This window comes from Megachile rotundata, chromosome 2, assembly GCF_050947335.1.
Source record: "Megachile rotundata isolate GNS110a chromosome 2, iyMegRotu1, whole genome shotgun sequence".
Taxonomy (NCBI): domain Eukaryota; kingdom Metazoa; phylum Arthropoda; class Insecta; order Hymenoptera; family Megachilidae; genus Megachile; species Megachile rotundata.
In genome coordinates this window covers 19,096,285-19,311,450 of record NC_134984.1, presented here as the reverse complement: position 1 = coordinate 19,311,450, position 215,166 = coordinate 19,096,285, and the positions used below count along the sequence as shown (strand labels likewise).

At 37.7% G+C, this 215,166-nt stretch overlaps 13 protein-coding genes and 2 long non-coding RNA genes across 25 annotated transcripts; 7 read left to right on the top strand and 8 right to left on the bottom strand.

Moving 5' to 3' along the window:
* Window positions 1-1,212: 1,212 nt before the first annotated feature.
* On the top strand, window positions 1,213-15,187 carry LOC100876897 (arylalkylamine N-acetyltransferase 1). 5 transcript variants are annotated; one of them, XM_076542172.1, is made up of 5 exons: window positions 1,215-1,359; window positions 3,067-3,193; window positions 12,110-12,374; window positions 14,202-14,418; window positions 14,527-15,187. In XM_076542172.1, the coding sequence occupies exons 3-5, from the start codon at window positions 12,140-12,142 to the stop codon at window positions 14,723-14,725; spliced, it is 651 nt and encodes a 216-aa protein (XP_076398287.1). In that variant the 5' UTR covers window positions 1,215-1,359; window positions 3,067-3,193; window positions 12,110-12,139; the 3' UTR covers window positions 14,726-15,187. The 5 variants fall into 5 exon arrangements, with proteins under 5 accessions (XP_012142792.1, XP_076398287.1, XP_012142804.1 ...); XM_012287414.2 differs by having other exon boundaries at window positions 1,216-1,359; window positions 3,030-3,193; XM_012287402.2 differs by lacking the exon at window positions 3,067-3,193 and having other exon boundaries at window positions 1,213-1,359.
* Window positions 15,188-15,438: 251 nt separating this feature from the next.
* LOC100880176 (dnaJ homolog subfamily C member 4) lies at window positions 15,439-16,655 on the bottom strand. 2 transcript variants are annotated; one of them, XM_076542174.1, is made up of 5 exons: window positions 16,542-16,655; window positions 16,218-16,392; window positions 16,051-16,141; window positions 15,805-15,962; window positions 15,439-15,714 (listed from the first exon to the last, which is right to left on the bottom strand). In XM_076542174.1, the coding sequence occupies exons 2-5, from the start codon at window positions 16,298-16,300 to the stop codon at window positions 15,453-15,455; spliced, it is 594 nt and encodes a 197-aa protein (XP_076398289.1). In that variant the 5' UTR covers window positions 16,301-16,392; window positions 16,542-16,655; the 3' UTR covers window positions 15,439-15,452. The 2 variants fall into 2 exon arrangements, with proteins under 2 accessions (XP_076398289.1, XP_003699724.2); XM_003699676.3 differs by having other exon boundaries at window positions 16,218-16,627.
* A 119-nt stretch (window positions 16,656-16,774) lies between these two features.
* FucT6 (alpha-(1,6)-fucosyltransferase 8) lies at window positions 16,775-21,552 on the bottom strand. 2 transcript variants are annotated; one of them, XM_012287458.2, is made up of 5 exons: window positions 21,443-21,552; window positions 19,544-19,826; window positions 19,269-19,442; window positions 18,893-19,193; window positions 16,775-18,827 (listed from the first exon to the last, which is right to left on the bottom strand). In XM_012287458.2, exons 2-5 carry the CDS (start codon window positions 19,777-19,779, stop codon window positions 17,766-17,768), a joined length of 1,773 nt encoding a protein of 590 aa, XP_012142848.1. In that variant the 5' UTR covers window positions 19,780-19,826; window positions 21,443-21,552; the 3' UTR covers window positions 16,775-17,765. The 2 variants fall into 2 exon arrangements, with proteins under 2 accessions (XP_012142848.1, XP_003699702.1); XM_003699654.3 differs by lacking the exon at window positions 21,443-21,552 and adding an exon at window positions 20,088-20,696.
* Window positions 21,553-22,210: 658 nt separating this feature from the next.
* On the top strand, window positions 22,211-117,239 carry pum (pumilio). Of its 4 annotated transcripts, XM_003699660.3 has the most exons (18): window positions 22,211-22,345; window positions 23,644-23,865; window positions 23,964-24,092; window positions 24,223-24,342; window positions 37,550-37,682; window positions 42,197-42,308; window positions 42,391-42,490; window positions 42,571-42,701; window positions 45,327-45,681; window positions 105,590-105,976; window positions 107,377-107,617; window positions 109,170-109,337; window positions 109,614-109,733; window positions 110,284-110,578; window positions 110,648-110,888; window positions 111,199-111,589; window positions 111,665-111,833; window positions 112,034-117,239. In XM_003699660.3, the coding sequence occupies exons 1-18, from the start codon at window positions 22,250-22,252 to the stop codon at window positions 112,347-112,349; spliced, it is 3,726 nt and encodes a 1,241-aa protein (XP_003699708.1). In that variant the 5' UTR covers window positions 22,211-22,249; the 3' UTR covers window positions 112,350-117,239. The 4 variants fall into 4 exon arrangements, with proteins under 4 accessions (XP_003699708.1, XP_012142820.1, XP_012142827.1 ...); XM_012287430.2 differs by lacking the exon at window positions 109,170-109,337; XM_012287437.2 differs by lacking the exons at window positions 22,211-22,345; window positions 23,644-23,865; window positions 23,964-24,092; window positions 24,223-24,342 and adding an exon at window positions 26,758-27,353.
* Window positions 117,240-121,974: 4,735 nt separating this feature from the next.
* On the bottom strand, window positions 121,975-124,421 carry Fip1 (Factor interacting with poly(A) polymerase 1). The gene is made up of 4 exons (XM_003699663.3): window positions 124,242-124,421; window positions 123,104-124,012; window positions 122,687-123,030; window positions 121,975-122,538 (listed from the first exon to the last, which is right to left on the bottom strand). The coding sequence occupies exons 1-4, from the start codon at window positions 124,419-124,421 to the stop codon at window positions 122,418-122,420; spliced, it is 1,554 nt and encodes a 517-aa protein (XP_003699711.1). The 3' UTR covers window positions 121,975-122,417.
* Window positions 124,422-124,567: 146 nt separating this feature from the next.
* Spase25 (Signal peptidase complex subunit Spase25) lies at window positions 124,568-125,847 on the top strand. The gene is made up of 3 exons (XM_003699677.3): window positions 124,568-124,697; window positions 125,038-125,342; window positions 125,425-125,847. The coding sequence occupies exons 1-3, from the start codon at window positions 124,680-124,682 to the stop codon at window positions 125,657-125,659; spliced, it is 558 nt and encodes a 185-aa protein (XP_003699725.1). The 5' UTR covers window positions 124,568-124,679; the 3' UTR covers window positions 125,660-125,847.
* SMC3 (structural maintenance of chromosomes 3) lies at window positions 125,784-131,585 on the bottom strand. Its single transcript, XM_003699674.3, has 18 exons — window positions 131,431-131,585; window positions 130,945-131,020; window positions 130,695-130,873; window positions 130,456-130,614; window positions 129,947-130,392; window positions 129,706-129,880; window positions 129,527-129,640; window positions 129,205-129,455; window positions 128,992-129,135; window positions 128,615-128,926; window positions 128,234-128,545; window positions 127,957-128,158; window positions 127,601-127,891; window positions 127,265-127,527; window positions 127,024-127,189; window positions 126,813-126,951; window positions 126,500-126,737; window positions 125,784-126,431 (listed from the first exon to the last, which is right to left on the bottom strand). Exons 1-18 carry the CDS (start codon window positions 131,443-131,445, stop codon window positions 126,305-126,307), a joined length of 3,609 nt encoding a protein of 1,202 aa, XP_003699722.1. The 5' UTR covers window positions 131,446-131,585; the 3' UTR covers window positions 125,784-126,304.
* A 176-nt stretch (window positions 131,586-131,761) lies between these two features.
* On the bottom strand, window positions 131,762-133,061 carry RpII33 (RNA polymerase III subunit RpII33). The gene is made up of 5 exons (XM_003699680.3): window positions 132,863-133,061; window positions 132,650-132,794; window positions 132,367-132,574; window positions 132,093-132,299; window positions 131,762-132,025 (listed from the first exon to the last, which is right to left on the bottom strand). The coding sequence occupies exons 1-5, from the start codon at window positions 132,946-132,948 to the stop codon at window positions 131,841-131,843; spliced, it is 831 nt and encodes a 276-aa protein (XP_003699728.1). The 5' UTR covers window positions 132,949-133,061; the 3' UTR covers window positions 131,762-131,840.
* Window positions 133,062-133,156: 95 nt separating this feature from the next.
* Window positions 133,157-134,277, top strand: LOC143266655 (uncharacterized). The gene is made up of 2 exons (XR_013041601.1): window positions 133,157-133,936; window positions 134,124-134,277. It is a non-coding gene; the product is annotated as an uncharacterized LOC143266655 (long non-coding RNA).
* Window positions 134,278-141,457: 7,180 nt separating this feature from the next.
* On the bottom strand, window positions 141,458-143,971 carry LOC100881849 (reticulocalbin-2). Its single transcript, XM_003699690.3, has 5 exons — window positions 143,626-143,971; window positions 143,164-143,402; window positions 142,865-143,012; window positions 142,341-142,796; window positions 141,458-142,264 (listed from the first exon to the last, which is right to left on the bottom strand). Exons 1-5 carry the CDS (start codon window positions 143,634-143,636, stop codon window positions 142,093-142,095), a joined length of 1,026 nt encoding a protein of 341 aa, XP_003699738.1. The 5' UTR covers window positions 143,637-143,971; the 3' UTR covers window positions 141,458-142,092.
* Window positions 143,972-179,594: 35,623 nt separating this feature from the next.
* On the top strand, window positions 179,595-180,923 carry LOC100883161 (uncharacterized). The gene has a single exon (XM_003699702.2). It carries the CDS (start codon window positions 179,595-179,597, stop codon window positions 180,921-180,923), a length of 1,329 nt encoding a protein of 442 aa, XP_003699750.1.
* Window positions 180,924-194,732: 13,809 nt separating this feature from the next.
* XRCC1 (DNA repair protein XRCC1) lies at window positions 194,733-207,138 on the top strand. 2 transcript variants are annotated; one of them, XM_076539674.1, is made up of 3 exons: window positions 194,733-194,742; window positions 205,428-206,779; window positions 206,857-207,138. In XM_076539674.1, the coding sequence occupies exons 2-3, from the start codon at window positions 205,440-205,442 to the stop codon at window positions 206,990-206,992; spliced, it is 1,476 nt and encodes a 491-aa protein (XP_076395789.1). In that variant the 5' UTR covers window positions 194,733-194,742; window positions 205,428-205,439; the 3' UTR covers window positions 206,993-207,138. The 2 variants fall into 2 exon arrangements, with proteins under 2 accessions (XP_076395789.1, XP_003699726.2); XM_003699678.3 differs by lacking the exon at window positions 194,733-194,742 and adding an exon at window positions 204,828-205,290 and having other exon boundaries at window positions 205,389-206,779.
* Window positions 202,580-203,772, bottom strand: LOC143263993 (uncharacterized). Its single transcript, XR_013037315.1, has 2 exons — window positions 203,454-203,772; window positions 202,580-203,342 (listed from the first exon to the last, which is right to left on the bottom strand). It is a non-coding gene; the product is annotated as an uncharacterized LOC143263993 (long non-coding RNA).
* On the bottom strand, window positions 207,134-209,154 carry LOC100880514 (uncharacterized). The gene is made up of 4 exons (XM_012288987.2): window positions 208,905-209,154; window positions 208,458-208,651; window positions 207,965-208,202; window positions 207,134-207,788 (listed from the first exon to the last, which is right to left on the bottom strand). Exons 1-4 carry the CDS (start codon window positions 208,917-208,919, stop codon window positions 207,345-207,347), a joined length of 891 nt encoding a protein of 296 aa, XP_012144377.2. The 5' UTR covers window positions 208,920-209,154; the 3' UTR covers window positions 207,134-207,344.
* Window positions 209,155-210,596: 1,442 nt separating this feature from the next.
* On the top strand, window positions 210,597-212,903 carry LOC100876456 (uncharacterized). The gene is made up of 3 exons (XM_076542369.1): window positions 210,597-211,306; window positions 211,739-212,003; window positions 212,433-212,903. Exons 1-3 carry the CDS (start codon window positions 211,292-211,294, stop codon window positions 212,825-212,827), a joined length of 675 nt encoding a protein of 224 aa, XP_076398484.1. The 5' UTR covers window positions 210,597-211,291; the 3' UTR covers window positions 212,828-212,903.
* The last annotated feature ends 2,263 nt before the right edge of the window (window positions 212,904-215,166 follow it).

Sequence of the window (215,166 nt, the reverse complement as noted above, 5' to 3'; positions counted from 1 at the left end):
CATCTATTCGGCATCTGAACTGCTTTGTAATTATTACCAGGGAGACTGTTATTACGTCCATGCAACTGCACGTAGCAAATGGCTGCCACTGATTTCTCGTATCATCGGCCGTCATATCGTGTCGCATTTTCAAAATGTTAGAAATTTATAGTCGCTAGAACTACCAAGGATATTTCAACGTATACATGATAAATTCTTGTCATTCTTTATAATTAATGTATCTCGTAATCAAATTTACCCTCTTCTTTATCCATGGTCTAACTCAGTCACATGTCACGTTTGTTGTGAGCTAAGTGTACATATGATGCAGATGCAATTAATATTAATATCAAAGTTAATGATTATTCTTCCTCTGTACATTCACCTGATTCATCGCTGCAAGTTTTTTATCCGAACTTCAAAAAAATAATAACACCAAAAACAATTACTGCTAGGAACATGGACCTGATGTTTAGCTTCATCGCTGCGAATCTTTTATTCAAACTTCAAAAAAATAATAACACCAAAAACAATTACTGCTAGGAACATGGACCTGATGTTTAGCTTCATCGCTGCAAGTCTTTTATTCGAACTTCAAAAAAATATCAACTCCAAAAACAATTACTGCTAGGAACATGGACCTGATGTTTAGCTTCATCGCTACAAGTCTTTTATTCCAACTTCAAGAAAATACTAACTCCAAAAACAATTACTGCTAGGAACATGGACCTGATGTTTAGCTTCATCGCTGCAAATCTTTTATTCGAACTTCAAAAAAATAATAACACCAAAAACAATTACTGCTAGGAACATGGACCTGATGTTTACCTTCATCGCTGGAAATCTTTTATTCGATCTCTAAAAAAATACTAACTCCACCAAATGTTACTGACAGGAATTTAAAAGTAATTTAAAATACAAAGTGTTTGAAAACTTGCAACAGAACGTTTCAAACAAGTCTCTGAGCCAGAAGTAAATTGAAATTTCCGCAAGCACTGATCCACTAACCTACGACTTAAAAATTGAGTATCTCCATTGATACGATCGATCAACGAACGTCAAGTCACTTGATTCCGCTCGCACTGGATGCTGGGGAGTTCTTTTTATGATCGTAACCAGCTACATGGAGGATGGCAATCATCGGTTAGACCCAGATCTCGCGGTGTAATCAAATTCAATGAAAAAATAGAGCTGGGGCTACCCTTTCCATGGGTTCATCGTCGAAGGGATATTACGTGCCGGATGGTAATGACCCTCCCTATTGCTCGAACTTTGTTCTCACGTTGGCAGTGCGTAGTTGGCGATAGACTGAAGGGGACACGAGCCTTCCGTTCTTTCGAAAAGTTGAGGAATTTCGGTCGGGACTTAGGGTTTCTTCAGGTACGTAAAACACGTTCACAGGAAATATTTTATTTCGAAGGCAATCATCTTTAAAGAATACACTCTCTGTTCCTATTTTTATAATCCTGAAAAAATAAATATGTCGACAATGTAAAATGTTTTTGTTCTTTCAAAAGTAAAAGTTAAGAGTTCTTTTAAACTGGTCAATTGGTTAACGAGAATTAATCGTTGAAAGTTTTCTTGCTCTCTTACTATATTCTTTTTGTCGTTGTATAAAAACGGTGAACTGATTCATTCTACACTCTTCTACCACGTAACGATAAATCGATTTTCTCACGTGTTAGAGTAATCCGATCACCGGATTTATTGTATAGCGAAAGGTTAGCAACGAGTTTCACTGACCGAGGATGTATTTCCCCGAAGACGAGCGGCTAGAGGTAGTCACTTTATCCCACTGAAAGCACACCGTTACGACGGAAATATATCGGCAAAGACATTGGCAATCTCCTCTATCCTATCTATTCTTGGATGAATCCGTGATGCAGCTCGTTTTACGCGTGGTTACTATCCCTGTGCTGTCGAGCTTAATAAAAATCTAGCTTAATTGCATTCCTATTCGTCGGAGGGAGAATTTATTACATTTCACTATGCATGACTTCCATAAGAGTCAAACGTGTTCTATTTTTGGTAATAAAATTGCTCGAATTTTTTTTATGGAGAGCTTTATCGAATATCAAAAGAATGAGGACAGTCAAAAGTTCAATAAATTGCACGATTTTCGAAAACATTACAAGATATAAATGTGGTATCAGGTAGTTTGTGTATTAGAAAGTTTAAAAGTTGAATTTTTGTTAAAAGGTACTTGCAAACTATGGAAATTGAAATGAACTGATCTGGATTTTCATTTAATTTCATTTCAGCAATTAGTACCATTCCAATCAATATTTTTTGCTACTTTGTAGTGATTTCTGTTCGTCCTTCACCGGCATAGCGAACGGTTTTGAAATTCACGGAAATGCGAAATTAACATACTCCAAAAAAATCTGGCAAACTGGTATTTCACGTTTCCGTAAAACAAAAGACTAAGGCCAGAATACTTAATCTTCGCCGTATAAGATAATACGTGTATACATTGGCAGTCATTTTTGAAGACTATAAACCGTGCGAGGTTTACAAGCATCAAAATTTGATAAAAATATAAAATAAATAAAATCTTAACTTCAGAGGTACAATCATTGGTTAGCTCAAAATTCGTAATTCAGTAAACTCTTACATAATTTTCAACAAAGATTACTCTACCATCACACTTCAAAATCGTTCAGTATATCAAATACAAATATTGTGGTAGTTAGTGATGTGGTCAAAGATAACCCAGATAATTCAAGAATTGCAATTTATGATTAAAAAGCACTGCCAGTCAAGTATCAATACACTGAAGTGTTTTGATGCCGCAATACACACAGCGAAAAAGTTTCACTTGTACGGCATCGTTGATAACAATGTAATTCAGTCGATAACGAATTATCTTTCACTGGTTGAACGTTAAAGCGAAGATCATCGAGTCGCGCAGAGTGGACGACAACAGTTCGACCTGTGTACACAGAAATTACATACATATCTCTTCCTATCCGGCGTGGTCAGCTGTAATTCGATTACACGCTTCGCTTTCGGAACTTCACTGCACGTGTTCGAAGTACAAAATATTCTAGGTAACGAGTTTGGTGTATTTGCACCGAACCGGTGCAGTTATTACTGTCCAGAGACACAAAATCGGCTCGGAGTGTCACGTACGGATGAGAGAAACCAGAAGGTCGAAGAAGAGGGGACACCTAATCGAATACTTGTCTCGATTTCTTTTCAACAACCTCCACCGGTAAGTCGCAATGCAAATTTTTATGTGGTTCGAATATTTGTAGAGACGCCATCTGCATTTGGACAGTTGTTTTCTTATACCTCACTCGATGTCGCGTGCTTGGTCTCAATATCTGGCGCTAATTAGGGACATTTATAATAAATAACGTTATTGAGGATTAATGATATTAATAGGCAAAAATTGTGGTCATCACAGTGCAGAGTATGAAAGGGAATTGTTAACGCGATATCGCGTTGGTCCGCTGCGATCGACACAGACTCAGACTGCATTCATAGTACACAACACCAATTATATTATTTGTATATGTGCTATGTGTATATGTATTATTTACATATATGTATATAGTACTATAATGCCTCATAGTACATAATACCAATTACATTATGTGTATATGTACTATTTACATATATGTATATGTACATAGTACTATAATGCTTCATGTAAATCATCCTATTATCAACATAACCATTTTAAATACGAGCCTCATATTTCATCATAAAATAATATATCATTTACCAGATTCTTTTATACCCTTTAACATCGTTAATACATTTCCATTGTACTCAAAAGATTTTCTTAAGAGGAGCCTAATTTATGCAACGTATTTTGCATATTACATGTTACAAATACAATAAATAAAAATCTTGAAAAGCGATTTGATCGTGGATTTTCATTCTTGTAGGCTCTTAAGAGGAGTCTAATTTATGCAACGTACTTTGCATATTACATGTTACAAATACAATAAACAAAAATCTTGAAAAACGATTTGATCGTGGATTTTCATTCTTGTAGGCTCTTAAGAGGAGTCTAATTTATGCAACGTACTTTGCATATTACATATTACAAATACAATAAATAAAAATCTTGAAAAACGATTTGATCGTGGATTTTCGTTCTTGTAGGCTCTTAAGAGGAGTCTAATTTATGCAACGTACTTTGCATATTACATATTACAAATACAATAAATAAAAATCTTGAAAAACGATTTCATCGTGGATTTTTATTCTTGTAGGCTTTTGTTGGGTCAGGTACTAAGTCTGAAACAAGTTCACGGTAGTATTAGATCGAAGACTAAACGAGATTAGCCTCGATCGCACCGATAATACGCGATCGTGTACAGAGCTGGAATACAAATTTTGCACGCTGTTCATTCACATTGTGTTCTGCTGCGTAGAAAGAAACGTGACATTTTTTATTTGCTGGATACACAGATCCGATGAGAAAAATGCGAAAAGAAGAAACAGGGTCACCGTTCGAACGGGATAGAGAGATGATTTGCGTAAACGGTTGATTGAAGTAGCCATGCCATTATTACCCGCGTTCTTGTTTTCAGCGTTTAAGTGATTGTTATGCAGCAAGCGATAACGTAATTGTACGAAAGCCAGTCAAGTGGGACGCGATCTTTCGTCGCGAATAAAAATAAGAAGAAAAGGTGTTATACGTATGATCGATTTGCAATATCAGTTATTTGATTATTTCTCTCGCATGTAATTACGCTTATTGATGTAAACGCTTGGTAGTTCAGAAAAACCACTGAATTCGCAGAAATAATCGGCGTATCTTAAATTGATAGTCGGAGCGCGAATGAGTACTAAGATTATCCAATTTTCAGATATTAACATAATTTTTGCGATATCTTTGATTTATGCCTTCAGACATTAATTTCGTATTGTTCCACTTTCGATCATATTTCTTCTGCTAGTTTTTGCGAATCGATACTATCGATCTTTTGCAAGTCCCACGCGTTGCGTCATCGTTCACACCGCAGCAGCATAAGACACATAAAATGCGTCAGCTGTTTAGAATTAATTAAATGATCCGCGCCTTCTTTTCTTGAACCGTATCACGCAAGCAAACGCGTCGGTTGGAAGGCGTATCCCCTGTAATTTCTCGCGTAAATCGCAATTAATTCCAAGGTACGCGCTAAAGGGTTCAATGGTAATTAATACTTTTACACGTCGTGTCGGTTAATAGATTTATTACGCAGGACACGTTACGTGTTTCAAGGCGATCTAGAATAATCAAACTCCCATGACATGTCACTTATGTTTTATTATGTTCTGGACCGCTGGTAACGTATTCAGCGGGACCAATATCTCTCCGATCTTGTATTACTGACAAGGGAAAAGAAATACAAGAAACTGAATCGTAACAGCGAGACATCAAAAATCCCCTCTTAATTATCATCGAGTAACGATAACGCTTTAAATACAAGGTGGTCGAAGTCGTGTGAAAGAAGGATAACCGTGAACTCGATAACGTAGATTCGTAACTTTTCACAGCACGTGCTTGTGGTAAACTTACGTTGCAATTACTGTAAATCTAATGCGAGGGACAGGTGTACTTTATTCCGATTGGCTTGCCACTTACGGAACTGGCACCGCCTCTGATACATACTCGGTCGAGAATCGTTTACGTATGACGTGGATCTTTACGCGTGGGTGGTTGTGCTAATAAAAACCATATCAATTATTTAGTAGCCGCATAAAGGAATATTTCATTTGCAGTATGGTATAGACAAACAAGTGTAGCAAGACCTTGTCATCACTTTTCAAAGATCAATTGAAACATTCCTACATTTATAATTTTAAAAATATTTTTATATTTTTACATTTCTAATTTCAAAAATATTTGCATATTTTTATATTTGTAATTTCAGAAATATTTGCATATTTTTGCATTTTTAATTTCAACAATATTTGTATGTTTTTATAGGGCTGCATTTGTACGTTTGTACATTTGAATATTGGTACATTGGTACATTGGTACGTTTGTACATTTGAACATTGGTACATTGGTACATTTGAACGTTGGTACATTTGAACATTGGTACATTTGAACCTTTGAACATTTGTATATTTGTACATTTGTACATTGGTACATTTATACATTTGTACATTTGAACATTTGTACATTGGTACATTTATACATTTGTACATTTGAACATTGGTACATTGGTACATTTGAACGTTGGTACATTTGAACATTGGTACATTGGTACATTTGAACGTTGGTACATTTGAACATTGGTACATTTGAACCTTTGAACATTTGTACAGTTGTACATTGGTACATTTGAACATTGATACATTTGAACATTGGTACATTTGAACGTTGGTACATTTAAACATTTGTACATTGGTACATTTATACATTTGAACATTTGAACCTTTGAACCTTTGAACCTTTGAACCTTTGAACCTTTGAACATTTGAACATCTGAACCTTTGAACCTTTGAACATTTGAACATTTGAACATTTGAACATTTGAACATTTGAACATTTGAACATTTGAACATTTGAACATTTGAACATTTGAGCATTTGAACATTTGTAAACTTGAAAGTAAATCAAGACTCATTTGAACATTTATATTTCACGTAGAGGTGTGCAATACCGTGGCTCTTGACAAACTCAACCCACGCTGTTGCAGTGATTTTTCAACCTCAGAGAACCCCGATTCTTTCGGTAATCTATACAGCTAACGTTACTCGATGTCCTAAATAACGGTACACCCGATCCTTCTACGTTTCTCGAACAATTCAGGTTCTCTACACTGCGATCGATTCGTGCCTAAGAATTGTACAAAGTTACTTTTACGTGATGACAGCTCGAATTAGCTCATAAATTTCATAGCGATATAAGCTCCACTGCTGTTAAATCAAAACCAGAGTCCTTTTACATGAAATAAAAAAAATTGTAAAATAAGAAAAAATTGTTGATTCAGAAAAATATATCACTATTGATTGATCCAATGAACACAATTTTACACAGAAATTAAAAATAATTTTGGAAAAAATTTTCTTACTGCCTACATTAGAACATTTATTTGCTCTCGAGTGTTTAACTATGAGTAATGTTTAATGTTGATAACATAGGTAGCGTTGATTAACCTTACTGATAATATTTTCCTGCAATCTTTTCTCAAAGACAGTTTTACCCAATAATCGATTAGTACGAAAAGCGCAAAGTAACCGAAGGGAAATTGAACGCGAAAGGTCGTCCGATGGCGGAAGTTCAACGCCTACCAAATCCGGTTCGAAAGGATTCCGAGAACAACGAAACGATTCTTATATTTCATTGTCGCGTGTATCGACAATCGTTCGTTCGTTCGGTTTTATCGAGTCTCGCGATCAAAGGCTACAGAGTGATTGTATTGGCGTTGCTAAGAGACTCGTATGTGAGATACCCATCGGTGTTCCGTACGAAAGATTGATCGCAGGACGATAGACAGGATGTGGAAGTAAAAGGTTGATCGGAAAAATTTCAGAAGAAAAAATAAATTGGGTCAAGTGTTCACTTCGATTGCAAGGACCACCTAGTGACTACGTTGTCCTTTTTAGATGAAATTAGCCGGGAAAAGGATAATAAATCGATGGCCAGGAACTTCGAGTCGATGTCATTGAATGCCATCTAAGGCATGCCTACGGTTCTCTGTGCTGACCTTCGTCGGTGTAGAACGACGGTTCCGTAACCGGTCTGTAATATGTTTTGTATTTAGAACAATTCGATGTTGCATAATTTCTGTCGCTTTCTTTTTGGTTGCAATTCTTTAGAGAGACTTGATCGTCTTCTTATGAAACCGAGTTATCATGAAATGTCTCTTTCCATGATACAAAATTTCAACTCGAATTTAGGGGTCGAGGTCAATTTTGTTTACCAAACCTAAAGTGTATAAATCATGCAAGCTTATGAAAAATCCACTCCACGTATACATTGATAACAAAGATTTAAATTTACAAAGTAATGTTTGTAGCAGTAAATCGATCATGGAAGTAGAAGTAGAAGTTCTGTAGCTTTAAAGTAACTAGAGTTCTTCCATTAAAGTGTGCATTACAATCAATCTGTACAGAATGTTTCAAATAAACTGCAACATACTACAGAATAATATTTGCAACAATAAATCGATTACGGAATTGAAATAGAAGTTCTGTAGCTTTAAAGTAACTAGAGTATTTCTTCCATTAAAATGTGCATTACATTCAATCGGTACAGAATGTTTCAAATAAACTGCAACATACTACAGAATAATATTTGCAGCAATCAATCGATTATGGAAGTAGAAGTAGAAGTTCTGTAGCTTCAAAGTTACTAGACTTCTTCCATTAAAGTGTGCATTACAATCAATCGGTACAGAATGTTTCAAGTAAACTGCAACATACTACAAAGTAATATTTGCAGCAGTAAATTGATTATGGAAGTAGAAGTAGAAGTTCTGTAGCTTTAAAGTAACTAGAGTTCTTCCATTAAAGTGTGCATTACAATCAATCTGTACAGAATGTTTCAAATAAACTGCAACATACTACAGAATAATATTTGCAGCAATCAATCGATTATGGAAGTAGAAGTAGAAGTTCTGTAGCTTCAAAGTTACTAGAGTTCTTCCATTAAAGTGTGCATTACAATCTGTACCGAATGTTTCAAGTAAACTGCAACATATTGACGATAATTGATTTCTGCACGATCTTCGCGCGTTTTTCTTGTACAACCTTGTAATATGCAGTAGAAAAAAAAATGAAATTGATTCGTCATAGGAAGATTGTACTTTTAGTACTGGTAAAAAGCGACGGTTTAATTCGTCACACGAGTTCGGCCCAAACGAACAGGATACGACTGCAAAAACAATTAGAACTATTTTTCAGACGAATTGACTCTCTGCGTCACTGTATTGACCGATGTTTCTTGTCGACATCGAAAAACGCTTAAGTTTCTGAATAGCTAAAACGTTTTAGATTAATCATCGGTGGAAACGTTCGATTTCTCATGTATCTTTCAGATATCTGATCGTAAATGCATTTCGAATGGAAGTTTTCCGATAATTAAATCTTGAACGATTTGCAGTCGTTTCGAGAAAATTCTCAAAAAAGAATCTCGTAGGATAAAATCTTTCTTTTCTGTTTGTGTGTCAGAGTAATCGCAATAATTTGCTCTTTTTTCAATTTAAACGATCGCGTGCCACACAGTTATACGTTCGTTTCATTTACATGAAAGCGATACTAAACGATAAAGCGCATACACATGTTAGCTATTAGAAATTCATGGGTAGAAATTCCCTCGGTGTCAGCCGATGATTTACTTGCGAAGAAAAGCTCTCGAACGATTAACCATTTGAAGAATCAACGGAAAAAGAGTCACGCATGGGACGTGTTGTGTCTATTTAATAAACGTGTTACATAAAGTAACGCTGGAAAACAAACAAGTGATCGCGAAAGAATTAAATAAAAGATACAGCGAAGCTGCGTTAAAACACTCTTGCAAGAGTGTTAAAAGACTCCTCAATATTTTTATCGTTTACTCTTCAACTTGCAAATAACTGAATAATTCAAAAATTTGTTAATTATCAATATTTAATCAGTAACCTCAGTAACAGATAGCTTCTTTTAACAAAAGATCGATGACTTAGTATTAAACACGTCTCAACAGCAAAGTGATTGTACAATGAAATCAGGAATAATAAATCCCATAAAACATGTAGCAATCTATAGGTAGACCGATGGTAAAAAATTAATTGTATTGATCGAAGTCTCATGACGTTCCCGATTAGTAAGCACCCCAAAGTGTACTCGTATGTCCATGAACCTGCAGAAACGGCTTTTGCCCGGTACTGTGAGCGTATATAAGACTGACGACGAGCTATTACAAAGCGCAGTGTTAGATTACCACCTCGACGTCAACAACGAGCATCGTGTTATTGGCAAACCGGTGTTCCCACATTCAGTGACCCGTTAAATGGTTCATCGTGATCGCAGCTGAAATTTTAAAGAATCGATCGTTAACACACCGAGCTTCGACATGGAGACTGTGCTATCCACGAACTTAGACAACTCTGGCCGAATAGATGCCAACAAGACCAACTTCGCGAAAGATGTGCCCAAAATTGCGAGATACACGGTAAGATTGTTGCGAGCTTCGGAATTTTCGTTGTTAGAGTTTCGGGACTTTGGAATTTTGAGGGTGGATATATTTAACAGCGATATTGATGAAATTGTTGAAATTGAATTTGGAGTTTGAAAGTTACGGATACAATCTTGAGTGTGAAATTTTTATACTGCTAATGTTGGAGCAAATGTAACGAAGTGTAACAAAAATGTAACAAAATGTGACTATTGCAATCTAGAATTTTGGTGCTACATCTGCTGCAAACTGTGGAATTTAAACATTACAAAAATTAGAATATTAGAGAGTAAAATTGCGTAAGTAACAATCGTAGTTTGCATTTTGATCAACTCGGGTTAACAAGCGCGTTCCGCTTCTCCAAAATGGCGTATAAAAGAAACAGGAAATGGACTGTTCGTATGTTTATATGTTGTCCCCAATCCGTCATTATATCTATCTTGTAACATAAAACAATACCGTTATTATAATTACGATTGACATGTCTATTAATAGAATTGAAATGATGTAACGCTAACATTAGAAAAGACGAGTTATTACGGAGCATCGATGATTACTAAAACCGAAGCCATAAATGCCATACTTCCAATAATAACCCATCATTCGAGTAGCGAATTAACTGAATATTCGCTAATAATATAATTGCATAACTATAATAATATAATTGGCAGACGGTGAACAATGGTCTGATATTTTCACAGCGGATCGTAGTCTGAAAAAACCAAAGTATTCACAATTTTGGAATTGTGAATACAGTAATTCGCTAATAATATAATTGTTTAATTATAATAATATAATTGGCAGATGGTGAACAATGGTCTCATATTTTCAGAGAGGATTGTAGTCTGAAAAAAACCAAAGTATCCGCCATAATGTTAGAGTTGTGAATACAGTAATTCGCTAATAATATAATTGTATAATTATAATAATATAATTAGCAGACAGTGAACAATGGTCTCATATTTTCACAGCGGATCGTAGTCTGAAAAAACCAAAGTATTCACAATTTTGGAATTGTGAATACAGTAATTCGCTAATAATATAATTGTTTAATTATAATAATATAATTGGCAGATGGTGAACAATGGTCTCATATTTTCAGAGAGGATTGTAGTCTGAAAAAAACCAAAGTATCCGCCATAATGTTAGAGTTGTGAATACAGTAATTCGCTAATAATATAATTGTATAATTATAATAATATAATTAGCAGACAGTGAACAATGGTCTCATATTTTTACAGCGGATCGTAGTCTGAAAAAACCAAAGTATTCACAATTTTGGAACTGTGAATACAGTAATTCGCTAATAATATAATTATTTAATTATAATAATATAATTGGCAGACAGTGAACAATGGTCTAATATTTTCACAGCGGATCGTAGTCTGAAAAAACCAAAGTATTCTCCACAATTTTGGAATCGCGAATACGGAAATACTAAAAATGAAATACTGACGCGTTCCCTTGTAGGCGTAATCGTGGTCCTAGAAATCAAAATATAAACGTTACATTCTGTTGTCAGCTATTGTGAATCATTGCGTGGAAGTGGATCAACTATATAATTCAGTCCTCGACTATGTTGTCCATTAATGACCGAGATAAAGCGACCACAAATGAGAGCGCGTCGCGAATTGCTGCATACGCTCGATGCAACGGGCCAACACGTTAATTGTCCCGCGTGAAAGCGCTAATTCAATTTCCGATGCCGGGAAAACAACAAATTGTTATTATTCTGCATTGGGTTACACTGATATGTATTCACGGTGTTGCAACATGTGTTGCATTCAAACGACATAATCTGATCAATCCAATGTTATAAACATGTCCTACAAAACGATAGCTTTAACTTCCTGTCATGAACTCGCTTCTTTAATGAACCGTGTTTTCGAAAATTATCTAGGGATTTAGCTGTGGAGATCTGCATTGATGGATGGATTTAACAAAGAAACGTTTGTTATAATTATTCGATGAAGGAACATCGATGCAAGTGTTGGGTACAAGGTTTATTGTTTGATGTTTCAGCTGGCGGATTCAGCGGACAACAACATTGGAATGGATTATCATGTACAAATAGTTACGAAGGACGATAAGCTTAGGATATTGAAATTCCTCAGAAGGTTTTTCTTCAGAGACGAGCCGCTTAATCACTGTATCCAGCTAATACCTGAAAGCGAGGACAGCACTTGTCTCGAATTAGAGGAATACTGTAGTATGTCCACGCTCGAGAACAACCTTAGCCTTATGGCGGTTTCAACCAGTGGTGCTATTGTAGGTGTTCTCTTAAATGGTAAGAATCACAGATAATTGTACTCTAATGCGTTTCATTTCTTGAATCACTGCTGTGAGGTACCAATACACAGTAGCTACTCAATATTTAATTTTGAATCTCCAATATCTAATACTCGACTATATACTTCGTACTACTTAAATTACTTGCTACTATTTAAATTACTTGGTACTTAATATTTAAGTTAAGAAATGAAACATCTTGTGATTCATTCTGATGCACACTGCATCTCACAATTATACCAACGAATTAAATGGACTGAAACTTTGCACCTTATACGTAAATTAAGAATACGAGTTACCAAGAATGATCTATTCTTGCTAAGAAAGAACAATGCAGACGAAACTGGTACATTCTACGAATACGAAACGATGAATAATTTCATTGGAATATCAAATCTAGGCTAACAAGGATAAGTTAAAAACACGTCTGCTTACCATAAAAGGTCACTAATATTTGCGAAACGTATCTTGTTTGAGCAAAAATAGTTTTACTTTGAATAGACTAATAATAAAGATAACAAAAATCCCGTCGTACCTTGAGGATAAATCCCGAGGATAAAAGTGAAAAATTATATAAAAAAATTGTGCAAAAATTTTCCTACTTCTACATTTATCATTAATTATATGAACCTGCAAATAAAGTAAAATTTCTAGTCATAAGGTGAATTAAATGTGTATACTGAAGCATCAAAATCTTCCAAGCCTTCAGGGTCTTAACGTTGATTCAATCTCGAGTGTATTAAACAATAATCTGATAAAAAAATAATAGTAGAAGGAAGGAAGACACGCCTTCGAGAAAACGGTACTGTTCAACGTTACATAAATTGTTATGCGAGTACTAGGCAAATGTGAGGCTTATTAATCGCTACCGGTTGTCACAACAGCGATAATTATGTTACTTTATCGGTAGATCCAGTTAGTCACGTGTTATGCCGAAGTCAAGGGAAAAACGTATGAAAAAAATATATAAAAATTCTCTTTCAATATTTCAACTCGGTGGTAATTGGACAACTGTTCCTATCTCAAAGAGCAGTACAGTATTATTTATTGGAGAATATTCCGAGTGCTCGTCATGCTATGAACAATGAGCGAATAAACTCTTAGCAGTAGAAATTGTTTCCAATGCAAAGTAGATGTTAAGCGGTTACCTTCGATATAAGATATCGAGGTTGAGTTCTTAACAGAAAGGCGATCCGTCAATCTAAAATTAACGTCCGACTGATTGCCATTAACAGTACGTGCAATTTGTCGAATTTAATTATTGTAAAAGTTAGATGTGAACTTGTACTTTTGCTAATGGTGTTAGCGTCATATATGGGGCATGATCGAGTGACTTTCGGTAATTTGAAATCCTTGATTTACAAATCTAAAAACATACCAATTCAGGAGTTTAAAAATTTGTAAATTTTAAAAGTTCAAAAATCAAGTTTCCACATAAAGAGTCAATCCGTACTTCGAGAATATCATACTTCTTCATATACTTATCCCATTACGTGTTATCACATTTTCAATTCTACGTTATATGCTAATAAGAGACCTTTAGAATGAATGTAGATTGCCGTTCACCACTAAATGCATTTACATAAGTATTGTCTGTTAAATTTATGACTTCATATAACAAATCTTATCAATGATTTGCAACGTCTATTCTTACAAGTATACAACTATTTATTCGTTAACAGTTTTTCAAGAAGATATACTCATGTGTATGTAAGCATGTAAATTGTTATGCGCGGTTTTGCTTTGCAAATCAGATGCGAACCATTCAAGTAATTATACATTCAGGCCGCATTAACTGTAATTAATCAACAAATTACGCACGTAGGAAAAATGGATCCCCCCTGCGAGGGAGACCCGGAATACATCACCTCGTGTGAAAATCCAAAATTCAAGAAAATTCTGAGGTTACTGCGGTACGTGGACCAAAATGTGAATCGCAGTGGACAGTATGAAGGTCTGAATATCCTGGAGATCAGAATACTCTCTGTGGACAGTAGCTGGAGGGGCAAAGGGATTGCCAAGACTCTTGTGGAAAAAACTATGTAAGTTTAGTTTACATTTTTACACTTCCAAATCCTATAAATTTTTAAATTCAAATTATCCATCGCTATCTGATGTGCAATTGATAAATGAAAATAATCGATTTACAGTGAAATAGGAAAGGAAAAGGGCTTTCACATGGTACGCGCTGACTGTTCGTCCTTTTTCTCCGGCAAACTTTGCGCACGACTAGGCTTCGAACGGATATACGAATTGAAATATGCGGATTACGTGGACGAGGATGGTAATCCTGTGTTTAATCCAGCGTTCCCACACACGTCGATTATTTCGTACATCAAGAAACTGTAACAGACACAGCAGCACGATATGTTATCAACATCGAGTACCTGTTTAGAACGAAGAATAATTTTTATAAACGCACTCCAAACTTTGTATTGTATTCCACCTTGCGGCGATTATTCGGATCTATTGTACATTTTCGTTTCTTAAATAAACCATTAATTTATTTATTACTTTTATACCAAGTGATGTCGCACTGGGATAATTTATCGTCTTCGTGTAAAAATTATATGATGTTAATATGATACTAATGATATTGTGCACTTAATGAGTGGAACTCGGAAACGAGTATTAATCACATTGTCAATGATGCAAACAAATTTACTTTGTTAAATATTCTGAAAAAATACATATAAATTTGTTGCTTTGGTGTGATCAATTTGCACGGAAATATAAGAATAAGATGATTTGTATTTAAATGGATTCCTAATGCTATTAAACTTTTTTTATAAATAAATTGAGAAACAAGTATTGATGCTTCTATTTTAAAAATAAATAAATCCTTTTTATCAATTTTGTACATATTGGTTAAATTATATAACAAATTTACATTAAATACATGTGTAAATATAAACACCATAGGCTTCCTTAGAAAAAAATACTGATGCAGATTTCTTTCATTAGTTATTAGTCAAATGAAGCCTATAGTGTATTACATTCTACAATAAATATTGTGACTATTCTTTAAAATATTCTTCTAAAACAATTTCTGCTATAGAAGATAAATTTAACAATTTTATTTATCAGGGAAGTTCAATTTGTACTGATCCATCAGAAACTGTTTTCTCTGCTCCATACCACTCTGATATTGCATTTCATACTCTGCAGTTTTTTTTGCTTGCACATGCCTCTTATAATTTGATGCTGCTGTAATACATGTTATTTGAATTATACCTCCAACAATCATAAGTAATATGCAAAATCCAATTGCTTTTATTAATTCCTTCGTACCAGGTCTTCTACTATCACATTTATTTACATTATAAAAGTTATTAGCTCTGAAAATAAATTTATTTAGAAACATATATAGGAAAACAACATGGATGAACAACTTCTTGAAACACATATAATCTCTATTGCAAACATACCCATTGTATTGGTAACCAGTGTTATATTGTGATGTAAAGTTATGTTTCAAATCCATATCATAATTACATCGAGAGTCTTTCTTACATAAAACAGAATAAGCTTCGTTAATCTTTACAAAGTCACTATGATTTCCTTTGCTTCCAGTGTCAGGATGCATCTAAGAAAACGCAACATATTTCTAAAAAATATAATATTTCCTTCAATATATATTGTTGTAATAATATGCAAACAATTAAAAGACTCACTTCTTTTGACAGCTTAATAAAAGCTTCTTTAATTTCTTTTTGCGTTGCATCCTGAGGAATGCGCAATATCTCATAATAGTTGCTTTGGCATCTTTAAAAAACACAATTCACTCTGTAGTTAGAAATATGTACAAAAAAGACTGTCATGCTTTTACACGAATTCTAACCTTTTGGAGCAGGGAAACATTCGATGAAGAACACGAATTAAAACAGGTACTTCAGATTTATTGACACGACAGATTTGCGCCATGCTATTCAAATTTCTTGAATGATTATAAATTTAGAATCAATTTAATATAATTATACATTACAACAGCATCATCATTTTGCGTAAATGTTAAACTGTAATTAAGAATGATATAATGGTATCGTACAAAATTCGTAGAAAAATGATCATATAAACTTTTTAAAAAATTCAATATAATATTGTCAACAACTGTCAAAAAGAAAAAAAAATATAATAATATAAAATCATTTAAAATTTGACTAACTTTATGACATGCCGTACGTCAAATATCGATATTGATGTATCGCACATGCTTAGTGTTTACTTTGCCGCGTTTTTTTTCAAATTATAAAATTGAGCTTCTAAATTAGAAAGTTTTACATTACAAAAATTTTCGGGGTAACGGTTAAATATGCGAAGCACACCTAGAATTGACATACTTTATTTTTCATTTTTGTTCTAATCTAACATCCTTGAGTTATTGAAGGAGCTCATGAATTCGTGAATTAAATATTTATTAAAAACCGAAATCAGATTCTATAATATAATATAATAACAATTCTCAATCGCGTCTGGTGTACAGTATAAAATATATTACAATATGTATACAGGAAACATTCTTATTTGTATAAGATAGGCCTCAAGCCCAGCTCGATGTCTATGCATTTTATGCTTATCATAGGTATGTTATGCAATATTTTTTATGCGTATTGTATAAGCTCTAATATTATTAAAAAACTGTTATATACTTAACATTTGTATTGCATATTTTATGTACAAATTGTACGTTATGACAAGAACTTATAATGCAAGCCTTTATCAGGAGATGTGAGAATGTCTGATATGATACAAAAAATTTTTATTCCAAAATGTGGTCAAATGTATTTAATCGTATATTTTCTGCGAACATTGGCTTGCCGTTATAAATAATACTTGTGAAAAATCAAATGCATTGGCACAAATCCCGTACTTCATCGATCCTGTTTCATACATTTTAAATGCATGTGATAGAGAAAAAAAATACGTATCTTAAAATTACTGAACAATTGCAGTGTAATGCAATGATACAGTCACGTTCTAATAAAATCTCTTATTAACATAACAGTACAAATTTTTAACGTCAATCAAAATATATAAAACCTTTACATTGTATTACTACGTGTTCTTTTAAAATTTATTTATATTTTTAGTTCAATTTGTAAGAGATCGTAAACTTATTAAAAATTTCCTACAATATTATTTCTCAAATATTTATAAACAATCTTCTTAAAATTTAACACATCATTCGTGTAGGCAATAGTGCAACTTCTTTGTCTCACAACTCGTGATAATTTCAATTTACGAAAGAATTAAATCCATTATTTGCTAGTAATAAAATATATAAGTGTACATGACCCTTTTTTCGTAACAATTTAAATATAAAGGCAAGTTACATTCTTTTTTTAAGCAATCTGAATGCATTCAAGATTACTACACGTTCAAAATGTGCCTACTCGTTCTTGTTTTCGTTTAAAGGAACGTTTGGATACTTCGGAAAGTCTACAGCATCCACTGGATTTTTCACTTTGAAACTTGGAAATAGACCTGTCATACTAGTTCGAGTGTTGTATCCCTTAGAATAACCATCCCAGTGATTACCAAACACTTCAACCAAGTCTCCTACTTTCAGTTCTATTTCGCCACTTCTTCTTGGTTGGTGATCCAAGATGACTTTATGAGGGTGTGGATTTTGTCCTCCATAATAATAAATATCATCGAGTGATGTAAATCGATTGTATGCATCGGGGTAGTATGTTTGCATCAATTCGTAAGCCACACGGCATACTTGAGAACTAAACGTGCACACTAAATAATCACATTCGGACAAAAGATGTATATCAATGATTATTCCTTGCAAAGAGGAATCTGAATATCGTTTTGCAACTGACGCCATTTCTGCTATTTCTGGATCCCCTATTATTTCATAATTTGAATAACGATTCTTGGCTGTCGTGATCACCTTTGGATCATCACTGGCTAAGAAAACCCTTCTCACATCTGGTTTTACTTCAAGTTCATCGAAATACTGCTCAACCTTAACCATGTATTCGTCTATATCGTGATAAGCAGCTTCGGTACCAACTTTATCCGTTCTTCGTACGTGAATTCCGACAATAGGTTTTTTGAAACCAAGTCTATCTTTTGCATAGTTCAATGTTTTCGTTACATGTTCTTGAGGTCGCATTAAGTACTTCAGAACTTGTCCTACCCACCATACCAATGGATGCCCATGAAGTTTCTCTAATCTCGGTGCTAAATCTTCTGGTACACTTGGTGGTTGATACCTTGGTTTTGGATAAACGTTATCCACAATGGGTAAGGATATTACTTGTTTAGAAGCATCACCAGGCCAATTAGCATGAGATGCTCCATTTGTAGATACACAGGTATCGCTTAATGGCTTGAAAACAGACTCCCAACCATCCTTATGGTATCTCCAACCTTTTGACTTGATTATCAATGTTCTCTCTGTGCCATAAGCAACCAAAAAGCAATATGTAATGTGATGAATCTGAAATACATAATAAATTTTATTTGTAACATTTTATTTTGTTATAAAGTAACAAGTTTGTTTACCTGACAACCAAATCCACAGCCTTTATTTAAACTACAAACTAATTTTCTAGCTTTGTTACAATCACTAGGGTTCTGTAAATACTTAAATCTTCTTTGTACGAGATCAGATAAATCTTTTGCTTCTTTTTTACGCCATTCATCATAGCCATCTGCTTTTTTCAATCTATCAATATCTATAATGAGAGATCTCTTATGATCCCAGACATTTCTCAATACATCCTGTATTCTCTTCTCCTTTTGATCATAACTGGGTTTATCTATAGTTTTCTTAAGTTTGCTAAGTTCTGCACTAATGTAATACCTATTTAGGAATTATGAAAATATTTTTATAAAAATACATTTTAAAATATATTAATATTTTCAACATTATACTTACCATAGTTCTTGTACATTGTTTCTCACCCTTCTCCGTAAATCTTCATATTCCAAAGAAGGGACACTGTGTTTAATGTTGTTTTTAGTATCCAACAATTCGTCATACAGTGATACCTTATCAAGCTTTTCATGTATCGAACCTAGATGGTCCCCTTGAATGGATTTTGATCTTTCTCTGGAAATTATGTTATCCTGTACAACGAAAAGATCAAAATGCTCTTTGTTTTAAACTATAAATAAACCTGTATAGTTTCATCATTTTTAGTACAGACTTACCCCAATATTATGTTCTTTAGCGCTTCATTTTGCCTTTTAAGAATTTCAAAATCATTAACCATCTGGGCCAGACGTTGAGCATTTTCTTTATTTGTAGGACTTTCATTGTTAGATGATAAACTATTAGCTTTAAAGATATGTGATACAGATACAATTAGTACCAAAAGCCACGTAGCTAATAATACTATGCCTACTTTTCCTAACCAACCAGGTCTTCCTGACCAAAATGTTGCCATTTTATATTATATTAGTAGATTACGTTGAATGAGTGGCATTACGTCATCTATAATTGAAAGATTATCATAGAAAAGCATAAAAATATTGCAGATTTTTTCTTAAATAATGATACGATTTGCGACGTTATAGATATAATTTAAAAGATAATCTTACGGATTATATTTTATAAAATTACGATATGCAACAATACATAATTAAAAAGTAAATAAAGATATTGCTATCGTAAATAGTCCATCATGAACATTAACATATTTCGATATTTGTTATAGATAACATCGTAGTGAATGAATTATGTAGATTATCTTACCGAGTAATTCATCATTTTTATAAAAATGTTTTAAACTTAGGATAAAACGCATTCGTTATCGTTAACGTGGTCATAGGAATAAGAACTTTATATTAAATTGTCAACTTGATCTGTTTCATGTGTGATTATAGTCATTAAACACTGGTTTTGTGTGGCGAGCGCTACCAGTACAAGTTACAATTCTTGACAATGAGTGAACTGAAATAAGCGCAAAAATTTGAACTATTAATTACGCTTATTCCATAATAATCTAATTTAAATCGTAGCAATAAAATTAACGTCAAAGTGGTTTAAACATTTTTAAAAGTAAAAACAAAGCATTTCTGTTATACGTTTCACGGAAAATCATACTCAGCTTGCGCAACCCGGCAAACTTCAGTACGTTCCCTACTACTTAGTATGACTTCACTACTATACGATTTTTATTCTGTTGGTTATAAACACGGTGGATAAGTATGTATATGTGGATAAGGAGAATGGGCGATAAAATAAGCATAATCAAGTGATAGCCAGCGAGGCACATTTGACTGTTATGAAATTGCCAAAATTTCAAATTCCAACGTGTATGTGCGAACGTAGTCATATTTGACGTAAATAGTAGAGAATGTATTTAAAATAAAAGATCACCAAGTATATACGTTTGGCGTCACGACAGTCATAAATGCACATGCACGTTGCTCTTGGTTACGAATCATATTCTCACAAATTAAAATGAACATGAGCAGGACGAACCAGAATCGTCGAATGATTAGTATGATCTGTTATTGAACGAATAATACATGAGAGTAGTAATGCATTGATTTAATTCTCGTAACTTTATAAATATTTCCAAATTATTTTGTGTAGAAGCAAAATTCATATCAATATTTCAAAAAACCGGTCATAAGAGGAACGGTTACGAACATGGCTAATTTTAGAACATGACTTTTATATTAGATGGCGGTAAAAATTGTACGTTTGATTTTTGCATGAAACATCACTATCTACTAATTTCATGTGCAATTTCCTCGCATAACCTAGAATCTTGACACTGCGAACACGGCGGTTGCGTGAACGTGAACTTTACAAATTAACGCCGGACAAAGTATAAAAACTAATACTCGAAACTTTTAATCAAGTGATATCAACGTGGCAAATAAGAGAATCAAAGCAAAACCGCATCGTGGTAGAAACATGAAATTGACATAAATAACGTATCAGTTTAATATCCTGTCGCGGTATTTCTAAACGCGGGTTGGTTCTTTGTCCCCCTCCCACCCTTTTGAGCCCGTCCGAAAATCGCGCAGCATCCTTGCGCGCGAAACACGCGTATGCCGGTGGACGCACATTGTGTGCCTGTACTGCGTTGTACATACCTGTGAATAGTGTATTTTAAGCTTTAGTTTTACGGGATGAGTGTGTGAAAAATCGGAGCGTTCATAGTAAAGAGAACGAACAGCGTGTGTCACAAAGCAAACGATATTCATCGATCGAGTAATCGCAATCGAAGTGAAGTCTACACGTAAATCGCAAAAGGGAGGACCTCCATTATCGTACCTACTCCCGTTTCATTACGAAAAATCCGTAACATCGTTGAAAATTAGAAATTCGGATTTTGCGGATCTTTCGATTCTCCTCCCCCTCTCTGCTTTCCTACCCCTAATTCCCTCCCGTCCGTCGACGAACAAGCAGTCATCGTTTTTTGCATGTTTCACTTTTTTTTCTTCCGACATCCCCCCAGTTTCGTTGGTTCATCGAAGCTGTTGTGCCGTTTGGTAAAACTCGATTGGGCCAAGTAGATTGAGCCGCGTTAAGTTCGACGATTCCTCTTTGTGTTCTCTCGTTGCTCGTTGTCCGGCAGTGTTGTCAAAATTCCGGCAGCACCGCTCGCCCAGCTGCCATTGCTGTGCTGTCTGGCGTTCAATCGCAGTTTCGTAAATACGATTCCTTTTCTGGTGATCGTTCTCCTCGTTATCCTCGTCCTCCTAGTCGTGGAAGCAGCGGAGATGCCACGCTGTTGAAAGTCACGCTTGGAACATGCTCGCTGAACAGACGTAGCGGTCGATTCTACGTTTGGCTCCAGACGCCGGTTCTGAGCGAGCTAACCTTCACAGTGAGAGTTACTCTTATCTGTTCGATCGTCGTTCATCGAGCTCGGAGCAGCGGTACGGATTGACAGAACGATGAAGTGGCTTGGTGCAAGTAGCGCTGGTGCTGCGGGAGAACCGGCACCCTCGATGCAATTGCACCATCCTTCTGCGAACGGACATATACCCACGGTATATCTTTATTTCAACATTCTTTTATTTTTTTCTTTTCATTAGCTGTATATGTTCTTCAGTGATTTATCTAGGTACTCGAAGTATCACTGCTGATTGAAATGTCATAACCTATCTTGTATTAAAAGGTGGGATGTAAGGGGCATTTTTATTTGGGATAGTAAAAGAATTAAATAACAATTCTAGTACTGGTTGGTAACATTAGAAAGGTCAGTTATCTGACTATAACAACTTATTTCTGTATTTATTTATGTTACTTTTTTTATATGAAAAAATGTATAGGTTCATTCGATTTGAGTCTCACGTGTACATACTTGCGTTAATATTAGTTGGCTTCTTCTCTACATCCATTTATTTATTTGAAATTTTCTAGTATTAATGAAACAAGTTAAAAAGGATATCAACCAGACTGGAAACATTGGCTATATAATATGGTTGACTTAATATATGAATGTTATATGTTTATTTTTAATGTGTTCGAAAAGAATAGGTTTAAAGATTCAATGATACTTTATTTGTTATTTTGGAGCAAATATCTCCTTTTCAGCTATTTATAGCACTTTAAAATGTTTAAATTTGTTCTTTCTAAAGTCATGATTTTTGAGTCGTGCAATTATTGGAGTAAATGTAAAAATCTTGTGCTTTCTATATAAAACAAGAACCATTGCAGCTTGGACTTATGTTTTGTTGGATATACATTAGTGTTGTAATGAAACAAATAGTCTTTTGTCATGGAGGAGTCAAATTTATTGCATATAATTGTAATGTCTTGTTGAATATAATGTGATGTCCTCTTCCTTTATGTTAAGCAGTTGATTCATAATGCTAGGTAAAAACTTTATCATTCGCATTGAAGAAATGCTTCCACATTTCATTTCAGCAGTTTGATAATTATGTATTCTATCAAATTCTCTAACATTTGTCAAAACTAATTATATCTTGTATAATTAATTACTAAATTTGTAAAGAATTATGTAAAAGATTTTTGTTTCTTAATGCTACTGCTACACTTCATTGTTTTATTGTTCTTTATTTGTGATGAAGTATTACCTCCTCTTTATATCTTTTAATATCAATACGATTACCATTTCAAAGAGTTAATATAGTTGTATTGAAATCACAATTTATTATAATTTTATTGTGCTTCTGTATCAAGTACTTTATCAAAATGCAAACAGTCACTTTTCTTAGACTGTAAACTGAATGTTTAAAGATAATAGAATTTTATATATCCATTGTTTGTATAACTTATTGTTACAAAGCAACAGATGAATTCAATATTTTTATGTTGTTAATAGGATGCAGAGCAATGTGGACAAGTAATGGCTGGTGGAGATAGTATGCGTATTCAACCTGGTCAAACCCATCAAATAGGTGTAAACAGAACTCAAGATGATGCTATGGTTGGTTATGTATTTCAACGACCTACAGAAGCAGAATTTAATGCCCAGTCTTCAGCTTTTCAAACAAAACAAGCTCCTCGTGCCTGGGCTCTGGCAGATGATGCAATTATTGATAATGTAAGTGTACCAAATATGGAATGTTCAAATTTATTAATTTAACATATTAAATGGATATATGCTTCTGTTATATGACCACAACTTTTAATTGTTTATAGAATCCAGAGAAATGGAAGTATCCTATTACTAAACTGAGTATGCCACAACAGAATCAACCACAACAATTGGGACTTCAAACAATGAACAATGTGCATGTACCATATGAAATTCATCCAATGCAATTAAAAGTGAGTATTATTTTACCTGGTATCATTATTAGTACAAAATTTCATTTCAAACTGATATTTAATTGCAATTAATAGATGTATGTTATCTGTATACTAACAATTTCTTTCTTCCTTTCTTTTGCCAATATAGAGTGGAGCACCAGGAGCAGAGCACTTAATTTATCTCAATAATCAAATGACAGCTCAGCAACAGGTAGCTCTATTTCATCATCAGCAACAGCAACAACAGCAACAGTTCAGGAATGGACAGGTAAGTGTAATTGTAGTGCCTTCCCTTAGATGTATTAAAATCTATAACAATTCTTTTATACTGAGTAGAAAATTATTTCTTACTCTTTACACAAGAAACAAACTATGAACTTTTCTTGTCTTGCAAGAAAATTGATTAAGTCTCTTAATCTATTTTTGTGGGAATGAATTTTTTGAACATATTCGAAAGTATATGTTTATATAACTGGAGATGGTTCCGAAAAAATTTGGACATAATTTCGAAACTCTCGAATTTAATTTCAAGCACTCGAAAGTTTCGGAGTACTTTGATATTCATGTATAGAATACCTTCGGTATTCTGCTCGAATTTTGTTGAACTTGACTCGTAGCTCGAAAGCATGACATATCTTGCTACTAAGTATATTTACATTATTACAAAATACTGTTTCTGTTAGTATTTTAAAGCTAACAATACCGTTATCTTAACGGGTTTTATACTTGAAATGTGTATGAACGATTTTCGATTCGCTGATAAGTTACAAATCATCTTATCAAAACGTTAATGTGCTTCAAACGTGTTCAGCTCCTGAAACGGACGCATTGGCCAATAAAAATATATGAAAATGTATGTGTCAGTAACAGTTGTATTGGATTATTGTTAATAAGGAATTGTTAGAACTTGCAGTACCAATATCTAATATAAGGTTAATAGAACTGATAGAAAATGGTCCTTACAGAAGAGTAAAGCCCATTTTTAATACACCTGTATCATTACATCATATCATACACGTGTACATATGCAGGTTTTTCAAATACCCTTACAATTTTAAAGTTTGCAGGATTTGTATGATTTTAGTATAAAATGAATCATTCATATATGAATCTGTGAGAAAGTTAATTCCTATTCTAGTATCTAATTACAGAGATGTCATTGACACTCATAGTATTAGTTAACAGTCGGTTAGATAGAAAGTTCAGTCGATCCGTGGACTATTCGTGCAAACTGTGTCAGGGCCGAAATTCGGTGGAATAGTAAATTACAAGCGATGAATTTATAGTTAGTAAGGCAATGGCCTTCGGCGAGTTCAAAAATCGATCGAAATAAAAATTATTATTTACAGAGGGTAGATTAATTTTATCGATTTATTGTCTGGTAGTTCTTTTTAATTTTTAATAAAGTTCTGATAGATTTTCATATATTATTAATTACACTAGTGAAGCATACATGAATTATGACATGTAGACTGATGGAAAGCACTGGAAAATATTTTCCATATTAAATTGTACAATGAGTGTTACATTTTTATTAAATATTAATTTTCCATCATTAAAATAATACGAAAATAAATATCAAATAATCCGTAGGTGCTAATATCGGGTATTTCATATTCGATTTTGCCTTAATATGTAAATACAAATATTCTGACTGATTTGTCAATGCCCCTATTTAAATCCCTCGACCTTAGTGGGTGGGATTATAATGTACTTTTTTCGTAGATTTATTCATATCTTTATCAAAATAAAACAATAAAGCTGAGAAAATAAAAATTAGAGGTATAAAAGCGACTTCGAGCAAAACAGGTGAGGATCAGAATGTATAAAAAAGTGGAATGGAATCTTTCCATAAATATATGAATATTAATTTTTTGAAGTGGGTGCCAAAATGCAAATGATCTCTATACAGAATATAGAGTACAATTCTGTTATAATATTCGTGACAAGGCTGTGACAGTTGTAATATAGAAAGAGAACTTTCTACACAGTGCTGAAAACTTTGCAAATTTAAAAATTTCTAAATTTGGGAATTTTTAATTTTGAAAATTTGAAAATTCAGTCGTTCGTGGACGCGGGCTTTTTACACTCCTAGCGAACGTTTAAAAATAAAAAATGTGATATGCCCAGAAGTGAGACAGTTCACTTATTTTTAAGAGATAAATATCAGTAAATCCGGAATTTCATATGCAGTCGAAGGCTGTCGTTAATATTTAGCCAAGTCCAGGTAAATTTACCGAAGCGCGATCAAATTTTCATCCGATCGCCGTGAGAGGTCGTTAAATCGAATGGATAGAAGGAAGAAGCACGGCGATTGGTCGGTGAGATTCGTAAAGTGAACGTTGATTGGCGAACTGGTCGTCAGAGGGCATCCCATTCGAGCGTCGTTCTTTGTTTCGGTTAGGAGGGCAGTCTCAATCGAAGAGAGAGGCCGGTTAACGAAAATTTGCCGAGAGATACTGGCAAAGAAGAGCATCGTGACGCCTGATCGTTATTCTATTACCGTTTTCGCGACGCGTCTCGCGATATGCCAATACGGACGTGAATTGAGTCGAAGAACGGAGTGATCGAGTTGCTCCCCCTGTAAATAAACGCGTATTCGCGGAGTGAGTGTGCAAAGTGCGCGAGAGGAGAAAGGAGGTGGCGGAGGTGGCGGTGGCGGCGGCGGCGGCGGCGGTGGCGGAGGCGGCGGAGGAGGAAGAGGAAGAAGAGAGGAGCATAGGTAGCAGCGGCAGCATCGAGGCACCCGAGGTGTCGAACTGTTTGACAGGCGGTCAGATTTTCTTTCTCTCTCGCGCCATCGTCGGTGGTGTCGCGATTCGACGGCGGCGTTGTCGTGTGCCGTTTACGAGAGGCCTGTCCGCTGTTCACACAGGAAAAACGAACGTGAAAACAACCGGGAGTGGTGTGTATTCAGTGCCGGCTGAATTGGCGTCCGCGCCCCGACGCCGCAGTTGACGTATCACGACCCGCTGGATCTCCTAACAACGCGTCCTCCGCGTTCCACGAATCTCCAAGATAGCCTCGACTACTACTGGATAGTGCGAAACAGTGCGAAACAGTGTGTGCAGTTGAATTTCTCGTTCGAGTTGTTGGTGTACCACGGGGTTAACGGTGAATCTCTCGGAGGTGACGCGCCGTGCCGAGGGTACCTTGGAGACGGTGGAGAGTTTCGGTGTAGGGTACGGCCAGGGAGCAGGCACGAGCACAGGCGACTGGATGAAACCACCGCGGGATCTTTTTCTTTATTGCGACATGAAGGATTTGGGGCCCGACATGGTATTTATTTTCCTTCAGTTTTATCCTATACAACGTCGCGCTTCGTTTTGATACGCTTCGGAGTCGCGCGATTCATCGAACTTTCCTGAATTTATAGGTTATGTTATCGAATATATTTTATAATGAAAATCTTTTTGTTTATAAAACTTTGAGAAAGGCTCTAACCTCGTGTTATATTTTTTTTACGTTTTTTGTTTGCGGTGCATATTTTTGATAGGTTTGCTAAGCGTCCATTATGAGCAAGATATTCTGTCTAGAACCGCTACTCTCGATTCCATTATCGTTAATGATCGATGATATCAAAACGTTATCGATAACTAAATATATTGGCAACATAATTAAGTTTGCCGGATGATATTATTATTCAAATCTAATTATTTTTATTTGAAATTAGATTAAATTATACTTAAAGTTTAATCAAGAATCAATAGATTGAATGATAAAATTATGAATCGGGTTTGGTTAGAATAAATCAGGTTAGATGAGATCTGATTAGGTTAAATTTTAATCTTAAACAAAAGAGATTTCAATTACTTTTGTCAGTCTCACCGGCATCTTAGCAAGATTATATATATTTCAGTATCGGTTAGATATCGATAATGTATTGATAATCGATAGCAGCAGCTCTGCTGTATATCTTACTTTATACCCTAAACAATAAACAATGAATTCAATCCATTGGTGAACAATGGTAAATGTAAATAAGTAGTGAGGTAAATAAAAATTAAGGTGTAATAAAATGTTGCGTATACGTCACTTAGCGTAACTCCGATACATTGTCAAACCGTTGACATTTCTGGTATCACTCCACATTTTTTAAACACGAATTTATTCAATTTTTGTCTTTAATTTAAACATTAATTCCCTGCGACATCCATAAAACAATGAGAGCGGGTAAAAAATTTTAATTTGTTTACATTTTTATTGAGAGAGTAAATCTCTTTTCTGACAGCCTTCCTCGACAGCGAGGTAAAAATATTACGTACTGAAAGATTTATTTTGACATTTCATGCACTTTTTATTCATGACTTAAAACAATCGCGAAAACATACTCTAGGTAATGGAGTCTGTTTTCGGAAGCGTACACAAAATCTACGATTTTCCAAAATTATATTTTGTCATCGATGTGGAAGAATGGATGATCCGAATCATAAGCGAAATATTTCACACGGAGGTGTCTGATACTTATTCAGCCAATCAGGTCTCCGAACTCGCTTAACCTTGTAACGCAACAACGAAACATTAGCATTATACCTCGCGACGAAAGGATGAGAGTTTTCAAGTTACTTCGAACAGAAATTAGACGAAACGTTCGAATTCCGATCGATCGCGTTGCAAAACATGATTAAGTAATTCGATACGGTCTCGACCGAGGGGAGAGAGGAGAGAAAGAAAAAAAGTTTCTCGTGACAGGAGGGAGAACCTCCTCGAAACGACAGCTGCGGATTTGAATCCTTGGAGCGCTGCCGGCACGCATTGGCCATAGAAAAAATATGTATCTAGAGTCGAATCCTTGCTGTAGTTGCTCCGTTTTTCTCGACGGTTCTTTATTGTTTACATCCTCGGACTCTAGAGACCGAAACGTCTCGAGTTCTGTCTTACCTTTTTAGCTTTATGCACAATATTAAAACAAAGCAATTGAATTTAAAATTGTGAAAGAAAAATTTCGTAAGGTAAAATTAAATGGCGTCGGAGCGTCATGTCAGCTCCGGAAGTAAAGACATTTCAAAGACCTTCTAAATAGGATTGTAAATATATACTTTTAGACAAGTTTATCAATTATTTTTATGTATGTTAGTAGAAAATATCAGGCTAGTCGTTGACTCGTTATGGAACTCACTGTTTCCGAATTTAGACTATAAGGTATAAATACCGTGTCGACCCTCTGAATTTTTGGTATTTATAACTGAAGCCCTTATTTTTTAACGACGGGAATTGGAACTCGGCTCTTCGGATGAATTCTTGGTATCTGTGAGTGAGGATAATGCGAGCAGAGCGTTGATGGGGAGAACAATTTCTAAATCCCCGTATCGCAATTTCACGCCGAATTGATTCGCATCAAAGCAGATTATGTCGAATTGAAACATGTCGAGTCAAATTACGCCGAATTGAACTGTATCGAATTGAATCGCGTCAAATCGAATCGTGCAGTAAAGTAGCTGATGATCCTGTCACTTTACGTGAAATATTTTTCCATGTTTTCAATAACAGTCCGTGTTTATACCGGACACCCTGTATGTTAACTGTCTGGCTATTATACACAGGCAAGTAAAGCTGGAGTTACGGGAGAGAACGTTCGCGTTGTTTTAGGTTAATGTACTTTCGCACGGATTATAAGAATGCTTGCCGGTGTACAGGCATATAAAAACGATATTACGTGTTCGTTATCTCAGATGAATTATTTTCTTGTAATTATCGAGCGTTTTGACGCTCGCATCTACATTATATTTTTTTTCATCGCTTTTCGACCGTGGTATATCTCGTTTGGACCGGTGCCATTTAAATTTATACGGCTTTATATTTTGCATGCTTCCCCCTTGCTCGTGGTTCCCCCTTCTGGCACACACCTAATCGATTGAAACACTGTCAGGGTCCTCTCTGGACAACCGTGACACATGCGAACGGTGCGTGAGCCCAAAAAACTCAATGAACATTTTTCCTCCATCATTCATCGCATGCTCTTATATTTAGCGACACAGTAATGTTGATTCATTTATTTATTTCCGACTGTTATTTTCGTTCTCTAAATTTAACGCCAAAAGTCCCCCTTCAAAATTCAAAGTTTCGTCAAAAATTGATACGTTTAATCTAAATACTATTGAATAATCTTCATAGGTCTGAGTCACGACAAGACCGATAAAATATACTTGATCAAATATTTGTCGCAAAGATTCGAATGAACATTCCTAAGAGGTATTTGTAAGACGATGTAGCTTCGATAAAATCGTAAAGAACGATAGAAATATTTATCCATGAGCCAGATGCACTGCACACGGCGTTACTCTTGCGCCAATATTGTATAAACGGCAAATGTGCCTGGAGGGATATTGATTCGCGTGAGTCACTCTATCTCTTCTAGTTGCTTCGAGGTGTTCAGGGTTGACCTTACTTGCCACAAAATGTGTTCAATTAGCCTCGTCATTGCAGTGCTTTCAAGCACATGCATCGGTACTTCGTGCACCCACATCAACGTTGGGTTCCATTCAACAGATTTTTAACCTGTGGCTGTGAAAGGATTAATGAGTTCGCTTTAAATATGTATTTCGACAAACTACGAGCCGACAAATAGCAGTTGGCTAAAGCAGTACAGTTTCATTAAAAATGTAATAATATGTACTTGAGCTATAAAAGAAATTTTTAAAAATTTTAGACAGGTTCAAAATTTATATACGACAAATAGTAGTTGGCTAAAGCAGTACAGTTTCATTAAAAATGTAATAATATGTACTTGAGCTATAAAAGAAATTTTAGAAATTTCAGACAGAGGATCAAAATTTATACGCGACAAATAGTAGTTGGTTAAAGCAGTACAGTTTCATTAAAAATGTAGTAATATGTACTTGAGCTATAAAAGAAATTTTAAAAATTTCAGACAGGTTCAAAATTTATATACGACAAATAGTAGGTGGCTAAAGCAGTAGAGTTTCATTAAAAATGTAATAATATGTACTTGAGCTATAAAAGAAATTTAAAAAATTTCAAACGGGATCAAAATTTATATACGACAAATAGTAGTTGGCTAAAGCAGTACAGTTTCATTAAAAATGTAATAATATGTACTCGAGCTATAAAAGAAATTTTAAAAATTTCAGACAAAGGATCAAAATTTATAAATGGAAGAGGTTGCTCATGTTTTGCAAAAGGTATAAGATAATAAAAAATGTGGGGTTGTCACCTCGTTGCAACTTTCTCTTTTCTCGACTGGACAGAGTAACAGATGGTTACGAATACATAGTTATGCAGTTAAGCCGCCCACGGGTTCGCAAGCCTCTTCGCGATAATCGTTACACAAGATCACTGGTCGTTGCACGATTATGTTGCTTTCATAATTCTTATCTTGGAGCACCGCGGTTTCGATAAGGAGACCTTCAGAATATTCAAGCTCGTCTTTCTTTGAATATCCGTTGATCCAGATCTTCTTTGTCACGTCGCGTTCCACGGCTGTGTTTCGTCTAGACGCGATATTTCCATCTAAAAGGCAGAAATTCCCGTGGAAAAAGTAAACAAGTGTCGACAGAGATATTCGGTCTTGAATCACGGCCAACATCACGGTTGGGCTAAAGCGACCGGTTAAGACACAGGGGGGACTCGCTAAAGAAACTACTCCTACGCGACCAACCTTATCGTATTCTATTCGCGATAAAAGAAGAGCGAAACCAGTTTCCGGTTTCTCGGCTGACGTCAGCCTCCGAAGAAATACCTTTACAACATTATATAAAAGAACATTAACCCTTGCTCCGTAAACGGCAATCGTGCAAATTCAACGCATTCGATGCCAATTTCAGAAAATTCAGTATTCTTCGTACAAAGTTGTAATAACGAATCGTAATGGAAATTGTCGTGTGTGCTTTAATCGTGTTGCAGTAAGCTCTGTTTATATCGCCACTGACGAGATTGTGGAGCAGAGAATTCTCGGAATTGCCTTTCATTAAAAAATATGCACTTAATGTTAATTAAAATACCGCCACGTTCCGCAGGACTGAGATGTACTGTTATTGATAATATGCAGAGTAAAACGCGCAGTGTGCTAATATGAGAATGACAAGTTTTAAAAAGCTGACGTTTCACACGTTGCTAAAAAGAATGTTTATTGACATCGGCTTATATGTCAGTGAACTTACGCAAAGCGGTATCGATAATCGATAGTTTGTCGCTGATTGGAGCTCCGAAGCGAGGCAACTTGCGTTCTCATTATTATTTAGAAATAATGCATAAGGTAACAGGATGTATCGATTGTTACTTTTTCTCTTTTATTTTCAATTGAAAAATGTTGCATTTTGTGCGTCATAGCGTGTCTTACTCTCGATACTTTTTCTAACGATGTAATCGTTCCGTATCGCGTATTTCTCCGATTCTGTACTTTCACTCGGAGGTTAATTCGAATTATTTCGCGAAACTGTAATATCGCGAGGATCGTTAGCCGAAGTCGTACAATTTTCTCATTAAAATTCGTCGAGACAAAAATCGATACAGAAGTTTCCGCTACTCTGTACGGCGGGTCGGAGGGTGGCAAGGATGGTTCGAGCTATCGAAAATCGTATCGCATAAATCTACAGCGCGGCGGTATAGTTCATTTACGGCCGGCGTCAGATATGAACTTTTATGGTGTTTCCTTGTGATCGTGCGAGCGTGCGTCGGCTACCTCGTATCGTATTCTGTCGTTTATGTCGTAAAGTGACGTATCGCGTCGTGACTTGTAGTGACGTGACGCGCATGTCGTTGAACCTAAACGCATCGGTTACGCTTGCAGATTCGTCATCGGGAACAGCGATGTGTGCGTACGCAACACGCGCAGGAGAAATTCATTTCCACGCGTTTTTCCGCGTGGTCACTGCGATGTTACACCGACTAAAATACCCACTCTATAATTTGCATTCGAACGGGTATATTTTGATATCTAGGTCTAATTCGATATATCGACAGGTACCGTTTCGTTGCAGCTACGTTCGAAATCTCTGATACATGTTCTTGCATTTCAAACTATTCGTCAGACTATAAATTCCATTCGAACCGTATCGTTCTATGTAAACCACCGCTAATTGCTCGGTAAACGCGGTGATAAGTCTAGGCTCTAAATGCCTAATCTAAGAATTTTGAGGAACAAATATTTACATTGCATCTTAATAGTATGATAAACATATAGGTAGCTTCAACCCTATAATACTACAGGTGCTAATATCAGTAATATATATACACTGAGTATCGATAATATCGTAAGATATACAGCTAGTGACAAATATTTGAAATAGAATACAAACGAAACCTAACATAACCCGAATTAGTTTAATGATTATATCGTAAAGTATCAATTATATGGATAATCGATAGACCGTCTGATACCGAATTCAAGTGTAATACCGTTCGAAAAGAGCAAATCGTAAGAAGAAAATACAAACCACCCTTGCGGCTTTTTTCTCTAGTACGCATACAGTGCGCGCGCAACTGTTCGACGCATGCGCACGCGTACGCGCACGCAGAAGAGAGAAGAGACGGATGGCTAGAAGAGGTGTTCAGAGAGAGATGAAGAAAGAGCGAACAACAGGGTTCGCCTCCCTCGTGCCGGTGCTGATTCTTCGCGAGGACAGTGGCCGTGACCCGCGGCCGAGGGGCCTGGGGAGGGGTCGGTGGCCCCGTGGCAGTTTAGCGACGACGTCCACGCTGCCGCTCGAGCGGTGGGAGAACCTCGTGGGTGTGCGGCGCGGGTGGGGGGAGAACGGTGCGCCGAGCGGGCTTGGAGGGAGTCTGGAGCGTCTGGTGGGGTACGGCTTAGCGAGCTATCTCTGGCTTTGTTCAATGAAAGAGGGATCCAGTACTCTTGGTCTCGTCTCGTTCTCTGTTTATTTTTTCTTTTTCCTCCGTTCGATGTGTAGAGGCAGCTTCTCTCCCTCCATCTCCGCTTTTCGTCTCTCTTTTTCTCCCCTAGCGGAGTCGTTCCCGCGGCCAACGTTCCAGAGTGCTTCTGCTGTTGGCCGATTCGAAGGGATAGAAAGACATCATCCTCCTGGTCTAATGAACCGCGAGACGATCACGGCGCATTTCTATGGCTTTTTGTTCCTTCTTTCCTTCTGTTTTATCCGCCGTTTTTTTCTTCGCTGAACGCGCAAAAGTTTTCCCCGGTCGGTTTCAAGGGTCGAAACTGTTCGGTTTCGCTAACGAACAGAGTCCGGCTCTGAATGGAAGGTAACATTTTTCCTTCTTTCTTCTTTAATTACCAACCGCGTTCGTACTTTCGCTTACTATAAGACAACAACAATGCACAGGAATATTTCTATCGGGTTTATCCGGAGCCCCCTTTTCGAATCTCGTTCACGGTACGAGAAATTCGCGGCGAGTCTTCCTCTCTCGTTCGTTCGCTTTTCGACCCCTTTCGTCTCTTTCGCCCTGCAATCGTGCTTAACGTGCAAAAGCGTCTCTGCCGGCCGGCGACGCGGTCGATACTCACGGCGTATCGCCCCCGGTTGACCGAGCCTTACCCTTACCCTTACCTTACCAAACCTTCAGACACGTATTCGTTCACCGTTCCACGTCATATATTCCGTTTCTGTGCGTTAAGAAACTCTTGCTACCCACCTCGCATTCGATGCGGCAAAGATGGGCAGCCGGGAATCACCGGTCGTGGACTCTGCTTTTATCGATTAAGAGAAAGTGTAAAGGAAAGACCATCGTTCTCGATCGTCTTTACTCTTTCGAACAGAAGAACGTTACACCAAAATTGAAAGCAAATGACTACCCCTGTAGCACATTAATATTAGGATCGTCAAAGCCGATAAAAGGAATTCTAGAAGCGAGGGGATATTAACATATACTTTGGCGTAGCGAGCGGAGCAGCTGACTGCCACTCAGAAGAGATTAGGGTTCAAATCCCAATAGGGTGCGCTCCGGGTTTTGTTACAAATTTTCTTATATTAATGCAGTGTACTACTAATGTTAATTAATATTAACATGTAAATGGTACAAAGTTTCGAACCCTAACCGTCTGCAAGGAATATCGACGTTTTGCGTCAGATCTTGAAATAAACTCCCTCTCCAAATGTTAAGCCTGTGACCTAAGGTGTCACTTAAGAAGGCAATACCGAAGAAGAACATCTATATATATGTATACGTCTTCGGCGGTAAAAGCGTTCTTGTCGGTTAGGAATCGTAACTGTTGCTCGAAGTTTCCTTTCGAGGTCGGTTTCAACGAAACGTCGCTGCGGTTGGCGTTCGCGATGGTAAACATCGAGTGATTCTATAGGAAAAAGACAGAGACAGACACGCTGGAAGTGATTCGAACGGAACAAAATGCAGGTTAGAAAAAAAATGTGTCGCAGGATGATGCAAACGAAGATTCGCTTTCCAATTTGATATACGTTGCAATTTTTCGTGCGTCGTTTTCTCCCCCCGTGGGATTTCTAACCGGTTTCTAAACTCGTGAGACCCGTTTGATATTTTCTTTTTTCGTGTGTCCCTGTTATTGACCGATTTGTAGATCTGGGTGAAAGAGCCACCGGTTAGATTTTTATTCAGAGTTCAGGTATAATTTTCAGACCTCCCAGTTTTTTTGCACATGTTCGTTATTCTTCGATGTACGATCCACGTCAGTAGACATGTTAAAACGTTAACAGGCTTAATTTGTAAAGAATACGTTTGCATCTTTCCTGCAATGTCCGACATAATTAACGCGTTCGTTGATACGCCGTAAGCGATAAACAACGTCGTCTGATATTTTGTGGTTGATGTATTTGAGTCGAATATATCTGGTCGCTGCATGACGCACGTGCTATTGTACGCGATAACGTGTCCGTGTAATCGATAAAATATAAATATCACGGAGACACGTTGCGCGTCTTCGCCGAACCGACATAAAATCTTTTAATTTCTCGTGTGTTTCTCGTGTATCTCGATGAATCATAATCAGGAGACCGTGTCGCGTCTTAAATCATCGATTAAATAATATCAGATTGTACGGTTTCCCTCGCTGGTGCGGTGGCGTTACGATATCGCGCAAATGCGTGTACTCGATCCTTGGGTATCGTTTTACGAACTACTGCTCCAATCCGCAAAACGCACTAACACCTTAACCTTTTGCGGACGATTCGATGTACATGATCGTCATGACTTATCACGTACATACATTTATATAGATATATACAGTAATATACATTAATATACATATGTACAGTAACATACATATGTATAGTAACATACATTAATATACATACGTACAGTAACATACATATGTATAGTAATATACATTAATATACATACGTACAGTAACATACATTAATATACATTAATATACATACTTACGGTAACATATATTAATATACATACGTACAGTAATATACATTAACATACATACATGCAGTAACATACATTAATATACATACGTACAGTAATATACATTAATATACATACGTACAGTAATATACATTAATATACATACGTACAGTAATATACATTAACATACATATATACAGTAATATACATTATACAATATCATAAAAAATTCCTAGTCCTCCAAAAAGTCTCCAGACTCCGCCATTTTTGCCATTTAGCGAAGGCAACAGTGTCCGTCGGTGTACAGGTTACGGAAGGGTCAGCTGTAAACGGAAAAGTTGTAACGCAAGAAAAGCATCGGAGTTGCACTCCGCTGCACTGTCACCACCGTATACCTGCATCTAGGATCCCGCAATCTGCGGACGCTTCCCTGCCATCCCCACCGCTCCTGGTTACGTCACTGACCTCTAGTTAGGCGAGGTCGGGACCAGTGCAGCAGAGTTCAGGTCACGATGAAACGTTACGACTCGCCTCCTGTTTTCGATTCCGATCTTTACGCCTGTACAATCGTCTGTTCGCGCCAAATGTTGCGCTTACCCTGAGAACGATGTTTTGATGGCCACGGAAAATTGAACCTGTAGCTACTGTTTCGAGTGACCGGTCTATTGATCCGTGGCATTTTGTTGCTTATATGTAACTTTTTAATGTAGATAGTATAATTATTGTTTAATTAGTCAATATTTTGACCAGTTGGTTGTATGATTTTAAATAAACAACTTTGAGAATGTTACGGAATTATTTGTAAGATTTTTTATTTTTTTTTATTCATAAAGCTTGACGAGTATTTTATGTGCAAATGTTACGGTGCTTTTGTAAGTAGCGATTAATATGATAATTGTTGACAAGTATAATTGCAGGGCGTAATTAAACGTAAAAGTAACGTAAAGATAAGAAAATCGAAATGTTGAAAAATGAGAGGTATGCCGTTTCTAATTCCATGAATTAAAGGGTGCATGCACAGTGGCATTAAACACGGCAGATACGCTAATTTTAAGCGGATCCGCGGTTCGTTAGTGTAATTAATACGATCGTTCGCATTCGTATCTTTCGCTATACGAGCACACGAGCTCTTGGGAGTTTCGTGTCAGCACGTGCCGGGTCTGAAATGTGTTCACTGACCCCGTGTACTTACGACCCGTTTTCTCATATTGTTTCAGCTCGCTCCCTCGGCAAAAAAGCTTTGGGGCGTGGACGAGGGTGGCTCCAAGGACGAAGGGGGTGTAAAAGGTGGTGGGATACTTCACCTGGGCGACCACCAGATGTGGCGAGATTCTACCTGGAGCACCTCAGGTACGATTCTACGTTTATATTAGATCCTTTGTAATCTAGGTAGGTATTAGTCTAACGGGCCTCTTCCAGGTGTATATGAAAACTCTTGTATACGTTATTACCCTTAAGCGAAAATAGAAAGGAAGTATATTCTTGTCAGGGTTATCTTCTAGGAACGTTCAGGACATGCAAACCTATGCATTGTTACAGTTATCGTTTTGAATGACACGTTAGCGAGAACACTTGGCTCATTGATTAACCGTAGCGAAGTACACACAACAACGGCGTGCTATCGAGCGTACTGACACGCATCAGGGACAATAGGGCTCGGGATATTTGGAATAGAGCTTCTCGTCGGGGTTTATCCATAAATGGGGTTAATCGCGATCGATAATTCATCGATGGTAAGCTTCCGCGGTCGGAATCTCTTCTTTCGATTGTTAGCGTCACCTTTAGGGTTAGAAAAGTTAGAACCCTTTATCCTGTTCATTAATTGTTGTCCATTAACAACGACCTATCGGCTTTTGTCCAGCTAGAATCTGAATGGTTGCCCGACTCGACCGTGCATAAAGAAGCTCTAATACCACCGACCCTTCGAGAAACCCTTTAAACCCCTCGAAATACCTGACGGTCTACACCGTTTTCTTCTCGAGATACGAATTTAAGGGTAGACTGATCGATATGCGTTTAGTCGTCGCCCACTCGTGTCTGATCGTTATATAATCTGCAGGGTAAGCCAGCTGCATCGAACGGCGTTAATTTCTTCTCCAAAGAAAGCCGGGAAAGAAACGTTTGCGTGAGCTCTCCGGCCACGAATACATTTGATTTTACGATAAACACCAGTCGCTACAATTTGTAAAGAGCTTCTTTTTATGCGAAACTTGCAACTTCTACGTTGTGTACACTTCGTACAGATAAAGACACTGATCTTGCTTAATTGCTACAAAAATTATCGAACAGCTTTGCGGTAGTTTTAACCCCATGGACTTCGATTAACCAAAATAAAGCACCAAATTGAAAGTTTAAATTTCGAAATTAATGGAGAAGCTTTTAATATGCGATACGTTTAATATGCGTTGTTACACAGGACCATTCGCAGTGCGTCAGACGTGTTAATGAGCTGATTTCGATTAGTATGTCGCGTCCTTTTTCTTCCGTTGCAGCGAAATGCGCAGTCGGATCCTTTGAGCTGACGTAGAATTCCCTGAATGCTTGATAACGTATTTTACCCCGATAAAATTAGAGAGAAGAGTGAATCATATGAAAAAGAGCTTATAACCGGGACTTCTTTGAACGCCGTTCATGGTGGAGGCTACGAAATGCGAGAGTGATACATCGTGTGTTTTACGTCGTGCGCGTTTATTGATTGGGTACAGCGCCGAAAGAACAATATATATACAGGGTGTTCTGCGACAAAATGGACGAATCTCTTCGAAATAAAAAATGCTAAATAAACAGTTCGGGACGTGGACCAAAATTACATCAACTGAATTAACTGAATATTTATTTCTGAATAGCCGAGATATTACATAGTATTATCGAACGAGTAAATACGGGGATGACTTCTATATTTTATTGATATTTCGTTTTATGCAGAATAGTAAATGGAATAATTTCAAGTACGATTGTGGTTTCTATAAATAGACTTCCATATCGCGAAAACAAAGAGGAGTTCGGAATATTATTCGGACCATGCAAAGTTTGCCGGAACACCCTGTACGCAGATAGCAAAGTAGAAATACTTGTGTCTCCGCAGCTTCAAGCTGAATGTCAATAATCGATACTGTACCAAAACAGATATCTCTTTCTCTCTTTCGCGGTGTTTGCTTTTAGGAAATCCGTAAAGTTTCCCCTTTGCTTTACGGATCAATCGATACTGCGTCTTCTACTATTTTCAGCCTCGGTCTCGTTCATTTCGAATTGAATAATCTATAAGCAATCGTATACCGTAAAAACAAATTACTAAGGATATAAATAGACATTTTATCGTAGACTTAGAATTTAGTTCTCAAGTCCCTAGACACTCTTTAAATTCTCGGGAATCGAAAGTTACACTTGGCCCTATGCAAATTGCTCTCGAGAGTACTTAAGGGTGCAGCGCGAAGCAATTAATAAGAGGAAAATTCTTCGCTAGATATTTGAAATTTTTCCGCTTAAAATCGTGTACTCGCTGGAAATGGTCGAAATTTCGCGTCGATTAAGCGGATTAAGCGTCGTAATCGATGGAAGGGGTAGGACTGAAATGGTCGCGAGGTTCTTTCTCATTAACCCTGCGAAGGTAGATGGTTTGCTTGATTATACGAGAAGCGGTGCCTGCTTCTATTTGGACCCTGCCACTCCTATTTTATGGGCATTCAAAGTCTCGCGATACAGATTTAATAACCTCAAAATTTTAAGAAATTTTACAAACTTTGCAATTTTATGAAATTGCAAAATGTATACAATTTTATGAAATTGCAAAATGTATGAAATTTTATAAAATTGCAAAATTTATACAATTTTATGAAATTACAAAATGTATAAAATTTTATGAAATTGCAAAATGTATAAAATTTTATGAAATTGCAAAATGTATACAATTTTATGAAATTGCAAAGTGTATACAATTTTATGAAATTGCAAAATGTATAAAATTTTATGAAATTGCAAAATTTATCAAATTTTATGAAATTGCAAAATTTATACAATTTTATGAAATTGCAAAATGTATAAAATTTTATGAAATTGCAAAATGTATAAATTTTTATAAAATTGCAAAATGTATAAAATTTTATAAAATTGCAAAATTTATCAAATTTTATGAAATTGCAAAATGTATAAATTTTATGAAATTGCAAAATTTATCAAAGTTTATGAAATTGCAAAATGTATAAAATTTTATGAAATTGCAAAATGTATACAATTTTATGAAATTGCAAAATTTATCAAATTTTATGAAATTGCAAAATTTATACAATTTTATGAAATTGCAAAATGTATAAAATTTTATGAAATTGCAAAATGTATAAATTTTTATAAAATTGCAAAATGTATAAAATTTTATAAAATTGCAAAATTTATCAAATTTTATGAAATTGCAAAATGTATAAAATTTTATGAAATTGCAAAATATATAAAATTTTATAAAATTACAAAATGTATAAAATTTTATAAAATTGCAAAATTTGATGTTGCATTGCAATGTAATTTTGTTTGTTTACAATTTGAACATTTAGAGAACTTTGAACTTGAAAAGAGAGAAATATGGACATGTAGAAGTTTGAAAATATGAATATCAAAAAATCTCAAGATTATGTACATGTTTTTATGTAGAAGTATTTTGTACTCCTATACTCTTACTCCGATTATTGCACAGAAACTGTAAATTCATAATTGAATCTTTGTGCACAGTCATTTATGAGTTGTTTAATAAATTTGCAAGAGGTATCGATTTAGAGAGGTATGGTTTTCTAATGGTAAAGGGTTAATTGTTGCGGTACGGGGTTGTCGCGCGAGGGCGATGCTACCTAACCATAGCGCGGCAGTGTGTCGTGCAGTTGTATGCACGAAACACCTGATTCCCGCGACGGCGTGTACCGGCTTTTATACACACGCGGGTAGAGTTTGCATGTGTGCGTCACCTCGATGGGTGCAACGCGGCTGTTGCCATGGCGACAGACGCCCGGCATCAGGCGGCGGTGGGGGCAACGTCCCAATGCCCAGGGTCGTACCTACTGATCCACCCTGAACGACTCGCCTCTCCCTCTTTCTCTGTCTCTCTCTTTGCTTCGCCTTGCTGTCCTGTCCACCTGGAGCCGATCAAATTGCGTCATATGAAATGGTAAAATTCAGACGATCCTCGGAATACTCGCCGAACGGGCGTATTGCACGATAGAAAATCCATTCGTTCGAGATATTTCGAGCGAAATGAAAATTCATGGAGAATCGAATTATCGGGGAGGACACCCTGTTGAGAATTTTTCATGATAGAATTTGCATTTACACCTTTGCGGGTTTCTTCGCTCCCCGTGTCTTTTATCGATTTATGCGACGCGAACGCGATACGGTTTCGAGATATATTAGTTGCGTTTTCTATGACTGCCGGGCTTTCGTTTTAGCTGGAAAGGGTGGACTGGTAAATTGAGAATCTGCGCGATAGACGTTTGCATTTCATGCTGATTATATTTGAATACTCTCTACGTTCTTTTCTATTATTCACTAGATTTTGAATTTGACTGGTTTTCTGAAATATTTCATCAAATTTATCGAGGGATGGAAATTAAAATTCGATATTCATCTCTTCCACAATTAATTTTCAATTAATAATGCCCTACACCACTATACATTTGTCAGTAATTTACAAAATTGAAGGTGATCCAGCACTTGATACCAAGAGATTGAACGTTGCAATTTGTATCACGGTAGAAAATAATTGAACGTACTTTGTTATACAAATTTAATCTAATTAGCGTTTGTTGCGTGCAAAGAGTTAATGAGATTTCTCGGAGCAAAGTTGATGCGATGATGTAACTAATTAAATTTTTTAATCGTTTCAGATCATGCCGTTTCACAACCAATTTCCATGGGCACAGGTAGACGTGTGGGTGTTGGGACTGGTTACCACCATCAAACATCAGAAGTTGGAACAGTCCTTAGCCCTAGGAGCAGGTTAGTATTTCAACAACAAAACAGTATGAATCATCGTGACACGGAATATAGATAGTTATTTGTACCGTTATTTATTTTGCAGCGAAACTGGTGGTCTGGGGGTTAAAATGGTCGAGTATGTTCTTGGATCAAGTCCTACGACACCCAAGGATTTGGAGTCCAGGATGGCTTCTTTGAGATTGGTAAATACGAACATTGAAACACTGTAATTATTCTAGACGAACGGTTTACTACATATTCTTCTTCTATGCATTTATAACAGAACACCGATGCAGACAAGAAAGAGAAAGAGAAGGGTTCGGCAAGCCCTTTTGACGGTTCTAAAGACGATACAGGCCCACAAAACAACGGATTAGCGTCTCAAAATGGTCTCGACGATGACAAAGGATTTAAGTAAGTATTTACATATAGATAATTAAGTGGTGATTGTTAAGAAAGGTCTACAAAACAAAATCGAAGCTTGTAAACTATGTGACTCAATCAAGATACACAAAATGTATAAAATATATGTTTAAGTATCATAACATGTTTATATAAGCATCGATGTGGACAAAAGTAAACAAAATGTAGGAAAAAGTATCTTTGAACTACGAGTATGTGAATCATGGTTGCTCGTGCGTTACAATGATGTAAACAACGTTAGGAGATCCTTTTTGTGAAACGTGATTGTAGAAAGGAATAAGTGTATCGTTGTTTTTGCGTAACCATGTATAATTGCTTTCGATTGGTCGACGGTAACTGTGTCACACGTTGTTCACGAACAATTGTCATTGCTGTGAAACAAGGCGACCGAGGAACGCAATAGTACTAACTGTCAAGGGCGTGCTTGTTCAATCCGCGGACGATGACATCATAAGCTTAACCATTTTAACGCTTGTCGTACCGTAATCGTGCGCCATCTAGTGTTTTTCTGGTGCTTTCTTCTTATCTCGGGTACTACTTTACCGATGTGGTCGGTACAGTTCTTTCCCTCCTTTCGAATAACGGTAAACGTTCTATTAATTTTTCAGTTGATTCTTTTATCCTTATTTGTAAAATCATTGATTAATTTTATTCGCTGTTGTATTTATTTACAAAAAAAACTCAAGGGAAATGAGAATTCTGCCAATATGACTTAAACTAATTTTTTGTGTTAGACTTAGATATGTTTACAATTATATTAAAGTATACTGATTGGCAAATACACAGTATATTATTCTAAACACATTGCCAAACATTCTTTGATCCACTGTGGAAATGTAACAAAAGTTTGCTCTACTAATCTGAAACTTGACTTGTGACATTGATACTCATTTTGCATTCAACAGTACACTTGTAAAAAATGTTTAGTTTTTTAAGCTTATTATGGAAATCAAACGTATTATCCACGTTTGGGTTTATAAACCTGAATAGAAATTGTTTGTTCTTTCTGCTTAAGAATTATGGTAACGATATTTGTTTATCCTTGTTGAAGACATCACTTCATTTTTTGTAACAAGAAAGCATAAGTCTGTTAACCCGAACGTTGCATTGTATTGTACCATGCTTATGTAAAATATACCGTTATACAGCATTTTTTAATCAGTACCCTCGGAATGTTGCACAACAGGTCTTGCAGGCTTGTTAAATCAAATTATTCAAGCTGTCTGTAGCTAGACGATTATTTTAAGTATTAGATAATTATAGCAGATATGTGATGTAGATAGCGATAATGCGGTAAGCATGTTATGATTACGCGTATAGTTTTCATACTAATTAAAAGAAATAACTGTTATCAGTAGATTGCGGAGATTATGCATTAATAGCATACGGAAATGCATGCATATTCTTGACAAAATAAACTAGAATAAAATATATGGTTAACATAGTATTAATACTTTTATTATTATTAATGTGGAGCGACGTAATATCCCAGGTTCTGTTATCACAATTTTTATTGTCACATCTTGAAATTGCCACGAATTACATATCTGCGTTATATCACCACTTGTTACATCTCTACGTGTCGTTACGTGCTTCCACGTATCAGATTATCCTGGCAAAGTATGTCTTTGTATAAATATATGTAGTTCAATTATTCGAATAGGATTTAACTAAGAATTTTTCATATAACCATATTGCGTAGAGGTCCATGACATTTACGATTGTCACGTTGGAATGGTTAAGGAATGCTAGGTCACTTTCTTTGTATACAAAAGAAATGTCATTGTCCGATTGCTGTTACGAGGAACAAGTACCTTCCTGAAAAAACTGAACTTAACATTTATAATGCTAATAACACGTAGATGCTTATGCAAACACTGTTATTTTTTAGGCTACCTGAAAGCATTATGGAATTGTACATAATACTTGCATATTATAGTCACATGCATTTACAGTATGACAGTTACGTCCAACTATACATTTATGCGTTTCAATAATTGTATCACACAAGTAGAATCAACGAGTTAATTATTATGTTTTACGAGACAGTGTTGACTCTATCACACACTCGTTAAAACGAACACACTTGGGTAGCTTTATTGTGTCATAAATATCAATCTCTCATAAATTTTTCTGAGTGCTCGTAACGTCATTGTTCAGTTATGAATGATTTATACACTTTCTGTTTACAAAACTGCAACTGTTGAAGTTGTTTATACTTTCCTTCGCGATTATTGTCTCGCGAGCTACTTTCGGTTGAAGTGAGTCTGCTGAAACTGAAGTATGAAAAGTGTGTTCGATCGTCAGCGGATAGTTGCATAAATTCTGTTAGATCATAATGACATTGCGATTACTTGCAACGTTATTACTTTCTATGACTTATTGAATTACTCGTTTTATAATTGTTGGACTGTAGATAAATGTTCAGCTATTTTGCTGTACTTTTGTGTCATCAAATAGTTACAAGATTATTTTCGTTTATCAACAAATAATATAGTTGATGTAAATTATAAGATTATTATAATGTTATGATATTAGATTATTATGAGATGTAGTTCTAGGTTAAGGTCCCTTGTTCCAAATTCTATTTTATTAACCTTTTATTTGTTGTTGCAGTCGTACGCCAGGGAGTCGTCAACCCTCACCAGGCGAAGAAGAATTTCAAAAGAACGCGGCAGCTACTCTGGCTGTAAGCGCTGGAGGTGGAGGAGTCGTGCTGCTAAAACCCGGCGTCGACGTTGTCGGCAGCGAGGAACATTTCATGGCTGCGTTCGCACCAGCACCGCCTCATCATCTACAACATCATCAGGCACCACCTACGCATCATCTACAGCATCCACATTCGCATGCCGCCCAACTCTTTGGAGCACAGGCTCCTCCACCCCCACAGGGTCCACCGCCATCTCAGCAACAGCAACAACAACAGGGACCCCCTCAGCCACAAGACACCACCACTCACTTTGATGTACAGGTAAGTCTCAACATTATCTTAACCCTTTGACTCGAAATACGACCTCCACATTATGGAGGTGTTTGACCGACGTGGTCAAATCTCTCGAGACTGTATCGAGAAAGGATGTTTGTAGGATTGTGAAGCATAGTTAAGTCGCGTAAAAGGGAAGATGAAGATTGTGAAGAACTTGAAGCTATGTTTAAAGAAATGTGCACATTCTTTGTGTAAAATTTGTACATGCAATATTGATGGAGATAATAGATGACGGTGGTTTATCACATTTTGATGATTGTTGAGCGCATACATTGTCAGACTAGTTAGGAGCCACCATTCAAGCAATATTCAATTGGAAGAGGTCATAGATCACACAATGGCTCATAAATCATACACTAGATCATAGATCATCAAGCTGTAGGTCAGAGAATAGAAATCATTTGGAGATCAGTTAGAAACCTAAATGGAAGAGAACGTTTGTGATACCTATACCCAGCGAAAATTGATTTCCCATGCAAATTAGTGAATTGGAGGTAATTCTCAAATGCATACATTAAAACTTCTCTATGTCCTTATGAATCCCGCGGGCTTCTAAAGAGGTTAGATCCGCGAATTTAGGACGGATTATTCATTCGGTAACACGAATAGAAAGAACAACGGAACGTTCAAATTACTGAATATCAGCAATAATTGTAGATAATTGTACTCGTTTTAAAAGAACGATTCTTTATCATACATAAAAGATGCGAAGTCTATAATAAGTTTATATTGTACGTCGACCGTAGGATTATTCTACGAAACGAGAAGTTACTAGAGCATGAGCTTCGGCATTGTTGTTCTTGGATCGGTCTTGTAATGATTTTAGAATATTATCGAAAGAATGTCTTGGTTTTGGCTCGGCTCGCACTGTCACTAATAAATCATGGGTGTACTCGTAAACTGTGAAAGTAATCGGGGCCATGCTGTCTAAACTTGCACCGTAAGCTTCAATTACTATAGTTAAATATTAACTTTGGTGATTCTTGTTTCAATAATTCAAATTATTTTGTTACAACGATATACTGTAGCATGATGTAAAATATCACAGAAGTAGAATTACTGAAATTTAGTTCGCTGTTTTAAATTTCGTGAACAGTTCTTTACGAATGTTTCGTAACGTGTCGTTCAACTCTCAAGAGCCGAGCCATGAAACATAATTTGTCTCGGACCACCGGAAAGTTACGCGAATACTTTCTTATGGTTGTGATATCATCTTGATTTACACGCGTGAAGCCTGGCTCCAAGGTTACGAGGCGTGTCACAGTTTCGCGATCGTTTTGTCCTTCTCTTTGGCAACGCTGAGGTCCTGGAACTCGAGGAATCCATAATAGTTCCAGAACGAGATGGTCGAGTATTTAAAGAGCCCCGTAGAAGATGATTTTACACGCGAAGGGCGTCGCTGCCGGCGTTAATTTAGCGATTGTACCGGTGACTAGGAAGAGGTTTATTTTTAAGCAGCCACAGAGCAGCTGATACTAACGAGCGGTCCAACCACCGAGAACACAGAGAGTACAACCCTCTTGTACGGGTTCTCGGACGGACTTCCTTCCTTCCTTTCCTTCGCTTTTGAAGTCGCGTTGCGCTCGAACGAAGCCTGATTTCTCAATCGAGGGGTGGAGCTCCTAAAGCACCGACAATACGCTGGACAGAATAGTTTCTTGTACGATTTTGCTCGGTATATTCATGAGATCACTGCTATATTGTTCACCCTGCTCGATGCAGATGAGTCGTTGGAAACAGTTGAAATTTATGAAGAATACTTATTATAAACCTTATCATTGCTTCGGTGGTGGATTTTCAATTGTCAAAACTTCCATTTCGAACGTTTCGAGATCATAAAAGTGTCACACATTGATACATGAAAGTCACATGTTGAAAAGTTCAAAGCCCGACGAAAACAACTGTAGGGGATGATTACCTCTCCGTTGGAGAACGCAGTATTTTTAATTTACCAGGTTGTTGCACTTCGAGTGCTGGTTTTCGAAGAGTCAAAAATCTGATAAGATTCGAGAATATTACATGTCGCGAAATGCCACTTGTGTCGTGTCAATTTGAAGCTTAATATCGGAAAAAACTCTGTTTACGAACTCGAGTGCCGATCAAAAAGATGAAAATGTTTTAACAAGTACAGAGTTGAATTTGCTTCATAAAATCCCGTACTTCCCTAAAGTTTACATAATGTATTTTCTAATCTTTACATATTATTTATTCTACTCTATTTTTAGTACACATTCAATGCTATTAGGCATTGTTCTAAAGTGTTAACGAGTTAATTATAGCGAACAGCGATCGTAAATTATCACTAGGCCTCGCAGCGAGCCCCATTAAAATTGCAATATAAAATATTTATAATCCGACGTTTATTTCCATTCCGACTAGGCGACTTGGCAAACCGTGGACGTTTACGATTTTCAATCTCGTTAGTGCGTACATTTCCTAAGTGGCGTTCCTCTGCTCACTAGACAACAAAATTTCAAGTGTATTATCCTTCGCTTCTTTTCTTTCCTTTCTTTTTTTAGAGCATGCCTCGAGAAGAAATAGACGTGTCACTTTTCATGCTTGCGTCATTGTCGAGAGCTCATTTGCGACCACTCGTTCGTATTTTTAACGTATCTCTTCTTTCCTTCGTTATCTTGCTCCTTCGTTAATCTCAAATGTACATTGTTACATTTTAAAAAATATTTTACAGTATACTATACTTTATGTGCAAAAATATTTGTATTAAAAGTATGGGGGTTTACATCCCCTGTCTGTTAACAGCTTCATGTATTCGAATTTAAAATTCTAGTTAATATTCAGAATAATAGGTTTACCAAGACTGAAGTATCAGACAGAACATTTCGAATACTGGGACCAGAAAAAATTTACAAATATTAACCCTTTGCGCTCGAGAGGCGCCATTCGATTTAATACAATAATTTAAAAGAAGCATTATTTAATTAATTCTATAACAGTGCTTATGTGATGTATAAACATAGTGAAATAGACAATAGTGGAAATTTTTAGTAGAGAAATAACTTCAAAAGAAGTCATTTAACATTTTAATTAATATTTTAAAGTTGCTGTTTACAAACAGTAAAATTGTCTTCGAGTGCAAAGGGTTAAATATTAAATACAGTGCTATAGAATATCAAGTACTAAATACGGAAATATTGTCGTATATAAAGTTCCGTTACAGGCATAGTGAAAATACTAATGGGCTGTCTAGCAGTCATACGTTTGTCAGAGTATTCTTTTGATGTCCCGCATAATTGCCTCGAAAACGATCGAACGTTTCCACTTGGCGATAACCTTGGCTCTAGGCTTTCATTCTGGAGTATCTAGCCTCTGTAGAATATACAATATTTTTTTTGGTCTTATTCTTCTGTGTACTTGGTTGAAAAAAAGGCCCCCCTTTCATATCGGAATGGCTCGAGCTGACAGGCTTAAGAGAGGAAGAAGCAGGGGGGATGGAGAACGACCTAGTCCTCCGGCGCGGACAAACGTATAAATCACCCAGTGACAAGTTCTCGACATCTACTTGGAATCCTATTCAGAAAATAGAACGGACGATATACAGGCATCTCGGCACATATTCATATTTATGCAGGTTACAGGGGCTACCTGTCCGAACGTTCTATCGGCAAATGCATCAGAACGGCTTTCGTTACGAAACCGTTATTCCACGACATTCAGCAATTTTCTGTTACGTCGATGACACGCCGACGAGGATGTTTCGTCACGATTTTCCGCATCAGATTCGACCTACGCTGCGTCATCGACTGTATTGCACCTTGCTTATATTGCCTTTCTTGGCGGGACTGCGGTTTCTGTCCAACTATTTTGTCTGCGACAATTTACAAATATTATTCTGAGGTTTTGGTAGGAATTTTAATGAACAAAATTTTAATTCATGTCAATGTTAATGTCGTGGAACATGGTACTTGAAGTGTGGCATTAGAAATCATTATAGTAATGAAACAATTTTTTGTCAAATTATTTTGAGGTTTTGGTAAGAATTTTAATGAACAAAATATTAATTCATGTCAATGTTAATGTCGTGGAACATGGTACTTGAAGTGTGGCATTAGAAATCATTATCGTAATAAAACAATTTTTTATCAAATTATTTTATGAATATTATTTTGAAATTTTAATAAGAATTTTAGTAAACAAAATCACTGTTATTGTCACGGAACATGATACTTGAAGTGGAGGGAATTCGAAGTCCTTTTTATCGTGTGGCGTCAGAAATCATTATTTTAATGAAACAGTTTTTTGTCAAATTATTTTACAAATATTATTTTGAAATTTTAATAAGAATTTTATTAAACAAAATCAATGTTATTGTCATGGAAAATGATACTTGAAGTGGAGGGAATTCGAAGTCCTTTTTATCGTGTGGCATCAGAAATCATTACAGTAATGAAACAATTTTGTGTCAAATTATTTTACGAATATTATTTTGAAATTTTAGTAAGAATTTTAGTGAACAAAATCAATGTTATTATCATGGAACATGGTACTCAAAGTGGAGGGAAATCAAAGTCTTTTTTTATTTGAAATCATTTTAGTAATTAAATAATATTTCTTCAATTTTTTACGAATATTATTTTGAAATTTTAGTAAGAATTTTAGTAAACAAAATCATTGTTAATGTCATGGAACATGGTACTCAAAGTGGAGGGAAATCAAAGTCTTTTTTTATTTGAAATCATTTTATAAATGAATTAATATTTCGTCAATTTTTTATGAATATTATTTTGAAATTTTACTAAGAATTTTAGTAAACAAAATCAATGTTAATGTCATGCAACATGGTACTCAAAGTGGAGGAAAATCAAAGTCTTTTTTATCAAAAATCATTTTAGTAATGAATTAATATTTCGTCAATTTTTTATGAATATCACTTTGAAATTTTATTAAGAATTTTACTGAACAAAAACAGTGTCACAAAACATGGTACTTGCAGTAAAGGAAAATCGAAGTCTTTTATCTGATATTTGAAACCATTATAGTAATGAGATAATATTTCGTGATTCGTCAAACTCATAATTTTTCTACATTCGGCTATTTTATATCGTTCGGATTAAAAGTGCAGTTAAAAACTGCACTCGTTTTGATGATATTTCAACAAATTGAAGCATTAAATTAAAAAATTCACCGGTTGCCACGAAATTGGAGTTCCCAGTATTCTGGTATTGGTCATCTTTTTTTCATACCGCTCGATGCACCGTTTCCCCGTTTTGCTCTCCATTTTTCATTTCCTCCAATTCCTGATTGAGACGGAGTTTATTCTGCGTATTAAAAATGCAGATTTTCAGTGGATAATTGTATACATTTCACGCGATCGAAACAAGCTAATTTTACAGAGAATTACGTAAGAGAAGGTTTAATATATTTTGAATAAAAAACTTTACACGTTCGCAAATAATACCTTAACGCTCTTTGTACATTTACATGCATTCTTGTATAAAAACAGAATTACAGTTTTTAAACACGAATAAAAGACCCGTTGAAAAACTGTTGTACAACGTGTAGAACGTGTCGAACCCTGTGTTATACAAGCTACGAGAAGAAACAATTTATTTTTAACAAACCCCGGAGTAAATAAACCGAAGGTAAACCTGGAAAGTCCTGACGTTCCAAAACAGAGAAATCATAGTTTGGTATTTTAATGAGATACCGAAATCAATTCACGATTCAAAGTCCGGTGGATTCGTGGTTAAAGGTATCCTTTGAAACGGGGATTCTCGAAAGTTTGGTAACGGTTCGTATAGAAGGAAATGAAGAGCCGATCGTTCGAAGCACGCGCCACGCGTCAAATATTCGCGAGGGGGTTGGGCGTCGCGTGTCTGAACGGGCGACGTCCTCGATGGAAAAACGTTGGGTACAGAACCGTCAGCAGACGAAAGCACCGCGTGTTAATTAATACGAGAAGCTTGGAATCCAGTTTGACGCATAATGCGGCACTAATTGCGGAAGGGAAAACGCACCGAGAGAAATAAAAAAAAAAGAGAGAGAGAAGAAAAAAAAATTATAACGAATTCGTTGGCGAAACATAACCCCCGTCGTCGGGCGTTTGCAATTTTTTCTTCCTCCTCTCTACCCTCCCGTTTCTTCGTCATGTCGCGCTCGCGCACGCTCGATGCATGCTTTGTGGCGACACATTTTGCGTTTTCATCGAGGCGTGCGGAAACGAAAAGGTAGAATGAACGTGCAACGAAGAAAGAGATTATTACAGGAGCCAACAGCGGAGAGAGTTCAAGCTGCACCTGTGCACACGCTGGTTCGTTCGTCGCGCGGAAAATGCAGCTACGATCCCTCCTCTAGCCCCTCCACCTCGACGTATAGCTTGGGAACAATGCTTGCCTACGATGGCTACCATTTCCCGTAACAGGGCAGAGGAAAAGGTTCGCGAACGGAACAGAGAGAAGAAGAAGGTGGAAAACGAGTTGGACGACCCGACAGAACTTGTACACCGCATTTTCTCCCCTTTCATTTGCGATTTCCCCCCTTTTTTCATACGACGGCATCTCGTGTGCACGCGTGCACGAACGCACTACACCTTCTCGCGCGAAAATTGCCGTGAAACGCACGAAAACGCGAATGTTTAAATGTTTCTTCTACCAAGGCCTTGGGCTAACCACGCTTCGGTTCCTACAACGAAGCCTCGCGTCGATTCCCTTGCGAACTATTTCTTCCGCCTGCAAATAAACGCTTAGGAGTACCAACTATTTCCCACTTGCAAATTGATAGATCCTTTCGCTTCTTAGCTACTGGATTCGGTGATATCAATTTTACCTCTGGGTATTCACATGTGGACATTCAATTCCTAAATTCAAACACAGGTTGCATACGTGGATATGACCGTTGTTATATGTTCCTTTAAGATTTATATAATTGCTACAATCCTTAACCCTTTGCGGTCGAGAGGCGCCAAAATTTGAAATAATTTGAAATAAGCATTATTTAACTAATTTTATAATAGTGATAATATACATAGTGAAACAGACAATAGTAGAAATTATTAGTAGAGAAATAATAACCTCAACGGAACTCATTTAACATTTTAATTAATAATTTTTGAAGTTGCTGCTTGCAAACAATAAAATTACCCTCGAGTGCAAAGGGTTGACACACTGACTGCCACACTAAAGCAATTGTCAATTGCATCCAGTAGTATTTTAATTTTGAATAAATTTATTCCAAATATTTTCCCAATATCTTATTAAGGAAAGTGCATAAACTTGTGGCAGTACATATGTTAAACCAATATAGACTGAAGTGTCATATATTGACAGTGAACGTTAAACAATCCCTGAGGAGCTTAACCCTTATATTGAAAATTTGCAATATGAAGTAGGTAACTCAGTGGTAATCATGATTCGCTAAAAATGCGATCTAAATTCTGAAATTCCCAAGAGGTAACGCGATGTGCGTGACTGATCGGTTTCTCGGAATTTCCAACGTGACCTAGGAATACACTCTTTTGTCGCGAAATATTTTCGCTATAGCCGTTCCGGCTCGAAACGTAACACACATAAAAATAGAACGTTCCGTGCGCTTGCTTACCGACGTTTATGCACGCGTGCTTGCCTCGAAACACGAGCGTGTGCGGCTCAACGAAGAAGTGCGTGCACGCATGAGACACGGCTGCCCTCTGATCGCGTTATTACGCGAACACTCGTGCTCGTCGGTGCATGAAGCGATTCCCAGACCTCCTCGTGTCTCCTCCCTTTTTTTTTCCTCCCCTTCCTCTATCTGTTCCCTCCTCGTCTACTACTTTGACCCTTCCTTCTCCCCCTCTTTCTTCTATGTTCCTACCGAGCTTCTCCTCTTTTCCTTCGTTTTTCAACTGTTCTCGCGAACACGCGAAAAAGCAGGAAGAAGGAGAGAGAAACGTTTAAAAGTGTGTACATACACGTAGACGGGGCATCGGGTTGTTGACTCGGTGCCCATTCAGCATAAAGTGCAATGACTTCCTCCGATGAAAATCTGTATCATCGCCTGAAGGCTGCTAGTCTTCGGGGTAGCTCGTTCTCGCTGGCTGCAGTTCCGGTCAGACGAATTCTTTCAAGGAGATCCTGTACCGTTCGACTTCTTTGTTGAAATATCGAGTTTCCTTCGGTGCTTCCCGTCGTTTTTCGGCCTTTGATCCTCCCACGCTTCCGTTAAACGCTTTACGGCTCCTTTCTGACCAGCTGACAAATGCGCGCGTTCAGTCATCCTCGTCCTCGATCCGCTATTGTTGCTTCGAAAATTTCCTCTGTGATGACTGTTTCGGATCGCGCAACTTCTATCTTTCATCTTCTTTATCTCCTCCCTCCTCTTTTTCCGCTGTACATTTTTCTTCCGTAACGATCCTTAAATTCGAGTTCTTTCGAGACATTGTCGCGTTATCTTGTCAGACCGCACTTGTATTTTATTTTTCGACCAAACGTAATCTCTTACGTAGAGAAGCTCTTTCAGAACGTTAAAATCGACCGGACGTTTCGATCTCGGCGCTCAGTATAGATCGTTTGGTTGCGTTTTTGGCGCAAGAATCGATTCGTTGCTTTCCCGCAGCGCAGCTTTACAAATAATCCACTACCATCGTGTCTCGGATTGCCTGACGATACGGTCGAACAAGCCAAGTGCTTGTCACTCATTCCACGATATTTTTGGTAGACTTACATAATCGGCCATATTTACGCGGTAAAACCTTCCTCTAAGTCTTCTCCGTCGTTCCATGATTTTTCACGCTAGATGATTCACTTTGGCATTGGCTGAAAACCTAGCTTACTCAACGCAGATGTTCACGCAGAATGGAGAAACAATTCACGCCGAAATAGATGTGTTCGAGCGAGGATCGACTTTTGACATATTATGATGTGTCGTGTTATTTGAAATAGGATCAGACTTTAGGTTACAAGTTTAAGGCTTAAGGAAGGTACAGTATACTTTGATGGCCACTTTTCACTTCATTTCTATCTGTAATTGCTACCTGCAAGGTTAATAATTTCGCAGTTTACTGTAACATGTAATGAGCCGCTTAAGACTAAAAGTACCAAACCGGTCGAATGACTGCTCCATAAGTTTCTGATTATAAGATACACATTTTGTTAAAATACATTCCTTAAAATCTACATTAGTTTTCATCCATATAATGGATAAATGAGCCGTTCAGTACACACATTGATTAACTCCATTTTTCGAAAAATCTTAAATTATTATAAATAGAAAAAGTTATGACTATACGAAATGCTTTAACACTTAAATTTAAGATGTTTCAAAAAATGGAGTTAATCAATATGTGCACTGAACGGCTCAAATGTATGTCGTATTTTATGTTTCGTTGTTTGTTTATTTATTTTTTAACTTCATTTTTAATTTCGAATTAAGTATACGCTATATGGTAGGTTTAGTGTCAAATGCAGTATTAAGTGTAAAACATAACGTGAAAGGAACTTGTATGTGAAGAAATTTAAATTCATATGAAGGTTTGATCTTTGCAGAAGTACGTTGCGGTCATTAGTCCCTACAAAGAATACTCCATAAAATATTCGGTCAGATAAAACCTTACTTCCTCGCAAGAACCTCGAGATCAAGTAATTACGTTTGAAAAAAATGTGTTGTAAAACAGCTCCTTTTCAACGAAGTCTAGTATCTAATAAGAAGTACTTATCGATGGAATTAGTGCATAGTATTAGCGATCGGAGGTGTCCAGTTTCCCAGTGAATTGCAACCGGCTTGGTTAGCTAATCAGAAACAACGGGGATTAGCAGATTCACGGCAAAGTAAGCGTGATAGAAGCGGAGGCAATTAGGGACGGCAAGAATGCTCGCACCATTTCCTTAGCTCGACCAATTACACCGTGCTTTCATCGGAAGGCTACACTCCAATTAGACGGCATAATCTAGTTTGCGAGCTACACCTTCTGCTAAGCTAGCGTGTGCACGACGGATTTATTAAGCGGCGATTAATTCGTCGGGTTTGTATCCTTCGTTTCACGACACGCCCGTGATAATGACCGATTCATTTCGTTTGGTAATTAACCGCCACTTCGTTTCGGACACATGTTCTTGGATTTCGAAAATCAAATACCTGCGAAATTTTTCCTTTATAATATTTAGTTTATTTTATAATTAGATCCCGGTTGTTTATACATGCATGAGGGCTGAAAATCGTGTGACGTAGTTCGTATTTTGCAGACGATTTATCATAAATGCATAAGCATCTACTTATAATAGATCATTTAAAGGAACAGTCGTTTAATAATCTATTCGTAAAATTTAATTACATTCGTTTGAACGATTGATTACGCCGAAAGTTTTGAGTATTTGCCAGTGGAATAAATTATGTAGCATCTGTTGAAAGCCTCGAAACTAAAGGGAACCTATAAATCGTTATTCTACTGATTGATTGTTTGGCTGCGACTCTCAGCACTTCCATAGTGACAGTATATTACGTTCGCTATAAAATCGATCTATTTTAGAGTACATTCCTTTTTTTATAGCAATAGAATTATCGGAGAAAAAGGTGGTCAACTCTTTCCGGAAAGGACAACCTTTTTCCCCAAAATCTTTTGAAACCTTTGAACCACTTTTTTTACTAGCGACCCTACATTTTTATACCGAGGCAAGCCCTATCTACTTTATACGGTTCAGTGATATTTTAGAAAATGATATGATTTCGAAAAGAAGCAAAAAGCGATCTTGCATCTTCCATGCCCTAGATTTTCGATTTTGAGTAGTCGTTTTGTGGCTCGAATGGATGTGCAAATACTATGCGCCGCAAGATGAACTCTAGAAATTCAGAGAGGCAAATCTACTTTCCATATTTTTCGATCTGACTGATGTGTTTGACCGCTATAACCGACTGTTCGCTCTTGCTGAAAATAAATCGAGGAATTCGTAACCGCGTTTTTTTTATCACGATTGAACGAGATATATTGTAAATTGCACTCTAAAATGCATCATTTTCTTCGATCGAGCAAGCAAGGTGCATTCGTTGCGAAATGCGCTGCGAATGTTTTCTTCCACCGATTTTTTTTTTAATTCAAAGACATCCTCTTCTATTTTTCCGGCACCTGCGCGTCGAGCGAACGCGCTTCATCCTGCTGGAAGTTTATGTAAGTGTCTCGCACGTCGCGTTCGTCGACGCGGAAAGCAACCGAAGAGGAAGAGGGGTCAAAGGACCTCGCCACCTTCGGGACCAGTCTCTTGGAAGAGACTGCGTCTCAGCAATTAAGTGGAAAGATCCGATCCTTCTACTGTACGCTTCCGAGAAATTTTCCTCGCTAACTGTTAGATCGAATTTCGAAGACAAGAGTGCTCGTTTATTCGAGACCGTCCCGACAAATCTATTAATTACCCGTTTCACTTTTCCTGCAGATCTTCTTAAACTTAAATCCCACCTTATAGCTATATTTCTAAATACCTACAGGTCTACGTCTTAAACTTATAAATTTTCATAATTCCTCTTCTCTTAAGCTTACAAATTTTATGCTTCGTTTATGGGGCATAAAAAATTCAGGAACTCGAACAAGTAGATGTTTTGAAAATAATAAAAGAATAAATTGTTGAGTTACATGTCTTCGTTATCAAAAGGAAGCCTATGTTGTATACGATAGTACAGAGCTATTAACCCCCTTGGTCAATCATTAATGAGGCATAAAAAAATAATCATTAATGAGGCATAAAAAATTCAGGAACTTGAACAAGTAGAAGTTTTGAAAATAATAAAAGAACAAATTATTAAGTTTATACGTGTCTTCGTTATCAAAAGGAGGCCTATGTTGTATACAAGAGTAGAGAGCTATTAACCCCCTGATTTTTTAGCTTTCGCAATATCACCGATCCTTCGTGTTTCACGGTATATGCCGGTGTCAGGCCGATTATTTCCCTAGAGGCCTAAATTACCGCGTAATTCCTCGCTTCGCGTTCGTAAGCCCGTTAATAGGTCGTAGGTAAAGGTCAGGGTTGATGTTCGTTGAAATTTGTCGGTCTATCGTGATTTCTCGCCCGTGAAAAATATTTCTGCTATTCAGCTCGGCGATTCGAGGAAATATTAAGTTAGAGGCACTTGTGGAGTTCTTTGAAAACTAGTTTCTCAATGAGGTCACGAACTTGAGGAATTTTGTTAGCACGCCGGCCCCGAAAGGGTCGAAGCTGTTCGATTTGTATCTCCCGTTACGTAACAGTACGGTTTCATCCCCCTCATTCATCTCTGGAATGATTAACCAACACAACGTCGGAAGGGCTGAACCTGGAGTGTGTTTTTTTATTTGAGCACCGTCGGTTCTGAAGTTTGCACTTGGTCACGATTTCAGGGCGTTTGCTTTGTGTTTCCAGGCTCAAGATGAGCTAGATACGTTGCAGAAGGTGGGCACGAGACGAAGAAGGGAAGGTGTGGTTCGTTGCGAAGGGTTGGAGGTGAAGGTGGAGAGGCTACTTGAAGTAGCTTTCTAGCCTAGATTCGACTCCACTGGTGATCCGAGGTTTTAATTAGGGATCCAACAGCAGATGCCCGTGTGTTCTTCTACGACTAATGATCTCTCTCGTTTCATTAATAACCCCCGGACCAAGTGTCATTTTCGTCTTGAGCCGCGTTGTCGCGTGACAAAGCAATATTAAAACTTCGTATTCTTAGCTTTCCATTCATATCGTCTGTCAACGGGTGCGGTTTTCTATTGTAGGTTAATTAACGCGGTCTCTCCGCGCTGCCTCATATTTCTTCCTTTCGACTAATTTTTACACGCCAATAGAGATAATACGCATTCTATTTGTCGTGACGCGTCTACCACCGGTTGCAACCACGCGTGTTATCGTTGCGCCAGAAAAATTATCTTAAAAGCACGTTTAAAAAAGTATACCAAAAAACTAATTAATAAACGCGTTAAGGTAAAGTGCCGATATCACGCGATCGAGAATGGGGTCAGTGAAAGCACGATATTACCCTCTGTCTGGCAAGCAGCGAAAAAATTGCATCGCTTCTGGAAAACAAAGCATTGAAAAGATCAAATGTTCAAATGACCTGTAGATATGAAAATTGACCTCGAGGTCAATTGACCTTTAATCGTGGCTTTCGATCGATGTCTACGACCCCTTCTAAATATGGCAGAGGTACATCAATCGACAGGGTCCGAAAATCAGGGATGAAAAGTTGAGAACCCCTAGATTCCAGGGGATGGACTAGCACGCGAGTTGGCGTGTTAAGTGCCTTCTCCTTTTCCGTTCCTCCACGCCGATCCTCCTCTTTCTCTCTCGTCGACTCCTAGCAACCCTTGCGAAACACAGCAACGCTGCCCGCAACACCCTATCATCTTTTTATTATAAGAACAAAATTTCCGAGCGAACGAGGCACGCGTGTAAATATAGTATCCAACGCGGCTGGAAGGGTGTTCTCGCTCCGACTGGCTTGTGCACATGCACCCCTGACGATGGTGCAACAAACGTTCACGAGCTCCGACGGAGACTCGTAGGTGATTTTTAAAGAGCCTCGGACCGAAGATAAAAAAGGTGGTAAACGCCGATCAACCGGTGACACTTGGAATTTTCCAACCCTTTGACTGTATATCCTTTTAAACGAGTATAATCGATAAAGCTTGCTCGATGAAATACGTAAACAATGAAAGTACCGATGGCGGTGAAAAGACCTTCGAGGATCGTTTGATGACCAGGTGTCCCCTTTCTTTAGAATGCACGCTGGGGAGCGAAACTGAATCGAGCAAATTATTTTTGTCGTATACCCACGGGGGTGGGAACGTTCCGCGCATAATTACCAGATTTAGATTCATTCGACGTATGCCAATCGTACGCCGATAGAAACGCGAATCTGGTGCACGTAAATCGGTCTACTACGGTGTCCGAGAAAAAGCGTCGTGGTATTTCGTTTTATTTTTTCTTTGCGAGATACTCAATTTTTTTCGACGTCGAGCATCGACCTTTCTATAGGACCCTCTTTCGACATTCACCCCCCTTTCGCTACATCGATTTTCCGTAAATACACGATCGCGAATAGACGAGTCGTCGTGTCATAGTCCAATGGCTGAATTACCATCGAGTACCGGTAGGAAGGGATATTTTTTTTCATGAATTCCTCGACGAAAAGGGAAGACGTCGACGACTCATTGACCACACCTCCCTTCTCGTGCAAGCGTGTTTTCCAACGGCACGAACGTTATGTAGGCTCTTTTCAGAAATCAGGCTACTTTAACGTATATAGTAGCAGCTTGCCTGCGTGGTGCTGGTTGCCGTTGCTAATTCGTCTGCTCTGTCGCTCCCGTGTGCACGCATTTATACCCTGCTACCCCCTTCGACCCCCCTCGACCGAGCCAGCTATATTCTCATGGGCAACCGTATTTGCTCGTTTACGTACATGGAAGCACGAAGTTGCTGATATGTAAATAATAGCTGCATGCAAGCTACGGTTGGATAGGGGGTATGAATAGCCCTCTCTCGCCCCTTTCCGATTGCCTCTCCTCGTTTTCTTCGCCGATACATCGACGAGCCAACCTCTCCTCGTTTCCTACTCCCTGCGTCACTCTTTTTCTCTTTAATTGCTTCTTTCCTTTTTTTTACTCTCCTATAACTATCATCCATCCATCGGTTTTCCACGAGTAGTTACCGTTTCTCTTGTCTCCGATATACGGGGTGCGATAAAATCCGCGATTCGAGTTCGAAGAAACATAGCTAGAAGTACATGTCGATCGTGAAATTTTGTTTCGTTCAGAAATTTTTAGCGACCGGGGATTCGCGAAAGGAACAACCCTCTTAAATTTTTTACTCGAGTTTCGCGCCTCGAAAGGCGGGAACCTCTGGTTGCTCTCGATAACTTATGCAGGAATAGTAATCATTGCCATTGTCGTTGGTACAAACATTACTCTCGCGAACAGACAAAAACCTCGTAATTTTTCCATATTTTTGCACACGCCGTAACGGCCGCCTCATTCATAATACAAACTTTTGCCTCACCCTGTACACCACATTTCTTTCTCTCTCGATGAAGAATGAACTTCTTTTTTTAACTATTAACCACCGTCGTCCATCTTTCTCTGCCGTGCTCCATCTCCACGAGGTTGTGTATTTTCCTCTTTTTTTTTTTCTTCTTTTATAACACTCCCCTTACCTCCAGTGGCCGCTTCTGTGTCGGTGGTTCCCATCTCCCTCTTTCGCGCAACTCCAGCCGTCCGTGTGTGTGTGTGTGCATGCGTGTGTCGTTGTATCGCGGTATGCGTGGCCGCAAAAGGGAAAAGGGGAGAGCTCCCTGTAGACAATAGGCTGTTGGCTACGGGCGACGACAATGTGCCTGGTGCGCAAGAAAGAGGTCTACCTTCGCTCGTCTGCTCTCCTCTGCTCGACGCTCTCGTTTCTTCTCCTCCGCGGCTCTCTTCCGCTCCCTTTCGGCTCTTCACCGGCTCTGAGAACCCTCGAGGTGGTACAGCGTACATCAAAATTAAGGCACGGCCAATTAAAGCCGCGCCAAACGCGCCTCTCCTACCGATCCTTTCTCTGCCTCTTCTTCTCTGCACCCTGACGAACCCTTTCGCCCGATTCCACGGACTGGAGAGATTTTTTTTCCTCCATCGGAAGCGAAGAGGTGCGAGTTCCACCGACGAACAAATGATTTTTTACAGTTTCACCGCGGTGTTTTAACTCTTTCGGGTATGGACGGAACGGTGGAACTCATTTTTCAACTTTTCCATGGAGTCTGTACAGGGTGTCCCATTTACAGCCACTCCATCTTTTAAAATGATGGAGTAAATTTGCGAAGTAAATGTTTACGAAGTATTTGGATAAAAGATCTCAGGGCATACGGTCGTGTAAAGAAAGTATTGATACATTTATAAACGTGCAAAAATTATTTGAATGAATTTATGAATAAATTTAATAATTTATAATATGAAGGTCAAGTATGATATAAGTCTGCGCAAAAGTATGAAGCTACTTATGGAGTCGAGATGTTTTTATACTGGGCAGGTGTAACTACTCTTGATAACAAGCTCTCGTCGATGCGGAAGCTATTTGTCATCAATTCTGGAATCATGTAACTTTCATCTGAAGCGGTTTTATCTTCAGAGATATTCGAGTGGGTTTAAATGAGGCATCCTGTACACTGTGGAATAAATTGATACCATCACCGACAGACTATAAATTGGAATTACAGAAAATTTCTATCGAAGGTACAGTGAAAAGAAATAGAGGTATTTACCTTAAGAGTAAATAATTCCGGTATCGAGAATTAATTATTAATATCTGAAAGTCATAAATTCATGAGCAACGATGGCATGAATCTTTAAAAACATTTAAATCGGTTATTTACTAAATTCCAGGAATTGATTTTCGATTGCACCGTGCAACGAACCACGGTAAACGACTTTAGCTCCAGTTTTACCAGCGTCCCGATTCGTCGGTTGAAGAATTCAAGCGTGGTCATTTTTCTTTGAAATCCTACGCCGCGCGTTGGAATCTTTCGAAAGGGTTAAAGTTGTTGCTCTTGCTGGTAATAATACGCGGCCAGGCTGCGAAGGCAGAGTCTGCAGCTTTTCTAAACTCGTCACAGCTCGACGGGAAAATCGATACACGCACGAGGAGAGGAAGAGAGAGAGAGAGAGGGACCCGTTTACGTTCCGTACTAGTTCACAGTCAATTTATTGGCGTTTATAAGGCTTAATATATACACTGACTCAACGTCGCACCGACTTAACAGAAAAACACAAGTATGACATAATTAAGACGAAATTGGATCGCCATTAACTGCAATTGCTGCTCTAAAACGATTTTGCACAGAATGCATTAACTTTATTTACGGTTTGATGGCCGCTGTCACGGGTTCAGAATTTTTATTCTTATCTTTATCTGTACGGATGGTAATTTATATTTGCAGCATACATTAAAAGGTTATGTGTGTATATAATTCTATCAGTAATTTCTATTTTTATTAAAGTCACAAAATTTGATATCAAATACGAATCTTAAGTGACATATTCATAAATCATTTTATCTCTTCATAATTTTGTTATTTTCTTGATTTTATAAATTACTGATATTTAACCTAACCGTGATATTTAAGGGAAAGTATCCAATTTCATTCTTTAAGAACAGTAGATTAATGTCACCCTCGTAAACTAGGATTAACTTTAATTACGTTTGAATATTTCATGTAACGATTCGTAATTGCCACGCCGTATAATTTAGATACATTTAAAGTTCGTAAGTAAGATAGTTAAGATACTTTCGCAAGGCTGTGTAAAGGGTAGAGTTCCGAAGACCCACCCTTTCTTGGTGCAGTTCGATCGAAGGGTGAAACAATGCCAGGAGTATCATAAGCCAATTGATTTTATTTTTCCCTTCCCTCCTTCCAGATACATAGTACTTCCCGTGTGCTCCCGCGCTATTTTTTTTCTTTTCATCATTCTCCAACCATTCGACCCGTATCGGAATTCCCTTCCGTTTCGTTCAGAGACTTGATTCATCATACCGTCAGTGGAGCATTCGTGTCACGGGAACAGTATTCCTCCGGGGGGTTGAAATTTTCGATCTTCGATTTCTTTTTTTCTAGTAGCTACCCTTGGAATAGATAAGCGTTACTGTTTTACGGTTCTATAGTAAATATTCGAACATCTGTTTCTTTATGGGAATTTAGGAAATGATTATGGGAAGTTGAGGATAATTGTATTTGGAAATTTGGGATTTGGGATGTGGGAATTTGGGTTGGTGGAAATTAGGAAGGAGAGATTCAGGGTATAGGGATTCGGGACGTAGGAATTGGGAGTATAGGGATTTGGGACGTAGGAATTTGGGGTGTAGAGATTTGCGTCGTAGGAATTCGGGGTGTTGGAATTCCACGCGTTGGAATTTGGGGTATTGGAATTCAGGGTGTTGGAATTCCAAGCGTTGGAATTCTACGCGTTGGAATTTGGGGTGCTAGAATTTCAAGCGTTGGAATTCTACGCGTTGGAATTCCACGCGTTGGAATTTGGGGTGTTGGAATTCTACGCGTTGGAATTTGGGGTGCTGGAATTCCAAGCGTTGGAATTCCAAGCGTTGGAATTCTACGCGTTGGAATTTGGGGTGCTGGAATTCTACGCGTTGGAATTTGGGGTGCTGGAATTCCAAGCGTTGGAATTCTACGCGTTGGAATTTGGGGTGCTGGAATTCCAAGCGTTGGAATTCGGGGTGTTGGAATTCCAACGCTTGGAATTCGAGGAGTTGAAATTCCAAGTGTTGGAATTCGATGCGCTGGAATTCCAGGTGTAGGAATTCGGGATCTAAGGATTCGCAACTACCTAATCTTAATTCAATCCTAGTCTCCCAGAACTAATTCACCCTTCCATACAAACTAAAAACCTTGCAAACCGACACCAAATTACAAATCACAAATGCGACCAGCATCAAATATCCCTCTTTCCCATTTTCCACGTCATCATAAACGAGATATACCTAAGAAAGAAGATAAAAACTCGCCACTCGAGAAGGATCGAAACCTAAGGATATCAATCGAGCTCTCTCGAGTTGAATTCATTCTTTTCATCGATTCTCGCGCCACGCTAATACTGTGCTTACTTTTTTTCCCACCTGCGAGCAAGTTTCTGATCTTCGTGCAAACCTCTCGAGGGGGGTATAGGCAGGGCCGTACTTTGGGCCAAGCCCTTCTCTCCCTGTTCTTGTCTCTCAACGAACACGCGCTCGTGTATGTGTGTTCGAAGGTACGAAAGGGGTAGTCATCTTCTTTTGAATCTCATGAAACTCGCGTGCGCCTTTGTCTCACCCTCGTCCAAGTGCAGGTGGTTGGGGCGACAGGGCCGTACGCTCAAAAGCACTTGGAGAGAAGAGTGAACCAGTGAACAGGGGGAAAAGGGAAAGGGTGCCTCGGGGACAGGGACTTCAGGAACGTCTGTCAATATTGGAAATTACATGCAGTCTCGTGCTACTTTCACTGGGCACCTAAATTATTCAGAATAATCGTAGCCGCGACAACGGGCACATCGTGGATCAAGGGAGATCCGTTGACGCAGGATCCTCTCGTGGATAGACTTGTCCCTGAAGAAGATTTCATTTTTTATGGAACCATCGCGTTGTTTCGTGTTATTAGGTTGTTGCATGCACAATGGATTTTCAAACATTCAGACATCCGATACAGGGAATCTTAATGCACTTTTCATTTTTTAAACCTTTTGCATTTTTTTCTTACACGTAAAAAGATATTAAAGCACCGTGTAGAATGAATTACAAAAAATATGCAATTTTAATTTAAATGTAGAGTCGAATCGTGCAAAATATTTTGTTTGAAGTGTTCACAGTTTTTTTTTAATTATAAGAGGTGTCTCGTGAACATGTAGGTTCATTGACAGATGAATTTAATGCGGAGCGGTTTAATTAAGTGTAGTAAAAACTCGTTATCGGAGGCACGCACGTTTCCAAAAACGCTTTCTAAAAAAAACAGCAATTTGTAAGTTCAGAGAACTAATTAAACAAAGTGTTGCGCTTCGAGTACTTCGCGCGTGGAAAATTAACTACGGAATTGTAATAAGGAGGTTGGCATAAACTCTAACGCAAGTGTTAGTAAAAACATGAAGATGAATAATACGTCTTTCATTTGCTGTTACAAGAAAATCTAATTATCGACTTAGAGCTTAGCTACAAAAATTTACTTTGTATTTACTTAGAAGTTTATAAAAAAAATATTTTGCTTGAAATAAAATATTATATGAATGGTGAACAAAATATTTTTTATATGCATAATAAAAGAAAATACTTTTTATATGAATAGTAATTAAAATACTTTTTATATGAATAATAAAAAAAAATACTTTTTATATGAATAATAAAAAAAAATACTTTTTATATGAATAGTAATTCAAATATTTTTTATATGAATAGTAATTCAAATATTTTTTATATGAATACAATTTAAAATATTTTTCATATGAATAGTAATCAAAATATTTTTTATATGAACAGTAATAAAAATATTTTTCATACGAACAACTAGCAAAATATTTTTTATATGAATAGTAATCAAAATATTTTATATATGAACAATAATAACTATCTTTTATGTGAACAGTAAGCAAAATATTTTTTATATGAATACAATTTAAAATATTTTTCATATGAATAGTAATCAAAATACTTTTTAAATGAACAGTAATAAAAATATTTTTCATATGAACAACAAGCAAAATATTTTTTATATGAACAGCAATAAAAATATTTTCCATATGAACACTGATAAAAATATTTTCCATATGAAACTAAAAACTTAGTCAAAATTTTGATCATTAACTTGAAACTGATTATCTCCCATCCACGCAAGTTCCACTTAAGTAATTCCGAAATAAAGTGGTTAATAAGGACAATTTAATCACCCACCAACACCCACAACACAAGTACTGGGTTACATAAATGTCTTCCATGAAATCGACGAATTCCCTTCAACATTAATATTCCAAGAATAAAAAGTATTGGCTATCGGTAGCTCGCCGTGAAACAATGTGGGTAGCATATGCGGCAACAGTCGTCCGATGCAAAGCGTTTATATTTCAAAATAGGACACATGGTGCTAAGGGATATCAAACTAATTTCGAAATACATTTCGATCGTGCACAGTGCATTGTATAATACGTTTCAATAGAGTAGATTAAGCTGAATGCATGAGATATTAAGAGCTGTACGACGCCGACTCTCCTGAAGAATTCTTGGTATCTATAAGGAAGCATTGTGCGGAGAGCAAATTGAAAAGGGAAGAAATTTCTAAGTCCTTGTACCGTCGATTTTACGTCGAATTGGATCGAATTAACATGCAACGAGTCAAATTGCGTTAACTCATGTAAAATTGAATCACACCGAGCAGGATTGTGTAGAATTAAATTGCATCGGATCGAGTCGCGACATACCGAGATTTTCCCAAATCGAATCACGTTGCATCCCCAAATAAGACTCGGAGATCTTAATTCCTACAGTCGAATCTAATTATCCACAAAAGTCTAGTTATCCGCAAAAATCTAGGTGTCCACAAAAACCTAGTCATCCATAAAAAGTTGTAAAATTTCGATAAAAAATAATTGCGGTAATAAGTTTCCCTTTGTAAGTAAAATTATAGCGAGATCGTTATAGCAGCGTATCGAAAGATTCAACACGTAAGGAAAGATTGACAAAGGTAACGACCCCAGGAACCGTTCCTCTCCGAAGCAACGTGTTCCCGCGACCACGTTGCATCCTCGTGGACGATTAATCGATCAGCGGATTCCCGATCCATCGAGTGTGCACGCGGCAGACAAAGTGCAAGGCAGGGATGCAGGGGGAGGTAGGTTTGAAAAACCGGGCGGCAAGCGGAATCTCACCGCGAAATCGGTGGAAGCTCGCGGCTTTGTCGTGTCCTCGTCGAAAAGAGGTGGCCACAAGAAGAGGAGGAGGATGAAGGGGGAGAAAGGAGAGGGTGAAGGAGTCTCCGAGGGCTGTATTCTCGTTGGGTCTTGCCGGCACGAGCGGAACGAACGTTGTCTGCCCGTCAGCGCGACGAGGAGCGAAGCTGAAGTAGTCGGCGAGGGTGCGGAGAGGAAGGAGCAGGAAGAAAGAGAGAAAAAGCACGAGAAGGAGAGAGAGAGGCGTAGACGGAGGAAGGGAGAAGGAGCGAGTGGAAGGGCAAAGAGGGTGGGAAAATGTAAAGAAGAGAGAAAGGTGAGCCAGAAAGAGAGAGGGAGAGAGGACGGAATGATCGTAGATGCGATGCGCGAGAGAGAAAGAGAGGGTCGTACGCGTCACACCGGCCGCGTCGCGTCGCGTCGCGTCACTCAAAGCTCGGGCCATGGGAGCGAGGAGGCTCGAGAGGAGGCAGTCAGTTCTCAACTGCCTTTCTATGCGGCAACCGTTGCGAGCGCGGCTTAAGCCCGGATCACGCTGGACTTAACGGCTCGCTACGGAGAACCGGCCTCTAGTCCGAACGAGATACATTCCCGTTCTTCTCTGTCCGAGGCACACCGAACGGAAAACAGAGAAACGTGTCCGCGTGTCCGTCGACGGCGAACGACATGATCCCTGCCTCGAAAGTGTCTCGACTGGTCTTCCGTGTTTAAGTCCTTCGAAGAAATCGTGTGCCTTCTTGCGGGATAGAGAATTCTCGCGCCTGTAGACGTAGTGCGCGTTGTGTGCAATTCGGGAGTGAGTGCAAGATAACGGGGAACACCACGTGGTCCCGCGTGTTTACCGTGGAAATTCGTTCAATGGTGATCGAAAGTATGTCCTACGGAGTTTCACCGATTACTCGCTCGGTTTCGCTCGAACTGGCTAACATTTTCGATCGTCAGATTCGACTGTAGTCAACGTTCGATCCTCGAGGAGATACTTAACGGTTCCTGCGTGAATGTGTGTTCGTATAGTATACATCAGAGTAATATACGTGCAAGAGGTTTCGGTGGACACAGGATAATAAATGCTAGGCATCCCGCGAACTTCTGTCTGTTGGTTGAACGGGAAGGATTAGGGGATAAGAAGAGGAGGAGGGAATCTCAGCACCGGGCCTGGAAATATGGTGGTGCTCGAGCTGGAGACCGTGTATGCCCAGGCTGCTCCCCATACGAAATTGCTGAACAAGCGTTTCGTCGGGGCACACCACTGGCTGGGCCCTCTCAAGGAGGCCCTGGTCGCGAGACTCGCGGCTGACAAGGTACGGACATCATCCACTGCGTTTTACCTCCTCGTCTTCCACGCTCGCGTTCTCCATCATTCGCGAATTATGTCGTGTGCCATCCAACGAGACTCTTTTGTCAGCTAGACACGTATACGCATGCTTTCTTGGCATTCGACTGATCATTCGTAACGGTATTCGTTGATTGGACGAGGAAGACATCAATCCTTGCTGTCATATGGTGGTGACACGCCGTCGAGACGCTGTTGATTTCTGACCATGGGATGAGACACGTATACTGTCGCTATACGTACCAATCTGTGACTAACGATATGGCATTTCAGACTGTAGCAATAAGTATATATAGAAGGGGCTGGTACAAAGTTGCCTGCCACGAGAGTCTGGCAAAATGCTAACAAAATTGATTAAAGCGTAAAGTATTCCTCTTCATATGTATTTTCAACGGAAACGTATTAGTTACACACTGGTCAAATTGTAAAAAGCAAAGTAGACTTCTCTGAATTCTTAGAGCTTGTAGCTACAGTCCGAATTTCCTTTAGATATCTCTGAAAATCGAGGACAGACAACGGTCTTCCCCTACGTTGTTCTTAACCAAAGAAGCCTACGTTTCAGCCAAGTACCGAGTCGAAATGACCCCGCATTCACCATACGAGGTTAACACGTTCACTATGATACGGGACATATAGGTCCCGCATACCTTCGTTCTGTGCGGGAAATTTTTCATCGAATATCAGCTTTACGCTCCAAACTGATATTTCCCTCGTTTTTCCATTACTCCCATCGCAATATCTTCTAATCGAAAAAACGTATCACTTACCATTTGTGTCTTCCTACATTTAACAAGATATATCTCGACAATTAAATGTCATCGAAAAAGCCTTTTCTGTAATGAAAATATCGAGCAAGTTTTATGGCACCGACAGGTTTATATTTTTTAATTTTGCAACGCACTCGTGTGCGGTACCGTTACGATGTCGCAATTGATAAAATGGTATCATAATGATCGTACGTTATTTGGCAAATTGCACGATTATCGCGTGACGATAGCGTATCGTAACGAATCGTTATGTTACGTCCTGTAAGTAATATCGTTACTCGGAGGAGTAGCGTTTTGAAAATCAAGCCACAACGTCCAAAAACGTATCGCGGGACCACACGTAATTACCGGATGAATCGATGCGTGGACGAATAGCAGTAATTAATTACCATGATCGATAGCGAATTGTTGGTGGAAATATGAGATACCACGTTCATTGACGCAGGGTCACTTTGCGCAATCCAGGCGTCACATTCCAAGCGTGAGAATTCAGGGTGTTGAAATTCCATGTGTTGGAATTCGGGGTGTTGGAATTCCACGCGTTGGAATTCGGGATGTTGGAATTCCAAGCGTGGGAATTCGGGGTGTTGGAGTTCCAGCCGTTGGAATTCGGGGTATTGGAATACCAGGTGTTGGAATTCCAAGCTTTGGAGTTCCAGGCGTTGGAGTTCCCGGCGTTGGAATTCCAAGCGTGGGAATTCGGGGTGTTGGAATTTCACGCGTTGGAGTTCCACGCGTTGGAGTTCCAGGCGTTGGAATTCCAAGCGTGGGAATTCGGGGTGTTGGAATTCCACGCGTTGAAATTCGGGGTGTTGGAATTCCACGCGTTGGAATTCGGGATGTTGGAATTCCAAGCGTGGGAATTCGGGGTGTTGGAATTCCACGCGTCGGAATTGGTGATGTTGGAATTCCAAGCGTGAGAATTCGGGGTATTGGAATTCCAAGCGTTGGAATTCGGGGTATTGTAATTCCACGCGCTGGAATTCGGGGTGTTGGAATTCCAAGCGTGGAAATTCGGAGTGTTGGAATTCGAGGTGTTGGGATTCCAGGCGTTGAAATTCGGGGTGTCGGAAATCGGAGTATAGGAACATAACAAAACTGACTTACCAATAGATAGTTACTGTCTGAAATCTTGCGGTGGTTCGCATCTTTCGCATCTTTGTGCGAGATTTACGGTAACCACGGTCGCATTTATCCAGATACCTGCCCCGAACGACGCACCGACGATATTTATAAGCGTTAGGATTCCTGTACGATGCACTCATCAGTTGGCATTAGACAAAAACGTTCATTGAAGATTCTCGCGGAACTTTGTTCAGCCATGAGAATGTTATTTATACGTCCGCTTTTCGATTCTAGTCGCGTCTTCGGCTGCTTCGAAAGCTGCAAGTTTGTATTGTATTATGTTATCCGTTCGGATTCTGGTATCGACGGTATTAGGTTTGTTTGTATCGCGGATATTTGTTAGGTCTACGCATGGGATTTATTTTGCTTTTTTACGGTCATGTCAGCTTTTCCATTACCGACCTTTGTCCGACTTTTAAATTGTCAATTTACGTGTCAAACATAAAAATCTACCTCGCACATTTTTTTTTTATTCGAAAAAGAAATTGAGGTGTTATGAAATTTGTCGAAACAATTATTATTTTCGTTCGGATCTATGTACTTTTCGTATCTTCGAAAATAGTCGAATTCTCAACGAGCTACAGAATAATCCATCCGGGATAACCGGTAATACAATTTTCGATAAAATGATTTATTCAAAATATTCTTCGGCACTTTCGCCGGATTTTACGCGGTGTTTTTAAACCGTTAAAACGGCAGGGCGCAAAAATTAAAAAGGAATTTAAAATAAAATGGAAAAGAATGTAAAGCCAAATTGAATATTAGCGAGCTCCGGGTTGACCAGGGCTTAATAACGAACATTTGTCGACGTATGTATACGTCGTTCACAGAGAAAGGGTTAACACAATGAATCGAGGCATTCTATACGCCCCGTAGGTTTTCATTGAGATCACAATGTGGTAGGAAACGTTGAAAGGCAGCCGTATATCGTTGGTTTAATCAACACCCAACCGTACGGGTGTTAATCTCGATTGATTTTCTTCTCCGCGGGACCTAATAAAATGAACGAGAAGAGGATCGTTACGTCCACTTTCCAAACGGTTTAACTCGACGGTGGCTATCGCTATCCGTTACACGCTATTTTCGTGAAACACCCAATAGAAAGTTACGCTATTTAAGTGTTAAAGTTTCCCCGTTAAATAGGGCCGTCGGTCTACGTGTATCGTGTACGTGTGGGTGTATGGTGGTTCCGCGTATACCAACTGTATATTAGGTCAGGAACGTGCATATGCGCATACGGACCCCCTACTCTAGACACAGCCGAGCAGATATAATCGAGTAACCTGCTTTAACCTCGAGTAACACGCGTCCTGATTTAAGAACCACCGCATCTCCGATAAACAGACGCGAATATATTCCATCCATGTGCTTATCTTTCTTCATCTCTTATCTTACATGTACATTTGTCTCTTCTTAAACATAAGTACAAACTGTATTTTCTATAATACTCTGCTATTTCGAATTACAAGATTTTAAGACCCCGAAACTTTTTGGAACTTAGAAACTTTTTCCTTTTCGTTCCTTGAATGCACAGATAGAATTTGTTCGAGTTCAACCTATTTTATGGAATTGTCAAATTTATCTATCCAATATAATTCGATCCATGAAAATGAAACCCTACGTTTGTTCTCCTGTGCTCGTAATTTTTTCACCTAGTACTCTGATAACGCATTACTCTTGCCGCGGATTAACCCCTTCGTACGATTTGAAATAAGTTCCCATAAATCTTGCTCGAATTTCGAATGCGTTTGAAATTATTATTTGCACGTGTCATCGACAAATTCGGGGCGTTGGAATTCGAGGTGTTGGAATATCAGGCGTTGGAATACCAGGGGTTGGAATTCGGGGTGTTGGAATTTCAAGCTTTGGAATTCGAGGTGTTGGAATTTGGGGTGTTGGAATACCACGCGTTGGAATTCCAAGCGTTGGTATTCCACGCGCTGGAATTCGGGGTGTTGGAATTTGGGGTGTTGGAATTCCAAGCGTTGGAATTTGGGGTGTTCGAATTCCAAGCGTTGGTATTCCACGCGCTGGAATTCGGGGTGTTGGAATTCCACGCGTTGGAATTTGGGGTGTTGGAATTCCAAGCGTTGGAATTTGGGGTGTTGGAATTCCAAGCGTTGGAATTTGGGGTGTTGGAATTCCAAGCGTTGGTATTCCACGCGCTGGAATTCGGGGTGTTGGAGTTCCAAGCGTTGGTATTCCACGCGCTGGAATTCGGGGTGTTGGAATTCCACGCGTTGGAATTTGGGGTGTTGGAATTCCAAGCGTTGGAATTTGGGGTGTTGGAATTCCACGCGTTGGAATTCCAAGCGTTGGTATTCCACGCGCTGGAATTCGGGGTGTTGGAATTCCACGCGTTGGAATTTGGGGTGTTGGTATTCCACGCGCTGGAATTCGGGGTGTTGGAATTCCACGCGTTGGAATTTGGTGTGTTGGAATTCCAAGCGTTGGAATTCGGGGTGTTGGAATTCCACGCGTTGGAATTCGGGATGTTGGAATTCCACGCGTTGGAATTCGGGATGTTGGAATTCCAAGCGTTGGTATTCCACGCGTTGGAATTCAGGGTGTTGGAATTCGTAGTGTTGGAATTCCACGCGTTGGAATTCGGGCTGTTAGAAATCCACGTGTTGAATTCCAGGCGTTGGAAATCGGGGTATGGGGACATAACAAAATTGACATACCAATAGACAGTTACCGTCTGAAATCTTGCCGTGGTTAAAAATGACCCGTTCGCATTTTGTCAGTAAAGAGGAGAATCTGAGACCCAACCGCAAATCAGTCGATGTTCAGCGACACGTTTCGCGCTGAAAAATACTCTTCGCGTTCCGATTACCGTTAACACAGGACATCTCGTATTTTCCTCGTCGAGAATTTTCCCCGGGGAAAATTGGTTCTCGGATGTCGCCACAGACGCGTTTCTTAATTCACCCTAGGGAAAGAAAGAAACGAGGAACGATTCAAAGGGGAAGACCGTGAAACGCTCAATAATTAACAGAGCAAAAAAACGAGTACAGAAATTGTATCTTCTGTTTGTTAGTATTCCACGTCGATCGTAGTGATTCTCCTTTATCTTCTTCCTCGTATTTTTTTTTTTGCAAACTCTTTAATCCACGCCCAGGCACGAGTTTCAAAATTTTTAGTCGATCACGAAGCGACTCGATCTCCGTGGAATACTAATCGTCCACGGATCCTTCGGGTAAACGAGGCTGGTTGTTCGTTTCTTTTTTTTTTTCGCTTCTTTTCGTTTTCTTCGCCGTTCCAAACCGGCAAGGACGTCGTTAAAAAGTCTTACGAAGCAGAAATCCGGTTACGTATTGTTCGAGGCGCAAAATTTTCGCGTGTAATTTTTGTGGATCACGTTCGTGCCTAGAAGCACTACCAATGAGTTTCTCGGGCATTAATTCGATTCGCTGGTGGCGAGGCTTTATAAATGCGGCAATTAATAATACACGCTTCCAAGGTTCTTAGTTCATCCGGTGGCGCTCTTAATTAACAACGATCAATTATACCATTCGGGTGCAAATTTTATTTCATTAAAATTCCAAATAAATCGATATCTTAATATAGGCGGGAAAGTATTGTCAACTGGGCCAGGTTGCAGCTTTCAAACGGGGTTAGAACCTTTGTTCTCTTCTGACCAATGAATTTGCATTTTTTAAATATTTTTGATATCTGCAAACATCGGTGTAACATGTTGACCTGGTCAGTATTACTCGTTTATTTAAATAAAAAAATTAAAAGCGGGGTTAGAACCTTTGTTCTATTCTGGCCAATGAATTTGCATTTTTTAAATATTGTTTATATTTGTAAACATCGGTGTAACATATTGAACTAGTCAGTATTACTCGTTTATTTAATTAAAAAAATGACAACTAGATTGTATGAAATTCCAACAAAATATCATTTTAACCCAGTATGATTATCGAACTATCTGAAGTTCAACTCCTTAAAATTTGGCGTTAATTAAAATTGATGTACACGTATAGTCACTAACCGAAGTGATAAATTACTGTAAAGTTTCGGTCGGACATATCCGCTCCCGGAGATCAGGAGAACAAGCATTATAATAAACGAGTTATTAATCAACTTTTGGCGAGCATTCTAGATGCAACGTAACGGTGAAAGGGTTGAAACAGACGCGGCTCGATTGCGTTTGAATGGTGGCATCGCTTTCTCGTCGAAATTCGTACTTGTGCTTTCTAAATGACTGTATTAAAGACATCGCTCGAATGACTGGTCGCTTTCAACCGTCACTAGAATCCTTTGAAACGGAAGTGACGACGATCGATAACGCACGGCTGATTAGATACCCCGTGTCCTGTCGGTGGCACTCGAGCACGAGTTTGCAACTCGATAATTTTCATGTTGTTCCGGGATATTAGGTTTGATTATGCAATTTGTTTGACGGGGAGCCCTCTCTGGTTTCTTATCGTTGGCTCCTTCGCGATTGGCGTTTTGACAAATCTCACCTCGTGCACGCCTGCTCGTGCCAGGATTACACCGTCTATGATAACCCCTGGGTGAAAGCGCACGCGATATGCTAATGTTGCTCCTCCGTACTTTCGACATGCTGTGCATTCAAACGTCTCAACATTCGAAATCTGATATTACATTTTGTCACTTATTTTTACCGAATTCACGTCTCGGTTACGCTTGTCCAATGTAATCTATTCTGGTTAGAATAGCATTGTCTGATGTAGACTATTTTTATCCATTGGAGACACTGATGACAATGGGATATGTTTTGTGAGATTTTATCAAGATATATTGTTAAGATATGATTCAGTTATTGGTACATTGTTTTAGTGACCATATCAAGTGTCACAATGATTATTCTTCTTCATATATTCCATGTATGAAGTACGTCATGTATGAAGTATATCATGTGTGAAGCATACATGTATATCATGTATGAAGTACGTCATGTGTGAAGCATACATGTATATCATGTATGAAGTACATCATGTATGAAGCATACATGTATAACATGTATGAAGTACATCATGTATGAAGCATATATGTACATCACGTATGAAGTGCATCATGTATGAAGCATATATGTACATCACGTATGAAGTACATCATGTATGAAGCATACATGTATATCACGTATGAAGTATATCATATGTGAAGCATACATGTATATCACATATGAAGTAGTTTATGTTTGAAGTATTATAGTATTTCATATGTGAAGTACATCATGTATGAAGCATACATGTATATCATGTATGAAGTACATTATGTATGAAGCATATATGTACATCACGTATGAAGTACATCATGTGTGAAGCATACATGTATACCACATATGAAGTACATCATGTATGAAGTATATCATGTGTGAAGCATGCATGTATATCACATATGAACTACTTCATGTACGAAATATTATAGTATTTCATATGTGAAGTACTTCATATATTTCCTAACGAAAACAGTCTACCCTATTAATTTCATAAATACATTTGTAATGTAAATTACAAGCTCCATAAACATTTGCCCATTTGAGTAAACCACAATTAAGGATTTCACCCCTACAATCCGTAAGTTAAAATTCCCCTCGACTGTTTCCGAACGAAAACAGCAGAACATATTCACCTCAGGCGAACTCGTAAGGACGAAAATCACTGTAAAACATATAATAGTTTACCGTAATTCCGCCTTTAACGCGTTTCTGTCCGCCAGCAGTGTTCTCCCTTTTCACCTTTTCACCCGTGGTCTTCGTCTATGGAAATTTAATTATCACACCGGCTGGCTCTTTCTCTCGACGATGCACACGATAATGATTTTCCTCTATGCCTTCCATAATCATTCTCTCACCCCTCTGTCCTCCGGCAAGCAGCGAAAGAAAATTATTATCGTTGTCGTGGAATAGACTCGTTCTTTTACAAGCCTGTCTACGTTTACCCGTCGACCAAGTCGTCTCGCGTAGACGAAATATGAAACCTACTTCGTTCTTGGCTTCTTTCGTCCCTGAAAATCTAATTATTGCCCCACCTTGAGCTGCCGACCGGTCGTGTTTTAGCACGCGAAGCAGTTCTCGATCCTAATCTGCTCTAAAGAACCCCTGTATGGAGGGTGGATCGGCAACCGTTAACATCTCAATTATTTCAAAACTTTTACGATTGGCCGGAAAATATTTTACACGAGCATCTTATCGTCAAGTTTTCCTGGAATAAGGGCGAAGGAAATATTAACCCTCTGCACACGAGGGTCGGTCGATATCACACATGCATCGGTCATATATATAATATTTATAATAGAGGAAATTCGTCACATACTTTATTGTAATTTAATTCAACACCCCTTCTATTTTGTAAATTCTGGAGTAACAGAAATTGAGGGGTGTAAATTAATAAATCCACGCCGCTAAGACATTGTTTCGATTAGTCTCGTTATCCTCGAATTACTCGAAAATCTTTTTTAGCGTGTGCGAAAATGGCGGTGCTCGGTCTCCGCGATAATTAAATTTCCAGCTTCGAAGAAAGATGAAAAGAGGCGGAAGGATCACCCTCCGTCGCGGACCAATTAGAAAGAATTTAACTTCTCTGTACAATGGGGTAAACGCAAATCGAGCGTGTGGCCCCCGAATGAACACATAGACGCAGGTACAGAGCATGGAATGGGGTGTTAATTTAATTTGACGCGATTCATTTGTTTTCTACTGGCGTCAGCATACGCTAACTTCGATCCCGCGAAACTTTAAATCGGATTTCGAGACCGGCGAATCGAAGACTCGTTTCGCGAAACGGGTCAAACAAGAAAATTCTCTATGATGCGCAGTCGGCAATTATTTCTACGTAATTGCGTTTGTCCAACAATTTTCAACCTCTCGTTTCGATATACGCTTTTCATTCTTTTCGCAGTTGTTGCATATAATCGATTTCGTAATGCTGAAAGTTTCCTGCAACGAAGTTGCATAAAAGTATCGTAAAACAGCACTTATGCCACATCAATTCGGAGCTTAAGGCTCGATTAAATACGCGTTAACATTTTTAATACAAAATGCCTGCTTTAACGATTTCGAAATGTGACATACATATTTATGACACAGAGTTCTTCGCTAAAAATTTAATGTTAAATTTATTATTACTATTTCTGTTACAAATTGATCCAAGATTGGATCAGAAGGGAAGCATATTTCGGTCGATATCATTTCTGCAACGAGAACCTTCAGTCTATTTAGTCTATTTAAACATCTAGTCTACCTAAACATCTACAGCAATAGAGCATCATCGTTTCAATTCGAATAACAGGAGCTTGCGTCACAGTAGCGATTTTCCTTGCACACATTTTTCATAGCGAAAGGATTAAAGGCCCAATCGGATTCTCGGAATCTATCAAAGTCCGCGTTTAACACCGTGAATGGAGCACGGTGTATAGCGTACAGCATTCGACGGATTCACCGGTCGCTTTCGTCTTTCAAAGCACTCTTCTTCGACTGGCGGTTACCATTTTGCTTCGGTGGTTAGACTAACCGCGGAGCCACGATTCTCGATGGAATGCTAAGAACACAGCGGAGGGCTTCTCGAGCCCCTTTTCCGCTGCCCTCCCACCCTTCCTTCCTCCTTCGATACCGTTGCACCGGCTATTGCATAAACCGCTTGCTTTGCTTGCTTCTTGCCTCGGAGACCCGGAACTCCATCGAGTTCTCAAGACACAAGCCTTTCAGTTACCGACTATGCTCCAACAAAAAACAACTTCATTTCGATGGAAATCTCGTCGCAATCGCTTCTGAGATTATTAAACGCGACCGGAAAGAAACAAGTTTCTTCTGATGGAAATTATTTTTTCGCTTAATTGTTTTCGGTTGATAATTTATTGTAAACCTTGGAAATATAATGCTGCTGCACGTGGAATTCATTGTAGGAATACACCGTGTATAAAACTCTAATATGTAACTATACGCATGCAACTTTCACATGTGAAATTCTAACACACAGCTATGCGTATGTAACTCTTGCGTGTGGAACTTACATGTGTGACAATGGAACTCTCTTATGTAGGATTTTCACACATACCGACATACATGAAATTCTCATATGTGAGATTCGAACGCACATGTGTGCATGGAATTTTGAGGTGTGTTACTCAAATATGTAACGATATATATAATTCTCATATGTAGGATTTTAACTCATAACCGACATACATGAAGTTCTCATATGTGAGATTCGAATACACACGTGTGGATGGAATTTTGAGGTGTGTTACTCAAATATGTAACAATATATATAATTCTCATATGTAGAATTTTAACACATGACACAACGCATGAAATTCTCATATGTGAGATTCGAACGCACATGTGTGTACGAAATTTTGGGGTGTGTTACTCAAATATGTAATCATATATATAATTCTCATATTTAGGATTTTAACACATGACACAACGCATGAAATTCTCATATGTAAGATTCGAACACACATGTGTGTACGAAATTTTGAGGTGTGTTACTCAAATATGTAACCATATATATAATTCTCATATGTAGGATTCACACGTACCGTCACACATGAAATTCTCATATGTGAGATTCGAACACACATGTACGCATGGAATTTTGAGGTGTGTTACTCAAATATGTAACCATATATATAATTCTCATATGTAAAATTTTAACACATACCCGACACACATGAAGTTCTCATATGTGAGATTCGAACACACATGCATGCATAGAATTTTAAAGCGTGTTACTCAAATATATAACGATATACACACATGTGTATATAATTCTCATATGTGGTATTTTACAACACAAACTCTCGTATGTAAGATTCTAACACAACACAAACTTTTCACATGTGGAACACATTAACTCACACGTAACTCGTACCACGGCACGTAGAACGAGAAGAACCGCATCAGATGAAAATATAACAATGTAATCTGCAGCTTTCTCTATTCTTTGAAACCACGCCCCACTCAAATAATTGCCGACAGTTAATTATTCTCCGGACGATGATAAACGATAAGAAAGAGAGATTTGTTGGTTCCATTACAAAGTTTACGCAGGTGTCGTACAAATCGGCACGCGGCCTGAATCGGTGGAAGTCAGTCGGGCGAGGCGAACCGCATTTTCGCGTAGCTCACCGGTTAAGTCACATCGTGGCATCCACCTTTTCAAGCTTTATCCGGTTGACGAGGAGGTGCAACTCGTGGCGCATTCAGTAACGACCTTTCCTTTTGCAAACGAGAGAAGGTCTATTTATACGCGTCGCGCAGGATTTATGCGACGACTGCCAATGTCAACATGTTCGATTGGCCGCGTGAAAACGTGGCACTTTCAACGCGTGAAAATCTGGCTTCCGTGTGATTTCAGAGTTTCACCTTTGGCACGCTCGATAAATATAGTACAACGCCCCGGGTGACTGTGCGCTAAGAAATGACCTTTTTAAAAGAAGTGTTATAAACGACTCTTTACCATGGTTATTTCGCTGTGTTTACCATAAATCAATAGACGAAGTCGCCTAACTTCCCTGGCCGAAATAACGCAACCTTATCCTTGAGTATCGTTAACCAGGGGTTGCATGGATTACACGCTCCGTTAATAATGATTGACGTGTTCGCTACAGGGAACATCGACTGCAAGAAACGTCAACTGCCAATAGAGATGTAATACACCTCTCGTATATGTAACAGAACAATAGACTCTGTAATACCTGACGTTCTGATATATTTAGAACGTGTCTGAATTTATAAGCATACGAAGCGAGAGTACTCGAATGAGAATTTTTCCAATTTTTTCAGAAATTGTTCACGGTTGACCAATGCGCCCTGTTTGCAGTTTTTGCTCGAAACAAGTTTCGCGATATCACTTTGACTGCATTTTCCTCTGTAACATCCCATAGATGCATATCTGGCGATTTCTATGGTGCATTGTGTCCGCATTGACTACTCGGAAAAGCAGCTGTGTCACCCACGCGGTTACACGCTCGCTTTTGAACGCGTTTCCCGCGTTCTTATCTCTCGGCCAGCTTCGCTTTTCGCCGCGAAAATGTGTTTCCACTTTGCCTCCGATCGATCGAACCTCGCAATTTCACCGCCTCCATACTGCAAGAATGTTTTAAACATTGGACGACGGTTGCTCGCCAGAATCTGCGAGCGATCGATGCCACACGGCGCTATAGCTGTAAAAGGAAAAGTACTCGAGCGATTCTCCAGCTCGATAAGTCGGTCGAACTTCCGATCCGTTTCTTCCTGTTCGACTTATCGTTCCGTCAGGATCCTTACTTACCGAGGAAATATCAAGCAACCAGGTGAAAGAGGATTCTTTCTTTCAAACGCGTCAGGAAAGTGAAATAACCGGGGAAAGAGAGGACGTGTTTCCACGGGAGGATGTTTTATTATTCATACGACAGATTTGCCGTGAATTCAAGGCTGCGCTTTTCAACCGTCGTATCGTTGGAATTTACGTACCGGGTGTTTCTAACGTGAATAGTCAAATTTCTTGGTTTAGTATTCTGCTACGCTATCGTGTGAATTATTTGCGATACTACGTCGGCTCTAGTGTCCGACCTCCTATTTTTGCGAGTACTCAAATCTCACCTCACTCAACTCGTATTCAACGTGCTCTTTACTTTACATTCATATTATTGACTGTTACACTGTTGCATTACATCCATATTTCTTCTACAGTCATCCTTATATGATGTATGATTTATCAACTTGTATAGGACAAACCCTCGGACATGTACTCAAAACTCTCTTGAAATCCAATATGTAGTAAACCTTTGTAGTAAACCTACTGTAGTTGCCTTTACGACGACATTAGAGTCAATTTTCCGCGACACCCAGTATAAGTCCACACTGTTTCTCGGATTCATCATGCGGTGAAATCGGCGTGGTTCGACGTGGCAGTCTCTTTTCATAGCGGTCGCGTTGAAAGTATGGACACAGAGAAACGTGAAACGCACGTGAAGCGTCGTGCAAATAGCCCGACGATGAGCCGCCGCCAGAAAAATGGGACTTTTATCCGGAGAATTTTCAAGTAAAGCGCGACGATGAACTCTCCGACGAAGTACTCGTGCGCTAATTAACATTATTTCCTTTCGGCCTGGTCTTCGCGAATTAAAGGAAACCGCGCTGTTTTTATTTGCCAACGAGAACCGCCGTAAATGGACAGCCTCGTGTTACGTCTCTGCATATACTGTTAAACAAACTTCTCCAAACCGTGTAATATCTCTTGTTCTCTTGGCCGTTTCTTTTATTTAATCGATCTCTTCCACTAACGTTTTCTATGTACACGATAGATCCATTCCATAGATGGAGTACCAATTTAACCTTTTGCACTTGAAGGTAATTTGACTGTTTACAAACAGCAATTTTGAAACTTAGTTAAAAAATTAAATGAGTTTTCTTGAGGTTATTATATCTTTACTAATAATTGAGGTTATTATTTCTTTACTATGTTTATACATCACACGTGTCATGTTATAGAATCAGTTAAAAAATGCTTATTTAAAATTATTGTATTAAATATAATAGTGACTGTGAGTCACCTTTAACCCTTTGCACTCGAAGATAATTTTACTGTTTGCAAACAGCAACTTTAAAATATTAATTAAAATGTTAAATGACTTCTTTTGAAGTTATTATTTCCCTACTAATAATTTCGACTATTATCTATTTCACTATGTTTATACATCACATAAGCACTATTATAGAATTATTTAAATAATGCTTCTTTTAAGTTATTGTATTAAATCGAATGGCGCCTTTCGACCGCAAAGGGTTAATACATGAAACGAACTCGGTAAAATACTTCGTTTAGTCTGCGACGTCCACAGTCAGAATAAGAATGGCTCCCTGACAAACTTCGGATTGTAAGAATTTTGAAAACAAAATTGTTTATTTTTCTCTCGTTAAATATACCGATTTCATTTACTTCCAACGATAGATCTGACAAAATAAGAAACGCAAAAATCGACTACCTAGCAAGGCTACCTCCAGTCACATAGCGACGACCCCTAACAGAGGATACCCTATTGCGGAAACCTTGGTGTCTGCCTCGCGTGCAGGTGATTGCCGGTTATCGGACAACTCGCTTATAAATTACGATTAATTAGACGATACAGTTGACAGTGTTTTTTTCCGTGTTCTAGCGGTGCATCGTTTAGAGACGATAATAATTCACGTAGCGTGCCCCTGCGCGTCACTTCCTTCCATCTTGCGCGTTGAATATTACCTCTTACCTTACGTACGTCTCACGTAGGGAATGTAATAATTACCAGGGCGGCTCTTATTACCATGGAGGTCTCGCATTACCGCTGAGTAGACGGCCACGATGAGATAGCGCTTCGCGTTTCTGCTCTCACGTTGATTTCTTCTCTTTCTTCTTCTCGTCCCTATCGCAAGAACGACGGAGATACAACAACCATCGTGTTACCACGTTGGCTAGTTAGTCACTTACCGGATAGTTTCCCCGGTGGGACCAAGTTTGTCGAAGCTTGTGTTCCGCTTTCGACGATAACCAAAGTTTCAGGATAGGTTACGACCGTTTTGAACCAGGCTTAAAGCTTTCATGCGCGGAATATTAAGGGACCGTTCACGTAATCGCGTCACGAAACGTGTTTAAGATTTTTCGCTGCGAATATTAAATTGTACGGCTATTACGCCTAGAACTGCTGTTCCAGATGAGCGAGTCTTCTCGGTATTAACTGCGAGAATTTTTCTGGATTCGCTGTGCTACCGCTGTCATTGACCTAAGGATAACGGTACCGAAACTGTGGTTTGACATGTATTTAAACTTGCGTCTTTGTTCCTTCGCTCTTTCATGCGATGCTATTTTTACTGGGGATCAGCGAGTTTTCTTGTTTCGGCGATTTATTGGACCCTTAACGAGGATCGTCGTGTAATCGAATATTGCAGGGGGACATTTCTAGCGTGCGACCGCGGTTGAAATTCAATTCGGGATTACTCGGAATCTCGAATGATCGCTCGATGGGAACGGGATTAAACTGCGGATTGATCTTATCCAATTATACTGTATCTTTTAAACAATTACGTTTTTCGGAGAACTCGGGACTTTCACGGTGTAAATTTGAATGAACGTTTCTTTTATACGAGTGCTTTCTTTGTATGAATTATTTTCTTTGTATGAATTGTTTTCTTTTTGTAGTTTACCAAGGGTTGATTAATTAGAACGGCAGTAGAATTTTCTAACGAGATACGATTGCTATCATCGAACAACGGATCTCTTCTGGTCGATGTTTAGTAGGACTCGATTATTCTTATCGCGACGAATTTCCGCTGCCGGCTTTTTTACTCCGGAAGCCGCCTCTTCCGTTCTCTCCTCTCTCGTTCCCTCTCGTTGGCTGTGTTTGGAAGAAAACCATGCATAGACGTCGTGGCTAATACGTTTCACGGTGGCACGATTAATAATCGTTACAGGTCGCGAAGCCTAACGTTTTATCGATTCGTGCTCGAGAGATGAATACAAAATGGCCGGTATATTTTAACCTATAATCTAGAACGGGTCGAAAACGATAGATTATAATCGTGTTATTTTTCATATTAGAACGACATTCTCGCACGAAGATCATTGAAACAGAGAATGGTAACTTTAGGGGCAGTGTTTACGCTGATAACGATGTTTATGCAAACGAATATAACCTGCATGTTACTTTCGTAAACGATGGTAGTCGATAGCTCTAAAGGATACAGGCTCTAAAGGTTGATACAAGCTCGGAACAACAAATTTCGATTGAACTTCGTTTAATAAATGTGTCGCCCTTTCTTATTTCAGTTATGTATGAAAAATTGTTTTGATACAAGCTGAGATAACTAACATTTTATCGTACGATCGTAAATGTCACCGAAGAGCATATTAAAAATAAATCAGTCGAAATATAAACGAAGGTTTATATGAAGTACCTGAAGGATAGTTCTTATGAAGTACCTGATTCACTTAGTCATTCGATGTTGCTTTTTGGAGCTTGCTCGTTTGCCTTTCGTCACGAGTCTCTTTAAACAGTTCAATCTTCTTAAATCCAATCTTTTTAAACAATAAGTCCGTGACTTTGAACTATCGGTGCTGCCTCGATCGCGTATTATCGTCACGAATGAACCTGCGACATTGGCGAACTCAAGGTTCCTCGCAAACGTGCGAATTGCAGACTACACATGAAATCTGATCGTTTTCCTTGCGAAGCTCGCACGCGTTTCGATCACCTTAGTTCGCACGATGATAGGTATTACGTGAGCTCTCACGAAGCCGGTTTTCGTTTGTTCCAACACTACTTAATATTCGTACGATTCTACGTAAGGATCCTACTCTTACAATTCTAACTTGGAGTTTGAGTAAAAAATTCACTCATGAATTCAAGTGGTCAAAGTTCTTTTTCTGTTTAAGATTTTTAGTATACTATGAATACTATTATCTTTTGTGCAGTATCGCGGGAAGAGATTTATGTTTCTTGTTAGAATAATTACATTTCGTCACTATTTTGCCAAAGAACATTTTGTCCTCGGTTCGGATTTTGCTGAGGAATTCTTGACCTCTAGTGTCGCTGAAATACGCGGAGTTTTACGCGTTTTATTTCTGACACCTTTCAGTATTTTTATTCTATCGGGTTGTCCGGAAAGTTCGTGCCGATTTTCGGTAGGCGGAAATTTTATTTAGAATAATTTTTCACCAAAAAGCCTGAGACGTTCTGGAAGGACATCAAGTTGCATAAAAGATGGAGAAAGGTTATAGAACAGAATGGCACCTATATAATTTAATAAATGTGCACCAAATTTAAATGAGCTGCGTTTCAGTTCCCCTCAAAATCGGCACGAACTTTCCGGACAACCAATATTGCTCATATTCCACCATAGAATCATATTATCCGGTAAGCCAGGAATGAAATAAACTTACAGTTTTAACTAGCAGTCCAAAGAACGGTGACGAAGGTGTTATGCCGGTTAACGATCACGAAGATCAATCCGAAAGTACCAGGTATCTCCTCGATTCGACATCGCCTGACGCGAATTTCTTTCTAGCTGGCTATTAACGCTCGACAGAGGAATTCCATTCGAAACTTGTTCGACGAAAGTTTATAACCAGAGTTGTCGAGGCGAAGGCTAGAAAGAGAGATAGATAAGTTCGCCTTGAGATCGAGGTAATAAGGTGGAAGGTTCTTTCGTAAAAGGAAACAAAATTAAATTTCTATCTCGGTGTATTGACTCGCACACCTTACGAATATTGATGAGATTTTCGGGAACCGCCGGTTACGTAACTCGACCAATCGGGTAAATAAACCCACGGAATCTGACCCGACCAACGGAGTCGATTACCCCTGGTCTACCCGACCCGACTTTCGTTTATTTTTATTTCCATGATCCCCCGGTGTTATGAAAATAATTCTTACGGGTTCGTCGGATTACGAGAGAAGAAACCGGGCCGATGGAAAAGAGTCAACTTAACGGTCAAGCAACAGTTTATGACCGCGGAAGTACCGTTGTCTCGGGCCGTTCAAGATAATTTTCTCCTCGCTTCCTTCCCTGTTCTCCATTTTTGTTTACGACAATTCTACTCGTTTTTCCCCTGCCACTGCTATTGCGAATTTAATAAAAAGCAAAGGAACATATGTACTTGATCATGTTTTGTTAGACACGAAGTTATGTAACAAAGCAAAAATCTGATAGTATAGTAACCCCTTGCCAGATGAGTCAGTCAAAACTGACTATTCATGGTTATAATATTAAAACAAAATAAAGACAATTAAAACGTGAACATTTTACTTGAATATACAAATTATAGTTGGACTTGAATTTCAAGTTGAAGACTATTAAAAATTTGAGCAAGGTTTGTCACATTTGAGCTGCGTCTTCAGTAAGACTCGTTGAAGTACAGCAATTGGTTAAAGTTACCGTATCAGACTTATTACTGCCATACTGAAGTTGACAATTAGGTTTCTAATTGAAGTCTAACAAGTAGTTAAAATTTTCAATTAGATGAACGAACAAATTAACCCTTTGCACTCGAAATTTTTATTTATTCATTTTACCAGCAACTCGAAGCATTTTCAATAGAAAAATCATATTCACACATAAGTAAATGATATGCGCGTTAAAAGAAAAGTTCTCAAATCCATTTGTCCTTATATTATGAACTGAAAATTATTTGCATTGTCTCCATAGCGGAGCTCGAGTTTGAAGACAAATTTTAAATGGCTCCGCTCCGGAGCCCTCGAGTGCAAAGGGTTAATTATTATCGTATGAAATTTGAGTGACAGTGTTGAGGACATCCGTAGACCACAAGCACCAAGAGTCTGCGATTCGAGTATTTTCTGTCTGAAGCTTCCTACCCTTCCCTAAAATTTTCCCCGTAAAAGCGTAATTACACCAAGCTCCATGTGATCGAAAGAATTAAAATTTAATTCCCGTTTGTCATCGCAGACGTCGTGATAACACCTGAGAACTCGTTAACTCGACCAAATCGATGGTACAAGTGAATCGGTAGGCGTATGGGAACGGTCGGGTGTTTGCATGATCGAGCAGAAAAATAAATAAACAAACACGTGGAAGAACCGTTAATGTACACGAAGGTATCGACGAGGTGGCACGAGAGAGACAGAGCGAAACAGGTCTTCGTCGTGGCGGTGGCAACGCGAAGGGAGGTTTTGATTTTAATACACCCCCGGGGAGATAGGGGTTCTGGATGTGACCTTTATGAAATGCTACAACCTTTGTGAGCCCTGATTGCACTTCTTCGCGTGTACGTGCACCCACACAGCGCCGCGGTTCGTCCACATGGAAAGACGCATGAAAGCGGCCGTATACCGGCACAAAGCTCACCCAGACACTGTCTTACGATCGTCTGGCTGTACTCGAGCTATTGTTTTTCAAATATGTATGCTTGCCTTAGGTTTAGTCCCTTGTATCGCTCCATGGGAGAAATGGTGAATGTTTTGATGCAGCTTCGTGATGTATGGGATTTACAGATGTATATTTTGTATTTTTGTTCGGTGTACGATTTGCATTGTACAAATGAAAGTTTTGTTGCTATGTCAGCCGTGTATGACACGTACATTTGCATAGGTATCCGTCGCGCATATGATTAGATCTTTTATTTGTTCAGTTAGAGATACTTGCTTTAGAGTATATCCTCAAATATTTTGTCTTCTCTAAATTCATGTATAGATCTCCAAACTTCATTGTCTCTAAATAACCTCTTAAATGTCGTAGATCTTCAGACAGTGAAATCTTTAAATCTTTAAATTTCCTCAAAACTCCTCAAAGTCCCCAAATCCTCAAATTCTAAGCTCTTCTCAAAAGAAAAGAAGAGTTAAGTTAACTTTTAATTCTCAGAAAAGAGTCTAAGGTCGTTGCCATCATTCGTCACATTTTCTCCGGGGACCAGATTTGTTGATCGTACACTATCGATATCTCTCCGGGTATCTAAGAAATCTAATCGTGTCTGGCAGCAAATATTGATACGTCGGTTGCATCGGTTCGAATGAAATATATCTCCCCTTTTTCAATGCATTCGCCCTCTTATCCGATCATCGACGATCATTATCCGACAAATCGACTATCGAGACGACTTCGCGACCTTCCGGCTGGAAAACTCGGTAATGTATGTACCGTGTATATACATATATGTATGGAGCGTGTAACACGCGCTTGAACAGCGCAGAAGGTCATACAGAAGTGGACGGCCACAATTGCGGCACGACAAAGTGGCGAAACGAAGGCAAATATTCCGTCTGGTATACGATAACGGTCTAATAAAATCGGCGACACCGCAGAGACCTTCCTCCGTCGTCTAACGTTGCTCGACGCCCACGCTGATTTCTCTCCCCTTAATAAAGCTAATTGGCTTGCTTTGCTCTTTCCTTTACTGGTTTCCTTCGACAGATGTCTTGATAAACGTACCCTTATGTTCGTTTATAAATCGTGGACGACTTTGAAACAATGCACTCGCCACAAGTTGATGTGCAATCTTTGGAAACTTATCTTTTGATCGGGGAGGTGGAATCAGTTCGTTCATTATGAAAGTATAGAACGAAGAATGAACCTTTTTAGGCAATTCCAGGCGTTGGAATTCGGGGTGTTGCAATTCCAAGCGTTGGAATTCGGGGTGTTGGAATTCCACGCGTTGGAATTCGGGGCGTTGGAATTCCAAGCGTAGGAATTCGGAGGGTTGGAATTCCAGGCGTTGGAATTTGGGGTGTTGGAATTCCACGCGTGGGAATTCGGGGTGTTGGAATTCCACGCGTGGAAATTCGGGGTGTTGGAATTCCACGCGTTGGAATTGGGGGTGTTGGAATTCCACGCTTAGGAATTCGGAGGGTTGGAATTCCAGGCGTTGGAATTTGGGGTGTTGGAATTCCATGCGTGGGAATTCGGGGTGTTGGAATTCCACGCGTTGGAATTTGGGGTGTTGGAATTCCACGCTTTGGAATTCGGGTTGTTGGAATTCCACGCGTTGGAATTTGGGGTTTTGGAATTCCACGCGTTGGAATTCGGGGTGTTGGTATTCCACGCGTTGGAATTCGGGGTGTTGGAATTCCACGCGTTGGAATTCGGGGTGTTGGTATTCCACGCGTTGGAATTCGGGGTGTTGGAAATCCACGCGTTGGAATTTGAGGTGTTGGAATTCTAGGTGTTGGAATTCCAAAACCCCGCTTGGAATTAAATAAATATTAAGCTCGAAAAAAAGACCTAAATTTGACAATTTATTTTGAACAAACGACAAACGGAGAAGAATTTCTTTTCAGAGGGTTTATTTAACACATATTGAACTACGACAAAATAATTTTTTACTGTCATTTTCGTACAAAAAGCGACGAAACCGATCGGCGGAAACAGCTTTTGTAAAAACTCTCCCACGACAAAATTGAACCATTTAAAATTTGTTCTCCACTATAAATCAAACGGCATTCTGTTCTTAAGACCCTAAAGCATCATTTTAGCCAAAAAAAAATCGACTTTTTGAAAATACAGTTTTACCCCTTAACCAAACTCGTGGTGATGTAACGGGAGGTTCGTTTCTAAGTCTCGTAAGTTACTTATATTCGCGAAATAAAGGGTCTTCGAGCTTTAATAGCGTGGGTGAAAAAAGCGAACAGGAAGGAAGCGAGAGAGAGAGAGATACGAAGGTAAACTCGCGTGATAAGGGTTGAAGCCACACCTTGATACCAGATACCATGCTTCGTGGTAGCTTTTAGCCAAATGACGCGGATTTTATTATTGGATGGCCTTTAAGGGTGCGGCCGTGTTACCCTGGCGCAGTCTAATGGACCGTTAACTAGCCCCACCTTCCTGACGTGTTCTTTTTTATTTTTCACGCGACACCCGTTATGCGTCACGACGAAACACCGATCGACCTTTGACACGCGAGTTCAGTAATACGCGGAAACGGTAACGGGGATTTTAGTTCGCGAATTTCTGATGCTCGCGGTCGGATTTAAAAAATCTTTAATAAGTTGCAACTTTATGTGCACGCAATCTTAAATTACAAAATTTCGTAGAGTTAACCCCTTGCACTATGACTTATTTGTCAGGTGCGTCAACTGACTAATTACAGTTACAATATTAAAAAAAATTGAAATGTTATGTCAGTATGTTATTATTCAATCGATGACTATGCAAATTATAATCGGCATGGGACTCCAAATTGTAGCGTATTAAAAATTTGAGTAAATATGATCACGGTCGAGGTACGTCTGCGTCACAAGGGGTTAAGGATCTTCCTGATATTTGTACTAAAATTTATACGATCGTTTAGAGACATCTCATGAGCGTCAAATTTGCAGTTGAGCAAAAAGAGAATTCCTGAAAGATCGTGAAAGCGTGTCGGAAGTAATTGATCGCCCAATGATCGAAAGAAAAAAATTTCGAAAGTAAATACACGAGACAGCGAATTTTGTCGTCGGAACGAACAAAGAAATCCGTGCAAGAATCCGAAGAAGTACGGCATGAAGGAGTAGAAGAAAGCGTGTCGCCGTTGAGAAACCTGATTATCAGCGGAATAATTTTCTTCCAGAAAATAGCTGAATTATTTACAAACAACCAGAAACAGAGTCCACTCGAAACCGCCGGCAGAACACTGTGCTACTTTAGAGTGCTTGTTACCGGTTAAGTGACGTTCCGCGCTGAAATGGTCGAATCGAAACGTTCGATATATCGGATATTCGAACTTTTCACATGCAAAAAGCTTCGACAGCTCTTCCGGTGCTATTTCTATTCAAATCTGTCGCCAGTGGTCTCTAAGATTTCTGCACTCGATCGTCCACTCTATCGAGAGTACTCTTCATGCAAATCGAGCACCCGTTTTTCCACCCTGAGTGATTTCGAACTTTTATAAATTATTCTGGTTTAAATACTTTGTGTTTATAATATTCTTGTATTTGTGCTATTTGATTTTTGTACTGGATACTACATTTTTATAATAGTAAATTTCATACTTTTCGAAGGGCAAATTTGGCACAAAGAATTCGAATATTCGTGTACAATTACTGCAACATTTTTAATTTCCTTTGTAACCTTTGTAGCCGTAATATTTTAAAATATGGCAGTTTTGCAAGGGAATATTTTACTGTGACGGCAAAATGTTAATATTATTCTCTTTCTGTGGTGTTTCATCAATTTTTATTCATATTCAGTTACTCTTTACTTGCAATAAATTTCATACAATTACATTTGAAGATAAATCATTTTATAAAATCCTCGAATATCACTTTTGAAATTATTACGAAAGTGTGACAATGCAAATAATTTTAAGTAAAAATATCAAGTTTAAGAAGTTTCCTTAGAACCCTTCGAACACCTTATGTACAACCTGGACCTTCGCAAAGTAGATTTATAAAATCGAAAAGGATTAAAGTATCGACACGCAAAAGAAAACGTACAAGTGCCGAAAATATTTCACAGCTAATTACGCTAAGACCTCCGCCCACGCATCAATCGACGTTTGCCCTTTCATTCAGCTAAGAAAATAAACTAATTATTTATTAATGTGACGTGATGGGTGAAATAACGCTGTAACTCGATAACATTATAATACAATAACGCTAATCATTAATGCGATATTTCAACGCATTTATATTCCTGAATGATCACTTTCCAAAGGTGAACATATATACATGCTTACGTTTTTGCTATCAATCATGCATTTGCTATTCATTTATCGTAAAATGAATTTTGGCGAGATACCAAACTGCTACTTTGGTAAAAGTGGCTAACACCCCGAATTCTAACGCTTGGAATTCCAACGCGTGGAATTCCAACACCTCGAATTCCAACGCGTGGAATTCCAAAAACCCGAATTCCAATGCGTGGAATACCAACACCCCGAATTCCAACGCGTGGAATTCCAACATTCCGAATTCCAATGCTTGGAATTCCAACACCCCGAATTCCAACACCCCGAATTCCAACGCGTGGAATTCCAACACCCCGAATTCCAACGCGTGGAATTCCAAAATCCCAAATTCCAACGCGTGGAATTCCAACACTCCAAATTCCAACGCGTGGAATTCCAACACCCCGAATTCCAACGCGTGGAATTCCAACACCCCGAATTCCAACGCGTGGAATTCCAACGCGTGGAATTCCAACATTCCGAATTCCAACGCTTGGAATTCCAACACCCCGAATTCCAACGCGTGGAATTCCAACACCCCGAATTCCAACGCGTGGAATTCCAACATTCCGAATTCCAACGCTTGGAATTCCAACACCCCGAATTCCAACGCGTGGAATTCCAACACCCCGAATTCCAACGCGTGGAATTCCAAAACCCCAAATTCCAACGCGTGGAATTCCAACACCCCGAATTCCAACGCGAGGAATTCCAAAACCCCGAATTCCAACGCGTGGAATTCCAACGCGTGGAATTCCAAAACCCCAAATTCCAACGCGTGGAATTCCAAAACCCCCAATTCTGACACCTGGAATTCCAACGCGTGGAATTCCAAAACCCCGAATTCCAACATCCCAAATTTCAACGCGTGGAATTCCAAAACCCCGAATTCCAACGCTTGGAATTCCAACACCCCGACTTCCAACACCCCGAATTCCAACGCGTGGAATTCCAACCCTTAATATTTAAAATGTCACCGCCATTATCTACTAGTTATTTCACTCCAGTTTTCGTCCTCGACAAACGGTCACTCGCGGAATAAAACTTGTATATCGCGCGACGAAGAGAGTTTATTTTAATTGAATTTTGCAAGTAGGCTAACGCCTATAACGGGAAAAGCGGTTCGTGCGAGCGCAGGCCACGGATAGACTCTTACAATGGCCATTGTTTCGACAGCCAGAGTCTCTGCGAGTCTATGAAGTAGCTGGCTCGATATAATTGTGAATCCGTTCTACATGCATGTTTCTTCTCTTTTTTTCGTAACGTGGATAGTCCCACGACGAGTGTATGTCTCGCGAATGAATCGCTCTGCCTGGGATTCGAAAAGTCTCTTTCAGCTAACGGTACAACAAAGTAGCGTATCGATGTGTACAGAGTCGACGAGGAATTAGCTTCATCCTGCGCGTTTCGTCATACCGTGTTCGATTCGGTCGATGTTAGATACGACTTCCTCCTACGTGGGTCCTACTTTATAGTTGTATACTTTAAAAAATCCAATCGAGTTTCTTCGAAGTAGCTCACGATACTCTTATCTTTTCGAACTTGTTTATCCGGACCGAGATATTCACACTCTAATTACAGACATATCTTTATTAAATATGTAGCAAAAACAAAAGTGTAACGCTTAGGGATCGCTCCAGATAACTGACTTTCTAAGCGAGAATTCTTTCAGTTATAAATCACGGGATCCCGATTGCGGAGAACCGCTGGTGTTAATGTTCCATCGGTAGAAACCGGTTCTCCAGACACTGGGAATCGATCGAATTGACCCAGGCTTCTCCTTCGGTTTGTACCGTTCCATGAAAACTTGACGCACCGTGTCATCCGAGGAACGTGAAAGAAAAAATGATTTAGCGGATGTACCACCTGTGAACCGGAGGTTCCACGTGGGTAGTCCGACCGTGAGCAAAATCTGCTTATACGCTCGTTCCAAGTTCTTTATATACCGAGGATTATCCCTCGTTCAATTTCTGAAGGGAAACGGAGCAGGTGATCGCCTCTACGCTTAGTTGAGCGATTTATAACAGTGTAATCCGTTAATTTGTCTTCTTTCTATAAAAACCGGCTCAAATTTATAGTTCAGTAAGTGTTTTAGGTAGCAATTTTTAACGAGCGTTTTCCTAAGTTTACGGTGTAGGACACTTCAGATTTTTATTACAGTATGTAGCTTATCACTAGACCAACCAGTCAAAATGATTGGTTTTATATTATAAAATTTTGTTGTCATTTTATGGAAATGTCTGTCATATTTTTTTGAGATAAAAACTAGCTCTATATGTTTATTTTATATTACAAAATTTTGTTGTCATTTTATGAAAATGTCTGTCACATTTTGCTGAGGTAAAAACTAGCTCTATATGTTTATTTTATATTACAAAATTTTGTTGTCATTTTATGGAAATGTCTGTCACATTTTGTTGAAGTAAAAACTAGCTCTATGTTTCTCATTTTATATTACAAAATTTTGTTGTCACTTTATAGAAATGTCTGTCACGTTTTGCTGAGGTAAAAACTAGCTCTATGTTTCTCATTTTATATTACAAAATTTTGTTGTTCTTTTATGGAAATGTCTGTCACATTTTGTTGAGGTAAAAACTAGCTCTGTGTTTCTCATTTTGTATTACAAAACTTTGTTGTCATTTTATGGAAATGTCTATCATATTTTGCTGAGCTAAAAACTATCTCTATGTTTCTCATTTTATATTACAAAATTTTGTTGTCACTTTATAGAAATGTCTGTCACGTTTTGCTGAGGTAAAAACTAGCTCTATGTTTCTCATTTTATATTACAAAATTTTGTTGTTCTTTTATGGAAATGTCTGTCACATTTTGTTGAGGTAAAAACTAGCTCTGTGTTTCTCATTTTGTATTACAAAATTTTGTTGTTCTTTTATGGAAATGTCTGTCACATTTTGTTGAGGTAAAAACTAGCTCTGTGTTTCTCATTTTGTATTACAAAATTTTGTTGTCATTTTATGGAAATGTCTGTCATTTTGTTGAGGTAAAAACTAGCTCTTTATGTTACTCGATGGTTTATTTTATTTTTTATTCTTCGATAAACGGACACTTAATGTCGGGTTCCAGTGTTATCTAAAAGTGAAGATTTCTGTGCCTCTTGATTTTTAATTTAATCTAATTTCAAACCAAAAGTAAATATCGATAAAAATGTTTTGTACGAACTGGTTCGATAGTCGAGAACAATCAAGCAACAATTAAGAAACGTTGCAAAAACTAGCACGAGGGTCTGACAAAGTCGAAGGAATTATTCGTACCCTGGAGGCGATCGCCTATATACGATTCGTGACAGAACGAGGATTGAAATTCAGGGATTCATTTCGATGGAAAAGAGGTCAAGGGTCGAGAGGTGTCCGATTGCAACGACGATTTCCAGGCGTCGATCGCTTCCTGAAATTACTGGTCGGCTCTTTCAGCGAGGTATCTCGATGCGCTAGTCAAGATCCGAATTGATCGACAAAAGTAGCGAGAAACTGGTCTCTTTTCCATGCAGATTTGACCGAGTCACGAACTTGGCCAGTATTCCAGTCCGGTTCTCATTGACCGTAACACGAGGTTTACGTTCGTTCCGCGACGTGAAATCGCGTGCAGACGGTGTGTATGTGTGCGATACGATTAACCGAGAGAATAATTAATTAATCTGGGAGAAACGATCATATGGCGTGCGATACGCTTCGATTCTGAAGCTTTATGGACAGCTACATATTCCGTGAATGTTGAACAAATTTTGTGTCTCTAATTTGTGGCTAATGGGAACACGAGTCACAATGATATATCTAGTTCCGATACGTTTGCAATTTTCAATAACTTTATCGTCAGTGCGCTCTATAAATATTTTTCGATTATTAACAGTAAACCTACCGGCATATATTGTGTAATTAATGTGTACTTCATTTTAAAAATGAAGTTAAAAAATAAATAAACGACGAGACACAAATTTATGCTGTGTCTTGATGAAAATCAATTCTGATTTCAAGAAATGTATTTCAACAAAATGTGTTCTTAAAAAATTAACAAAAGACGAAACACAAATTAGTGCACACATTTATGCTGTATTTTGATGAAAATCAATTCTGATTTCAAGAAATGTATTTCAACAAAATGTGTTCTTAAAAAATTAACAAAAGACGAAACACAAATTAGTGCACACATTTATGCTGTATTTTGATGAAAATCAATTCTGATTTCAAGAAATGTATTTCAACAAAATGTGTTCCTAAGAAATAAACAAAAGACGAAACACAAATTAGTGCACACATTTATACTGTGTCTTGATGGCAATCAATTCTGATTTCAACAAATGGATTTCAAGAAATGTATTTCAACAAAATATGTTCCCAAAAAAGTAAACAAACGACGAAACACAAATTAGTGCACACATTTATACTGCACCTCGATGAAAATCAATTCTAATTTCAAGAAATGTATTTTAATAAAATATGTTCCTAAAAAACAAACAAGCAACGAAACACAAACTAGTGCACACATTTATACTGTACCTTGATGAAAATCAATTCCGATTTCAAGGAACGTATTTTAATAAAATGTGTCCTCATAATAAGAAGTTTGTGAACCGGTCATTTGGTAGTTTCACTGTTAAGAAACATTGGGATCATCGATGGTTTCAAAAGCGAAATAACCCGCTCGTAAACCGCATTGGAAAACAATCAACGATGGAATTCAGAGTAGATACGCGCAAGTAGTCCTATTCAGAAGCGTTCGACTTAATTAACGCTCGCGTATAGCCAGGTTGAAAAACCCGATCGGTCCTCGTGGTAATTAACAGCGCGTGATATAATTGGAGTGTGTTTCGATCGAGAAGTTTCAGGCTGGAAAATCGCCGCGTTTTTGTTCTTTTATTAGAGAAGATCGAACAGGAAACGTAACACGAGCCACGAAGACACCCTGTATATTCCGTACACGCAGTCAGGTGAGCTAACGGTGCTCCGAAGCGGTTAAGTAACGGGCTTCTCCACTATTTGCCCGCATACTCTTTTTATTTCACGCAAACAAGACCCGGGTTGCACGAATATTCCGCTTCGATATGCTTTATTTTCCATTTCTGTGCCACGGTTGTTTTCTTCGTACCCTTGGCCATCCTTTATCGGCCGCGAAATCGTCGATTCATAAACGTCAACCTTATCGAGATTTCCCTCGAAGTCATGACACGCATAAATCTTCGTTAGCATCGGTTCGAAAAAAATTTCAAGATGTAGATTCTAGAGTATCCTGAATAATTGGTTGTTTCAAAGATCCTCTTTTGTTCGACTCAAATGTTGTGCTCTCCGATCGATGTTGACGTCACGAAGCTAACTTGAAAATGGGTTGCAAGTATCGAGGCACGACGCCGTTGGCCTTGTAATGTCACGCGTGTCTCGAGAATTACGTATTCTAACACACATCGTTCGACGATAGCCCATGAGTATTAAACTTGTCTCTGTGTATCTCTAATTTTCTCCATCTAACACAGTAATGAAATAGAAACTCAACCCCCGTCGTGATCGCTACCAATAATTCCAAAACTCCAATAATTTATTTAAGCTTCTGCACTCGAAGGTAATTTGACTGTTTACAAACAGCAACTTTAAAACTTAGTTAAAAAGTTAAAGTTCCCTTGAAGGTTTCTCTATTAATAATTTGCATTGTTATTTATTTCATTATGTTCATACATCACACGTGTTATATTAGGAGTACCGAAAAGTATTCAAAATTTCTTCGATGACTTTAAAGTTTTTCTACGAAATTTCTTTAAAAAAGGAATCGAACAATTGCCATTACGCTGGCAAAAAACCTTAGAAAATGATGGAAGTTATTTTGTTGATTAGCATTTAAGATTTCTTTAATAAATAAATATTTCTTGCCAGCAAAATTTTGATTACTTTTCGGTACCCCTAATATTATACAGTCAGTTAAAAACTGCTTATTTCAAATTATTGTATTAAATAGAATGGTGACGGTCACCTCTCGAGTGCAAAGGGTCAACCCTTTAAAGGGTTCAATCTTGAAGTGTTGCTATTGTTTCTGATTCGAAAGGAAGCTCCATACTTGTAACAAAACCCCAAATTCCAACGCGTGGAATTCCAAAACCCCCAATTCCGACACCTGGAATTCCAACGCGTGGAATTCCAACGCCCCAAATTCCAAAACCCCGAATTCCAACACCCCAAATTCCAACGCGTGGAATTCCAAAACCCCGAATTCCAACGCTTGGAATTCCAAAACCCCGAATTCCAACGCGTGGAATTCCAAAACCCCCAATTCCGACACCTGGAATTTCAACGCGTGGAATTCCAACGCGTAGAATTCCAACACCCCAAATTCCAACGCGTGGAATTCCAAAACCCCGAATTCCAACACCCCAAATTCCAACGCGTGGAATTCCAAAACCCCGAATTCCAACGCTTGGAATTCCAAAACCCCGAATTCCAGCGCTTGGAATTCCAAAACCCCCAATTCCGACACCTGGAATTCCAACGCGTGTAATTCCAACGCGTGGAATTCCAAAACCCCGAATTCCAACACCCCAAATTCCAACGCGTGGAATTCCAAAACCCCGAATTCCAACGCTTGGAATTCCAAAACCCCGAATTCCAGCGCTTGGAATTCCAAAACCCCGAATTCCAACGCCTGGAATTCCAACACTCCGAATTCAATCTTGAAGTGTTACTATTGTTTCTGATTCGAAAGGAAGCTCCATACTTGTAACAGCAATGTCTATTAAATTAGAGGCAGCCTTTGTCGGATAATTTAATTATAGCCTTTCTTCGTCGAATTATAATGTTTGAGCAACTATTCCAGTAACACCTCTCTATACAAAGCTCTGTCCCCGCAGATCTCTAATTCCTCGCGTTTCCATCCTAACGTGGCTGCAAACGGCAGCGGCTTACAACCGTGTCCAGAAACTTTTCGATAGGAATATGTGTGTGCACGTGTTCGTGTGAGCCAGAAGCTGAAACGTTCATGCATCTGCGAGCGGTAATGAACGGTGGAACTGGCCGGTAAAACTTTCCGCCAGGCTGAATTGAAGCGAATCTAGATTTCGGCCTGCACATTACCATATCTCCTAGGAGAGCGTTATTATTGATTCTAAGCGGTGAAGTCTCTTCAGCGTACCGGAGAGGCTCGAATAACGCACACACACCTGCCAAGACGAATCTCTTGCGAAATTTATTAACGTTTCGCGGCGAACAACGCCATTAATTCGTTTTGATTGCTGCGAATTTGAATATCAACCTTGAACGAACGTTTACGAGCCTCGCATCACGCTCCGCCGCTGGCGAACTGTTTCGCTACGGTAGGGTTCACCTAGTGACATTTTATCACTATGGTAGCGCACGCTAATGGTGTTCCATCACCCACTTGTGACTCGAACGGACTGAAAAATAAACGTTATGTAAACTCGAACGTGCGCGAAAAACCTTTATTCCGAAGAACCTAAATTTCATGTATGTTTAAGTTACGGTTCGTGTATCGGCTCGGTATCAGTCCTATAACCGTTATGTAGGTTCTGTATCAGCCCCTGAACGGTTATGGAACCTCTTCTCGTAACGATTGTACCGAATTTTACGGTAAATGAGATCCGAACATACGACGCTTATAGATTACTTCACAGAAAATATGTAATCTTCGTGGGAATTTGCATTCGGTATATTATCAAGAATTCGCCCGTGTAACGAGTATAATAAGAATCGATTGTATTATGGAATTGATTTGTTTTTGTCCGCCTAAAATACGAGCGTGTAAAGAGTAACGCGGAGGCATTAATGCATTAAATTTATGATTCTCGCTGCATTCAACGCGTTAACAAATCGGCGTTACAGTCCGGCAGGGAAATAGCGGTTAATTGAAATCGTTTAATTACTTCCAGTGCGCGAACAAACATGTAAGTCCTCGGACGGGTGAAAAATCAATCGGAGAACGAAGGTAAAATAAATTCAACCGGTAAAAGGTTAATTCCGAGCCTTTCCAACAGCTTCAAGGTTAATGGTTCTTCCCATTAATTACTGCTACTCTATAGCGATATTTAGACGAGCAAAGTCATCCATCCAACGGTCGAGAGTAATTGGTGGCCGCATATATTGACCCCTCGCTCCAGATAAGCATCTATCGACACGTTTCGTGGGCCGAATCGCGGCGCGCATCAGATTACGCGAATAAATGTGTCAAACGTTCGCCGTTGTTCCGGTCAAATCATAACGCGCACGGCGAATTGAATGTTCGCGATGGCGTAGTGTCAGCGAAACTAAAATACGTTATCGAGACACGCCGACGGGCCACGATACAGCCGTACGGCTGTATATCCGTGCCGTTATCAAAGTTTCTCGCGATCGTGACAATGGGAAACGATAAAACGCTGCTGGCGGATGCATGCTCCGATTCGAGACCCGTGTTTGATGTCTGCATTACAATCGATCTTTCGCGGCGTTTACGCGCAGCCGAGGGAACGCTATTAACGACAAAGTTATCACGGTGCGAACACACCGTGCTCGCCCACTGTTCGAACGATTTCTCTTCCCTCGAAAGCCTGCTCGATTCTACCTCGCGGTTATTCCGCTATGAAACCGTAGAAAAAAATCGACCGAAAGACTCTACTCTTCTGACACCTGCAAATAGAAAGTTGCTTGACAATGTTGCTTAACTCCTTGGCACGCTATTGTACAAATTGAGTTCACAGCTGCCGTATCAATGTAATTCGCTTCAATGTAGTTTCTTATCTCTTCACCTACCTCTCTAGCTCCGCATCTACATGCATCTAAATTTGCTACATCCTATCAGATTCTACCGATCCCCAGATCTGTGCATTTGTACAGTTGTAAATACCATCGAGATTATACAGTGCTGGACGAAATGATAGGACGACTGATGCATTTGTGTATATCGTATAATATAATTAGTAGGCCAGTTAGTCGTTGACTGAAGTCAAGGACAATTAGGTTTAAAAAGACTCTATTTTTAATTATTAAATAATAATACTGGATTTGGAGGAATATTATAAAAATGTGTGTGGTGGTGTATTATTATGTAGTTGTTTGTTAATATTGTTATTGTTGTTGTGGTGAAGCAAAAGAATCTAAAACAAAAGGTAAACAAAAGTCAGGGGATCTTCGCCGCAGCCAGCTTCTTGCCTTTATTATTATATACAGACAAAATATATATACATTTTACAAACCCCATGTATTAAATATGTCCTCTAAAGTGTGCCTATAAAATTGCAAGTCTGTATGTACGCAAAAGCAGTTATAGAAAATAATGTAAATACATTTTGATTTTGGTGGGACAAAATGATAGGACTTATTAAAAAGAAATACAATTATACGAACAAAAATATCTTAAATCATATTAATATTTTGTGAAGCCACCATATTACTGAATAGTAGTGCAATGAGGCATTGAAAAATTCATTTGATCCATATTATCGCATGTCTGACTGCATACGGCTATTTCTACTGTCGACGCGTATAATGTCTTACCACATACAGCAATTTCCACTGCGGCCGCGTTGATCCAAGCTACTACTACTCGCTCGGAACAGTCCGAATTAAAAGTTTCCGTGCTCTTTCTTTCGTTGATTGTTTATCGGTCGAAATTTCGGCAGTGATCGAAAGCATCGTTTCGAGTAGCAAGAAAGGCAAACGTGGTTCCCGCGTAGTAAATGTTAAAGTAACCATTCCTGGCACGCCGTTTTGAAAGTCAAACGAGCACACTCGAAAGTTCGTTGAACCTGTTCCACGGTAAACCCGTTTTCACGACCGCTTTGCGAAGGATTTAGTAACGAATATCTCTTGCTTAATGGTTCTTATATCATTGATTACGCGGTGGACCGCTTTGCGTTGGTAATCGAACTTCGGGCTTTCCGCCAATTCCGTACATTATATACACGTTCGTCGTAATTAGGAGTCCATTTTCGAGGACGCGCTTTGAAGGATTAACAGTTATTTTTGGTCGCGAGTGAAGTCACGAGTGATCTTCAAAAATTATTGGGATGTCCAGAAAGTAGGCAGCTGAAATTTTAGAAAAATTTTTTGCCGAAAAACCTGAGACGTTCTGGAAGGAATTTTCAAGTTGCATGAAAGATGAAAATGGCACCTATATAATTTAATAAATGTATACTAAATTTAAATGAACTGCGTTGCAATTCCTCCTCAAAATTTCTGAACAACTCAATAGTTCCTGATTTTCAGAGGATGATTCTAAACGATGTGCTAGCGTTTGTAGAGTAGATGTTACTCACGTTAGAACATAAATGGGCTGTCAGTCAGCGTGGAATGAAAGAATCGCTTTAATCGGATAATTAGTTGCTCGTATCAAGTTCGTAAGAGCGTATGATCAACGTTCGATTATCGAAGAGCGGCGAAAAGAGCGTATCGGGGCTGGTTCCACAGAGTGGAATGCCGCGAGCGATTAAGGACGCGCGTATAACGGTTCCATGAGGGGTTTTCGACAAATCTGGCAACGATTGTCACGGTCGACTCACCGCCAGATATTTCCTCTTGAGCGTAGATACTCGAGTGTAGAGGGAAGAATCAATAGGCTGGTATTGCAGCGCGCGGATCTGTAAGCCGGCGGCGGAAACCTTACGTATTCAACAGAGTGAGTCACGCTGCTTTCCAGGAACGTATCCCGGCCGACGGCCGGCCCTCTTTTCTCACCTACGACAATGTTCCCGGTTGCATTGTTATCCACCCTTGCCAAAATCAAATGCTCCCTGGCTCTCTCTCTCTCTCCCCTCTCTTTTTCTCTGCCCGGCTTCTCTGTATGTTCCCTCGCTTTTCAACCCCATTTTTTTTCCACCCTTTTCAAACGCAATCACCGTGATTTCCATTTAGCCGTTCGCTTCAGCTCTTCCCGTTCGAGGCCACTAATGACTTCTGCGGTAATGGTGGCTGGCTGCTGCAACTCCATTCAAAACTGTGCCGTGAATTGAGTGGCCTCTCAAACCGTTCTTTTCTCGCTTTCCTGCTTCCTGCGTGACACAAGCCACGCCGTTTCGACGACACCGACCGACTGATCCCTTTGTATTTTGTCAAGCTGTTGTTAATCGACCCGTTGCTGGAACGATGAAAAAACCGTGCCTCGTTAAGTAATTGAAACCTAATCGCTCGACGCGATTCGACGATAAACGATGGTCATAGCGGCACGTCGACGTCCTAACTTACAGATATGTCCCTGCGCTCGAACCGTGATAAGATAGCGGTGTTGTGTTAATCATCTCGTAGACGTAATAAATACGCGTGAGTAATCTGGCACTCGTCGTTTAACCGGATAATCCTGCGCTCTTCACGATGCTTAACCCTTTTAGAACAAAGCTCCGCATTACGTACGCATGACATATTTTTCGTTCGCCTCTTTCGCTGCCGTTCAACCCACATTGCCGCCAACATAACACTCGATATCGTAATGCATACTCAACCTTATCACTACTCATAACTTTTCGTAATCATAACTTTTTTCAAAATTATCTTCAAAGTGAAATTAGTTTAAATCGAACAATTCTTAACACTTTGATACACGATTTTTTTTTGGTACATGATATTCTACTATCGAGTTCATTCATGCAGTCCATCGATTTTTGCGATACCTGTTTTATATAAAATATACTTTGTTGCTGTTCGAACACTAACAAAAATGAACAAATCTGACTCTACATACGAATTGACACAAATTGGGTTTTTTTGGACAGTTTCGCATTCTTTTATCCCGGCCGAAAATTGTGCCGCTGCATTGCGTATCGTCACTCGTTCGATTTATGACCAGAGATTGTATTGAAGTCACTGAAATTGTTTCAATTCCGATCCATTTGTGACGTACGTTTGGAAGATTTAATTGAGCGACAGAGGAAATGGTTTTTCAAGTTTATTGGACCTTAAACTGCGGGAAGATATGTGACGTTGGAAATATTTCGAGTGTCACGGATTTTTTTCATCCATTGTTTTACCCATGAACCGATCACCCCGTATTAACCCTTTCAAACGATGGACTATTTTGATCCCAAATTGAAAACGTATTATAAAATTTTTCGATATGTCAGTGCACATTGCGCAATAATTTGAAATTCTTTGTATTAATCTGTAGAAAATAATCTGTAAATTAATCTGTAGAAAATAATCTGTAAATTAATCTGTATATCTGTTACATAAGCACTTTGTATCCTTTAATTAAGAAAAAAAAGTCAGCTGTTAACGCAACGCTTAAGCATAAATTAACGATAAAAACTAACGATTCACGGCGAGATAAAGCGATTTTGTATTCTTAATCGGCTCGACAAATTTATTTCTACTTTTCACGCGAGAAATGACCCCAGTTGCTCTCGAATATATCACGGTTACTTTGCACAATACTCCGCCGCGAAGATTCCCTTGTTTTTGCGTCTTTTCCTTACAAAGGTTGGGAAAAAGGGGCCCCCGTTGAAAGGTTCGCGCATGAAATAATCACGAAACGTAACCGTGGCCTTGGTTGATGCTCGAGCTGCTTCCGGAAGAGGTTAATACCCGAAACGCATCGTTGCCTCGAGAGGGCTAGAGCGTGTCGTGAATGGTTCAAGTTTCTACGCTCTCGCGGAGCCAACAACCTGTCCAGACAATGCCTATTTATTTACCAGATCGTTGTCTTCGTTAAAGGTCCGGGGAGATCATTTTTATGGTCAAAGTTAATGATAGCACGAAGGAAAAAAGTCGTAGGTGGTCTCCTCTCCCTTCGGTAACGAGCCCCACAGTAATTGCCTATCCGAAGGTAAACGTACCTCTTACTCGACGAATTAAGCGTCGACAGCCAATTTATTTGCGACTCGGTCTAACAATTAACGCTTTCGTGTGTCCGAATGCTTCTTTAGAAAACGGGATCGTTGATGTATGATGGCTGCAAGAATAACTGAATATGTATCCACTCTGTTCACCAAATTGGTGAATCCACTCTAAATGGACCTGTATCGCAAATGTTGTTTTGGATGAATTTTTACTATTAAGCTCTCTTTCTTTCTTCAGTTGTGATATTATACGAACTTGACGATGATAGGACTTTTATTAAAAAATAAATAGTTGAGATTTCCTGAACTTGTAAGTCCTGGTAGGTTCATGAACTTGACAAACGTGGAGCTTTGTAAATCCGAGACTATCAGTGACAAAGTACTAATAGCATCAAAAAGACGACAAAATAACTTCGGGTATTCCCGTGTTCTTTTTATCGGAGCTTTAGAAAAGTTATCGAGACAACAAGCACCGTGGCTAGACTCAAGAGCAAAAGAAGCCAACAAAGAGAAAGACAGAGCAGACTTGGCCCTCTCTCGTTTGATGCTTGTCCCGCCACGGTCAAACCGTACCACGTTTGTCGGTCAATTAGAGTCCAGAACAAGTACCGGTGTAACATAGAGGCGAACGGTTGTCGGTGAACGTCCGCAGGGGGTCGACGACCCAAGCCAAGCCAGGCCAGGCCTTAGTCGTCAACTTTAATGCTGCTTTTACACCGTTGTACGAACCTCTACTCTCTACCTTTTCTTTCTCGCGTACTTCGATCGTCGAACCTGGCCCAGCTGAATTTTCCAGGTATATAAAACGTTGCTAGGCTAGAGGTATATTCGTCATTGTTCGCTGTCATCGAAGATGAATTCAACGACATACCGAACCTGTCGCGCTCTATTTCGACGTTTTAATCTTTGTCCCGGTGATTGGAATTTTGCCCGATTCTCTAGCTGAACGATCAAACATTGTTTAATAAATTAAGCCTGCGGCTGACGTTATTTGTAACGGTTAGCGCGCTTGTATTTTGTCGAAAATTTCAGAAACAATGCTTGGTCAACGTTGCAAAACGGAGTTTTAAAATATTATAATAGTGTTGCATGAAGTACAATAGAACATTTGATGGACTAAAGTAGATACCGAGGTGCTAGAAGGTACTCTGTGTGTTGCCAAGTATTCTTATTTCGAAATTTATTAGTACGAATATTTGGAAATTGACAAATGCGTGGGTGTATTTTTCTTTGCAATAAGTACAAGGACTAATACAATGCTCCTCGTATTAATCCCACTAAACCGAGGTTCTCCATAATTACCGTAATGAAAGAACAAATCTCGATAACACCGTAATCTCTGAAATTCCCATGTCGAAATTCTTTCGTATGATAATTAAAATGCCTGCAAGGAGTAGAAATTACAGTCCTTCGAACCACACCTCTCGTTCAGACTCGAAGACCCACACGCATCCCAACAGAAAACAACTCGTAAATTAAACGTTCCTGTTTCTGTTGCAGCAACTGTTTCGTAGTCAGCCACAAGGAGCCACGCCACAGCAACTGCAACTGTTACAACAGCAGCAGCAACAACAGCAGCAACAGTACTTGGCGGCGTCGCAGGCCCAACAACAACAGCAGCAGCAGCAACAGCAGAACTTTCCCACGGCACCTTATACCGTGATCAGCGGCCAAGAACCGTACGTCGGTGCACTGATAGCTGGAGCACCACCTCCAGTGGTGCCACAGTATTATGGAGTCGCGCCATGGGTTTATCCAGCTGGATTGCTGCCGCAAGCACCTCCTCAGGCTGCGGCTCCGCCACCACCCAGGCGACCACTGACACCATCCTCGGCCGCAGCGGCAGCAGCCGCCGCCCAAGACACTGCAAATAATTTGGCACAGACAGTAAGCAGCTAATTAGTCTGTTTCTCGAATCAGCACAGGAGACGTTGTTTCGGGCGCACGTGTTTGGAAATAAATCCTATTGTCAGGAGACGGTTTTAGCTAACGAGAAATGGGCTAGCAATCGCATCGCTTAGAATATGCGCCATTGGCACGATCGAGACTAAAACTTTGTCTGAATATCTAACTACTCAACGATGCGGCAATTCCACTTTCTTGAAGCTTTGTATAATTATAAATTTTATCCTGAATATGCACCAGTATTTACTGGCGCATGAATGGTATCAAATGATAGCGCTTTAGAAATAGTATTTTGGAAATATTGGCAGTTAGTTTTATTGTGTCTTCAAAAAAGATCTTGAATATGCACCAGTATTTACTGGTGCAGTATCAAATGGTACCACTCTAGAAATAGAAGTTTGAAAATATTGTTAAAGTTTTATTGTGCCTTCAGAAAAAGGTCCTTCATAAGTGCAGCCCTTGGAACCTTTAAACCCTCGTTACATTGTCGCGTTTGCTCGGAAAGAATTGAATGACTTTCGCCGTTTCACGTGTTAGGAATAGCTTATTTTTAAGGGTCGGATCCAATTAACCGACACTGTTTTCCTTTTGTACGATTTATGGCAGGGATTTATCCTACGTGTGACTCGAGAGGGTGCTTATAAGAATGGGCAATCCAGACGTCCAACGATGGCTGGTGACTCGCAGTCACGTAGCTATCGAGTGTTATAGGATTGATTGTTTGGAAAAAGCCAGGGAATGTTTGGAAATGGTAAAGCAATCCGTCGTTTCATTGCTTGAAAGAATAGGGACACTTTTCCTTGAGGACCACCGGGTGGGGAAGGCGAGGGTGCCTTCTGAGAGGGCTGTGATTGACTATTCGACACTTAACCCAGAACCATCCGAGGGTAAACATCGAGCGTTTAATTTTTAACGAGCATTCGGACTGCGTTACAATCCTTACAAAATTATTGTATAATTGTTACATAATTGTTACATAATTGGTACATAATTGGTACATAATTGGTACATAATTGGTACAAAATGGTGAGGTCATTCGTTGCACTTATGAAACTTTTTCGAAGTCATAGAAAATATAATTGTCAAATTTTCAAATCTGATTGACTATAAAACTTAGAGCTCCTATAAAAAAATTACGTTAATAATTTTTATATGTACTTCTCTAAAGAAAGAGTGGGTCAATGAGCATAACAGTCGAGGCCCACATAAAATCAATCAATCTAAAGAAAGATTATTTAGAAAAATGAAATTATATAAAATGGTTGTTTTAAAAAATGAAATTATATAAAATGATTGTTTTAAAAAATGAAATTATATAAAATGGTTGTTTTAAAAAATGAAATTATATAAAATGATTGTTTTAAAAAATGAAATTATTGCAGGTTCAAGGCCAATACCAGGTGATACCAGCGTATTATGATCAAAACGGTTCCATATTGATGGGAGGGGTCCGTGGCTTAAGCTCGGCAGCAGCCCCCATGAGATTAGTCAGTCCAGCACCAGTTTTGGTAAATAGAGCTCCGTCACAACCACCACCAGGGCCACCGGCTCCACCACCACCGAGTCTTTATTCACAACCGACACCGACGTCGCACAGTAATGCAACACCTGGAGAATGTTTGGGTAAGATTCAATTAGAATCTGTAATCGTGTATTCAGACATGCCTGTCGTCATTGTAGATACTTGTTATTTATTTTCACTGATAAAACATGTATACATGTCTATAAATACGGCTGAACATTTGTTGAATGACACGTCTTGAATTATGTGTAAAAGCTGACTTTAGAATAAGCTTTATTTGAGAGAGACGAAGTTGGTAATATTTTATTGTAGAGTTTCCATACTTTTAGATTTCTGTCTCCATAAAGTATAGAAATTTTTGTCTGTGTCAGACTTTGATTTCCATAATAGATTTTGATTTACATAATAGACTTTGATTTTGAATAATTGAATGCACTGTAAAATGTAAAGAATGTGGAACATCTCGTTTCATTATTTTTGTAACAGTGTACACAGGTGCACGAAAGTATTCGAACAGCTAACAAAGATTTTGATTTAATTTTAAGTATGAAATGCGCGAAGTATGAGTCTGTATATTTAATGTAAAAAGAATTTGTTACTTTTGTCAAGTGATAGTGCATGTGATTTCAATCATATATATTTTGTAAAAATGTGTATAACAAACAACATGTGTCTTAATACTGGCTATTAAAAATCCTCTAACGTTTGTACATTACAAAATAACCAATTTTCAAACAGTAATTATCAGCTAATACGGTAAATAGAAATTCATACCACAAAAGCTTAATAATCATCAAAGTGTTAATCATGAACATACCGCTGTTCAAATACTCTCTTCATCCTCCTGTGTACGTCCATACGATACATGCATGGCACATACAAATATCGACAAAACTTTCAAAACTGGCCATAATTAACGCCGTGAAATAACTCGTCTGTATATACCCTGTGTATATTTTACATACCGTGTATTAACCTCTGGTAACTAAATATAAAGTCAAACCCAATAACGAAATCGATCTGTCGATAAAGAACAAAAACGTGTACTGTGCAGAGATGAAAAGTTGGTTAATGGAAGGAGTGGGAGTGCACTCTATAGTTAATGCTATTCACGGAACGCTGTAGACAATCAACGTTAAATATCCAATCTAACAATATCGCGTGCTCCATGATCGCTGCTACTGATAATCGGCCCTTGCAAAAGTTACTAATTATCAATCCTCTCTATAGCTACCAGTAATCAATCCTTTCAACAGCGAAATCAGTACTCAACTTTATCAACGGTCCATTCTACCACTAATCAACCCTATCTCAATACCAGTAGCGAACGCTACAACTTCACTGATAGCTGCTATGAACATTGAATTATTTGATGGTTTGATTTGTTTGAGAATTATCCATCGTGAAAGATTTAAGTATCGATCAAACTGAACACGCTCGACTTTCGGGAGCATCAAAGATGAAATCGAGTGATCAAAGAACCTAGTCAACTTTTCACCTCGTACAGTACTACGTGTTGCGTGTTGTGTATGTGTTATTTGTGGAACACGTGATTGTTACTACAGCTTTTATAGACGGTGTAAGGTTGGTAATGTACGGCTAATTAATTGAATAACTAAGAGCGTGTGTGGGTCGCGGGCTTTTGTGGTGCAGGTCTGGCGGCGTGCAGTGCTGCAGCAGTGGTAGCTGCACAAGCTCAAGCGGTCGCGGTGCAGCAGGCTCAGCAACAAGGATCAGGACTAGCCGCGGGTTTAGCGGCACTAGGATACGGAGGCTCTCCTCTGGGAGCACTGGGCTCGCCTGCTCAGCTTCAGAGCACAGGTACACTTTCCTAGCCAACGAACAGAGAATCTTTCAGACGATTCTCTCTTTCTGTCTATCCTCTTTTCAATTATTTCAGGCGTTGGCGGTGTCCTCGATTCTTTTGTACATAACGACTGAGAATATATTTATATATACATATTTTGCATGCTTTGTGAGCGTATCGTTTGTCATTTTACTCACCATATGTTGAATGTATTATCCTTTCTAGCTTTATCTTGAAATCAGATTGGTGGTAGAACGGACGTTCTTCAATTCCGTGTTTTCTGTTCACAGGTCTGGGTCTTGGAGCTTCGTCGACCGCCCGAAGAGACTCGTTCGATAGAAACACTTCTGCTTTCAGTCCTAGCTTGGAATATAGCAGGGCCAAGTGGCCTCAGAGTTATGGAGCTCTTGGTAGGAATCTTCAAATTATTACGTTGTTCTGATTCCGTGTACACTGTTTACTATTGTACAGTCACGATAAGACTTTGCGTTACGTAAGCTCTCGGTTTAGTTTAGTTCATCGACTTCAACCTAGGTCATAATTTTAGAGCATTCGGAGAATATACTCCTAGGAATACAATTGACCTGTCACGGTGCTATCCTACTTTACAAACGACAAGCTTTACCGACGTAAACTAGGTCTAAGGAGCACAAAAGTGCGTTTGACAAGTGACAGAATCCTCCCCCGACAGTTCCATTTACCAAGGGTTCGCACATGAACATATATCAGTGTTCCCAAGTTCTATTCCTCTAAAGTACTATAGACTTTTGAACCTGTAACTTAGAAAGTCAGTCCGTAATATCCTTAATAGTTCATATATCCTACTAAGTACATATCCTAAGTATATATCCTACTAACTTTGTTCAATTCCTTTCAAGAATCCTCAAAATGAAACGCTACTTGGTAAACAGTGTCTTGCATTAAGTATACTTATCTACAGTTGTATTATCTCGTTTACAGGTACGGTAACGGCATCACCGAGCCCATTAGGATTATCCTTAACACCACCTCCAGCTCTGGGAGGGTCTTTAGGCGGACTGGTCGGCGGAGCTAGTCGTGTATCTGCAGCTCCTGGCGCTGAAGCTAAGTTCCGTGCCAGTGCAGTTCCAGCTTTAACTGCTAATGGAGTTTTCGGCTCTAGTAGTTCCCTCTTCCCTAACCTAGTGGGCAAACCTGGACGCGGCGGTACCACTAGCATCGGCGACAAAAATGCTGGAGGACGATCGCGTTTGTTGGAAGATTTCAGAAATAACCGGTACGTGGTTTTTCACGAGTTACGATTTAAAAATCTCGGATCGAATTATGAGTTTATCACCTGTTTCAGATTCCCGAGTCTTCAGCTGCGTGATTTAACCAATCACATAGTCGAATTCAGCCAAGATCAGCATGGTTCTCGCTTCATTCAGCAGAAATTAGAACGTGCCTCAGCCAGCGAGAAGCAACTCGTGTTTCAAGAGATTCTCACCTCTGCCTACTCATTGATGACCGACGTCTTTGGGAATTATGTTATTCAAAAGTTCTTCGAATTCGGTACACCGGAACAGAAATCTACTCTGGCTCAAAAAGTAATTATGGATATTTGTTTCTATTGATAGATGCTACAGACATGAGCATGACTTGCGGATTTTGGGAATGTTGCCAAGACATTTTTATCTTTTTGATCGATTAACGAAGCTGTATTTGGGTTAAAGCGTCATAAATTGAAGCTTGCCAATATTAATATACAAATTATGAGAGTAACTAAAATGATGATCTATTTGCGTGTCAGCTGATTCTGTCCGCTGTGATCGAAAATAATATTCTACCTGAATCAGTAGCTTCTTAACACTTCGCTAGGTACCGTAGATTTTGATACATTATCAAACGTTGTATTAGGTCCGAGGACACGTACTGCCCTTGGCGCTGCAGATGTACGGCTGTAGAGTGATTCAGAAGGCTCTTGAATCGATCGGACCGGAACAGCAGCAGGAGATAGTTCGGGAATTGGATGGACACGTTCTGAAATGTGTTAAAGATCAGAATGGAAATCACGTCGTACAGAAATGCATCGAGTGCGTTGAACCGCGAGCATTGCAGTTTGTGATTGGAGCATTCGCTGGTCAAGTCTATTCGTTGAGCACTCATCCCTACGGCTGTAGAGTAATCCAACGTATTCTTGAACATTGCACTCCTGAACAAACTCAAGGCATCCTTCAAGAGCTACACGCTGCCACTGATCAACTCATTCAAGATCAATATGGCAATTATGTTATCCAGCACGTACTTGGTGAGTGATCAAGAACCTATTACTTTAACTCCTTCCTGTTTCATTTTTAAACAACTGTTTCTGTTTGTTTTAAAGAACATGGAAAACCAGAAGACAAGACACAGTTAATCAGCAGTGTTAGGGGTAAAGTACTTACTCTTTCTCAACACAAATTCGCGAGTAACGTCGTTGAAAAATGCGTTACTCATGCTACGAGACAAGAACGCGCTGTACTCATTGAGGAAGTTTGCGGCTTTAACGATAAGTAAGTGTTACCGTTTCATATATACTCTTCACAATTTAATAAACCAAATGTATTTAGAAATAGCGATGTTTAAACTGTTAATAGTAGAAGGCTTTCAACTATAAGCATACATTTTCACGTCTGATTCAGTTAAAGTATGTTCTATGTTAAATAAAATCTATGAAAATTTGTATAACATTTTCTTTGTATTTACGAAATAGCGCACTAAACGTCATGATGAAGGATCAGTATGCCAATTACGTGGTGCAGAAGATGATAGATGTGGCAGAACCAGCTCAACGCAAAGTATTGATGCACAAGATCCGCCCACACTTAGGTAGCTTGCGCAAGTACACCTACGGCAAGCACATCATTGTCAAGCTGGAGAAGTTCTTCATGAAAACTGCGTCTGCGATGGGAGTGACAACGCCTGCCGGTGCTTCGAGTGGTGGAGGTGATCTGGGTCCAATTGGGCCACCTGCTTCTGCTGCTGGTCCCGTTTCTACGCCAGCTCAGCAGCCAACGCAGGTTCTGTAAAATGCGTACGATCATCGTGGAATATAACATCTCCGAAGATTGTCGTACGTTTTAAAAAAAAAGCGAAAAAATCAAGCAAACACGTATCAAGACCTACGTAATATTTATTGCAACGTATCTATCGCCATTAATTTAATAGACGAAGAGGAAAAAAGAGGATGCATTTTTAGCGTGCCGTCTGTATCTCGTTGTCCCTTCTTGAACTCGTGAAAACGTAAGGAAGAAAGTAAACGAAATTTCAAAACAAAAGGACAAGAAACACTTTTTCTTATTTTTGCAAAATGGTAAACAAAAGGAAACGCAAGGATTTGTATAATAAACATGACAAGAACAGGGACAACGCGAAATCACGGTGTGAAGAGAGCAAAAATATTTCAAGGTCAAATGTGTGTCGGAAAAAATCGATTTTTGTAGAAAATAACGTTAGAGGTGCAGTGGCATTTTTTTCTATTAGTAATCATCTAACGTGCTGCCGAGTTAATATACTATTGATAGTGATTTGCATTGAAAATAACTCAAAAAATGTTGCACCAAGATATAAAACACTTCGGAGAACCAACGTTCCCTCGTAAACGTGGGAACGAGCTTTTTAAGCAGTCGTAAAAGAAACTGCAGTGCTGAGATGGCTGATTGTCTTTTAACATCATTCGTTTGATCGATAATTAGTTTTTGGCCGCATTTTCAGCACTCGCCACCAAAGTGATCTTTTGCAGTTTTAATCCTTGCAAATCCTTGATTTATGTAATATTCTGTACTTATGAATTTAATTGATAGAGATGTATGGACCGAATATGAAGAAATTTTCGTTACATATGATTTGTCATATACTCCAGGATAATTATGAAACAAGACTTTAATACAAAATGATACTTCAAGTATCGAGGTACCAAAATCGTTAATAGTCAGACTATACTAAATATACGGAATTGCACTCATCCCTAACAATTAAAATCAAAGTAATAGATTAAAAATGAAAAGGAACACACGAAGAATGCAAGGATTATAATTCCAGAAAATGACTCTAGCGGCAAGTACCGAAAATGCAACAGTACCACTTTCTTTTCACCTGCCATTTTAAACGTGGTCTCTAATCCTTCTCGTACACATTTTTCTTATTGTAAAATAATTCATTTTTGACAGAAGAGACGCTCTAGAAGAAAGAAATCGTTTATATTCGGATTCATCTAAATTACCCCTTCACAAACCGTATATATATATATATAATAACCAAACACCCCTCCTTTCTCTTTTTAAATAATCATAGGCCACACACGGTGATTATTTAAACGTAACCCATTGTATATTGTATAAATGATAACGTGTTCTTTGAAGGAAAAAGAAACTTCCGGAACACGTATGTATCTATATATCTTTTTCGCGTCATTTTTCCCCTCTGACCTTTTACACGTTCACACATTAAGAAACATATATACACATACACGCATACACACATACACACTGAGTATTTCGATTGTATTTATAATACCGATCACGTAAGACGGTTGGAAAGAGCACCTCTCAGCTGTTTTCAATAACACTGCACTTGTTCCTTTCGTCGGGATTCATAAAAGGCTACGGACAGAAGGAGGACACACATCCCTTATATTTTTTTTTATTTTCACTTTAGCTCGTTTTCGGTTAGCTTCGTTCCATATCGTGCATGCAACGTTACTTTTCTTTTTGTTACGTTCCTAATTTCCCGTCTGTAATTATCAGAGATGTGCGGATCTTGTTGAGATGTCGAGAACTTGAACTTCGGGAATAGAAACTTAGACCAAAATCAGGCAAAGTCTCAAGCTAGCTCTTGTGACAGATTTAAATTGAATTTTACACCTCATTTTCATTTTCCAAATTTTTTTTAATGTTACTTTCCAGTGTAATTCAAAATTGATACGGTCAACATAAGTCGAAATATTATTGAATAATTTCGTAGGTTTGAGTTACAATTGACGTGACATTGGCCGTTTGATTTTTGTCGAGTCAATTCAAATCCTAAAATGTTCAACCGATCCCGAAGCTCGAGAAGCACCCGCACATGCCTATTGTAATTATATATATTTGTACACACGATGAAACTGCGTCACCGATTCTGTCTCCGAAAGACGCTCTTCTTTTTCTGCACGTTTCATCGTGGTCATTCTGTTCTTGTTCTTTTAATCCTTTCCTTCGTAAGTAGGATTTTTATTCGTTCAAGACGTATCCTTTGAGGAAGCAAACAAAACAGGGAGAGATGTTGAGGTTATAAAGAGAAGAGGCAGCATTTTGTTATTAGGATTATTTCCTCTGCGAAACAGCAACAAAAACATCAGCGTTTTCGAAGCAAAACGTTTCATCGAAATTGCTTCACGAGTTATGTGTATATATATATTAATAATTGTTCTTTGTCGAGACGTTCCCTCGATGATTGTACAAAATCTCGCCAAGTTTTTTAAATTTGACGCTCGTACGCGCGACACATTTTCTCCCCATTTGTGTTTGTAACAACATACACGTACACACACATGCAAACACAAACACACACCCAAATCCAGAGAAAGTAGTTCGTTGCGTGTTGCCAGATTCTCGTATGACCGACTAGGTAATGATAAGATCGAATTGTATTTTAACCGTGTACAATGTATAATATTTTGTTAACTTAGGTGTTAAATATGTAGAATTCTAAACGAACAAGAAAACGGGAACGGGACAAACAAAGAGAGGAACGAGAAAAGAAAAGAAAGAAAGGGACAACCGCAAAAGTAACTAAAGGTCCTCTGTCGCGCGCGATTTTGTACAAACAAACAAGCAAAAAAAAAGGAAAAAGGAGAGGAAGAACATATATATTATAGCAGATTTCTTTGTAAAATATTGTAAATAACGATTTATTAATGAAATTGACAAATTCTTAGGTAATCCTTTCTCTCTTTCTCTTTCTTTTTCTCGCGGGGACTACTTGCGGTTAGTAACGCAACCGATTTACAAGTAGGAAAAACTAAACAAACGTTTATAAGAGAAAAATGCGTGAAACGCAATGCTTATCGGGTTTCAAATAGAGGTGTGCGCTGATCGTTCCGAGTCTCGAGAAGGCGAATCTTGGGACAGGTCGTGAAATTTCGGACGTAATCGAATGAGATTTTAAACTGTATTTAAAAACGCGCAAGTCGAGAGGTAGATTAGAATCGAACCAAATTTCAGAATTCTGAACATCAAATTTTGTCCGATTCCGCTCGAAGTTTTCCGAACAGCCCTGGTCTCGAGGATTCGAGATCTTGCGTACCTCTAGTTTCAACTAACCTTTTTTACCTCGTTCTGACCCGATCGTTTGATTAATTCAAGCAGTACTCGTGGAGATACGATGATAACGTGCGCGACTAACGATTAATTTCCTCGCCCACACGAATTCGATCTCGAATTCACAGGAAATTGCTGAGAGGAGGCTGCTCGTTTTTTGTAGCCGTAAACACAGGGGGAAAAAAGGAAAGAATCGACAATGTATGATATAACACAAGGGAAGAAAAAGAGTGAAATTTCAATATAAATACAGACAGAGACATTCCAACCGCCACATTTTTTTGCACACGTCCCTGCCCCCTCAGTCGACAGGATATATATACTCGCTGTTAAAAACCGCGGATCACGTGGTTGTACCACGTTGTTTAACTGATATTTAAATAAATAAGGAACGGATGATAAGTGTTCCTTTCATCTCTGTAAATTGCGCGCATCATTTGTAAATTAAACGTCGGAATTAAACCATCCCCCTCATTTTTGTAATAGAAAGCATCGATATATCATCCCTGTCGAGTTTAGCAAGGTTTAAACAATGATATGGAAGTAATGATGATGAAAAAATACAAACTGAAGTCATGTAATAACAGAAGCGAAAATTGAACGCAAAATCTCATGTCTTTATCAGCTAAGGTTATTAATTATTATTATTATATTTTTATTATATTATTATATTATTCTTATTATTATTATGATTATTACTATTATTATTATTATTACTATAATTATCAATATTGTTTGATTAACGACCTTCCCTTTATTATTATTATTGCTATTTACTAATGATTGCTAGATTCACACTTCTATAAAAAATATATATATATATACATACACACGTGCGCGTATATATGTATATGTATATGCAAACACGAGTAAGGAGAAACATATTTAAGGCTTTATACACACGTAACACGCGGACACGTTTCCTTTCAAGCGTCGATTTTGGTCGTTCGATATAAAAGCGAAAGAAAGATGTAGTTTTGTTTTTCTTTTTATACTTCCATTTGAAAAATTGAACGCGAATCGTTTTCACGAAACATTGACCATCCGATTGCTGTCGTGTTATATGTATATATATATACATGTATGTACACATCTCTACTTAAGCTTCTGAGGAATGAAAAAAAATTCTTAAACGATTTTTGATTATAAATAGTGTAAATTTTTTATATAGCGCGAGAATGGAGAATATTACTGGTTGCGAGTGGCACCATGTATAAAATAAAAAAAAAAAGCGAAAAAATATGGAAAAATGGTATATTACACGTAACACGCGCACGTTCGTGTGCGAAACACACACACATACATACACACACACGTACACACGTATACATTGGTCTTTTGACTCTTTTTAAACTTGTACTTTTCCTTCGTCGTTCGCTTTTTTTTTCTGTTTCTGCATTACGGATTGTGCGAACCTCAGATCCGTCTGCGAAATTTAGAATCGTATAAAAATGGAAATGAATTAAAGCCGTGTACATCCTGTTCCTTGAGAGCGTGTACTCGTTGTAAAATATGTAAAAGTGCGAGTCGTGATTCAGTATTTTCTGTACACACGGTGGTTTTTTGGTATATCTTTTGTAAATTTCTGTGCGATTATAAATATATATAAATATATATATATCTGCGTGCGTACGATTCGTCGCCTGAGAAATGGAACAGTTTTTTTTTCTTTTTTTTTTGTTAATAAAGGATCCGAATTCGCGGAATTTGTAACGCCATATATGAACGGTATCGAACTTACTCTTGCCTGTGTAACACAAGAAGAGAGAGAGAGAGAAAGAGAGACACGACCGACTGGTTCATTCGTTTCTCTCGGGCAAAACACGAATACTTTTTGTTAACAAATATTGAAATTCGTTGAACATTCTCTCACGTCGAATTTATTGTCAAAGGGGCATCTTTGTATTATTAATATCCCTGTATATAATGAATTCGTTTTTTAAATGTACTATTTAAATTTGAAACACTAGTTTCTATAATTTCAATTGGAGAGATCATGAGTACATTGGCGAGCGATAGAAATATTTGTAACAAGTTTTGTGAACTGTTTGAGTTATAATTACCTTTGTGATTAATAGTTTTTGTGTTCATAAAATTATCATGTTCAGAATTCTTTAACAACTTAAGATTGACATCAATGTTCAGTTTGTGTAACCGACATCAATGTTTTTATGAAACTAGTGTTATAACAATGCTTTTCATGTTACTTTGCTGGTTACTAATCGCTTGACAATTATTTATGACCTAACATTCTGCCAATAACATTCATGAAATTTTATGATACATTTTGTTTTATATTTTATTAAAAACAAAAGTTGTACTTCAATGAATTGCATTTGCTTTTAATTAAAATTCCTGAGAATTGGAAGAACTTCAAATTGAAATGATGAAGTGATAAAATGGTGGATTCAGCGTATACAGAGATATAATGCAAATTAATTACGTTACTGTCACCCTTTAATCTTCGATATTTGTACCTTTTACAATAATCTTTTTCTCTCTATTTCGCCCCTATTTCTTCTCTCTTACCCCCGGACACACGTCACCGTCTCTTAAAGATTACTGGCGAACAATGTTAGGAAAGAAGAAAAAGAGATTATGGAAAGAGTCCTTGACGATGGGACGGGCGTAATTTGATTCGAAAGAAGAAAAACCGATTAAGCAACCCTATAAATAATTGATTATACATATATATACATATGAATATATATATATATATATATATTATATATATCTGTATATGTATACCTAAAAGAAAACTTTGAAAATTATCGGTATATGATATATGTAATAAGTACTATTTAAATATTGTAACAATTGTATATGATTTTAATACTACATGCTAATTGTATTATATATATATGAAAGATCTGCGACGACCTCCCACTTATGACACACTCGATCGTACATACATATATAAAATATACACACACAAACAGTACATACTGTATTCGCGAAGAAGTATCTACTAAAGTTCAAAATTTAAAACCGTGACAATTTGAAATTTGAACTCTTTAATCTTCAGTAGATGTACCAGGAAAAATTCTAAATAGCAGTAATATTTCTACGAGGGTTAAATAATGAAACTATGTAAACATAATATTAATAACGCGTTGATACAAACTTAACGAATACAGGCTCACACGAACACAGATACAAACGTGCGCACACAGGTTCAAAAACCACATTTTTCACCCCATTTGCTCATCGTCATCGCACCCACCGGTTTCAACTGCCATGGCGCTTAAATATACGTGTACGAGCAAGCTGTTGTAAATCGAACAGTGGAAAATCTTACAGAAAAACAGGAAATTTCGTTCCTTTCTTCGTTAGAAGAAGGACGAAGTGGACCGGGGAATGGTGCGCCCTGATATTAAGACTGATGTACAGTTGCGCGCTATTCTCATCGCAGAATGTAATCATCTTTCTTTTTTCAAACGTCATACTACACACATACAGATACACATACGTACACGAAATACAACCATGGACTCGCAGGACTAATTGAACATATATATATATTTATAAATATATACATAAATATATATATATCGTATATATTTGTCAGATATTGTATGTCATATATGTATGCGTACACTCGTTTGCCACGCTCACTGGTTCATACACTTGCACGCGATTTTTAACGTGTAAATTGTCGACGCTGTAATTTTCGAAACGGTGAAAGTATCTTCATGTAATGCAAAGGCGTTCTCTAGTCTTTTAAACTTCTCTCAAAAAGAAATTGAGGTGCATTGTTACTAATTGGAAATTGTCACATTCGATAAATATAAAAATTCCTAATATTCAAACGTAAAAATAATACAGATAGTACATTAAAAAATTATTAAAGAATATATGCAAATTTATTCTGAACTTGTAAGAATACCTGCGCGATTGGAAAAAATTTAACAATCTAAAAATTTCTTAGAAATAGAGAATTGAGGATTGATTATGAAATTGTGTGGTAACGACTATAGAGACGCCTTTGTCTTCTGAAATTTTAATAATAAAAATCATTTTTTACATTTCGTACATGCGCGAGCAACATGTACGAGCCGGTGACGCTTCTGGGACACACACGGTAGATGCAGAGGGACATAAAGAGCAAAGAAGAAATGTATTCCATATTAGCGGATAAAAAATACCTAGATAAGTGGGACGGACAGGCATACGGATTTCAAAGGAAAAAGGAAAAAAAAAACGAGATAAATTGCATAACTTGTATATTAGTGTATAGAACGTAGAAAAAACGACGAAATAGCCACGAGAAGAATCATTTTCGACGATGTTTTTTACACATGCAGGCAGAACAAAGTGAGAGGTAGATTAAAAGAAACAAACAAAAATGAACAAAAAAAAAAATAAATAAAATACTTCGTTGTAACCCGGAGGCAAAAAAGTAACCGAGAATCAGCATGTTTATACGAAGAATTTGCATTAGCGACTAAAAAAAAAGAGCCACCATAAACCGCCACCTTCTAAAGAAAACAAAACGACAAAAAAATAATAAGAAATATGTAATACACTTACATCCGTTGGTAAAAGAGCGTAGATTTTTTTAAATAGTCACAGATCGATGGTAGCCGACGTACTCGAATTTTTCGTAAAGTTCCGAAGAAAAAGGGAAACACGATTTTTACGAAGCACACATTTTCTCCGTGTATAACAATTTTTTTCTTGTGCTTCCTTGTTTTCGTTCTCGATTATATTACAACATACAAAACATACACAATACATGCGTGTTCATATATTTTTCTTTAATTTTTTATTAATTATATCGTTCTTCATTTCGATTTATGGTGGTAGCGGTTGAAAAGATTGCCCAGGTCCAAAGAGTTTTGTTTTTGCGGCTTTTTCATTTACGTTTCAATGTTCTGTCGAATCCATGCATAAGAAAAAACTAAAAAGCGTTTCCGCCGATATTATATGTATTGTAAAACTATTTCCAGGAACGGTAACACGTCGTTACGGTATTATTATATATAAATATATACATATTATATATATATATTAGCGTCTTTGTCGATTGTATTTCATATTTTCTAGAAAGTTAAATAAAAAAAGGATTTTCGAATCTGAATATAATGTGAAAAGAAGATGTCGTGATAACTTATTACAATAAAATGAATTTAAAAAGAAAAGAAAAACAGAAGAATAATAATAAAATATTGACAAGAATATTGCACGTTCCTGTTCATCTTTTTGCAAGCTTTGCTCTTTGGATCCAACGCATTCTTATAATTTTGTTCTTCTTTCAAGTCTTCTAACTTTTGTTTCTTTTTTTGCCTATATTGTTCTCCTGTTTGTGGTCGAGCTTAGTTCCCTTTAGTTCCAATGCTTTATCTTTTTTTTTATCGAAAAAAGTATTGTTAATTCTGTTCAGTTTTTGAATAGATGTCAGATCTCTGAATCGTAGTAGATGAGATTATAAGTATGCTTTTCATTGCTTTACTTTTTGTTTTTATACGCAATACGTACCTTTATAGGTGTGCGAATCTCGAGTCTCCAGATCTTGAACTTCAGATTGGTTCGATTACAAACAGAACATTAATAAAAAACAGTAAGTAGTATTTTTGTTTGGTAAATAAATACCTTGGTTATTAATACGTTTGATCCTAAAGCAACAAGTACAATTTCACCTTTGAGGTCAAAGAAACCATTTTCAAGTCTACATCTTTGTCTATGTTAAATGATTGTCTTCAACCCATGTATCCTCCAATTGAGTTATACTTGAATTTTACTGAAATAGTTCACATAGTTCAAATGCACCCTAATAGCATACGTATATCGAAAGATAAATTTGAATTTTAAGATTCAAAAAGCTCAGGATTTCGTACACCCTACATACCTACCTTACATATTGTCAGTTATGGCAACCGGAAAAATTTTACGCGTATTACAAAGTCTTGTTTTAATATATAAATTTAAACTATAAAATTTGCAATTGAAATTCTAAATTATTCTAAGAGAAGAAAAACGTAGTAAACCGTACCGGTAGTTTGTCTTGACTATTAGCATTTTACTCATTAGTAGGCATACCTGATGCATCAAATACACGTAACATCTTTCTGTATACACGTAATACATACACTCATAACACATACACACTCGAGTAAAAAGGATAATGAATTAACGGTATTCTAAATGTAACATATATATGATGGCTGTACAAATGTAACATTTTTTTCCATTACGTATGATGATATTAAATGATAGTGAAAATGGGAGGATTTGATGCAAAAAAAAGACTTGTGGTATAATTGAATTAAAGACAACAACACGTGTGCGCATCGATCGATGCGAGTCCCGATTCTGTAAAACGGCACGAGCATCGATCAACTGACTCACTCATGAGTGATTTACCAATAAACTATTATTACTTTTAATTATTATAAAATACCATTTCTGTAATAACATTATGATATAAAACCATACATTGAATGGCAAATTTCGATGAATTTCATGTCCCGTGCCTATATCTTAATTATAGGCATATACCTAACATTAGTATTAAATAGCAATGAAATTTCCGTATCGTTAAAGAGTTTATTGTTTACTGTTTATAATTCATTCCTTGGCTAGAAAATGCAGATTTCATATGAACAAATATCGAAGAAAATCATGCGATAATCTCATCGAGTAACTTGTTACAGATACTCCTTGTTAACTGCACAATTACTGGTACCAACATACATTCTTGATGGTAACATATGAAAAATGACATCGATAAAAGATTCGGCATTTTAAACTTAAATGTGCCAATATGGCAACAGGCATTTGTAAAATGATTCCTTAATTTTATTCGCTTTCTTCTTTAGAACGTTCTCTCTCGGAGCGTCTAGATTTCTTCTTACGTCGACTGGGACTTCTAGACCTGGATTTGTGTCTACGGGACCGTGATCTCGATCGATGTCGATGTCTGAAAAAATATCAATGTTGTTAATCGAAACACTGATGGTGTTTAGCTAGATCAAACAGGACCAAATGGTGGCTCACGAATATTTGGATAACCACCATCCTCACCCCCCATTTCATCCTTGATTCTGAATTTGAATTTAGTTTATTACCGGTCTTTGTGTCGATACTGAGATCGGGACCTATCACGATCTCTTTCTTCGTCCCTCGACATGGAATCCCTTTCCCTCTCCCGTTCCCTAATCATGGAATCCTTTTCCCTTTCACGATCGCGCTCTCTATCTTTATCTCTTTCTCTTTCTCTTCCCATTGAATCCATTTCTCTGTCGCGATCTCGTTCTCTTTCTCTGTCTCTTTCGCGATCCCGAGAGTCTCTCGGTGGTATTAACGGCGGAATATTTGTGGGAGGTACCATGGTTGGTATCGTTTTTGGACCAGTGTCTTTGTCATCCTCCCCTTCTGTCATTGGAATAGCTAAATTCGTCGGTTGCCACGTCTAAGATGGAAATGATTGATTAATTGTTGTCATTAACAAGCAGAGGAGATAAATAAGACTGTTTCATACACACCGGATCATTACCCCATTGATTATCTTGTGTAGGTTCATAGCTTTGATAGTATGGATCTGTTTCTGGCATGTAAAAGGGAGCAGGTTCTCCAGGATACCCAGGAGGTGGCATATCAAATGCAGGAGGCATTCCTGCTCCTGGAGGGGGTACACTCATATCTGGGAAACCTGGTTTCCTAGAATATTCCCGTCTGTCTGCGGTCATCACTTGTATCACATTCCCTTTAGGTGGGGATTTGTCAAGATTCCTTCTAGAGGCTAAACCTGAGCTACCAATTACATCTATTGTTCCTGCCATTTTTCTTCCTGGAGGTGGTCCTGCTCTCTTTGGTCCCATTATACCAGAATATTTGCTATTATCATTGGTAATCGCCACTTGCGGTACCCGCATACTGCCTGCATTACCACCCCCTCCTCCTGCATTCAATATTAAACCTACTCCTGATTCGCTTCTCATTCTTTTTTGTCTCTCACAGTAAGCTCTCCATGTTTCCTCATTGAAACCATAATTAAAATAATCAGTAATGTCTGCACCAGGCTGTCTCCATGGTTTATCTTCTAGTTGATCTAAGTTGAACTCATGTGCAGGCATACCATTAATTACACCTATTGTTTCGAATTCATCTATACTAAACTTTCCAGGTTGCTTATTCAATTTATCTGGTACACCCGATGCATTCGTAAGCAATCCTCCTCTCTTGATATTAAGACTACCATAAGCAGGAGTTGATTTAATATCACCAATGACAACGTGTACATCGTCATCGGAATCGGAGTCGCTGGCAGCTTCACCATCTTCTTGACTGGAAACTTCTCTCATACCATTTTTATTTATCTCTGTACTATTCTCATTTTGAATATTATTTGTCGAGGAAGGTTCTTCTTCCGGTGGCTCAGCCTCCTCGGCTGTCTATAGAAATAAAATCATTTTAAAGTCGTTTACAGGGGAATTAGGTTATGTGCATCATATAGAGATACAGTGTTTAATGTGATAAAATGTTCGCATTTTGAATTCTCAGATTTGTGTTGATCATAAGTACGAGTAGACCGAATTATCTGTACATTGCAATTATTTTCTTTTATTCTACTTTAATGAAACTCAATAATAATAACCGGATGAACAGGTTAGAGAAGTCTACCTCCATTGGGGGCTCCGGTGTACTTTCTGGTTTCTGATCTTCTGAAATTTGTGATTTTTCTGGTACAGAAACGGGGATAGAATCATTTTCCTGGTTTTCTGGTTGAACGGACGTCGGTGTATATTCTTTTCCGTCCGTTGAATCACCGTACAACCATTGATCCTCGTTCTCGTCCGCCATTTCTCCACTTCCCTCGCTTGACAACTAACCACGCATCCAATGCACGCGTATCAACGATCAAAATACGAATGCTTCATTGTACAGGTTCGCCAACATTTTCTAAGTATAATTACTATTATTCGTTCAATGAGTAATAATTTTCAGCTCGTTCGCGCACTATATTCAAAGAGGTAGTACTTACCTTTGCTATATTCTTGTATCCCTATGGCGGTAGCATAACAAACTCTAAGTGTTTTGTTGAACAAATTTGTGGTTAAGATGGCTGCAGAAAGTGGTGTAAGTTTAATGTTAATTAAAAACCCGTATAAAATTTGTGTTTAATAAAATATTTTTTATATCAATCCCAGTGATATTTTAATTTATCTTCAGTTCACAAGTGAACTAAACACGACCGCTATATCGTGCCACGTATGGTGCAATATGTATTTTAACAATTCTGTATTACTTAAACGTTATACATATAATAATATCTTTTTTTATGCTGTTTTGGAATAATTAACATACTCTTCTTTTTATAGAAATATCTAAATTAAGTTTTTACGTTTACCGGTATGAGACGATAGACGCTGATTCCTTCAGTGTTCTATCATGATAACTAATTATTGCTTCTTTTTAGGTAATAAAAGTTAATAAATGGGATGGTGGAGCAGTGAAAAATGCATTGGATGATGCAGTGAAAGATGTACTTACAAAAAAGTATAATTACGTAGAAAACTTTGCTTTATTTGATGGAAAGTTAGCTCTTTGTGGAATTGCTGTGATAATTGCTATTGTTGCTATTTTATGTGACTATCTTTATCCTTTCCCCGCATCTAAACCAGTTTTAATTGCCTGTGTTTCATTGTATTTCTTCTTAATGGGACTTTTAACACTGTATACAACATATAAAGAAAAGGGTATATTTGTAGTTGCAATTAAAAGGTAAACTATAAGACATTACATATTATTAACAACTTGTAAGTTCTACAATTATTTATTAAGTCGTACTGTTTCACATTTTTAGAGATCCAGCAGGTTTCAAGCCTGATTTAATTTGGAAAGCAAGTTCATACTTGAAAAAACATGATGACAAATATAATCTTATATTGTCTGTCAGAAGCAAAGCCACAGGATTCTCTTCTATTACGAGATCTGTTGCAGATTTTATTGATGTAAATGGTGTTGTCATTCCAGAGTTAATAGAAAATCTTGTAACAAGTATGCATGATAGTTTGACTGGTCAACGCAAGGAGAAGTAGCAGGGGCAAAACAAATACGTTCAAATGTGAGCATTACTTTTTTATAACATCCAGTAAAAGATTAATTGGTTTTTATATTTTACATATTTGGCACAAATATGTGGTGAAAATAAGAATCCAGTAATTTAAAATGATGTATGTATTGTAATTTATGTTTAAATACAATAAAAAACAAATATAAACTTTTACATAGCTGTTAATAGAATAAAAATTTTCTTTATCCACTTACATTACTAGTGAATTATTTACATAACTATATAGTTTTATTTGACAATTTTTTCTTTCAACAATCATGGGAACTGAATGTATGATAATTATTGAAGTGTGATATATATGTGTATGATTAACAATCAGAAAATAAAAAAAATAGTGATATGTGCATACTAATCATACATAAATATTATGAATCACCAATGAAAAATAAAAGTTAACATTTTTCTAAACAGGTACATTTACAAAAAATGTGCCATCATCATACAGAATGAAATATTCTTTGTTTAATATGATAAACATACACGTTTAGAAAAGTAATTTGTAAAAATAATTAATGTACATAATTCATTTTGAAAAAAAAAAAAAAAAGTGAAGGAAAATAACCATCTCCAAACTGATGATAATCTATGTATAAATAATTTATATTTTACATTAACCATGCGTGGTGTCATCTTCCACAAAATCTGCAGCTTCTTCTCGTGTTACACATACAACATGGGAAACTTTGTTCCTGAATTTGACACCATAAAATTTGTTCGCGTGTTGTAATAATTCTGGTCTGTAACATAATCAATTATGAATAATATACAGATACAAAAGGTTTTGTTATAAACATTAGAAAATTACCTGAAAGTTGTTGTGATAAATTGAGCATCAGAACTAAGTTCATGAATCATATCTGCAACAGCTTTTCTGTGTTGCGCGTCTAAAGCTTGATCAATTTCATCAAACAAGTAGAATGGAGCTGGATCACACTTTTGTATTGCAAATATTAATGCCAATGCTACAAGTGATTTTTGTCCACCGGACAATTGATTCATTTCCCTCATTTCAGCTCTGTGTCCGGTGAAAGAAACACGTATACCTAAATAGAATTTAAAAAATTATTTTGTATTTTTTCAGTTTATTATAATGAAAATGAACAAGTAAAGTCACATACCAACTCCAATGAATCTGTCAGAATCAGCTGCTTCTGTCGTAGTATCATCCCCTTCATCACCATCTGCTGTTTTCATCACTAATTGGGCATGGCCCGATGGGACGAGTTTCTTGAAAACTTCGCTAAAGTATTTGCTTACCTAAAAATAAAATATATATATTGTTTCATGTATAATTACAACTAAATCAGAATTAGAGTAATATCACATTACTTGTTTGAAAGTGAATTGAATTGCTTCACATTTGCGTTGTTCAAGTACTGACATCAATTCTTTAATTTTCTCATCACCTCTATCTAATTCTTCCTTTCTTTTCACCAGTTTTTCTTTCTGATCACTAAACGACATAAACTGATCCAATGCTTTTTTATTTACATGACTAGAATGAAATTTAATTATTGCTCAAAAGTTTCATTTTTATATTCAGTAATACATTGTACGTGTATAGGTATACCTATATTTTTTTAAATGATTGTTTGCCTTTTCCATCTCTTTAAATAACTGTTTGGTAGACATAGTACTAAATTTAGAATATACTTCATGACTAGGCAGTGCACCGAGTTCAGTAATTTTATGTGTACATTCTATTATTTTTTGTTGTAATATGTTCAATTTACTGGCTAGTTTTTCTAAATCTTTAGCATCAGCCTCTATTTTTTCTTGTGCCTCCTTCTCCTTTATTTTCCATTTCTCAACCTCTGAAGATTCAGCTTTTTGCTACAAAAAGTAATAAATTTAGGTAGGGTAGATTTTTGTTACATTTTCAAATTTAAGAATTTAGAATCCATACCTTTTTTATAGCATTAGTAACCCTTTCGTTCTGAGCTTTAAAGTCTGCATTCACTTTCACTAATCTCTTTTCAATATCCGCTAATTGTGCTTTTGATGATTCTAATTGACGTTGCCGATCTTCCACTGATATCTCCTGTAACGCTTGAACCAATTCGTCTTTCCTTCTTACTAAATTGTTGGTTAATAAGTTTTCTAATTTATTTTTTTCAGCTTCTAACCGCATACGTTTAGCAAACGCCTCTTTGTTATCTTTCGTTAAACGTCTGATATCATCATTCAATGTATCGACCTAAAACAATATTAATAATCAGAAAATAATTACAAAGATTTATTGATTTTACAAGTTTAGATTACCTGTCGTTGATCAGCAACAGATAATTGTGCCATGAGTTCTTGATGTAATTCGCTTTCCAAACCTTCTTTTGTTGCTCGCATTGCTTCCAAACTCGACGTACATTGAGCCAGACTTCTTTCTTTCGGTGTTCGATATCGTTCTATTGCGCTCAATTCTTCTTTCATGAGTCGTATTTCTGCCTTCATCTTATCATATACATCTCTGCAGCATTACAATCAATCAAATATCTTAGAACATTGTAATAAAATTATATAAAATCGATTAAAGGTAACTTACTTTGCCTTACTATTTTTTGTTTCGGTTCTTTGCATTTCGCTGACATAAGAACTGATATTTTGATCCGCTTTTCTAATCTCTTCTTTAAGAGTTGAGAACTGAGATTCAAGAGACGCAATCTGTGCCATCAACTCGGATCTAGTTTTTTGTATTTCGAGACGCGATCTTAACGTATTAAAATATCCACCTGTTAAAGATCCTTTCGATGATACCTGATCACCTTCTAGTGTTACACAATCTAAACCAGAAGTACGGGCTAAATTTGTTGCAGCTTCTAAATTACGGCAGATCAATGTTTTTCCAAAAATATACCTATAGTTACAATTATATATTAGAATTAATCTATACAACCCGCAAAAAGAAATTTTGAATTATCCTTACCTTAAGGCTTTATCGTACTTCTGGTCATAATTTAATTGTGATATCATAGGTATGGCATCGCTTGTTTCGGGATAATCTATATCTTTCACGTGAAGTCGATTCAAAGGCATAAATGTTACTTCCCCCGGAAGTCGTTGATTGTTCATTTCTTTTAAAATTTTTGTTCCAAATTTATCTGTTTCCACAATATGATGAAACAAACGATTTCCAGCAGTCACTTCTACAGCCATATAAACACTCTTGTCGCAACTAAAGTTTTCAATTACGGGCCCATAATAACTACTCACCTCATGGGCCATATCTTTGCGCCCTCTAAAAAAGAAAAAATAGTATATGTACAATAGTAATGGTTCCTGGAAAGAATAGTGCATACGTACCGAAACGTATCCAATACTTTTCGTACACTATCACGACCATTTAGAATAGGTTTCCCTGCCATTGAACGTAAACTCTGATCTGCTTTGGCTAAATCTTCTTTCAATCCTGATAAGTTTAATTGTAACACGCTTTCTTGACGATATCTGTAATGTTAAATATTTAGGAGATATGTTATTAAATTCTTTTCAATGTATAAGATACAATGAACTCACTGTTCTTTTCGAGTTGCTTGACACTGGTCCTTCGCTTTAGTGAGTTCGTAATACTGTTTATTATGTTCATCAATGGAAGCTCGTTGCTGCTCCATTTCCCGCGTATGTTCTTCTATCTTTTTCTCTAAAGTAATTTGCTTTTCCGCATCCCTCTTCAAATCTTCACTGATTTTCCTTTGATGTTCCTCCTTATCTTTAATTTGTTTAGTGAGTTGTTTGAGCTCATTCTGTATCCATTTGTCTCTCTCATCCTAACACAACAAAATAGTTATAGAATTTTTCTTATATTTGAACTAATATTTAATTAATTTATGTTAAATACCCTGCTAGTAAATTGGCTGCCTCGTCCCTGCTTCGCATATAATTCTTTTCTTTTCTGCTCTTTTAAATGTAACTCGCGTGTGCATTCCTCTTCAACACGCTTCATTTCTTCATACTAAAAGAAATTTTTATTCATGCATTTCTTTATTTGTATTTGAAGAATATAAATTTATATCTTACTTCTGGCTTGAGTTCTTCTAATTCTGCTTCTCTTGCTGCAATATTCACTTTTAACTTCTCCAATTCCTGTTGAGCGCGTTTTCTACTATCATTGTCACCTTTCACTTCTTCAAGTAAATCATTAATTGTTAGAGTCAATTTAGTTTTCTCTTTCAGTAATTGCTGCTGTTCAGCACTGGAAATGTTATGTTTAATTTATAGTTGACAAATAATTTTATAAAACATTGTCTGTATATATTACCTGAGCGTGTCTCGTTCTTCTTTAGCAGTTTGCACTTCTTTCTTTGCCTCTTTCAGGCGTTTTGTTGCAGCCCGTACCATTTCCTGTGCAGTTTTTGCTTCTGCACATAATCTTGCTTGTTCTGCACCACTATTAGCTCTAGATTTTTCAAGCTCTTCTAATTTCCTTTTATTCTCTTTAAGCTCTCGTTCATGAATCGTATATTCTAAGCAACGACGCTGTTTATCCCAACATTGATACTCTTTGAGTTCTTCTTTTTCTTCTTCTAATGTCTTTAAACGTTCCTCTATTGTTCTCAAAAAATCTTGGATTTTTTCTAATTTTCCTTCTGTTTCTTTCAAAATAAATTTTGATTCTTCCCGTCTGTCATCATATACTCTAGTACCAGCTACTTCTCTTAATAATTTAAGTCTTTGTGAATCAGGTGCTGTTGCCATTTGATTTATCTGGATAAAAAAACATATTATGACTACTGTTCTTAATTGCTATAAATTTATTATGAAACATACCTTTCCCTGTTTTACTATATAATATGGATTTGATCTTGAAAATCCTGCTGATTCTAACAAGTTCATCACATCATTCCTAGTTACAATCCTTTTATTAAGAAAATATTGGTCCTTTTTTGATCCAATTACTCTTCTTAGGTAAACTTCTTCTTTGTCAATCTAAACATGGTCAATTTATAATAATAAGTCAAAAGACAAATGTAATGTAATAAAATATATAAAAATAAATATGGATATACCGGTAATCGTCCATCAGAATTATCGAATATAATCTCCACATGGGCAGAAATAACTCTTGGTCCAGTACCTTCATGTAATAAAGCTTGTCGCTGCTCAGGTCGTAAATGTGAAAATTCATCGCTCAACACAAACTGGATTGCATAAAAGAAGTTACTTTTTCCAGAACCATTTCTTCCAACTTAAAACAAAAACACCATATATATTATCTCCGTTGAGAAAACTTTCTACGTCAATCTGAATGAAACATACCCACTACATTATGCCTTGGATCAAATGGTTCTACCACTGTTTGTTCACGGTATGACTTAAACCCTTGTATAATCACCTGGTCACAAATAATGTATCACATGAAATGTACTGCTGTTCTACTTTAGAATGTTATATCTTTTTAAGACAAAATTTAAGTATCACAAAATAAAAATATAAATTCTCCTATACTGAAGGTATGGTTACTATATACTTCTACTATTGATGTTACAATAATGTTTGTGATGGTTTATGCTGTTTGTGTCTAACCATATAAACATGTAACATCATATGTCCACGACACTGCATTAGTTATAAAATTATACATAAAGGTTAAATAAAAACATGATATTCGATGTAATCTTTATACAAACTTAAACTAAATAACAATATTTACTATAAATGGTACGCATTTATTAGAAAGGGAAATTGTACGAAGCGCGCAAAAGGAAATAGGAACCCGGAAGACAACCTCATCTTTTTTCATACCTGCTTAATATACATGGTGCAATTAAAAATTACACGAGTGTTTCTCGTGTAAACACTTTACGGTAACTCAATCAGAAACGTAACTTCTCTGTCACTGAACGGAACAAAAACATTCAACCGACTTGTTGGCACAGCGACATTTGTAAATTCGCAAGATGACAGTAACAAAAAGTTCCTAGATTTGGGCGGGAGATGTGTATTTATAGCCACTACATACGCAAAAAAGTACTATATTTTTGAACTCGATTATTTCAATTCGTTCGAATTCGGTACGTCTCAAGTACTCTCATTGAAACTACAGATGTAAGGATAATGATAAATAACAAGTATGTACTTATTTCAATGATGATTTATTTAAAAATGATAATGTAAAATTTAATTCCTAATAAATTCTTAAGACTACATGTAATTCAGTGGTGAATACTCAATGCATCACTTTGAACTTCATGACTTAATTGTGTTTGCAGATTAGACAGTTTATTTTTCAAAGCTGCAATGCCCATCATTACAATATTTTCAGGTTTTAATGCTCCACTACTTTCAACATTAAAGTAATATTTATTTGGTTTAGCTTCCCAATTAAATGGTGCTTCATCTGGAACATTTAGAAATCCATTGAGTAAATATGTAACAATTAAATTCTTGAATAAGATAACACTTACATTGATCTTCTTCTAATTCACTGTACTCTGATTTTGGCCATTCATCTGGTTTTGGAAATAATGTGTGTCTCATTGAATTGTCTGGATCATACTCGAAGCTTACACCAGCTGTTGGATTCCATTTTGCATGTTCTTTTCCAAAACCTTTCTTGGCATATGCTCTTAATTTTAATTCCTGTCCTTTCCTCAATTTTACTATCAGTATTTCTATAAACCAAAAGTTCATTTATTTTGTTGAAACATTAATAAACACATTATTTAGAGAAATATCTACCATCTGTTTCTCCGTATTCACTGGCATCATCTTCCCTGTGTCTAGATGTAACAGGTAACACTCTTGGATCACTGGATTTGAAATCTGCAGTAGTTACATGCCTTGTTTGATCTTCTGTACACTTTACATCCAGCGTGAACTCCACACTACATTCCGGGCAAAAATCCATACATTGGCAATCTCTGGTATATTGTATCCTATCAACAACCTAATGATTTTAATATAAACTTTAAACTTTTCTTGTACTTGATGTACATTAGATAACTGATTTTTAGATATTTACATCGTCACTTATTAATGGTATCATTCCAATTCTATGTGCTAAAAATTCGTCACTCAAAACAGTTGAATTTGCTTCCAGTTGTATCCAATCAATAGCCATGGTAGGTGTTTCCGCAATAAAAACGCGTCTCATACTGTTTGCAACGCTACAAATATCAGGAAATTTAATAATGTAGAATAAAAAAGACATTGATCATGACATAACCTAGTTTACCTTAATTCTGTATCTTCAACTTGAAATTTTACATTTTCTTCAGTGAGATCTGAGATGTGTACTGACGGTTGATTCGCGTACGGCATTTTATTAAAATTCTAATACTTAAAAACTGGAAAAGATGTATTTAATACTAAATTTGTCACTGTTTTTATTGACATGAGATGATGCTTTTGACCAGTGTGGGGTAGTCGTGAGATTTTATCTCACGCGAGAGCTTTATGCGCATGCGTCAGCTGACGTCACAGCTTGCTGCCAATGCCGTACCTAGCCGGTACACGCAGTGGTGACTGATGAGGGCACCTAAATGATCCTACATAATTTTTCAAAAATTCTTATAATTGCACTGTAAACTATGAATGTATAGGTTGAGTTAGATTACATTAGGCTGGGTTAGATTAGTTATATATATGACTGTATAAAACTATACAACTATATATATATATCGTGAATTATATAATATAATATGATGGAATATGGGAAATTATTATATTTAAAATAATACAAAAGCACAATAACTTTTAAAACACTAAATGAATTTATTATTTAAGAAAAACGACTTGGAAGGACCTCTTTGAATAACTATATTTTATACGTGTGAAAATTATAATATCAGAGAAACAATAACAAAGAAATACATGAATTTTATTTTGATAACATGCATAGATCTGATAAAAATCGAGCGGTATCTTTTTCCTTTGCTCTTACAACAAATATTGGTATTCATATAACAAATCGGCTGCAAACGTAAAAAATAATAATAATCATAAATATATTTAATATTACTTTTATTATATATAATCTGTTGTATTATTTAACCCTTTTATTCTCTTTCCTGCAATTTTCTTCAGGTTTATTTTTTTCTCCTCACTAGGGCCTAATGATACCTTATATTTTATCAAAGTGTATACGCTACTGAGGACTTCTACGGATAGCTTACTGCGCATGCGCTGGGACTACCCAACACTGATCTGCGCGCTATTTAAAAGTAGTTTAAGCCATGCTATCAGACCGACGAGCTAATCTTCACAGCATTGAAGTGGAGGAAGGATCTGTTCGTTCTATTTAATCAACGTAAGCCCTATTTTTTAATATTACACATATATTTAGTCACAACAATTGTACATTATAAATAGTTATTCAATTTATTATTTTTATAATTAACATTTTCTGTTTGCTAATGTTCTAACTTTCACGTAAAAATATTATTAGATCGTGCAACAACAATAAATGTGTTATTATAAATGCTATTATTTTTCAGTTCCAAAATTGAATATACACACAATCTACATCGATCTTCGACAAAGAATGAAGCCAATAAAGAGTTACATAAATTAAAAATTGTACAAAATATATTTGCATATTGTATGTATTTATGAAGTTACAATAAATAAACAAAAGAAATCATGTACATATTTACAGACTTTTCCACTACATTCTTAAACATAACAAACAATCAACAGGTTAGGTCAGACTTACGGATAGGTTTATTCGGTTAGGTCAGGGTCCAAGGTTAGGTCAGACCTACGGTAAGTTATATTAGGTTAGGTCATGCTCACGGTTAGGTTATATTAGGTTAGGTCAGGCCTACGGTTAGGTTATATTACGTTAGGTCAGGATCTAAGGTTAGTTAGGATCATGTTAGGTCAGGGACTAAGGTTAGGTTGTATCAGGTTAGGTCTAGAGACCTAACATATATCATTCCACGTGTTACTATTACTATTATCGTGGAACTATAATTATTATCCTTACTACTCTTATTATTATCAATTTAACCGATATCACTACCCATATTACTACTTTTACTATCGCTACAACTATTATTATTATGCTTATTATTCTTATTATTATTAATATTATTACCCATATTACGACTATTATCATCGCTAGAACTGTAATTATTCTTACTACTCTTATTATTATCAATATTATTACGCATATTACGACTATTATCATGGCTGGAACTATAATTATCCTCACTACTTTCATTATTATCACTATTATTCCGCATATTACTACTTTTATCATTATTATCCGTATTATTCTCATTATTATCAATACTATTACGCATATTACTACTTTTATCATCATTATCCTTACTACTCTTATTATCATCATTATTATTACGCATATCACGACTATTATCATCGCTGGAGCAGTAGTTATCCTCACTACTCTCACTATTATCAGTATTATTCCGCATATTACTACTTTTATCATTATTATCCCTATTATTCTTATTATTATCAATATTATTACACATATTACGACTATTATCATCGCTGGAACTATAATTATCCTCATTACTTTCATTATTATCACTATTATTCCGCATATTACTACTTTCACCATTATTATCCCCATTATTCTTATTACTATCAACATTATTACGCATATTTCGACTATTATCATCTCTGGAACAGTAATTATCCTTACTACTCTCACTATTATCAGTATTATTCCGCATATTACTACTTTTATCATTATTATCCCTATTATTCTTATGATTATCAATATTATTACGCATGTTTCGACTATTATCATCGCTGGAACAGTAATTATCCTTACTACTCTCACTATTATCAGTATTATTCCGCATATTACTACTTTTATCATTATTATCCCTATTATTCTTATTATTATCAATATTATCACGCATATTACTACTTTTATCATTATTATCCCTATTATTCTTATTATTATCAATATTATTACGCATATTACTACTTTTATCATCATTATCCCTATTATTCTTATTATTATCAATATTATCACGCATATTATCACTTTTATTATCATTATCCCTATTATTCTTATTATTGTCAATATTATCACGCATATTACGACTACCATCATCGCTGGAACTGTATTTATCCTTACTACTCTTATTATTATCAATATTATCACGCATATTACTACTTTTATCATTATTATCCCTATTATTCTTATTATTATCAATATTATCACGCATATTACGACTATTATCATCGCTGGAACTGTAATTATCCTTACTACTCTCACTATTATCACTATTATTCCGCATATTACTACTTTTATCATTATTATCCCTATTATTCTTATGATTATCAATATTATTACGCATGTTTCGACTATTATCATCGCTGGAACAGTAATTATCCTTACTACTCTCACTATTATCAGTATTATTCCGCATATTACTACTTTTATCATTATTATCCCTATTATTCTTATTATTATCAATATTATTACGCATATTACTACTTTTATAATCATTATACTTATTATTCTTATTATTATCAATATTATTACACATAATACGAGCATTATCATCGCTGGAACTATAATTATCCTCACTACTCTCATTATTATCAGTATTATTCCGCATATTACTACTTCTTTCATTGTTATCCCTATTATTCTTAATATTATCAATATTATTACGCATACTACTACTTTTATCATCATTATCCATACTACTCATATTATTATCATTGTTATTACGCATATTACGACTACTATCATCGCTGGGACTGTAATTATCCTTACTACTCTTATTATTATCAATATTATTACGCATATTACGACTATTATCATCGCTGGAATTATAATTATCTTTACTACTCGTATTAATATCAATATAACCTATATTATTACCCATATAACTATTGTTATAATAGTTAGAACTATTATTATTATCCGGATCGCTCTTATTATGATCAATTTAACCTATATCACTACCAATATTGCTACTTCTACTATCGATATAGCTATTATTTGTAGTAATAATCTATTTTTAATATAAATAGTCCTTATTACTCGTATTACAATGGGTGGAACAATAATTATTATCCTTACTGCTGTTAGTACTATCAGTCGGCCCCAAGGTTATGATATTTTGTGTTAGGTTTGGGCCCAAGGTTAGGTTATATTAGGTTAGGTCTGGGCCCAAGGTTAGGTTATATTAGGTTAGGTCTGGGCCCAAGGTTAGGTTATATTAGGTTAGGTCTGGGCCCAAGGTTAGGTTATATCAGGTTAGGTCTGGGCCCAAGGTTAGGTTATATCAGGTTAGGTCAGGGCCCAAGGTTAGGTCAGATTAGGTTAGGTCTGGGCCCAAGGTTAGGTCTGATTAGGTTAGGTCTGGCCCTAAGGTTAGGTCAGATTAGGTTAGGTCTGGGCCCAAGGTTAGGTCAGATTAGGTTAGGTCTGGGCCCAAGGTTAGGTTATATTAGGTTAGGTCTGGGCCCAAGGTTAGGTTATATCAGGTTAGGTCAGGGCCCAAGGTTAGGTCAGATTAGGTTAGGTCTGGGCCCAAGGTTAGGTCTGATTAGGTTAGGTCTGGCCCTAAGGTTAGGTCAGATTAGGTTAGGTCTGGGCCCAAGGTTAGGTCAGATTAGGTTAGGTCTGGGCCCAAGGTTAGGTTATATTAGGTTAGGTCTGGGCCCAAGGTTAGGTTATATCAGGTTAGGTCAGGGCCCAAGGTTAGGTTATATTAGGTTAGGTCTGGGTCCAAGGTTAGGTCAGATCAGGTTAGGTCAGGGTGGGTTAGGTAGGTTAGGTACCCAGACCTAACCTAATATAACCTAACCCTAGGGTCCGACCTAACCTTTTCCAACCTAACCGGTTAGGTTGGATTAGGTTAGGTCTGGCCCTAAGGTTAGGTCAGATCAGGTTAGGTCAGGGTGGGTTAGGTAGGTTAGGTACCCAGACCTAACCTAATATAACCTAACCCTAGGGTCCGACCTAACCTTTTCCAACCTAACCGGTTAGGTTGGATTAGGTTAGGTCTGGCCCTAAGGTTAGGTCAGATCAGGTTAGGTCAGGGTGGGTTAGGTAGGTTAGGTACCCAGACCTAACCTAATATAACCTAACCCTAGGGTCCGACCTAACCTAATATAACCTAACCTTGGGCCCAGACCTAACCTAATATAACCTAACCTTAGGGCCAGACCTAACCTAATGTAACCTAACCCTAGGGCCAGTCCTAACCTAATAAAACCTAACCTTAGGCCAGGGGCTAACTGACTGATAGTAATAAAAGTAGTAAGGATAATAATTATAGGTCCAACGATAATAGTATTAGTAGTATGGGGAATAATATATGTTATATTGATAATAATGATAGCGATAATGATAATAATAATAGTTCTGACTATTATACCAATAGTTATGTGGGTAATAATATAGGCTATATTGATAATAATAAGAGTAGTAAGATAATTGTAGTTCCAGCGATGACAATAGTCGTAATATGCGTAATAATATTGATAATAATAACAGTAGGAAGGATAATTACAGTTCCAGCGATGATAATAGTCGTAATATGCGTGATAATATTGATAATAATAAGAATAATAGGGATAATAATGATAAAAGTAGTAATATGCGTGATAATATTGATAATAATAAGAGTAGTAAGGATAAATACAGTTCCAGCGATGATGGTAGTCGTAATATGCGTGATAATATTGATAATAATAAGAATAATAGGGATAATAATTATAAAAGTAGTAATATGCGTGATAATATTGATAATAATAAGAATAATAGGGATAATGATAATAAAAGTGATAATATGCGTGATAATATTGATAATAATAAGAATAATAGGGATAATGATGATAAAAGTAGTAATATGCGTAATAATATTGATAATAATAAGAATAATAGGGATAATAATGATAAAAGTAGTAATATGCGTGATAATATTGATAATAATAACAGTAGTGAGGATAAATACAGTTCCAGCGATGGTGGTAGTCGTAATATGCGTGATAATATTGATAATAATAAGAATAATAGGGATAATAATGATAAAAGTAGTAATATGCGTGATAATATTGATAATAATAAGAATAATAGGGATAATGATAATAAAAGTGATAATATGCGTGATAATATTGATAATAATAAGAATAATAGGGATAATAATGATAAAAGTAGTAATATGCGTGATAATATTGATAATAATAACAGTAGTGAGGATAAATACAGTTCCAGCGATGGTGGTAGTCGTAATATGCGTGATAATATTGATAATAATAAGAATAATAGGGATAATAATGATAAAAGTAGTAATATGCGTGATAATATTGATAATAATAAGAATAATAGAGATAATGATAATAAAAGTAGTAATATGCGTGATAATATTGATAATAATAAGAATAATAGGGATAATAATGATAAAAGTAGTAATATGCGTGATAATATTGATAATAATAACAGTAGTGAGGATAAATACAGTTCCAGCGATGGTGGTAGTCGTAATATGCGTGATAATATTGATAATAATAAGAATAATAGGGATAATAATGATAAAAGTAGTAATATGCGTGATAATATTGATAATAATAAGAATAATAGGGATAATGATAATAAAAGTGATAAAATGGGTGATAATATTGATAATAATAACAGTAGTAAGGATAAATACAGTTCCAGCGATGATGGTTGTCGTAATATGCGTGATAATATTGATAATAATAAGAATAATAGGGATAATGGTAATAAAAGTGATAATATGCGTGATAATATTGATAATAATAAGAATAATAAGGATAATGATGACAAAAGTAGTAATATGGGTATATATATATATATATATATATAGTATAGTATAGTATAGTATAGTATAGTATAGTATAGTATAGTATAGTATAGTATAGTATAGTATGGTATAGTATAGTATAGTATAGTATAGTATAGTATAGTATAGTATAGTGTAGTATAGTATAGTATAGTATAGTATAGTATATATAGTATGTATAGTATAGTATAGTATAGTATAGTATAGTATAGTATAGTATAGTATAGTATAGTATAGTATAGTATGGTATGGTATAGTATAGTATAGTATGGTATAGTATAGTACAGTATAGTGTAGCATGGTATAGTATAGTATGGTATAGTATAGTATAGTATAGTATGGTATAGTATAGTATGGTATAGTATAGTATAGTATGGTATAGTATAGTATAGTATAGTATAGTATGGTATAGTATAGTATGGTATAGTATAGTATGGTATGGTATAGTATAGTATGGTATGGTATGGTATAGTATAGTATAGTATAGTATAGTATAGTATGGTATAGTATAGTATAGTATAGTATGGTATAGTATAGTATAGTATGGTATAGTATGGTATAGTATAGTATGGTATAGTATGGTATAGTATAGTATAGTATGGTATAGTATAGTATAGTATAGTGTAGCATGGTATAGTATAGTATGGTATAGTATAGTAGAGTATAGTATGGTATGATATGGTATGGTATGGTATGGTATAGTATAGTATAGTATAGTATAGTATAGTATAGTATGGTATAGTATAGTATAGTATAATATAGTATGGTATAGTATAGTATAGTATAGTATGGTATAGTATAGTATAGTATAGTATAGTATAGTATAGTATGGTATAGTATAGTATAGTATGGTATGGTATAGTATAGAATAGTATAGTATAGTATGGTATAGTATAGAATAGTATAGTATAGTATGGTATAGTATAGTATAGTATAGTATAGTAGAGTATAGTATGGTATGATATGGTATGGTATGGTATGGTATAGTATAGTATAGTATAGTATAGTATAGTATGGTATAGTATAGTATAGTATAATATAGTATGGTATAGTATAGTATAGTATAGTATGGTATAGTATAGTATAGTATAGTATAGTATAGTATGGTATAGTATAGTATAGTATGGTATGGTATAGTATAGAATAGTATAGTATAGTATGGTATAGTATAGAATAGTATAGTATAGTATAGTATGGTATGGTATAGTATAGTATGGTATGGTATGGTATAGTATAGTATAGTATAGTATAGTATGGTATAGTATAGTATAGTATAGTATAGTATAGTATGGTATAGTATAGTATAGTATAATATAGTATGGTATAGTATAGTATAGTATAGTATGGTATAGTATAGTATAGTATGGTATGGTATAGTATAGAATAGTATAGTATAGTATGGTATAGTATAGAATAGTATAGTATAGTATGGTATAGTATAGTATAGTATAGTATATATAGTATAGTATATATATATACTATATAGTATATATATACTATATATAGTATATAGTATAGTATACTATACTATTCTATGCGTAATAATGATAAGAATAATAAGCATAATATATATAGTGTATATAGTAAATGTATATAGTATACTATATATATAGTATATATATATACTGATATATATATATATAATATATACTATATATATAGTTGTATAGTTTTATACAGTCATATACATAACTAAGCTAACCAAGTCTAATGTAATCTAACTCAACCTATACATTCATAGTTTACAGTGCAATTATAAAAATTTTTGAAAAATTATGTAGGATCATTATGTGCCCTCATCAGTCACCACTGCGTGTACCGGCTAGGTACGGCATTGGCAGCAAGCTGTGACGTCAGCTGACGCATGCGCATAAATCTCTCGCGTGAGATGAAGTTTCACGACTGCCCAACAGCATCCTAGATGGCTAGGCATTTTAAGATCCATGAGGCTTCTTCTGCGCGGTACTTATGTACACAACTTTTATCGCGAAATTCAATTATAGGATTATTAAATAAAAAGATATAGATGAGTGGGATTATTCATATTTTATTAAAAAAAAAATTCATCACATTATACATCATTTGCCATATAATTACAAAAAGTATAATAAATAAAGTCATACGAATAAAAAAATTTGTTTAATGTTTCTATTGATGATATTTAAATCTACATTGCACACATGATTATTGAACAATAGTTAGTCCAATCTATCATTTCAAATTACTATTCATCTAAATTGTCACTTCAATGTTATTAAGTACTTATAATCCCACGGAAAAGTTATATCAATAAATAACAAGAATGAATTAATACAAACGGTAATTGGTAACTTTTACTGTAATAATATATAACATAAATCTTACAGTTTCAATATAGCTTTAACGTAATGCCACCGTTTCTATGGCACGAAAGTTTCATAAAAATTGGAAGACTGTATATGTGAGATACTATTTGTCGAGTATTTTAAATATTTTGTGCAATTACAAATAGTTCTGCATAACTAGATGTAATATAAATAGATTCTAAACGTAGGATAAGTAGGAATACTAAAACATAGTAGAGCTGAAAGAGTGGCATTAAGAAGTATTAAAAATATTTTCAGTCATGTATAAGATTATCATAGGAATTACGAAAAGAGATAAAATTTGTGCTAATTTATTCTCAAAGTTCGTCAGTAAAACGTTCAATATCTTGTAAATGATCACCATAGTCAGTTGCTTCGCTGCCTACAAAAGTGTCATGATGATCTAAAATCTCATCGAATGATAACCTGTTATCATGATCATCGTCGGATGCAGCGAACAAATGGTCTACCTCGTCACTTGCAATTTCCCTGAAATAGTAATATATGGTTATATAATGTCTTAAAGTTATTGATCACAAAAAATTATACATTAGAATATGCTTACTCGTTGCTTGGTACTAGCCAAGAAAGTATTTCATCTGAATCTAGTCTACCATCTCCATTTTTATCATGTTCATAATCGAATTTATCTTTCTCTATTAGTAACCACTCCTTATCTTCTGCCTTGCCTCTATTTCCAATAAATTCTTGGAAGCTAATAAATCCATCTTTATCATTATCTTTATCATCCAAAGCTTGCCTTAATAAAAGTGGAAACATTCTAGGTGTTTCTTCAGGATGTGTGTAGGCTTTGAATTCTTCTGCATCCAGATAACCATTTTTGTCCATATCAGCAGCATCAAATGTTTGCTTATCATCATTTATTAGCTTGTCATCCATGGCTAAGTCTTCTGCATCTGTGCCATATGTATCTTGTAGAATTTCATTCCAGCTAACTTTACCATCTTCATCAGTGTCAGCATCTTCTAATCGATCTTGCGATTCTTCTTCAGAAAGCATGCTATTTACAAAATAAATTAGTGTTCACTTGCCTTTCAAACAAATTAACAATGTTTAAATTATCTGTACCTAAAGGAACGTAAAATCCAAGCTTTTAATTCATTCCTTTCAATGAACTTATCATTATTCAAGTCCATTTTCTTCAACAATATTCCTAAGCGCCTTTTTGATTCTTGCATTGGAAGTTTGTCAAACTCTTGTGCTTCTTTCGCGCTTCCTATAAAAGATAATGACACAATAAAATAGGGAACACATGGTACATGATAAAATAAATGAAGTAAGGTAAATAATAGCAGTGTAAATAGTTAAACATCAAAATCAAGTAGATGTCAATGGATAGTAAAATGTTAATGTATGTTGAAGAATACCAAGAATAGCTTCATGATCAAACTCCTGATCATGTTCTCCTCCTGCATAATGATTTACATCCCGTGGACTATATGCACCGTCTTCTGTCCTTTCATGGGTAGGTTTGTTATGTACATGGGTATGAATATGTGCAGATGCAGCATTTGCAAATGAATAGAATCCAAAGGTTGTGGCAATAAGGAACAGTGAAATTGTTACACGCATTTGCCGTGTACCCATCATAGGTTCAGAGAAAATTCTGCAAATAAGAATGAAAGTAAATAACCTCACACATCTAAAATTTGACAGATACAGCGATATCAATACTGTATTTTATCGACTATTCGTCGCTCCCAAATCGCATAATCGTTCTCGAAAATCGATCTTTGATAAGTTCCAAATTTAATTCATTAATAAACCTTGAAGCCGGTAGAGATAAAATAAGTAATAACAGCGAATATTAATCTACAACGTTCCCTTACCTGTATTCCATTATAATTCCATTATAATCGCTCACTGTGATCACGATCACTCACTGTGTTTTCATTGAAAAATTCTTGCGTTCTGACTATCAGTACTTGCGTGTTGGAATACTACAACTTAGTGCGGCTCGTGAAAACAAAAGAAGAAAAAAAAGTGTCGAGTCTGCTTTAGCCACGATCAGTATGTGCGGTCATGATTTTGTTCTAGGGAGGGAGTTCAAAAATAGACGCGTACAATTTATTTCTAACTTCAGTGTCCAACCAGTGAAAGAGGAGATGCTGTGAGAATGTATCAAAGAACACTCATCTTTTTTTAAAGTCACGATAATAATTAGATAAGTCGATTCTAACCGGAAGTTGTTTCAGATATTCTTTTACATACATTTCTTTTTTCTTTGAAATAATTATTTTTGTGATACAAAGATAGACAATTGAATATGTATTTTGAAATATTGGGGAGAACTTTTATAACTAACTTACAGAATATTTTTATGTACTAATTTTAATCCGAGGTAGGATATTGATTTTACAGTAAAAAAAGATTTTTATTGAAGGTCGTTTGATAATGTCATCTTCTATGAATCTTTTAAATTTATTTTCAATATTGAGCACAGTTTGCGTCATATTCACACATGGTTCATATATTAAAAACTTTGCAAATTTTTTAATTTTAGGTGAGTTTTAAGGGTGTAAGTTTTAGAGTACTTCTTGGTGGCGTTAAGTCATGATTTTTAAGGAGACTTAGAATTTAAGGGGAGGCTAGGTTTTAAAGAAAATATAAAGGTAGTATTCATTCCCAACATCGATGTTAAATTTTATAAACCGCGTAGCTGGATTGCTGAGCGAATGTAATGGAATAAGCTCCTTTTTTCAAAGGATATCTGTGGGAATAATTTTTGACAACTTGAAAGATGTATTGCCATTCTTACGTCACTTCCTGTTTCATCGACGAAGTACAGTATAGGGTGTAATCTGTTCTGAACATATAATCCACATCTTCAGATCTTCAGAATGTATTAAAAACAGTATAAAATCAATATTAATAAGTATAATATAAGTATATACATCATATTAATCAAGAAAATCAATATTAATTGCTTTTTTAAAAAATTGAACTAATGGCGCCATCTCTCCGGTTGGCTCCGGCCAACAGGGTGAACTACACACTTTTCAAACTGTAGTTTAATTAGTTCTCATCTTCTACCACTTGAGGGCGTCACTTAGAACACCATCTGCTGGCAGCGCAAGGAACTAATGAACCACCAGTTCCAAAACCGTGTAGTTCACCCTGTTCGCCGGAGAGATGGCGCCACTTAAAAACGCCATCTGGTGGCAGCGCGATGAACTAACGAACCTCCCGTTTCAAAACCGTGTAGTTCACCCTGTTCGCCTGAGAGATGGCGCCACTTAAAAACGCCATCTGGTGGCAGCGCGAGGAACTAACGAAGCGCCAGTTTCAAAACCATGTAGTTCACCTTGTTCGCCGGAGAGATGGCGCCACTTTCTCTATTTCCGCGAACGCTCAATTAATATTAATTTTATTAATTAATACGATATATATTTATCAATATTGATTGTATACTGTTTACAATACATTTTATGGGTTCAAAGATGTAGTTTATATAAAATTTAGTCGAAATTGTAACATGACGGTATTTTTCGACGTTTTCCCTCGCCAGAGGTCTCAATAACTAAAACTTTCGACGATACAGTAGATTCCTACCATCGCAATCCACTTTATCAACCATCATTAAACCAACCCCCTATTCGACTGAAACTAAATTTCCCAATTCCCAAAAATCAACAGCAATCAAACATACATTTCTACAAATTTCCCAATGTTTGCTAAAACCACGATTGGGAAATCGCCGCACCCTCACAAGAATTTTAAAATTAAGGGACGATTTTATTTTGCAACACTCAAGCTCTGACGTTATTCAGATTCCTCTATTCGATTATGCAAATTAATGTGAGACACATAAAACTGTCTACAGAGGGATGGCGTAATACGGGCAGTCAGCGAAGAGAAACGATTTTTATGCTTCTTCGGAAACAAAAGTCTGCCGGCGCCAATTTTTCATCCCTGTTGGTTCTCTTCCGCAAAAGATTCGTTCCCCTCTTCGTCGTTTCACGAGGCTCGTAACTTTTGGCATGATGCCTCTGAAAAAGAGGGTGTCCACGGTGCTTCCTTTCGCCTAGCGTGCATATGTCTCTCCAGAAACGGGAAATATTGCAAGTGGAGATCGGTTCTGTCGCGATTGCACTTAGCTGATCTTTCGATTCGAGTTTACTCTACCTTTTCATCCCGAGAGGGATGAAATCCCTTTAGGGACGCAAGTTTTGCATCAACACTTATTTATTAAAAGCAAAAATTGGGGTAATTATGTAAGAGGAATGTGTGGATGCATCGACTGCAATTACTTTACAAGTTTAAAATATTTGGGGTTGGTGGTTTTATTTTGTGATTTGGAATATTTTTTGAGATAAGCAGATTCAAAGGGTTGATGCTTATATTGGTATTAGCATTTTGAGGTTGATGTTACATCTTTATTAGTGCACTGGTGTTATTATAATAATTGGTGCATTAACAGTTGCTAGCATGATAATTGATATCTTAGTTGCTAGTATAACTGGTACATCAGTAACTGCTGTATTAGTATTAACCCCTTGATGTACTCTGACGAGTCTCGCTCTTGACGCTCTTACAATTCAAATGTTAGAAACCTTACTCTAATTTTCAATACTTTTCAACTTGAAATTTGGTCCAACAATAATTTGCATAATTAAGGGTGGCTGAATAGAAAATATTCACATTTTAATTTTCTTTGCTTGCATAAATTAAAGATGGCTTGATAGAAAATATTCACATTTTAATTTTCTTTGCTTGCATAATTAAGGATGGCTGAATAGAAAATATTCACATTTTAATTTTCTTTGCTTGCATAATTAAAGATGGCTTGATAGAAAATATTCACATTTTAATTTTCTTTGTTTGCATAAATTAAAGATGGCTTAATAGAAAATATTCACATTTTAATTTTCTTTGCTTGCATAAATTAAAGATGGCTTAATAGAAAATATTCATATTTTAATTTTCTTTGTCTGCATAATTAAAGATGGCTTAATAGAAAATATTCACCTTTTAATTTTCTTTATTTGCATAATTAAGGATGGCTGAATAGAAAATATTCACATTTTAATTTTCTTTGTTTGCATAATTCAGGATGGCTGAATAGAAAATATTCATATTTTAATTTTCTTTGTTTACATAATTAAAGATGGCTTAATAGAAAATATTCATATTTTAATTTTCTTTGTTTGCATAAATTAAAGATGGCTTAATAGAAAATATTCACATTTTAATTTTCTTTGTTTGTTACAGCTAAGAATAGTTAGTTTTGACTGACTCATCAAATAAATTGTACTTGCAAGAGGTTAATAATCCCTACACATATATATTTATACATTTATAATAGACACACTAGCAATTGCTACAATAATACCTCTTTCTACCCCACGCAATTTCATATTACCTAAAATCACAAACCCCCATAAAATCGATCCCAGGCAATTATTCCCTCGAAACAGTAAAAATGAAAAGCATCGATATGAACAATCGAAACATCCCGCGACACAGCTCCGCGTAATGGAACACCGTGTATTTAGATTACCACAGTGGTAAATCGAGTTTGTCCCGTGCGAGGGACGCGAGATAGATAGGGAGAAACACGAAGGAGTAAAGAGGGGGGTTTTGGTTGTTTTAACGAAATCGCGGTGATGCCATGCAAATGGCTCGGTAACAGCTTCCGCGGCTTCCTCGTCCGCCGGACTGCATGCTGGCTTAACTCGATTCCATACATATTTTAACACGACCGAAACCGTAAGAAAATTGCGTGAGATATGCATAAACGACTTCGCAAACTAGGTTACGCCGATGGGAACAGTGTATCCTCGGGCTAAATCGTTTTCGAAACGTTTCTCAAATGGCGGACATTAACTGTAGGGGGTGGAAGGTTTCTTTGGAGATGGTTGGGTTTTTTAGTTGGGTCTTGTAGGGCCTATGTCGAGTTTATTTGAGGGAGGTTATTAGAGGAAGGCCTGTCATGTTTATTAGAGGAAGGTTATTAGAGGAAGGCCTGTCAAGTTTATTAGTGGGACTAAGGGACCACTTTCATAGGGGTTATGTTTGTTCTTGGGAGGAGTTTTTCTTTTTGGGAAAACTGTTAAAGGAAGGCAGTTAGTTGCTGTTCCTAATACTACCACACCTGGTACACAGTCGTTCTTAGGTTGAGGAGTTTTCCTTTTTGGGAAAATTGTTAAAGGAAGACAGTTGTCGTTCCTCGTACTAGACTCATTCGTCCTTAGGCTGAGGAATATTCCTCTTTGGGAAAATGATTAAAGGAAGGTAGTTAGTTGTCCTTCCTCGTACTAGACATATTCGTCCTTAGTCTGAAGAATATTTCTTCTTGGGAAAATGGTTAGAGGAAGGCTGTTAGTTGTCGTTCCTCCTACTAGACTCATTAAACATAATACAACACCTTGACAATTACGAACTTCGTTTTATTTAGAAACCCAAAATTGAATGACAAAATTTTTCTTCATTTAGTCAAATGTCTTCTGACATTCACAATATCAAATGTCTTTAGTCAAACGTCTTTAGTCAAATGTCTTTAGTTAATTGTCTTCCGACATTCACTATGTCAAATGTCTTTAGTCAAATGTTTTCTGACATTCACAATATCAAATGTCTTTAGTCAAATGTCTTCGGACATTCACAATGTCAAATGTCTTTACTCAAATGTTTTTAGTCAAATGTCTTTAGTGAAATGTCTTTAGTCAAATGTCTTTAGTCAAATGTCTTTAGTCAAATGTCTTTAGTCAAATGTCTTTAGTAAAATGTCTTTAGTCAAATGTCTTCAGACATTCACAACATCAAATGTCTTTAGTCAAACGTCTTTACTTAAACGTCTTCCAACGTCCAAACAAAATTTGACTAAAAAAATCCTTCGCAGCATTTTCCCATTTAAGGATCAATCAGAAGAACGTTTGGCAACGTACGCTCTCGTCAGTCTTTAGTATTCCGGTGCGAGGTGATCATTGGGAAACGATTTGACCAACTTTAACGGATCCACACGGGTCATCCTTGTCTGTCCCTCCGTGCGAGAGGACCGGTATAGCTTTAGCCTAAGGTGCTCCTTCGCAAATCCGTCTGGCTGTCGCGTGGGCCACGGACTGAATACCAATTTCCAATTTGTCCGGGCATATCGACTGGGCACTCAAGAGCGTGACACAAATGCCAGATGCAATCAGCAGCCTTCGAACCACGCAGAAAGTGCAATCCTCTTCTTCTTAATCCTTCGGCGACAGCCGCTGAGCTACGCCGCGAAAATCTGGACCTGCTCTTCTACGGAAATGCAACAAACGGTTGCTTCCTTTGTCTCGTGGCCAACATTCGGTGAAATCGTTCTTGGAGACAATGTTCTATACTTTTGAATTGCTCTTGAAATTTTTATGATGGATTTGTAAATTAGTTTATGTTATTTATGTATATTTAATTAGATATTTTTTGTATGAGGACTACTTCTCTTGTTTTGAGAGAAAACTTAAAGATTCAGCTACCCTTTTTATATTCTTTTGCATTTTTTTTTTGTTGGTGCAGATCTGTCTCTGTCTCTGTCTCTGTCTCTGTCTCTGTCTCTGTCTCTGTCTCTGTCTCTGTCTCTGTCTATTCATTTGCAAAAAATATGTTCAACTCCCATAATTATTTAATAACGTATTAAAAATTAATTTTCACAAATTAATCATTACATTAATTTTCTAAAGAAAAATTGTCTATAATCATTAACACGTAAACCATTCAAATTCTGAGCCACGTTGCCAGCCATTTTGTACAGTAGCTACGTTGTCGTCGTGTTGTCGTTCCATGTTTCTTAAGCAACGCAATGTACAGAGATGTTTGGGTCTTGGAACAAAGACAAGGTATAATCCTTGTAAGGCAGCTGCATAGTTGAAAAGAAAAAAGCTGGTGCATTGACCCGATATCACCTTGCAGAAGAAGGAAAATCCGGTTGGTTTTCTTCGACTTTCTAGCTACCTCAATATTGTCGCTATCTCTTGTATACAGTTGCCGCCATATTCCGCGGCAAGCCGCCATATTACCAGAAACTTCCACCCCCTTTTATGTGGCTTGCCGCGGACCATCTCCGGGAAAACTACCCCCATAAAAGTTGACGACTTAAATCGCGGGGCGTATGCCCCAGCTGAAGCGGTTCTGTGCCACGGAAACGTCGAACCTTCTTACGATCCGGTGAAAACGCCTCGAAATATTTCGTCGTACCGGCGCTTCCGGTTTCTTCGTATCAAATAAAAAACTATGGGTTAGAACTTTGTAGGTGTTTTAACTCTACGAAGTTGAGTCATTTCCTATAACGGTATATTTAGAAATGTTGCAAAAATAAAATTTTAAGTTCCCAACTTTGCAAGTTGGGAAATATAGGAACAAGGATGAACTTACATAGTTGTAACTTACACTTACACTACTTAGATATTTATTTGTTCTTCGCACGAATAATTGCAGCGTGGGAAGAAATGGGGTAGGTTAGTCTTTTTCGGGAGTTCATATAGGAAGATACGAGTGTTCGTACAAGGCCCGCCAAACGAAACGCCTTCCGACCTTTTTGTTATCAGCAGCCCGCAGCTCGAGGCTGCTTTGCACGAAGTAGCACGGTATCGATATCCTCCGACTCGATTCTCGGGAATATGGCTGACCAAGGATAAAAAAGGAGCCTTACAAGCCGTATTTCGAGCTGTCGTGTCGAAGATTCCGGCCGTCTTCGAACATCCGAGCACATGCGGTCACAGTATGTGAGAGGAATCCTCAAAATTGTGACGGTCTTCACAAATTGTCTTTTAACTTCTTCACGGTAATTTTTCTTTATTAACTTTCTTGCTTAACTTTCTATTAACTTGCTTAACTTTCTATTAACTTACTTAACTTTCTATTAACTTATTTAATTTTCTTCATTATAGTTGGGTTCATCATGGTTACAGATTGGTTTTTCGGTTTGAGATTAAGAAATGCTTTAGAACGGGAGTCGGTTGTGTCATGCATCTTGGGAAAATTATGACAATACTTCGAATCGAATTTCACTGGGGACTGTACCCTGATTTACTTCCAACCGATTCGCCAGGAAATCGAATTACCTCCGCGCGCGGAGAAACCTCGAATTAAGAAACACTGAGACCTGCGGAAAATATCGAACCGATATAAATCAAGCCTCTCCCAGAAACCTTCTTTTTTTTCGTCCTGATTTCGCATTCATTATCGCAGTTGTTCCCTTGTTAAAAAAGCCTACGATCACGGGAAATACGAGTGAATCATACTCTGAAGCATTCTATGTTGAAACACTAAACAAATTTTCTTTTAAACAATATACCAACAGTCAAATTAAATACTTTTTATTTAATTTTGGTCTTACGAGTGGTACATCAATTTTGTCTTTTAAATAAATTGACAGTTAAATTAAATACTTTTTATTCAATTTTGATCTTACGAGTAGTATATCAATTTTGTCTTTTAAATAAATTGACAGTAAAATTAAATGGTTTTTATTTAATAAAATTAAATAATTTTTATTTAATTTTGGTCTTACGAGTAGCTCATCAATTTTGAACTTGCAACTTTGCAACAATTTAACAAATATTTTGCAATAACCTTGTAATAGTTCAGATATTATTAAAAACATCACCAGAGGAGAAACAATCAAAGAGATCAAAGAACAATCAAAGAGAAACAACATAAAAATTAAAAATGGACGTAGACGTACAAAGAGTCGATTCCAATAGCAATATACAAGGAAAGCATAGGAAAAGAATTAATCGCAATCGTTCTATAACAAGTACACATATATTAGATCACGACTGTCTCTTCTCGTTTCCTGGGACTTTATGTCCCGGAAAGGAGCAGCATTCTAGACAGTTAAAAACTTGGTTCGATTACCCATAAAGCGTGCTCGTTCGGCATTCTGTTTCTAAGGCACTTGAGTAGATTTTATATCGCGTGCTTTACGACTACGATGCTTAAGCTGATTCGGCATGCAAGGATATTCCTGCATACGTCTTAGCAAGCGTGCTTTTCGAGCCAGTTATGGCTTCACATAAAAAACTTTGCAATACTCTCTTTTAATCGCTGGTAGTCGAATGAGATTCGTTACATAATGAAAATTAATTGAAAAATAACACAAAGATATGAAAATTATGTTGTTACGAGAAGTTTGATATTTTGTGTTCACATATGTGATGGTAGCGAAAATAGAAGGTTCCTTCTGATTACTTTCTGATAAGTTCATTATTCATTTTGAGGTTTTGTACTGCACTGTAGAATGTCAGAATATGACTACAACAAGAGTCAGTTGCAATTTAATAATCTGAAGTTGCAAGGTTAAAGTTAAAATACAACATATGTTCACATATGTGCTGGTAGCAAAAATAAGATTCCTTCTGATTACTCTCTGACAGATTCATCGTTTTTGAGGTTTTATACTGCACTGTAGAATATCAGAATATGAGACAACAAGAGGCAGTTGCAATTTAATAATCTGAAGTTACATGGTGAAAGTTGGAATACATCATATGTTCACATATGTGCTGCTAACAAAAATAAGGTACCTTCTGATAAATTCATTGTTCATTCTGAGGTTTTGTACTGCACTGTAGAATATCAGAATATGAGACAACAAGAGTCAGTTGCAATTTAATAATCTGAAGTTTTGATGGTTAAAGTTGGAATACATCATATGTTCACATATGTGCTGCTACCAAAAATAGGGTACCTCTTAATAAATTCATTGTTCATTTTGAGGTTTTGTACTGCACTGTAGAATATCAGAATATGAGACAACAAGAGTCAGTTGCAATTTAATAATCTGAAGTTTCATGGTTAAAGTTGGAATACATCATATGTTCACATATGTGCTGCTATCAAAAATAGGGTACCTCCTAATAAATTCATTGTTCATTCTCAAATTTTGCACTGCATTGCAATATCACAATATGACTACAACAAGACTCAGTTACAATTTAATAATCTGAAGTTTGAAGCTCCAAGTTAAAATACATCATATGTTCACATATGTGCTGCTACCAAAAATAAGGTACTTCCTGATAAATTCATTGTTCATTCTCAAATTTTGCACTGCACTGAAATATCACAATATGACTACAACAAGAGTCAGTTACAATGTAATAATCTGAAGTTTGAAGCTCCAAGTTAAAATACATCATATGTTCACATATGTGCTGCTACCAAAAATAGGGTACCTCCTAATAAATTCATTGTTCATTCTCAAATTTTGCACTGCATTGCAATATCACAATATGACTACAACAAGAGTCAGTTACAATTTAATAATCTGAAGTTTCAAGCTCCAAGTTAAAATACAGCATTTACGAGAGCATCCATCACAGAAGCTTCCTTCAACCCTTTAGCGGAAACGAAAGATCACGCGGTTAACTCGTCGGAGACAACGAAAGCGAGTCGATCAGCGACGAAGGGGAATTATTCTTTCGACCGTACGATCGCCATCCAACGGCAGCGTGCTCGTCCCAGGCAAGGGTTGATAATAAATTCAGATTTAGGGGTGCGCGCAATCTGTGATTCAGCACCATTAAGCAGAGGATCCAACGAAGGACGGGCCCACGTACTTTCTCCTAACTTGGCACGTTCGCGAGCTACCAGGTCTTTAAACCCTCCAAGAGGTAAAAGAGATCAGTTTGGCGGCTAAAGAGTTCCGCCGTGTCCAATCCCTTATCGTCCACGATTTTACGAGGTTGGCGCGGGAACCATGATAAGTAATTTCAACCGTGTTAAAGGTTGATTTACGTTTTCTGGTTCAAATGATGGAACTTCACATTTCTTATATTGATCTTATATTTATATTCTTTATATTTTAATAAGAACTTTACAAGTAAAGAAATTTACATGCAAGGCTTTTAATTATTTATTTAGTTCTTGTCCTTTCAGCCATTTAAACTTTTGCAGTCGTATGTAGAGTTACACATATGTGACTCGTAGTATGTACATGTCACATACTCTGCACTATTGCAATACATTTTATGAAAAAGTCCTTCGTGATCCATTTTGTAAATTAAAGAGCTGATAGGTAAAAGAAATGGAGTGCAAGGAGTTAACTTATTGTGTCACAATAAGGAGCCTCACTTGATCACACACTTCATCTACAAACACTCTAATCTTTCACTACCTGCATATGTCACTACCTGCACTTCATCTGCACCGCAAGTTTATTACGCTCCATTGAGAGCAAGTTAAAGGTAAAACTTAGACTTGATGCACACGAACGATCTCTCTGTGATCACATGTTCATCTTCATTGACCAAAAAGAAAAAATAAGAAGAAATTACTCGAAGGTGCTAGCGTGAACCTTGAGGGTGTTCAGTAAATAAATTGCTAAAATTATTACACTCCATTGAGATCAAGTTAAAGGTAAAACTTGTGCATCAGGTCTAAGTTAAAGGTAAAACTTAGACCTGATGCACACGAACGATCTCTCTGTGATCACATGTTCATCTTTGTTGACCAAAAAGAAAAAAATAAGAAGAAATCACTCGAAGGTGCTAGGGTGAACCACAAGGGTGTTCATAATAAATAAATTTCTAAAATCGTATCAGATTTCAGGGTTGATCCAGTCAGTATAATTGCATAAGCACAGAACGAATACACAGGCAGCACTCATTCACCGGACGTGCATCGTCGATCGTTACGTTCGATCGAGTCTCTCGGCACAGAGCGGAACACAGCAGAACGGCTGATAAATCCGCGCGACGTTGTTACCGCTATAAATCAATTATAATATTTCACGGTTGGCTAGGGCTATCGATTAGCGGCAATAAATGTTCCCGAACTTTCGAAGCCTAAGCACCGACGCGACAAGAGGCGCGTTCTCGCGAAACGAACGCGCGAAATGAATGCAGCGAACGTTGACGAGCGGACCGGATATGCGGTCCATCGTCGTTCCGTTACGTTCGATCGCGTAACCAAACAGAGAAGAGAATTTCAGTCGAGGCGTTTGATAAATCCTACGCGCATCGTTCCCGCGATAAATCAATTATAATATTCCACGGTTCGCTTGGGGTATCGGTTATTAGTAAAACCCGTCGCCGTTGCGGAAGGCGGCCATATATTCACGGCCGAGTGTTTCTCTCGATTACGAATTTCGTGATTTCCTCTCGAACGAGGTGAATAACCTTGCATTATTCTCGTTTGCTTCCATAACACTTTCACGCTTTTCTTCATACTTTTGTTCTCTGAGTCAAACCTCGGACACTTAGACACTTCATATATTTTTTGGTTATTGTACATTACATGTTTTTGTTAATTTATTAGATATTAGATATAATGTATATTTATTTTGGAGATTTTTGCCTGTGTGTACTTTTGAATACACTGCATTTATTCACTTTCATACAATATATGTACATATGTGTTCCTGGGGTACTCATATGAGTACTAAAGTTTGTAATATGAAGATAGGTATTATTTTTATTATAACAGGTTTTATTTGCTGAATAATATTGTTCTGTTGATTAACTCATTTTACCTCAGTGTACTTTTGAGTATACTGCATTCACTGATTTTTATAAAACATGAAATATACATATGTGTTCTTGATGTGCTCATATGAGTACAGTGCTAAAACTTGTAACATGAAGACATCTATTATTTTTATTATAACTGAAGGTTTTATTGGTTGAAGAAACTTGTATTGAATATCTGTACAAGCATCATTGCTTCTTTTTACAAAAAAATTGCTCCTAGAAACAAATGAGTTAATCAAAACCCACTTTGTGTTTAATGTGGATTTTATTCCTGCGTTGAGTATTATTCATGCAACTATTATTTTTACATTTACATAAATATTATGTATTATAATATTATAAGCAATATTATTAGCAATGTTATAAGCAATATTATAAGCAATGTTATAAGCAATGTTATAAGCAATATTATAAGCAATATTATAATATATAAACTATCTCACTCACTCACTCATACATTTTTAAAAACCAAAATATGTCATCTCTTCTCAAAAATACAAAAGAGAAGTATAAAGTAACAGCTTTAAATCGTTATAGTTTATGGCAGCCCCGAACTAACATATACAATCGATAGGTACTTCTATCATTCTTCTGAGCGTCGTTTGCGCATCGAGAAACGATGCAGGGAGGCGACACCACCGTGACATTATTCACCCTTTATTGGATTTGCCGATTTTTCTCCAGCGCAGCGTGACGTGTAACGCGCTGGAATCGTTATGGCATCAAACGCGTGCATAAATCGTTCGACTATCGCGAAACTGATAATACCGCGAACATTCGGGGAAACGAGGCTTGGAGCATCGATAATGGATTCGGGTTCTTGAATTCTTCGAATATTCTACCAATGAACGTCCATTTAGATTCTTAGATTGTAACATAGAAATGTGGAAATATTTATGAAATGAAAAAAATTAAATGAATTATTTTAATAAAACCAAGAGACTCCTCCGAGTAAAAGTTAAAAAAAGTTGAAACACTTAAAAGTTACCATTAATTATTTAGAACGATGAACGAAACATTGAATGTTTGAAACATAATAACATTTGAAACATAATTGAGACGAATGTTCTTTCGACGAAAAACCAGAAGTTGCAAATCAAAGAAACAGCAACAGGTGAAAGTTGCAAACAGCAACCACGTTAGATTGAAGTTAGAAAATGATTCACGTTTGAGAAAGAGTGGATCATTTCGATATGGACAAGCGAAGGTTCGGCACTTGCCAGTTATTCGTCCAGATCTAAAAGATTTGGAACGCATCGAACCAGCTCGTTTGCATACTCCAACGATTTCAGTGCTTTTCGCCATCCCCTTGTTCGTACTTTGCCTCGTCCAAGACTTAGTTCTTTCCACCGTCTCCGATGCAAATTACAATATTCCCGTGCTATTCGTTCGGATATGAAAATATATGCGTCTTCCAATCGAAATAACGTGCCAGTTCTTTCCCCTCGCACGTTTGTTTTATCGAACTAACCTTCGTCGCTTTTTGATAAAACGTCTTTCTCTTTCATCTGCCATCTTACATTTTTTACGTTCCGTCGGTTCTTTTAATCATTTTGATACGAGTCTTTTTGTCAGTATTTTATTTTGATAAAATGTGAAGGGTAGTTTAAATTCAAGATGTGGAGCTGGTTTGTAGAAGCATATGTGTATACATGACAGCATGTGTGACATATACGTATATACATATATTCATAGATACATGAAAGCACGTGTGATATATACATATGTACATATATTCATATATACATGACAGCATGTGTGACATATACATATATACATATATTCATATATACATGACAGCATGTGTAACATATACACATATGAACACATATTCATATATACATGACAACATGTGTAACATATACACATATGAACACATATTCATATCTCCATGACAGCATGTATGACATATACATATGTGCATACATATATTCATATATACATGATATCACATATGACGTGTATGACAACATACATACATTAAATTATGTTTGAGACAGGGTGAAAATTTTATTTCATTATAAATATGTACCATATATGATTGAAATAGATTATTTTTTTTGGGAGATGTACTTTATGCAAAGAAGTTATAATTTTCTGCAGGTTAATGAGACAAGTGAAGGGTGGTTTTCTACCCCTGAAGTGGAGATTTGTCAAAGTTTATACAATGTCCTTTCTCCATAATTGTTGGTAGTATCTGGAATTAGCCGGATTCGAGAAATCGTAGTCCGCACATTGCAAATCCGGTTACGTCTCACGAAGGGTGAGTGATCGAGGGTTAGCCTCATTATGGTTAGAAATATCCCCACAGGGCCACTGTACTCCTCGACTGAACATTTCATTCTTGGTACAAGAATGATTGCTATGTGTTCAAGTGTTTTTGCTATGTACACTTCTTTGAAAAACAAGCTCAACAAAATTTCAACCCTCACTGTATACCTTTTAACTATTTTAACTAATTTACCAGAAGTTAATAGTTAGTCTTACATAACTATTTTTCTTCAAAACTGACTTTTCTATAAAAGAATAATTAATTAAACCCGCCTTGATAAAGCAACGGGATATTTTTATGTAGGAGAATTATGCTCGTGCAATCGGCTCGCTGTGATAGGGATCGTACTTGGTCGAGAATAATGTTTCCCACGCGACCGATACCGCACTCGCAACTCGTTCGTTTTTTCTTTTACACTAATATTCAGATAAACCACGCTACGTGCCGAGAGTAGGAAACAAGCAGACGATGGATACACGAGAAACATTGTCGGTTTTATTCTTGCTTTCTTCTTCCAGCTTCTATTATTTTCCTGCTGCTTTATTTACAACAATCCTGGCTACTGTTACAGACATTTTCTTCAATTTTAATTAACTTGTAGATTCGTCTTAGATGGTGTGACTGACATATGTTCACATACGTATACATACATTGTATATATATAGTATTGTTTGTATGTAATGTATGTATGTAATGTATGTATGTAATGTATGTATGTAATGTATGTATGTAATGTATGTATGTAATGTATGTAATGTATGTAATGTATGTAATGTATATATGTATGTATGTAATGTATATATGTATTTTATGTACATATGTATATAGGGTCAGTTTGACACAAAATATCATTATAATTACACACTACATTTAACATGTTAATTGCAAAGTAACACATGACGATTTTTCAAACTAATTTTTAACGCAAACATATATTAAAATAATATTTAATAATAACAATTCTTATCTCTGACTTCGATCTGCAAACATTTTTAAATTAAAGATGACATTTCATAGTAAATCCTGTTTGTACCCATAAATAAAAAAAATACAATGGTAAGATAAAAAGAAGCGACAACGAGAGAACGTCTTTTCTCGGTTGATCGACGATCTAATTATTTTCAGTCTTTCCTCGTTAGCTCCCCGTTGGTCGGCGAAACCCCGGTGCAAAATCGTTCCTTTTGTAACGTCGGCGTGTTATCTAAATCGCGTCGAATATTTCCACGGTAGCACGCTTTCGAGAACCCGTGTTCCCCCGTTAAAAAGCAACTCGCGTATCAATTTCACGGGACAACGCGGTGCATCGCGGGTAATCCGGCGTGCTGGATCGTCTTTTTGTTCCTGGCCGCTTAATATTGCTTGTCCTGCCGTAATCTCCACCCCCTCTCGACACCCTGTTTCCACCACGACCCCTGTTTCGCTCCACTACCTTCCGCCACCCTCTTCGTTGCACTAAAACTCGTATTTTCTTCCCGCATAATTCTGATTCCAATACTTCTGTATATAGTTAAAAGACTGTAGATAAATAAACAAGATTCGAGGAATAAAATAATTTTGCAACCCTCTCTACAACTCTCAGTTTTGCTTACGATATTTATTTTTAAGTATCAAGTTTGCGTCGAGTAATGGCGGAAATCTTACGCAGCATCGTCCGAAAGTTTTTCCTGCTGCTCCGTCAGGGTGGTGTCCGATATAATCCGCAAGTTGATCAGATTAAACGTTGCACAGAGGGCGAGCAGAGGTAGTCGCGAGGGTGTGGTTCGCTAGGAAACCACCACCGGTCCTCGAGAGCGCAACCATTACCGTCGGAATCGCGACGCGAGCACCGTGTCGCTGGATGAAAGAGGCTCAAACTCATCGTGCCGTAAAATAACATTGTCCCGTCCATGCTACAACGAAGAACTGCCGGATGAAAAAGAGAAGCCGTTGGCCCAAAGCTCTCGAGAGGGGTTTCTTTATTTTCTTCGACGAACTCGACGTACTTACGTTAAGTAGCAACGCGATGGCGAACTTTGCTTCGCGAGACACCGGAAACGACGCCATTGCTCCCAGATATTAAATACTTAATTTTTTTATGGCGCATCGTTGCTATTTCTGGTGAAAATATTCTTGATGCAATTATTATTAACAAGAATATATTAGACTATTATATTAAATTAGATTATTATTATAATAATCGCATTAATTAAACTGGACTATTAGACTACATATACAGTGTTTTTAATAATCTTCAAGTTTCAAACAAAACGTAATATAAAAATCAATAATTGTTTTTTCTTTGAATGACAATTCTTAAGTCTTTCAATAAAAACAATAAACAAATTTTTTAACAATAGAGAATATTATTTAACTTCAAGGTATTTGTATTTGAAGTGAGATTTTATTTTGACCAAACATTAAATCAATTATTTTGGAATAATCGAAACGAAATGAAATTCTGAGTACTTCATTATTTAAAGTATGAATAAAATTTTAGTCCACGTACAAGTTAACTTAACATACAAAATTAATTAATAAATCAGTCGAGATTCATAAACATCGTTTTATTCTAAACTGGGTCACTGGATCATTAAAAATAATGGACTCCACATAGAACACACACATGTTCCTTTTTTATAGACTACGTGAAACAGTCTAGAAACAGTCAATCGTGAAACAGTCTAGAAACAGTCAATTGTGAAACAGTTTAAAAACAGTCTATCATGAAACAGAAATATAGGAGAAATAGTTAAGAGAGTACAAATGGCGAGCAGCGTGAGGCCGTGGACCTTCGACACCTGATCCCCACTAAAGATCGTATCTGGAAAATTGGATTCGGTGTCAGGGTGACCGCTGAAACGTATAAGCAGCTCGTAAAATACTTTTTAGCGCGCCGTCGCCTTCGCATCGGAGGATTATGCTTTGTGGACAGATAAGAATCCCAAATCTGGATCGGTGAAGCCGTTCGTACGGCATTTAGTTCCCCCTCGCGGAGAATCAAACGATTAACGATCATCCCCCAAACACTGTAGGCGAGAATATTCAATCTTTCGATCTTTCCGGTTCGTAGAAGAGATCCGAAAAGTCTGGCCAGTTTCGCAGTCGTTGTAAAAAGCTGGGAGTCTTTGTTGCAAGAAACGAGCGAAATATCGTCTCGAAAGTCATTCTTCTCCGTGGCAATAGGAGTCAATTCGGGTCAGAGAATTGCCTTATTGAGGAACGGGCCGCAGGGACCTTCAGCGTTTCAGATGGAACGCAAAATTGAGTTACGACGACGCCATCGTCGTTGCAATAAGCGAGAAAGGTGGCTATTATCGTCCCTTTCGATTCTTGCCACTTTCGAACACTTTACTTTCTGGTGATTCCGACCACGTGGACTTCTGTAAAATCTTCTTTGTATTCGCCATTTTTATTTGACAAATCAAGCTTTAGCTAACTACTTCACATTTATATTTTTTAGGAATAACTTCTTGCAAAGATCTGTGGAACATTTAGTTCGAAAGTTATTCAATTTCTTTTTATTATTTCAACATTTCAACTATTATTTTTATGTATTGTTAGTGCAACTTTGGGAAGAAAATTGTTAAAAGAAAAATTGGCAAATAAAAGAGACGAAACGGAGAATCGGAACGTTGGCCGATAAAATGCTGTCGGGACAGCAGGGTGGTTCGATGACGTAAAAAGTGCCCGGGGGATGAGCGGCTGGCAAAAGGGGAATAAGGCGGCGTAGACGTTTATTCGGTCGGACAGGAGCCGAGTGACCGAGTCAAGTCGAACGTACAGCTTGGTCACACTTGGTTTGATCTAATAAAACGGCAAGACTTCTCTATCCTTCTGCAATTTTCTCCACCGAATGTGTACTCTGCGATACCCTGCGGTCAAAGCGTTTCTTGGACGACATTTTGGACCTCTTTTATTTCATTTTACGTATCAGTTACTTATTCTTTTTGATAATCAACGGTTAGATAAAGAGATTCATAGTCACTTTGATTTTTAAGTTTGAAGTTTTCATGTTCACATCTTATGAATGAAGAGATGATCTGCAATTTATTATAATCGTAATAGTTTATTATATGAATAATTTATATATGAATAAATATTACAATATTTATTATAAGCATGACATGACATAAACATTAAGATCTAACTTAATTATAATAATGATTAATCCTGTGTCAAGATGAAAGGTATTATAAACATGACATAACTTAAATATTAAGATCAAACTTAATTATAATAATGATTAATCCTGTGTCAAGATGAAAGGTATTATAAACATGAAATAACTTAAACATTAAGATCAAACTTAATTATAATAATGATTAATCCTGTGTCAAGATCAAATTTATTATAAACATGACATAACTTAAGCATTAAGATCAAACTTAATTATAATAATAACAGTATCAGTAGTGTATAATAAAAATCTATTATTGCTCCACATAACGAATGGTTTGTAGAAATAAAAATGGAGTATAGTTTGGTCGGTGTATCACCATATTTTAATGTTTCCCATGGCAAGCAGAATCGGGAGCAGATAAAATGCTTTACGACGCCAAGGAATTAACCCTTGATTTCCGAGCGTTACTCTCACCATGGAGTCTGCCGAGATAAAGGGGTGGCTTCTTCCTTACTATCTTCGTGGCATAATGGCCGACGAAGAAGGGCACCGTTCATCGCGAAAGATATAATGGAGGCACACCGTGGAGCCTCCTCCACGGCTCTGTACACTCGCGATTTATGGTTTCTTTTATTTAGGGGAATAATGGACTCCGCTTACGCCATCCTCCACCGTCGAACTCTCTCTTGTTCTTCCTATTGACGACTTACTACTTAAAAATTGTTTGATAGAAATAGAAGATAAAAATTTAGTATTTGAGTCCTATTTCCATAGGAAGCTTTCAAGGTTTCATTTTTTATCAACTTTTAAAAAATGTTTACACGAAATGCAGTTTTCGTTTTTAAATTATTTTGAACACTTGTCGTATGTCTGCTGTTAGTAACTGCAGTAAATAATCATACTGGTTGTTGGATTAAATTAACAGGTTACACAGGTTATGTTATGTATGAAGTTTAAAGGAGAATTAAGAAGCTTCTTCATAATCTTAAATATTAATAAACTTTTGAATAATCTTGCACATTAATAAATTTCATAATGTTGTACATTAATAAACTCTTTAATAATCTTGCACGTTAATAAACTTCTTAATAATCTTGTACATTAATAAACTCTTTAATAATCTTGCACGTTAATAAACTTCTTAATAATCTTGTACATTAATAAACTCTTTAATAATCTTGCACGTTAATAAACTTCTTGATAATCTTGTACATTAATAAACTCTTTAACAATCTTGCACATTAATAAACTTCTTAATAATCTTGTACATTAATAAACACTTTAACAATCTTGCACATTAATAAACTTCATAATCTTGTACATTAATAAACTCTTTAATAATCTTGCACGTTAATAAACTTTTTGATAATCTTGTACATTAATAAACTCTTTAATAATCTTGCACGTTAATAAACTTCTTGATAATCTTGTATATTAATAAACTCTTTAATAATCTAACATATTACATGTCTAACAAAAATTAATTTCGACCAGTATGTCACGTATGAACTTAATACAAGAGTCTCAATTATTCACTCCCTCTAAAGTGCCTCTAAAAACATCCATAATTCTCAGCAGACCATTCTATAAAATTCGTAAAAATTGTAGACAAGTATTAGCATAAACATCGCGTAGTAATGAACCTTCATATAATAATGAACCTTTGAAACTCTTAGAGACCCTCCACGATGTTATCCATCGCAATTTGCAGAGAACACCCTGCACGAACAAGCTGATCAAGAGTGCATCTGCATCTTTGCGGCATAGTTGCATTCGCGCGACACCTTGCGTTTCTCAGTTCAAGGAAGTGGAAGAAGAGCAGTAGGCAGACAAGGGGGTGGTCCGCCAAGTTTGTATCAATATTCATCAGCGTCCTATGTTCGGTTGGCTCAAATTCGTAGGATTAGCCGGAAACTTCGCTTCGGGCTGCTTCCCTCTCTCGCTTCTATGCAACTCGCCGAACAGCGAGAGGAGAAACGGTAACAGATAGAGACGGTTTAACGATGAACGACGAAGATGGTTACAGGATACGAGAGAGAGGGTGGGAGAGAATGTTAGAGGGAGAGATCGTGGCAGTCACCGTGACGCTCCACCGCGGGATTCTAATCCGGGTAGGCGGGCGTGTGTGACGTCATATTGCATAACAATTAATCAACGGGCGATAACAGCTAGCCGGGTCGACGGAGTGGGAAGCCCTGATAATCATTTCACCGGGCAGCTTAAAGTGCCACTAGTTAACGCTAAGCCGATTTAAAAGCGATTTAATATCCCGAATATTATACCTACGGCGCCCTCTTGCTACCTCTCTTTCCAACGACAAAAACGATCGTGCTGGGATAGTGTTCGATTCTCAAGGAGTTCTTATTGGGGATTGTTAACGGGATTCACTGAGATCTTCGTTGGTGAAATATCTTGGGATGAGTCTCTGTTTCTGTGCAGATATTTCAACCCTTAGGCTGTTAAATTCCTTATCAACTGCAGTATGTTCTCATAAATGCAGTTTTTCTTTACAAATGACTGTACAACATCCATAGTCATGTACATCAATAATATGAATTTGTAGATCATAATCTGGTGCTAAGGAGGCAACCCTTCATTGACAGTAGTGGTATCCGGGGCACGTGGGAACTGGGGAATGTGGAATTGGGAAGTGTGGAATCGGGGAATGTGGAATTGGGAAATGTGGAATTGGGGAATGTGGGATTCGGGGCACGTGGGAATTGGGGAATGTGGAATCGGGGAATGTGGAATTGGGGAATGTGGGATTCGGGGCACGTGGGAATTGGGGAATGTGGAATTGGGGAATGTGAAATCGGGAAATGTGAAATTGGGGAATGTGGGATTCAGAGCACGTGGGAATTGGGGAATGTGGAATCGGGAAATGTGGAATTGGGGAATGTGGGATTCGGGGCACGTGGGAATTGGGGAATGTGGGATTCGGGGCACGTGGGAATTGGGGAATGTGACCCACGTGCCCCGAATCCCACATTTCCCAATTCCACATTCCCCGATTCCACATTCCCCAATTCCCACGTGCCCCGAATCCTACATTCCCCAATTCCCACGTGCCCCGAATCCCACATTTCCCAATTCCACATTCCCCGATTCCACATTCCCCAATTCCACATTCCCCAATTCCACATTCCCCAATTCCCACGTGCCCCGAATCCTACATTCCCCAATTCCCACGTGCCCCGAATCCCACATTCCTCGAGTAGTGGTTCTTCTCTTCTTTCCCTAACATCACAAATCATTCTTTCTTGTTACACCAATAGCGTGTTGAAAGTCTCTGTACAGCTTGGAAGACATTACACATACAACAATTACAAAATCATTAACTAATATCAATCAAATACTTAAAGTTAAATGTTTAAAGTTTAAGCAAGAATAAATAAATTAAGTTAAATTATATGAATACGAAGTTCAATTGTATTTAAGCTTCAGTTACATTTGAAATTCAATTGCGTCTAAGGTTGCATTCAGGTAACAGTACAATGTATTATATTTAATTACTTGAACAATTAAACCTTTTATCTCGAGCCCCAATTAAAAATAACAAATGAAACAGAAGGGGTCCAGTTTCACATGACATAAGATACAAAAGATAAAAGAATGCACATGTTCTTGCTACCTGATGCAGAACTTCATACGTTTAACAGGGAACACCGTATGCCTCTTGTAAAGCGCTTCTTCCGACACCGTACCACTAATAAATAGTGGCACCAGCCACATGCTAATGCATAATACCGATCAAACAACTGTTTAAGCAGCCCCGAGTTAAGTGCGTCCCATTCTTTCGCGAGCCCCCTTTCACCCCGTCGCAGCCCTTGTAACGTCGATCGACGGGGTTGTTTTTGTCCGGGCGGGTTCTGTCACTTCTGATTCTTGTCACTTTTCAGTTTTGTCTTTTTTGGAGAGATATTTGCCAGGCTTATATTACTACATTAGTGAGTTCTTAGGTTTAAAAAATTATCAAGTTTACAAATTGTTAAATTTTCCAATTCCTACATTTTTCAATTTTTACATTCTTTGGTTCCTACATTCCTCAGTTCCACACTCCCCAATTCCACATTCCTCAATTCCCACATTTCCCAATTCCACATTCCCCAATTCCCACGTGTCCCGAATCCCACATTGCCCAATTCCACATTCCCCAATTCCACATTCCCCAATTCCCACGTGCCCCGAATCCCACATTCCCCAATTCCCACGTGCCCCGAATCCCACATTCCCTAATTTCCACGTGCCCCGAATCCCACATTTCCCAATTCCACATTCTCCGATTCCACATTCCCCAATTCCACATTCCCCCATTCCCACGTGCCCCGAATCCCACGTGCCCCGAATCCCACATGCCCCGAATCCCACATGCCCCGAATCCCACATGCCCCGAATCCCACATGCCCCGAATTCCTCGTGCCCCGAATCCCACATGCCCCGAATCCTACATTCTCCGATTCCACATTCCCCAATTCCACATTCTCCCATTTCCACGTGCCCCGAATCCCACGTGCCCCGAATCCCACGTGCCCCGAATCCCACGTGCCCCGAATCCCACATGCCCCGAATCCCACGTGCCCGAATCCCACATGCCCCGAATCCCACATGCCCCGAATCCTACATTCTCCGATTCCACATTCCCCAATTCCATATTCCCCAATTTCCACAGTCCCCAAATTCTCAAATCCCCAAATTCTCAACTCTCCAAATTTCCAAGTCCCCAAATTTCTATCTCCCCTTCCCAAGTATCCAAACTCCCAAGCTCCCAAATTTCCCAAATTTCCTAAATTCCCAAATTTCTGATATCACATTTCTCGGTTAGACTAGAACTCTTGTCAGTGTACCTTGAAGATATTCCAGCGGTCAATAATTTCGCCACGAACGGGACGCATATATCCCATTTTCGTAGGTCGCTGATTGAGGACAGATGCACAAGTAGGGGAAGTGCAGTGTGCAGTATGGATGAGGGTACAGTCGATCACAATGACCCCACGAGTGTACAATGGCGCACTGGCTCTCTTCAACGAGACCATTGCCGACCCGAAAATCACTCGGCCATGACAAAGAGCTGTGTTCGCGCTGCCGCAAATATGTTGTAAATACGAGAATAACCTGAAAGTGTCTCCGTCGGGAATGGAGAGTCGAGTGGATGCTTCTCGAGGTTGCCATCCTCATTTTATTCTAGCAACGAAATATTTCTGAAAACATGTTGCATTGTATGATACATGTAAACTTTGAGAATCACTTCATCTAGCAATGTATCGTTAGAAACTTTATATTTAATCAAACTTTATAATGTAACTTTATATTTAGTATAAAATATTGGTCACGTTAATTTTTTGTATAATACAGAACAAGTTTGTGTGTCTTGTATCATTTATCTATAAAAAGCAAGTTGAAATTGCTTATAAATCATTTATAAATGAACCACTATAAAATTTGAACAAATTTAATTATTTAGTTTGATCAAATTTTTACTTAGTTTGATTTGAAAGTATTGGCAATAATGAAACTGTTTATCAAGAAGCAACTCTCTGATCGATAAAAAATCGAATGAAAGAGTACGAAAAAGCAAGTGTCACGATCGATCCATGTATACGATGTATACGAGAGTGTAGGTTGGTTCGTTTCCATAAAATCTGTTGCTCGCGTTGCTGACCGAAATCCTAATTAAACGGCAGATTCGAATTCGCCGGTGGTCCGCGTACAAGCTTAATCCCGGGGAAGCGCCGATAATATCGATCGATGCGGCGAGTTAATTAAATTAAAATACTCGTATAATAGCGTGCCAGATGGCACGGCCAGAACATACAACCTGGTATTGAGTACTGGTTGTTCGACCCTCGGCAACCCCCTTCCGCTATAATACGTAACTCGTTTAGTCTTGCAGGTTAACGAAAAAAGTAAGGAGGGCGGATCCGGAGTGGGATTTCTCTTGGCCAAAGCGTTTAAGGGATACTCCTGATTTAGCTGGTTCATAAATGAACTCCTTTGGTTTCTTTATATAGACTCTATTTTTATTAATCATATTAATAGTTGATAGCATGTTAAACATATTGTTATTAATTTATTTATCAAAGTAGCATTTTGTAAGATACTTCAAGAATATGAGAAATTATATGTAATGTAATCTATCTTACATATAGGAGATAGATACACGTATTCATAAGTCAAAGATACAAATTAACCAGAGGTTACATATGTTAATATCACCAGTTGTCTACGTTGCAACCTCCTTTCAAATTTTTTAATTCTAACAAACTTTTTTGTTATAATAAAAATGAAGCTAAAATGGAAAATGAAATATTAAATCATTTCTTGTGCTGACCTTAAAAAATCTTTCTTGAACAGATTAAGTTTTGTTCTTCTCAGAGTCTGACTACCATTAGAGACTTAGTGTACTGTCTTATTATTTCTGTCTTATTATACTGTATTATTGCTATGTTTTTTATCTGTCGTTTAACAAGTACACAAATGATAAAATCATTGAAATTTGATACGGAGAGTATGTATCAATGTTTTTGCGAGCGAGAGCAGAATATGGTGATGTACCTGCAGCAGACTGATCCGAGATGATGCGGTCCTGATTACCCATTTACCAATGACAATCGAATGGTTATTTAGTTTCATGGGGTGAGAATCGAACCGCAGTTTAGCATTACGAAGGACCGAAGGCAGGTCGTTAGCGGCGTTGTCGCAACATATGCGCTCGGCAGGCTCCATATGGGCCACCATGGACCCAAATACAAAACCCCCGAAGTATCGTACCCCACGCCGAGAGATCGATACCGTTTCGCTCTTTAATCGGTCAACTTTTGCGGCTTTCCACAATGTTTCCCCGAAAAATACTCCTTCAAACCTCCACAGAAACCTCACAAATAAAAAAATACAAACACTCTACAAATAAAAAAATACAAACACTCTACAAATAAAAAAATACAAACACTCCACAAATAAAAAAAGTACAAATATCTGCATGAAAATTTTCTTGAACTGCAAAGTCACTCTTCATACAAATTTTACTGTAACATTTTCTCGTAAGAATTATTTGCAGGCGGAACTAATTACCAATCTATTCCTCGTAGGAATTTTAGAATTGTATTTTAGAACGATTTATAGTGATTCCCATAAGCATTGCGGTCATCGGCAAGTTTAAATGCGACCATATGATGAGGGCGTGTAAAAAACCTGGTACTTTCTATAACCAACGCGAGACCGACGCACGAGGGATGAGTTTGTGCGGCAAGTGCAAGGCACGAAGAGACCCCCATGGAGAATGTACAGGGCAGTGAGCAGGTTGACTAGCATTGTCCGTGCTCGATGATGACGATGGGGTCGGTCTCCGCACAGATGGGCCGCTAATCTCATTGAAAACTCATGAGGACTCTCAGGGTGGGGGTGGGCCTGCAGCCAAGGGCTGAACCCTGCCCTTAGAAGTCTCTGTAAGTCCTTGCATGGGGGCCAAGCACCCGTGCCAACCACCATATGTCCTACGTATACGCATGCTTACGAGAATATGTCGCGTGCTTTTTATCGAGATGCATGCTGATTCTACCTGAACTCAAATACAAACCCTACTTCATCTTTTTAATTATTTCAAGGTAAAAATTCTAATTATTTCAGGGTAGTTTTATTCTTCAGGGTAGTATTCAGGGTAGTATTATTGATATTATTATGCACTATTTAATGTAACTGTTTATCTGTTAGTTTGTTGCTTCGTAACTCAGGTGTATGTTGTCTTGATTCAGCAGTAGTTGTTATCTTGATGTGTATCTTCATATTTTGCTTTTTATTTTTGTTCATCTTCACTAAAGTTCTTTCTGCAGTTAACAAGGGGTGCAAAAATAGACGAACTTCGTTGCTTTATATCTCAGGTGTACGTCGTCATAATTCAGCATTAGTTGTCATCTTGATGTGTATCTTCATATTTTGCTTTTTATTTTTGTTCGCCTTCACTAAAGCTCGTATTGCAGTTAACAAGGGGTGCAAAAATAAACAAGCTTCGTTGCTTCATATCTCAGGTGTACGTCGTCATAATTCAGCATTAGTTGTCATCTTGATGTGTATCTTCATATTTTGCTTTTTATTTTTGTTCGTCTTCACTAATGTTCGTGCTGAAGGCTAACAAGGAATGCAAAACAAACAAGCTTTGTTATTTCATAACTCAGGTATTCGTCGTCATGATTCAGGTATGTGTCTTCATATTCTACTTCTTAATTTTTGTTCATCTTCATTGATGTTCGTACTGAAGCTAATAAAGGGTGCAAAATAAACAAGCTTTGTTACTTCATAACTCAGGTATTCATCGTTATGATTCAGGTATGTGTTTTCATATTTTGCTTCTTAATTTTTGTTCGTCTTCACTGATGTTCGTGCTGAAGGCTAACAAGGAATGCAAAATAAACAAGCTTTGTTACGTCATAACTCAGGTATTCATCGTTATGATTCAGGTATGTGTCTTCATATTTTGCTTCTTAATTTTTGTTCGTCTTCACTAAAGTTCGTACTGAAGCTAACAAGGGATGCAAAATAAACAAGCTTTGTTACTTCATAACTCAGGTATTCATCGTCATGATTCAAGTATGTGTCTTCATATTTTGCTTCTTAATTTTTGTTCATCTTCATTGATGTTCGTTTTGAAGCTAACAAGGAGTGCAAAATAAACAAGCTTTGTTACGTCATAACTCAGGTATTCATCGTCATGATTCAAGTATGTGTCTTCATATTTTGCTTCTTAATTTTTGTTCATCTTCATTGATGTTCGTACTGAAGCTAATAAGGGGTGCAAAATAAACAACCTTTGTTACGTCATAACTCAGGTATTCATCGTCATGATTCAGGCATGTGTCTTCATACTTTGCTCCTTATTTTTCCTTCATCTTCACTAATGTTCAAACTAAATTTTACAAGAGGTGTATAATAAACCTTGTTGACCATACAGCAACCCTATAATAACAAAATATTAATTGAACACACAAAATGTACATAATTGCACATATTTTTGTACAGAACTCTAACAGAGACGTAACTGATCGTTCGTACCCCGTTCATATCATCAAACTTTAAATTTGGAGCGAGTTTTCCACCCCGTGGCGCAGAAGTTTCCTTCCTCCACCGCTCCGTTCTTGTTGATATCATCCGTAGAACGATATCGACTCGGTGGCACGGTTGCTCCGGGGAATTTAATTCTATTCGAAGTGCCAGCTAAGATGCCACCATCGGCTCTTATCTCTGTGCACACGGTGGGCTGGGCGCGTGGCGGTTGCTTATGTGTTACGTGAATACCTTACCTAAACGCCCGGCAGGGAAACGTTTCTGCGTGCAGTTACCAACCTCACCGACAGCCCACGATGGAACCATACACCCCTTTCTCGCGGCACAGGAAGGGAGTCGAGGGAAATTAATGCGACTTCCAACCAGCCGCTATCGGACGCCGCTATCTCGCGCCCGCGAGCGGAAAACGTGAGTTGCCTAGGTGAGAAGTTTCGGAATTTAAGCGGCCACGAAACGTACCGCGGATTTTACCTTCGAATCGATATCTGTGTGATGGCTATCAGGTCTAACCGGTTGGTTAGTTGGTGCAAGGATGGATATTCTATGATGTATATCTTCTATGTCATTGCTGTATGTACAATCGTGTGCTAGTTAGACTTTGCTCAAATAGAAAGAAGAGTAAAAGAAGAAATATAACACTACTTGTCGTACTTGTCCATGTTCTTTACATGAACTACAGAGATTCAGAGATTCAGAGATTCTAAGACGGAGGAACAAAGATGGAGGACTCTTAGCTAACGAAGAGACACGATAAATATCAAAAGTTCCTGCATGTCTGTATCCCTGTATTCGCAGCTTCCGAGTTAGCTAAAGTACGTGGGTCGAATGTTTACGAATTACGATGTGACGTGTACGGGAAGTGGTCAATCGAACGGTAGAAATTAATGGCACGCGTAAATATCCATAGGTCATTAATCACCGAGGTGACTGGCATCACGAGCTCTTAAGAGCACCCTCGCTTAACGCCGATTTAATGAATCCTTAACAGAACCTTTGCAACCTAACACTTCCAATCTTACCATTGCAAAAATCCAATCTTAATAAACACTTATCAGTTTTAATTCTAGTCACTTAAAAAATACCTTCACTTACTTTGTTTAAACTCCACTGCACCTGCAAACATAGGACAATCGTGAAACGTCAGAAGAGCGTCAAAATAAAGAAAGAAAGGTGGTATCAAGGATCACGTAATTCGTATAAAGGCAAGAAATACCAAGGGCCACGGTCTGGTCGACGGTTTTACGATAATATTTGGCAAAATCTTGGAAGAGGGGTTCCGCGTGCACGGCTCCGAGATTTTCCCTTCGTAGCCCGCACAGAGCCAGCGAGGGTCGGAGGAGGTAGAGAACCGTAGAAAGGTGGATGGGAGGGAGTTATTAGAATGGTCCGGAAAAGATGGCGCGGAGTCGCTCCGTATTTTTATACTGTATGGCCGCTGCTTTGCATAATCCCGCACTTAGCTCGCTCGTCCCGAGATGCCGACTCGCTATGCAGATCTACTCTGCTCTGAAAACCCGAACCTACCGAGCGTTTCGTCGTTCCAACGAATGATGGACGACACCCAGACCCTGTCGCGAACCCTCGAGCCTTCCCTCTTCGAGGATTCGCTTCCTGACGCGCCAACTGAGACCGTATCGGTAACGCGACCGACACTGGAAGGATTCTTAAACTTCCACCTTATAATTCCCTTACATTTGACGTTGACGTATACTGATCTTACGATCCTTGCAAAATTTCATTTTCTTAAGGGACACCTTAAAAAATTCTTTCAAATTGAATGTTCAAAAATGTTCATAAATATGAATGTTCAAAAATGTTCATAGATCTGAATGTTCAAAAATGTTCATAAATATAAATGTTCAAAAATGTTCATAAATCTGAACGTTCAAAAATGTTCATAAATCTGAATGTTCAAAAATATTCATAAATCTGAATGTTCAAAAATATTCATAAATCTGTATGTTTAAAAATGTTCATAAAAAATGTAAGTGTCCAAAAATGTTCATAAATTTGAATGTCCAAAAATCTTCATAAATTTGACTGTTCAAAAATGTTCATAAATCTGAATGTTCAAAAATATTCATGAATCTGAATGTTCAAAAATGTTCATAAATCTGTATGTTTAAAGATGTTCATAAATCTGAATGTTCAAAAATGTTCATAAAAAATCTGAATGTCCAAAAATGTTCAAAAATCAGAATGTTCACAAATGTTCATAAACCTGAATGTTCAAAAGCGGAATAGTATTACATATCCGTTACGTCAAATCTCGGAAATACGATTCGGGTTCGCTGAAAGTGACAAAGATTGTTCCAAGACGAATGTCACAGGAACATTTGTCAGCTAGCTCCGTTGAGGCGGAGACGTCTAATTTGCACGAAGAAATCGCGTCTTCCTGCTTCGACCGACGATGGCGTGCAGAGAACAGAAGACCGAGAAACGTGGCGAGAAAGCGAGGAGAGCGTCATCAATCTTGCAGGCGAAAAGACCCAGGACGACCGTGGCGTAGTTCTCGACGTCACAGATGTGACTTTGATTCTCTTTCGATGTTCCCAGGAGAAACAAAGCTAGATTAAGTCTGTCCCGCGTGTAATTTGTCCGAGTCCTGATTCCCGAGTCGCGAGCAAATCAACGGGGACACCTGGGCTCCTCGAGTACTTTGATAACGATTCGAGTACTCGGAATAAGGACTTTGTATGTTGGGATCAAGCATATGTTATGTAGTTTCATTATTTTTCTGTTTAATTGTTCTGCCATGAGCAGTCACGATATTGCAACAATCCTCTCTTTGACATCTCATCTTGTACGAACCTCATTTTGACTATCTTTTATATCTTGAAAATCTTGTATCAGTATCAGATTATCTTGTATCAGTATCTTGTAAGTTCTATCTTGAAAATCAGTGTTCTTAATTTTGGATGAAGAAAAGTTTTGAAGGAAAAAGCGAGGAGGATCGGACACTCCGTATCTGGCCAGGTTCCGAAAGTTTACGCGGCAGCGTGTATTTTGAGAGGGCAGCGACGTACTCGAGGTCACGGTGGATGCACCGGGCTCCGACAGAGAAACAAGGGTATAAAATCTCTGGCCCGTTGCAGCACCGGCCACGTTACGAACAGCACGATTATACCGGAGGAGCAGGGGGCGAAACCGGGAGCATACCTTAGTTGTCCGCTCGTAAAGCAACCCCGTATGCCTGGGAGTGCGTGCCGGTCCTCTGTCTGTCTCCTTCCCTCTGTTCCTCTGTATTTCCGCCTCGACTCTTCTCTCTTCCTCCTGCTCGCGTCTCCACGGAGTGTTTGTTAAACCGGAGGAATATGCATGAGAGCCAGCCGGCACGGAGTTATGCTACGATGATCTTAACGGTGGTCACGAGCTTGAATATGAGTGCGATCAAAATGTGAACTTCTCGATGAAAAATTGTTTTAAAAAGATTTTTGCTGGACAATAAATATTATTAATAAGGTTAGCAATAAGATTAACAATAAGGTTATTAACGGCTGCTCTAACGTAGAGTAGTACCTATGATGCTATCTAGTAGCTAGCAAACGCATAGCAAAGTGGACGGAATTAAGACACTCGGTTTGATGGCTCATTTGGTATGCATGGTCCCGGTTACGAGTCAAGAAATTGCCCAAGCGTCCGTAAACTCTAAATCTCTGCTCGACACCTTTTCCCTTCTTTGCGAATCGCGTACATCACCCAGGGTTATTTCAAGAATCCTCTGAACTCATCACACGTTCAATTTGTCAGCGACTCGGGACGTCACACAGTTACAGAGGGCATACAAGAAGTGAACCACTTCCTTGCTGAGGTCTCAGCTCTGGACTCTGAAGTTCGTTCGATTTAAAGTTTTCGAATCAGCTAGGAGAGGTTCTTCTTTGAAGTTTCTAATTGTGTTCGTGATGTAGTTCTGTAGTTCGTGATGTTTAATTGTAGTGGATGTAAATAATTGTAGTGGTCTCATATCAATACATACGGAAGGTATATGATTAAATTTTTTTTAATAAAACATTCAGTGTTGCATTAAACAGACCAAACATGTTTTATATAACATAGCAACTGCAGTCAGCTGAATATCAGTGTTTCTATATTTTATAATCGCACATGCTGTATATCATGTGTTAACTAACATGTGAATATTGCATCACATATGTGAATAGTTTCCTGTAAAAGTACTCTACAATTGAAAATACTCTACAGTTAAATTAATAATTGAATATAATTCTATAACCTCCCTATTAAGAAATCACACTAAAATTAAAAAAAAGTCCCCGCCTCGCTAAATGCACAATCCACCCCCAATTCGCGTCAGTTAAAGAGGCAATATCGAAGAGATGCAGCGATTGGCCCACAGAACGTGTCTCCGTGGAATATTTCCTCGACACGAGAGTGGTGTGTATGCGACCAATGTGCACGTCGGATTTTAATGGAAAATCGACTGCGCCTGGGAAGCACAGTGGAAGAGAATCACGATGATTCCGTGAAATATGGAGGCAGAAGCGAGCAGGTTTTCGACGGAGCCGGCAAAGCTGCACGGCGCGCTAGGTCCGTGTTAATGGGTGATTGATAAACGACCTTCTCTCATCAACTGCATCGGCTGCATATTTATCACCGAACAGACTCAGCAGAAGCGGTTTCGCTCCCCGACGCTTCAGCCATGCGGAAAGTATTCGTTCAAAGATATCGCGTGGAAAGTGCTACAAACTATTCCCTTTTCGAGTCAATTTGGAAGTGAAACATTGGGTGGTCGAACTTGATTACTCGGATGCAATTAGAACTAGTAGAGCTAGTCAGACAGCACTTTACACAATATTCTTCTGTACAATTCAGTTCATTATTCTTCTACACAATTAGCATTCTTGTGTACAATTACAATTAGCAAATTCAACAAGTTTATGATAGGTGAAGTCACAATTTTGCATCTACTTTTACTACTGTGGTTCTTTGAATACATTTTTAGTATAAGTAGGAATTATGTCACTTGAAATTGAAATGTTTTTTCTAAAATTATGCACTGAGGAGTTAAATCAATTTTCCGAAGAAATGATACGATTTTTCAGGAGAAGAATAATTAATAATGGTTGCTGCAAGGTGTCCCTTCGGTTGATACAAACAGCCCTAGGACGGTGTCAGTGTTAACAGCTCACGCGTGTCAGCCACGTGCCGATCGAACTACGACCCTCTGCTCGTTTAACTTGGACGAATTGAGGACTGCTTTCTCCCCGATTTGCAGGACAAGGACAGATGCCAGTGAAATTTAGACGATTCTCACGACTGTGGTTTTTTCTTCACATCGTCATCAACCCTTTCTTCACATCGTCCATTCTAGAATGAATCTTCTACTCATTTCTGTAGTTGAACATCCTTTCTTATACATATAAATTATAGATCTTATAGAAATTATATATCATTGAATCTTCTGTTCAATTCTGTGGATGAATATTCTTTCTTGCATGAATTATAGATCATCCAAGAAGCTTAATAAAAATTAAAAAACTTATAAGACTGTTCGAAAAGAAACTTAAAATTATAAGAAATAAAAGCACAATTACAAAGTAACAGTGAGAAAATAATTGTAAGTAAAGAAAATAATTGAACGTAGTAAGCATCCAGTAAAGTAGAATTAGAGTGCAGGGATCGGCAATAAATATGGTTCATAATCCACGAATGGTAGCCAGAAGATACAGAAACGTCCTGCAGCGAGACGCGTGTCACGCGTTACGCGAACGACTCCATCAACTTTACGACCATGAATTAGGATTAGACTATCGTCTGCTCCGCTAAACGATTTATCGTTACAAGGGGAATCTGATCCACCGTTGTATTTTTTAATTTTCTTCCTTAAATAATTGCGGAACGTAGCAATCAGGGGTGTTTGATAGCGCTGCGCTTCTGTATCGAGAATTGGGGTCGGTGAGCCGAATCGAAAAGTCATTACAACTTTTTGCCGACTCAATCAAGAAGTTAATGTCCTTTAACCTCTAGGCGTTCCCGATAGAGTTCACGGGAATCTCGGGAATCGCGTAAGAACTCGACGGCTCTCACATGCCCAGCAAAATGGATCACCAGCTTATGATTGATCACCTATTGGCTCTGCGAGCTGCCCACTTTTTCCTTCGCTTTTTTACCGGTGTATTAGAAACCATTTCTGTGCCATGATTCCAGATTTGTTCTGCTTGCCTTACTTTTTTACTTACGTATTTGCGATGGTTTACCAAAATGGTATTAATTGGCCGAAATTGCAGATGGTCCGAGTAATACTGCAACGATTCGATGCAAATAACGTAACTTGATTTAATTTTCTTTTTGTCTGAGTTCAATGTGTAACAACGTGACTCTACTTTATAAAATGTGACTTGTTTGCTTTTGTATTCTTAATTTTATACATGTATTAATTTATCAAATTTGATCAACGTCTGCAATGTTAATGTCAAACTTGCTTTAGAGCCTTAAGTAATTTAATGATTTTTAAAAAGTCATCCTTATCACACGCCTTCCTAACAGCTGTATGTCATTTGAAGGGATTACGATATCGAACTGGCGAGAAATGAGGAGAATTCGTCAAGAAGATAATCCGTAAAATGATGATCCCTCATGGCTCTGCTGGTACCTTCTGTCCAGCTTGGTCGATTTAATACGCTCCATTTCTCTTTGCCAGAGATGTCCCGTAAGATGACCAACTTGAAATAACTGTTCGATCTTAAATTTCAAGATCTCGATGAAAATCGACCTGGAAAATCAGAGACCATAATTTATCTTAAATTATTGATATACAAAAGACTGAAAGTTTGTCTCCAAAAGATCAACTTCTGAAATAAAAATATTTAACTAATCATGCATTTACTAAGATTTACATACACCACTATCTCTAATTCAAATTAGAATAAATCTCATTCCAACTAGAGTATCTAATTTAAACTAGAATAAATTTAATTTAAACAGCAGTAAATCTAATTTAAAAAATATTAGTGCAGACATAAAAACAGGTATTCTAAATGTTCAGAGAAAAAGAATCGTGACCGCAGCTATAAATATAAATGGATTAAACATCACGGACTTTTCAGTTTCGTAAGCAACGTGCAGAATATTTGGAAGGAAAGAGACAGACTCCCTTGAAATGGAAAACGTTTCAGCGAACGATCATTGGGAGGATAATCGGGAATCGTTGAAGGTCCATCAGCGGATTCGACGAGTCTGCCGAACGTCCAATATCCAGGAGGTCGGGCATAAAAAAAAGAAAGAGCCCGGGCGTTAAAAATATTCAAGATCGTTTGTCAGGCTGAATTACAGCTACGGCTCCCGCCACCCTTCGAAACCTCCCTCTCTCTGACAGGAGTTTCTGCGTTGGCGCAACGCGACGAGGGCAGAAGAGGAAAGAGTCGACGACAAAGACGATCCTGGGCACATGTGTCGAACCTGAAATATGTAGGCGTGGTCTGGATGGAACTAGCAGACGCGTCCCGACGACCGAATATGTTCACCCCGTTCGTACGCTCCACCCTCGTCTAACCCTGGGAACGTTGCCATTGGACGGTGCCCACCCTCGTCGCGCCTCCACCCGCCACCACGAGCTACCCTCGAACGAGATTCTACCCCTAAATACAGGGGATGCGCGTTCGGTTCCCTCATTTTAACGTGGTCCGCCGATACACGCTGTACCCTCGTTTGTTCTCTTGTGCTCATTCAGTGCTAACAGTGGACGACTGATGTTTTGTTGTTGGAATGAATATGATATGGAAGTGTGAACGTCTTAGAACGGGGAACAATTGTACAAGGGGGTGAATCACCCGGAGGCGAGACTGAGAAGAGGATTCTCCGGTGGACGCGTGGTCCGGTAAGCAGAAATTAAAAATTTTTAGTTATTAAGGATTTTCATCTGACACTTAGCTATGACTGTCAAGTTAGTTGAAGTATGGTTTGTCAAAGAGGAAAATTGTGTCGTAAGGTAATTTGGAATACAAGCTCCTTGACGTACTTGATTTCGATTTTAAATTGACAGCTTGAATGTTACTTTATGACCGTCGTCATTCGATAATCAGATACTACTCCAAATTGTTTCAACTCTAATTGTCAACTTACAACTCCTATAATCGTACAGCTAGCTCATAAGCTTTGGTGCTGTCATTACATTCCTTCAATATCAAAGTTACAAGTCAAATAACACAGTGGTTACTATGGTTACTTGTTTCACAAGTTTCTTTGATCACTTTAGATAACTAAGTTCCATGACTGTAGTTCGTTACAATTCTATTGTGTCACTATAGATGACTACACTATAAATGATGAGTGATTATTGTGATTCAAACCTATGATGAATAGGTGAAGTTAGGTTATGTCAGGCACTCTGTCCAATGTATAGTACACAGTACTTTATAGTACAGTACTCTGGTTAAGTGAAAGTTAAATTACCATAAACTCTTCTTCCACATAAACGTATGGCAACTACTTTCATTCGCTCGTCTCAGAAATTACATTATAACATGTCCGACATTTTGTTTTAAATTCAGAAACGTATAACACAACTCATTTTTTCAACAATATACATACTTATTATAACTGTAATATACATACTGCTGCACATATTATAACTAGCTAATGATATTACTATACTGTAACATCAGTCTAAAATTTGTCATACAAATATCTTCTTTTAATTGTGAAAAAAAAACAGGTCTTAAAGTGTGAATACGCTGTCATACAGATCTATTTTCATCTATCAGTAAACGCGTTGTATAAATTTACCTCGGAATTCAATCTCCACCCGCTTATTTCAAATACACCTACCCCGTCTCATTGACCCGAATTCCCCCTGGTAGAAACAGTTCTAACACCTGGTCCGAGTGTCCTGGCGCGATCCATCATTACCCGTGAAGCCGGTTAAATTGACCAGCAGCCTTCATTGTCACAGGTCGATCATCCGGAACGAGCAGGATGACAATGGAAGATCGCACGGGTGGCATCGACCGTGCCGCCCCCGCGACGTCCACGACGGCCACGACGGCGCTAACCTCGTCCACCCCTCCGTCCATCAGCGACGTCACCACCGATGCCTCTTATCCTCTTCAACGCGCCAGTAAACGATCCTTCGACGTGGCCTTCCTGGTTGCCCCGGATGAGAACCTGGCTCGGCGTCAGAACGAGAAGATGAGGATGGTAACCAATCGGAAGCAGCCTCGGGAAGATGTAACGGAGAGCGTCCTGGACTCCGACAGGCTGCCTCAGAATCTGACCATCAAGAACTATGATAGTGACGCCGGAGCGTCGGACAGAAGGAGGATGCTGCACTGTACAGAAAATTCACTTAGTCCCCCGTACATCTCGCCGAGGACCCTGACACCCACTCTGCCGTGTCTGTCGCCGGAGAACGACGTCAGGAGATACGTCACTGGCAGTCGTCTGCAGAAGTCACCCAGTCCTCCGACGTTTGGACCTCATCAGGCGATATTGGCCACCTGTCCAGATGCTATGGAGCCAAGTCTAGCTTGCAACAAGGTCTACGACACCGCTATTCCGTGTCAGACGGACAGACACGAGTCTCGCAGCGCCTTCACGAAAGTGGCCCTGACGGGTCAACGAAACGGCTTCAGCGACGACGGTCAAACCTCACCCAGGTCGTCCATATCACCCGACGACCGCACCAGCTACCAGAGCAGCGTCAGTCCACCCGTAGTTCCTCTGGCTGCCACCGGCGGCTACAAGTACGCTCCGTTTCCCGCCAAAATGGCGTACCCATTTCTGGTCAATCCTGAAAGTCAACCAGGCTTACTGGAGAACCTCAAGATACCCCAGATCGCTCAACCGCCCAAAGTACCCAGCCCTAAGATGCCCACCTTCCGACCCGACATTCCTCCGGTTTACCCTAACCTCCCTTACAACCCTATCTCCGTATTTCCGCCGATGGCCGAGGCACTCACCAGACCCAGATTTTTAGCGACGGCGGCAGGTGTGGCCGGTCTTCTTCCGCCTTCGTTCGCTGCTCTGACGCTACCTGCGCAGAACGTGTGCGCCAAGTGTAACCTGTCCTTCAGGATGACGTCCGATTTGGTGTACCACATGAGGTCGCATCATAAGAACGAGAACAGCGGAGAGGCTGCTAGGAGAAGACGAGAGGAGAAGCTCAGGTGTCCGGTCTGCGACGAGAGCTTTAGGGAGAGACATCATCTCACCAGGCACATGACCGCTCATCAGGACAAGGAGAGCGACGCTATTGTGGATCAGGTCGAAGTGAAGAGACGGGCCACTACGGTTCACAGCAAGTGACGACGGAAATCGTCCACGGAGGATCCGGTACTTAGCAGTAGCTATTCTTTCGAATGATTGAAAATTTGGGATTTGAATGAGAGGTTGAAATAGTTGTGAATGAATTCTCAGAATTGACCCTTGTACGGTAGACACTTAGATTGTTTGTTTATAACGCGGTGTGGTAAACGCGTGGTCGGTGATACGCGGGGCAATATAATAAGAGCTGTAATTATTAGACAAATTATTGAACGTACAAAAATTTCTTTAATTTCGCTGCCGTTCAAGGGTTAAATCTCTTTTAAATTTCATGGTTGACTAGAATGAAGTGCATCAAACTAGAACACGCTCTTCCAATTTTTTTATGCAATCTTAAACGTAGTATGTGATAACAATCATTACTCTATCGCTAATTCCTTGTTACTGAATGTCACGTCTCTTTTTAACATTTTGAACGCCACGTTATTTAAACTGTTATTTTATTAGATTAATTTTAGTCCTTGAAGACGTCGATCTTTAGTTCCAACTTCTAGTAAAATATACATTGTTGAATGTCAGATTTTTTCAGAATTTCTGCGTCTAATATGAGTTGCGTGGCGTTCAAAGTTAACCTATTAACGAAATTAATCAACATTTACCTGGTATACGTGTACGATAACGTAATCGCTGTAAGCTTTAAACTAGGAGAACCTTATCTCGATAAGGTAATATTCCCTCTCTAGTCAATATTAGGTAGGACAAATTTGTAAATAATTCGACTAATCAGTAATTAATAGCTTTAGGCGTTGAGTGTCCTTTGAATCTCACTGCAAGATTCTATAATTTAAAAATTCATTTCTATCAAGTTTTATATCAATAACCATGATACACACATTCTATAAATTCTTCCAAGAACACTACCATAAATTATTAATCTCTTCCCGTGCTTTGTCGAGTCTCACTCGTGACGCACTTGGGGAATTCCCTTTTTAATTACGCAGCATACAACGGACGCGAACTCTTTCACTAGAACGTACTTTCATAATATTATTTTTTTTTTACTTAGAACATGTCCACCACTCTCAATAGCGAAATTCTTCGTGTCTTAAATTCTTGTCGAAACATGTATCGATGACTAATACCTTTGTTGTACGAAACTATACGTCCCACTCGTTCCAGGGCGCAATTATTTTAAGGACGTATTTACATGTCCTACCCGTACACGCTATTGTTTACGTTTGTCGTATTTATATGTCTCGCCCGGTTAACAGGTTAAATGTGACAAACCTTACTTAAATTTTGAACACTCTTCAACTTGAAATTTATCTATAAGTTACATTATCAAGGATCCTTAAATATAAAATATTCACAATACTTCAATTTTCTTTGTTCGTTTTAATGTTATAGTCCTGAATAGTCTTGACTGACGTATCTGATAAATAAATGGCACAGGAAGAGGTTAATATATTACAAGGATTTCAACATGTTTTAACTACGATCAAAGTATACAAAATTTTTTCAGCAAAACTCCAGTTAATAGTTAAACAGTTCCACAAAAAAAAAAATCGGTGAACAGGTGAAGGGGTAAAGATTCAGGTGGGGTTAAAATCGTAGTAGCAGGGATGTAAGCTGCGTTCGTTCGTGCGGTAAGGGGTGGCACGGGGGTGGGAGTGGCAATAAATAGATCGTAAACCGTACCACGGCTAACACACAAACCGTCGGAGCGCGCATAATGGTAGGAAACAATGAATGCCGTAATCGGAAACAGTGCCGGTTTGTTATCTGCCATTTACACTCCATTTAACTTCAAACAGTGAATCGGCTGGCGCGCATTCGCGTTTTAAATACACGCGACCTCCGAGCCGTCCCCTGACTCCGCACCCCCGCTACTCTGTCGACGTACGGCTTAACATAGGGTTAACCTGGCCAAGCAGAGTGGCTTAATATTGCACGGAATTGCTTGACTTATCGCCACTTCCTGTTTTAACGTTTGCTTATTTCGACACACTGTTACATGCTTTCTGTTCAAGTTTACAACAGCTCAGCGTCGTTAATAACTTTACTAATTTATTAAAAATAAATGCGGCCTTTGATTAAAAAATATAAAGCTTCTAAAATTTTGTTTAAAAATTTTTTTAATTTTATTTGAAAGCCTGTGAAAGAAATGGAATTTATGAAATTTATATGCGATGTTAATAAACGTTAACAGTAGAGATTCAAAGGGAACTGCAACGAGAGAAAATCGTACGATAAGATAAAATACTACAGTATTCTGTACAGCAATAATTTATAGTAGTGTGTATATATTCGCTGGAAGATAGTCTCAATTTTAAAGAGAAATGTTCTCGTATAGTCCGCACGAATTCCTCGTTATAAAATAACGGGTTCACTAGTTCTAATGTGCACGATGTAATTCGAATGTAAATGATTCATCATCATCTTAGACTTAAGAGTAATCGGATGTTCTGTTTCATTTTGTAAGATTTACCATGTCACGTTATATCGATTCGATGTAAATATCACTCTGTACATATGCACTGTATGCACTCGGAATATCGTTGTTAATAAATAAAAGAGTATCCGTGAAGCTTGTATGTTAACCTCATTTACTTCCACCTTACGTTAGGTTTCCTTTCATTTGTTCCTCGTTCGTCTGTGAGTTCTAAGTTTGGATTATTAACATGTTAATTATCAATTAATATAATTATACTTACAGTAACGCAAGTAACTATATTTACAGTAAAATTGCTTTAGTCTTTTGTCATCAATAAAATCACACAGAAGAACAAACTTGTTGAGCACTGAACTCCGAAGAGTATCTGAAGAGGTATCGAATCCTTGTAGAAAAAAAGCAGAGAAATCCCCTAAACGAGTAACGTTAAGCCCGTCGAAACCGCAGCCAATACGACAAACAATCTCTTACCGCCCTCGTTTCGGCTTAACTTCGCCCCTTAACCTCCCTCTCTGAACCGTCAGTGTAAGTGTACTTACCCTCTGCCCGAGGTCCATAAAGATAAATAACACGAAGCAGCCACAGCCTCGAGAGTAGTTGTATCCCTTATAAAACTAGGAAGAACCCCACCCCCACAGAAATTCCCATCATCCCCTATCGTTTGCCTTCTTCTCTCTTCTTCCTTTTAACGAGTAAATCTCGCTTCCTGTACTCCTCTATTATCTCTCTTCTGAAGCTGGCTATTCGAGGACCTTATGATCACATCATTCTTTTCGTTCTTCGATCTCCTTTAAAGTAGTCTCGGTTTAACTAGTCTCGAGATTTTAGGATCCTTAGAATTACGGGTTCGAGACTTTATTGTTAAATTGAGACTTTAAGACTGTACATGGGTGAATAGTAGTCGTATGGGATGTCAAGTATGTAGAGGTCTTCTAAGAGTTACATTAGAATCCTCGTGAAATTTAACTGGTGTCTGTCAGATTTTAGTAGGATCCTTCGAATTAGGAGTTTGAGAGTTTAAGGTTATTCAAGGTTGTATCGCAGTCCTATAGGATGTCAAGGAGACATTAGGTCTCCTAAGAGTTCCATTAGAATTCTTGTCAAATTTAACTGGGGCTTCTCAAATTTTGGTGGGATCCTTCGAATTATGGGTTTGAGACTTTAAGACTATTCAAGGTTGAATAGCAGTCATATGGGATGTCAAGTATGTAGTAGGTCTCCCTCAAGTTCCACTAGCATCCCTCTCAGTTTTGACTAGTGCCCCTCAAATTTTAGTACGGTCCTTCGAATTATGGATTTGAGACTTTAAGGCTATTCAAGGTTGAATAGCAGTCATATGGGATGTCAAGTATGCACCAGGTCTCCCTCGAGTTCCACTAGCATCCCTCTTAGCTTTAACTAGTGTCCCTCAAATTTTATTAGAATCCTTCGAATTATGGATTTGAGACTTTAAGACTATTCCAGGTTGAATAACATTCATATAGAATATCAAGGATGCACCAGATCTCCCCCGATTCTACTAGAATCCATTTTCCCTTAAAAACCAGTCTTTACAAAAATTTCACTATCCTTCAATTTACACCACGACTTGATCCTAAACCACGATCTAAACCGCGATCCTAAAAATCATCACTATGATTCTTCCCACAATTTCTTAAGATCCTACGACCCCTAAGATTCTGAGCAAAATATCTGTATACCAAAGTTGGCTAATTTTTTTTTGACACAGGAAAGAGATTTGAAAACATTATGCTCGGTGGTTCGATTTAAAAGAAGCATCGGTCATCTATCCCCTCTTTGACCTCGATCAGACGACACTCGTTCTTCCCACCCTTGTTAGCGATACTTCTCTCCGTGGAGAATCGCGCGCATGCTTGTTCTGTCAGTGAAATAATGACAATGTCATAGCTACGGGCCGATTCGACACGGCGCCCTTGCCACGTGGACCACGATTGGACGCGGATATGCTAATATGGCGTCCGTTCCAAGACATTAAGTCCTCGGTTTGCCGATTCTCGACAGACGAGTCATGTCTTCGACACGTTGCTACTTGTCGATCATTGGCCTTCCACTATTTTCAATTATTTAAATTGTCATGCTATAGACTGAATCGATCAGTCGATACAGAAGATGATATGCATCAGTAAGATTATACTTTCGAGGACTATAAATCAAATTCACATTGAAAATAATTTGAAAGCACGAATTTTGCTGTAAAAGTCGAACTTGATAATGCAAACGATAAACTGTGAAAAATGAACATTTTATTGTAGGCAGACATTTATAGAAATAAAACTGACATATAAATCAACTGTGTTGAATATAATTATGTTGAAGAATATGCTGACAGTTTTTTCTTGAGCGACTTTCAATGCAAACATTCCATGATATTTTATTATGGGCAGACGTATATAAAAATGAGACTAAAATTTAAGTCAATGTTGAAGAATATTTTCACAGTTGAACAACTTTCAGCGCAAACATTCCGTGACTCCGTACCGGCTAAAAAGATGGACTCCGCGTCCCCGATCGCCCCGATTCTCGATTAGCCACGGCGTTTCGGCGATTATGTAACTTGACTGCGAACACGCAGCTTACATCGGTCTCACGATCATCCCCGTTTCGATCTCAACCAGGCGTCGCTAAACGATTTTCACCGTACAACAGCACTTTTCCAAGACATATGCTCCGAGCGTCCTCTTTCTCACACGCGCACTCACAAAATTTCACCAAATATTTTATAGAAAAATAGCGATCGAATTGCATTCTACATTATTGTTGAAATAACTGTTCTGTTTTTTCTCGCGTTTCCCAAGCTTCATAAAACAAGAACATTTCCTCGACGTCGAGCACAAAACCAAAAGGATTCCAACATATCGCGGACACTGTTGAATCCTTCTGTCCGGTCGCGAGACAGTAAATCCGCAACGGGGCCGACAGCCGCCGAATTCGAAGCGGATACCGCGTACCGCTCATAGTCCGCGGCTCAACAAAGAGCTAGCTGTCCAGAGGGGAAAAAAAATCCGAGCCCTGTCGTGCGAGCTGGCTGGCCAAAATAGAAAGGACCGGCCAGGCGGGCAATAATTCGAAGCAAAATGTCAAGCGGCCACCATTGTCGAGGGTGGTGCGGTAGGCGCCAACTAGCGACGAGAAAATATCGTCGACAGTAAATCAAGGTGTAGAAGAGGAACTAACACCTTCCCTCTATCTCTTTCTACCTGTACGTGTGCCCTATCTCTTTTCGAAAACTATTTCATCCCTTTGCGGATGGACCGCGCAAAACTGCTTCCGTTTCTTGTCGCTCCCGAATTTGAACTTGACTGATTTCCTCCAGAGTCGGAAACTCGTTCAGTCGGAATTTTATTTAAAATTTTCGCACGATACAGTGATCGAAATTGGGGTAAGGAGTCAGCTGAAAAAAAAAGGCTTTTCACCCTGCTTAAATATGTCCGACCGCAAAAGCAATAAAATATCTTTATCTTACTCGTGCCATTACTCCCTTGATTGGGCGGGGGAAGGTTCAATTTACATTCCTATCGGAGCTTCGGAAAGATAAGTCCATTTAAATAAATTAGTAATGCTATCTCTTGGTCGATTCAGGGAGGGGGTGGATTTAATAATATTTTATCAATTTTCGCGGCGATTCGTTACGCGGTGACAGCGTTCACCATTGTCCCGGCGCGTACAATTGGCCGAGTTTTAAACTTTACGCCTCGATGAATCATCTTTCGTGATATTCACGGTATTATAAAGTTGCTAAAAATGTTCCAGCTACTTTCGAAAACATTTCGAACTTTCAAAATTTATGGACAGGATTTTTGAGGTGCTTAGTACCTTGCTGCAGTCAAAACAATCATCTATTAAGACACTAAATTATCTAACATCTTTTTTCATTAAAAAAATTCTAACCTTTAAGGAAACACTAAAAATGTTGTTCTAAATATTTTTGACAATTGGTGCTGTTAAATTAGTTGTTTTATCTTCAAGTCTTTGATGTGTCTTATACCCTGTCTTATTAATAAATAATTAATTAATTTAATATATCTCGTGCATAAAAACTGTCAAAAGATACAAGACGTAATTATTAATATAAATTGTAAAATAAACTTCGATCAGTGATCAAACTGAAAAATAACTTTCATGTTTAAACGAGTGCATTGAGTATTACTAATGATAGTAATTGATAATTATTAATGTTCCCTAAAATGAACTTTGTGGTGAATCAAGTAATAAACTTCGATGGTGATCAATGATCAAATTGAAAAATAACTTTCATGTTTAAACGAGTGCATTGAGTATTACTAATGATAGCAATCGATAATTACTACTGTACCCTAAAATGAACTTTGTGGTGAACAGTACAGAGATCAGATATATGTAGTAAAGGTAAGATTTTTGAAAGCAGATTCGTTTTGCGCGACATTTGTCGAGTTGCAGTTTCCCTTTTACCCTTTCTGGCTAACGTGTAGGTAGGACAATATAATGGGGCATAACAACGGCGTTAACACGCACTGGCCGACCCCGGACGCGACCCACGACCCTTTCCAGGGTGAATTACACCTCTGATAATTACTAGAAATTAATGTTCGAGCCTTACACCGGTCATTGTGAATCGCGTCGTTTAACCGGTCTCGTATTTACCTGCTTTTACCCTGTTAATCGCGACACTTGAATCATTCCACCCTTTGGAATCTTTACGACCCCTAGTATCAACCCTTTCACTATTTCTTCACGCAGAGAGATTAGTAAAATGATCTTATAAGAACGTACCTACTGTTGTGTACATAAAAAAAATACCCAAACGTATCTACTTGAGAATAAAATTCACTTTGATATTCGAAAAAACATTATATTCTAGCATTCACGCTAGCAGCGTTTATGCTATTTTTATTTATGCTGTTTAACGTGGAAGTTCCTTAAAATCTTAATCAAAGAACCTTTCACTAATTTTCTTTTTAACGTTCCAGTAATATTGCATATACAACGAAAATGTTTAAGAGAAACAGAAAAGGATAAGAAGCTGCAGATGGATAAAGAGGGAGGCTCGTAAAATTGGAAAATTAAAATCGGCGCCGACAACGGATCCGTGGGCGATAGAGGAGGCGGGCAAACCGATGGGATGTATTAAAGCTGCGGCCAGGGCTACACCAGCAGATAGGTTAATGTGAATTTATTGCGATCGAGATATCTCGTCGGCCAGAAAGCAGAGACGCGTGCTACGCGCGCCGTCAAACCGATAGCCATTGTGAATCAGAGATCTCTCAAATCTCTCCAAGAGTGAATCTAAGGGATGGGATCTCTGTCACTGTTTTAAAGCAACTATTTTCCTCGGGTCGATATTCTTATCTGGACCACGCGTGATTCCCTTTGGGTAACAGCGAATAATAAAACAATATAAATTTTATCGAACTTGCTTCTTCGTATCAAGCTCAACTTCTCTTTCATTACCAAGGTTAATACTGTAACATCGAATCTGCTGATATTTCTAGGAATACTATGATATTTTAAAAGGTGGAAACGCAACTTTCTAAGCCATTGAAAGCCATTTGAAAAGCAAGGCAATTCGTCGATACGAAACAAAGGTGAAATAGAGGGTTCTTCTTTCCGCTTCCGCAACGGAATCGGGCAGCAGCGCAGAATCGTTGGCGAACATGTTCGAATCGAGGGGGTGGCCGACGTGCCACCTTTCCGCTGCCATACATGCGGCAGCCTTCCCAATTATACCGCGAGAGCGCCGCGAAACTTTCATAAATTTCGTCACAGTGCGAGCAAATGGCTTCCGGTCCAGCGGTCGGACATTGTCGATAACAGGCACGTCGCCAGGGGCGAATTCAATATCGCATTCGCACCGTTCTCGTTCAACTCCACCCCCAAAACCTCTTCTATCCCCTCTGTCGCCCCTGTTCTACCCTCCTCCACCTCCGCGGACCTCTCGCTGCATCCTCTCCCTCCACGCACCCCCCTCGCATTGTACCCTCGCATTGTTCCGAAAGTTTTCGGCGGTACCGCGTAGTGGCTGCGTTGTACGCGATTACCATATGAATTAAAGTAATGTGATATATGATCGCAGGGACTATCCGGAGGCTCGAAGAAGCCGCGGAGGACACCGGAAGTGATCCCCAAAACCTGATCGTTGTTGCTCGACACCTTCTTTGCCATCTATTTTATTACAGATTACTTACATCGTTACAAATTACTAACGTGCAAATGTAATTACAAATTACAAATCTAACGTGCAAATTGACTTCAAAATTTATGAATCTGTGTCTAGTTTTAATTGTGGAGATATGGAATATTTATTTTGAAAGTGTAAGTCTATTTACAGGAATATACATTATTTTAGTTAAATCACATAAAACTTTGTATAATCAAATTACATATTGACGTATCACTAAAAAAATTGCTGAACTGCCAGTCTTGACATAATTAACCTATATTTTTTCATTGACTATAACCTATTTTTCTAACCTTCTAACCTTCTAATATTTTAAACTTCTTCTCGAAATAAATGAAAACTTACCACTTTAAAAATACCCACATAAGACCGTAAAATGTATGTGAACCGGTTTTGTACCGCAGTTAAAAATAGTCGAAAATCGACAGGGATCGATAAACGAAAGTACAGATAGCTCTTTCGATTGCATTGAAAGCCGCCCCGTTGTCGGGGACCGATAGAAATGAAATTCCCATTTCGCGATGAAAACCGCGGCTCGGTCCGCGACGAATCCATATGCCGAGAAGTGCACCATCCAATCTGAAAGTGGCCGGTTAACGCGAACACGGAGCTTATGCGCCATACGTTACAAACGCATGTTCGTGTCCACGTACGTGATTCCGTCCAGAAGCAACGAAAACCACCAATGAAAATGAATACCGTACCCCCTCTACCCGCTCTGTCTCCAATTTCTTCCTATTGGTTTCCTTTACTGCGATGAATTTCCAAATTTGTCATATTTGTGGAATGGTACGTACATCATTGGGGGATGGATCATGAAAATGTTAGGAAGAGATTATAAAAGATAATGAATGTATATTGGTGTCGTTAATGGAGAGAACTTGGAAGGCACGAGATCTGAAGACTTAAGGGGTGGTTTTTGCGTACTGTGATCCCTGAGATCTTTTTAGAATTTTAATTCTCAGGATCTACTGTTTAGATCCTTAGACTGTGAGATGCCAAAGGATGAGCAGATAATTTGGTGCTAGGATAAGCAGATAATTTGGAGATCATACGATTTCCACCCTTAGGACTCTTCAATTTTACAACCTCTAAAATCTCACAATTTCAATGTGGACCTCGGAATTTTTTTATCATAGAAGCTTCAGAACCTCACAATAGAACCTCTCAAGCGTAGTTCTATAAGTTCTATAATTTCCTCTTAGAAGAGGTCTAAGAATTCTAAATTCTTGAGATAACCCGAGGTGCCAGAATAGGTGCCAGAAGACAATGATTCGAAGACGACAGGAACCGTGCGTGCACTTGACGATTTCTTGCCGTGCCAAGAGGCTGTTTTGCCTCTCTTCCTTCGATATTCGCTCGACGCTCCCATCCCCCGTCTCGTCCGCTCATGGAGAATATGGATCGGCCCTGACAATATTGCCGCTGGAACCACCCCGTGTCTGCCGTCATGATATACGCGGCCGCATTTCATATATTCCATTGTTTCCAAGTTTTCGGATCCATTTGTAAGATTAAATTTGTAATGCGGCCCACCCCGCCATAGCGTTCCACCCCCTGAGTGCACCTCTCGCGCACAGAACGCATATGGCCGGCCGACCAATTGCTGCTTCGATGCTCTTACATTTTTCGGATCTCAAATAATTCTGGTATCTAAATGACTGGATAAACCATAGCTATCTTTGCTGGTCATTGTTTCAATTTTACCTAATTTATTTTTATAAAAGATACTATTACTGAGATCTATTATACTGACGTACTGAGATGTACTATTAGACTGATATATTAAGATATAGTATAAGTACAGAGAGTTTTGACAGATAGTTTTGACAGTTTTTACAAAGAGTTTGAACAATTAGATTGCCGTCGATAATTATAAGCTTGCTCCAATAACCGTAAAGAAGAAAAAGATAATTTATCCAACGTTCGACGATGAAAAGGCAAGAAATGGAGGGAGCATGCAGACGCGCAAGTGGTAAGGGAATGGCAGGGAGAAGTCGTAGGTTCGAGGCAGAATCTACCCGGCTAGATTAGCATAAATATGGCGTCTTAGAGCGGGGCAGTTTGTCATCGTTAGCAAAGCACACGCTTCCTGGGTCTCGACTAGTCACACTCCTCTGAATCGTCGTGTTGTTACTATTCCCCGTTGGGGGCACCGACGAATGTCCCGCAGGAAGGAAACCACCGATGTAGGTTGTTGAAGGATACGCGAGGAACCGTGCGAGTTACCAACATCCTGATGCTGCAATACACGCCTCCACAACTTGGTCGTCCTTTTGCCGACCTTGCGGAGACAGGTATTTCGCTAACCAAACTTCCCGAACGCGGGTTTTGGGTGCAGGATGATTTAGCTGCGAAAATCTGATGAGGTTCGATCACATAAAAATGTTATACTTATGTCAGTTTGTTAGGATTTAGTAAAAGTTGATATGTTTAACTCCTTGTCTTGTGGTTTATTTGTTAGATGTGTCAGTCAAAACTAATCACAGTTACAGGGATTTTATTGAAACCAAAAAATGTTTGCCTACGATTTAGTAAAAGATGAGATGCTGTACATCTTGCTTTATAATTTATTTGTTAGATGTGTCAGTCAAGACTAATCACAGTTACAAGGATTTTATTGAAACCAGAAAAAGTTTGCCTAGGATTTAGTAAAAGATGAGATGCTGTACATCTTGCCTTATAATTTATTTGTCAGGTGCGTCAGTCAAGACTAATCACAGTTACAAGGATTTTATTGAAACCAAAAAATGTTTGCCTAAGATTCAATAAAAGATGAGATGCTGTACATCTTGCTTTATAATTTATTTGTCAGGTGCGTCAGTCAAAACTAATCACAGTTACAAGGATTTTATTGAAACCAAAAAATGTTTGCCTAAGATTCAATAAAAGATGAGATGCTGTACATCTTGCTTTATAATTTATTTGTCAGGTGCGTCAGTCAAAACTAATCACAGTTACAAGGATTTTATTGAAACTAAAAAAGTTAAAATGTTATGTCAACTTGATTTCAATAAACTATGTAAATAACTAGACTTGAACTTCACATTGAAGCATATGCAAGATTTGAATAAAATCACAGCTGTAGCACAAATGCATCTAACCTAACCTAACTTAACCCGTCAGACTAAAACAAAAGCAATAATGCGTTAAAATAGTGTAAGAGGTTAATAAAAATACTTGATAACCAACCATGCACACAAACCTTAATTTCATATCAAAAGACAAAACTAAAAAATCGAAATGAATTTAACAACCCACAGTTCCGATTCATCGAGTGTCCACAAAATGGCCACGCGTCAAACAAGTATTTCGTCGGATAGGCTTACATAAAACGACTGGAAAAGTTTCTTCGTAGATATCGATTCCTTCTTTCGTTCAATCGGTCTAATAGAAAAGTAATGTCAACCCCGCTCGCGGACAGAACCTCCAGGCTAATACGTCTTGCGGAGTCGCAGGGGTGTTTATGAAGTATGGCAATGCGTTTTAGCAGATTGGTGACGGTACTGGGGCGAGATTGTAATAACGCGAGCCGACTCGAATGAGTCCAGGAAAAGTTACATGAGCTTTCGCGTGATCGATAAATCCTCGCTTTTATGTAATTGTAGATGAAACCTCGAACAATTCTTATTTCTACAATTTTGTTTCTACTTTCAGAAATTTAAGCTTCACCTTGGATATAATTTATGGAGTATTTTATATATTTGGGAGTGAGGTTTAGGATTGAAGGATGAGAGTTAGATAATCGGTAGTCAGATTAACGATATGTTTTCTAAATTCATAGTACTAGGGTAAAAATCAGTGGATTGTCAAAGCAATCACGCGAACCGATTGCGATTATAATTAGTCAAGTATTTGAAATATTTTAATAAGGTATAGGATTAAAGAATAAGAGTTAGGTTATTGATTGAGGATTAACGATGACATATTTTCTAAATTCATCGAATAAGGGTAAAAATCAGTGGATTGTCAAAGCAATCGTTTCCAACAATCACGGAAACTTAGCACAGATTCGCAGACGACTGTCGGTCTCCTTCGATCCCTCGACTTCCGTTCTCGGGGGAGCGTTTACCGCGGATAATTCATATTTATGACCGAGAACGCTTTATCAACCCCACTTGCTCTCGTATACATTTAATTGAGACGTCCGTGTCGGAGGCAATAGGGTGCGAACCCCGTTGTCTCAGGGGGTCGTCACAATGCCCATAGCGCTCGTCGCTCGCTGTCGTTAACGATCTTGCATGGATCTCGGATGCCGGACCGTGTGTCCGGTTCGATTCATTCTTCACGATTCGTCGCGGATGATTGTGGCCGATCGTTGACCAACCTTTTCTTTTATTCTGGAGACCCTCAATCTATCGCTTTGCCATTGACAATCACTTTCATATCAACAATTCTCCGACAAATACTTTCAACATTCTGCATAAACCGACTCGAAGACGACTTCTTCATGAAATGAAGAATAAGATGGTTCTTAATCTTAAGAACCTCCTCCAGGTTCTCCAAATCTAAAGAACAGTGTCTTCAGACATCATCGGCCAACGTAAAAGCTGAATAATTTACGAGAAGGTTCCGAATGGCCGATCGAACGATATCCACGATTTCATTAAGTTCTGGCCGCCTAAAAAGACAACGCCGATCTGATCGCGCGAAGTTCTTGCCGGCAGATAAACGCGAACGATTCAGCTTCGCTACCGATGCAATCACGTAGAAGGCCGTGATAACGGAGTTTCAATTACGAACCATTCCCAGGCTAATAGGCCGACGAAGATTAAAAGCCGATCGGCTACTGTGTCGACCGATAATCAGGCTTCGGACGCTTTTCAACTTCTGGATCTCCTTTTTCGAGGAGGAGCGAGAGGAAAGATGGAGAGCCGTTTCGTTTCTATTACTTTACTGGTCGTCGCGCGATAACTCAATCGTGGGGTCAGATACACGGCAATCGTTGAAAGGCTTTGGACTTCGATGACGATCTGATCGTGAGAACGCTCGATCGTTTCCACTTACGAGCTTCTTTACGAGCGCGTAATCGTTCCGTTCCGCGAACAGCTCGTAAATCGATGGACCACTCGTTCGAACTACGCTCGGGAGCTCCGATTTCGTTGATGGCCGATTTATTTGTACTTCCTCGATCTATGGAGTCACTGACTGGATCTACTTAATCGTTTGAACTGAATTGATTCAAAAATAAGCTTAGTAAAAACAAATGTAAACTGGTGATATTAGATAAGTAACTTGTAACTGAAGTAGCTAAGATGGCCACCTAACCTCCATTCTTATATAACAGTAAATCATGTAGTAATTACCTTATAAGTTAGGTAGAAACCAAACTGAAGATATAATACTTTTTAAAAAATTTTTAAAAATTAACCTCGTCAAAGACAATATATTTAATTTCTTTTAAATTCAACAACCACATATGTCAATCACACATGTGGAAATTCCCTAATGACTTCACAATTATTTTTGTATAATTATCATTTGAGGTAAGTAAACTATAATTTAAAGTATTGAATTATTTTTGTATCGAACTGAAAATGGTTCGTGAGAATAAAAAAGTCATATAAAGTTACATAAGGGTCGCAACGAGTTCCAGATATTTTCCTATAAAGAATCTTTTTTCGTCGAGACAACGACGATTCGATGGACAAACAAAAGCTTTCAACTATCGATCCTCCACGTCTACCACCCCCCGCATGGGGGTCCACCGGTTCCATAAGTATTTTCTCAGATTGAAAAGCTTTCGGCATGAAATATGGGTCAGAGATATGGGCTCGCAACCCTTCTACGGTTTTAATGGAATTAGTATTTAATACTCGGCCGAGGGCGCGAAAGGGGCTGGACCAGGGAAAAAAACTAAGTGGATCTGTTCTGTTAGAAAGGCCAACCGTTTACCGGTATTGCCTTTGCTGAGAATTTACTACTCGTTAGAGGTCTCGAATTAAAAGCTCGGAAGAAAAAATACTGCCCTTCGCCGTTCCATTTGCTTCGACTCTTGCGGAGTCTTGTCGAAATGGAGAATAGCAAACAAACAAGGATTTATATCAATGTACGATGACTAATAACCTACCATACATTTTAGTAGTAATTACATTTATTAATTACCTGTTACATTTGTTATATTACCAAAAATTTTTTCTTTATGTTTCCAATTTATTTTTCCACGTAAATTCCATGGTCGTATTGCACCACCCTTGCATGACATTATATAAATTTAATTTTGAATTTGACCAACGCAATTATGTGAAATCATAAATATCTAAATAAGTTGTAAATATCTCCCTGCAGCAATAAAGTGTGGAAGCAGAAGAAAACACAGAGTTCGAAGTCTGCAGGAAAATCGCGACGTCTAAACTCGCGTCCATATTGGTCGGGCGCGAACGTCGGCGACGCGTAACAACGATTTTAACGTGCACACTTCTGCTCCGTAGGTTCGGTCAATAAGCGCAATAAACTCATTTCGCGGTTTACTGCGAATCGTTTTACAGCCGTCTCGGTTACGACGCCACCTAGTCCTCCAATTCTCAGCCCTCCTCCCGAATGTCCATACACTTCACCCTTCGATCGTGGCATCGTTTTCTTTGTCGTTGAAAGTCCGAGCGAAACGGGGAGAGGAACTAGTTACCGAAACTGCGCTAGTTTAAATTACGAGCTACGGCGCCTTCGCGATTTATTTTTGAAGGGTGCAGCCTCACGGGCATATATCCGTGGAACTACGTGACGTCGTCTACTTTATTTCACGCGGCTCGTTTCGACGCTACTTTCCGCCATCGTCTCCTGTCTGGTCGGGCAAGTTTCTTTCTTCGGGAAACTTAACGGGCGAAAAAGTTGCTGAACGTTTGAGATATTACTCGTAGGGCAATCGTAACGTAAAACACTTGAACTGTTTGCTTTATATAAGGGACTGGAGAAAAAAATTCAGGTTTTGGAAACTTGAGAAATTTTTAAAAATAATCTGTGGGGCAAGACTCGTCCGCCATTTTGTTAAACCTAACTTCTTATGGTACTTATATTTTATTATTCGTTGTACGGATCGATGTACAGATGTTTCAGATAGCAAATATTTTTTCAACCCTTCACACTCCTACGTCGACAACAAGCTTCTCTCAGATCTTATAAATAATTCAGATAAATAGATTGGTCGAATATTTTCATTTATGCACTGCTTATAATAAATGAAAAAGTCACATACTCTATTGTAAAACATTTTATTGATTTTGTCGTTTGGGCCTTGACTGCTATGGTCATTGGCCCAAAACATTTTATTGAATATTCCTTTCTTGGTTCATTTTGTACATTAAGAAGTAGGTAAAAGAAACTAATAATTTTAATAATATACAGGTTAAAGTATGAATATAAGTGCAGAAATGAGCCCCAACGTTAATTCTATGCACGAAGCGATCGAAAAAAATGAAAGAAAATAGGAATATCCAGAGATCGGTAGCTGCGTCTCGTCCCTGTTATCAATCTCTTTTGCTCGTTCTCTCTCGCTCGGACATTTACATGGCAATAGCTGATGTACCTACACACCGGTCCGGGTTGTTCCCCGAGGCCAGAATTGAAACCACCTCATTACCAGCCGTTGGCTGGGGGTTACGTGGAAGGGGTTGTCGAGAGGATGAGGCCGTTGCCGGAGAATCCGTTTTGCGAATATTGGAGGTAATGTCGCGAGCGGTTTTATACAACACCCGTTCCGCCTTTTTCAGACCCTCCTCCCCGTACGGCTACCACCCTTTTCATCCCCGTATTACGGCCGGCCTGATGAAAAATGGAAATAGCTATCCTTCGGTCGACGTCGTTTATATTTAACAACGACCAAGGACTCTATTCTAGGAACATTTTGCGTTTGTCACTGATGTAACCCTCAGAATCGTACTCTAAAATATTAACTAATAACCTCTTTCGAGTTTAAACTCGCATCAAATGGAACATTTTGCGTTTGTCACTGATTTGTGTAACCCTCAGAATCGTGCTCTAAAATATTAACTAATAAACTCTTTCGAGTTGAAACTTGCATTACATCGAATTTTAAAGTACCGACAGATTCTTGGTATCTAAGATTCTATTTTAAAGATTCTTGGTATAAAAAAGTGCACGTGGAATCTTCAAAGTTCCGCTACTTTATGTGCTGGAAGCATCGGTACGAAGATAAGAAAGAATAGAGGATCATAAACGAAACAAAGGAGTATGTACCAAGAAAGCGAAACCGAGAACTCGGCAACGAGAAGCTGTGTTTCTCTTCTAGAGAGCTTCTACGGTGGTTGGTTCGCCAGTAAGGCATATTTAGTACATAAATCAAAGCTGCGACTGGCCCTTGCTGGAGGCAACGAGTTTATATGCTAATATAAGGTGGAGCACACTGCGAGTTGGGACGCCATCTTGACTGCCCTCGGAACGTCTTGAGGATTCTCCCCGGAAGATGTACTCGTAACGTTACATGACCTTTTTTCCTACCCAAAAAGAACATATTCGTTTCGTTCCTTTTATGAAATAAGAAATAAACCATTATGTACAGAAATTTTGCGTGTAAGTAAATCTAAGATTTAGATCCAAAGATCTGAAAACATAGAAATCTGAAAATGTAAGAATTTACTTACAAGAATAATCTAAGAATTAAGAAATATGTGTCTCGATATAATATAAATGTTTTATGTACATATAAATGTATAATATACATGTATAATATCATGAGAATTAAGGAATATGTGTCTCGATATGATATAAATGTTTTGTATACATATAAACGTATGATATACATGTATAATATCATGAGAATTAAGGAATATGTGTCTCGATATGATATAAATGTTTTGTATACATATAAATGTATGATATACATGTATAATATCATGAGAACTAAGGAATATGTGTCTCGATATAATATAAATGTTTTATATACATATAAATGTATGATATACATGTATAATATCATGAGAATTAAGGAATATGAGTCTCGATATAATATAAATGTTTTACATACATATAAATGTATAATATACATGTATAATATCATGAGAATTAAGAAATATGTGTCTCGATATAATATAAATGTATAATATCATAAATAATTCTAGAAACAAAAATACGAGTAACCATAAATGTCTGTTCATTCGAAGAGAGCAACACGTAATCGATTCCGACTCGAAATCGATTTTACATCGCACGGCGAGAAGCGACACGAAAGTTTTCCAGTTTAAAGAACGGACATGCAAAACTTTTGTGTGTACACCGAAACGAGAAGTTCTGGATCGGTCCGTGAACTTCATTCCGCTTCCGTTCACCGAAAAAGAATGGACTCGCCGTGTCGGGGGCATATTGGTGATCTCGGCCACGAAGAATATTTCTGCCAGCGTTTCCCCCGGCAAGATGGCGGATTCTATACAGTACCATTTGCATAGATATTCTTTGCATTCCCTCAAAACATTCTCCGACACCAATATTTCGCCAGTATTTCAACGTCAATTTGATAGATGTATCAAGTTGATAGATGGAGTATATAGTTATTCCGTTTACAAAATTTTATAGGAAGAGCGAAAGTAAAGCTTGAACAAGAGACGTTGGAAAGAGGTTTTATCGAAAGATCGTCGTTAAAACTAGAATATCCGAGGATGCTTTCTTCCAGCGGCCTTTAGAGGCACGGTTATGGCAAACATTTAATTAAACTTGTAAAGTTGCGGGGGCCCGCTATGAAGGGGTTGGTGTTGTTATGCGCAAGGCGTGATCCAACCCTGTTCAACGGTATCGCAGCGTCGTAAAGGCGACTGCCTGTTCGTGTTTCGTAATGCGGGCATCTTCGTGGTCGTGTTACGAGCGTCGTTTCCTTATCTTGGTCGGGTCGAACGTGTCATCTGCTCGGAGACTCTGTTCTCCGCCTCACCTATGCCTCTCTTTCACCGGCTACGCGATTCTTACCCTTCCACGCCGAAACAGATTTCCACGAAAAATAACGGGGGGATATAGACACTTATTTTATATCTTCATGTAAAATCTGAAATTGCAGGGAGATCGACTTGATAGCTTTTTGCAAAAATAATTACGGATTTCATGTATAGTCTGGTTTCAGATACAGTCTGGTATTTGGTCTGGTATCATTTTATATATAGCTTGGTTTCTTTTGGGAAATATATTTAGAGGGAACATTTAGAGGAAAATGATCTACAAGTACATTCTTAGGGTTAGGTTGAGGATTTGATAGTTTAAGAACAGTTTAAGAATTATTGTGTTAATTGATAGAGTCATTGAGTCCTTCAACTTTCAAATCAATTACCAAAAACCTAAATTGCCAGGTTTCTATGTACACACTCTGGCAGTAAAATAGAAATATTTTGAAAAGGTGAAAGTGTAAAAATAGAAATGTAATCAGAAGGTATCGCAAGGTGCAAGCAAAGTTGCGTCCTAATCCACACTAGACGATTTCCTCGAGCAAAAAAGTCGCGACGGGCGAATCGTACGCTACGATAAGTATGGTAATACGTTAGAATTAAAAGTCCGGTTAAGCCGGTAATATTTCAAGATCCGCGGGTGTATCAAGGCGAATAAGCATAAATGAATAATTGCGCGATAGATAATTTAACGTGCACGCTGCACGTCGGACAACCGCTCTCCCGTTGTTATCCCTCTGCGACGTTCCTTTAATTATCCCGATATTTCTCGTATTCGCCAGAATATCGGCAGACGTCATGAAAGACGCGAGAATCGAAACAGTTTCTCGATGTCGAACTCTTCGGTTTTTTATCGACTACCTTTTCTCGAGAATTTTATTTGACAAGATTATTTGCACCGTTTCATAGGGAACAGTCAAATATTTTTCGAACGCGGGGAATAAATAAGACCCTTTCTTCGAGCTGTGTCAACGCTCGGTACCTTCACATTGTGTGAAGATATTGAATCTATAAAGCATTATTACGAACTGCATTTCAGGACGGACTTTACGAGCTGTCAGGATTTTTTCATTGATGAACACCGGAAGGGTATAAACATAGAGGAATTTCGATTTATGGAAAGTCGATCGAAAAGCATCCTATGATTTAATACGCTTCGTGTCACGAGAATTTACAGATTTATTGCGAACGTTTGCGCAAGGAGCTAAGCGTTGTAACTGGCGTAGAATTGCTAACTCATCTGACCTTTAATATTATAATGATTGTACAGGAATAAATGAATAAATGTAATTTGCAATATTTTCAAGACGTAAATTGCAATCACAAAGACCTTTCACGTTCCATCTCTGTCCAATAATTTTTATATATTTTCTAATAGTAAATTATACAATCCGTATCTGTTACTTCTTACTTAATTTTTTATTTTTCACTTCTTACTTCATTTTCTATTTTTCACTTCTTACTTCATTTTCTATTTTTTACTTCTTACTTCATTTTCTATTTTTCACTTTTTACTTCAATTTGTATTTTTCACTTCTTACTTCATTTTTTATTTTTTACTTCTTACTTCATTTTCTATTTTTCACTTCTTACTTCATTTTTATTTTTTACATCGAAGGAAAAAGTGATCGTTTTTTTCCTTTCGCATTCCATCGCACGAACATTGAACGCGCACAAGCTTCGTCGGACCTCTTCCTCCCATGGAAATGATTACGAAAACCATTCGATTATGCTTCCTGAGAGTTTATCATCGCCGCTCGTAAATTCTCCCGCCACGAAAAGCAATCTGCGCTCGCTGCGAATAGTAGCAAAGGCGTTCGTTGCCGAATAGAACGGTAATCCTGAAGATACCAAACGATAAAAAGGGAAAGAAGAAAAGGAACGAAGATCTTGGAAGTGGCCCGTAATGAAGGCGACCAAGATAAATATGGAAAAGAGGGATTAAAGCAAATGGCCGAACGGCTTCGTATCCAACTTCAATATGCTTGAAAGTGTCCCGCTGACGTGGCACTTCGAAATTGAATGTCCACCGAGGGTTCGACGTCATCGTTGAACGGGATGAAATAAAAAAGGAAAATTCAACGTATTATTTTTTGGAATATTTCCTTTGTTGTTGGTATTGTTCATTTGTTGGTATTTGTGTGACCTGTTAATGATTGTAGATATTCTTTGAAATAATGGGGGTGTCTTCGTTGAAGAATGCTTCATTGCTATTCGGTTAATTTTCTAAGTATAGAGTCAGTCAATAAGATTATGTCACCCTTGAAATAATAAGTGTGTAATTTTCTTTATAATTCAAATTAATATTTAAAATATTCTCTCATTAATTAATGTTCATTCAAAAGTGTCTACACCTTCTCCCTTCATTATGGTTTCTACAGAATTTATATTCCCATGTGAACATGTCCAATTAGTTACCAAAATATACTTTTCTATATACAATAGAGAAATCGTGAAAGGTGGTATTTCTGCTTTTCTATTTCAGACGTCCAATCGTATGGAGATTGGCAAAGGGTGGTTGCTCAGAACTGATTGGCGAAACGGAAACACGACTGTTTTGCATCGTTGACCGCGATACTGCTTACGCTTCTTTCTGTGTGCTTGTTGACCGAATCCAAGATCAAAGACCGGGGGTCAATTTGATCTCTTCGAGAATCTTTGACTTACCGACAATTTGCAGCCTGCTTCTTTGCTGATACTTCCAATCCTTCTTTTAATTTTGCTTACTTGCTGTCGTTAATTAAAACTTGAAGTATATGGGTATCCAAAATGGCCACCGTGGGCTTCTGTACGTTTCATACCTGCAAACAAAAATTTTCTTGTGAAAATCATTCTTTGAATCGCTCATAAGGGAATACAAGCTTGAAATAAATTAAAACCTGTAGTATATGGATGTCCAAAATGACTACTGTGGGCTCCTGTACGTTTCATACCTGCAAACAGAAATTTTCTTGTGAAAATCATTCGTTGAATCGCTCATAAGGGAATACAAGCTTGAAATAAATTAAAACCTGTAGTATATGGATGTCCAAAATGATCACTGTGGGCTCCTGTGCATTTCATACCTGCAAACAGAAATTTTCTTGTGAAAATCATTCTTTGAATCGCCCATAAGGGAATACAAGCTTGAAATAAATTAAAACCTGTAGTATATGGATGTCCAAAATGATCACTGTGGGCTTCTGTACATTCCATACCTGCAAACAGAAATTTCCTTGTAAAAATCATTCTTTGAATCGCTCATAAGCTTACCTCACCCTCCTCAAGGCAGTAACAACCCAGAGGAACTCGGTGTCTAACGAATTCGTCTAGAGTTGCCGAAGAATATTTTCGATTCCATCGGAATATTTGAGGAGAACGCAGACGCTTGTGATTTTTCTCGGTCGTGCAAGGGCGACGTCGAAAGCAACCACCGAAGGAAGCCAATCCTTCTGACATTCAAATGTTCACAGCGCGTCGAAAAAAGGCTACATAGAGACCGCCTATTCATCGCTCAAAGGGATCATTTATCAACATATTTGATATGCTCCTGGCCGCGTTAACCCCCCGACCACCCCCGCAGCCGACTCTTTATATAGTCGGTCTTCCATAGAAATAATATGCTAATCGCGCGAAGGAGGAGTTTAAAAAGTGCTCCGATAAATTCTCCAGACTTTTTGACGTAATTTCGCCCCTTCTCGCCACCAGCCCTTCCTTCGCCGTTCGTCTACCAAAGATTCTTTTTCCCTGGTTTCCGACGTCTTAAGAGAACTTCGTTTCTCGGGCTCGGTATATCAACCGGATGAACATATATATTTTTTTTAAGGATCCGGAGAGGATGTCGAGACCTGTTCCACGGGAAAAAGATTCTAAGCTGACTTCCGGTAGATCCCTCCAGGAAAAGACGTTTCGGTCGTTGGTAGTTTGTAGCTTCTCTTCTTGTAATTTTCTGATTCCACTCAAAAATATGATAGCTGGAAAATGAGAACTATTATTAGATAAAGCTATGATACTTGGACATTTTCATATATATTCGTAAATTTAGATGTATTTTTAATTATTGATAGACTATGTGCTAGAATTACCTGCAGAAGATTTGGAAATGTTGATCGTTGTCGAATCTTCCCATTTTGCAATCATAAATTTGTAGATCAAGCGGATTGGCGTAAGTGATTGACGCGGGACGTTAGGATCATTTACAAATCCCCTCATCGGCACTTATGCGTGCGGTGACGCATACGCATATATTTATGCACCCCAATGCTTGCCCCCATACATACATTGGTCATATTAACCGCAAAGAGAAGCTTCTCGGTTTGTTTAAGGTTGCAGCGGTATTCAGTCATTCCCTACTTAACACAAAACGTTGACGTTGCTAATATAATGCGTGGCTATACAGGGTGTCTCACAACTAGTGGTCCTTGAAATGGGAGGTAGCTAACATAATTCTAAATAAGATTTCCCTTTTCCAAAATTTTGTTTGAAGCTTCGTTTTTGAATTATTAAGAAAAAACATGGACCAATCAGAGCGCGAGGATTACGCGCTCAGCCACTAAGCTCTGTGCATGCGTACTCGTACTAACACTAAGAGATGTAACGTATGACAACGCGTGACAAAATTAATATGAACTTGAAAGTGATTTAAATTGCTGAAAAGTCTCCGTGAAAATTTGTACTGGTAAAAGGTTGAACAGTTGAAACACCGAATAGAGAGAACCGAAAAGCACGATGTTTTTAAAATTGCAAAAATACGGTAACGGCGGAAAATTGCGAATCGAAATGATATTTCACCGTATTCGACTGCATGGAGAGAATTGAAATATTTCTCTGGGCGGCGATGTTTAACAAATTTTATCGTTCGATTGTATTTTACAAACTCGTGAACAATAACGTTCTGACAATTAGCATCATAAAAGGAAGAACGCACGTAGGATAGCATAACGAGAACCGAATAAATTTTCACGCAACGTAAAATTAATTGCAAGCTTCGAACAATGTATTCGTAACGACAGGAGGTAACGCCAAATATTGTCGACCACTAAAATGAATTCCTGCGTTGTTAATAAATGGTAATGTATTTATCGGCTGAGAAAACGTACCTTGAGTAATTTAGTGACGCTTGCTTCCCACGATGCATCGCGGAGAAAATGTACAGAATTGTGGGAAATTTCAGAAAGCTATCATGCTTCATAAAGATATCTGTGAGAATAGTTTTTGTATCATCGACGAGTACAGTGTGTGAATTGTTCTGAACATACAATCCTTCGGAACATATTGCAAACAGTGTCAAATCAATATTAATAATATATAGTGTATTAATCAATAAATTCAATTTAATTAAATTTTTACGGAAATGGAACAGGTAGCACCATCTCCCGCGCACAGAGTAAACTACGCACTTTTACGTCACCGAAAGGTAATAATTTACTATTATTTACCGTACAAATAAATTAAGATCTTAATTGCAAGTAAGATAATTGTAAATATTTCTTAAAACATAATAATAACAAATGTGTAATGAAATAATTAAATAAGGAAAAATAAAATTCTTGGATTCCCGCCAAAAAGTGAAAACCCATTCAATTGGAGCATGTGCGTTCCCGCGTTATGATAAAATTAGTTATTGCGTTTAATTTCTACTTTCTTGAAAATATTAATTGTAACTTGTATTATAATTTTGGTTATTTAAATAGATATTAGTGAAATAAAGTGCTGTTATTTAAAAATATGCTCAATACACGTTAATACATATATGTGATTTTTGGAACTGCTGTTTCAAGTGCTAATAATAATTACAATAATGTGAATAATTATATTGTGATACTAATAAACTATTAGATGAACTGCGAAGATTTCATGTCAAATTTTGTCACTTGTCATCGAAATATTGCAATGTAATATAGGTTATAGTTACACTTGAAGGTATTTCCTATCATTAAATTTGGCGGTATATAAATCAATTCAATTTGATATCATTATTTACTTCTTTTATCATAACACATTTACATTTTATTTTACAGATGTTATAAATTTTTATATTTTTGAAAGTGATCAAGTACAATTTCAAAACAATGATCATTAAACTTGCAAAAATAATAAGTTGTTCTTCAGAACATGCATCCTATCCTGCATCCAATCTTCTCCAGCATCGTTCAAATTCTTCATGGAGATGTGCCAAACCAGGAGAAATGCTTGCCACTGTTATTTTTCAAATGGCAGAACCTTCTTGTATCACAGGTTTAGACATTGGTAATTATCGAAGTTGCGTAGTGGTTGTTACTGCATCTATGTCAACAGAACCTGACAACTGGGTACCAATTGTAAATCACCAGTTCTTGACACATGATGAGGCTGCAAATGGAAAATTCAGAGATCAAGTACAGATATTCACAAAAAAGGAATTGAATCCAGAAACAATAAAGATGAAATTCGATCGTATCAAAGTAACTTGTATGCAATCAGCAAACTTAAAAGAGTTATTTGGATTGTCTTTCATTGTATTTAAAACAGAAGTTCAAGTGGATTTAGGATTAGATGTTTTTGGAAGATTTAAACTGAAACAGCCAGAAGAAAATGACAGCAAATCATCGGTTGATAATTTTAAAGAAAAGTATTTGAAAATGGTTGATAACAAGAAAACAGATTATAGAGATAGTTTACTTGCAAAGGTCAAGGAAACTGGCCTGAATAATTTTTCTAAGCGACAAGAAGAAGATAGAGAACCAATGAAAAGACCTTTACTGGAGAAATTAGAAGCAGGAAAAGCTGAAGAAGTATTTGGTACTAAAAATAAAGATTCAACTTCTAATTCATCATCAGTAAATGGTTCTAAAATAAAAAATGAGAAAGTTACAACAGATGAACCAGTAACAAGAACACCATTTGGGGATATTGTACCTTCACCTTCACCTAAAGCAAATAAGAAAGACACAAAAAAAGGAAGTGAAACACCCAGAAGAAATTCTAAGAAACGTTCTTTAAGTCCAGAGGAGAGTTCATCAAAGGAAAATGTACATAAAAAGAAGCAGAACTGTCCTGAGTGCCAAGGAGAATCAGAAGATAAAGTTTGTAAAAACTGTGGGAAATTACCCCCACCTAAACCAGTAGCTAGACCAGAAAGAGCTGCAAAGAAGAAAGCTGTAGAGGCACAGAAACCAAAAAAGTTGTTTTCTAAACTTTTTGAGGATGTTAGCTTTTCCCTTAGTGGTTATGTTAATCCACAAAGAGATGACATTAGGAGGAAAGCTTTACAAATGGGAGCAAGATACATTGCTGATCCTAATACAACTAATAAAAAATGCAGTCACTTAATTTGTGCCTTTAAGAATACTCCAAAGTATCAACAGATGAAGGGTCACACTAAAATTGTTTCTCATACGTTTATTGAGGATTGTTTTAATGAAAAAACAAGGTAACACTGGTTTCCTTCCAATAATATTTCAATAATATAATATAAATAAATATTCAATCAATTCTTTATTTTTATAGATTTCCTTGGAGGCGTTATGCTTTGGATAATAAGGAGAAAAATGAACCCGAAAGTGAAGAAGAAATATTAGGTAGTTCATCACCACCTAGATCCAACGTATTTGAAGAAGACACTGATTCAGATTCTTATTATTAAATAGCCTTATGTTAATCTATTTTGATATGTATGACAAACTGCTGGTACAGAATTTCATTCAATATGTATATAGTATATAACAATTGTAATTAATTTTCAAAAATATTTTCTACATGAGATGTAATAAATTTATTGAAATAATGTTATTCAAATAATTATTTATTAACTTCAGAAAGTACATAATAACTTAATAACAGTTTAGATATCGTATCAACTTTCATCGCACGCCTAAGTCTCTGCCTTCAACTGTTTCATACAAACTTTCACAATCAATTAATACATATCTAACTAGACTCGTAATTTCAAACGGCAACAACATTACAGTCTAGCTTTGGACAACTGCAAAGCATCTTCAAGAACGATCTTCTGCATCTTTACTTCGTTTCTTATGATCGTGTCCATGACCATGTCCATGCCCAATATCATGTATGTACGGACCTGCTGGGTACCCATAACCATGGGCGTAACCATGTCCATGACCAAAGTCGTGGCCAAATCCATGACCAAATCCGTGACCATACCCATGACCAAATCCATGGCCGTATCCATGACTATATCCATGAATGATCGGTGGACCATGTATCGCCGGGTAGATATGACCCCCGCCGTACCCTCGACCGTAGTAAGCCCCTGGACCGTAGATGGAGATCGGTGGAGGCACCGCCACCGGAAATGGAACGGGTACTGGTACCGGAAACGCTTGCTTCACCGGTACCGGATATGGCTGCTGGACAGGTACTGCTACGGGGTGTTTCACCGGCACCGGTACTGGGCGCTCCACCGGTATCGGAACTGCCTGCGACACAAAGGAAACTGATCAACAACCAGTCTTGGAAAATCGCATTCCGTGCATGAAAGCGACTTGTAGACGTGTTGAACGATACAGAAGAATTTTATCTCTGTACAGTTTATTTCTAAATACCCTCGAATTGTGAAATAATTTATTATTTAATACAGTTTCAAACTTCTTACCTCAGGTACTGGTACAGGAACCGGGAACGCTTTATGAATGATCTTCTCGACTGGAACATGGATCACCTTCTCCACTGGCACATGATACGGCTTTTCGATATACACGGGCTCTGGGACCGGAACTGGCTTCTCCACGACTACGTGTTTTGTTATGTACACCGGCACTGGTTTCACTACGTCTCTTCCGATTGGCAAGGCAATTGCTGGTCCTCTACCGTACGGCAACCCCCCGTATAATCTATCAAAATCAGGGTTGTTATCAAGAATGATAGGAATTCTAGAGATGTTAAGACATTATTGGGATTTTAGAGATTTTTAGCATTTATGGATTTTGAGATCCTTGACGACTGTTGATCTTTTGATCAAATGTCAAGAGACATTTTGGAGCTAGTTTTGGATTTAAGAAAGTCTTTTTTTTTGTGAATGAAGTTCACCAGTTTATGATGTACATCTCGAGGTAGTTTATATTTTATAAGTACAATGGTGTTATTACCCATGAGGAGCTAAATCAAAACCCGGGAACTTGAAACTCTTCAATGGACCACCTATCCAAGGATGACCATGACCGTACGAGTGTGGATTCGGTATTCCAACCCATCCACCGGTATCGATGATCCCTCGCTTTTCATGTTTCGATTCCTCTGCTTCCGCAGCTAACGCGGTACTACAGAAGAGTATCAGGAACAGCTAAAATTCAATACTGGACTGCAGCGAAACCTTTATACCCTACCTTAGCCTTCAGATGCTAATTTAAACTATTTTTATGTTCGCACTTAAAACTAATTTTATATTTAAAGAATCGCCAATTCTACGGAATTTTAAACGGTGTTATAAAACTTGAATGTGTTAATGGTGAAATAAAAATTTGAATACCACAATTGTCTCAGTAATTTAAACTATCAAATTGTGGTATCAGGAGATAATGTTAATCGATGCTTACCGGAATGATGGACATTGTTCTCTGTGCGCGGAGGAACTGTTCGTAAGATCGAGAAAACGCTAGCTTTTATATTTGCTATCTGAACCGACGGATCGATAGATCCAGAATCCAGATTGTGGTCCAAGTCAGGTTCGATGGGATCAGGAACTTGACCGTGTTGATTGGCGAGTTTTGTGTTTCCGGAGAAGAAAGTCGTTAAGCATTGTAACGACGGTTTGTGCCATATTTGGGACCCCTGTGTAATGAACTTGCATTTTCGGTTTCAAACTCCCAGACGTAATGAAGAATTTCTTCGATCCCTGCTTCTTAGAATGATATAACAAAAAATGCAGCAATTCTTTCATTCCATTCCATACGCGCTATATTAACTTATCACTTCATAGCATACCATTCTCGTACCACTTACCTACTTACGTTTTAATTATTTTCTAGTTGGTCAGAGCACGTACTATGGAAGTGACGTGACTAATATTATCTTTCAGATATGACCTTCGATTTTACAATTTCACTCGAGGTTCTGTTACTGTTTGTTATTACTTTCATTTTAGTTACATTAATTGTAGACATATTATTTTATAAATAAGGTTGCATTTAATGTATTGTATTGAATAACATACCCTCAACTATTTTTATAAAATCGAAAGAAAACTTGTCGGTTGTAGACTGACAATATAGCAGACTGACAGTTCTGATAGTACCATAGTTTCTGATTAAATAAATTCGCATTATAATTCAAAAGTAACAAGGTGCATTTTTAATCGATCACCGAGATCAACAACAAAACCGGATCGTTTCTTGCACCAGAAGCGTTACAAGGTTTTCCGCGTCGGTCGCATCCGCGAAACTTTCTTAACTTTCATTTTCTAATGCGAACCACTTCTAACGCCGGCTACTATCTGTCATTCATTATTCATCATTACCAGCATCGGTGAACGCATAATCCGGTGGGGCACGTACGAATGCTATGGCACAATTACGAAATACTTGACGGTCAGGTTGTTCAACGATTAACGTGAATTAATTCTTGGCTTCCACTCTGGTCATTCATGGAATTCGATTACTTTTACCAGTAAATGCTCGTTATCCACTTTGCTTCTATCATAATAACCTTTGTCGAGATGAAGAATAATTATGTAAATAAATTAATTAATTGTATAAATTAGTTTCATCCCTTGTATACTTATTGTTGTGCTTTATTTTTAATCTAAAAATTAGTGTATTTATTTATACTACTCCAAGGCTCTACGTCACCTATTCTTCCATTTTGCTTTTATCGAAATAAACTTTGTCATGAAGAATAATTAAATAAATAAATTAATTTTATAAATTAGTTTCATCCTTGAAACTTGTATACTTAGTGTTGTGCTTTATTTTTAATCTAAAAATGAGTGTATATACTTATACTACTCCGAGGCTCTACATCATCTATTCTTCCATTCTGCTTTCATCGAAATAAACTTTGTCATGAAGAATAATTAAATAAATTAATTAATTGTATAAATTAGTTTCATCCTTGAAACTTATATACTTAGTGTTGTACTTTATTTTTAATCTAAAAATGAGTGTACATACTTATACTACTCCGAGGCTCTACGTCACCTATTCTTCCATTTTGCTTCTATCGAAATAAACATTGCATGAAGAATAATTAAATAAATAAATTAATTGTATAAATTAGTTTCATCCTTAAAACTTGTATACTTAAAGTTGTGCTTTATTTTTAATTTAAAAATAAGTATATATACTTAAACTACTCCAAGACTCTACATCAGCTTTGTTGCGATTAAGTTCTTTCAATATCCCACAAATAAAAAACGCGAAACCTCTGTTATCCTCGGAGAAGAATTCAGTCAGCAATTTTACCTTGTAAAAACTAGAAGCTACTTACGTAAAATCGGTTATTTAGTATTCCTCGCTTCGGTTACAGCAGCACTTCCGTCGAGATATGAAAAATGTAACGAAACAGAGCGTCGCATGACGAAGTCGATATAGAATCGTGTCACGAATAGACGCATCGGTGTTCTTATTAATTTGAATGTTCACGTAGACAATTTTCACCCGAGTCGAGGCGTAACTATCTTTCGATCTCGTGAACAATACTTAGACGCGACGTCATTATACGGTGCACTTATGTGTTTTCCGGCTGTAACACGTGTCTTCCTTCTGTACGATATGAAAAGCGGCCGCGATCGTTTATTTGGCCATCGGCCAGGATTGGTAGCAGCGAAAGTCCATTGAGTTCGACGAAGACGAACCAATCGATGCTTCTTCCGTAGTGATGTGTCATAGCTGCCCTATAAATACTTATGGGAGGTTATTGATAGAGAGCAAACGTAGTTTTCGTTTGGACACTGTCGCTAGTAGATACTATTAACTCTACTTCCACCATGAAGTTTATCTTGGTACTCTTTTATTTATTTTATAACATAATATTCTTCGTGGAATGTGATTGTGACTTTTGGTGCTGCAGATCTTTTGCTTAGGATTATTAAGTTTTGGATTGTTATTACTATGTTTAGGACGTGTTAATTTCTTTCTTATGTCAGTGATGTGTTTAACTTCTTTGTGACATGTGGTGATTCGAAAAATTTAAAAAAAAAATTATGGCTCTTTGTGTTTGTGATATGAGTCTTTATTTTATCTTAACATAAAGTCTTTATTTTAACATAAAATTATTTTCTCATATTTTTTGTATAACTTCCATTAAAATTTTTAAAGGCTATTAATAAAATGTAACCAGTAGACTCTTTCAGTATTTGTATTATATTATAATTGACTTAAGACTACTCTCTTGAATATAATTTATGTTGGATATATATTTTGTTTGTTTACAGATTTTGTCACTACTCCTAGCAGTCAGTACAGCAATCACCGTCGATAAACATAAACAAAACAAGTCGTTGATCACGAAGAAACATGATAAAAGAGGACTGGCTTCCTTGGAATATGGTTTACCTCCAGAACACTTCTTCCACCCCGAACCAGCACCCGTTTACGAGGCGCCGGTACCGGAAGTGGCTGGACATTTTGAAGCTGTGGCACCGGTTCCTCCTCCGGTGCATCCACCTGTGGCACCTCCGCCTGTGCTAGCACCAGCTCGTTAGTATCTTTTTAACTTTTTACAATATCTACATTTGTCATTATTTTGTTTCGCAAATATTTTTTGTTTTGTAAACATACATATGAAAGAATGATTCATCTTCATATAACTCGTTATTCAATACTTAATATATTTTCAAAATTTTATCAAGAATCAATGAATGTCTTTTTCAAAAATATTTGCATTCCTCGTCAACGAAACCAATAACAAATCTACATTGTCAAAGTCAAGATAAGTCAACATATTTAACAACAAATCTACGAAAGAAATGACTTTCTTCTGATCGAAATGTCGCTCTTTTAAAAAGCAAGTTTAACTGCGAATTAATTGATATTACTGGTCCAGCAGCTCAATCAATCTTTCTCAATTATACTTTCCCAACACCAACCAAGAACCGCAATCAAGAACCGATTTCACTGTTTGAGCAGCACTAGTGCCGCTGCCACTGCCGCAGCCCGTTCCACATCCGGTCCCAGTCGCAGTTCCTGTGACCAAACACGTTCCGGTACCAGTACCAGTGGACCGTCCAGTTCCCGTGCCAGTCGCAGTTCCGGTACCAAAACCGTACCCGGTTCACGTGGAGAAGTTGGTGCACGTCGACCGACCAGTTCCAGTGCCGATTGAAAAGACAATTCACGTTCCTGTTGATCGACCCGTTGCCGTTCCTGTTCCGGTACCGAAACCATATCCGGTTCCATTTGAGAAGATTGTTCATGTAGACAGACCGTATCCTGTACATGTGGCTGTACCTTATCACGTCCCTAAACCTTACCCTGTACCCGTCGCTATTCATGCTCATAAACACCATGGATGGCTTAAGTAAGGTTTTAATGGAGCGTCGTTTATTCTTTTGTACATAACGTTTTTATATTGATTAAAGGAAATATATTTTTAAAGTAGTGAAGGGTGGTTTTTACTGGGTTGAGTGATGGAGTGGGAGAGTATGGTGTGTGGTAATTTAACTCGTAGCGATTGTAATGCGTGGAGATGGTAAAACGTGGTAATTCCATGAGTAGAGACTACGGTGCGTGGTAATTCCGCGCGTAGGAATTCCACGTGTGGTGATTTCATGCGTAGTAATTCCATGCGTAGTAATTCCACGCGTAGTAGTTCCACGCTTAGTAATTCCACGCGCAGTAATTCCACGCGTAGTAATTCCATGCGTAATAATTCCACGCGTAGTAATTCCACGCGTAGTGATTCCATGCTTGGTAATTCTACGCGTAGAGATTATAGTGCGTGGTGATTCGACGCGTAGTAATTCCACGCGTAATAATTCCACGCGTAGTAATTCCACGCGTGGTAATTCTACGCGTAGAGATTTCAATGCGTGGTAATTCTACGCGTAGAAACTTCAACGCGTGGTAATTCCTCGCGTGGTAATTCTACGCGTAGAGACTACAGCGCGTGGTAATTCCACGCGTAGTAATTCCACGCGTGGTAATTCGACGCGTAGTAATTCCACGCGTGGTAATTCTATGCGTAGAGATTTCAGTGCGTGGTAATTCCTCGCGTGGTAATTCTACGCGTAGAGACTACAGCGCGTGGTAATTCCACGCATGGTAATTCTATGCGTAGAGATTTCAGTGCGTGGTAATTCTACGCGTAGAAACTTCAACGCGTGGTAATTCCACGCGTAGTAATTCCACGCGTGGTAATTCGACGCGTAGTAATTCCACGCGTGGTAATTCTATGCGTAGAGATTTCAGTGCGTGGTAATTCCATGCGTAGAAACTACAGCGTGTGGTAATTCCACGCGTAGAGACTACAGCGCGTAGTAATTCCACGCGTACTAATTCCACGCATACAGACTCCAGCTCTTGCAAATTACAACTCACAGAAATTTCGGTGCATGATATTTCAATTCCTAGTGGCAACAGCTCATGAAGATTACAACGCGTATAACAATGCATGGTAATACACCCGGTAGTCACAGCAATAGAACGCATGACGTATATTGAATGAAATATGAAACCGTTTGCAAGAAACGGCAATATAGCTCGACAGTAATCATGTTATGTATCTCACCTCATACATCATAATATTTGAACATAATTAACAAATTGATCTTGCACTACTCGTTGATTGTCCACTTTATATGAAGTCGATTATGCCGCGTTTGTCGACTTTCCACATGCGTTTGGTCGGCAAACGCTATCGGCATAATTATAGCAGTTGATGTTTCAAGGATTATCTTGGTAAATATATCTTGATTTATTGGTTATGAAACACATTTTTTCTGTCTTTCTCGAAGACCATTATTTCGTTACGAAACATTAGTATTAGGATCCGTGACATTCGCAGTCGTCAAAGTTTCGTTTCATTCCGATAAATGTTACACCTGATATTTAGTTTAAGATTTTTTTCATCGACTGCAGAGTCATCCTGATGTGGACGTCAGTTAAAATGCAGTAAAAAAAATATGTTACATTGTGGAATGAGATTCTGGTAAACAAGGATTATCTTTTAATATTCATCTCTTAATATAAATGTTTCTTTATTATTTCAATGAGAAATTATTTGATATAATAAATCAATTACAAGTTATTTAATAAAAATTCCGTGTCACGCCAAAAACTTTATACACCCAAGTGTATCGTAAGAAGTGACAAAAACCTTGAAAGAATGAAATCAATCTTGTTAGACTTTTATATATCGTAATTAAACTTTTTGCACGGCAATCTCCGTATTACTATTTACGAGGATACATCATGTACAACAGTTTTACTTACGTCGTCCTAAGTGAAAGTAATAACAGAAAAAGTTCTGGAATCGAACGTGCTCTAGTAACACGTGTATAGGCAACTCATGTTTAATAGATTGTTCTACACCTTTTCGCTCGATAGGCGTTACACTTGACACTAAAATGAAGTGTATAGTCACACCGATCAATTTATAACAGTAACGTCTTGTAATTTATAACAGTCTTGTAATTTTTTACGATAATATTACAATGTAACGTTTATTTGTAATTAGCATAAGTTCTTCTCATGGAGCTTTAGTACAATTCAAGAATTTTAATGCAATTCAAGAATTTTTTGCTGTTGCAAGATTTGGAGCTGTGAAAATTTCAGTGCTGTTCGATTATTGGTTTTATGTTTGATTATTGGTTTCATGTTTATCAAGCTTTATTATTTGAATTTGCTTTCGAGTATTCGAGTA

Coding starts and splice junctions, on each gene's coding strand:
- LOC100876897 (XM_012287402.2), top strand. CDS start 1,222: ATGGTAATGACCCTCCCTATTGCTCGAACTTTGTTCTCACGTTGGCAG. Junction 12,375..14,201: donor TGTAGGTGTTCTCTTAAATG/GTAAGAATCACA, acceptor TTACGCACGTAG/GAAAAATGGATCCCCCCTGC. Junction 14,419..14,526: donor ACTCTTGTGGAAAAAACTAT/GTAAGTTTAGTT, acceptor ATCGATTTACAG/TGAAATAGGAAAGGAAAAGG.
- LOC100880176 (XM_076542174.1), bottom strand. CDS start 16,300: ATGGCGCAAATCTGTCGTGTCAATAAATCTGAAGTACCTGTTTTAATT. Junction 16,142..16,217: donor ATGTTTCCCTGCTCCAAAAG/GTTAGAATTCGT, acceptor TGTTTTTTAAAG/ATGCCAAAGCAACTATTATG. Junction 15,715..15,804: donor ACTGGTTACCAATACAATGG/GTATGTTTGCAA, acceptor ATTTATTTTCAG/AGCTAATAACTTTTATAATG.
- FucT6 (XM_012287458.2), bottom strand. CDS start 19,779: ATGGCAACATTTTGGTCAGGAAGACCTGGTTGGTTAGGAAAAGTAGGC. Junction 19,443..19,543: donor CTAAAGAACATAATATTGGG/GTAAGTCTGTAC, acceptor CATAATTTCCAG/AGAAAGATCAAAATCCATTC. Junction 18,828..18,892: donor GCTGTGGATTTGGTTGTCAG/GTAAACAAACTT, acceptor TATGTATTTCAG/ATTCATCACATTACATATTG.
- pum (XM_003699660.3), top strand. CDS start 22,250: ATGAAGTGGCTTGGTGCAAGTAGCGCTGGTGCTGCGGGAGAACCGGCA. Junction 23,866..23,963: donor ATGATGCAATTATTGATAAT/GTAAGTGTACCA, acceptor AATTGTTTATAG/AATCCAGAGAAATGGAAGTA. Junction 42,309..42,390: donor GTCCTTAGCCCTAGGAGCAG/GTTAGTATTTCA, acceptor TTTATTTTGCAG/CGAAACTGGTGGTCTGGGGG.
- Fip1 (XM_003699663.3), bottom strand. CDS start 124,421: ATGGCGGACGAGAACGAGGATCAATGGTTGTACGGTGATTCAACGGAC. Junction 124,013..124,241: donor CACCGGAGCCCCCAATGGAG/GTAGACTTCTCT, acceptor TTATTTCTATAG/ACAGCCGAGGAGGCTGAGCC. Junction 122,539..122,686: donor CAGTATCGACACAAAGACCG/GTAATAAACTAA, acceptor ATATTTTTTCAG/ACATCGACATCGATCGAGAT.
- Spase25 (XM_003699677.3), top strand. Junction 125,343..125,424: donor TTTGTAGTTGCAATTAAAAG/GTAAACTATAAG, acceptor TCACATTTTTAG/AGATCCAGCAGGTTTCAAGC.
- SMC3 (XM_003699674.3), bottom strand. Junction 130,874..130,944: donor TCCAAGGCATAATGTAGTGG/GTATGTTTCATT, acceptor TTTTGTTTTAAG/TTGGAAGAAATGGTTCTGGA. Junction 129,456..129,526: donor GCAGCCAATTTACTAGCAGG/GTATTTAACATA, acceptor TTGTTGTGTTAG/GATGAGAGAGACAAATGGAT.
- RpII33 (XM_003699680.3), bottom strand. CDS start 132,948: ATGCCGTACGCGAATCAACCGTCAGTACACATCTCAGATCTCACTGAA. Junction 132,575..132,649: donor TACCATTAATAAGTGACGAT/GTAAATATCTAA, acceptor TAAAATCATTAG/GTTGTTGATAGGATACAATA. Junction 132,300..132,366: donor TGAATACGGAGAAACAGATG/GTAGATATTTCT, acceptor TTTGGTTTATAG/AAATACTGATAGTAAAATTG.
- LOC100881849 (XM_003699690.3), bottom strand. Junction 142,797..142,864: donor TGGATTTTACGTTCCTTTAG/GTACAGATAATT, acceptor TTTTGTAAATAG/CATGCTTTCTGAAGAAGAAT. Junction 142,265..142,340: donor TGGCTAGTACCAAGCAACGA/GTAAGCATATTC, acceptor TTACTATTTCAG/GGAAATTGCAAGTGACGAGG.
- LOC100883161 (XM_003699702.2), top strand. CDS start 179,595: ATGACAATGGAAGATCGCACGGGTGGCATCGACCGTGCCGCCCCCGCG.
- XRCC1 (XM_076539674.1), top strand. CDS start 205,440: ATGATCATTAAACTTGCAAAAATAATAAGTTGTTCTTCAGAACATGCA. Junction 206,780..206,856: donor TGTTTTAATGAAAAAACAAG/GTAACACTGGTT, acceptor TTATTTTTATAG/ATTTCCTTGGAGGCGTTATG.
- LOC100880514 (XM_012288987.2), bottom strand. Junction 208,203..208,457: donor TTTGATTTAGCTCCTCATGG/GTAATAACACCA, acceptor TGATTTTGATAG/ATTATACGGGGGGTTGCCGT. Junction 207,789..207,964: donor TTCCTGTACCAGTACCTGAG/GTAAGAAGTTTG, acceptor TTTGTGTCGCAG/GCAGTTCCGATACCGGTGGA.
- LOC100876456 (XM_076542369.1), top strand. Junction 212,004..212,432: donor GCCTGTGCTAGCACCAGCTC/GTTAGTATCTTT, acceptor CTGTTTGAGCAG/CACTAGTGCCGCTGCCACTG.